The 247,822-nt window shown below is 39.0% G+C and overlaps 1 protein-coding gene and 1 pseudogene across 3 annotated transcripts; both read right to left on the bottom strand.

Annotated features, from left to right (window-relative positions):
• Positions 1–12,815: 12,815 nt before the first annotated feature.
• On the bottom strand, positions 12,816–247,044 carry ATF6 (activating transcription factor 6). 2 transcript variants are annotated; one of them, XM_086393780.1, is made up of 16 exons: positions 246,750–247,044; positions 234,016–234,092; positions 230,537–230,624; positions 228,418–228,518; positions 221,230–221,359; positions 220,424–220,627; positions 213,501–213,721; positions 197,862–198,047; positions 196,753–196,844; positions 169,468–169,599; positions 163,003–163,116; positions 161,829–161,928; positions 151,590–151,657; positions 147,492–147,606; positions 77,892–77,976; positions 12,816–17,941 (listed from the first exon to the last, which is right to left on the bottom strand). In XM_086393780.1, the coding sequence occupies exons 1-16, from the start codon at positions 247,027–247,029 to the stop codon at positions 17,733–17,735; spliced, it is 2,202 nt and encodes a 733-aa protein (XP_086249906.1). In that variant the 5' UTR covers positions 247,030–247,044; the 3' UTR covers positions 12,816–17,732. The 2 variants fall into 2 exon arrangements, with proteins under 2 accessions (XP_086249906.1, XP_086249907.1); XM_086393781.1 differs by having other exon boundaries at positions 147,492–147,603.
• LOC147377045 (proteasome activator complex subunit 3 pseudogene) lies at positions 108,032–109,399 on the bottom strand (annotated as a pseudogene). Its single transcript, XR_015161294.1, has one exon. The product of XR_015161294.1 is annotated as a proteasome activator complex subunit 3 pseudogene (transcript).
• Positions 247,045–247,822: the final 778 nt, after the last annotated feature.

The raw sequence follows: 247,822 nt of genomic DNA, 5'->3' as shown, positions 1-247,822 counted from the left end.
TCCATGGGATTTTCCAGGCAAGAATACTGGAGTGGGTTGCCATTTCCTCCTCTAACCCTCACGGGAGCCTCTGCTTTAACCATATACAGCCCCCATGTTTCTCTACTCAAGATGTGAATTTCCAGTAGATGGTATGATTAGTGAGCTTGGGTCCCAAGCCTACCTCCATGACAAGGTGGGATTCTATGATTGACAACTCACCTGAATCACACCACATCAGGAAGGGTCAGTTCCCAAGATAAAGTGCTGCTGAGTAAACAAAAACAAACAGAAACTAAAACCCTAAACCAGATGCCTCTTAAAAAGTTTTTCAATAGCAACCTCTGCTAATATATTTGAAATGTGATTCAGCTTGCCAAAATTCAGTTTATATGTGACTCTTTGTGTAACTAATCACGCTTCTCTTTCCACATTAGCTGCTGGGAAGTGTACAGCCCTATGGAATCTTAACCTGTAGAAAGCAAGTAGGATTTGTGGGTGACCATGTTGTCTTCGCCTCTCTCCTGGTTCTTTTTTATATTTTTGATGTTCGTTTTCCTTTCTCTCTAATTTGCCATCTTGGTTCATGCTGTGGGGTTATTTTTTTCTGGAATAAGGCAGAATATGAGTGAGCAGATTTGTTTGTGACTCTTCAGGAATGTGCTATGGTGTAAAGCATGGTTCATCTGTATTATGAATTTTCCCATTGGAAGGATTTGTAATCTGAAAGCCAGCAAGCAGTTATAAAGATATCATGGCACAGTATCCCTGCAGTTCTCCGCTTTGAAAGCTTTCCCAGAGTGATTAGGTGCAAAGAACTTGTATCAAACTTTCACTGCACAGCACTCCTGTGTTTAGAAGAATGCAATTTGACCTGGTAAAACAGGCCAGTTTCATGTAAGAGAGAGAGAGAGAGAGAAAGCGAGAGAACAAAAGGAAGTCATCTGAAGCAGCTTGGGGCAGGGCCCCGCTCATGGGTTATTTTCCGTGTGACCTCAGCTGAGCTCTCTCTCTCTGGAGGAGATTGCCTGGCCTGGGAGCACCAAGGAAAATTTGGCAGTGCCTGGGGGAGTTCGAGTGCAGCCAAGAGCAGCAGGTGCCAGGAATGGGCCGGAAAACTCTGGTGAAATTCCCAGCCGCATAGCAGCTTCAGTTAGGGTTTGGAGAGTCAAAGCTGGGGTTGGAAAGATGGGAGGTCTGCCTGCTGCCCTCAAAAGAACCCCAGCTCCACCCTCCAGCCTCCGTGATAAGCTGACTTTTCCTGCCTGAGCCCAGAGGCAAGGAGAGGTGGGAGGGTAATGTTCTTTCGTCTCAGGATCTTTTGGTTATAGCAAGCAGAAATCTACTCAGGCTAGCTCAAATAAAAGTCACTTGTTTGTAAGGATGTAATGGATGCAAAGGGTAGTCCTTTAGACATTCAGGGAGGTATCATGATCTTCATGGCCTTCCCTGGTAAAGAATCCGCCTGCAATGTGGGAGACCTGGGTTCAATCCCTGAGTTGGGAAGATCCTCTGGAGGAGGGCATGGCAACCCACTCCAGTATTCTCGCCTGGAGAATCCCATGGATGAGGAGCCTGGCGGGGTACAGTCCATGGTGTCCCAAAGAGTCGGACACAACTGAGCAATTAAGAACAGATCATGATCTTCTCAGGGGCTGGGACAGAAAATTCAGGAACTGCCAATCCTCTCCATCCCTTGGAGGCCCTCAGAGAGCTCCCTTACTTCTGCTTCTCTGGGCTCAGTCATCCTGCATGTGGCCCAGCATGATGGCAGCGTGGTCAACCAGCTGTCTGAGCTTGCGTATCCAGCTGTGCCATCCCTGGGTCTCTTTCTTCAACCCCTGTGACTGGTACAGTTCCTCTGTTTATCCTGAGCACGTGACTTGACTGTGTCTACCCCTTGTCTAGCTGGCATGGCTAGGAGGAGCAGGTCTCATGAGGGCCAATAAACTCGAGCTTCATGAAAGGTGTTGATGCTGGCTTTCCCCTTAGCTGAAGGGCCGCTGAGGACCTTCCAGACCTTCAGAGCTCTTGTTAGGAGTGATGTGGAATTCCTGCTCCCCAGGGCCAATGGACCCACGATCAGAGGACCCTGAGGTATCTCCTGGTTTCTGGAGGACAGCGATGTTTGGGACATCCAATGAAAGGCAGATTCATTTTGTGCAGGTTAACACCTAACTCTTCCCTCCTAGGGAACTCCCCCAAGTATGACTCTCTTGAGATAGAGCTGTCCAAGTTTGGGGAACCATTCAGGATTACTCACAACCAGTCCCAGCATCAAAGTAGTGCGTCAGAGACGTTGGAAGTTATTGACCCACCAGTTTTATTTTTCCCTGGGCAGAACAAGACTTCAATGCGTGAGGCCACACTGACCCCCGGGCACCTTCACTGCTTTTGCTCAGGCCATTCCTCTCCTTGGAATTCCCTGACAGGTGATCCTCCCCAGTCACTACCTGGTTGAATTCTCCCCTTCCCTTAAGGCCCTACCCCAGACCAACCTCCTAGAAGAAGCCCCCCGGCTTGCCTATCCTTTCCTCCCTGTCTCCCTCTGTACCTGTGTCTCGGCACACACGGCATCTGGTGCCTGAGTTGCTCACACTTCACGTGTTTCCCTCTCTAGGCTGACTATCTTTGGAGGACATCTCTGTGTCCCTGAGAGAGCGTGAGCAGAGCCCAGCTCCGAGCAGGTGGACTGGTATGCTGACATGCGTGCTGTCACCCAGAAGGACCTCTGAACCTCCCAGGAGCCCCTGGAACAGGCTCCTGCGGCCCCCAGGTCCAGCCTTCTCAGCCAGCAGTGGACCCTGCCCTCCCTAAAAACCGTCGCCCCATGCGGATTCCTCCGTCTCACAGTGGCCACTTCTGCTATGGAGGGGCCCCTGCCCTCCACGTGGCATCATCGGGACAGACGAGGACCCCCACTGGGCTGCTGCGTTCTTGCAGAACAGATTGTCCTCAGGAGACAGGCTCTAGACTCTGGGGTCCCAGGGTGCCCTCCACTTCACTCTTGTCCCCTAAACACTAAGGGCCAGTGGCTAGCTTCAGCTCCCAGGCATGCTGTATCTTCTGACTCTGAGGAAGCCAGTCTACTTTTTGTTGCTCTAGCGAGGCCAGGCCAGTGGTCAGGATGGATGGGAGGCCGAGCAGAGAGAGGGGGAGGCCTGCCAGGAAGCGAGAGCAGAGGCCGGGCCTGCTCTCCCACAGGAAACCACTGACTGGAAACTCTGAAGTGCTGGAGGCAGCTCCCAGCTGCACGACCCAGAGTGCTGTCATGCGGCGCCCGCAGCCCCTCCGAACAGCTCGTGAGACATGCGGAGGGCGGGAGGGGGCACAGAGCCCACGGTACCCATGGAGGAGGCACAGCGGCCGGTGGACCACAGCCAGCATCCGGAACACTTGATTTGACGTTGGTTTCCCCTAGACGGTCCCTTGAGCCTGAACCGCACACATGGCGACGCTCTCTGATGGGAGGGAGCGCTAACCCGGCAGGTGGTGCTGGGGGTCTCCGTCAGCGCAGGAGCCGAGAGGGGACCCTCCTGCGGCGTCACAGGGGCCGCGTCACGTGACGCAGCCGGTATCTTTACTTTGTGGGAGGCTCGTCACATACATGGGGGTTACAGTCACACCCAGTCACGAGAAGTCTCCTGATTTTGCACAAAATAGGTGTGAAATCTTTCATCCAGGAATAGAAGAGCCTGTGTAAGTCTTCTAGGTTTGGTCTGTGAGGCTTTTTTCTCTTGGTGACTCAATATTTGGATGGCTAGCCCCGGGGGAAGCCATTAGAGTGAGATCTAAGAATCAGGGGCTGGCGCGTGGCTTTGGGTGGGGAGCTGCTCCCCTCAAGGCCCACAGGAGCCAGAGGCCTGGGCTCCTTGGGGCTCGGCCCTCACTCCCTCACAGAAACTTGGAAGGGGAAGCATCTGGCTTCCCAGTGTCAGGCCCAGGGCGCCTTCATCTGCGAGCTCTGCAGCGCCGGGAATGGAGGAGAAAGGGGAAGGCATGCGATGGTTGTCTCGTGTCTTCTCCCCTCCCCTGAGGGGCTGTTGGGGGTGGGGAGCTGCACCCTCAGCCTGCTCCCGGGAAGCACTCCATCTGCCTGGGTGGGTTTGGGTCAAAAGCTGGGTGTTTCTTCTCTTAGCAGTAGATTCCTTCTCTCTCTCCTGGCTTATCTTTTCTTTTGTTGCTTCGGCTCCTTCTGGGTCAGCAGTTGGCCTCTGTCCCCATTCCTCGTGGGGACTCAAACCGCCTTCTCCTCTGCACATCTTTTCACATCTTGTTCCTTCTTCCATTCTCCAGAGGTCTGGGAGTGAATCTCCCTCCTATATTCTCTCTGGCTCGGCCCCCCCAACCCCCACCTTTTCCCCCTCTCCTCTTCCCTCTCCTTCCAAGAATATGCCATTTCACAGAAAGTTCCATTTTCACAGCCATGGTTATTTTCATGTGTTTCCCCAGTTCTAACATCGCAGAGGAATGTCTGACATCATCTCCACCAGTGAATCCAACGCTCACCAGCAACCCCCCGTCCCTACCTCTCTCCCCTCCTTTCTTCACCAGCTGTTTGCTAAGTCTGGAGTCTGTCTGATGATTGAAATACTTTTTTTTTTCTTGTCCTTGAAACCCGGTTCTACCTTCCATCTTTAAGCCTATGTTGCTCCCTAAACATTAGAATATGAGCTGGGCTTGGTCTCAGGAGAACTTGTTCATTGGCTCCCAAACTTGTGTGCACATTAGAATCACCTGGGGGAATTTAAACACTCCGGTGGCCAGGTCACACCCTATGCCAATTAAATCAGAACATCTGGGGCTGGGAGTGGGAACAGTAGTTTTTAAAGATCCCCAGGTGATTCCAACATGCAGCCAAGTTTGGGAACCATGACCTGGTGATGTACTGAAGGGGGTTACAGCCTGCAGCCAACTGAATCAACTTCATAGAGCTCAGATCTTCTCGTCTTGTCGAGACATGAGGGTACAGGTCCCAGGTCCCAAACTAGGCTGGGAGCATTCTCTCTGGGGTGTCTCTGCACTTGAACCGGGGCCTCTCCTAGCCTCGAGGTGAAGACATGCTCTGGGGAGGGTTGACAGAGGCCTGGGAGAGATTCCCTTTCTGCAGCAGAGGGTGCTGGTTCCAGGCAGGAGCTTTGAGGGGTTCAGTCCCCAGGAGAGCCTCAGGTCAGTTGGGAAGTAAGCAGCCAGTTCTGTCCCTCCTTCCTGAATGCAGCCCCAAGCCCTGGGGTTCCTGACACACTTCTGATTAAGGACATGGTTCTGATTCCCACTCTGCGGGCAGCCCTGATTCCTGCTGCTCAGCTGAGAGTAAGGCCATCCCGGGTAGCAGGAGGCCAGGTGAGGTGGCAAGGGGTGGGAGGCTGTGGATGCTCAAGGTGTAACTCTGTGGACTTTCACAAACAGAGTGACAGCAAGAAAATTCTTTCCTGGCGTTTCCCTAGAGCCCCAGCAATGACAGTCTTGGAAGGATCATCGCTGGCAGGCTCTGATATTCTCACTCCTCCACCCTGACAAGCATCTACATGGGTGGTTCTCAAACTTTTATCAGAATCCTCTGAAAATGAAAAGTGACCCAGAGGGATGGTATGGGGAGGGAGGTGGGAGGGGGGTTCAGGATGGGGAACATGTGTACACCTGTGGTGGATGCATGTTGATGTATGGCAAAACCAATACAATATTGTAAAGTAAAAAAATAATAATAAAAAAAAGAAAGTGAAAGGCACTCAGTTGTGTCCAACTGTATAGTCCATGGAATTCTCCAGGCCAGAATACTGGAGTGGGTAGCCTATCCCTTCTCCAGGGATCTTCTCCAACCTAGGAATCGAACCAGGGTCTCCTGCATGGCAGGCAGATTCTTTACCAACTGAGCTATCATGGAAGCCCAGTGAGGGAAGTTACCAGGGAAGCTCAATGAGGGAGCTATCAGGGAAGCCCAATGAAGGAAGGGCTTCTTAAAACGCAGATTGCTGGGCCTCAGAGTCTGATTCAGTGGGTCTGGGTGGGGACCAGAGCATTTCTAACAAGGGCTGTTGCTGCTACAGAATGAAGGTCACATTTATAGAGCGCCTGGTCTACAGCCTCTCTCCAGAACACCTCCAGTGTGCCACAGACTGAAATCAGAGGAAAACAGCAGGAAACAATAAAAAGGGAAGGGGAGAGCTGATGCTGCCCCGCCTGATAGGAGAGGCAGGGCCCCCATCTTGCGTGTCCCTCCTGCTCATAGCTGACAGTGTGCCTGCACCGCAGAGCGCCATGAATATTTCTGTATGGTGACGTAGCTGGTACACGCAAACACAGGCGACAAATGCCAGTCTATCGTGTAAACTTCTGGAAAGACAATGTCTGTCTGTGGCTTTCTAAATGCTCAACAACTGAACTCAACAAAAAATACTGAGTTGGCCTAAAATGCCCAAAGTACCATATTCTAAGCACATCATGTCAAAAATCTACTGGGGATAAAACAGTGAATTAGATACTGACAGAGTTCTTGATCTTCTGGAGTTTACTGCCTTTCAGAGATGACAGTAAACAAGAAATGGCAGAGGTGAGAGCTTGGAAAGAAAGCTACCATTCTAAGAGCAGGCTTCTCCCTCTTTGGACTGTTGATGCCCTGCTGACTTGAACCAGATTATAAATCTTGGGGAGATGGAATTGGCCCCAAATGGGCTACTTGTTGTGTTCACCTGAGCTGACCCATAGAGCCACTTAAAACCAGAGGTTAAATGTTTCAGCATCTTGCTGAAATCTTTCAGCTCATGCTGTTTAAATTAAATGAATTTTCAGTTCCCCTTCCAGCCAAGGGTTTGATGGAAACAGCCAGGCTGGTGGTGCCGTGCTGATGTGCTCAGTCGTGGCCGACTCTGCGACCCCATAAACTGTAGCCCGCCAGGTTCCTCTGTCCATGGAATTTTCTAGGCAAGACCACTGGAGTGGGTTGCCATTTCCTTCTCCCCCTTCTCCATGGTGGTGCAGAGGTTGCTGTAATTCTGTCTTGCTTGAGGCTGCCAGGCTAGAGGGGGCATTGTGTTAGTCTGATGTGAGTAAGTCACTGAGCAGAGAATTCCACCATGTTCAGGAAACCAGAGACAATGCAGTGAAATGCACCATTGTTTGTCCTAGGACCAGCAGCCTAGTGAGTGGGTGAGCTCTGTGGCTGTGGCAAAGACATTGGTCAAAGAATCCTCAATCCCAAAGCTCTCCTGAGAGCAGCTTGTGTCTAACTAAACTTATTTTTCAGGCTGACCGGAAATAATGACCTCGTCTGGAAATTATCTTTACTCTTCTGTGGCAACAGAGGGGTGACCGCATAGACCCACAGAAGAGACATCATTCACGTCTTTGAGGCCAAGGATATTATCTGGTTTATCTATACAGCATCCCACACATTGGTGGTAGCTGCCTGAACTTAGTTCAACACAGCATCTGTAACAAAGGTTTAAATTCTGGGGCCATTAACTCTAGCTATGGGGACATTCAACTCAGGAGTCCAAGTTCCACCGAGTACTCAGGCAATGTGCATAACCTGAGAGGCTTTGGAAGTCTAGCAGGAGATCTTAGAAATGAGAGTCAGGAAAGGCTTTTGAGGCTCAGTTTTTCTTTGCAACCAACCAACTGATGTATGTAGAAACAGGGCTACGCCTGTAAACAACTGGAAATATTTTTGGTTAGCTTCACAAGGTCCCCCTACTCCTAATTAAGCAGTTTTTAGGAGTGACAGGGTTGCAATAGTTAAGCTAACAAGATGACCCATTTCTTAATATGGTGTGTTGCATTTATTTTAAAGATACATCCCTCTCTTCTGGACCAAAGCATTTCAGTTTTGGATCTGGACATTAGTGATCTCTTACAAAAGTATCTCTCACCATCTCATAGTCCAACATCCACACTAGAAGTTAATTCTGCAGTGAAAACTTTCTAAAGACAAAAGAACTTGTGATCAAAAGAGTAGGCAGTTGGATACACCCTGCAGATGGGGTTGAAGGGTCACACTTGAATGCTCTTCAACCTGAGCTGAGTGGGTGGACTGGCCAAGCCTGGGGCCTTCAATTGTGGAAGCACCCAGCTTGTCTTCACCCCATTCACTGGGTAACTCACCCAAAAGAACACAAGGATTAAGGGCCAGGAGAGGCAGGGCAGCAGCCCACTGTGGGCTCCACATGCAACCAGCATTGAGTACATACCTTCAGAAGGACGTAGTTATTCACAGAAAATCCACTGGCATTGCTGGGCTCTGCCTCTCAGCTATTGTCCCTCTTTCCTGAACATGCCGCAGCAGCCAGGTTGCCTGTGATATGTGGCTTTGTTTCTGTCTCTACTTTGTCTCCTGTGACATCCTTTATGGCTTTAAAGGATGCGTGATAGTGTATTACAGCAAAATGAATGTGACCTTAAAAGCAAGGTAGACATAATTTGGCCTTGGAGTACAGAATGAAGCAGGGCAAAGGCTAATAGAGTTTTGCCAAGAGAATGCACTGGTCATAGCAAACACCCTCATCCAACAACACAAGAGAAGACTCTATACATGGACATCACCAGATGGTCAACACCGAAATCAGATTGCTTATATTTTTTGCAGCCAAAGATGGAGAAGCTCTATACAGTCAGCAAAAACAAGACCGGGAGCTGACTGTGGCTCAGATCATGAACTCCTTATTGCCAAATTCAGACTTAAATTGAAAAAGTAGGGAAAACCACTAGACCATTCAGGTTTGACCTAAATCAAATCCCTTCTGATTATACAGTGGAAGTGAGAAATAGATTTAAGGGACTAGATCTGATAGACAGAGTGCTTGATGAACTATGGACGGAGGTTTGTGACATTGTACAGGAGACAGGGATCAAGAAGATTCCCAAGAAAAAGAAATGCAAAAAGGCAAAATGGTTGTCTGAGGAGGCCTTATAAATAGCTGAGAAAAGAAGAGAAGTGAAAAGCAAAGGAGAAAAGGAAAGATATACCTATTTGAATGCAGAGTTCCAAAGAATAGCAAGGAGAGATAAGAAAGCCTTCCTCAGTGATCAGTGCAAAGAAATAGAGGAAAACAATAGAATGGGAAAGACTAGAGATCTCTTCAAGGAAATTAGAGATACCGAGGGAACATTTCATGCAAAGATGGACACAATAAAGGACAGAAATGGTATGACCTAACAGAAGCAGAAGATATTAAGAAGAGGTGGCAAGAATACACAGAAGAGCTGTACAAAAAAGATCTTCATGACCCAGATAATCACGATGGTGTAATTACTCACCTAGAGCCAGATATCCTAGAATGTGAAGTCAAGTGGGCCTTAGGAAGTATCATAATGAACAAAACTAGTGGAGGTGATGGAAATCTAGATGAGCTATTTCAAATCCTAAAAGACGATGCTGTTAAAGTGCTGCACTCAATATGCCAGCAAATGTGTAAAACTCAGCAGGGACCACAGGACTGGAAAAGCTCAGTTTTCATTCCAACCCCAAAGAAAGGCAATGCCAAAGAATGTTCAAATTATCACACAATTACACTCATCTCACATGCTAGTAATGCTCAAAATTCTCTAAGCCATGCTTCAACAGTACGTGAAACATGAACTTCCATGTTCAAGCTGGTTTTAGAAAAAGCAGAGGAACCAGAGATCAAATTGCCAACATCCGCTGGATCATCGCAAAAGCAAGAGAGTTCCAGAAAAACATCTACTTCTGTTTTATTGACTATGCCAAAGGCTTTGACTGTGTGGATCACCACAAACTGTGGAAAATTCTTAAAGAGATGGGATTAGCAGACCACCTGACCTGCCTCTTGAGAAATCTGTATGCAGGTCAGGAAGCAACAGTTAGAATTGGACGTGGAAGAGCAGACTGGTTCCAAATAGGAAAAGGAGTACGTCAAGGCTGCATATTGTCACCCTGTTTATTTAACTTATATGCAGAGTACATCATGAGAAACGCTGGGCTGGAAGAAGCACAAGCTGGAATCAAGATTGCCGGGAGAAATATCAATAACCTCAGATATGCAGATGACACCACCCTTATGGCAGAAAGTGAAGAAGAACTAAAGAGTGTCTTGACGAAAGTGAAAGAGAGAGTGAAAAAGTTGGCTTAAAGCTCAACATTCAGAAAACTAAGATCATGGCATCTGGTCCCATCACTTTCATGGCAAATAGATGGGGAAACAGTGAGGACTTTATTTTGGGGGGCTCCAAAATCACTGCAGATGGTGATTGCAGCCATGAAATTAAAAGATGCTTACTCCTTGGAAGAAAAGTTATGACCAACATAGACAGGATATTAAAAAGCAGAGACATTACTTTGCCAAAAAAGTTCCGTCTAGTCAAGGCTATGGTTTTTCCAGTAGTCATGTATGGATATGAGAGTTGGACTATAAAGAAAGCTGAGCACCAAAGAATTGATGCTTTTGAACTGTGGTGCTGGAGAAGACTCTTGAGAGTCCCTTGGACAGCAAGGAGATCCAACCAGTCCATCCTAAAGGAGATTAGTCCTGAATATTCATTGGAAGGATAGGTGCTGAAGCTGAAACTCCAATACTTTGGCCACCTGATGCGAAGAGCTGACTCTTTTGAAAAGATCTTGATGCTGGGAAAGATTGAAGGCAGGAGGAGAAGGGGACGACAGAGGATGAGGTGGTTAGATGGCATCACCAACTCAATGGACGTGATTTTGAATGAACTCTGGGAGTTGGTGATGGACAGGGAGGCCTGGCATGCTGAAGTCCCTGGAGTCTCAAAGAGTCGGACACGACTGAGCGACTGAACTCAATTGAGACATGATTTCAAATCCTAGCTCTGGTATGTGCTAGTTGTGAGTTCTTAGGCAAGTTCCTTAACTTTTTTGCCCATTTTTTCATCTGTGTCGTGGATAAACTTCTTGATAAGGCTGCTGTAAAGTTTAGTGAACTAATGCTTACAGATGCTTAGCACAATCTCTACTACAAGTTAAGTCTTCTATACGTATCAACCATCATCATGAAGTCAGCTAAGGGAAGAACTGTCTTCAGGCAATTGTGGAGATCACACCAGATGCGATGGAGTGAATGTGATGGAGTGAATAATACACTATAGATTTCCTATGGTTAGCAAAACATTGGAAGTAGTTTAAATTTCTAACAAAAAAGGACTAGTTTGGTAAATTGCAGAGTACGTGCTAGAAGCGCCCTCTACTTCAGGCACCCTGTATTGTGTAATCCAAATGTCCGCTGTGGTTATCCTTTGAGACCCCAAAATTGGCTTGAACACTATCCCACACACAGTGGGAAGTCCAGGAGGGACAATCCCAGAATGATTTGGTGGTGGGGTCCTGTGAGGGCAAGGGTATGGGCGGTGATATTTCCCCATTCACTTCTGCTGCTTCGACTCTTCCGTTTATGAATTATCTTGCTTTACTGTCTGCAAGCTTTTCTTCTGCACCAGTCAGACCACATTACATCCGATTTCCATTCTTTCACTCCCTCAAACAACACTGATTCAAAGGTGTGTGTGCGACAGACTCACTGAATATTTGAGACAACGAAGAGGATTCAGATTTTAGCACATTGAGCAGTGTGAAGTCTTTTTGTCCTCCTGTGACCAGGGAATCTTCTCATGAGTCCTGACAAGCTCCAGAATCCAGAGACCAAGTCCTGTAGCTTTTATTCTGCTGCTGCCCAGGCCCCTACCCTCCAACGGGCGCTGACCTTCTCTGCAGAAGAGGGGATTTGAGGTCTTACTTTTCAAAGAAGCCTGATAAGGTATCTTAGGAAAGAAATGTAGTTTTGCCTCTGAGAGAACCCTGATGTGACTGTAATTTTATATATTTGTGTACCCGACCCCATAGGCTCCTTTAGGGCAGGTACCTATGCTTGATCTGTGCCTCAGGAGGGGGAGCAATAGAGCAAATAAGAATCCATGCTCTGAGTTAAACTGCTGCTGCTGCTGCTGCTAAGTTGCTTCAGTCATGTCCGACTCTGTGCAACCCCATAGATGGCAGCCCACCAGGCTCCCCCATCCCTAGGATTCTCCAGGCAAGAGTACTGGAGTGGGTTGCCATTTCCTTCTCCAATGCATGAAAGTGAAAAGTGAAGGTGAAGTCGCTTAGTCATGTCCGACTCTTAGCGACCCCACGGACTGCAGCCCACCAGGCTCCTCCATCCATGGGATTTTCCAGGCAAGAGTACTGGAGTGGGTTGCCATTTCCTTCTCCAATGCGTGAAAGTGAAGTTGCTCAGTCGTGTCCGACTCTTAGCGACCCCATGGACTGCAGCCTACCAGGCTCCTGCATCCATGGGATTTTCCAGGCAAGAGTACTGCAGTGGGGTGCCATTGCCTTCTCCATCGACTGCTTGGGTCCAAATACTGAGTCTGTTGCTTACTAGTTAGGTACCCACTGTAGGAAATGAGTTGTAGGGAGGATTGAGATAAGATAAAAGGTAGTGAACATAGAGCAGTGTCTGAGGTATACCCTGGGTCCTCACTAAATGCCGACACTGACTGCTCCCAGATGGATTCTGTGCTGACAGTCTGCAGAGACCAGCTTCATGGACATGTCATTCCAAGCTGAAAAGAGGTCTTTGGTGTGATTGAGTAACTTGGTTTCCTAATGTAGAATGTCAAAGGATGAATTCTTAGACAATTGTTTTTCCCCTTAGTAAGACTGTAGTTTAAATATTTGGACACAATAAAGGAAACTTTTACTTAACCAGGTTGGGAAGAAGAGTGGAAAAGAGCTCAATTGTTTCATCTAAACAGTGACAAGCCACGAAACCATGTCAGGCTTCCCTTCTCATTATTAATCACTTAACACTACAGATTCATTTTGGGTCTTTTTTTTTTTCTCTTTCTACATACAGAACAAAACCAAGCAAGTTTAAAAATTCTTTATTTGAAGTTTAGACAAAGAACAAGTATTGCATCATAAAGACTTGCTTAAAAGCATATCATAGTCTGCTGTCATTGTTTCTTTATGTGTTGAAAACAAAACAAAACAAAAAATTTAAGGGAGAAAATGGTACATCTTTCCTCCATATTTTAACCCATTCTTAACTGAGCACCAATACAACCTTACAAAGAAAGTCCTGGTGAAACGACATCTCTGATGCTCTCTCCTCGGGTTCTAATGGCTCCGTGGGAGAAGCACTATCGGTCTCAGACTAACCATACTGCCAGTGTGATGACAAGTGACAAGTATCTCTAAGGCCAGTAGTACAGAGCAGTTTCCATCTAAAGTTCTATTTCCCCACTATCTCTCATGAAGATGACTGACCTAGAAATGAGGGCTGAGTGTGAGTTAAAAGGGTCCAATATACATCTGTCGCGAAAGTCAGCCCACTAAACTGTCTGAGATGATCCTGCTGGGCAAGACGCCAAGCCTCCAGGTCTGCTTGTTGACTAATGGTCAGCAGCATCACTGGGGGCAAGCAGCACTGTTGCTGACCTTGGAAACGGTCAACTATGCTTTATTTACTCCTTGGTTCCCCATTTAATATAATTAAAAGCCTTTTAATGTGCTGAGTCTCTAAGGCTTCAAGGTAGCAAACCACTATGTTGAGTATGGTGCCCACTTTTGACAGTGACTAGCCATGACCTGACTCACACACAGGACAAGTTTCCTGATCCAGATGCCTTTGTCATCTTCTTTTCATAAGTTCTCACAGAAAACCTGACAGATAGTAACACAGAGGTATTAGAATAAACTGCGAAAAGTCCTAGTCTTGTCCAAAATAAAATTTATTTTAAGTTTACTCATTAAAAATATAAGTTAACAGAACAGACTCTTTTTTCAGGTAAGAGAAAAGTGTTTTTTTTTTTTTAATGTGCACAGTTCCATCTGGACTCTGGCAACATTTTGGGTGGTAGTCCAATGTTCTATTTCCTAGAAAATTAAAAATTAATCTCAACCCCTAGGGGTGAGGGGAAATAGGAACTGCTCCCTCCCAAATATTATTAGGTGTAAGAATAAAAATTTCTTACATTTCATTTTTTCTCTTTAAGCTTTATTCTGCTTTTCAGGTATAAGTTATAATTAGCATTCATATTAGCAGCGAAGATCCTCATTTCTGTAAATTAAAATGACTCAAGACTAACAGAAGTAGCATTTGGCAAAGAATGAGGGGTCTGTAGAGGGTCAAAAATGTCTATCAATTCTGGCATTAAGCAATCTTATTTGAGAGGTTAATTTGTATGAAAACAGCCAATAGGATAGTACGCAAGGTCTCATTTGAAGTTGAGTCCTGTGACTCTGAAACAGGAAGCCGAGTTGGCCCAGCAGTGTGCAGTGGAAAGAGGGCTTTCACGGTGGAAAATTTCCATGAGGTCAGACTGAAGGGGGCATGGACTCTAACTCTGGCTCTTCAGTAAAAGTGGTTACTTCTAATAGTTGAAAGTGGAAGCTGCTTTGAAACTTGGCAATGTGTTAGAAAGTCAAATATAATTACAAGTTTTTCTCTCTGATTGTCAAGTTTCACCACCTGAGGTTAGTAAAATGGTGAGAATCAGAAAATAGTAGAAAAGCTGCAAAGAGCTTGAGAATTCTCCAGCTTTAATCACTCCAGATGCCGCAGCAGCAGGGTCTTATCAGAGTGTCACTGCTGTGACTACTGGGGGTTCATTCCCGGGAGGCAGACTCAAGCCAGGAAAGTTTAATCGGGACAGTGTCTCTTTAAAAATGCTAGAAAAATCAGTTTGAATCCCAAATTTCTTGTCTGTTTCTAAGTAGTGTTTATTCAGAACACTCAGGAATGACTCATGTAACATTGCTGCTTTCAAATACCTCTGAGTCTACTTCTTGCTAACAAGAGAAGGCAAAGAAATGCCAGCTTTGTTCTGAAGCCTGTAGTCTTTTTTTTTTCTTTTTTTAAATTAGAAGATGCTCTGAGCTTTCATAATCACAGGGAATTTCTTATTTGTGAAACGACAAACACTACCCAATAACATAGACTACAAGGATGGCAAGCAATGTTTCTTTCAAGATGATCCTTTCACAAACCCTAACTTTAGAAAGAGACATTTCACACTGTGGTCCTAATGGAGCTGTGTCCCTGTTCTGCTGAGTGAGTTAACCCCCCGGGGAAGCAGTCCCTGACATCTGACTCAGTAGGTAGCACAAGGGAACATCTACTTCCATGAAGCCTTAAAAAGTCGCAACCAGGTGGGAAAAACACCCAGAAGTCTTCACCATCACTTCCCACGAGAGTAGTACCAGTGCCCCAAAGGGCACAGCCATCTAGGAACAGGTGGACTTGACCTCTCCGTGACCTTATCTAATATCCTCACACATTTGCAAAATACCACTTAAAGACTTAATAAATTAAAAAATTAAATAAATATACACCCACATATCCGCCATAATTCCTGGTTGCCATCCCCAAAAGGCAATCTCACCACAACAATTAGGGGAAAAAAACAGCTTAATTTATTCATCAGGCACAGCAACTTTCCATTTCCTAAAGGACCTTGAGCTAGCGTACAGGCGTTAAAATAACAATACCATTATGCCCAGGGATTAGCAGTAGCCTTGACAGTAGTTTAAAAAGTATATTTCTTTGCACTTGTCAGTTGCCTTTCACTCATTTCCTGAAACTGTACCCTGAGGAGAATCCTGTTCCCACCTCTCAAAAAGATCAACTGCAGAATAGGTCATGACAAGGAGCAGAAAGGTCGGTGAGTGCAAGCAGGCAAGGCTCCCAGGCTGCTTTTTATGGGCACTTCACAGGTACTCTCAATCCACACTTAACCCACCTGAAAGGCATTCAGGGGACGCAACATGTAAGCCTTCAGTCTGGCCACTTGGTAAAATGAGCGCAGGAAAAGCTGGGAATGAAGGGAAAAAGTAAAAGCGAGTGCTAAAACCAAGAACTCCACGTGATGGTTCGCTCTTGTGTGATTCAGTGCAAAGGACAGGAAGGAAGCACCGTCTATAATCACTCCATGCACACTTCATGTGTATCCACCGTAATGACTACCTCAGTTCCAGGGGAAGACTGGCAGCTTGGGAATGACCATGTCGCCACTGACTACTAGCCATGGCAGCAGCCTCTTGTTTGGAATAATTCACAGGACAGAATGGGAAGGATCAGGGCCAGGAGAAGACACTCCTGGAGAAGATGGCCTGCAGCCTAAAGGTCTTCTAGGCGCTGCCTTCTCTTTCTTGGTGCCCAGTAGAAGGATGAGTGGTCCCCTGGAAGTGGCTCTTGTCTGAAATTGCCCAGGACAGACAAATCACAGTGGAGTGCTGCCCTGATTTAAAACAGTTTGTGCATACAGAAAAGGAGGCTACTGATACTTCCCAAACACCAGATTCCCGGGGAACAGAGCAACAGAGCCCCCTACTTCCCCTCACAAGAGTTAAACTGATTTCCTCCAAAAGCATCTAACTGACTTAGACAGAGAAGCATCACTGTCCAGACAGAAGTGCTGGTGCGTCTTCAGAAGTATTTAGGAACTATGCTAATTTCACAGGCAGAAAACTAACTGGCTACATATAAATCCTTGAGTTGATATATTTTCTCTGTTCTTTTCTTGCAGGGAGGAAGAGACTGATACAGTGTGGAATGGAAGGGAAGAAATCTGACCAAAGCAAGTCCATTAGGATAAGAAGCGGTGTTTGCAGAATGCATTCTACCGAGAAATTGAAAAGTTTCAGAGGAGGAGAGGGTCAAAGACCCATTTTTGAAGCTAAAGGTAGAAATCACAGAGGAGAAGAAAGTAAAGTACAAGTGAACAAAGTACAATATTTTTCTGTTTCGTTTTTAATAATGGGAGGACAAAAGAATTAAATTCCTTCACTGCCTTTTCACTGGAGAACTGATAATTACTGCCATATTATGGGATGCACTCCACCAGTAGGAATCTAATTTGCCTGTGTGCATAGTCTTAAAGGAGTAAATACCTGTCAATTCTCAAGAGAAAAAACTCGTGTTTGTTTAAATCTAAAGTCACCTACATGCTCCTTACTTGAACTGGGTCATATTACTAGAAGGTGTGTAGTGTGTGGAGATTCACAGTCAAGTGAAGGAAAATGGCTTTAATTAAACTGCAGTCTCATCAAACTTTCAGTGTTTTAAATACATTTGTAAATGGAGCTATCTCCTCTTTCAAAAAGACCCCCACCACCGTCTCTTCCATTTCATCCTCTCAAATTCACTACCCTCCCCCGGCAATACAGTTGTTCTCGTGGCGTTTCAGGTGTGAACCACAAATCCCAAGATAAACTTTGCCACTGGAGGATTTTCCCTTTTACCTAACACTCCAAAGGGTTTGCCTCTCTTGGGGATGCTTTTGGCCCTGCTGGTTCTGACATTTGCTTTCCAATAAGCATACATCCACAATTGGTTTGCATTAAGTTGATGAAAGATCTAATCAGTGGAAACATCTGTGTGCTGTTAAATCAAAGTATGGTACCTATAAGTGAAATGGCAGAGACGGGAAGCAGGTCTTATTTGAAAGAATATGACTATTTAAACACAAAACAAATACAGAGGGAAAAGTAATTTAGAAAAGTACAGGGAAAAAAAAAATCTACACCAGGCAGCGGTGAAGAATGCAGGGCTACCTGTGCCCCCAGAGAACTGCTGCTTGCCTTGTGTCTGAGCTTCAGTGCTCTTCAAGTGGATAGGCAGATGGTGAGAAATGGAGCAGCTTCGTTTTTTCCTCTTCTCTCTCTGGAATTCTATTATGAGGCAGTTCTCTGCTTGCCACCGAGGCAAAAAGAAACATTTCCCTCACCCACTCACCAGTCTGGCAGGGTCCCATTCTTAGTTCTCCAATGTAGCCCCAGGGTACTATTGTAATGACTCAGGGATGGTGCTGACAACATGGGCTGCCTCTGGGGCTGCTGGAGGGGAACCAAAGAAGGTGTTGGTTTGATTCCTCTGCTGATCCCGGAGGTAAGGAGGAACTGACGAGCTTTTGATGTGGAGGATTCTGGTGTCCATCACCTGACAGTCAATCTGCATCATCACTTCGTAATCTTGCCCGTTGATCACATTCTCTGCAGAGAGGAATACACACAAGGAATAAATATTCAACAGAAGGTGAAATTCCGCTATAAGCTTGAATCCCAGGAAGACATCATGAGCTCCAAGGTGTGAACTGTCAACACGCTTTCAAGGGTATAGAGAGAATTCATCAGTCACTAATCAGAGCTACAGTGCCGGGATGGGCTGTCCTCTCCTCAATTCTGGTTTCTAAACAACCTTCACTGGCTCAGGAGGCGCTGGAGGCACTGTCAGAATAAATACCGCAGGTTACCTATTCACAGACATTGTATGTCTTGTATGCTTTCCATGCAGTGTAGCACCACGACTGCAGCAACTGGAACAGCAGGGGATTTCAGATGCAGAGGGTGGGGAGTGGGTGCAGCGGGAAGAATACTTAAGTCCTCTCCTTCCCTTTCAACAGTGGGAAGGAGTAATCTGTCAAATGGACCACCACATCATGTGAATCGTAAGGGGGCCTTGGCCAAGACTGCTTGGTTCCTGTGCATCAGTAATATTTCTAATTAAGATATTCCCAACTATGCATTTAAGGGTTAGAAATTAGGAACATAAAAATACAGTGAAGGCTATAATAATTTATTCCCTGATTTGTAATTCCGGGTGGTTTTTTCCAACTTGTAGTCAATGAAACTTGGCATAAAACTGATGGAAGAATTATAAATAGATAACATCTTTCAAGTCCAGCTGAACAGTCACAGCAATACAGTCAGAGGAAGAAGGCTGGAGAGTCAACGTGGCATCTCAGTTTGCATTCTGAACCACGAATCCAGAGCTGGGTGTGGGATCAGGAAGAAGCTGGCGAAGGCCCAGTCCTCCACTGCCTTTTCATGAAGATGATACACGGCCAGCCAGTGATTTTTAAATTAAACACTTGGCTTCTCTAGGACAAAGAACTGAATTTAAAAGTAGAATTCTTTCTATTCCATTATCTTTTTATTTATTTTCTACTACTACACCATGTATGCCAAGTATTATAAATCCAGAGGAAGAAAATCCAAAGCTTGACATATGATCCTCAGATTCCATTATGTTTGGGAAAACTGAACTATGGAGTTTGTCACTTATGAGGCAGGAAAAGATTTACAGAGATCACCTAATCTGGGGTGTCTTAAAACAGGGTCTACTGCAAAGACCTCAGAGTCCATAAGTTCCCTGAAATTACATGCAAAGTTCTATTTGTGCGAGCATTTTTCTGGAGAGGGGGGTTACATCAGATTCTTGATGAGGTCTATCGCCTCTTAAAGGTTAAAAACGATTAAATCTAATAAGCTATCAACCTCAAGTGCCTTGAGCAGATCATATTTTTAAAGCTAATGGAAGACATAATTCTTGCACTTTTATTGGCTGATTGTTTCAATTTCTAAAATAGTCTCCACTGATGGTGAATTTCCCACTACAAGTCTTATTATAAGTCTCTTTGATTACAGTTAAAGCTAATTTCCTTCTTTCCCAGCCGTACTAGTGATGAAGAGCAGTCATTTGCTGCTGGATATTAACTAACCCTACTTATTTTTTAAGACCATTGCTATGGAATTTTAACTCCAATTTTACAGCTCCTGCTACTCTGTAATGGCTATCAAATCATTTACTTATCTTTAGAGAATTAAATCTGATTGCCTGCAAGTTAGCCAACGTTTCCCTATCCAGGTGTTTTCTTTTCTAAAAAGTAGGCAATGGAAGAAAGACAAGCTGCTAACGTATTTGGAGTTATTACATTCAGAACATGTGATACAGTTCAGATTCCAAGGTACCACACTAGTCATTTCCTTTTGGAACCATGGTCCCTCTCTTTTAGAAAAATTGAAAGATTGTATGTGTGCGTGCACGCGCACACACACACACACACATGACCGAATAATGAAAAACACGTGTATAAGAGACATAATATACATTACTAATTTTTACTACTTTCCTGGATTGACTCAAAATCCAGATGACAGTATAAGATCAAAACTAGGTTCTCTCATATAGCCCATACCACCTGCAGAAGTCATCAGAGCCTGTGTGCCTGAGATGCTTTAAATTGATAACTGGAGTTCTTTAATATCTTAAATATTGGGAAGAGATGAAAAACCTGGTGGTATGAGCTCAGATGCTTGGGGGAAAACTAAAGCTGTGTCATGATTCCAAAAACCTGGGAGTCCCCTGCCATGGCTGAAATGGCATCATTATTTTAAGCCCATCCAGGAGGCTCAGGCTAGCTATGGTTCAGGAAGCTTTAAAATGGACTCTGTTCTTCACTCCTTTCTGAAATTTGAGGCCAAGGAAAGGACCAGCAATACTAGAAGAAGACTCTACCAGATAGGATATGAATGTCTTAAACTGAATTTAGGAAGCCCTTCTAAACGACAAACTGATAATTTAGGGTTTAAAGTGACATACCATTAGGACTCCCAAGTTACCCACAACCTCTAAAAAAATAAGAGTAGCTCTAGCAATTTCTTTTCTTTGGTCCACTCTGTGGGACCCTATAAAAGAGTCCTTTGGGGGTTTCAGTACTGACCCCCTTGCATAATGAGTGGGGTGGTCTTAGCATTACTGATGAGGTTCTAATTATTTTAACTAAAGGAGAACAGAATGAGAAACAGCTTATGATAACTTGTGGCCTGGTAGGCCCTTCCCCTGTGCTGTCAGGCACACAGTCTGCTTCCAGGAGAAACAGAGAGACTCTGAAACTCTGAAATTTGTGCCTCACTGTGAATAATACAAGGGGTCTACCGGTGGTACAGCGGTAAAGAATCTGCCTGCCAACGCAAGAGATGCAAGAGACGTGGGTTTGATCCCTGGGTTGGGAAGATGACTGTATATACAGCCCATGGGGTTGCAAAGAGTCAGACGTGACTGAGTGACTTTCACTTCACACTTCCAGTACTCTTGCCTGGAGAATCCCATGGATGGAGGACCCTGGTGGGCTACAGTCCATGGGGTCACAAAGAGTTGGACATGACTAAGCACGCACGCATGTGAATAATATACACCAGAGTAGGTTCTAACTGGAGAGATGAGACCTGAAGATTCTGGTGGCTCAGGGAAAAGGGAGAGGAAGAGTCTCTGAAGGAAAATCCAGACAGGATGTGAGAGGCTGAGGACTGACTGCACACTCTCATTAAGGGCCAGGCTTCCATTATGAAGGGGCAGCACCCCCAGAAAAGAGAAAACATCACAGCTCATGGGCTTTCTGACAAGAGGGAACAAGGTAAATACTGGATTAGGGAGTTGTTAGAGTTGAGTTATGTGAAAAGATTGCTAAAACATTTTTTGTGTACTTAATGAAAAAAGACAGTGACTATTTGGGAAAAACAGAACTAAAAGGAACAGTGTGGAGCACAGACGGTAAAGGTTCACTCTCCCTCTTGCACTGGCAAGCGCTGTTTTGGGTGCTGCACAAGTGATGTAACTGATCTTAGGTTCTGGGCCTTCTGGAGTAAACACAATGAGAAGAAGCATTGACCTGAGTCAGGAAAAAGGTATAAAATACGAATACTTCACGTTCAAAATTAATCAGGCAAATAAAAAGGAAGAGGTGACTGACTTGAAACATGAGCGCCAGAAAGTGATTCTGAATGCCCAGAAGGACTGGGAAAGCATGAAAAAGAGCGCCTGGATAGTGGAGGTGGAAAAACTTTAGGCACTGTGAAATGCTGAATGCCTGTAAACACACAGTGACTGAATTAAGAATGGCCTGCCAAGAGGCTGTTAGCTGGGAGATGACTAACACATACATCAGAACCTTGACTGTAAACAGAATTCAAATACCTCAGAATTTTACAGAAAGCTTAATTTAAAAGCAAAACAAAACAAAACAAGACTTCACCAGTGCTTTGCAAAGAAGTTATGTATGAGAAAACAGATTTCTGTTCAGAATCAGACACTAATCAAGCTAGGCTGGTGACTGGCAGTAGGCTGTCAGTATCTGTACCTGAATTCTGCGGGGTGTGGGGAGACATGGATGGTAAATAAAAATGCCCCCTTCCACGGATCACAAGATATAACTTCATCCAAAACAAACAAACTGAAAAATGAGGAAAGAAACCCAAATGCGTAAGAAAGTGGAGACAAAGGGAATGGAAGGTGGGAACAGAATGAACAATAACGTGGTAAAATATCACATGTGTGCCGGTTGTGACCATCCCAGTGCGCCATGCGTTGGAAAAAAATTAAAAAGCTCTTTCTACTCTTCTACCCAAATTCTCCATTCAACTTCTTTTTTTAAAAATTAATTTAATTGTAGGATAATTACTTTACAACATTGTGATGGTTTTTGCCATACATCAGTATGAATCAGCCATAGGTATACATATGCCCCCTCTATCCTGAAGCCCCCCTCCCATCTCCTTCCCCACTCTAAACCTCCAGATGTCACAAAGCACCGGCTTTGGATGCCCTGCCTCATACATCAAACCCACACTGGTTATCTATTTCATATGTAGTAGTGTATATGTTTCAATGTTATTCCTGTTTCAAGAACTTCTTCTGAGAACCTTCTATGAAAATTCCAATATTGACCTTTTTCTTATAACCAATATATAAATGTTCTATGTCACTGAATATGTTAAAATACTGACAGAAAAGAGGTTTGGCTCTTTTAAAAAATGTCTGGCATTTTTGAAGGTAGCAGGTAAGGGATCAGATCACTGGTCGCGCTAGAACCTTTCCCTCATCAGCGGGGAAGAAGACTGAGTGAATAACTAAGAGTCATACTGAAGATGGGCTTCCCAGGTGACACTGGCGGTAAAGAAGCCACCTGCCAATGCAGGAGACATTAAGAGACGCAGGTTTGATCTCTGGGTCAGGAAGATCCCCTGGAGGGAGGGCATGGCAACCCACTCCATTCTTCTTGTCTGGAGAATCCCCATGGACAGAGGAACCTGACGGACTACAGTCCACGGGATTGCAGAGTTGGACACGACTGCAGTGACTTAGCAGGCAGGCATACTGCAGATGGAAACACAAAATACACTTCTGACTTGACTCTTTCCAGAGACATAAGGAAGAACACCTGCAGGAGCAAAGAGCACCCAGTAACTTCTATTGTCTGCCCTTTGCTGTTTCTCAGACAGTGGCGAGATTTCAGGCTGTGAGTGTCCAAGAAAATCAGAGATACCAAAGGAACACTTCATGCAAAGATGAGCTCAATAAAGGGCAGAAATGGTATGGACCTAACAGAAGCAGAAGATATTAAGAAGAGATGGCAAGAATACACAGAAGAACTGTACAAAAAAGATCTTCACGACCCAGATAATCACGATGGTGTGATCACTGACCTAGAGCCAGACATTCTGGAATGTGAAGTCAAGTGGGCCTTAGAAAGCATCACTACAAACAAAGCTAGTGGAGGTGATGGAATTCCAGTTGAGCTATTTCAACTCCTGAAAGATGATGCTGTGAAAGTGCTGCACTCAATATGCCAGCAAATTTGGAAAACTCAGCAGTGGCCACAGGACTGGAAAAGGTCAGTTTTCATTCCAATCCCAAAGAAAGGCAATGCCAAAGAATGCTCAAACTACCGCACAATTGCACTCATCTCACATGCTAGTAAAGTAATGCTCAAAATTCTCCAAGCCAGGCTTCAGCAATATGTGAACCGTGAACTTCCTGATGTTCAAGCTGGTTTTAGAAAAGGCAGAGGAACCAGAGATCAAATTGCTAACATCCGCTGGATCATCAAAAAAGCAAGAGAGTTCCAGAAAAACATCTATTTCTGCTTTATTGACTATGCCAAAGCCTTTGACTGTGTGGATCACAATAAACTGTGGAAAATTCTTAAAGAGATGGGAATACCAGACCACCTGATCTGCCTCTTGAGAAATTTGTATGCAGGTTAGGAAGCAACAGTTATAACTGGACATGAAACAACAGACTAGCTCCAAATAGGAAAAGGAGTACGTCAAGGCTGTATATTGTCACCCTATTTATTTAACTTCTATGCAGAGTACATCATGAGAAATGCTGGACTGGAAGAAACACAAGCTGGAATCAAGATTGCCGGGAGAAATATCAATAACCTCAGATATGCAGATGACACCACCCTTATGGCAGAAAGTGAAGAGGAACTCAAAAGCCTCTTGATGAAAGTGAAAGTGGAGAGTGAAAAGTTGGCTTAAAGCTCAACATTCAGAAAACTACGATCATGGCATCCAGTCCCACCACTTCATGGGAAATAGATGGGGAAACGGTGCAAACAGTGTCAGACTTTATTTTTCTGGGCTCCAAAATCACTACAGATGGTGACTGCAGCCATGAAATTAAAAGACGCTTACTCCTTGGAAGGAAAGTTATGACCAACCTAGATAGCATATTCAAAAGCAGAGACATTACTTTGCCAACAAAGGTTCATCTAGTCAAGGCTATGGTTTTTCCAGTGGTCATGTATGGATGTGAGAGTTGGACTGTGAAGAAGGCTGAGCGCCGAAGAATTGATGCTTTTGAAGTGTGGGGTTGGAGAAGACTCTTGAGAGTCCCTTGGACTGCAAGGAGATCCAACCAGTACATTCTGAAGGAGATCAGCCCTGGGATTTCTTTGGAAGGAATGATGCTAAAGCTGAAACTCCAGTACTTTGGCCACCTCATGCGAAGAGTTGACTCATTGGAAAAGACTCTGATGCTGGGAGGGATTGGGGGCAGGAGGAGAAGGGGACGACAGAGGATGAGATGGCTGGATGGCATCACTAACTCGATGGACGTGAGTCTCAGTGAACTCCGGGAGTTGGTGATGGACAGGGAGGCCTGGCGTGCTGCGATTCATGGGGTCGCAAAGAGTCAGACACGACTGAGCAACTGATCTGATCTGATCTGAGTGTCCAAGGGCAGGGAGGGACAGTGGGAGGGGCTTTATACATTTAACTACAAGACAAACCAGAATTTGTTAAACTTTTTAAAAATACATGTGTATTTATTTTTTATTGAAGTATAGTTGATTTACTGTATTACATAAATTGCTATTATATTCCATTTAAAATTATTATAAAATATTGGCTATATTCTCTATGCTTGTAGCTTATTTTATACATAGTGGTGTCTACTTCTTTATTCCCTCCCTTTACCTTGTTTCTCCCCACTGGAAACCACTGCTTTGTTGTCCATATCTGGTAGTCTGTTTCTGTTTTATTATATTCAGTCATTTTATTTTTGACATTCCACATATAAATGATAACATACAGTATTTTTCTTTCTCTGTCTGATTTATTTCACTAAGCCTAAAAAGGTCCATCTAGTCAAGGCTATGGTTTTTCCAGTGGTCATGTATGGATGTGAGAGTTGGACTGTGAAGAAAGCTGAGTGCTGAAGAATTGATGCTTTTGAACTGTGGTGTTGGAGAAGACTCTTGAGAGTCCCTTGGACTGCAAGGAGATCCAACCGCGCCATTCTAGAGGAGATCAGCCCTGGGTGTTCTTTGGAAGGACTGATGCTAAAGCTGAAACTCCAGTACTTTGGCCACTTCATGCGAAGAGTTGACTCATTGGAAAAGACCCTGATGCTGGGAGGGATTGGGGGCAGGAGGAGAAGGGGACGACAGAGGATGAGAAGATGGCATCACCGACTCGATGGACGTGAGTTTGATTGAAGTCCTGGAGTTGGTGATGGACAGGGAGGTCCCGCGTGCTGCAATTCATGGGGTCACAAAGAGTCGGACACGACTGAGCAACTGAACTGAACTGGATACTCTTCAGTTCCATCCATGTTGTTGCAAATGGCGATGCTTCATTCTTTTTTATGGCTGAGTAGTATTCTGTTGCTATATACACCACATTTTCTTTATGCGCTCATCTACTGATGGACACCTAGATTGCCTTCATTATCTTGACTACTGTAAATAATGCTCTCATGAACACTGAGGTGCATGTGTTCTTTTGAATTAATGTCTTCATTTTCTTCAGATATATACTCAGAAGGGGAGTTGCTAGATCATATGGTAGTTTTATTTTTAGTTTCTTGAGGAGACTCCATATAGTTTTCCACAGTGGCTGTACCAATTTACATTCCCGCCAACAGTGTACAAGGATTTCTCCACATCCTCCCCAACATTTGTCATCTGTGGTCTTTTTGATGACAACCATTCTGATAGGTGTGAGGCGATATCTCATTGAGGTTTTGATTTGCATTTCTCATTAATCAGTGATGCTGAGCATTTTTTTTCATGTGCTTGCTGGGCATCTATACGTCTACTTTGGAAAAATGTCTATTCAGGTCCTCTGCACTTTTTTATTTGGGCTGTTTGCTTTTTCAACATTGAATTGTTATGAGCTGTTTATATATATTTTGGATATTAAACCCTTACTGGTCATATCACTGCAAATATTTTCTCCCATTCTCCTGTTTTCTCCCAAAATGGCTGTCTTCTTTTTGTTGGTGGTTTCCTTTGTTATGCAAAAGCTTTTAAGCTTAATTAGGTCCCATTTATTTACTTCTGTTTTTATTTCCTTTGCTTTAGGAGACAGATCCTAAATACTAGTGCTACAATTTTTGTCAAAAAGGGTTCTGCCTATGTTTTCTTCTAGGAGTTTTTATAGTTTCCAGTCTTACATTTAGGTTTTTAATCTATTTCAAGTTTATTTTTATATACAGTACTAGAGAATGTTCTCCTTTAATTCTTTTACATGTAACTGTGCAATTTTCCCAGCACCACTTAATGAAGACACTGTCTTTTCTCCATTGTATATTCTTGCCTCTCTTGTCATAGATTAATTGGCCATAAATGTGTGGATATGCTTCTGGGCTCTCTATTCTGTCCCGCTGATCTATGTATCTGTATACAGAACCATACTGTTTTGACGACTGTAGCTTTGTAGTATAGTCTGAAGTCAGGAAGTGTGATGCCTCCAACTTTATTCTTTCTTCTCAAGTTGCTTTGACTATTTGAAGTCTTTGGTGGTTCCATGTAAAATTTTTAGAATTGATTGTTCTAGTCCTGTGAAAAATGTCATAGCTATTTTGATAGGCAATACAATAAATCTGTAGATTGCTTTGGGTAGTATGGTCATTTTAACAAGATTAATTCTTCCAATTCATGAACATTGAATGTCTTTACAATTGTCTATACTGTCTTCGATTTCCTTCATCAATAACTTATAGTTTTCACAGTACAGGTCTTTTAACGTCCTTGGTTTAAATCTGTTGCTAGGAATTTTATTCTTTTCGATGCCAATGTAGATAGGACTGTTTTCTTGAATTCTCCTTCTGATACTTCATTATTAGTATATAGGGAAACAAAATATTTCTTTAATTAATCTTGTATCCTGTAACTGACTGAACTTATTTATTTAGTTTCGGGGTAGAGATTTCAGGGCTTTCTACATAGTGTCATGTCATAGTAGTGAGAGTTTTACTTCTTCCCATCCAATTTGTATGCCTTTTATTTCTTGTCTGATTAATATGGCTAGAACTTCCAACACCGTGTTAAACAGAAGTGGTGAGAGTTGGCATCCTTACCTTATTCCTGAGTTTACAGGAAAAACTTTCAGCTTTTCTTGTTGAATATATTAACTGTGGGTTTGTCATAAATGGCCTTTATTATGTTTAGATATGTTCCCACTATATTCACTGTGATGAGAGTTTTTATCATGAATGGATATTGAATTTTGTCAAATGCTTCTGCATCTGTTAAGACAATCATGTGATTTTTAGTCTTCATTTTGTTAATGTGATGTACCACATTAATTGATTTGCAGATATTGAGCCATCCTTCCATCCCTGGAATAAATCCCACTTGATCATGGTATGTGATCCTTTTTACATATTATTGAATTTGGTTTGCTAATACTTTGTTGTAGATTTTTGCATTTATAGTCATCAGAAATGTTGGCCTGTGATTTTCTTTTTTCATAGTATCTTTCTCTGATTTTGGTATCAGGGTAATGGTGGCCTTGCAGAATGAATTTGGATGTGCTCTCTCTTCAGTTTTTCAGAATAGTTTGAGAAGGAGAGGTATGAATAGAATTTGTTAAATATTACATGATTATTATATTTCTGAACAATGGGGAGACAGATGAGAAAGAACTTATCTAGTTAGAAGATCTATAATAATTTAATTTTAAAAATGTATGGGCCTACAATAATGTCTATAAAACCCATCAACCCTTAAGGAAGACATGTAGTGGTCATGATGATTGAAGGAAACTACACTTACTGTTTTATATTTAAATATAAAGCATTTTTACATGTTTTTTTCTTTTTATTATTTATTTATTTTTAAATTTATTTACTTATTTTTTAATATAAATTTATTTATTTTAATTGGAGGCTAATTACTTTACAATATTGTATTGGTTTTTATATATACTAAATTTCCAAGAATAAACTACTGAGTAATTTATTTAATAACATTTAGTGGTTTGGTTTGCCAGACACTGTTCATCTAATACTCAAAGCAACCTCCTAATTCAGGCATTATTATTCCCATTTTATAGATGAGAAAACTGGAGCATAAAAATGTCATGCAACTAGCAATACAACAAGGAAATGGCACAGCAGGAAGTTCAAACATAGTCAGAGTGTCTTTAGAATACATTCTTACAAACCACTCCACTATGTTGGGAATATTATTATTTTTTAACTGAGATTTGTTTATCATCATTTCAGGAAATCACATCCCCAATGGCAAGTATCTTGTGATACTAAGTGACCCTTAGTACCTGGGTCACTATCAGGAAACGCTAGTATCAGTTTGTATTTGTAGCTGTTGCATTCCCAGTCATAGTAGGTACTGATTCAAGCACCTGACTTGTTCACTGTGTATTCTAATGCAATATAAGCATTATATTTATAATGCTTGAACATTATATATATTTATCCATTCAACAAATATTTACTGAATTCCTACCATGTGCCAGGCACTGAGGATACAGAAGTGAACAAAACAGAAAAAAAAAAAAATCTTATTCTCATAGAGTTTAACCCTTATAAAAGATGAAAATGAGGGTGGAGACCGAAACTAAATAAGTATACAGAATGTTGAATAAGTGGTATGGGTAAAAACAAAGCACCGAAGGTGGTTAGGGAGTGAGGGTGGCGGTGTGAGGAGTGGCTTGCAGTTTAGATGTGGTGCCCGGTGGAGGCTTCACTGAGAGGGTGACTTCTGCATAAGGACCTCAGGAGGTGAGGAGCGAGCCATGCAGCTATCAAGGGAGAAGTCGAGCACGTACATGTCTGAGATTCCATGACATTTTAGTGGAGAGAACAGGCAAGCAGTAGGAAATAGGGGTGAGGACTGATTGGCGGGAGAAAACAGGGTTAGAACTGTAATTTTGGAGTTTATTTGTAGACAAGACAGATGGAGTCCTGAAACCAAATGGTACTCTTGGGGAAAAAATGATGGGAACATGTGTGTTAAAAAGGATGGGCATGAACCCAGAGAATGGGAGAAAATAATTCCTTCATTTGCAAATAATCTCCAAAATATAAAAACAGCCCATGCAGCTCAATAAAAAAAAACACACAACCTAATCAAAAAAGAGCTGGAAGATCTAAATAGACATTTCTCCAAAGATACACTGATGGCTACAAAGCACATGAAAAGATGCTCCAACATCACCTATTATTGGAGAAATACAAATCAAAACTACAATGAGGTATCACCTCACACCAGAGTGGCCATCACCAAAAAAATCTGCAAACAGTAAATGCTAGAGAGAGTGTGGAAAAAAGGGAATCATCCTACAATATTGGTGGGAATGTAAATTGGTATAACCACTATGGAGGACAGTATGCAGGTTCCTTTTCATCCCAATCCCAAAGAAAGGCAATGCCAAAGAATGTTCAAACTACCACACAATTATACTCTTCTCACATGCTAGCAAAGTAATGTTCAACATTCTCCAAGCTAGGCTTCAACAGTGCGTGAACTGAGAACTTCCAGATGTTCAAGCTGGATTTAGAAAAGGCAGAGGAAAAAGAGATCAAATTGCCAATATCAGTTAGATCAGAGAGAAAGCAAGAGAATTCCAGAAAAACATCTACTTCTGCTTCATTGACTACACTAAAGCCTTTGAATGTGTGTGGATCACAACAAACTGTGGGACTACCAGACCACCTTACCTGCCTCTTGAGAAATCTGCATGCAGGTCAAGAAGCAACAGTTACAACCGGACATGGAACAAAACTGGTTCCAAATCGGGAAAGGAGTACGTCAAGGTTGTATATTGTCACCCTGCTTATTTAACTTATATGCCGAGTACATCATATAAAATGCCAGGCTGGATGAAGCACAAGCTGGAATCAAGACTGGCGGGAGAAATATCAATAACCTCAGATATACAGATGACACCACCCTTATGGGAGAAAGTAAAGAGGAATTAAAGAGCCTCTTGATGAAAGTAAAAGAGGAGAGTGAAAGAGCTGGCTTAAAACTCAATATTCAAAAAACTAAGATCATGGCAACTGGTCCCTTCACTTTATGGCAAATAGATGGGGAAACAATGGAAACAGTGACAGACTTTATTTTCTTGGACTCCAAAATCACTGCAGATGGTGACTGCAGCCAGGAAATTAAAAGATGCTTGCTCCTTGGAAGAAAAGCTATGACCAACCTAGACAGTATATTAAAAAGCAGAGACATTACTTTACTGACAGAGGTCTGTATATTCAAAGCTATGGTTTTTTCAGTAGTCACATATGGATGTGAGAATTGGACCATAAAGAAGGCTGAGTGCTGAAGAACTGATGCTTTTGAAACGTGGTGTTGGAGCAGACTTTTGGGAGTCCCCTGGATAGCAAGGAGATCCAACCAGTCCATCCTAAAGGAAATCAGTCCTGAATATTCATTGGATGTTGAAGCTGAAACTTCAATACTTTGGCCACCTGAGGCGAAGAACTGACTCATTTGAAAAGACCCTGATGCTGGGAAAGATTGAAGGCAGAAGGAAAAGGGGATGACAGAGGATGAGATGGTTGGATGGCATCACTGACTCGATGGACGTGAGTTTGAGCAAGCTCTGGGAGTTGGTGACAGACAGGGAAGCCTTGCGTGCTACAGTCCTGGCATGCTGGGTTGCAAAGAGTCAGACATGACTGAGCGACTGAACTGAACTTAAAAAACTAAATATAGAACTACTATATGATCCAGCAATCCCACTCCTTGGCATGTATCTGGAGAAAACTGTAGTATGATAAGATACACGCATTCTGATGTTTACTGCTGCACTATTTACCAAAGCCAAGACAAAACTAAAGAAGATGTGGCACATATGTACAATAGGATAGTACTCAGCTGCAAAGAAGAACAAAATAATGTCATTTGCAGCAATGTGGATGGACTTAGAGACTGTTATACTGAGTGAAGAAGTCAGACAAAGACAGACAAATATCATATGATATGGCTTATATATGGAATGTAAAAAAAAAAAAAAGGTACAAATGAACTTACTTATAAAACAGAAATAGAGTCACTTGTAGAAAACAAACTTGTTACCAGGGGGGAAAAGGGGAGAGGACAGATAAATTGGGAGACTGACATATACACACTTCTATATATAAAATGAAAGTGAAATTGCAGTTGCTTAGCTGTGTCCGACTCTTGCGACCCCATGGACTGTAACCCGCCAGGCTCTTCTGTCCATGGGATTCTCCAGGCAAGAATACTGGAGGGGGTTGCCATTCCCTTCTCCAGGGGATCTTCCTGATCCAGGGATCAAACCCAGGTCTGCCACAGTGCAGGTAGATTCTTTACCATCTGAGCCACAGGGGAAGCCCCCATGTATAAAATAGCTACTGCACAGCCCAGGGACCTCTACTCAATACTCTGTAACATCCTTTATGGGAAAAGAACGTGAAAAAAAGAAAAGAGTAGATATATGTATAACTGATTCATTTTGCTGTATACCTGAAACTAACACAGCATTGTAAATCTACTATACTTCAATAAAAATTTTTTAAAAAGAATGATGAACATGAAGGAAAAGAGTAGATCTGTGGTTTTATCTGATCACCGAGAATACTTTTAACTGAGAAACCAAACTCAGTTTGTAATCTTCGTTCATTCATTCAACAAATGTTTATATACTAACTATAGGCCAGGCATGGTTATAGACTCTTAAAAGCATTCAGATCCTATTTTCTGTATCCAAATTAAACAGAGGGTGAATTTTCTAAAGGAAAACGGACACCATATCATGGGTCACAAAACTGTCCACAAACATTTACTAAGTGCCTTAAATTGTAAGGAATTACGTAAGACAATGAGGTTTCTCCCTTTATGCAGCTGACAGGAGTGTTTCAAAAGCAACAAAATCACATTTAAAATATTGGTAAAACATCAAACAAGTGCATTTCCTCAGAAAAGCCTTTCTTCTTACTACCAAAACTCAAGTTGCATCCTCAAATCACATCAGTTATTTTCCTTCATAGCACTTACCGCAACATATAATTTAACACTGGCTTATTTACTTGTTTATGAATATATGCCTCCCCTACTAGACCATCAAACTCCATAAACTCAAAGAATATGTCTCTTTCATTCACCACTACATATCTGGAATTAGCAACATCTCTTTACAGCAGACAATGAAAAATACAGAACATGGTTAAGAAGGCTGTCCTTCATACTTGCTAGTTATGTCATCAGGTAATTCTTTGCCCTATGAAAGTTCCATCATTCTTGACTCCAACTTGAGAAAGTGTCATCCTAGAATACTTCCAGAAATGGTAGCAACAAAGAATTTCTAATATCCTCAAACACAAAAATAATCCTACTCTGAAACACAGCTGAAGTCACTTCTTTTCAACCTCAAGTTTATATTCTGAATTCATAACCATCAACAATGACTCCTTTAAAGGTGACCAGATGAAATTTATCCCCTGGGAAATTTAGGGGCTTACAGAAGTTTAAGCTGTACATGGTCACGTTCCTACCTTTTCCCAAGTTCAGCTCCTCCTGGGCTTTCGATAGTTTGCTAGAATGATTTCAGGAAATCTGACTATAATTGTTCAGATTCCATAATAATTGTTCATAATTCCAAAACAATTCCATAGTTGTTCAAAGACTAATGGTATTAGTTTTGCTTTACCCTGGATTTGCCTAGTCTTTGCCTGAAAATGCTGCCCACATATGTGAGAGGTTTTTTTCATCAGATCATAAAAAGAGTTACATTTCATTGATCTTCAACAGCCCCTAACAGATCATTAAATGGATATGACAAAATTACTCATTTTGCTTCAAACTGGATTTCTAGACTACCAAACTGATATCTGATTATGTAATTTCAATTAGCCTGAAAAACTGAGAACAAGTGAACTTCAGTGTGAGTGGCAACAAAGGGACTCACGAGAACACTGGGTTGGGGTTAAAATTAAAATTCATTCTGAAAGCTGAATGAACTAGACATAGGAGCTGATCTGTTGCCCTAAGACACAGTTTTGAGTTTTAGCCTGGGACGTGGGCCCAACTCTAGGGATGACCAATGTTATTGCTTCAAATAATAAAATTGCTGGCACCAAGTACTAGAAAACTGTTTCATGGTGTCACAATCTGCAATTTGAGACCCATAAGAACCGAACCAATGTTCAAAGGCACTTCCTTCTAAAACCAGAACACGTGGAAGAACTACCCCACAGGCAGATTAAGAACCAAACCTCTGCAATTACTAACACTGGGTCAAAGAGCACTCTTTCTTCTGAAAATCTGTGGCTCCGTAATTGCATTTAAAATTAATACATGGGAATTATACATTCTTCTCAGAGCATCAAAATGGCTTTCTCTGTAATATTTCTGCCCGTTGTGTTGGGCAGGCTCAGCTTCTACAAGGAATCACTAAATCAGAATTATAGAACGTGAAGGAACCTGAGGCCTGATATTGTCATATTGCTCTCAGCCTAGTAAAAAGTCTAGCATATGTTTTATTCATAAAATGGAATCTTAAAATATTTTGGAAATGACAGTCACTCAATATCAGGTACATGCAGAAAAACTCATTCACATTCTAGAAACAACTGCCAACAGGTTAAAATGAATGAAACCTGACATGGTATTGTAACTGTAGACTAAAAACCAACAAAGTGAAATATATATAGATATATATACATATATACACACACACATATGTATATACCCAGAAAGCGGTTTGTGTAACACAGAAGGCTGCCATTCTTCATATTCTTTCAATAGGAAGAAGTGTCTTTTCCTCTCCACACCTGCTCAGATATAAAGCCTGTTTAAGGGCACAGAACAGGTGAGGGGCCCTGTAAATTTCAGAGGCTTCTCAGATACACCCACTTCTAAAGTCCATTTAACTTGGACAGCTCTTAGGAGGAGTCACAGTAGAAAGTCGGCTCCCTGAGGACAAGGAATTTTTATCCATTTCTCACTGCTGAATCTCCAGTGCTTGGCACACAGAAGGCACTCAATAGGCATTTTAAAATAAATGAATGAATGAGGCTTTGGTTGTGTGGAAGTGTTCCCACAGGATGCTGACTTACAGAGGGTGCTGGAAGTATTCTCCTCTACCACATACACAGAACTGAGCTCAACAAGAGTGAGAGTAAGGCGGCTTCCTCAGGAGGGACCCGCTCTCCTGTGGGTTCAGTTTTTAACCAGAGAATTCCCCCCTCTCTCAAAACAGGGGCAGGAGCGGAGGTAAGAGAGAGGCGGAGACCAGGTTCAGAGGTCAATGTCCACAAGGTTATTTGCCATTCTGGGTCTCATTTTCTCCACTGCTATGTCCGCAGTTCTCAGTCTGCAGGAAACCATGTTGCTTTTCAACTACATAATGTTCCGAAAAGCCTAGAACTCCCCAGTTTCCTGTGTTTACTCCCCACTCTTACAACTGATAATTCTGTAGGCTTACATAAGCAAAACCCAGGAAACAGGACTTCTTAAAGTGTCTGCATTTATAAATAGCCTGACTGCCCCGCTTAAGCACTGTAACGGGCAGTCCTGCCTCCAGGCAAGCTTCATTAACAATGTGCGTGCGTGCACGCATGTGTGTTCAGTCGTATCCAACTCTTTGTGACCCCATGGACCGTAGCCTGCCAGGCTCCTCTGTCCTTGGCTTCCCAGGCAAGAATACTGGAGTGGCTTGTCATTTCCTACTCCAGGGGGTCTTCCTGACCCAGGGATTGAACTCTTGCCTCTTGTGTCTCTGCACTGGCAAGTGGATTCTTTACCACTACGTAAGGCCAAATAAATGCTGAGATTCTGAGACTACTAATTCAATCTCACTCTTAGTTGAAATTTGACCAAGTGCTGGGTCATCTAGAGTTTACTTTTTCAGAAACCTAAAAAATAAGTAAGTTTATCTTTTAGACACAGAGGTCTTTGATAACAAATAGGATTTTTTTTTAAAGTTAAGAAACTGGTATAAACAGTACTTGTAGATATCTGGAAAAGAAATAATTGTTGAGTGCCTTATTCAGATGTTCCTATAAATGAGTGAGGCTCACTGTTTCAGTATTCACTTTATTCTTGCAGATGAAGTAATCAGAAAATTAGTGGGAAAAAATTTCCCTTTTGTTATTATTGGAAACTAATCTAGAAAAGTTGTCTAACAATTGAGGAAAGATCTCTGGATTTATTTAGAGAAAAATACTAGAGGATACTTGGTTAAAGAGCTGATAGAAGTCATCACCAAGTACAATTAAGGCTCTGCTGTGAACTGATACCCCATCCTCAACCCACCCTCCACATTAGAAATGGCTTGGATGGTCTTGTCTCAGATTCTCAAAAGAAATGGCCTAAGGACTGTATAAGATTTTTGATTTTATAACACAAAAATAATCTGGAATATACTATTCTACACATTGAATAATTTTTCCATTCTGGGAATTCTGATACACTACTACATCAGCCTACAAATAGTACCACTTTGACTCCTACAACAAATGCCTCTTTTCCAAGAATTTTTCATGAGTTCTGAATTAATATAAAGTGGGATACAGACAAGCTCTCTCTTGCTATATGGTTGAACTATTATTCTCTGAGCCATAAAAGCTATTTCTCTTTTTGGCAGGGAAGCCATTTTCTCTCAGACATTTCTATTTCTTTCAGAAAAAGGAAGCAGTCATATTTACAAAACTACTGAATAAATCCTGGTACTATATAGGTTTTTGGCAAGAAGCCAAACAGCATTTTGGAAAAGTTTAAAGTGAATTAACTATAAAATGTTCTGATCAATAAATGTCATGTGATTTGCTGAGCAAAGAGTGAGAACGGGGTGTGAATGTTAATATTCAGGTGAAGTTCAGTAAGTCTCCTGCTCTCATTTTTTTTCACAAACTAAACTCACAAAAGCAGAGGGTGCTTGTTTTTTTGTTTTTGTTTTTTTTAAGATAAGGCCTGCTACATAAAAAATTATCGATAAATAATGAATGAAAAATGGGTACAATTGAGTACATGTCACATTCGAGTGTTCTACTCAGCTATGAAGATGACAAACCCTGCTGAAAACCCAAAACTAAGCCTGCTCCATCCCCCAAGGCCCGTGTGGAATGTATGCCACATACACTCTGAGAATCGCATCAAGACCAAATTCCCAGAGACTCCTGGTGTCAACTAGGATACTCAAACCAGAAAGAGATTTTTTGATCAAGGATGTAATTTTGACTTTTTAAACTCAGAGAATTTCTCCTCCTCTCTCATGGAACAGTGCCTAACAGGTGGCACTGCTACAGCAGAAGCATAACCTTCTTAGAGGATCTGTGGTTGTCTCACAGGAGTGTAACATCATGGATACAGGCTCCTCCTCACACTTTAGTTTGTTAAAGACTCTTTGGGCTTGCAGTCAGGTATCCTGTACTGTCTTATCTAAATACTTGGGTAGGAGAACAGAAAATGTGCTCATGAAAGCTAGTGGCTATGCATTCAGTGGATCCAGCATGGTGTCAGGGCAGGCACTGCTCTCAGCTGAAATGTCTAACCAAATCCCTGATCATTCACAGAACTAGCAAATGATTACATGACACAGTCCCTATTGGTAAGTAGTTCGCAATCAAGCTGGCAGATAAAATATACAGAGGAAGAAGACACTAATAATAGTTCAGAAGGAAGATATTCTAAAATTACTGAAAAATATAGCAATTTCCTTGTATGCAATAGAAATTAACAATGATAAGCTTATTAGGATCCTATCTGTACTTCTGTCATGACAGACAATTATACTTTCTCCTAGTGAAAAGTCATGTAAGAATAAATACAGCAGTGATCAGTTGGTGTTTTGGAAACTGCATGACCTGTGAAATCCAAACGCTGGCTGGTATGGTGACAGGAGTAATGGTTATAATAAATTAACTTCAGTTCAAGCAAAGAACTTAATACAGTTGCCTCTAAGTGCAGCTATAAAAGTGCTTGGGGATAAGGAGAAAGAAGAGATTAATTCTTTCTGGAGAAAATGGAAATTCAGTAAGAGAAAGGTGACTTAGGAGGCTGATGTTTTATTGTTTGTCTTGGGGTTTTCTTGGCCGTGTGGCATGTGGGGTTCTTAGATCCGCACGCCCTGCACTGGGAGTGCAGAGTCTTAACCACTGAACCACTAGGGAAGTCCCTGATGTTTTTGTTTTCTTTTATTTCCAAATAAAAGTTTTGGTTTGATTACTGATCAAATCCCAAATTGAGTAATTAGCTTACTATTCTTACTTTCTCAAATTTGTTCTACCTTGTCAGGGGTCATGGCAGGTTCACTTAGTCACAAACCATTGTGCAAGGAGTAAAACAGGACTGGAGATCACAAAACTTACTCAACTTGTGCATTTAAGAACCAATATTTGTCGAGGAGCTTGGAGAGCTGCCTTCTGCTCATAAGGATATGCACACCACCTCCAAATAACTGTACTCCCTCCACAGAGAGAATTTTTACGAAAGAAACAGATATATTGCAAAACAACTGCCTTACTCCTTCTTTGCCAAAACCGTTGTACAGAGTTGGACAACCACCCACCTGACTCACCAGTGCACTTTTTGTATCCGGCTGCCTGGAGCACATCCTTAACTCAGAACAGCAACAGTGCAGAGCCATGTGGCAGACTTGCCTCCTTTCCTGACCTGTGGATCACTGATTTAGTTCCCTAGTCTAAAGCGGCCTTGCCTTCTGGTTTGTTTGCCCCTTTGGTGAGTGGCAGAGTCTCCCTGTGGCAGAGGCTGCATGAGAGACCGGCATGCTTGCCAATCCTGTAATGTGACACAGGGAGGTGAAAATCCCTAGGTTTATGCAGCTCTCCACCTGTTCTCATTACTCCTGCTATGTGGGGACAGCGCTGAGGAAGGGCTGGCCTGTGTCCCCTATGATACAGTAACTGATGCAATAATTGTTTTAAAAGTGCAAATTACCTAAAAAGTATTCCTAATAAACTAGATTCTATGTTATAAGATCACTTACAACCTCTTGTGGATTTTGACCTCACTCAGCTCCAAACTGAAAAAGCATGGAATGTGGACCAGAAGATCAGGGTCAGCTTAAACTCTGACACTGCTGGTCCACAGTATTTTCCGGGGAAAACCACTTTACCTTTTTCATCTTCCATTTTCTGGTTTCTTTTTCATGCACTGAATATTTACTGAGTGCTTTCTATGCACCAAGCCTGTTCTAGGTGCTGGAGCTAAGAAGTGAACAAAACAGACCAAAGCATTTCTTCACGGCATTTCCTCACAGTGTATCCATTCTAGTGGGTAGGAGGAGGCTGATGATTAACAGTTCAGTTCAGTCACTCAGTTGTGTCCAACTCTTTGTGACCCCAAGAACCGCAGCACGCCAGGCCTCTCTGTCCATCACCAACTCCCAGAGTTAACCCAAACCCATGTCCATCGAGTTGGTGATGCCATCCAAAAATCTCATCCTCTGTCATCCCCTTCTCTTCCCGCCCTCAATGTTTCCCAGCATCAGGGTCTTTTCAAATGAGTCAGCTCTTCGCATGAGGTAGCCAAAGTATTGGAGCCTCAGCTTCAACATCAGTCCTTCCAATGAACACCCAGGACTGATCTCCTTTAGGATGGACTAGTTGGATCTCCTTGCAGTCCACGGGACTCTAAAGAGTCTTCTCCAACACCACAGTTCAAAAGCATCAATTCTTCGGCGCTCAGCTTTCTTCACAGTCCAACTCTCATATCCATACATGACCACTGGAAAAACCACAGCCTTGACTAGATGGACCTTTGTTGACAAAGTAATGTCTCTGCTTTTTAATATGATGTCTAGGTTGGTCATAACTTTCCTTCCAAGGAGTAAGCGTCTTTTAATTTCATGGCTGTAGTCACCATCTGCAGTGATTTTGGAGCCCCCCAAAATAAAGTCAACCACTGTTTCCCCATCTATTTCCCATAAAGTGATGGGACCAGATGCTATGATCTTCGTTTTCTGAATGTTGAGCTTTAAGCAAACTTTTTCACTCTCCTCTTTCACCTTCATCAAGAGGCTTTTTAGTTCTTCTTGACTTTCTGCCGTAAGGGTGGTGTCATCTGCATATCTGAGGTTATTGGTATTTCTCCTGGCAATCTTAATTCCAGCTTATGCTTCTTCCAGCCCAGTATTTCTCATGATGTATTCGGCACAGAAGTTAAATAAACAGGGTGACAATATACAACCTTGACGAACTCCTTTTTCTATTTGGAACCAGTCAGTTGTTCCATGTCCAGTTCTAACTTTCGCTTCCTGACCTGCATACAGATTTCTCAAGAGGCAGGTCACGTGGCTTGGTAATCCCATCTCTTTCAGAATTTTCCACAGTTTGTAGTGATCCACACAGTCAAAGGCTTTGGCATAGTCAATAAAGCAGAAATAGATGTTTTTCTGGAACTCTCTTGCTTTTTTGATGATCCAGCAGATATTGGCAATTTGATTTCTGGTTCCTCTGCCTTTTCTAAAACCAGCTTGAACATCTGGAAGTTCACGGTTCACCTATTGCTGAAGCCTGGCTTGGAGAATTTTGAGCATTACTTTACTAGCATGTAAGATGAGTGCAATTGTGCGGGAGTTTGAACATTCTTTGGCATTGCCTTTCTTTGGGATTGGAATGAAAACTGACCTTTTCTAGTCCTGTGGCCACTGCTGAGTTTTCCAAATTTGCTGGCATATTGAATGCAGCACTTTCACAGCATCATCTTTCAGGAGTTGAAATAGCCCCATGGAATTCCATCACCTCCACTAGCTTTGTTCTTAGTGATGCTTCGTAAGGCCCACTTGACTTCACATTCCAGGATGTCTGGCTCTAGGTGAGTGATCACACCATCGTGATTATCTGGGTCGTGAAGATCTTCTTTGTACAGTTCTTCTGTGTATTCTTGCCACTTCTTCTTAATATCTTCTGCTTCCGTTAGGTCCATACCATTTCTGTCCTTTATCGTGCCCATCTTTGCATGAAATGTTCCCTTGGTAATTTTCTTGAAGAGATCTTTAGTCTTTCCCATTCTATTGTTTTCCTCTATTTCTTTGCATTGATCACTGAGGAAGGCTTTCTTATCTCTCCTTGCTACTTTTTGGAACTCTGCATTCAAATAGGTATAGCTTTCCTTTTCTCCTTTGCTTTTTGCTTCTCTTCTTTTCTCAGCTATTTGTAAGGCCTCCTCAGACAGCCATTTTGTCTTTTTGCATTTCTATTTATTGGGGATCTTCTTGATCCCTGTCTCCTGTACAATGTCACGAACCTCTGTCCATAGTTCATCAGGCACTCTGTCTATCAAATCTAGTCCCTTAAATCTATTTCTCACTCCCACTGTATAATCAGAAGCGATGTGATTTAGGTCATACCTGAGTGGTCTAGTGGTTTTCCCTACTTTCTTCAATTTAAGTCTGAATTTGGCAGTAAGGAGTGTAATAATAAACAAGAGAAATAAATACCTAGTATGTTTGAAAATGAACACCAAGGACAAAACTAAAGCATGGAAGGGCCACATGAAATACTGAGGAGTTGAACCTAATTTTAGAAAGAGTGGTCTAGCAACAACTGACCAGGAAGATGATTTTTGGTGAAAACGCGACTTTTTTGTCAAGACCTGACAGTGCAGAGGCAGCTGGTCATGCAGGTCCCTGGGGAAGGGAATTTCCGGCTGAGGGAAGAGCCCCGATAAAGGCCCCATGTGTCTGAGGAATGGCCTCCTGGCCAGCGCGACTGGGGCAGAGGTAGAAGCAGGGCTGAGGCCAGAGTGGGGCCAGGGCGCCAGACCCCTACAGGCCACACGGATTTGGGCCTCTACTCTAGATAGATGAGACACAACTGGGGGGCTGAACATGAGTGTCACTGACTGACTTAGATTTTAATAAGATCATTTTGACCAGTTTCTTGCTTATTTATTGCAAAAATTGCATTCGTATTTCCAAAGTTCTTAAGAATTAAATGCGATCATCTGGTGGAGGACTTTCAGGCTATAAAGCGACATAAAATGTTACCTTCTGTCATTGTGTGGAGTCACACAGTGGAGAGACGCCAGGCTTTGGAATCACAGACGTGAGTCTGAAGGTGAGCTTTTCTAATTGGTAGCTAGAGAGTGAAAAGGTGGCTTAAAGCTCAACATTCAGAAAATTAAGATCATGGCATATGGTCTCATCACTTCATGGCAATAGATGGGGACAGTGGAAACAGTGTCAGACTTTATTTTTTTGGGCTCCAAAATCACTGCAGATGGTGACTGCAGCCGTGAAATTAAAAGACGCTTACTCCTTGGAAGGAAAGTTATGACCAACCGATAGCACATTAAAAAGCAGAGACATTACTTTGTCAACAAAGGTCCGTCTAGTCAAGGCTATGGTTTTTCCTGTGGTCATGTATGGATGTGAGAGTTGGACTGTGAAGAAGGCTGAGCGCCAAAGAATTGATGCTTTTGAAGTGTGGTGTTGGAGAAGACTCTTGAGAGTCCCTTGGACTGCAAGGAGATCCAACCAGTCCATTCTGAAGGAGATCAGTCCTGGGTGTTCTTTGGAAGGACTGATGCTAAAGCTGAAACTCTAATACTTTGGCCACCTCATGTGAAGAGTTGACTCATTGGAAAAGACTCTGTTGCTGGGAGGAACTGGGGGCAGGAGAAGGGGATGACAGAGGATGAGATGGCTGGATGGCATCACCGACTCGATGCACATGAGTGTGGGTGAACTCCGGGAGTTGGCGATGGACAGGGAGGCCTGGCGTGCTGCGATTCATGGGGTTGCAAAGAGTTGGACACGACTGAGCGACTGAACTGAACTGAAGTTTTTGTAACTTCGTCTGTAACAGGGAAGCTAATATCTACCCTGTAGGGTGGCTGTGAGACTTAAACACATAGATTAAAGTACCTAACACAGCATGCAATGTACACCCCTCTAAGTAGCAAGGGCACAAGACGTCAGAGCACAGGGAAAAGGCCTGGGAATCTGTGACCCCAGGGTCTAGCTGTGACTTTCCACTCCTTTATGGTCTTGTGGTGACGGACTTAGCTGCATTCTTTAAAGCTGATTCATTTTCTCCATCTCTCTGATGGATGGAGGTTACAGTTTCCTGTGGTGGTATGAGGGTTAAGAAGTTAATGCCTGTGACCCTGCTGTTTGAAAGCAGATACTACAGAATGTTCCTATTGTTAATACAAGTGTGACTAAGGCTTACGCTAAGGAGACAGTGAGAGATTCCAGAGGAAGCTGCTGCTTTGGAAACAATATGAGATTTATGTTTATCCTGAGAACGCTTTCCAGAACCGTTGAAGTTCTATGACTTATATTAAAAAAAGAAGAAGAAGAAAGAGAAGAAAAAGGAGACAGGTCTACAGCATCAGACGTCTGTTATTACATAGTAGAAATGGTTGCAGAGGGGAAATTCTGGCACATATTAAAAACCTGTTTTAACTCTTGCTTTAGAGCTAAGAAAGCACTAGAAAATTTGGCTATTTTCCTATCTCTTTTTCAGATAAGTTATCCCAGTCCGCTTCCTGTAACTTGGTATGTCTCATCAGAATTCATGACATCTTTCTGGGCTTCTTCAATAAAAAATTTGGGGCCCTTCTTGGGATAAAACAACTGGAACCACTACATAGTTTATATAGGTCACTATTAATCTCTATGGAAGGCAGGCTGAAGGCTGAAAACTAGGCTGGTTTATGACCTAGAAAATGTAGGCCATAAGCTTTCTTGAAATAATCCGTATTTCTTGGGATTTTTTAAAAAGCAAGATATCAAAGCAGAGACGGCTTGCCACTCAGCCTCTTCCATAGACCAACAGTGACTTGCTACTTTTATGCTATTAGCTCATCTCATCAAAATACCACCAAACACAGAAAGCTATGCTGGACTGCAGCCGGGCATCACACATCCCAAGCAACTGTAAAATGTAGTCACCACCTATGTTTCTGCACTAATAGGCACTATGTAATCTTAACAGAGCTGTGAATATACTCAATTTAACCTTTATTTTTAAAGCAGGACTAAAATATCCAATTTAATATGTAGTACAGCAGCTCTCAATTAATAGAGTGTAATAAACAAGGGCTTTTCTGAGATATATAAGGCAAGCAAGGCAGATGTTCTCCCAGTGGGAGTTTGTTCATATGATCAATATGATTCAGTTACATAAATATTTACTTAACAGCTGTTCTGTGTTGGGTACTGTGCTGGGTGCTGGAAAAAGAGATGAGTAAGACCTGGCCCCGGATCAAGGCGTTTAAGGGAGGCAGCAATGTAAACAGATACAGGCAGCATAGGTGCTGTGTGGGTTTGCCTATGGTGTAAAGAGAACAAAGAGAAGGAGTGCCTTCCCTGGCCTGGGGGCGGGGGGTGGGGGGGTGAGGAGAGGGTGAAGAAGGCTGTCTGAAGGAAATGCCACTGAAGGTGAACTCTGAAGGAGTCTTCAGCCAGGTCAGAGGTAGGGGAAATGCTAGAGAGGGATAAGCATTAGGCAATGCATGAAGTCCTGAGGCAACAGTCTGTGCAAGGGGTTGTTGAAGTTACATGGTGAAGTGGAAAGTGGGGTTATGAGTCTGAAGAGATGAGAAGGGGTGGTTCACAAAGAGCTTGGAATTTATCCCAATGGCAGTGGGGAGCCACTGAAGAGTTTTAAGGAAGTGAGAAACAGGATTGGATATGTATTTTATTTTAATAGGTCACTGGTGCTAGTGCAGAAGACAGAGCTGTTGAAGGATGGAGACAAGAACAAAGGGATGATTCAATCATAAGTTTATATATCTTGACTTTTTTCCTGTGGGGTAAAGAGGTCCATTAGTTTTGCTTTATATCCGCCAGTGCAGATGAAAGTATGGAACACAGATTTTTAATGTATGCCTGACAGTCCAGAGTATATCCCACTTGGAGCAAGAGTTAACCCTCCGTCCTTATTAGGTCTGCTTTGTTTCTAATAAAAATACATGAGCCCAGTGTAAGAGAAGTCCTAAAAAGTCCAATATGGCTCTTAGATCCACAGTGAAAAAGTCTTCCCTTCTTTTTTTGTAACAAAGTGGCACAATCTATTGCAAAATTGTCTCTTCTTAAGCAGAATATTTATTATTTTTTAACATTCAATATATGATTTGGAAAAATAAGGAATTATCAAGGGAATAGTGAAGCATTTGCTACATTTTCTATACTGCTCCCAATTCCTGGATTGTTCCCTATTTAAACTAACTTTCAGTTCAGTTCAGTTCAGTTCAGTCACTCAGTCGTGTCCGACTCTTTGCGACCCCATGAATCGCAGCACGCCAGGCCTCCCTGTCCATCACCAACTCCCGGAGTTCACCCATACTCATGTGCATCAAGTCGGTGATGCCATCCAGCCATCTCATCCTCTGTCGTCCCCTTCTCCTCCTGCCCCCAATCCCTCCCAGCATCAGGGTCTTTTCCAATGAGTGGCCAAAGTATTGGAGTTTCAGCCTCAGCATCAGTCCTTCCAATGAACACCCAGGACTGATCTCCTTTAGGATGGACTGGTTGGATCTCCTCGCTGTCCAAGGGACTCTCAAGAGTCTTCTCCAGCACCACAGTTCAAAAGCATCAATTCTTCGGCACTCAGCTTTCTTTATAGTCCAACTCTCACATCCATACATGACCACTGGAAAAACCATAGCCTTGACTAGATGGACCTTTGTTGGCAAAGTAATGTCTCTGCTCTTTAATATGCTATCTAGGTTGGCCATAACTTTCCTTCCAAGGAGTAAGCGTCTTTTAATTTCATGGCTGCAATCACTATCTGCAGGGATTTTTGAGCCCCAAAAAATAAAGTCTGACACTGTTTTCGCTGTTTCCCCATCTATTTCCCATGAAGTGATGGGACCAGATGCCATGATGTTAGTTTTCTATCAATAACCTCAGATATGCAGATGATACCACCCTTATGGCAGAAAGTGAAGAGGAACTAAAAAGCCTCTTGATGAAAGTGAAAGAGGAGAGTGAAAAAGTTGGCTTAAAGCTCAACATTCAGAAAACTGTTGTTCAGTTGCTAAGTCCTGTCTGACTCTTTGCACCCTTGGGAGGTACCTACTGTATCTCCAATGTTAACACATGGGAAATCTCAGTCTAAGAAATTTATATAAACTGCCCCAAAGCACATAGGTAGTGAAGAGGAAGACTCACATTTGAACTCAGGTCTGATTCCAAAGTCTGAGTACTTTTTTCTATGACAGCAAGACCATGAGATCTCTCAAAAAGAGGCAGCAATTCAAATTTTATTAACATATAATTTACTTGGGCTCAGAAGGAACTTTTCGGTTAATTAAAATGCATTATATTTTAGAAATGTCTTCATTTCCTGTTTGGTTTTCCTTTTCACTCTTCTACGCCCTACCATCTCTTCAAAGAAGAGATGACAAAATCAAGATAAAGTCGTGATCTTACCACAGAGAAAAATAGTATAGAAACAGATGCCTTTGGATTCTCTGAGATTTGAAATCCAAACCCAAGGTTGGTTCGGTCCAACACTTTAGATGACTTTGGGTACAAAAGAAATTTTGGCCAGCTAGTCTACATATCTACTAATACTACAAACACTGAATTCCTACTTCATCCATTCCATGATGGCAGCTCTCTTTGTCATAGCAGCTTAATCTGTATTTTTATATCATGATGAAATAAAAAGAAGGATCTGAGCATCCAATAACTACTAAGCACCTTATTCATGCCAGGCACCATCTCAGGTGCTAGAGAGAAATCGTCAAACAAATTTAAGGTTCTTCCCTCATAGTACTTACTTAATAGTAGAGCAGTCAGAGCAAAACAAAAGCAGTTTCAGACACTGACAGGCTATGAAGAAACCAAAGCAAGACAAGCACTCAGAGAGGGCTAGTGGAAGAGAGCAGAAGACAGGGAGGGAGGGAGGCGGGGAGAGGAGGGAATACCCTACATTCAACAGTAGTAGCATTTGAGAAAGGCTTTCTGAAGATGTCCTCTTTTGGCTAAGATCTAAGTGATAGGAAGGAGAGAGCCAAGGAAGGACCAGACAGAAGAGTTTTCTAGGCAGAGGGACCAGTATGTGTAAAGGAGTGAAGAAGAAATGAGCTTACATGTTCCAGAAAACCCAAGACGGCCAGGGAGGCTGAGGTGGGGTGAATGAGGAAGGAAAATAAAATCAAAGGAGGAGGTAGGGATCAAATCATGTACCATTTGGTAAGCTATGATAAGGGATTTGGAATTTTTTCTAAGTGTGACAAGATGCCATTGCAAGATTTTGAACAAGACAGGGATATGATTTGATTTACATTAAAAAAAAAAATCACATCACTCCAGCTGCTGTGTGAAAAAGTAGAATGAGACACGACTAGTTAGGGAGAATTACAGTTGTCCTGCTGAGATAATGGTGGATAGATCAGAGCAGTGATCAGAGCAATGAAAGGGAGATGAGGAGAAGTTGTAGGGCTCAGTGTTATTTTGAAGGTAAAATTAATAGGACTTACAGATGGATTGTATGTTGCATAAGAGAAAAAGAGAGGAACCAAGGTTTCCTATTTTTCTGGCATGAGCAGCTGGGATAACTAAGATGAGGAAGGGGGTTGGGAAGAAAAGTAAAGAGTTCAGTTTTGGACATGGGAATGTTTGGAGATGTTGGAAATGTAGCTGGGTAAAGAATCTGGAATGCGGGGCATAGGTCAAGGCTAGAGACTCAAAACTGGGAGACATCCGCACCTATTTAATACCTGAAGCCATGTGTTGTGGAAATTGCTCCGTTCACCAAACTCAATTATCCTCTTTTTCCTCTAGTAAAAGAACTGCCAACTTTTACCTGTAGTCCCAGGCTACCTGACTAAAGACTACATTTCCTGGAGGCCATTCAGAAAGCTGTCATGTGACTCAGTTCTGCCCAGTGGAATGAAAGGAGAAGAAATACTGTAAAGTGTCCTCAAGGGTGGGGATATGTCCTTCACTTCCTATTTTCTTCTTCCTGCCAGCTAGAACACAGATGTGATTGATCCAGAGGCTGGAGCAGCCATCTGGGACCAGAAAATGGAGGCAGCGTGTTGAAAACAGCAGGAAAGAAAGAGTCTGGATCTCCAACACTAACAAGCTATCATAGCAGTGGGATCATCTACCCTCACTTTTACAGGAAAGGGATGTTGTAATTTAGATACCATGGGATTAAGTGAGAATCACCGAGGTAAGACCAGGGGTAAGGTCTAAGCCCTGGGATATTTCAATGTTTAGGGTTTGCGAGAGGAGAAAGAAAGAGTCCCTAGATGAGACCGAAAAACAGCCACTAGTGAAATAAGATGAAGAACAAAATGAGACATAACAGAAAGGTCATAGTGGAAAACAACTAGATAAAGTGTTTCAAAGTAGTGCCAAATGCTGCTGGGAATGATAAAAACAGAGAAGAGAATTTGAAAGAATGAAGGTGAAGGCAGCTTTGACAAGAAGTTTCAGTCGAGTGATGAGCTGAAAGACTACTTGGAGTGGGTTAAAGAATAAATAGGAGCAGAGAAGGAGGAAGCACCAAGTACAGATGAGTCTTTCAGTGATTTCTGCTAAAGAGGGCGATAGTGAAATGGGAGATAACTGGAGAGGAAATGAAGGATCAGGGAATATTTTTTTCTAAGTGAGCCCTACTATCATTATCAAACCTACTGTAATGAGAAGTTTAAAATTTAATTAAACTTGTCATTATTAATGACAAGTACTAAAAAGCAAGAGCTCTGAAATGCAGCATGAAATACTTACATTTTTATAAAGGAGTAATTCTTTCTTTGAAAACTCACCTCCTTACAGGAATGACAGCTCAAGCTGTTAAACTTGAGACCCTTAATGAATCACGTTAACAGCACAAATGCTGTCGCTATACTACAAATGCAAATAGGGTGATTAATGGGACTCTTTCTCATTTATAAATCAGTGCCTATAATTTAAAAAACCCCACAACTTGATAGTCTGACTAAACTTTCTTCTACAAACTTTTAAAATATACCTTATATTTTTGGTACCAATGAATTAAAAAGTTTGGTGTACTTTTTCCATTGGAGAAATCTGACCATTTCCTTGAAAATCCTAATGCTCTTCTTATGTTCTCTCAGATTCACAGGGAAATCTCAAGTATGTGAAAATCATTAACATTTAGTAGGAGAGGAGTTGGGGGAGGAATCTAACTGTTCGCACAAAATATTTGGTATACAGAGGCAATTATTTCTTTAGATGTAATTTCAAAATATTCATTTATGTGAGTTCAGAAGTCAAACCTACAACTGCCATTAGTCATAACTTCTGTTAGTGCATAGGTTCTCATACAATACCTTAACCAACCAAACAAAAAATGACATGTGGAGATTTCATAGGGAAGATTCCCAGACAGTGAAAGAAAGTGCACTCTGGGTAGAGGACACTTGGCATGTCCCGGGAACAACAAGGAGGACACTGCATGGAGAGGAGAGGAGAGGGCAGAGGAGTGGAAAGTGAGGTCAGAAATGCAGCGCGTCTGTGTGTGTGGCGAGAATCATGCAAGGCTGTGCAGGCAGTTTGCAGGGCTCTAGCTTTTACTCTGAGTGAAATGGAAAGTGATTATTTTGCACAGAGGAGTGACATGACCTAATTTATGTTTTAACAGGATCCCTCCAGCTGTAGTGTTGGAGAGAGACGAAAGAAGGCAAGGGTAAAAACAGAAAATAACAGGAGTCCATTCAAGGCTCTACTGAGGTCTGGTTCAGAGCAGCAGGGCAAGGAGCTGAGATGTAGAAGAGGTTTGATTCAGGATATGCGCTGAAGTCAAGTCAGCAGAATTAGTTGAGGGATTAGATGTGGGGTGTGGAAGAAAAAAGAAAGGAGCCAAGGATGACTCCAAGGCTGTGCAAACTGAAGGCTGGATATGCCATCAACTGAGATGGGAAGACTATGAGAAGAGAAGGTTGGGGGTGGAAATGAGGAGGTCTGGTTAAGTGTGAGCTGCCTCATCTAAGTGGAGATATTAAAGAGGCAGTTGGATAAATGAATCTGGCTAGGCTGAAGTTAGAGGTACATTATGCAAGTGTAGATACTGAATATATAATGAGGGAAGTGCATGGCTAAGTCACTCACTGTCATAAGAGAACCCCCAAACAACCTGACAGGCTAGAAGAAACATGAGCAAACTCTAACAAGCTGAAATTAAGTCGAAACGTAAAATTCTACACAAATACATGATGAGGGAGATAGAGTAGACTAGAGACATGTTTGAAAAATATACAGAGGTCTTAATCAAGTATACAAGTCTGATAAATCAAAGGTGAAACAACTCATGCCAACTAAGGTTGTGTTGAGAATACAACCCCCAAAATGAGAGTTCTACTCTTTACCTGTTGATCAGAGCACATTTGCAATGCTTTGTCCCATTCTGTATTGGCTTGAACCCAGGAGTTCAAAGCAGCCATTTTCAAAGACCTTGAAGCTGACCATGTAGGAAAAGGATTACGTGTCTTCTCCAAGGCCCAAGGATACTGAATTAGAACCAGTAATCGAAAGGCAGAGATTCTGAAGCAATATAAAAAGAAATTTCTGACATTTATAGCTGTCTGAAAAGAGAATGAACTGTCTCTGGAGGTAATCAATGCCCTTTTATGAGAAATATTGGAGCACTGTCACCATTTTCTGAGACTCTATTATAAATGCTTTCATATGCTAGATATATTATTGGCAATTTATACAATATATTAAGTCCCTCTTTACTACAACCTCATATGAGGAAAGGCTTCCCTGGTGGCTCAGCTGGTAAAGAATCCTCCTGGAATGTAGGAGACGCAAGAAGTGTGGCTCTGATCCCTGGGTCGGGAAGATCCCCTGATGGAGAGGAAATAGCAACCCACTCCACTATTTTTGCCTGGAAAATTCCATGGACAGAGGAGCCTGGTGGGCTACAGTCCGTGGGGTTGCAAAAGAGTCATACATGGCTGAGCACACATGCATGCATGCACACATATGAGGAAATTTCCACTCAGAGCAAAGTGAACAAATCATATAGTTAGGGAAGAGCTGAGATTCACACCTATGTCCATCTGTTTCAAAAGCCCATGCTTCTATGCATGTCTCTCTCTGGATATTTTCAACTGTGTGTAGTCTTTTTCAATAGTGTATGTTAAAACTAATATGGAATAAGAAAACACTCTGCCTAGTTAAGTACCTGTTAATCCAAAGAGCTCTGTGATTACCAATTATTGAAACCCATTTGCATCTCTCTTTCTTAAAAAAACACTTATTTTATATTGGAGTATAGATGATTAACAATGTTTTGATAGTTTCAGGTAGACAGCAAAGGGCTCAGCCATACATTATACACTGGAGAAGGGAATGGCAACACATCCAGTATTTTTGCCTGGAGAATACCAGGGACAGAGAAGCCTGGCAGGCTATGGCCCGTGGGGCCACAGAGAGTCGGACACAACTGCGCCAATCACACACACATACATATACATGTATCCATTCTCCCCCAAACTGCCCTCCCACCCAGGCTGCCACATAACACTGACATCTGCACCTTTTTTTAGTAATTGTGTGCATCATATTTCTCTGTTAAGTCAGATTCTCTCCAGCTATCATGGAAGGTCAACTGGAATGAGGGTAGAGACATAAGTATTGCTATTTCTGGAAGGAAACTTCCTGACAGTGGTTAACACAGTGGGTGATGATGCCCCAGGAACAAACGGAGAATGTGAGAGCTAGTCAAGACTCTTGCCCTGCCCCAAGGGAAGCATGGGTTACCTTAGTTCTAATGCTGTCAGTGGTAGAATGTGCTTATTCCCTGGAAAACAAAGTGTTTAAAACATGCTAAGTGCCATGGAAACACATTTGTTCTTTCCACAAGCATATGAAAAATTCAGGGGAAAAAATAAATCACTGAGCTTAAGAACCAGAAGAAAAACAATTAGAAGGGAACTTAGAAGAAAAGGAAACACCAAATCACAACTCCTATGAAAAAAATCACACTCTCGAGAGTTATGGGCCTTTACATAGAGGCTGTTGGCCATACATTCTCTTTGAAAGGCCTCTGGGGAGGTACCTGGTGCATTGGGAAGAGGCTCTGCTAACACCACTGGGAACCAAAAGCATCTCGGGAACAACGGCCCACAGATGTGTGGCACTCTGAACAACTCACTCCTTCCTCTATCCGAGCTCCTCCTACCTGAATGGGTTTCATTCCTGATAAAGAATTTCCTGCTACTTTTTTGGCACTTCTTATTTTTTTTCAAACTTTTCTTTATCATGTTTTGGGTTGTCAAGTGGCTCTAGAGGCTAAAGGAGTAGGAAGGAAGGCAGCAACAGTCTACTGACATGACAAACCAGAGGAAGATCTGGTTTCCACAGGCCATTTGTGAAGCTCCCCCCGGGCTGAAGCTGGTCTCGCTGCTGGGTGGCTCACCAGGCTGGGCTCAGATCCCAAGGCGTCCTCATGTGAAACAGACGCACTTGCACGGATGGAGCTTTTGCTTTGTATGGGGGCAGGCAAAGTTCTCCTCATTAAAAGGACGTGTGTGGCTTCAAACACTGTGTCCTGATTAAAATTTTTCTTCACAGAACAACTCTGTTAAGAGTTGGACATGACTTAGTGACTAAACAACAATTAGCCACTGGCACTTACCCCCTGGCTCAGTTGGTGCTTAGTTTTCCAGCTGTCTCTCTATATATTGTTTCACAGAGTTTTCAGGTGACTCTCCTACCATTGTATTATCTTTGCACTAGCATCCATGCTACTCCCTAATATAAGTAAAGTGAAAGTGTCAGTTGCTCAGTTGTGTCCCACTCTTTGTGACCCCCTGGACTGTAGCCTGCCAGGCTCCTCTGTCCATGTCCAGGCAAGAACACCGGAGTGGATAGCCTTCCTTTCTACAGGGGATCTTCCCAACCCAAGGATTCAACCCACAGATCCAACCCACATCTCCTGCATTGCAGGCAGATTCTTTTACCATCTGAGCCACCAGGGAAGCCACTAATATAGTGGCCTGTATTAAAAAGAAACCTTTGCTTTCCTATATGATGATAATAACTGATATCATATTCTCACAGGTAATCACAAAGATGACCATGAACTTGTCAGGGAAGTTACAGCACAAAAGCTGGCCTCAATCAAGTTTTCACTAAGTTCCTTTTTTAAAAACTGCATTCACTAACTTTCTAGTCTTTGATTTATTTTCATGATAGGATCAACTGAATTAAAGCTGAGACTGCCAAATTCATCCATTTAGAGGACTGGAAGATTCTTTATCAGGTTGACCCACTCACCTACAATATCCCTGTGGTCTCTAAAACATCCTTAGCACAGATGAGTAAGGGAAAAATATATATATAAAGAAATTCCTCACATATATTCCAGAAGATAAGAAATCAAAATTAGTGCAACAAAAATTGTCTAAAAGAATACCTTAGTAGGTTATAGGGACAGGCAAGGGAGCGAGCCAAAATCACCACAGTAGCACTGAGTACTTGACCCGAGTTTTGAAAAATCTGTGATACTTCGCAAGTGTAGAAGCAGGAAGAGTGGTCTGTAATCTCACTGAACATACAAAGACAACTGGATTGGATTGCCAGCTCAGAGAAGACTGACTCAATCCTTATAATAGTTAGGTAAACCAAAAGGCTAATAGCAGAAGTCTTCCATTTAAGCTCATAGAGAGAGATTTCCCCTGTGTTGAACAGATATGATCATGGAGTAACCATGGAATGGAGATCCCACTATTCTTCAACATGACACTTGTGTTTATGAGGGAAGTGAAGTCAATAAAATGGTCAAGAAAAAAATGATGTGGTTTTGGCAAATAACATGCCATCTTCTATAAAGTCTTGTGTTCTGCTTACAAGCACATAGTCCTCACCTTTCCTCCAGGTCAGATCATTATCAATTCACGCCTGAATGAATACAAAAGTTCCTAGCTGTGGCACCTGATCATGTCTAATCCAGCCTCTGTCTACATATAAGTCATCATGTACACTGTCAGGAGATTAATCTTTCTTCACTTTCATCATGTCCCTGGCCTTGATGGTCTCTATGATACTGTGAAAGGCGTTACATGACTGCCTCTTTATGGTAGTGATGCTGGAATGGAGAAGTGAATGAAGAGGAGGAGTGAACCATGTGATGATGTGAGGTTAAGAGGCTTCCAGAAGATGGAAAAGCCTGAAGCATAAACAATCACTAAGGCTGAAGACGAGCAAGGACTGTGTGCTGGAGTGGAATGAACAAGAATAGGACCGGTGGTGACAGAGAAAATGAAGCTGGAGAGACGGACAGAGATCAGTTGAGTTATGGAGGCCAAAGTGAGGAGTGTGGACTTTATTACAGGTTTAACTCATGATGAGTTACGTGAGTAACTTAATAAGCTCTGCCTGTTGAACAAATTAATTATTAAAATCTATTCAGAACTACTTATTTTGTTAAATTAGAATTGAAACTCACAGCATGATTTAAAAGAAAGAGAAATATTCTTCTGCATGTTGAGCATGTTTAAATTAAAATAATCTTTTACATGGGCCAAAGTTTTCTATTACTAAAACTGAATAATGTCAATCTTTCTAAGTCAATGGAAAAAATGAAGTTACACATACAAATTTCTAATTGTGTCTTAGAACTTTAACATTATCTCTTGATAAAATGGATTAATAACAGTGGATATTCACAATTCAGATGCTTTAAAATATTATGCACATATACACATAATTTAGGATGGAGAGACCTGCTTATTATACATATGTTTTGGAAATAAAATGATCACTTGTTTGCGTGACAGAATCGCATATGTCAATGCTCTACCTAAAGACACTATGACTTTTGGGTACTCCATGACTGGACAACAGATTCACTGAATGTGACAGGCAGCCTCTACCAGCACCTCCAGTGAGCCCCACTTCCTAGTGTTCATATCCCTGGTGCTCCCTCCTGTTGAGTGGGGGCTGTATTTAATAATTAGCTTCTAACAAACAGAATATGGTAAAAGTGATGGGGTATTACAACAACACTGTGGCATCCACCTTGAGCATTCTCTTATTTACTCATTCTGAGATAAGTCAGATGCTGTGTTATGAGCTGTCTAACAGAGAGGCTCATGTGGCAAGTAACTGCGGGAGGCCTCAGGCCAATAACCAGTAAGAAATGCAGCTCTCAGTCCAACAGCTCACAAGGAACTGAATCCTACCAACAACCATGTGAGTAAACTTGGACATGGATCCTCCCTAAGCTGAGCCTTAAGAGGCTGCAGCCCTAGCTGAGAGCTGGACTGCAACCTCATGAGAGGCCTTAAACCAGAGGCACCCAACTGAGCTACCCCTAGACTCCTAACCCACAGAAACTGTGAAATGTTTTAAGTCACTAACTTTTGGGATACTCTGTAACACAACAATACATAACTAATATACCGAACTACTTATCATTTTAATGGAGATGTAGATCAGTTACATTTTTAACAGTGGCTAATCCAAAAGACATTTAAAATGTCTGACATACATATTTAATCACTTTGTAATAGCAAGTTTGCCTTTTAGTATTTTTTAATATTAGAATTAGTTTAAACGGGCTAATTTGGAGGGGATAGCCAAAAAATCCAAAGGTTATATATTAATGAAAAAATCTGATCAGAAACTAAGAAACTGCAGTTTCAAAGAGACAGAAATCTAAAATTAGAAGTTAAAGACTGGGTTCTAATATGCCTGAGAAAAATCTAGAGACTGTTATCAGATGAAAAATGAAATTGTAAAATAATTTTGTTTTTAAAAGAATGGCAGCGGGACATAAAGACACAATAACTTGTACTCGCACTGCAACTTGAAAGCCCTGGCATCAGTGCTTATTAACAAGTCAGCCTCTTCATGCCTGTTTCTTCATCCATGTAATAAAAATAATAAGAAACCTACACTTTAGGGTTGTAAAGCACTCAGAGCAATGCTTGGTACATGGTTAACAACCAAAGAGATTTAGTTCCTATAACAATTACTGTTTTCTGTTATAGTCTTAAAAAATTATAAATCACAAATTTTCAGGTTACTTCACATGAGACATTTTAAAAAAAATTAGCAGGAAGTTCAGGAAACCAAACTTTAACCAGAGCTAAGAATAAGGCTTGGATGTCCTGGGTAGTACAGTGGATAAGAACCCACCTGCCAATGCAGAGGACACAGATTTGATCCCTGGTCTGGGAAGATTCCATATGCTGTGGTATAACTAAGCCCATGTGCCATAACTATTGAGCCTGTCCTCTAGAGCCCACAAGCCACAGCTACCAGGCCTGTGCGTTGCAGCTCCCGAAGCCTGCATGCCTAGAGCCTGTGCTCCACAACAATAAAAGCCAACACTGCACCGAGAAGCCTGTGCATCGCAACAAAGAGTAGCCCCTGCTCAGCACAACTAGAGGAAGCCCATGTGCAGCAATGAGGAAGACTCAGCACAGCCAAAAATAAATAAAGGCTTGTTCAAGAAAGCGAGAAGACAAACCCAGAGAATGAGTGAAAATACTTGTAAATCATGTACCTGATAAGGGACTGGGACTTGTATCTAGAACATAAAATGAACCCTTACTACCCAATAATAAAAAAGACAAATAATCAAATTAAAAACAGGCAAATGATCTGATGAGATAGTTCTTCAAAGAAGATATACAAATGGCCAATAAACACATGAGAAGATGGTCAACATTATTAGCCATTGGTAAAATGTAAATCCAAACCACAATTAACATACCATTCCACACACACTAGGATGGCTGTAGGGGACCTGGGATCCCAAACGGCTCTGAGGGACCAAGCCTGCACGCTGCAACTAGAGTCGATGCGCCACAGTGACGATCACACACGGCTCCATGAGGACCCCGTGTGCTGCAACTAAAACCTGACCCAGCCAACTACTGAAATAAATAGATATTCTAAAACAGACAACAGTAAGTGCCATTAATAACGTGCACCAAATGGAAACCTCGTACACAATTGGTGGGAACACAAAAGTACAGGTTTTCAGTGGAAAACTTAGACATTTATTCAATTTTTAAATGTACAATTTGCTACCATCTCTATCGCTGAATCAACTGAATCAAAAAAGGAAAATAGTTGACCAGTGGATGTAAAATGTCTCCAAAATCCTCCACATTACAATAAATGTGAAGAATCTTGTATTTTGTATGGAGATAAACCCGTTTTTTAAAGAACATGGTAGTATTCTAATTCATTATCATAAATGCAGTTTGAATCTTCAAATGTTAAATCAGGCATGCTATGAATTAAAATCTACTTGAGAAATAATATGAAACTAGGAAACTAGAAAGGCTCTTATAAAAATAGAAGCCAAAAATAAATAAATAAAAAACCAAAAAATTCAATGAGAATTTCCCCTGCTGCATCTTGAATGACTAAGCTGTATTGTGTGGGAAAATAGCATTGTCTTAAAAAAATAAAAAACTAAGCAGGAATTGAGGATTTAATTATGTGATTTCATGGAAATTTACTGCCACCAAAAAATAAGCTCATGGTTTATTTGCCCTCTAAAACACACAATCCATTTAGGCAGACCTTCCTTTAAAGATCAGCTACCTCAGCCTTCTCACGTTATAGATGAGGGCATTAAATTGAACACCTGGTTAAGGGTTGAGCGGAGTGAGAACCTAAAGTGTAGGTTGTTTTCCTGGGTCTTGTGCTGAGACTAAACCTTTAAAAAGAGACAACAGTTCCTGTATCTGTGTAGAGATAATGGACTCCAAGTAGAGTTATTATCCATTCTTTAAGACCTTGTTAACTTCTGAGAATATCAGTTATCACCGAGACTTCTATTAAATGAGTTTTATCAAATGGTTTAGGAAAGCAGTTTTTTTTTAGTTTAACGATATGAACTAAAGCCAAAACTCACTATCTTTCTCCTTTGGTTGTGGTTTCTTTCTTCTCACTTTCTGTGTTTAACCTTCTCTGATTATCTAAAATGTAGTTGAAATAAGTTTTTAGGCACTTGGCATCTACTGTTATAGATTTAGAGAATCTCCTATCTTAAGAGGTAGAGCTTACGTCCCACTATATAATTTAAGTTCTTGTGAGATAGCAGGAATTATATATTGGCCTCTGCCCCTGGTTCCTGGCATAGAGTTCCTAAAACTCTTGGAATTTCTTTGATAAGAGCACTGGGAGCATGTTTTGTTCTAACATTTGACCTTTCACCATGGTTCCTGATACAAGACTCCTGAAACCTTTGTGCTGGGTGACAGGAATGTCTTCTCCTAATGAGGCCACTCTGGATGGTCTCCTGGATTATGGCTGATCACTGAAAAGACCAAGCCATGATGAGAAGTTTGGAATTTTCAGCCCTGGCCCTGCTGAAAATGGAGTTAATGACTGACCATCCTGCCTATGTGATGAAGCCTCCATAAAACCCCCAATAATATGGGATCTGGAAGGCTTCCAGGTTGAAGAACACATCCGGGAGGATGATGCATCCCAATTTCAAGGGAACAGAAGCTCCAGTGCTTGGGTTACTCCTGGACCTCTTCCTATGGAGCTCTTCATCTAGCTGTTCATCTGTGTCCTTTATCACATCCTTTAATAAACTGCTAAACATAAGTGTTTCCCTGAGTTCTGTGAGCCACTCTAGCAAGTTAACTGAACCCAAGAAAGGGGTCACGTAAACCACTAATTTCTGTCCAAGTTGGATGAAGTTGCAGGTAACCTGGGGTGCTGACTACTTGCAACTGGCATCTGAAGTTGGGTGGGAGCAGTCGTGCGGGATGTGACACAGATCCAAGTGGACAGCGTCAGAACTGAGTTAGACGGTAGGACTCCGAGCTGGCATTGTGGAGAATCCCTGGTACGGGGGGAAACCCCACACATCCGGTGACCAGAACAGTTGTTCGTATCTTTGTGAGGATTAAAGGAGAAAGACACAGGAAAGGAGAACCACAGGTTTTCTCAATACGGTACCAGATACTTAATCTCCCAGGTTTCCTTATAACTAGGGTACAGACACGTGACTTAGGCATTGCCTTACAAGATGCACCTGCTCTAGACTACAAAGAAGCTGTGGCTAGTAAGACTCTCCTGGACAGGGAGGTGGCCCTGGAAGCAGTAGCATCTAATTTCAAGAGCCAGCCATGGCACTGGTTCTGGAAGCAGAGTTAGGAATCAGTGATCTCAGTGGTGCAAGCTATGCTCTATGACCAGCTGTGGTGTGGAATTTGGGGCTTTGTTCTTCTTTAAGGGACCTCCAAGTGTGACTCTCTGGCTTTCCTAGAAAACTGCTTAAGTCACCCAGAGTTAGTCTCTGTTACTTGAAACCAAGAAGTATTAATACAAGCAGCTATAAGTAAAAGAAAAAAAAAAGAAAGGAATACAGAAAAAGAAAGAAAGGAAAAAAAGCTCTTCTATATTGTGTTTATCTCAAGCTGGTTCTATATGTAGTTTTCATATTAAATAGTATTTCTCAGCTTGTAAGATAATGTCCAGCATTTAGTAGATTCCTAACAAATGTAGAATTAAATTGGCTATTTTATTTACAAAGGTAATACTTATTAATGAAGCTTCCAGGGATAAAAGGGAAAAGATAGCACCAACAGGAAAGTACATTTACCAGAATGTGTGAGGACAGAACAACTAACCAAACCCAGAGGCGGGGGCAGAAGTTTTTTATGTTCATAGCCTAGTTTCTCTAATGGAACTTTCAAACTATCTAAATTTTGGCAAGCCCATTTTCCTGGGAAGATACATGTTTCTAGAGAAACGCAGACAGTAAATTCCTTAGTGAGAGGACAGTTTCGTTTATTTTTGCTATAAAATGACATGCTTTATTTTGCATGTAGAACTGATCTGTTGGTCTGGGACAGGCTAGGTTAGGGAAATGATTAATATTTATTTACTAGAAAATGTAAAAAAAAAAAAAAATTGTATATTTAAATCCCAAGGAAAAAGCAAGCAAATTTTGAAATCCATGTTTGCTAAATTTGGATGGAATGAATTTATTTTAAAGTCCTTTAATTGGGTAAACACGTGATGCCAAGAAAGCTGCAGCTTACAGTTACTCCATTTGTTTCTTCACATTTTAGTATACTGGTAAGAAAATCTTTCTGTCTTATCATGGAAATTCCAGGGAACATGTGAGCATGTCTATCTTACTATGAACATAAGTACTTCATCATTTTGTTGGCCATCCTACCAAATTATGTGCTTAATATAAAATATTTATAGATGCCTGGAACATAAACACCATAGCTGCTACTCTGAAATTATGGTAACATAAACTGGCATTTAGTTATACTGCTTCCACTCAGTCACCAACTATTTAAATAGGAGCTTTGGGTAAAGGAAAGTGACTGCAAGGACTATTCAGAAAATTCAGTTATGATTCTTCCAACTTCTCAGCCATTTCAGCCGTACACTGGGATAAAATTATACCATGGAGACTGTGTGAGGACCAAATGCAATTATATATTTTAAAGAACCCAGAAATATGCTTAATATACATGGTGGGCACTCAAAAAAAGGCAAAAGGAGAAGGGGACAGCAGAGGATGAAATCGTTAGATAGCATCACCGACGCAAAGGACGTGGATTTGAGCAAACTCCAGGAGATAGTAAAGGACAGGGAGGCCTGGCAAGCTGCAGTCCATGGGAACGCAGAGGCAGATGTGACTTAGTGACAACAAGAACAAAACTCAAAAAAAGGAACTAAACCTGAATTTGCAACTATTTAGTAGCACAGGCAAATCTATGTCAAAAGCATTTTGTTTGGGGGAAAAAAATTCCAAAATATATTTTAAGCTATGATACATGCTGAATAAATCTTGTAAATGCTTAACTTTATTTTTATCCTCTCATTATTCTAACAGTATAGTTCATACTTACTATTTTTATTCATTATTCATAACATAATTCTTTGTTTAACCCTGGATTTTATCATTTTGGTGATGGTTTAGTCACTAAGTCATGTCCGACTCTTTGAGACCCCATGGACTGTAGCCCACCAGGCTCCTCTGTCCATGGGATTTTCCAGGCAAGAATACTGGATTGGGTTGCCATTTCCCTTCTCTAGGGGATCTTTCCCACCCAGGAATCGAGCCTGGATCTCCTGCATTGCAGGCGGATTCTTTACCAACTGAGCCACCAGGGAAGCCATGATTATCATTTTAATACGGGAAAATTTATGTAAATATCTCGCTATCAACTAGGGAGGTCGCTGCTTCAAAAAACTGTAAGGTATGTGACACTGCTAATTCTTTTCTCTGGGTTTACTAACGCACTACAATTCAGTTCAAAGTCGTACAATAACCAGTGACAAAGTGAGTTGGTGTTTTAAGAGAAGACAAAAAGGTTTTCTAAGACGTTTATGTCTCACTTCTCCCCATGTCAAATACTAAGTCATTTTGCTTCTAATATAAAATGGTTTATCAAATAAATATAAACAAATAACCTTTCACATTTAACTAAAGTTCTGTGTCTGGGGATGTGAAGATCTGGGCCTGGTCACAGCTCCATTAATAGCTGGGTTGGGTCAGCCGTTTGCCTCCCTCAACCTATTTTCTTACCTCTATCATAAAGCTGTTATACTAAACTATCACTAAGTTTTCTTCCAGTGCCTAAATTCCCTATGATCTACATTATGTCCTGCTTCCCAGTAAGATCATTGGTTCTCTGGAGGCATAAATCAGGTCTTTGAGAGAAACTGTACGTTACTTAGCATAGTGGTATGTATGGAATATCTATAAATCTGAACTGCAATTATGACACTGTAAACCCAATATGGAACCAGATTATTACATCTTATAGTATAAAACCAATTATTGCAAAGTAACCATTATTTAACATGTATAATGGGGTCCTCTCTTATATTTCAGTCAAGCAAATGCTTCCTTTACTGCTCTAGGCAGTATGAAGCTGGGAGGAATGACTAAACAGGATAGTTTCTATGTGAGGTGTTATGTCCTCTTATCTCCATAAACCATTAAAATACTCCTAACTTCTAGGCTTACACTGTCGTACGTCAGTGTGGTAAGCAGCTTCAGTAAGTTCCCCAAGGAACCCCACTTCCCGGTGTTCATACCCTTGTGTACTTCCCTGCTAGAAGGAACCAGGGTTAGCATGCAGCAGAACGGATGGGGCTCCAATGCTTAGGTTTAAAAGACTGACTGCTCTCCTGGGAGCTCTCCCACGTGCTCACTTTCTCACTCTTGTGGCTTACTTACCCTGAGGGAAGCCCCAGGGAGAGGCCCTCACAGTGAGAAGCTGACACCTCCTACCAACAGTGAGTGAGTTTGGGAGCATACCCTTCAGCCCTGATCAAGTCTTCATCTTCACCAACAGCTTACTACAACCTCAGGAGAGATCTGAGGCCAGAACCACTCTGCTAAGCTGTTCCCAGATTCCTGACCTTCAGAAACTGTGAGCTAATCAATGTTTGCTTTTTCAAACTGCTAGGTTTGCAGATTATACACAACAAATACCTATTTATCATCCTTTTCTAATATGAAGTACCTGTGATTTCTTCTTCTTGCCTAGATGATTATAACTTCCTAACTGTTGTCCCTGTAAAAGCATCAGCCTCTGTAATATTCATCCTTTACATGGCTGTAAGTGAGATATTTGAAATGCAAGTTTATTTGTGCCTCTCTATTGCTTAAAAAATTTTAGCAGCTCCCTATTACTATTAGAACATTCAAAACTCCATACCTTGTTATAGAAGGCCTTCACAAACTGGCTTCTGTTTTCTCTCTAGCTTCTTCTGCACCTCAGTACTTAAGCACTTTAACTCTACTTCAATACCCAAAGTGGGCTAAGGATTTTTCTTTTTCTGATATCACTATTACACTGTTTCCTCTGCCTAGAATATCTCATCCATTTGGCCAACACTACTTATCCTTCAAGATTCAGTTTAAGTATTACTCTGTGTGTGTGTGTGTGTGTGTGTGTGTATTTAATTAATTATATATTTTTCTTGGACATAGATACTTCTATACAAGCGTCTGGCTTGTATATATTTATAATTCAATTTGACAAAAACTTTTAAGCACCTACTATGTGTTCGGCACATTTTTTGTAAGGCACTAGGAATAACAAGAAATACTAAGTGAAGGGTCCTTAACCTAAGGGAGGGGAAGTAACAAGGAAGCTGGACAGTAAACAACTGATTACAAATGACGTGAATGTTATAAAAATAAGGGAGTTCAGAGTATTCTGGGCAGACAAGGTGGGGGAGGGACCCCCAACTTATTCTATGGTTTTAGGAGAGATTTTCTTGAATGATTGTTGAGTAAAGAATTTAAGAAAAAACTCTTCCCAAAAGGTGTGAAATCAAAATAAAAACACAGCCCTAAATTTTAGTTCAAAAATCAAAATTAGCAAGTAAAACGGAGACATACTTTGGCAACAATATATGCAAAAAAAGTTATGAACTATATTTGACAGAAAGCACAATGTATGATATAGAAAAAAAAAAACACACTTTGGTTTCACCAATGGGAATATACTATATAGATCCTCCTCAACTGACAATGGAGTTACATTCCAATAAACCCACTATAAATTGAAAATATTGTAAGTCAAAATGAATTTAATACACCTCATCTACCAGACATCGTTTAGTCCAGCTTTTTCTGTTTAGTCACTAAGTCATGTCCGACTCTTTGAGAACCACGGGTTGTAGCCCGCCAGACTCCTCTGTCCATGGGATTTCCCAGGCAAGAATACTGGGGTGGGTTGCCATTTCCTTCTCCAGGAGATCTTCCCCACCCAGGGTTCTCACCTGCGTCTCCTGCATTGGCAGGTACCAGGGAGGCCCTTAGCTCAGTATACCTTAATTTGGCCACATCAGGTCTTAGTCGCAGCATGTGAGACCTAGTTCCTGACCAGGGATCAAGCCTAGGACCCTGCATTGAGAATATGGAGTCTTAGGTGCTGGACCACCAGGGAAGTCCCAAGCCTAGCTTACCTTAAATGTGCTCACAGGGGCTGCCCTGGGGCTCCAGTGGTTAAGAATCCACCTGGCAATGCAGAGGAGACAGGTTCGATCCCTGGTCTGGGAAGATTCCACATGTCATGGAGGAACTGACCCCGTGCAGCACAACTACTGAGTCCACACTCTGGAGTCTACACTCTAGAATCCGTGCTCCACCACAAGAGAAGCCAGCTGCAACGAGAAGCCAGCACACCGCAACGAAGAGCAGCCCTCGCTCTCCACAACCAGAGAAAGTCGAGCACAGCAGCAAAGACCCAGCACAGCCAAAAACACCGTTGTTTTAAAATGTACTCAAAACACTTGTATTAGCCTACAGTTGGGCAAAATCACCTAATACAAAGCCTATTTCATAATAAAGTGTTGACTAGCTCATGTAATTTACTGAATACTGTACTGAAAGTGAGAAGCAGAATGGTTGTTTGGGTACAGATTGGTCGTAAGGGTATCCATTGTTTACCCTGGTGATCACACGGCTGACCGGGAGCTGCTGCTGCCCAGGATCACTAGAGTACTATAACTAATATCACTAGCCTAGGGAGAAAAAAATCAAATTTCAAAATATGAAGTACAGTTTCTATTGAATACATAACACTTCTGCACTATCTTGAAGCCAAAAAAATGGATAGGTCAAACATTTGGAAATTGGGGACTGGATAAGACTCTTGAGAGTCCCTTGGACTGCAAGGAGATCCAACCAGTCCATCCTAAAGGAGATCAGTCCTGGGTGTTCTTTGGAAGGACTGATGCTAAAGCTAAACTCCAATACTTTGGCCACCTCATGCGAAAAGCTGACTCATTGGAAAAGACTCTGATGCTGGGAGGGATTGGGGGCAGGAGGAGAAGGGGACGACAGAGGATGAGATGGCTGGATGGCATCACCGACTCGATGGACATGAGTTTGGGTAAACTCCGGGAGTTGGTGATGGATAGGGAGACCTGGCATGCTGTAATTCATGGGGTCACAAAGAGTCGGACACAACTGAGCAACTGAACTGAACTGTATAGAGTTTGGAAATACTCCATTATGCTCAGTATTCACAGCCTCTTAAAGGAGGGAAAAACAGAGCCCGTTGAGAAGAGAATGACCAGAACTGAGACACCCTGAACCCACATCACAAAAAGAATAGCTTCTGAAAACTGGAAGGCCTTGCTGTGTGAAGACACAGAGGTGCACAGTGTATAAGTAGCTAAAGGTCAGTCTTGTAGAAAATATTTTATATTAATATATAATCCCATGGATTTATGGATAGAGTAAGGAAGAGACAGAAGAACAATTCAGAAATAGCCAGAGCTATTTAAGGCAGGTAAGTCTTTATCCCTGGAGGTGACTATTTCTCAATTTGTTGGCCACTGAGCAAAGCACTGCAGAAGGGAATCCAAATATTGGAAGGGAGTTAGTATGTATGACTTTGTACTAAAGCCTTTTAAACCTTGATATTTTATGGCTTGAATACATGAATATTAATGAGTCTTTCTTCATCCTAATGTACACTGCAGTGATGCCAAGTAGTTCACATTTGCCACAAGATCTGTTCTATATAGTAAGCAGAACGAAAACAAAGAGATGGGCTTTAGATATCTTCAAAGAGGCTATCTATATGGCCTTCTCAGCAACCCTGCTCCTAGCAACAAACTATTTTATAGTTCATTTGTCTCATTATTTAATCTAAATCATATGTTTAAGGCATGCATTTGTTTCTGTAAAATCTGTAATAAATCTGGAGGAAAATATCTCTATGGATATTTGGTTGAGTTCAAAGGCAACTGCTGCTTGATGTACTCAAGATCCCCAAAGCAAAAGTTCTCTCTAATGAACGCTAGTATCTGTATCCATATTTTCAATTTCAACTTTCTGAATTCAGAAAAAGGAAACATAGATTTCTTCAGACTTGCTAACCTTTATTTGTAAAAGTCCAAGCATGTGTGCTTCATCGTGTCCAACCCTCTGCAACACCATGGGGTCATGTAGTCCGCCAGACTCCTCTGGCCACGGGATTCTCCAGCAAGAATACTTGGGTGGGTTGCCATTTCCTCTTCCAGGGGATCTTCCTGACCCAGGGATTGAACCCGTGTCCCCTGCATTCGCAGGTGGATTCTTTACCACTGAGCCACCTGGGAAGCCCCAAAAGTCCAAGTGTGAACAAAAACTACAATGTCTTTGACATGTACATCCTTAAGATGATTCTAGTCTATTACCCTGTCTTCAATTTACATCTTAAATATCAAAGAATTTACCATGCAAGTATGGAAAGAACTATGTAACACTCCAGAGAAAGTTATGGTCTCTACTGTTGCCAATTGGTATCACTGCAAAGGAGAACACACAGAGAACCTGCACTTGCTCAGCAGTTCTTCTGAAAAACAGAAACTTGAGATTATGTGAAATGGCTCAATCTTCTGACATACTACAAGGTTCTTAATTTTCCAGTACAAAGATAAATCCATTCTGAAGAGCTTAATATGTATAAAATAAATAAATATTTCAAATTTTGGACAGTCAGTAGGAGGTTCAAACCAATTTTGTTGGCTTAAATAGATGTTGATCTGTAGTTTTTATTAGCTGAAAGCTAAACCATCTGTTTGAGTAGAAACAGATTTTGGCCCCAGGGAGAAAGAGTGAAAGTGATCTCACTGAAGCTAACAGGGCACTGAAGGTCAGTTAGGTACAGTGGGTTTGGGAACTGGCTCCTTTGGGTCAAGGAAGTTCTCTAGTATCCTAGAAAATACAATGCAAACTTGTCTAATGTAAATCTCTGAAGCCTAGTGAAAGTTCTAACAGATTAAATGTTTGATTAATAAATCACATACAAAAGGGACAAACGCTTCATGGAAAAGATTTACTTGTACAACTTCCAATAAACTATCAAAGCAATGATCATTCTTCACAAAGTGATAAGTATTCCAAGTACAGAAAGGCAGACATACCATAAATCCTATTTTATTTCTATTTTAAAAATCTATCTTCAGATTTACTTTGTAGAAGGGGCTTTAGAACAGGCTATACCAAGTGGGGATAACCTAGTGGTTTCGAAGGAATTAAAAACAGATACCCTGATGACTTCAAGAAATAAATGGGGAAGAAAGACAAGCAGGGAAATGAGGGTGGCAGGATACAGTAATACGACAGCTTTTTCAAAGTCATGGGATCAGTTTTTACTGCTTCCTCCTTTAGCTGCCAAGTGCTATAGATTTTCCTTTGAAACTTCTTTGGACATTTTCCCTTTCTCTCCATTCCAGGCCTTTAATGATCTCATTCCAAGACTGCTGCAGTGTCTCCTTGCTCATCTCCTCTGAAGCTTCAATGTACTCTACCCTTGCTCCTAGCACAGCTTCCCTCTTATTTTTCTTTCTATTTACAGACCTCCTCCAGATTAACAGTCTCTTAATAGAGCCTTTATAGTGTTTTTAAAATTATCATAGCTTAAAGTCACTTCCTTAACTCATTAACGACCTAAATCATATATAACTGCACCCCATGCAATAAACACCTATTCCCCATCTCTCCTCAACACGAACCCTCTCCTTACTGTCTTCTCCTGGCCACCTGATGTGAAGAGCCAACTCACTGGAAAGGACCCTGATGCAGGGCAAGATTGAGGGCAGGAGGAGAAGGGGGTGACAGAGGATGAGATGGTTGCATGGCATCAGCGACACAACAGACATGTTGCTTGCTGTTCAGTCACTAAGTCGTGTCCAACTTTTTCCAACCCCCAACCAATATGAATTTGAGCAAACTCTGGGAGACAGTGAAGGAAAGAATCGGATACGACTAAATGAACAACAAAAACTACCTGGATACCTTGCTCAGTTCCAACACGTGATGGAGCACGCAGCAAGCAGATGCTGGTTTGTCCACAATATCCATTATTTCCATACTAAGAGAAGTTCACTTTTTTTTGTTTTTTTCAGATCACAGTGTACCTAGTTAAAACATTATACTTCTGAGCCTCCTTTGAAGCTAGGCACAAGAATGTGACACAGTTCATATCCAGTGAGAAATAAAGTCTGCTACAAATTTCTGGAAAATGTGTCTTCTGATAGACACCATGCCTTCCTTTTTTTCTGTCTGAAATACAGACGTGACGGCTTGAGCTGCAACAGCCGCTTTGAGATCATCTGGGAAAGGCCAAGACAACTGCAGCAACCTTAGTCCTGCTGCTGCTGCTGCTAAGTCACTTCAGTCGTGTCCGACTCTGTGCGACCCCAGAGATGGCAGCCCACCAGGCTCCCCCCTCCCTGGGATTCTCCAGGCAAGAACACTGGAGTGGGTTGCCATTTCCTTCTCCAATGCATGAAAGTGAAAAGTGAAAGTGAAGTCGCTCAGTCGTGTCCGACTCTTAGCGACCCCATGGACTGCAGCCCACCAGGTTCCCCCCTCCCTGAGATTCTCCAGGCAAGAACACTGGAGTGGGGTGCCATTGCTTTCTCCGAACCTTAGTCCTAGCACCCTTAAATTTCTGAATCAACACCAGCAACTGGACTGGTTCACTGCTGTGGATTTTTCAATACATAAGAAAAAAATCCAATTTATTTAAGCCCATGCTTAATTACGTGTTCTGTTACTTGTAGCTGAAAGCAATTTTTATATTATTTTATAATAATATAAAATATTTTAATATAATAGAGAGTATAAGATAAAATTGTATATCTTATACTTTCCTCATCCTTATATTCTAAGTTTCCATTTACAGTTCAAGTTTTATCTCCCAAGGAACCAAATTATGTTAGTCATAAAGATTTTCTCATTTATCATATTCTTCTAATTTTCTTTTTTTTCCTTCTTTTGAAATTTATTTTTTAATTGAAGGATAGTTGCTTTCATAATTTTGTTGTTTTCTGTCAAACATCAACATGAATCAGCCATATACCATAGCATTAGCTTTACAACTACCAGTACCTAATTGATCTCTCCTTTAAAAAAATCAATCAGCATATTATTAATGGTTCAGAACTTATCTGTGCCATCACTGTGGGTCTAGATCCACTTAGTAAGGTAGCATCAGTGGAAGCTATGAGCTATAAAGGGACCTAAGAAATTCAGTCAGATTTTACCCAAATTCTAAAGACAATTGTGTCACAGAAAGCAATGGCCACCCACTCCAGGACTCTTGCCTGGAAAATCCCATGGACAGAGGAGCCTGGTAGGCTGCAGTCCATGGGGTCGCAGAGTTGGACACGACTGAGCGACTTCACTTTCACTTTTCACTTTCTTCATGCATTGGAGAAGGAAATGGCAACCCACTTCAGTGTTCTTGCCTGGAGAATCCCAGGGATGGTGGAGCCTGGTGGGCTGCCGTTTATGGGGTCGCACAGAGTCGGACACGACTGAAGTGACTTAGCAGGAACAGCTGCCTTCCTTAGGTGAATGTCCTCTCACTAGAAAACTGCCAATTGAATCTGCAGCTCAGAATGTAAAGTCAGTCTTTATGAAAGTGTTCCTTATCATAGTTAGCACAGTAAATGTGACTTAATGCTCATCATTTTACTTGTCAGTTATTACTATATTCATAATTAACACATCTCTGACTTTGTTTCAAAAGAAAAAAAAATCATTTTTTCAGATGAATAGTGTGATTTTTCTCCTTTCTTCAGTAGAAATTCTCAGTGGGAATTTTACTACCGGTTTTAATAGTGAGTCAAAAGTGGAACTACTTGATCATGCATTAAAAAAAAACATGGCTTCAAGAGAAGACTCCATTTACTCAATTAGATATAATTATATCTGAAATGGAATGAATTGCAATCATAATGCAAAACTGTTCACATATTTTTAAAAATAGATAGCCTGTACACATTTAAGGAGAAATGAATATATAAGAAGAAAATGCACAACTTTTAGGCACAACTCTCTTGGGCAACCAGCCTGCTTGAGCAGAACAAGTCTAAAGTAGGACAGTTTCCAAATATATTTTCTTTGAGATAACACTCCTATGAAAGTAATCATCAAAAGCAGTTGTATCAACATTCTGTTATTATAAAAACCAATCCATTTATTTGGTTGGTTTGCTTTCTGCCCTTCTGTTATAGTCTCTCCAACCAAAAGGGGTTCCACTGGTAGTGACTTCTAGATTTTCCTTACATGAAAATTATTTTGAGATTAAACACAATTACAGTTTAGCCTTGTAGTCATTTGTTCACTTACTTGAACCCTTAATACTGACAGGGTAGAATTAGAGTTACAGTTTTATTTTCGTTACTCATTTACCACATTGTCTGAGCCACATGGTTAACAGAGGGAAGGAAGACAGTAAAACCAAATCAACACAAGTGCTGGTCAAACTGTGAAATGTACCTGCTAATGGCTGTGTTCAATGTCTGATGAAAGGCGTCTACAAAGTAGTTACCATTAAAAAAACTCTTCTATGTTTTTTGTTGAATTATGTATCAAGAATGAACGAAAGGAAATGAGCAGTTTTACTATAACATGAGTGGAAATAATTTAAAAGCAGGAAATGCTGACTTATAGTACAAGAAGACCTTCTAGAATCCTTTTACAAAAAAAAAATAAAAATAGCAATAGCCTTTAATTCATCACCAACTGGCCTGCCATACATCTGCAATCATTGTTTTTTAAGTTTTTTTAAAAGTATGCCTCAGTTCAGTTCAGTTCAGTCGCTCAGTCGTGTCTGACTCTTTGCGACCCCATGAATTGCAGCACGCCAGGCCTCCATGTCCATCACCAACTCCCAGAGTTCACCCAAACTCACGTGCATTGAGTCGGTGATGCCATCCAGCCATCTCATCCTCTGTCATCCCCTTTTCCTCCTGCCCCCAATCCCTCCCGGCATTAGTCTTTTCCAATGAGTCAACTCTTCACATGAGGTGGCCAAAGTATTAGAGTTTCAGCTTTAGCATCATTCCTTCCAAAGAAATCCCAGGGCTGATCTCCTTTAGAATGGACTGGTTGGATCTCTTTGCAGTCCAAGGGACTCTCAAGAGTCTTCTCCAACACCACACTTCAAAAGCTTCAATTCTTCGGTGCTCAGCTTTCTTCACAGTCCAACTCTCACGTCCATACATGACCACTGGAAAAACCATAGCCTTGACTAGACGGACCTTTGTTGGCAAACTGTCTCTGCTTTACAATATGCTATCTAGGTTGGTCATAACTTTCCTTCCAAGGAGTAAGCATCTTTTAATTTCATGGCTGCAGTCACCATCTGCAGTGATTTTGGAGCCCCAAAAAATAAAGTCTGACACTATTTCCACTATTTCCCCATCTATTTGCCATGAAGTGATGGGACCAGATGCCATGATCTTAGTTTTCTGAATGTTAAGCTTTAAGCTAACTTTTTCACTCTCCTCTTTCACTTTCATCAAGAGGCTTTTTAGTTCCTCTTCACTTTCTACCATAAGGGTGGTGTCATCTGAGGTTATTGATATTTCTCCCGGCAATTTTGATTCCAGCTTGTGCTTCTTCCAGCCCAGTGTTTCTCATGATGTACTCTGCATAGAAGTTAAATAAGCAGGGTGACAATATACAGCCTTGACGTACTCCTTTTCCTATTTGGAACCAGTCTACTGTTCCATGTCCAGTTCTAACTGTTGCTTCCTGACCTGCATACAGTATGCCTAGAATTTCATTTTACTTCAATAATCTTCAGTGTGAAGACTTCTTCAAAGACCTTCTTTCTTACAGCCTAACCTGTTTTCAACTCTCTTACGAGAACAAGGGAAATTAAATAATAAAGTTTATTACTCTTCATTGAAGAGTAATAAACTACAAAAATTAAATAAGGCATGGAGAACACAGAACGATGCGACTATTATTTTCTAAATGGCATTAAACTCACATCCATATCCTACTCTCTTTAGCTATTTCTTATATAGACATTTTTCCACAGCTCAAAACCACAAAGTAGAATCATTATACATTATAGCTTAAGGCAAAACATTGACCTAGAATCTAATTTATTTTGCTAAAATTGGAAAATCAAATTCCTATTCCCAAATCCCCACATACAGGATACAAAAAAATCCAATTGCTCAATAAACTTTAACTTTATGCCCTCTACACTCACTCCAACATTCTACAAGCTCCATTTAAGTCAAAGAGAGGGATCAAACCCACAACTCATTTTTCTGTTTCAAGTTACATGTAACTTTTGAATTCAGAGATGGTAGAAAATATATTTTATTAACTTCCTCAAGTCCTCATATTGCTCACGGTGAAAACCTTGCTGACTGTTTTTAATCAAAGAGTTAAAATAGTAATGTCTTTCAAGTGACCACAAAGTAATGACCAAATAACATTTACCTTACTTATTGTGTCGTTCAACAAACATGTGCCTATCAAATCCAAAATATTATATTATATTGAATTATATTGCTCAATGAATGTGCTTAACCTTTATAACAGGGATCAAGTAGTATAAAAATATATCTTAAATTCTTGAGTCCACATATTTTTAATATTTACACATTTGTCTTTAATATTGAAATATTTAATTAATAATTGATCAAAATATATTTTATACAATGTATTTAGCTCTTACTTCTCTGTTATATAATGGTTGAATAAATGGTACAAATTACTTCCTTGACCTTTAATGTCTTCATCTATAAAATGAAGATAATAAAAAATAAATAAATAAAATAAAATAAAATGAAGATAATACTTAGCTGGCAGCTGAGCATTACATAAATTAACAGAGATGAACATCTTGCAATACACCCTGTGCCAGACACTGCTTGCTCTAGGTACTGGGGTTATGGTAAATGCAAATATAACAAACATTCCTGTCCTTACAGAGGAGGAGAAGCTGGCTAAAGTAACCAAGAAGGAGGTGCAGCAGGAAAACTAGACCAGCCATTGTATTACAAAAGCTCACAAAATAAAGTGTTTAAAAACACAGGGAACACCAAAAATGAATGTGAGGGGACTGACTTTAAAAGAAGACAAATAAACTTCTTGAAGCAGTGAGAATGCTGCTATCATGAATGAAGTGGTGGTCTCACAACGGTTTACACTTGTCAAAACTCATAAAATTGTACACATAAAATTGGTGATTTTTTTATTGTATGTACATTATATCTCAATGAATCTGATTTCTAAAAAATGCATGTGTCACGAAAAATAATTTTAAAAAGGGCAGAAGAGCTGTTCTACATGAAAGGAGACTAAAGAGGTGTGACAAGGAGATGCCATGTATGACCTCTGATTGGATGTTGAATCCCTTCCCCCAAAAGCTATAAAGAATATTTTGGGGGCAAATTTTGAAATTTGAATATTGATTATATATTAAACTCTATTATATCAATGTTAAACTTTGATGTGGTCATTTTATTGTGCTTGTGTAGGAGAACATCCCTTTTTTAGGAGATGCATATTCAAGTATTTAAGGGTAAAGTATTAAAATGTTTGCAACTAACTTCCTAACAGTTCAGAAAAAAACACATATGAGTATAAAGAGATAAATAGATACAAATAAAGTAAATATGGGAAACTGTTAACAATTGGTGAAATCTAGGTAAAGGGTCTCCATATACTCACTGTACTCATCTTTCAACTTTTCTGTAGATGTGAAGTTTTTAAAAATAAAAATGGGAGGCTGAAAAAACGGGAATAGTCAACCATGTCAAATAACATTGTGAGGTCAGGTAAGATGAGAATGAAGACATGACTCTTGGCTTTGGCAAGGTATTGGTCATGACCCTTTTGCAAGAATACTTCAGCAGGGCAAAAGTTACATAAGAGTAAGCAGAGGAGAGAATGGGAGATAAGTAAATGGAAGCAATGAGTATAGGTAACTCTTTCAAGAGTTTTGCTATGAAGGCAGAAGAGAAACAGCACATGGAGTCAAGAGATTCTCCCTACACCAAAAGCAATATTAAGGCACTTTGTATGTTGGTAGGGATGACCCAGTAGAGAAGAAACTGATCACTGGGGATAGCAAGGGTAAAAATGCAGGAGCAAAGTCTCTGAAATGGTGAGAAGGGCTGGGATGCACGATCCAAAAGGAAGGAGTCACCTTAGATAATGGTGACCATGATGACAATGACAAAGTAAGAGTGACCAAACTGAAAACAGCTAGGCACTATTTAAAGCATTTCTGCTTATTTAATTCTCACCCAAATCTAAGAGGAAGGTATTACACTAATACCTCCTTTTACAGGAAGCTCAAGTACAGAAGGAAATGGCAACCCACTCCAGTATTCTTGCCTGGAGAATCCCATGGACAGAGGAGCCTGGCAGGCTATGGTCCATGGGGTTGCAGAGAGGCAGACATGACTGAAGCGACTAAGCATGCACGCACGCACAAGTACAGAAAACTTAATTAATTTGTCGAACTACACATATCCAATAAATAGCAAAGTTGGGATTTACAACTCAGTGGAAGAAACTTTTCTCCCAGTGCAGTAAGAAGGAAAGCAGAATTTGTGGGTATAGATGCTGCTAGGTAGTGGAAAGATGAGATAGCTCTTCAACGATTACATCTATTTTCTCAATGTAGCATTTTGATGAGTTCATCAGCTGAGGGGGTGAAGAGAGGGGATATTGGAGATTTGAGAAGAGAAGGTGAGAAATTCTTGTTTCAGAGAGAAGGCAAGTGGATTTACTAGCAATGATAGGTGGTACTGAATGCCCCTTTGGAATTAATGGTCATAAATTTGAAGTGAATCTCCTTGTCCAGACTGGATGATGTTTTGTAGCAATTTTCAACCGCTTGACAGGAGGCATAAAGAGTATAGCTGTGTTTAATTAGGGTGAGATTTTTACAGACAAGTGGGACCTAAGGAAAGAGGATTGGGGGGGGGTGGTTTGTAAGAGTGGTGATAGTATGGAACACGGAATACAGGCTTGGTAAGGAGAAGTGTATGCCAAGATAGATGTAAGACAGAAAAAGTGGCAGGGTCAAAGGACTGGAGATTTGTGAGGTCAGAGAGTAGCTGGAGTGTGGGTATTACAGTGGGAGAGCAAATAAAAGTCAGAGTGGGATGCCTGGAGAGATTTCAAATGGATGCCATTATGGATGATGAGGAGGTCTTGAGTATGACCATGTGGATGGGAAGCTGAGGTGGTGCAGAAATAAAAGATGAGTTGATCTAAAGAGGCCTGAGTGCTGGATGAATCCTCTGTGTAGATGCTGAAGTTTTATAGAGTTGACAAGAGCCGTGGTGGAGAAGTAGTCAGTGAAAGCGGGGTAGAAGACAGCAGCAAAGAAGGGTAACAGGAGTGTTATAAACTTAAAAGATGTTAGGGAGACCAAAGAAGAAAGGTGAGGTCATCTGGAGGTTGTAATGGGGGACAAGGATACTATCCGCCCCATCTGCAGGCTCTGAGATATATGACATGGGAAGGAAAAATCAAGGTCTAATTTGAGAAGTGGACTCAAAACAAGAAGGTAAAGGGATGGTTCAGAAAAGAAGCTGAGGATGCAGTACAGTACTGAGCACATGGTATCTACTTAATCAGTATTTCCTGAATTTGAAGTAACTTTTCTAAGAGTTGTCTATATCCTAAAAAGGAAAACAAAACTTATTTACAAAGAAATTCAAACCAGATTAAAAAGGAAATGATCCTCTAATTATGGTATTTTTCAAATCCATGAAAAGGCTCATTTTAAAAAATTAGTCCCCTGGCCAAGATAATCAAACAGCATCTTACTGTTTTTGGCTTAATATCAATACAAATGGATAGCTTACTGTTATGCAGAAGAATGCCTGGTTTTACTTTATAAGAACCTGAGATCAAAATACTAAAATTAAGTAAATTCTGCCTTGCTGAAGGTTAGACAATACCCTTTCTGAGCATAAACTGACAAGAAGTTAGATCTATTACGGTTCAAGTAGAGAAATCTAGGAACAAGATGAATAATATTTCCTAAGCATATTCTTTGGAGTGTAATACACTACCCTTTCGAATATACTGTTCCACTTGAAGTTGTAATATGATTGATCCATGAAAGCTTCAGAGGTATGCCTTCATTGAAGGAGTATAAGTTCACCTCAGCGTTACAGTTTGTTTTTTTAAAAAGTTTGTTCTGTCTTCCTAAGACTAAGAGGATGTCATAATTCTTTTATGTTTTAAAAAGAAAAAAACTTTTTTTTATATGTTATGTGTCTATAACATTGTCTCCTAAGCATTTCTAATAAGCTGTCTGTATACAGTTAGAGCCAGACATCCTGGAATGTGAAGTCAAGTGGGCCTTAGAAAGCATCACTACAAACAAAGCTAGTGGAGGTGATGGAATTCCAGTTGATCTATTGCAAATCCTGAAAGATGATGCTGTGAAAGTGCTGCACTCAATATGCCAGCAAATTGGGAAAACTCAGCAGTGGCCACAAGACTGGAAAAGGTCAGTTTTCATTCCAATCCCAAAGAAAGGCAATGCCAAAGAATGCTCAAACTACCGCACAATTGCACTCATCTCACACGCTAGTAAAGTCATGCTCAAAATTCTCCAAGCCAGGCTTCAGCAATATGTGAACTTCCTGATGTTCAAGCTGGTTTTAGAAAAGGCAGAGGAACCAGAGATCAAATTGCCAACATCTGCTGGATCATCGAAAAAGCAAGAGAGTTCCAGAAAAACATTTATTTCTGCTTTATTGACTATGCCAAAGCCTTTGACTGTGTGGATCACAATAAACTGTGGAAAATTCTGAAAGAGGTGGGAATACCAGACCACCTGATCTGCCTCTTGATAAATTTGTATGCAGGTCAGGAAGCAATAGTTAGAGCTGGACATGGAACAACAGACTGGTTCCAAATAGGAAAAGGAGTTCATCAAGGCTGTATATTGTCACCCTGTTTATTTAACTTATATGCAGAGTACATCATGAGAAACGCTGGACTGGAAGAAACACAAACTGGAATCAAGACTGCTGGGAGAAATATCAATAACCTCAGATATGCAGATGACACCACCCTTATGGCAAAAAGTGAGGAGGAACTCAAAAGCCTCTTGATGAAAGTGAAAGTGGAGAGTGAAAAAGCTGGCTTAAAGCTCAACATTCAGAAAACTAAGATCATGGCATCCGGTCCCACCACTTCATGGGAAATAGATGGGGAAACAGTGTCAGACTTTATTTTGGGGGGCTCCAAAATCACTACAGATGGTGACTGCAGCCATGAAATTAAAAGACGCTTACTCCTTGGAAGGAAAGTTATGACCAACTTAGATAGCATATTCAAAAGCAGAGACATTACTTTGCCAACAAAGGTTCGTCTAGTCAAGGCTATGGTTTTTCCTGTGGTCATGTATGGATGTGAGAGTTGGCCTGTGAAGAAGGCTGAGCACCGAAGAATTGATGCTTTTGAAGTGTGGTGTTGGAGAAGACTCTTGAGAGTCCCTTGGACTGCAAGGAGATCCAACCAGTCCATTCTGAAGGAGATCAGCCCTGGGATTTCTTTGGAAGGACTGATGCTAAAGCTGAAACTCCAGTACTTTGGCCACCTCATGCGAAGAGTTGACTCATTGGAAAAGACTCTGATGCTGGGAGGGATTGGGGGCGAGAGGAGAAGGGGACGACAGAGGATGAGATGGCTGGATGGCATCACTGACTCGATGGACGTGAGTCTCAGTGAACCCCGGGAGTTGGTGATGGACAGGGTGGCCTGGCGTGCTGCGATTCATGGGGTTGCAAAGAGTCGGACATGACTGAGCGACTGATCTGACCTGATACAGTTAATTGAAGTTTGACAGTCCTCGATGATCTTAAAATGTACAATGAATACCTAATACTCTTTCTCTAAGACTAAATTTTATTGGAATTTATCTAGAATCCCAGTGTTTTATAATTGTATTTGGTGGCTTCAGCATGACCATCAATCAGAATGTGGACTGGTTCAACTGCAGGTTAAAGAACTTTTCGATTTTGTCTTACTCATTAAACTATAAGGTTGTCATTATTAGACAGAAAATTTACTAGTAGTTCTGTTACACCAGATAAATGGACTTGAGAAGGACAACCAATCCTCCCAGTTCCATTAGAATTTAATATGATGTGTCAGAGAAAGTCATCAGCCAACAATATACACTGTGCTCATTCTCAACACACACCTGACACTGGGAGTGAGAAGTTTCTCTTTTCCATGAAGAACCCAGCTGGAAGTAATCTCTTCTTTACTAAATCCCTTTAGTACTTTGTTTATTCCTTATGGGATGCTCTCTCTGGAATACAGTGATTTCTGTGCTTATCTTATACTCCCTACTAAACTATAAGCAAGTACACTACACCATCACACTTTGGATACTCTCAAAGCACTATGGTATTATTTGTATTTTATCCAATACCCAGAATTAATGAGAGAACAAAATGCAATAGTAATACTGTCAATATCAAATTCACTAGTATTACAGATTAAATATAAACAGGTTTCTTAGGTTTAGTTTGGGAATCACATCACATCACATCACCATTTATGTTATACAAGAAACTGCTTTGAGCTCCAATAACCTAACTTATGAACTCACCCTCACAATATAGCAAGGACTTCTTATACAGCAGGTATTACCAGAAAGGCCCCAAGCAAGTAGTCTATAGATCAGTAAAGATAAATTGTATATAAATTTATATACAAAATATATAGTAATTGTAAAGGTAGCTTTAGACTAAACCTTTTACTTTTTAAAAGAGAAGAATTTAAAAATAATATTTTGTGAAAACAGTGGGAAAATGCTTCAGAATTAACGCATGGATATATACTTGACCAGATGAATGTGTTAGTTAATCCAGAGAATCTAGGTTAAACAAAGCAATCACATGTCATTCATAAGCCAAAATTTCAACTTACCATTTATGTTTATTGCTGGTAATACAATTGACATCTTTGGTCTTGAGGTCTTGTTATGGGTGGTAGCTGGTAACAGCAGGTGATCCTAAGATTAACAAAGAACAATTTGTTACATATAACAATCAGCTTAGTCCTATAACAAGCCCAATTCAGAGTTTCTAGGATGCCAACATTTCAATGCTATCATAAAAAAAAAAGGTGGGGTGGGGCTGGCTAAGCCCTTTTGTACTCAGAACTCTGGCCTGAAGGACGAGGTGCAAGGCCTCTGTACTCGTCCCCCTGTGAGCAGGTGAAACCAGACTCAGCACCGAGGAAGAGAAAAAGGGATCTTCCGTCAGGAGGGAGGCGTCATCCTGGAGGACAGGAGTCCTTGAATCTGGCTTCAGACCTGTTTTGAAGACTGGGTAAAAAGCACTGCGCCATTTCTTCTGGACTCAGAGATCAAGCCCTAAGCCTTTGGAGTGGGAGCACTGACTTCAAGACCCTAGACTAACAGAGAACTAATGCTAGGGAGTATCAAATAGTGAGAACTCACACAAAGGAAACCACTTGAATACAAGACCCGGCATCACTCAACCACCCGTGCAAGACGCCTGTGCCGGACACCTGTGCAGGATGCCTGATCTAAACAACAAACAAAAATAAAAACCCAATCATCAGCAGACAGGATTACCACCTCACTCAGCCTTGTCCATCAGAGGAAAACCAACCAAACAAACAACAACAACAAAAAGCTCAGCACAAATCTCACCCTACATGAAGCTTACACAAACTACTGGACCAACCTTAGGAGAGGAGAAACCAAAAGGAAGAAAGAATTCAACCTTGAAGGCTGGGAAAAGGAGACCTCAAACATAGTAAGTTAAAAAAAAAAAAGAAAAAGCAGAAAAATACTACACAAATGAAGGAACAAACTAGAAATACATAAGTCCAAATAAATGAAGAGGAAATAGGCAAACTACCTGAAAAAGAATTCAGAACAATGATAGTAAAGATGATCAAAAACCTTGAAAACAACATGGAGAAAATGCAAGAATCAATTAACAAAGACCTAGAAGAATTAAAGAATAAAGATGCAGAGACAAACAACACAATTACTGAAATTAAAAATACTCTAGAAGAAATCCATAGCAGAATACCTGAAGTAGAAGAATGAATCCGTGAGCTGGAAGATAAAATGTGGAAATAACTTCTGAAGAGCAGAATAAAGTAAAAAGAATGAAAATAACTGAGGATGGTCTCAGAGACCTCTGGGACAATATCACATGCACCAACATTCGAATTATAGGGTCCCAGAAGAGGAAAAGAAAAAGAAAGGGTATGAGAAAAATTTTGAAGAGATTATAGTTGAAAATTTCCCCAACATGGAAAAGGAAATAGTCAACCAAGTTCAAGAGGCACAAAGAGTCCTGTAAAGGATTAAACCCAAGGAGAAACACACCAAGACATATACTAATCAAACTAACAAAGACTAAATACAAAGAAAGAATATTAAAAGCAGCAAGGGAAAAGCAACAAGTACATTCAAGGGAAACCTCATATGCTTAACAGCTGATCTTGCAGCAGAAACTCTGCAGGCCAGAAGGGAATGGCAGGATATATTTAAAGTACTGAAAGGGAAAAATCTACAACAAAGATTATTGTACCCAGCAAGGATCTCACTCAAAATTGATGGAGAAATCAAAAGCTTTTCAGACAAACAGAAGTTGAGAGAATTCAGTACCACCAAACCAGCTTTACAACAAATGTTAAAGGGACTTCTACAGTCAAGAAATACAAGAGAAGAAACAAGATCTACACAATCAACCCCAAACAATTAAGAAAATGGCATAGGGACATATATACCAACAATTACTTTAAATGTAAATGGATTAAATGCTCCAACCAAAAGACACAGACTGGCTGAATGGATACAAAAACAAGACCCATCTATATGCTGTCTACAAGAAACCCACTTCAGACCTCTCATTTTCAGTAAGACTTTCAGTGAGACTGAAAGTGAGAGGATGGAAAAATATACTCCATGCAAATGGGAAACAAAAGAAAGCTGGAGTAGCAATCCTCACATCAGACGAAATAGACCTTAAAATGAAGACGATTACAAGAGATAAGGAAGGACACTACATAATGATCAAGGGATCAATCCAAGAGGAAGACATAACGATGGTAAATATCTATGCACCCAACATAGGAGCACCTCAATACATAAGACAACACTAACAGACATAAAAGGAGAAATTGACAGTAACACAATAATAGTAGGAAACTTTAACATCCCACTCACACCAATGGACAGATCATCAAAACAGAAAATTAATAAGGAAACATAAGTCTTAAATGATGCATTAGATGAGCTGAATCTCATTGATATCTTCAGGGCATTCCATCCAAACGCAGAATACACCTTCTTCCCAAGGGCACATGGAACATTCTCCAGGATAGACCACATCTTGGGTCACAAATCAAACTTCAGTAAACTTAAGAAAATTGAAATCAAGCATCTTCTCTGACCACAATGCTATGAGACCAGATATCAATAATAAGAAAAAGCTGTAAGAAACACAAACACATGGAGATTAAACAACATGTTTCTAAATAACCAGAAGATTACTGAAGAAATCAAAAGGGAAATCAAGAAATTTCTAGAAACAAATGTCAATGAAAACACAACTCAAAACCTATGGGATGCAGCAAAAGTAGTTCTAAGAGGGAAGTTTATAGCAATTCAATCCTACCTCAAGAAACAAGAAAAACATCAACTAGACAACCTAACTTTACATCTAAAACAACTGGAAAAAGAACAAAACCCCCCAAAAATTAGTAAAAGAAAACAAACCATAAAGATCCGAGCAGAAATAAATGAAAAAGAAATGAAAGAAACAATAGTAAAGATTAATAAAACTAAAAGCTGGTTCTTTGAGAAGATAAACAAAATTGACAAACCTTTAGCCAGACTCATCAAGAAAAAAAGGGAGAAGAATCAAATCAACAAACTTAAAAATGAAAAAGGAGAGGTTACAACAGACAGTGCAGAAATACAAAGGATTATAAGAGACTATTATGAACAACTATATGGCAAGAAAATGGATAACCTGGAAGAAATGGACAGAGTCTTAGAAAAGTTCCATCTTCCAAGACTGAACCAGGAAGAATTAGAAATTATGAACAACCCAATTACAAGCACTGAAATTGAAGCTGTGATAAAGAAAATCTCCCCAAAAACAAAAGCCCAGGACCAGACGGCTTCACAGGAGAATTCTATAAAACATTTAGAGAAGAGTTAATGCCTATCTTCTAAAACTCGTTCAAAAAACTGCAGAGGAAGGAACATTTCCAAGCTCATTCTACAAGGCCACCATCACCCTGATACCAAAACCAGACAAAGACAACACAAAAAAAGAAAACTACAGACCAATATCACTGATGAACATCGATGCAAAAATCCTCAACAAAATTTTAGCAAACAGAATTCAGCAACACATCAAAAAGCTCATATACCATGATCAAGTTGGGTTTATTCCAGGAATGCAAGGATTCTTCAATATATACCAATCAATACCCTGTGATACCCTATATTAACAAGTTGAAAGATAAAAACCATATGATAATCTCAATAGATGCAGAAAAAGCCTTTGACAAAATTCAGCACCCATTTATGATTTTAACTCTTCAAAAAATAGGCATAGAAGGAACTTACCTCAACATAGTAAAGGCCATATATGATAAGCTTACAGCAAACATTATTCTCAATGGTGAAAAACTGAAAGCACTCCTCCTAAGATCAGGGACAAGACAAGAGTGTCCACTCTCACCACTATTATTCAACATAGCTCTGGAAGTCCTAGCCACAGTAATCAGAGAAGAAAAAGAAATAAAAGGAATCAAGATCAGAAAAGAAGAAGTAAGGCTCTCACTGTTTGCAGATGACATGATACTAAACATAGAAAAGTACAGTATGAGAAAATTACTAGAGCTAATCAGTGAATTTAGCAAAGTTGCAGGATACAAAATCAATACACAGAAATCACTTGCATTTCTATATACTAAAAATGAAAAATCAGAAAGAGAAATTAAGGAATCAATCCCCTTTACCACTGCAACAAAAACAATTAAATATCTAAGAATAAACTTACCTAAGGAGACAAAAGAACTGTACAGAGAAAATTATAAGACACTAATGAAAGAAATCAAAGACGACATAAACAAATGGAGAGATATCCCATGTTCCTGGGTAGGAAGAATCAATATTGTGAAAATGACTATACTACCAAATGCAATCTAAGATTCAACGCGATCCCTATCAAATTACCAATGGCATTTTTCACAGAACTAGTACAAAAAATTTCACAATTCATATGGAAACACAAAAGACCCCGAGGAGCCAAAGCAGTCTTGAGAAAGAAGAATGGAGCTGGAGGAATCAACCTTCCTGACTTCAGATTATACTACAAAGCTAGAGTCATCAAGACAGTATGGTACTGGCACAAAAACAGAAATATAGACCAATGGAACAAGATAGGAAGCCCAGAAGTAAACCCATGCCCCTATGGGTACCTTATTTTTGACAAAGGAGGCAAGAATATACAGTGGAGCAAAGACAGCCTCTTCAATAAATGGTGCTAGGAAAACTGGACAGATACGTGTAAAAGAATCAAATTAGAACACTTCCTAACACCATACACCAAAATAAACTCAAAATGGATTAAAGACCTAAATGTAAGACCAGAAACTATAGAACTCTTAGAGGGAAATATAGGCAGAACACTTGATGACATAAATGAAAGCAAGATCCTCTATGATCCACCCCCTAGAGTAATGGAAATAAAAACAAAGTAAACAAGTGGGACCTGAGTAAACTTAAAAGCTTTTGCACAGCAAAGGAAACTATAAGCAAGGTGAAAAGACGACCCTCAGAATGGGAGAAAATAATAGCAAATGAAACAACTGACAAAGGATTAATCTCTAAAATATACAAGCATCTCATACAACTCAATAGCAGAAACACAAACAACCCCATCAAAAAATGGGGAAAAGACCTAAACAGACATTTCTCCAAAGAAGACATACAGATGGCTAAAAAACACATGAAAAGATGCTCAACACTGCTCATTATTAGAGAAATGCAAATCAAAACTACAATGATATATCACCTCACACCAGTCATCAAAAAGTCTACAAATAATAAATACTGGAGAGGGTGTGGAGAAAAGGGAACGCTCCTCCACTGTTGGTGGGAATGCAAATTGATACAGCAACTATGGAAGACAGTATGGAGATTCCTTAAAAAACTAGGAATAAAACAACCATATGACCCAGCAATCCCACTCATAGGCAAATGAGGAAACCAAAATTGAAAAAGACACATGTATCCCATTGGTCACTGCAGCACTATTTACAACAGCTAGAACACAGAAGCAACCTAGATATCCATCGATAGATGAATGGATAAAAAAGTTGTGGTACATATACACAATGGAATACTACTCGGCCATAAAAAGGAACACATTTGACTCCGTTTTGATGACGCAGATGAACCTAGAATCTATTACACAGACTGAGTGAGTCAGAGAAAGATAAATATTGTATTCTGTGGTACTGAAGACTTCACTTTCACTTTTCATTTTCATGCATTGGAGGAGGAAATGGCAACCCACTCCAGTGTTCTTGCCTGGAGAATCCCAGGGATGGCGGGGCCTTGTGGGCTGCCATCTATGGGGTCTCACAGAGTTGGACATGACTGAAGTGACTTAGCAGCAGCAGCAGCAGCAGTGGAGAAATAGACATAGAGAATAGACTTATGGACATGGGGAGAGGGGAGGAGAGGGTGAGACGTATGAAAAGAGTGAGATGGAAACTTACATTTAAAAAAAATGATAGTTTTTTATTTGAACCTGACTTTGGGATAATTAACTACAAATCATTTTATGATTCATTCATTCATAATGCAATACACATGAATTACTGAGTGACTATCATTAGCCCAGACCAGCCTGTGACGCTCAGTTATGTCTGACTCTGCCAGGCTCCTCTGTCCATGGAATTCCCTGGGCAAGAATACTGGAGTGGGTTGCCATTCCCTTCTTTAGGGGATCTTCCTGACCCAGTGATCAAATCCAGTTCTCTGACATTAAGGGCAGATTCTTTACCATCTGAGCCACCAGGGAAAGACTATCACTACCAGATACTATAGAAAACTGCTAGTTCTGATAATATATATACTGCAGTATACTATAAAGGGTATTGGTCAAGCAGTCAGAACAGAGGGCTTTTAATTCTAGCTCTGCCACTGAATAGCTGTATAATCTGGATCTATTTCCAATCCTATAAAATGAGGAGGCTGGACTAGATAATGTCAGAAGGTACTGAAGTTATCTAGTAGAGTCATCTTCAAATTTCTTTTTTAAAGAAGAGTAATGTTCCGCCCCCTCCTGAAAACAATACTGATCCCCAAAACTGATATATAACAGAGAAGTTCTGATTCAAGCAAGACCAAGGCCTAGAGCCTTACCTGCTTGGCCTTCTCTTCTCCCTTTGAAGCAGCCAGTGTTAGGCTTCTCTTTTGGTAAGCAACAGAAAAATGCTAAATAAGATGCATAGTTCTTCCCCTTAAAAAGTATACAGCTTAGTGGAAGGGTAAAAAAAAAAAAAATTATAAACGGATGCCTAGCAAAATTGTATAATTCTAAATGTAATATTGGGGCTTCCCAGGTGACACAAATGAAAGAATTTGCCTGCCAATGCAGGAGACACAAGAGAGATGGGTTTGATCCCTGGGTCAGGAAGATCGTCTAGAAAAGGAAGTGGCAACCCACTCCAGCATTTCTTGCCTAGAAAATAACATGAACTGAGGAACCTGGCCAGTTACAGTCCACAGCATTGCAAAGAATCAGACATGACTGAGTACATACACATAAATGTAATATTGCCAACTTTTGATCATCTATAAGTGACCCAGAGCATCTGAGGTTTCTAGTTTCCAACCACACAAATACTGAAGCTGAAGTAAGAATGAACCAAGAGGACTTTGGCTTCAGAAACAGGGAAGAATGAGTGTTTTGGAAAAGGTATATATGTCTTTTGTAGGTATGAAAAAGCTGGTTAAAAATGACTTTGACTTTGATATTAACTACTGTTTTCAATAACTCAGACACTTTTTTTCCTAGCAAAAACATAGGAATTGTCACAACAAAAAGGCAAAAGAGAAAAAAGTATACAGTAGTGTTTCTTCTTAAGGGAGCATGGTTAAACTGAGATAAAGCTAACCCGCAGTCTAACTCCTCTTGCTTTATTTTCTTGCTCCTGTGTTGCATCATTTGTTCAACAAACTTGCTCTATGGAAGGACTCATCAAAAAATAGGACTTGACATAGCTGAGAGTGATAAAAAATTCAATGCAACTTAATTCAATGTGATTATGAAATGTAAGTATCAGCAAAGCTAAGAAAAAATCTAGATTGTGAAAAACAAACAGAAATTAATGTACATGAACAGAACTGTACAGAAAACCTTTCCTGTAATTGCTTGTGCTTTGTCTAATTCAAGGCAACATCTCCATGAGAACATGTTTATTTAAAAAAAAAAACAAAAAAACAGAGGGGAAAAGATGAGTGTGATTGTTCTGTTATAATTCCGGCACTGCAGCATGGGAAAGTTTTTTTTTTTTTTAAGTGCATTGTTAGACACAAAGATCACACGTTTCTGAAAGTAAGATAACATATGATAGCCAAGACAAAACAAAATTTGCTGATCTTCGTGCCATAAAAATTATAAATAGCTAAACACCTATAATTAAAATACTGTTCAGGATCCCCCAAATTGAATGAGAAAACAAACCAACAAACTTACAAGCCCCAAATTAAGGCTACTGTAAAAATAAACATACTTTGATTCCACTGGTCACGGGTTAAGGTCAGGCTCAGACTTAAATCTGAATTTCCTGTTAGGATCTAGATGTCGTATCAAACTTCTTTAAACATGATTTTCAGAACATAATGCCTCCTGCTTTCTCTCTTCATTAAATTTCATACAAAGTAGTTACTTTTGCAGCAGAAAACCAAAAAAACACATTACTATTTGTGAAAAAGAAGAAATCACATCTTGAACGCATAAAAACTATTACAGTTAACCTTCCCTACCTCTAATTATTAAAGGTTTGCAAACTGGGAGTAAAACCTATAAAGTGCTTGTTTACAAAGAGACCTATAGGTTAGACATGCAGGGAATCAAAGCTGGTATACTAAAGACTCTGGGCTTCCCAGGTGGCGCTAGTGGTAAAGGACCTGCCCGCCAATGTAGGAGATAAAAGAGATGTGGGTTCTATCCCTGGGTTGGGAAGATTCTCTGGAGTACGAAATGGCAAACCACTCCAATATTCTTGCCCGGAGAATCCCATGGACAGAGGAGCCTGGTGGACTACAGTCCATGGCGTTGCAAAGAGTTGGACATGACTGAAGTAACTTAGCATGCACCCACGAACTCTAACTGTGCCTATTTTATATTAAAAAATACTTTGCACACACACACACGCCTACAACAGTGTAGTTGCTTCATTTAATATTTACTTTCACTTCATCAAGTTAAATGTTTCTTGCCGTAACAGTGAATCTTCAATCATTTGTTCTCTCCAACTATGTTTATCTCACGTTTGATGGTATTTCACTAATCCTATCAGTGACATCTTCAGAAAGTAATCAGTCAACATTTACTGACTTCTCACCATTCATTAAAAAAAAATTTACTGAGCATAGTAACCTACCATGTATTCAGCACTGTGCTACAGAGGATATTTTCTTTTAAAGAACACATATTCAAGTTTTTCTTAGGCAAAGAATGCTAATTGTAGCAGGAACAGTCATTGTACTCGGTATCTGCTTTCCTTTTCCTATTCCTTTTCTAATATCATTTAGCTGGGCACGAAGCTACTCAGAAAAAGGACTATATTCCTGTGCAACCAAGTGAAGCTACATATTCAAGTTCTGGTCAGTGGACTGTGAGGAGAAATGGTGCATGAAACTTTGTCAGGGTGGTGATGGTGAAAGGCAAACTCGCTCCTTTTCTTGTTTCTCACCTGCTAGCTAGAATGCAGATGTGACTGCTGAAACTGGGGTAGCCATCTTGCATCAGGATACGGAAACTGCAATCTGAAATTTATGGAGCAATAAGGAGGAGCAAGGGATCCTAACGATCAAGGAGATACCAGAAGACCTCCATATGAGAAACAAACTTCTAATTTGTCTAAGTCACTACTATTTTGGACTTTTCTGTCACTTGTACTAAAACAACTCCAATGACTAGTTATATTACAAGTCTGTGAAATAATATAGTGGTTTTTACTCAAGAGAAATCTCAATAAGGGTTAAAATAATCAAAGAAGCTTTACTCTTTAACAGTGTAAAACAATCACCTTTGTTATCTGGCCTTCTTGATAATATTCCCCTCCCCTTTATTTATTAAAGAAATTGTCTAGGAAATTCAATCCTGGAAAAGTACAAGTACAATTAGATGAATCTGAACAAAATTCTTTCTTTCTTATTAAGTCAGTTAATATAATTCAACTGCAACAAAGGTGAAGTTACTTAGAAATAAAAAGTAGAAAAAAGATGTTGCCATAGAGATAAATTATTTTGTCACAGTCTTTCAAAACTATGTCACTACCTTTAAGATATCTTCAAATGGACTCCTAAAAAGCTTTTATAGGACTGAGATACCTAGGAATATCTGTGGGGAGAAAACTATGTGGACAAAATAGCATAATCAACGCTTTGTTATTCTCAGAGGAAGTTAGAGAAATACTGGTGGGAAAACGCCAAAACGTTTCATTGTCAGAATAAAGCATCAGTTTTCCAATGTTATACAATATTGTGCATGAGAAAATATACTATTTTCATACAGCTTTCCCCATTCCCTCTTCCAAGCACTTTGTTAGAAAAACAAAATTATTAGTGCATAACACAGCATCCAAAGTTATCTGTTTCTTCTCTCTTTTTTTTTAAAGAGCTAAAATTGGAGACTAACTTATCAAAAGAACAGGACCACATTTTGCCCAGCTGGAGGTTATGATGGAAAAGCACATTCAAACTGAGGTCCTACCAAGTTTTGTCTAATGTTGATTCTACATATCTGTGTAGGCAGAAACTGACCTTAACTTAAACTAACTCACTAGGTTAAATGACCCTTCCCGCTCCCCCTCTAAAACTTACTGCTGCCTCTAACACACTAAACATTCATGACTAGTTGGGTTATTTTTCCAAAACTACCTTTGCTAATTGCATTTGTTACTAACTGTGTAATTTAATAAACTACCACATAACTGATAAAACAGTGTGAATAGAAAGAGAGCACTGTGGGTGTAGCGCTTCCGAGTTGGCGCTAGTGGTAAAGAACCTGCCTGCCAATGCAGAAGAAAGAGACGCAGGATCGATCCCTGGCTCAGGAAGATCCCCTGCAGGAAGACACAGCAACTCCCTCCAGTATTCTTGCCTGGAGAATCCCTTGGACAGAGGAGCCTGGAGGGCCACAGCCTATAGGGTCGCAAAGACTCAGACACGACTGAAGTGACTTAGCACGCACACAGTGAGTAGAGTTTATTGCAAGAAAGACAACGTGGAACTTGAGTAGATGTGCACTCAAAAAGAACCGGCCCTGCCTCCAAGCTTGCCACGTGAATGCACATTTATATAATTAATTTAGATAAAGTAAGACATACACACGTATATATCTTAAAAAAAAAAGATCCTTTGCTTTAACCAATTTTGTTAATTAACAGATTACCCCTAGTCTCTGTTTTACTAGGTAGAACAGCTTTGCCCATGTTAGGAAACTGAATCAGGGCTGCAGTCTTTTATTTTTGATAGAAAGGAATGCATTTAAAATTTATTTATTTGGCTGTGCTGGGTCTTTGCTGCCATGCAGGCTTGTCTCTAGTGGCAGTGTGCTCAGGCTTCTCACTGAAGTAGCTTCTCTTGCTGCAGGGCACAGGCTCTAGGCTGAGTGGGCTTCAGTAGCTGCAGTTCTGGCCGTTAGAGCACAGACTTCATAGATGTAGTCTATGTTTTCTTAGTTTCTCTGCGGCATGTGGGATTCCCCCGGGCCAGGGATTGAACAAGTGTCTCCTGCACTGGCAGGCAGATTCTTTACCACTGAGTCACCAGGGAAGCCCAGAAAGGAAGGTATTTAATATCTAACGATGTCCCCTAAGGATGAGGGAAACTCAGTCTGCAACAGGCAGTATCTGTGACACTAAACAGCTTTCACTTAGATCAACATGTCAAAGAGTCTTGCAGATCAGGCCCATATTAATAACAATGACCTCTTGATATTTTAAATTTGAACCACGTAAACTGTATTACAGACATGGGGGTTGGTTTTCCAACCCAGAAAACTGTTAAAAACAGACCAAAAATAAAAAGTGCATCTATCCACATTTGAAAAACAGCTTTGTATTAAATTTTCTCTATCAATATGTTCCTACCTTTTGTTTCCTGTATCACTGCCTCATTTACCTTACCAAGTATCTTTCAGACTACCAAACTGAAGGCCAAAGCAGTAATTAAAGTCAGTTTTTCCTAGTTATTTATCAATTCACAACATTCTGAACTAATGTTAATTTCTAGTAGTTACATTAACTGTTGATCAGGAACCAAATCTGTCCTTTCATTTAAAGCAATTATAAAGCAAAGGCAATTAGGAAATTAGAAATCATTAAACTACACAGACACACATACTGACATATCCTGAAAATAAGATTTGCAAAAAAAAAAAAAAATTAGAGGTAGTAAAATTAAGTAGAGTGTAATCATTTAAAAGTCTATTAAAATGTCTATGATGTAGAACTTCCCATCATAGTAAAAACATAAGTAAAATACATTACTCATCCCAAAACTAGAAACAGTTAATAGAAATAGCTAATATGAATGCAGTATTTGTGCCACTAACACATGCAATAAAACTACAGGCCAATAAAAGGAAATGTAAAGTTTGCATCTGCACCATTAGCACACATGTCAGCCAGAGGAAAAATAAATCAAAACTATTAGAGCACAACAGATGGCTCAAAAGTGAGCCAAGGTTTACATTTTGACAAGAGGAAAATTTTGACAGTAAATTCAAATCTGATAGTGCAGGCAAGGTCACCCCCAAAAAAAGTTAGTTTGAAATCCTAATAAGTACAAACTAAAGTATTGCCATAAGCAATGGTTCTCATATCAAACTCTACAAGAAGCCCCCAAAACTCCCCAACTGATGCTGAACTCCTTTTTTTTTCCTTAATTTTTTAACTGAAGGATAATTACACTATGGTGGTGTTTCTGCCATACATCAACATGGATCAGCCATAGGTATACATGTGTCCCCTCCCTCGTGAGCCTCCCTCCCACCTCCCATCCCATCCCACCCCTCTAGGTAGTCACAGAGCCCCGGCTTAAATTCCCTGAGCCATATAACATATTCCCACTGGCTATCTGTTTTACATAAGTTAGTGTACATGTTTCCATGCTACCCTCTCCATTCTTCCCATCCTCATCTTCCATATCCCTGCCTCGTGTCCATAAGTCTGTTCTCCATGCCTGCATCTCCACTTGCCCTGCAAACAGGTTCATCAGTACCATTTTTCAAAATTCCATATATGTGTGTTAATACGTGATATTTATTTTTTCTTTCTGACTTACTTCACTCTGTTATAGCTCTGTGCTGAACTCTTTTATTCACACAAAAAGGGCATGATTGAACCATACAAAACTGTCATTTTTATGGTGAGTCAAATCTCAGCAATTTGATAATGGTCAACCTCACAGTTTGGTGAAGAGTCTTGAGAGACCCTAGGACAGTAAGAAGATCAAACCAGTCAATCCTAAAGGAAATCAACCCTGAATATTCATTGGAAGGACTGTTGCTGAAGCTGAAGCTCCAATACTTAGACCACCTGATGAGAACGGCCAACTCATTGGAAAAGACCCTGATGCTGGGAAAAACTGAGGCCAAAAGGAGAAGGGGACGACAGAGGAAGAAATAGTTGGATGGCATCACTGACTCAATGGACAAGAATTTGCGCAAACTCTGGGATATCGTGAAGGACAGGGAAGCCTGGCGTGCTCCAGTTCAGGGGGTCATGAAGAGTCAGACACAACCTAGCAGCTGAACAACAACAACACCGTTACGTATGCCTCTCTTTCAAATCCAGAATTAATTTTGAGTTTCACAGCCAAAATGATTCCTTGTAAACTTTCCCAAGAATAAGACAGTAGCCCCCCAGTCATTCTTCTGTCTTGATGAGGGCTTCAGGGAAAGTGTTTCTAAACCAGGGTGGGATTGTTTTCCCTAAAGAAAGCTCTTAGAACAAAATGTTGGTTATGTGCCTTGAATAAGTAGAGTGCTAGGAAGTCTCTGACCTTATACTTCCTATTTCTTCATTCAGTAATCTGAGCTCATCAAACTTCAAAACTTTGTCAGCTATAATACAGAGCTTTTTCAAAGGTGGACCATGTGTGATTTAGGCAAATACATTAGGATTCCTGAGACTTGTTATCAATCATCATTTGTTGTGTGCTGAGAGTGTAGCGTCAGAAAAATGTCTTATTAAGGAGAAAGATCAAACACTAAACGTATAGAGTTTAACCATATGAGAGTCTGTCAGACATAATGTTTACAAGATGTTTTATTTTAAAAATTGACTTTACTCAGGACTACTGGCAGGAAGTGAATTTCCTGAGAATTAAATTGCAAACTACAGATATGCTACCAAAGCAAAGGATGGGATGGGACAGAGGAAGGGTCTGTGTCTACAGAAAATTGAATCAAGTTTTCTGAAAAAAGAGATTAATTAGGAAACACTTCAAGCAAAAAGTTAAATATTGGTATCTAAGAGAATTACTTTATTTTTTTGTTGGAAAAATTGGGGAAAATGTTGGGTGGAGACCAAAAATGTTTTTTAAACTAGGCAGCTGGCTCTAGAAATGAAGTAAACTTGTACAAGAGTGGAGTGGGGGATTAGCTCAAATGGTAGAGGACTCGCTTAGCATGTGAGTGGTAGTGGGATCGATGCCCACATTCCCCAGTTTGGGGCTTCCCTGGAGCTCAGTTGGTAAAGAATCTGCCTGCAGTGCAGGAGACCCTGGTTCGGTTCCTGGGTCAGGAAGATCCACCGGGGAAGGGATGGGCTACCCACTCCAGTATTCTTGGGCTTCCCTTGTGGCTCAACTAGTAAAGAATCCGCCCACAATGCGGGAGATCTGGGTTCGATCCACAGTTGGGAAGATCCCCTGGAGAAGGGAAAGGCTATCCAGTCCAGTATTGTGGCCTGGAGAAATTATAGTCCGTGGGGGTGCAAAGAGTTGGACACGACTGAGTGACTTTCACTTTGACTTGTACAAGAGTAGTCTCAAATGTTCTATGTGTGTAAACAGGGGAGGGAACATGGAGGGATATGATTCTAGCTGATTCCTTCATATCTATGACTCTACAATCTTCTGCTGTGGAAGAGGAGTCCTACTTAATCTATTCTCCTGGAATGATTCTCAGTGTTTGGATATTTCCCCACTCTTCACTACAGATCTTGATCCTTTTCTTTCCAAAGCAATTTTGATCTTGGTTTCACACAAAGAAATATGAGGGGCTGGAAAATATCCATAAAGTACATTTTAGGAAAGACTGGACTTGACAAGGCAAATTACAAAGGGGGCAGTGACAGCTGTCTAAGTTTATTCCGTTCCACCTCATAGTGGAGAACCACTTTCCACAGCTGAATAAAAGAAACTGAGGGTGACAGACACAGCTGATCTAAATTCCTGAGCCTAGAAATGAAAGCTCTTTTATGATTTGGTCCCCATGGATTTTGGTTTTTCTATTGGGATCTCTCATTCTTTTTCACAAACACTGGTGTCAACTGTCATAGATACTCTCTATAAATTCAACCAAGAAAGGAATACACTCTGGTATTTCACTTCTTTTTTTTTTTTTTTTCACTTCTTTTAATTTAAAAAAATGGCGAGAGAGAAATAACAGAGGTTTAAGTATTCAGAGCTTCTACTCCTATCTCTGTGCTTCTTCTAAGGATTTTTTTTTTTTTTAGCACTGCTGATAGTGTGTGTGGGAGGGGTGAGGTTATAGGTGGAGACGAGAGTTGGAAGAAGCTACACTGGCTTACATTTTTTAAAAAGTATTAGTTTAGCAGAGGGGGAGAAGTCTGGAAGTTGGAAGGGTAGAAAAGAATTGAGTAAAGAGGGCTAGCCTGAGCTGTGGGCTTTGTGTGACAGAAGAGAGACTAACGCAGTGACTGTGTGTTGGGGGCAGGGAGTGGTGGTTGGAGGCAAGAGGATGTTTTCCTGTCTATTAATATTCCCTTTCCAGTTTTTTCAAGAGACTCCATTAAAAGGCTATATTACTTATCAAGTTTTTGAAGTTTTGGATTTGCATTTCTTTTGGATGTGCCACTATGCCAAAATTAGTCTTTTAAAAGGGTAAGAAAAAAAATGTCTAGTTTTATTTGAATTACATAGATAAAGGGTCTTTTCTTCTGTGGGCAGACTTCATAATGGTCTTCTGGCAAGGAAACACATTTAAAAATCAAGTTAAATCCTAGTACCAAGAAAAAAAGTTTCTCACAGGCGTAGTCATTTGAAGAATCTGGGCAGCTACTATCTGTACAACATCTGCCTTTCTCTGCTTCCCTCCACTGTTATTCTCCTACCCCCGCCAATTCCTGGCCTGGCCCAGCCACTCAGCTTCCTCTGTGGCCCAAAGCACTTTCCCACCCCAGCCTCAACCCAATTTTCTCTTCTGCAAAGTGGTATTTTTCTCCCTCCCCGTCCAAAGGGTCACAGCTACTCCTTATATCCATTCAGGTCTCAGTTCAGTTCAGTTCAGTCGCTCAGTCGTGTCCGACTCTTTGCGACCCCATGAATCGCAGCACGCCAGCCCTCCCTGTCCATCACCAACTCCCGGAGTTCACTAAGACTCACGTCCATTGAGTCAGTGATGCCATCCAGCCATCTCATCCTCTGTCTCCCCTTCTCCTCCTGCCCCCAATTCTTCCTAGCATCAGAGTCTTTTCCAATAAGTCAATTCTTTACATGAGGTGGCCAAAGTACTGGAGTTTCAGCTTTAGCATCAGGTCTAGCTGAGACTAATCTCATTCCTAGACATGTGCTCCTACTACTAGGTTCAACAGTGTTGCCTCCATTTGGTTTGCCCAGGCTGCCATAATGAATCCCAGTGTAGGTTACAGGGGCCCAGATATCTGGAAAGAGAGGACACTGAAGGGCGTATACTATAAGGTACAAAGCAGGAGAGATAAAAGTCTTTAATTTAATACTCTTGATATTTAATATTTGTAAGGCAAGCCATAGATTACATTACTAAGCTTAATAAGTATTGTTCATTTTAGTCATGTGAATTTCAAATTAGTTTCCCTAAATCTTTAAGACTTGGCACTTAATTTTTATAGTATTAGCTGGTGGTTATGGCTATCCTGCATCCCAAAAGCTTTTCTATTTGTTGGTATTACCACTGAGTGGGTTTTTGTGCAGAAAATATCTTCAACTACTGAAGCCTGATGCTAGGAGACGAAGCCTCTCTCCCAGCTCTTTGGCAACTAGGGCATGGACATGTGACATAAGCTTGGCCAATCAGATACTCCTTTTAAATTTGAAAGGCTCAGGCATTAGTGAAAAAAGACTCAGAGACATACAGATTATTCATAGCAGTGAAGAGTCAGCCACTGACAGCAGTGCTAGCAATCTGTGGGGTATCCAGTGGTGGGTTATCCTAACCCAACTTCTTGAGCTGAGACAATGGCTGTGTTCTTTGCTGTGTGGCTTCCTTTGGTTCCCACCATATTCTAAGCTGAATTCTCCAGTCTTCCATGGTATCTGTGAACTACCAAATAGACTTCCAATAAATTCCTTTTCTGCTTAATGTCAGCAGTTTCTGCTTTAACTTACAGTAGGTTTCTGTTGTTTACAATTAAGAAACACTACTAGGACAGAGCTGCAATTCCATTTCTGACATATTTGACATTGCCAGTTAATGTCTGACCTAACATTTTTCAAAAACATTAAGTTAACAATGGCATTATTTTAGATAAACTACAACAGAGTCATAAATCAATGGGCTTCCTCATCTTCCGTTTGATGCCCACAGTAATGAAAACTAACTCTGTCACTACCACACTATTGAAACTGTCCTCAAAAATATTACATTCCAATTGTCCAAGCCACTTGCTTTTATTTAGTCCTCAGGCTAGATTTCTCTCGCAGCATTTGACATGCAACTTTCCCTCCTCAAATTCTCTTAGTTCTCATTTTCCTCCAATGTTACTGTTACCTTCTCTTCCACCACATTCCACATTAACAATTGGTGTTTCTTAGTGGCAAATCTTTTTTCAACCCAATTCTCATCTAGTCCCATGACTTGAAGTATATGTCTGGCTCAAACCTCCCAAACATTAACTGAAGACCCATATTTACAATTTTTCACTAACCATCTCCACTGGAATATCTATAACAGTATTCTTAAATGACAGTTTATCTTCTCCTGGGTTTTCTACTTTTGTTAACTCATCAATTTCCATCTAGTTATCCAAATAGAAATCTAAAATCATCTTGGACTCCTTCGTTCTTACCTTCAGCACGAAATATGCCCCCTTTTCATTCCCAAGCTTAAGTCCACATTAGCTCCTCTCATGTACTTCTACTTACTCTGCTTATTTAACTTATATGCAGAGTACATCATGCAAAATGTCAGGCTCAATGAAGCTCAAGATGGAATCAAGATTGCCAGGAGAAATATCAATAACCTCAGATATGCAGATGACACCACCCTTATGGCAGAAAGCAAACAGGAACTAAAGAGCCTCTTGATGAAGATGAAAAAGGAGAGTAAAAAAGCTGGCTTAAAACTCAACACTCAAAAAATTAAGATCATGGTATCCAGTCCTATCACTTCATGGCAAATAGATGGGGAAACAATGGAAATAGTTAAAGACTTTATTTTCTGGGGCTCCAAAACCACCTCAGCAGGTGACTGCAGCCATGAAACTAAAAGGCACTTGCTCCTTGGAAGAAAAGCTATGACAAACCTAGACAGCATATTAAAAAGCAGAAACAATACTTTGCCAACAAAAGTCCATGTAGTCAAAGCTATGGTTTTTCCAGTAGTTATATATAAATGCGAGAGTTGGACCATAAAGAAGATGGAGCGCCAAAAAATTGATGCTTTCAAACTGTGGTGTTGGAGAAAACTCTTCAGAGTCCCTTGGACTGCAAGGAGATCAAACCAGTCAATCCTAAAGGAGATCAGTCCTGGGTGTTCACTGGAAGGACTAATGCTGAAGGTGAAGCTCCGATACTTTGGCCACTTGATGCAAAGAGCCGACTTGCTGGAAAAGACCCTGATGCTGGGAGGGATTGGGGGCAGGAGGAGAAGGGGACGACAGAGGATGAGATGGCTGGATGGCATCACTGACTAGATGGACGTGAGTCTGAGTGAACTCCGGGCGCCTGGTGTGCTGAGATTCATGGGGTCACAAAGAGTCGGACATGACTGAGTGACTGAACTGAACTGAACTGAATCTTATATATTAGGAATTATTCTTAGATGTTTTATGAGTAGTGAAGACAGTCCTATAAATCTTTGAATCTACTATTTCAAAGCTACCATGATATACCTTGTTCATGAAGAAAACTGAGAACTGTTAAATGATTTTCTTTGTTCACAAAGAGGAAATAAATGTATGACTCATTTGTGGGCAGTCACAGAATGATTAAAGTACAACTGAATGACAACTCCCTGAATATAAAACTTTTCTAGAAAATGAAATCAAAATTTTAAAAATAAAATTACAGTACAGTGGTTTGAACTTGACTTCATGGCAAATAGATGGGGAATCAGTGGAAACAGTGGCTGACTTTATTTTTCTGGGCTCCAAAATCACTGCAAATGGTGACTGCAGCCATGAATTTAAAAGACGCTTACTCCTTGGAAGGAAAGTTATGACCAACCTAGACATCATATTAAAAAGCAGAGACATTACTTTGCCAACAAAGGTTCGTCTAGTCAAGGCTATGGTTTTTCCAGTAGTCATGTATGGATGTGAGAGTTGGACTATAAAGAAAGCTGAACACAGAAGAATTGATGCTTTTGACTGTGGTATTGGAGAAGACTCTTGAAAAAGTCCTCTGGACTGCAAGGAGATCCAACCAGTCCATCCTAAAGGAGATCAGTCCTGGGTGTTCATTGGAAGGACTGATGCTGAAGCTGAAACTCCAATACTTTGGCCACCTGATGTGAAGAGCTGACTCACTGGAAAAGACCCTGATGCTGGGAAAGACTGGGGCAGGAGGAGAAGGGGATGACAGAGGATGAGATGGTTGGATGGCATCCCCGATTCAATGGACATGGGTTTGGGCGGACTCCGGGAGCTGGTGATGGACAGGGAGGCCTGGCATGCTGCAGTTCATGGGGTAGCAAAGAGTCGGACATGACTGAGCAACTGAATTGACTAACAGTGGTTTGAAACCACCAAACTTTAGGTGAGTATCTACTTTAGCCATTTATTTATCTATTCATTCATTTACTCATAAGTGATTCAAGAACAAGTTCAAATCTAAAAAAGCTGCTGTCTGCTACACACATTCAGTTCAGTTCAGTCACCCAGTTGCATTCGACTCTTTGTGACCCCATGAATCGCAGCACACCAGGCCTCCCTGTCCATCACCAACTCCCGGAGTTCACCCGAACTCATGTGCATTGGGTCAGTGATGCCATCCAGCCATCTCATCCTCTGTCGTCCCCTTCTCCTCCTGCCCCCAATCCCTCCCAGCATCAGAGTATTTTCTAATGAGTCAACTCTTCGCATGAGGTGGCCAAAGTACTGGAGTTTCAGCTTTAGCATCAGTCCTTCCAATGAACACCCAGGACTGGTCTCCTTTAGGATGGACTGGTTGGATCTCCTTGCAGTCCAAGGGACTCTCAAGAATCTTCTCCAGCACCACAGTTCAAAACCATCAATTCTTTGGCACTCAGCTTTCTTCACAGTCCAACTCTCACATCCATACATGACCACAGGAAAAACCATAGCCTTGACTAGACAGACCTTTGTCGGCAAAGTAATGTCTCTGCTTTTTAATATGCTAACTAGGTTGGTCATAACTTTCCTTCCAAGGAGTAAGTGTCTTTTAATTTCATGGCTGCAGTCACCATCTGCAGTGATTCTGGAGCCCCCTAAAATAAAGTCTGACACTGTTTCCACTGTTTCCCCATCTATTTCCTATGAAGTGATGGGACCAGATGCCATGATCTTAGTTTTCTTAATGTTGAGCTTTAAGCCAACTTTTTCACTCTCCTCTTTCACTTTCATCAAGAGGCTTTTTAGTTCCTCTTCACTTTCTGCCATAAGGGTGGTATCAAATACATATCTGAGGTTATTGATATTTCTCCCAGCAATCTTGATTCTAGCTTGTGCTTCCTCAAGCCCAGCGTTTCTCATGATGTACTCTACATATCCGTTAAATAAGCAGAGTGACAATATACAACCTTGACGTACTCCTTTTCCTATCTAGAACCAGTCTGTTGTTCCATGTACAGTTCTAACTGTTGCTTCCTGACCTGCATACAGATTTCTCAAGAGGCAGGTCAGGTGGTCTGGTATTCCCATCTCTTGAGCAATTTTCCACAGTTCATTGTGATCCACACAGTCAAAGGCTTCGGCATAGTCAATAAAGCAGAAATAGTGTTTTTCCGGAACTCTCTTGCTTTTTCGATGATTCTGCGGATGTTGCCAATTTGATCTCTGGTTCCTCTGCCTTTTCTAAAGCCAGCTTGAACATCTGGAAGTTAATGGTTCATGTATTGCTGAAGCCTGGCTTGGAGAATTTTGAGCATGACTTTACTAGCGTGTGAGATGAGTGCAATTGTGCGGCAGTTTGAGCATTCTTTGGCATTGCCTTTCTTTGGGATTGGAATGAAAACTGACCTTTTCCAGTTCTGTGGCCACTGCTGAGTTTTCCATATTTACTGGCATATTGAGTGCAACACTTTTACAGCATCATCTTCAGGATTTGAAATAGCTTAACTGGAATTCCAACACCTCCACTAGCTTTGTTCACTACACTCATTAGGACTGCCAAAACTATGAGTAGAAATCCAAATTCAGGCTTGCCTAAAATATACTGGGGGTGAGGGTATACTGGGGGTAGGGGTAGAGGGGAATGTTGAGACTAAAGAATATGCTTGGTCACTTAAGACTGACTGACTTTAAAAATTACTTCTTATAATTACACTCAAATGTATGACAAACTAGAAAATTATTTTATGACAGTTAAGGATCTCTGTTGTTTAATAGGATGGAATAATGTACAGGTGATTGACATAGTGGTCTCTCTACTAGTAATTTTATACTAAAACATCATAACAATGTTACCAGGGTTATACAGCAAATGTATTGCCATATGTAAGGTAATAAATGCATTAATACTTATTGTGAACTCAAGCACATGTACAGAAAGAGTTTCACATACACCTGAACAAAATAATAGATTAGTAAATCCTCAGGATAGGTTAATCAATGGACAGAGACAGTTAGATTGTTTAATGAAATAATACTGCTTCTTGAAATTACTGAGATCAGTTTGAAATTAACACATACACACTATTACATATAAAACAGATAATCAACAAGGACCAGTCTAGTGTATGGGACAGGGAACTTTATTCAATATTCTCCAATAACCTATATGGGAAGAGAATCTGAAAAACAATGTACATATCACTGAATCACTTTGCTATACACCTGAAACTAAATCAGCATTGTAAATCAACTATACTTCAAAATAAAATAAAAATTAAATTTAAAAAAGAAAATAAGTTAGCCATTAATCTGACAGTGTAGCTAAAAATTTCAGAAATAATTTCACAGTAAATCTAGTTACTGATTAAACATATATTTAGAATAGTATCACCATGAAATAATACTAAAAGTCTCAAATTTATTTTCTAGGCAGGACTGTTGTTAAACCTTTTTGAAAAAATTTAAATGATTTCTGCGGTAGAAATGAAAGAGCTTAAAAAATGAGTAATGAGTAATATTTCTTTCTGATACATTATTTCTTATAGTCTTTCCTATGGGAATTATGAAAGTTCTCATTTTTCAAACATTAGTTTTAATTTTTAAATGTTCTTATGGAGCTAAAGTTCATTAATTTTACATAAAACTTTTACAGAATGAGCATATCTCAGGTAATACATAAATTTATGTACTTGCAAAGCAAAAAATTAGCACATACTGTAAGATTAAGGAGATATTCTTTTAATAAACTACAATTATTTGCTTCCTTTAATCAAGCTATTTTGACTTCATTTGTTGTCATTACTCTTAATCTTCTTTCTAAAAGTATAAACAGAAATTTGATTCTTAAGTAACATTTAAACTTCCTACCATACTGTGTGGTCTTTTGGACTTAATATAATACAATGCAATAAGTTGAAATTTAAATACAAAGGATTATATTCAACTTATTGGTTTACTGAAAATATTAACTCTCAGCTCATGAAGCTCATAAAATGGTCTTTTTCACTACTCCTCTACAGAAGAGCAACCATCTTAGTCTGTCAAATTTCTTTAGTTCCAGACGGGTGCCTTAAAGCAGTATTGGAGTAAGCTATGAAATACATAGGTAATGGGTTCAATAATTTTGTGCTTGTCTCACAGCAGAAAATGAAGGAAAGAAGCAGACAAAAACATTCACTAACATTAAAGAAGCTGAGGAATAAGACAGTGATGTCTTGACCTCACCATACTTTTTAAACTGTTTAAAATTTATGAAATAATTTTAACCAGAATATTTTAAGTCTTTATATTAGCAAATAAAACTTAAAATCTAAGAGAATTCTTTCTTGAGTATTTAATAAACTATGTACCTTTAAGTATTTAAGAAATTAACTTTTTAAAATCAGAAATCTGGAAGGGTAAAGCATTATGTTCATGACCATAGAGAATCAATTTTGAAAAAAAAACTTTTCACTCTTTGATATACAAATTTCTTCATAACTGTTGGTTAGAAAAGTAATAAGAGAATTACTGATGCCGTTAATGGGGTGAGAGAGTTGTTTTCAAATGGGCTTATACAGCATGGGAATTCAGTACAGATGTTTGGAATAACTTGCAGCTGTTGCAGGGTGAATAGGCTTAATGAAATCACTGGGAATATTGAAGGAGAATTGCCAGAAGTACTTTAAAACATTTATATTATTGTGATTAAAAACCGTTTAATTAGAAGCCTAAAATTGGTCTTTAATTATGATCAGATTTTTAGACATCTCTCATTGTTACATATTCCTGGGTATACATCCACAAACATGTGCAGTTGTAACAAAGTACCTCACTTACTATTAATGTATGTCTGATGAGAAAACAATTTTCTTTAGTTTGATCAAGTTGTGGCTCAGTTAAATTCAAAATGCTTTATGAATTTATTATATGCAAAACACCAAAAGGATAAAGAGTGAATTAAAAAAAGTCCCTCACTATTCTCAAGAAACTTACCTAAAGAAGGTATTATACGTGTACACATAAAAATAATACAGAGAAACAGTATTACAGGAATTCAGTGGAATTTCCCAGATTTCACTGAGTGTTCAAATGCTGTTCCTTGAGGATGAGCCTGACTTTGCCTGAAGGTATCCATAAGTACATTATTCCTTCATCCAGGTAAAAATTGTTAGGAAAGTCAACCTTCAAAATAAGATGTCAACCTTACCATCTATTAGGTTTCTAAAGCATACGGAATCACCCTGAGTTAGCAATACAGAAGGCTAGTACTCTAGGCTCTCATCATAAGAGTGGATAAGAGATAAGATATTTAGAAGATATGTTTAAGTGGCATGCTGGCCATCCACTCCCTTTAGGCACTCCAAGTTCCAAGATGAAGTTGAACTCTGAGAAGGCTTGATTCACTTTTACCATACATTATGAAAAAAAGACAAATCAGTGTCCTCAGGTAATGTCCCCATAATGTCCCCATAGAAGGTTTTGGTTCAGCTTCAAGACTCAACCCAATTAACTTAGAAATCTTAGCTCTAAGCATGTTGCCTAAGGTCTATATTGTGAACCATATATGCAAGTCACATGTAAACTTTCTAGTAATAAAAAAGTAAAAAGAAATGGGTGAAATTAAGTTTAATAATCTATTTTCTTTACCCAACATATTAAAAATACTATCATTCAATTTGTATGTAATCAGTGTAAAAATTATTGAGCTATTTTACTTTTTTTCTTCAAGTTCTTAGTCTTCAAACTCTGGTGTGTAGTTTGCTCTTACAACACATCTCCATTAGGACCAGTTAGAGTTGAAGATTAGTGGCTACTATAACGAACACTGTGACGCTCTAGAGGATAAACTTCTTTTGGGAAATGGTCCTTTGAGCCTTCGTCTCCAACAAAAACCTATCGCTCCTCTGCTTTCCCCTTTATTCTGTAGGTTATTACGGACAGGGCCTTAACAACTCCACTTAGCAGTTCTTTGGTGGTAAACAATGGGAGGGTAGGTGACTTGGTCAGTAAGATATTTTAAACCCATAAATTCAAAAGTGAAATAAATAAAATCTTGTACTATATTTCTCCCCACCTATCTCCAAATGCTGTAATAGCACCTCCCTCCAACACGAATCTGTCTGCAATGCAGGAGACCCAGGTTTGATTCCAGGGTCACGAAGATCCCCTGCAGAAGGAAATGGCAACCCACTCCAGTGTTCTTGCTTGGAGAATCCCACGGACAGAGGAGCCTGGCAGGCTACAGTCCATGGGGTCGCAAGAGTCGGACACGACTTAGCGACTAAACCACCACCACCACAAATGGCATGGCTGATAGTTTAGAATGTCTCCTCAGGAGAAGTGGAATGGGAGTATTCAAACTCCTGGGGGTATTGACTCCTTAGTAAGGGTCATTTCTATGACCAAAATAAAGTTACGGATACCATATAAATTTAGATATTATTTAGATACCTTTATATAATCTTTTAGTAAAAATACTATAGCCCATTCTGGTTTAGAAACATTTCAACTTCTCTTAAATTTCATATAATAAAGTAATACACCACTTCGTAGTGATATGTTAATTTGTGGCTACTGGTTTGCACGTTTCTAGAACTCCCTTTTAAGACACTATAATCTCATTTATTGAAAATGAAGATGCAGTACAGTGCAGTGAATAAAGCACTAGCCTGAAATGGAAGATGATTTGGCTTCTAGACTTCTGTCACGTAAGTTGTGTGATGTTATATAATTTTCTGAATCTAAATTTCTTCATCTGTAAAATTAAGGAGGCAAAAGTACATCAAAAACCTTAACTGGAAGCTATATATTTATTCAAGAATTTCAAAATGCTGTATTATCTGAAACAAATAGTGTTTCCAAGGTCATGTTGCAAAACTTTGTTAAGAGTGAGATTAAATAACAAAGCTAAAATAAATGGACAAGTTATAAAAGGAACTTAATTCTGCAGGCGGGTTTAGTTCCTGTTCATTAGCTCCTGATAGTTTTTCACAAGGAAAAATGACACGACGTTCTCTATGTGAGAGAATTCATTAAGTTCAGTTTAGTATTGAAATAGTTTAAATTTGAGTGACTAGGATCACTAAGCTTCACTGATAAGATTCTGCTAACTAACTTTAGAAACTTAAAGACTTATCACAAAAAAGAAAGCAAAGAAAAAACACATACAAATGTATAATCATCTAATATTAAACACCTATGACTGTTGATGAAAAGATAAGTCATGAAACTTCGACATTTCTATTTTATTTCCCATGGACAATTTCAGTTCCAGGTGGGCAGATACTTATGTGTTAGCACTACAGTGTTGTAATTCAGAGAACAAGGGTGGTCCAACACCTGTTTCTGTAACTGACTGAGTCCTTTGTTTTTTCAAAAAGATCAGTAATTTTTAAAAAAATGCCTTGATGTCAGTGCACAATAGCATCTTTCAGAAATGTTTAAATGTTGACAAAGGAAGTAGGATTCCCTCCTACTCATACCAAATCACTGTAAGAAGGAACAACTCATCTAATCAGTACAAGACAATGAGTGCTTTCTTGAACATATTGACAGAGGTAATAAAAATGTTTTTTGAGGGGGAATGGGATAAACACTAAACAATAAAATGGTTAATTCCACTATGGAACCTCAAATCAAAATCGGAGTAAAATCCTAATGTAAGTATCTAGACATTCCCACAGTAACCTAGGCACACGTCTTCCTCACTACTTGATCTCTATTTTCCACATTGTGGTCAAAACCCTTATCCTAGCTGCATATCATTGCCACAGCTAGGTAACAGAGCCTTAGGAATCCTTGAAAGACAAAATTAAAGGGGGTTCATCTGTTGCTATCTGAATCTGGGGGATAACAGCCAAATGAAATTCTAATTAGTAAAACTTGATTTAAATATAAATGCTTATCTTCTATAGAAATTTACATAATCTTTGTTGCAATAATATAAGAAGATGTATTTCTTAAAATAAATGAAACCCACACATAAGCTTCAATGATTTCATTAAACTAGTGGATGACTAGAGATGACTTCTCCCTGTTTGTTTTTCAAATTTCTGAGCATTGAGATAGTCCTTTTGAAACTGAAAAAACATTTTAAATTGATCACAGTTATCTATTAATGGCTGAGGCTATTTGGTAAGAGTTCTGCAGAAATATGAAAACCTCATTAAGACAATTTAAAAAGTTGCTTCTAATAACCAAAGAATTTATAAACAATTTGATAATTAAAAAAAAAAAAAAAACTTCTATGCTCCAAAACTTAAGAACTTTGAGTCTCTTCTGTATCAGTTTTATGGCTTAAGAAAGGTATATCACTCGGTTCTAAAAACCAGATCTACCAATTTCAGAATTTCCAATCAAATCTGAGTTAGAAGCTTTCATGAATCATAAAAAGAATTTAAAACTAAAATTAATTTCAAATGAGTTTTTCAAACCATTTCCTAAGAACAAAATATGAAACACACACTCTTTCAATTCAGCTGTCTTTTTAAAAGGAATTTAAAAGAGGCTTTAAGACTAACAGCAAATGATACATATTGGCTACCATGCTTTGATACCAGTCCTGAAATAGGCTCATTACAATAAAAGCTTTTGCAACCATATGCAAGGAGAAATCATAAAGGGCTTGATTTTTGCAGAAGTAGGCACCAGCTCCAAATTTGTTTGATATAGTGTTAGAACAGGGAGAAAAATGCAAATACCAGAAATCTGAACTAAAAAGGACAAGCATATTTTCTTAGTAAAAGACATGCTTGGGTATTAGAGATAATTTATTTCAATCTCGCATAGGGTCAGCATCAAGAAATTGAAACTCCAAAACTTTGGCCACCTGATGCAAAGAACTGACTCACTGGAAAAGACTGATGCTGGGAAAGACTGAAGGCAGGAGGAGAAGGGGACGACAGAGGATGAGATGGCTGGATGACATCACCGACTCGATGGACATGAGTTTGAGCAAGCTGCGAGAGCTTGTGATGGACAGGGAAGCCTGGTGTGCTGCAGTCCATGGGGTTGCAAAGAGTTGGACATGACTAAGCAACTGAACTGAACTGGCATAGGGTTTGACAGTTTAAAAGAATAAGAAATAAGCAAGATGACGGTGGTATTATGTATGGAACAGGTATTTTAAACCTTAGATGATTAACTATGGTTGAAAAACAAGCAACAATTGGACTTCCTTACACTGTCGATTACACACTGGCATGCAATTAAATGCCTGTCAAACGACATGAACTGACGTAGAATTCCTGGCACTTAATCTGAATCAGAACTAATACCTTACAAGGGAAATAAAGAGAACTCTTGAGGAAGAATGTTAAATGCAACCAGAAGTCTTTCTATTAGGCAATATCTTTTGTTTTTTACAAGGTCCAATTTGAAAGATGCAGGCTTTTCAGAAGTTCAATGAAAGAATAAACTTGTTCTATCTTGGGGCATCATTTTTTAGAAGTTTACTTTGAAAATAAAGCTTCCACTAAAGCAGTTTACAATTTTTTCTCATCTATATAGGTTAATATAGACACATATTCATGTATATTTTAGTAAAACGGGCTCAGTTATAAGGATGCGTTATAGTTACAAATATAAATAAAAATTTTTTAAAGGTGATTATGTCTCTAATTCACTTCACTCATGAAGAAACAGCTATTTTACTCCTTCAAGTGAAAAAGATAAGGAAAATGAAAAAGAAGAGGTGCCCAAAATCACCATGCTCTTCCTGCATAGACTTTGACACTACCCCAGAAAAAAAAGTAATGAACATCACTATTCACTTAGAAAAACAAAACCACCCACTAGAAATGTGGTATAATTCAAAATAAGAAATATTTCTTTTTTAAAAAAGATGCAAAAGAAAACATCTCTGCTTTACACATTAAACAATTCTTACTATTAAATAGGAAATGTTTTTATAGCAGCCTTTAGAGTCAAGTCTGTACGATAAAGGTTCATGCTGGTTTTCACCCTTGGCAACCAAAATGCATTGTTGAAAAGAAACTCCTAAACAAAAAAGTCTCCTTCAAAAGTGATTTCATTCATTAAATGGGGAAACGGGGGAGTGAGAGAGGAATGATTAAGATCAATGAAAAGAGAAGATAATCATGTTTTGATCCTATCTGAAGCAAGATCTGAAGGTAGTTTCACTTATAGTAAGGAAAGATATTGCAAAAAAAGGGGGGAAGGGAGTAGAATCACGAGCAAGTTTTAATAATAGATTCTAGACTCTCACTTGGATAGTTACCTAGTTTCAGAGGGTCTTATATTATGTGAGAAAAATTTCCAATGGGAAATACATTCTCATTTTTCACAAAAATAAATTTAATCCCTCATAATTTCCCTACCAAAAACTCATTTGAGGAATAATTTATTGCATGAAAGTATTACTTAAAATACATTAAAAGATTAAGGTCATAACTTATTATGCGTAGTCTTAAAAAACTCTCATGAGGATTCAGGGCACTTTTAGCTGAATGGAAAAAAAAGATGAAGCTGTCAGTTGTACATGGGAATAATCTCATTCTTGTATATAAAAAGGCAACAAAAGTAACTCCCACTCTTTTTCCAATTGTGTATTATATAACTTCCACAAATGCTGATTTTGAGTGACGAAGATCCTCAAATAATACTAATACTGAAAAAAAAAGTGAAAGTGAAAGTGAGGTAGCTCAGTCCTGTCTGACTCTTTGCCACTCCATGGACTGTAGCCTGCCAGGTTCCTCCGTCCATGGGATTTCCAGGCAAGAGTACTGGAGTGGGTTGCCACTTCCTTCTCCAGGAGATCTTCCCAACCTAGGGATTGAACCTGGGTCTCCCGCATTGTAGGCAGACACTTTACCGTCTGAGCCACCGGTAAAGTCCCACTGAAAAAGTTTTCAATAAATATACTTCAGCTGGCTGAAGTATCTTCATCACCAGATAAAGTAGAATTCTGAAAAAAAAAAAAAAAAACAACAACAAAAACCCACCATGGAAGAAAGATTCATCATTCAATAACTGCAAAAAATTCTCTGATGCATAAGGTGACTCAGGGTATAGTAATTTACCTTACCGGCAAATAAAATTTGAAAATGCTGGACTTGAAATACACCAACAATATAGATCACTACTGAGATGACAATGGTTTCCCCTAAACTGGGCAGCAAAAGCAGGAAGGAGGAAAAAACCCAGTCACATTTTAGAGGCTTTAGATTTTAAAAATGACCCATATAATTTGACAGGAAAACTTTTAAGAAATAAGAAATATCTTAAGGGACAAAAGGGTACAGGAGTTGAAAATCAGTTGAGGGCAAAAAATGTGATATAAAGCTTGAAGGACTTAGCAGGGACTTAAACAAATGGATATACAGAAGAAACTCTAAACTGTGTGTAAAAGGAAAATAGATGATGCTGAGGTGGCAGAAGATTGTGCCAGGAAGCCATTTTCACAGATCTCTCTCCAGTCTAAGGGAGGTATAGATGCCCATTTCTTTAGAACAACTGAGATCTATCCCTCTTTATATGCTCATTTTTCTTACACATCAGAGTTGAAAAATACCAAAGGTATGAGTCCAGCTGAGGAGGAGGAAAACTACACATCTGAAAATTAAAGTTCAGATAAGCACACAGGCCATCAAAAAATGATTTTTATTTCAATTTGCTAAATTGAAAGCATACAATGACCTAAACGCATCCCTTTAAACTCTTTTTCTTGCAAAAAACAAAAGATGGTATAAAAGGAGCATTTCTGAGGTTTGAACAAAGTAACAGAGCAGAACCTTAAGAAAAGCGTCATTGAACTTTCTTTAAAACTTTTTTTTAATTAACCCCTGAAACCATTCGATATCACCAATGCCATAAAAAAAGAAACCTTAGCCAACATTCATCTATAAAGCTGTTTTTAAAATGGCCATCCTTTCTCCTTGACCAGCCTTACCACCTTCAACCAGATGGCTTGATCCCATTCTCTCTCCCCAAAGAAAAATCAAATAAAAATTACACCAAGAGGATTTAGTATGAGGATAAGCTACGAAACAGTCTCTAAAGAGTAACGCACATTTCCAGTTGTTTCGTCACCTGTAGATAACCAGCCTTCTGAACAGCTCAGCCAACTCCTGAAGGAAGTAGGGTGGAGAAAGGTCCTCAGTAAAGGTTGTCAGTGTTGGTGCTCCGAGGGGTCTTGATCTTCTCGATATTCTTGAGGATTACATCATGCAAAGTGGCATACTGGTTCCGTAAATGGAGCAGGATCTGGCGCACACTCAGGTACTCATTTTCGTCGACCTCCGCTACAGTGCGGCGATAATCTTCCACCTGGGGATATTTGACTATCTTGGATACCAACTTTGCCCGGGTGTTGTAGTAGGTGGAGAAGCGGCGTAGATAGGAGGCTGCTGTGCTCTCCACGGTCCACAGCTGGTCCACGGTGTCTTCCTGGATGGACACGCCGAAGTTGTTGCCGTCCTCCACCTTCGGAATGAGCAGCTGCACCCACATCCGCACCGTGTTGCATTTCTCTCTCAGCAGCTCGATCTCAGGCTTTACACGCTCAATCAGCTCCACCAGATGCTGGTTGCTCCGCAGAAGCTGTCCCTCGCCGCCGGGCAGTGCTAGTACCTTGATGGAGGACTGGGTCTGCAGAGGTGGCGGATCCCGCTTGGGCCCATCACCCGCAGTGTCTGGGGTGATGAGGCTTTCTGGGGCAATGAGGCTCTCTGGGGCTGGCACTGAACGGATTCTGGACAAGTCTTGCAGGCGGAGCTCCTGGACGCGACTATCTAGCTCCGAGAGCTTCTGAGGGAAGAAGGTGGACACTAGATCCTCGGCCTCCTGGGCGATGCGGGCCCGGAATGAATCTACTTTCCCCAGCACGTCCTGCTCTAGCTTCAGTGGAGAAGCCATGACCGCCACGGGCGTCGAATGTTGGAGCAGATACGGGTTTGGGCTTCCGGCGCCACCGCCAACTCCCAACAGACCAGGGCCCGCTAGGCCGAAGTGACGTCCCAGGGTCTCTGCGGACTGGCACGCGGTGGAAGCGGAGCCGCACGCTGACCACTCCCGATGGCACGCTGACCACTCCCGATGGCACCCTGACCACGTGTGTGTAGGTGGGGAGGGAGCCCAGCCGGATCTAGTTATCTGGGCGGCCCATCCCCTATTTACTGGCCCCTACGGGCTGGAAGACAGTTCCAAAGAACATCGTTAAACTTAAGCTGTGACGACGGAAGTCAAGGAAATCCACAGTCCTTAGATCCAGAATACACAATTTCTTTTGAAAGTCACCTCACGAAATGGGCTCCCAAGAGCAAGTCTCACTTATGAAGAGCTTTAAATCACATCTTTACATGTAATCTGAGACTATCCATGCTTTCCCCTTAGAAAGTCAGAGGGCTTCCCTGGTGACTCAGTCGGTAAAGAATCTGCCCGCAATGGGGAAGATGCGGGTTCGATCCCTGGGTTGGGAGGATCCCCTGGAGGAGGGCACGGCAACCCACTCCAGTATTCTTGCCTGGAGAAGCTCCATGGACAAAGGAGCCTGGTGGGCTACAGCCCACGGGGTCGCAAAGAGTCGGACACGACTGAGCAACTAAGCATACATAAAAAGTCAGAAGCGAGTGCACTATTATATTTTTAATCAAGTTAGAAAACTTCTGAGATCTTCTATGGCTTACTTCATATAATTTTTAGTTTAAATTTATAGCAAATGTTAAGTTACAGAACTTTTCTAAAAATTCATTTTGGTGAATAATCACAGTTAAATCTAGACTGTAGATTAAAGTAACAGATTTCCTGAATTCTAAGTGTATGGTGCTTACCGAGGTTAATATCCTTGTTTTTAGGAAGCACACACTACAATATTAAGGGATAAAGTGGTATGATGCCTTTACCTATTCTCAGATGCTTCAGAAAAAGTGTGTATGTTTGTCAGTGTGTGCATGTGTATAGAGAATGAGAATGCTGAAGCATGTGGAGAAATGATAAAAATTGATGACTCTGTATAGACTGTATGAGAGATCAGTATTAGTCTTATAAATTCTCTGTAAGTTTCTACTTAATTCAAAATAAAAAGTAAAAAAACTACCTTTTCCTTAAAGTTTTCTGGAATCATAAAGACAAATTCGATAGTCTTCTAAACTCTCACCCTATTTATTTATATTCATTTTCCTTTCCCTGAAATATTTTCCTTTTCTTCTTTGCAACCCACAGAGTAAAATCCATGCCACTCACTTTTATTCTAAAATTATTGAAGTTTAGGGTGTTTTTTTTTTTTTTAAGGATTATTCTAAAGATGCTATAGTATAGTTTCAAATGTAATTGTCACTTTGATCAGGCTGTAAACTCCTTCAGGACAGGAGCCAAGTTTTAATTTATTTCCTTTACAGGTGCTCAATACATGCCTGATGAAATGATCCTGACATAGTAAGATTTTAGCTAACTAGAACTTCAGAATATCTAGAACCAAAAGGAAAATATCAACAAGACAAATATGTTGTTACAGGTTGGGTCCCCAGCAAGCAGAGAAGTTGCTTACTGGAAGTTTATTAGGGAGTGTTCTTAAGATAAACACCTATGGAAAGGAAGAGACAGAACTGGGAGAAGTTGGACTTCAATGCAATCTCAGAGCCTTGATGGACCCCATGGGGAACTGGGTAATGCCCTTCAGAGTTATCCTGAGATGGGGTCAAGGGAGTTCTGAAGAGGGCTCTTTGGCAGCAGGACTTCTTGCAGTTGGGAAATAAAAACTTAAGTTCTGAGGAGGGATCTGGGGAGCTCATCACAGCTTCAACTACATATGTAAAACACTAAGATACCATAATCCAAATGGAAAAAAAATACCTCATTGGGAGTGGTAATGGGGTTGAAGAGAAGCATCAAGAAAGTCTTAGAAAGTAAAATTAACATGGTGATAGTTTTAGATACGGCGAGATGAGAAAAAGCAGAATTCAATATTATGCAAGTTTTTTTTTTTGGCTTAGGTAAATAATTTCTATTTATACTTATATTAAACCTCTCCTATGGGGTCACTAAGAGTCTGACACGACTGAGCGACTTCACTTTCACTTTTCACTTTCATGCATTGGAGACGTAAATGGCAACCAGCTCCAGTGTTCTTGCCTGGAGAATCCCAGGGACGGCGGAGCCTGGTGGACTGCCATCTATGGGGTCACACAGAGTCGGACACGACTGAAGCGACTTAGCAGCAGCAGCAGCAAGAGGTGATTTAAATATACATACATTTTTTACACACACATATTTACATTCGAGTTATGAGAATTTAGATAGAGCTGTCAAATAGAAAAGAAAAAGCAGATCTTGAAACATGACCACAATTTCCCAAATGTTGATTTTCTTCATAACTTTGGCTATAAAAGATTACAATAGGGCCAGCATGGAAATTCCTTTTTGTACCAATAACATCCTCAAAGGTATTAATATATATAGTTTAACAGATGGTTATTTTGTTTTCAAAGAGAAAACATTTCTAGCTGCTTTTTAACTGAAGCATAGTTGCTTACACTGCTGTGTCAGTTTCCGCTGTACAGCAAAGTGAGTCAGCCACACATACACATATATCCCCTCTCTTCCAGTTGCTGTTTTAAAAAAGGAGAGTAGTTTCTTTCTGTTTATAAGTGATTAATGTAGCCATTTATGTGAAATTATTTTCTTTACTTGTCTAATGATAAAATATAAAATCCTTTGGGGGATTTAACTGCTCTTTTTTCTGATGTGATGTAAGAATTTTATTTATTTGTAATGTTTTCTGGTCTTGTGAATGAAAGTAGCAGTTGGTAGGAAAGTAATAGCTCCTAATTCTTCTTCTGCCATCAACCATCAGCAGTCAGTTTTAAAGATTATTTAATGCACTTGCATGCCTTGATTTGACCCATGAAATTAACACCGAGTGCTAACAGGTGGAGGAAGGCTAGGGACAGCTGTATAGACTGTTGTCTCGTTCAGTTCAGTTTCTCCTTTCTTCACAGCCCAGTAGGGTTCATCATGAACTGATGCCAATAACAGACACCCCGCTCGTCTTTTAGAAATACCAACAGATCTATGGATTGATTTGTCCTTTAAATATCTTCCAAATCTGAAACTTCCCTGTGAAGATGGGATTCTGTGGTGCTAAGTTCCACTTACAAAACTAAACAACTATTGTTGTATCAACTATTGGAGACACCTGTAAGTGTGCGACATGGATTGGAATGTAATCTTCCAAACTAAGCTTTCCCCCCCCCCCACTGATTTCTGTCTATGAAAGTTAGAAGAAATATCATCAGTGGGGCTATATCTAGATAATCGTAAGACTCTGGTGGGTGGTAATATTTATGTCTTTATAAAACCTCAACTCTGGGTTGCAATGGATCTTACGTTATCTAGACCAAATGGTTTCATTTACCACGTGTGAACACCCCCAAGTGAGCAATTTCTAGGCCTGGGAAATATATCATGTCTCTTCCTTCATTCTTCTTCCTAGACTGCTGTAAGTAAAGGTACAGAAATAAACAGTCTGCAGTGCCTTTTTGTCAGAATCAAGTCTCCACATCTAACATGATCATGGCTTTAAATGAAGTGAAAGAAATTGAATGTGTTAAGTCACTCAGTCGTGTCTCTTTGCGACCCCATGGACTATCGCCTGCCAGGCTTCTCCGTCCATGGAATTCTCCAGGCAAGAATACTGGAATGGGTTGCCATGCCCTTCTTCAGGGGATCTTCCCAACCCAGGGATCAAACCTGGGTCTCCTGCATTTCAGGCAGATTCTTTACTGTCTGAGCCACCAGGGAAGTCAAGTTGGCAATATAGGCATTGTGGTTAAATTTTGAAGTTAGCCATGTTCAGATCTTAAGCTTTGCTACTTACTGTGACTGAGGCTAAGTTATCTAACCTCTCTGTGCTTCATTTTCTTCATCTATAATAATATCTATAAAATTATTTTGAGGATTAAATTAGTTAATACATGTAAAGAGTTTAGCAGAGGGCCTGGAATATAGTAATTGTTCAATAAATGTTAGCTATTATTGAAGGAGGGTCTATCAACAGTCCAAAATCTCCCTTTACTCTTAGGAGTAGAACTATGTATTCTAGACAAACAAAACAAGATATAATTTTCTCGTTCACTGTCTTATTATTTAGCAGTGATGACTAATTGTACTATACAGTTGAATATAAGTATCTTTTTTTAATGGCTTGAATTTCTCAGATCATCAGTATTTAGAGCCCATATCACAGAGAGCATAGGTGAAGTAAGCACAAAGGTTTATTGGCTACCTTGACTGAAAACTCTGTTTCTAAATAGAACCCCTTCTTGCAAAAGCCATATCTTCAGCAATTTCACATTATTTTTATCTTACAAATTACATAATTGGGATAGTTTGGAAACAGTGATGTCTACTTTCAAGGGTCCTTAAAAATCACTGATTTTAACAAAAATCCACTGATTTTCAGGTCCTAGATTCTTGACTTTTTAAGATGCTATGGCCAGTGGCTCTCCATTCAAGTCACTGATAGCTTCCTTGTTTACAAACTGCCTGGATCAGTAATGTACTGAAGGACTTCCCTGGTGGTACAAAGGATAAGAATATGCCTGCCAATGCAGGGGACATGCGTTGGATCCCTGGTCCAGAAGGATTGATTCCACATGCTGCGAAGCAACTAAGCCCGTGTACCACAACTACTGAGCCCACGTTCTAGGCCTGCGAGCTGCCACCGCTGAGGCCTGTGCTCCCCAACGAGAAGCCCCTGCAGCGAGAAGCCCGTGCACCACCACAAGGGGCAGGCCCCGCCCACCGCAACCACAGAAAGCCTGCATGCAGCAGCGAGGACCCAGTGCAGCCCAAAATAATAAAAATAATGTACTGGACGGATAAGTAATCTTCTAGTTCAGTATTTTTCAAACTGAAGCCCACTGGTTCCCTATAATTATTTGTGTGTCTTCATTCTGATGATAAATTAATTGATGTAAGCATATTGTGGATCATATTATAACTGCCATGTGATCTGGGGCCCAGCAATTACATTTTTATGATTATGATGGTACCAAGTATATCTACCTTAATTGATGAGAGAGGAGCCTATTAAGTGGTGTTGGTTTAGTTGCTAAGTTGTGTCCGACTCTTGCAACCCCATGGACTGTAGCCCACCAGGCTCCTCTGTCCATGGGATTTGCCAGGTGGGAATAGTGGAGTAGGTTGCCATTTCCTTCTGAGAAAGGAGCCTATTAGGTATGATTATCCATTTTTCCCTTCTCCCAAATAACTGTTAATCCAATAGAGCAAAAGGTTTTTTTAGTGGCTCAAATAGAGAAAACCTGTGGGAGAATTAATTGGAATTAATAATATGAAAATGTTTAATTAAAAATGAAAAGCGCTTGCACCATGAGAGTCGGTACTTCACTTATCAGTAGTAACTTACACAAGAACATAGTCTATGACATAAATCCATGTTGTTGATTTGAATTTTATTTTTGTAATATTATTTATATTTAATTTATATATTTATATTATATAATAGAATTATATTATTTTGGTTTAGTACTTGTAAACTAAAAGTAGGGGATGTTTCGAGTTTTATGTTTATATGTACTTAATAAACATAAGTCAATGCTGGCAGAGAATTTCTTCCTTTAAAAGTAAAAATCCTCTTCTAATGCCTTATGTGAACAATTCCAGAATTATCTTCCTGAAATGTGTTATCAGATTTCTCTCAAATTCCTTAAGCATAGCCTACAAGTTCCTTCCTGACCTATTTCCTGCCATCTTTTATTTCCCAGAACCAACTCTACATTCCAATAACATGTCCTATGCTTTTACAAATTCAGCTTTCTCTGTGTAAAATGCCACGCTGCATCATTTTTCTCTCACTCTGTCTTACTCATCTTGCTATAATCAACTCAAGAACGTTTCCTGATGCCACCTGCTTCCTTGTTAGATGAAGTTATTGCTTCTGGCACAGGTTAAATAGTCTAAGATCTACCTCATAAAGCTGTTGAAAGGATTAAATGAGATAACATATAAAGCATCTAGAACAATACATTCTTCATAAATAGTAGTAGTTTCATTTGTATCTTAAAGTATTCTGCATATATCTCTTTTATAGTTCCTATCACAGTATTGTAAGTCTGGATTTACATGTCACTTTTCTCCACCATAAGTTCTTTGAGGATAAGCATTTCAGTTCTTTGATTTCTGTATGTCCTTTAATGGCAGTGTGCCAGGTAACAATAAGTGTTCAATGAATATTTACTGAATAAATTAATGAAGTATAATAAAATGTATCAGACATGACCTAACTAGCAAAAGAGATGAGATTCTCAAGCAACTTATTTTTTCGTTTTCCCCTGAAAAGCTGCTGAACTATCCTACGTCACATAAAAATCCATTTTAGAGATCTAACAGTGGTCTTCTGGGTTGAACTCTTTAGGGATTTATAGGGAAAGTAGGAAATATATTTCTTTTTTCTCCCATCAACAGCATGCAGAGTTTTACATTCTGCTTTTGACTCTGGTAATATGCCAGAATTCTAGCAATCACAGTATTGCTTAGTTCTAAGAAGGAGCTCTTACATAAACAACTGGAGTTGGTCTTTAGAACAGTAGTTACGCATCACTGCGTGTTTGTGCAAAATGAACATCTCAGGAGTACTAGAGAGGTACACACACAAGGGATACGGGCGGGGCTGGCTGACTCATGCGCCTACTGTTTACTTACAGCTTCTTATTAGGATGGCATTTGTTTTATTTGGCAAATATACAAGATTTCACTGACTGAGAGAGGAAGATGTAAGAAAATGCCCAAGCATAAAACTTCTACCCCTGAATAATAATCTGTAACTCGGTGCTGTATCAACAGACTCCCCAGGGGCTGGTGCAAGCTGAAACCACTCCAGAATTACAAATTTCATGAGCTGTAGACTTTACTGCTAAAAGTGAAGTAGTGGTTAACTAAAGATTTTATTCTTCCACAGACACGTCCATTTATAAACGCTAAATTCACTAGTTGGAGCTAAATTTTTGATTAGTATATAAAATATGTATGATGAGTTTCTAATTTCTGTAAATAATTCTGACCAGCAGAAATAGTCAAATGTACATTTCAAAAACCAAACCAAAGAATGTATATGCTTCAACCTGAAAAAATGTACTTTCTTTATGTTCGTTTAAAATTACTCGGTCCTTTCACTTTGATTTTCCTTCTTATCCCTTATCACAAACTGAAATTCTATTACATGTTTATCTATTTGTTGTTTCCAGGCTCTAGAACTTAAAATCAAGAGCTTTTTTTTGTTTTGTTTACTGGATTCTTTGCAGTGAGAACAGCTTAGAACATAATGGCTACTCAATAAATATTTTGTTGGATGAATGACAGTAAACTTGTTTAAATCTCTTGATTTAAATAACTCTTTGAGGATAACTGCATTTGGAAAAACTTTTAAATTATGAAAGTAAGGTAATCATTCAAATAGTCGTAACTTAGTATGAATAAAGTTTTTGGAACAATAAAAGCAATCCTTAAATATCTGAAGCAAAAATGTTTTATGACGATCTCTCATATTTATGTTTTCTCTTAAAGAGCAACAAAAGAGGCACTACTTGTTTTAAAAAATTTGGATTTTGGTATTTATCACTTCCATTTACCTTCTTAAAATATATGTTTTTTCCCAAGATGAAAAGATTCATATTTTCAAAGATGGAAAATATAACTCCTTAGCTTTCTATTTTCAACTCAGGTCAACTACACCAAATTGCAGTAAAGTTAAAAAAAATACAGATAAAAACAATTGAATTTGGACTTATTTTGGTTCTAATAAGTACTTTGCTTAAGGAGATGCTATGCTTTCCTGAATGTAACCTGAACACAAAGTTGGTAAAATAATCCTAGGAGGATAAAAGTTTTCAAAAAACTTAGCAATCATATATGCACAGAAATTAGGTTGATCACTTCTTTTTGTATGGTAAATAATACATATACTTATTTTACTAAAATATAAGCAAGATAAACTTCATAGCTAAAAAGCTGACCCCAAAGCCTCAGTCTTAAGTTGTTTCATCAGAATAGACTTGAACTATTTATAATCTGAATTCAAATTATTTTATCTTTAATTATTGATCTACTTAATAGTCTATGGTGGACTTCCCTGGTGGTCCAGTGACTAAAACTCTGAGCTCCCAGTTCAGGGGGACCAATTCAGGGATGTTTGATCGCTAGTCCGGGAACTGATTCCACATGCCACAACTAAGAGTTGGCATGCTGTAAAAGACCCTACATGCCACAGCTAAGACCCAGTGCAGCCAAATAAATACATAACTATATCTTTTAAAAACCTATGAGCTTCCATTATATATAAAAATGTCAGGTAACAGGTTTCATCTAAAAATGAACAACAGAATTAGAACCTTGTGCAGTAATGTCTATTAATATTAAACCTATGCTGACATTAACTGTTTCAAAAACTATATATGATTTTATGTGTGCTATTAAAATTTATAGGAAAACAAGACTAGTTTTATGCTACAAATATGTAATATTTACTAAATCTTCTGGATGACCTATCACATCCATACCAGGCATATGGTTCCTATCTGATATCAATATGGAAAGGTCAGATTAAAGATGACAGTTTCTTTTCAATTATCAGCTGATGTTACTAAAATCATCAAAATGAATGTGACAGAGTCAATTTGAATAAATCCTAAAAACAGCAGAAAACCTGGTGTCTTCTGTTACTTCATGTTCTGTCGGTAATCTAAGTATCTAGTTTCTGCAGGCATCACATGAAATGAATATTGAAATAGAATTAATTTAGGAAATCACTCAAATCACTTTTTAAAAGACTACTGTAAGAAATTTATAGACTACTGAGGGAGATTCTAGCTGTCCTTCTGTTTGGAAGAGCTCTTCCTTTCAAATTATAATTGCCTTTACCCCCAAAAGGGATAAAGGGTAGGTCTAAATTATGTAAATAAAGCCTTCAAAAAACCTAATTAGATAATGGATAGTAATATAAAAGTCACTGTTGTAAAATGTTGCAGATTTCACACTCTTTCTAATATGTTAATTTTCTGTCTGTTGCTGAATGATAATGGCAAAAAAATGAATATGGGGAGTTGGGGGTGGTATGGGATCATGGATGACTGTGTTATGTCTAATGAAAAACAAACTTTCTTCCCTTGTCCTATCCATTTATAGGTTCTTCAAACTGTAGTCACAGGCTTCAAAGGTCAGTCCCCTGATGACAGAGAAACAGACATATACTGAACACCTACTATGTGTTAAGTACTATCCTATTAAGTACTCTTCTAGTACCTGATTTTTTATATAAAAATTTTTATATAAAATTTCTTAGCCTAAAAAGAGAGAATTATTAATATTAGAGATACTGAGGCTCTGAAAGTGTTTCCCTGAAATCTTTGAGTTTGTAAGCAAGAGAACAGTGCTGGTTGAAATCCAAATATATTCGACTCTAAAGCCCATGCTACATGATTTCTTACAAAAAAAAAAAGGCTGTCTCAGCACCTCCAAAGTTATTTTCTCTACAAACTAAAAATTATGATGACTCATAGCTGATTGGAAATTTTTTTTCTTATTTCTGAATAAGGCTGCATAGTGCTACAGGATAAACTATCTATACCCTCTGTTATTTTTCTACTCTTTAAGCCAACGCCTAAAATATCTGTATGTGCATGTGTATGCACATACATACATGTATTCATACATACATAATACATGTATTTTTAAAAGAATAATTCTAAGGTCAAATCCTATAGGTCTTTTTTACTAAAAAAGGGAGAAATACATAGTAGATTAGACACAAAGTAGTAGCCAGTTCTTTTAAAAACTTTATTTTTAGCTCCTCTTTCCCTTACTTCTCTGTGTATTTCCTAGCACTGAGATCTGTATTGGCACATGTTGTATGTTTATTTCGTCTGGTCTCCAGAACCTTGGTTTGGCAATATCTTCCACTACCCATTACACTTTTGCTGTAATTACCTACAGTATATGTTATGTTTCCAAAAGAGTATATAAATAACATTTCATTGGTTAAGTAGAAAGTCAGGAAACTTGAGGTTGAAGGAGTTCAGTCACAGGATACTATTTTAAGAAGTTCCAGCAAAATGGACAACAAGAAAGTTTTAAGGATAACAAAAGAAAATAGCCTAGTGTAGCTCAGCTGATAAAGAATCTGCCTGTAACACAGGAGACCTGCTTCGATTCCTGGAAAGGGAAGATCCCCTTTAGGGAGGGATAGGCTACCCACTCCTGTATTCTTGGGCTTCCCGGGTGGCTCAGATGGTAAAGAATCGAGAATCCGCCCTCAATGTGGGAGACCTGGGTTCTATCCCTTGGTCAGGAAAATCCCCTGGAGGAGGGCATGGTAACCCACTCCAGTATTCTTGCTTGGAGAATCCCCATGGACAGAGAAGCCTGGCAAACTACAGTCCATAGGGTCGCAAAGAGTTGGACATGGCTCAGTGACTAAGCACATACCCTTTTAAGCTTAGCTTTATTTTAATTCTTCTATTAAAAGCTACTGGACACAAGGAAAAAGAGTTTTTATTTAATTATGTACCTATATAAAATGATGGATATTCAATAAACTTAATGATAGTCATTTCATGATGTGTGTAAGTCAAATCATTATTTTGTACACTTTATACTGTGCTGTGTATCGATTTTATCCCAATAAAACTAGGAGGAAAAAAAACTATGGGATGTAAACAGTATTGAATATCATACAGTACTGGATATCCATATGCAAAAAAATGAACTTTGACCCATCCCTGTGCCATATACAAAAAGTACTTTAAAATGGATCACAGACCTACATGTAAAACCTAAAACTATAAAACTTTTAGAAGCAAACATGAGAAAATCTTTGTGACCTTGGGTTAGACAAAGATTTTTTAGAACAATAAAAATAATACTTAAAGGAAAAAGATGATAGATTGGACTTCATCAACATTAAGATTTCTGCTCTTTTAAAAACACTGGTAAGAAATTGAAAAAACAACAGACTGGGAGAAAATATATCCAAATCAGTAACTGACAAGGGAATTTTATCTAGAATATTTAAGAACTCTCAAATCAATTATAGGAAAACAGCTACAACCCAATTAAAAATGGGCAAAAGATCTGAACAGATACTTTACAAAAGAAGATATATGGATGGCAAATAAGCACATGAAATGATGTTTAAGATTATTTGTCATTAGGGAAATGCAATTAAAACCTGAGATCAGTCAGTTCAGTCACTCAGTTGTGTCCGAATCTCTGCCACCTCATGGACTGCAGCACACCAGGCCTCCCTGTCCATTGCCAACTCCTGGAGCTTACTCAAACTCATGTCCATCGAGTCGGTGATGCCATCCAACCATCTCATCCTCTGTTGTTCACTTATGCTCCTGCCCCCAATCCCTCCCAGCATCAGGGTCTTTTCAAATGAGTCAGTTCTTCACATAAGGTGGCCAAAGTACTGGAGTTTCAGCTTCAGCATCATTCCTTCCAATGAATATTCAGGACTGATTTCCTTTAGGATGGACTGGTTGGATCTCCCTGCAGTTCAAGGGACTCTCAAGAGTCTTCTGCAACACCACAGTTCAAAAGCATCAATTCTTCGGCGCTCAGCTTTATAGTCCAACTCTCACATCCATACATGACTACTGGAAAAACCATCGCTTTAACTAGACAGACCTTTGTTGGCAAAGTAGTCTCTGCTTTTTAATATGCTGTCTAGGCTGGTCATAGCTTTTCTTCCAAGGAGCAAGCGTCTTTTAATTTCATGGCTGCAATCACCATCTGCAGTGATTTTGGAGCCCAAGAAAATAAAAGTCTCTTACTGTTTCCATTGTTTCCCCATCTATTTGCCATGAAGTGATGGGACTATATGCCATGATCTTAGTTTTCTGAATATTGAGCTTTAAGCCAACTTTTTCACTCTCCTCTTTCACTTTCATCAAGAAGCTCTTTAGTTCTTCTTTGCTTTCTCCCATAAGGGTGGTGTCATCTGCATATCTGAGGTTATTGATATTTCTCCCAGCAATCTTGATTCCAGCTTGAGCTTCATCCAGCCTGGCATTTTGCATGATATACTCTGCATAAAAGTTAAATAAGCAGGGTGGCAATATACAGCCTTGATGTACTCCTCTTCCTGTTTGGGTTGTTCTATGTCCAGTTCTAACTGTTGCTTCTTGACTTGCACATAGATTTCTCAGGAGGCAGGTCAGGTGGTCTGGTATTCTCACCTCTTGAAGAATTTTCCACAGTTTGTTGTGATCCACATAGTCAAAGGTTTTGCGTAGTCAATAAAGCAGAAGTAGATTTTTTTCTGGAACTCTTTTGCTTTTTTGATGATTCAACAGATGTTGGCAATTTGATCTCTGATACCTTGACACATTTATTAAAATGGTTCAAATAAAAAAGATTGGCCATATCATATCAAGTGTTGGTGAGAATGCAGGGGAAGTGAAACTCTCGTATACTGCTGGTAAAAATGTAAAATTGTACAACCCCTTTGGAAAACAGTCTGGCAGTTTCTTAAAAAGATAAACACATACCTATCATATAACCCAGCCACTTTACTCCTAATTTCCATAAGAGAAATGAGAACATATGTGTCTACAGAGACATATGTACACCAATATTCATAGTAGCATTATCTCATGTTGATAACTGTAAACTCATGTTGGTCAAAGGGTACCAGTTTCCAGTTATATGATGAATAAGTTCTGGAGATATAAGATACAGCATGGTAATTATAGTTAACAATTATTTGTATTAGCCAAAAGTGGAAGGTGAATGAATAAACAAATTGTTATATTCCTACAACAGAATACTAAACAATAGAGGAATTAGCTATTGATAATACAACAGTATAGATGATTCTCAAAGTAATGATGTGGAAGGAAAAAATACATACTGTATGATTTCTTCATAAAAAATTGTTTTTTTAATGTAAATGAATTTATAGTATTATATCAGAAAGAAGATCAGTGATTGCCTATGACAGGGGAGAGAATAAGTGGGGAGAAATTACAAAGGAGTAACCATCAGAAATGATGGGCATGCTGATTATTTTGACTATGGTGATGATTTCACAGATATATACATTTTTCAAAACAACATGTGTGATTAAGTATGTACAGCCTCTTAGATGGTAGTTATATCTCATTAATGCTGTTTTCTATTTTTTTAGACAATAACAACTAACCCACCATGGAAAACAGTATGAAGGTTCCTCAAAAGATTAAAAATAGAGCTATCATATGATGGAAAATCCCACTTCTGGGTGAGTATCTGAAAGAAATGAAATCAATATCTCAAAGAGATATCTGCACCCCAGTGTTCACTGCAACATTATTCACAATGGCCAAGACATGGAAACAACCTAAGTGTCTAATGATGGATGAATGCATTGATAAGGAAAATGTGAAACACACAAAGTGGAATATTATTCAGCTATAAAAAAGGGGAAATCCTAGTATGGATAACAGTATAGAGGTTCTTTAAAAAGCTAAAAACAATTAAAACAAAGTTACCATATGATGCTATATATGTATATATATACAATGGAATATTACTCAGCCATTAAAAAGAATGAAATAAGGCCATTTGCAGCAATGTGGATGGACCTAGAGAGTATCATACTGAGTAAGTCAGATCAAGAAGGAGAAATATCATATGACATCCCTTATATGTGGAATCTAAAAAGAAATGATACAAATGAACTTATTTACAAAACAGAAAGAGACTCACAGACTTAGAAAACGAACTCATGGGAAGGGACAGTTAAAGACTTTGGGATGGTCATGTACACACTGCTATATTTAAAATAGATAACCAACAAAAACCTAATGTATAGCACATGGAACTCTGTTCAATGTTATCTGTCAGCCTGGATGGGAGGGGGGCTTGGGGGACAATGGATACATGTATATGTGTGGCTGAGTCCCTACACTGTTCACCGGAAACTATCACAACATTGTTAATTGGCTATGCTGCTGCTGCTGCTAAGTCGCTTCAGTCGTGTCCGACTCTGTGCGACCCCATAGACGACAGCCCACTAGGCTCCCCCGTCCCTGGGATTCTCCAGGCAAGAACACTGGAGTGGCTTGCCATTTCCTTCTCCAATGCATGAAAGTAAAAAGTGAAAGTGAAGTCGCTCAGTCGTGTCCGACTCTTAGCGACCCCATGGACTGCAGCCCACCAGGCTCCTCCATCCATGGGATTTTCCAGGCAAGAGTGCTGGAGTGGGGAGCCATACAAAATGTTTTTGGTGTTAAAAAATGAAATTTAAAAAAACAAAGAAGATGTGGTATATTAGTTATACATAAAAGAGAAAGAATGCCATTTGCAGTAATATGGATGGACCTAGAGATTATCATACTAAGTAAAATCAGAGAAAGATAATACTGTATGATTTGCACTTGGGTGGGGGAAATGAGGGAGATGTTGGTCAAAAGATACATATTTCCAGTTATAAGATGAATACGGTCTAGAGATCTAGAGATATACAACTACAGTTAATAATACCATATTATATACTTGAAAATTGCTGACAGAGTAAACCTTAAATATTCTCAATATTAAAAAAAGCAATTATGTGAGATGATGGATGTGTTAACTAACCTAATTATTTAACTAATAATATTAACTAATAATCTAACAATTTAACTAATGTTCTAACTAGCCTTTATTATAGTAATCATTTTATAATATGTATGTGCATATATATTATAAAATAATTAAAGATATATACCTTAAGCTTACAATGTTATGTATCAATTATATCTCAATAAAGCTAGGGGATGGAGAACACTAACCTTTACCTTAAAAAATGGCATTACATGATATACAAACTCTCACTAGCAATTTTAAGTATAAATATGTTAAAGAACAAGTCTTTGCTTCATATAGCAGCAAATTAAATTCAATCCAGACACAAGGTTTGTTTTCTTGTATTAAGAGAGTCTTCCAAGAGGTATGGTTCCCTGAATGCTAAAAAGACTAATTCCTCATAAGGCCGTAAGGCAGAAATCCAAGTTAAACGCTAAGTGTTCAAATATTACAACAGTATAAAAAATTAGAAAATAGTTAGGAAATGATAAAAAGAACATGCCAAATGAAAACAAAACAGTATTATTAGGCTGCATGTACAAATTCTTGTAATTTTCTAGCTTCCAACAACTACAACTAAACAAAGATATGAGGGGGGAAAAAGAGGGAGAAAGAAGAGAAGGATGGCCCTTTTCCTCACAGCATCTCGATGTGTTAATGAGGTGCCTGATGATATTTGCAGAAAGCAAACAAGCTACTGCATCAAGACGTAAATACGGTTGTGACTATCACACCCTCTACAATTATTTTTGTCACCATGAGGTATGATGTAATAGTTACAGGTAAAATATCTCAGAACAATCAGTTCTCAGCTGTTAAGTCTCCAGGAAGAGTTCCCTGCACAGGACTGTACTGTAATTATTTGTCTGTCATTTTTTACATTATAAATTCCTTGAGTGCAACGGCTATGTCTTATTAATCAGCTGTAACCCCACATCAAGCACTTTCTTGCAGAGATTTCATTTATCTCATACTGCAAACTGGCACCCACCATGGCCTGACAATCCTGTTTCTCTAGCAGGCACACTATTAGTCAAGACAACTATTTCACACCTACCCACTCCTCTTTCCTCAAATCCCCTATACCTCCTCCAACAGCCTCACCTGCAGCTGATCACACTGTATTAAATCCTTCAGCGGAAAATAGAAGCCATCAGAGGTGTCTTATCTTCCTAGAATAAAACGTCCTCCCTATAAATTGCCTGGCTTCTAACTGCAAGACAAGAAAGGTCTCACCTTCTAGCACAAAGGACAGTCTTTCTACTTGTGACATAAATTCCACCTGTTTGCCCCGCCTCAAGGACTTCATCACTTCTAATAACACTGCTCTCTTACTATCCACTAGTTCATTCCGTGAAAATTTAAAATTGTTGTCTTGGAATTAAAAAAAACTACCCTTTCTCTGTTCCTTCTGTTGACTAAAAAAATACACAACCCAAAATTTGAGAATTACTTTTATTTGGCAGACAGAACTGAGGACTTAAGCTAGTTCTGAGAGACTTGCTCCAAAGAGGTAAGGAAGGACCCAGGGCATATAGGAGATTTTGCTACAAAGACCTGGTAGTTGGGATGTCAAAAGATTAGTATTATTAGTTAATGAAAACCAGATGTCTCAAGAAATTTAGTGTTTTTCTATACATGGGAAGATTCAAGACTCTGGGCTCACTGAAACCAATTCCCTTGATATGCATTGCTTGTATTTGTTGACAAACATTCTCATAAAAGATTTTTGTTGCTGATTATTTGGTGTTCATACTGAATGAATATAAATAAAACATCAAGTGTGTAGGTTCTTTCATTTATAGAGCAGAAAAACAATTCTATACTAGAAATACTAATTCAATCTCCATATTTTCTAAATCATTCATGTCATTCAGTTGCTTAAATGCCTTAAATGGCCCTCAGAATAAAATTGAACTCCTTACCATAGCTTACAGTCCTTGTGTGATATGGCACCTTCCAGTCTCTCCAACCTTATTTTCATAACTCAACCTCATCCCCCGTACTATTCACTAACTCTTCTGCCACACTGGCTTTCTTATAATACCTCAAATAAAGCTTCATTCTATGAGGCCACCCTGATACCAAAACTGAGCACCAAGACACTACAAAAAAAAAAAAAATTATAGGCCAATACTCTTTGATGAATTTAGATGCAAAAATTCTCAAGAGAATATTAGCAAAACAAATTAAAAAAAAAAAAACACAGAAAAGATCAGACACCACGATGAAGTGGGACTTATTCCAGGGTCACAAGGATGGTTCAACATTTGGAAATCAATGTGTTACACTGCATTAACAAAAGGAAGGATAAAAATCACACGATCATCTCAACAGACATATAAAAAGCAATTGAGAAAACTCAACATCCACTCATCATAAAAACGCTCCACAAACTACGTATAGAGGGAATATAACTCAACATAGTAAAGGTTAAGACCCACAACTTAAGGTTATTCTAAGACCAATCATGTAAAGTTTAAGAGCCACTGAAATATCTTACATGGTAAATTTATAATGCATTGGCTGAAGAAGTACATACAATCAATACCTGAGAGACTAAAAATGCTGTGGATAGTTGACCCCGCTCAGTGCCTGCTGGATGAAAAGTCAATACAAGAAATTATGGCACTGCTACTTTCTAGTCATATAATAACGCATCAAATTAAAGAGTAGCTGCAAATATGAAGACTGAATTAATATTTCTACTGTAGAATTGTTCTGCTCAATAAATGAAAGAAACTACACACTTGATATTTTATTTACATTCATTCAGTATGAGCACCAAATAATCAGCAACAAAAATCTTTAATGAAAATGTTTGGCAACAAACAGAAGCAATTCTAAAATATTCAGTATTGAATATTTAAACATTTTGAACAATGGTTTTGAATCTCATTTATCCTGGAACAACTGTGTTGATATTTATACTGATGATACAAAATCAATTCTGATACTTTAGCCTGAATGAAGACAAGGGCACCAAACTGTATTAGAGTTCACTGTATTATTCATCACCTCATGTTCAGATACACACACATATACACATCATAAACACACACACAAAGTCAGTTTAAGGACATCCTGGATAAAGCAATAAAAGTTATTAACTTTATTAAATCTTGACCCCTGAGTAGACTTCTTTTTAATATTCTATGACAAAATAGGAAATATACATAAAACATTTCTGCTGCATCCTAAGTATGACTGTCCAAAGGAAAATCACTTGTGTACTGTGTGAGTTGTGAGCTCTACAAACTACTTTTTTTTAAAATTTCTTTTTTGGAAAGGCCATGAGAAAATACTTGAGATAATAGTTAAAAATTTCCCTAAAATGGGGAAAGAAATAGGCACCTCAGTCCAATAAATCCAGAGAGTCCCAAACAGGACAAACCCAAGGGAAAACACCCCAAGACCATATTAATCAAATTAATGAAGATCAAACACAAAGAACAAATATTAAAAGCAGCAAGGGAAAAACAACAAATAACATACAAGGGGATTCCCTTAAGGATAACAGCTGATCTTTCAATAGAAACTCTTCAGGCCAGACAGGAACGGCAGGACATACTTAAAGTGATGAAAGAGAAAAACCTTCAACCCATATTACTGTACCCAGCAAGGATCTCAATTAAATATGAAGGAGCAATCAAAAGCTTTACAGACAAGCAAAAGCTCAGAGAATTCAGCACCACCAAACCAGCTCTTCAACAAATGCTAAAGGATCTTCTCTAGACAGGAAACACAGAAAAGGTTTATAAACTCAAACCCAAAACAACAAAGTAAATGGTAACGGGATCATACTTATCAATAATTACCTTAAATGTAAATGGGTTGAATGCCCCAAACCAAAACAAAGACTGGCTGGATGGATACAAAAACAAGACCCTATATATGCTGTCTACAAGAGACCCACCTCAAAACAAAGGACACATACAGACTGAAAGTGAAGGGCTGGAAAAAAATATTCCATGCAAATAGACAACAAAAGAAAGCAGAAGCAGCAATAACTCATATCAGATTAAAATAGACTTTGAAATAAAGGCTGTGAAAAGAGACAAAGGACACTACATATGATCAAAGGATCAGTCCAAGAAGAAGATATAACAATTATAAATATATATGCACCAAACATAGGAGCACCACAATATGTAAGACAAATGCTAACAAGTATGAAAGGGGAAATTAACAGTAACACAATAATAGTGGGAGTCTTTAATACCCCACTCACACCTATGGACAGATCAACTAAACAGAAAATTAGCAAGGAAACACAAACCTTAAATGATTCAATGGACCAGTTAGGCCTAATTGGTATCTATAGGACATTTCACCCCAAAACAATGAATTTCACTTTTTTCTCAAGTGTACATGGAACCTTCTCCAGGATAGATCACATCCTAGGCCAGAAATCTAGCCTTGGTAAATTCAAAAAACCTGAAATCATTCCAAGCATCTTTTCTGATCACAATGGGGTAAGATTAGATGTCAACTACAGGAAAAAAACTATTAAAAATACAAACATATGGAGGCTAAACAACACACTTCTGAATAACCAACAAATCACAGAAGAAATCAAAAAAGAAATCAAAATATGCATAGAAATGAATGAAAATGAAAACACAACAACCCAAAACCTAAGAGACACAGTAAAAGCAGTGCTAAGGGGAAGGCTCATAGTGATACAGGCATATCTCAAGAAATAAGAGAAAAACCAAATAAATAACCTAACTCGACACCTAAAGCAACTAGAAATAGAAGAAATGAAGAACCCCAGGGTTAGAAGAAGGAAAGAAATCATAAAAATTAGGCAGAAATAAATGATAAAGAAACAAAGGAGACCATAGCAAAAATTGACAAAGCTAAAAGCTGGTTCTTCGAGAAGATAAATAAAATAGACAAACCATTAGTTAAGATTCATCAAGAAAAAAAGGGAGAAGAACCAAATCAACAAAATTAGAAATGAAAATGAAGAAATCACAGAAGACAACACAGAAATACAAAGGATCATAGGAGACTACTATCAGCAACTATATGCCAATAAAATGGACAACTTGGAAGAAGTGGACAAATTCTTAGAAAACTATAACTTTCCAAAACTGAACCAGGAAGAAATAGAAAATCTTAACAGAACCATCACAAGCACGGAAATTGAAACTGCAATCAGAAATCTTCCAGCAATCTGGAAATCTTCCAGGACCAGATGGCATCACAGCTGAATTCTACCAAAAATTTAGAGAAGAGCTAACACCTATCCTACTCAACCTCTTCCAGAAAACTGCAGAGGAAGGTAAACTTCCAAACTCATTCTATGAAGCCACCATCACCCTAATACCAAAACCTGACAAAGATGCTACCAAAAAAGAAAAATACAAGCCAATATCACTGATGAACATAGATGCAAAAATCCTTAACAGAATTCTAGCAAACAGAATCCAACAACATATCAAAAAGATCATACATCATGACCAAGTGGGCTTTATCCCAGGGATGCAAGGATTCTTCAATATTCGCAAATCAATCAATGTGATTGATTGATATTGTTAACACCACATTAACAAATTGAAAGATAAAAACCATATGACTATCTCAATAGATACAGAGAAAACCTTTGACAAAATTCAACATCCATTTATGATAAAAACCCTCCAGAGAGCCGGAATAGAAGGAACATATCTCAACATAATAAAAGCTATATACGACAAACCCTCAGCAAACATTATCCTCAATGGTAAAACATTGAAAGCATTTCCCCTAAAATCAGGAACAAGACAAGGGTGCCCACTGTCACCACTACTATTCAATATACTTTTGGAAGTTTTAGCCACAGCAGTCAGAGAATAAAAAGAAAGAAAAGGAATCCAGATTGGAAAAGAAGAAGTAAAACTCTCACTGTTTGCAGATGACATGATCCTCTACATAGAAAACCCTAAAGATTCAACCAGAAAATTACTAGAGCTAATCAGTAAATATAGTACAGTTGCAGGGTATAAAATTAACACACAGAAATCCCTTGCATTCCTGTACACTAACAACGAGAAAACAGAAAGAGAAATTAAGGAAACAATTCCATTCACCACTGCAACAAAAAGAACAAAATACTTATGTATATATCTACCTAAAGAAACAAAACACCTATATATAGCAAATTATAAAACATTGATGAAAGAAATCAAAGAGGACACAAATATATGGAGAAATACACCATGTTAATGGATCAGAAGATCAATATAGTGAAAATGATATACTACCCAAAGCAATCTACAGATTCAATGCAATCCCTATCAAGCTACCAACGGTATTTTTCACTGAGCTAGAACAAATAATTTCACAATTTGTATGAAAACACAAAAAACCTCGAATAGCCAAAGCAATCTTGAGAAAGCAGAATGGAACTGGAGCAATCAACCTGCCTGACTTCAGGCTCTACTACAAAGCCCCAGTCATCAAGACACTATGCTACTGGCACAAAGACAGAAATATAGATCAATGGAACAAAATAGAAAGCCCAGAGATAAATCCATGCACCTATGGACACTTATCTTTGACAAAGGAGGCAAGAATATACAATGGAGAAAAGACAATCTCTTTAACAAGTGGTGCTGGGAAAATTGGGCAACCACTTGTAAAAGAATGAAACTAGAACACTTTCTAACACCATACACAAAAATAAACTCAAAATGGATTAAAGATCTAAACATAAGACCAGAAACTATAAAACTGCTAGAAGAGAACATAGGCAAAACACTCTCCGACATAAATCACAGCAGGATCCTCTATGACCCATCTCCCAGAATATTGGAAATAAAAGCAAAAATAAACAAGTGGGACCTAATTAAACTTAAAAGCTTCTGCACAACAAAGGAAACTCTAAGCAAGGTGAAAAGACAGCCTTCAGAATGGGGGAAAATAATAGCAAATGAAGCAACTGACAAACAACTAATCTCAAAAATATACAAGCAACTCCTGCAGCTCAATTCCAGAAAAATAAACGACCCAATCAAAAAATGGGCCAAAGAACTAAATAGACATTTCTCCAAAGACATACAGATGGCTAACAAACACATGAAAAGATGCTCAACATCACTCATTATAAGAGAAATGCAAATCAAAACCACAATGAGGTATCATTTCACACCAGTCAGAATGACTGCGATCCAAAAGTCTACTAGCAATAAATGCTGGAGAGGGTGTGGAGAAAAGGGAACCCTCTTACACTGTTGGTGGGAATGCAAACTAGTACAACCACTATGGACAACAGTGTGGAGATTCCTTAAAAAATTGGAAATAGAACTGCCTTATGATCCAGCAATCCCACTGCTGGGCATACACACCCAGGAAACCAGAAGTGAAAGAGACACATGTACCCCAATGTTAATCGCAGCAATGTTTATAATAGCCAGGACATGGAAGCAACCTAGATGTCCATGAGCAGATGAATGGATAAGGCAGTTGTGGTACATATACACAATGGAATATTACTCTGCCATCAAAAAGAAATCATTTGAATCAGTTCTAATGAGGTGGATGAAACTGGAGCCTGTTATACAGAGCGAAGTAAGTCAGAAAGAAAAACACCAATATAGTATACTACCGCATATATATGGAATTTAGAAAGATGATAACAATAACCCTGTATGTGAGACAGCAAAAGAGACACAGATATAAAGAACAGGACTCTGTGGGAGAGGGCGAGGGTGGGATGATTTGAGAGAATAGCATTGAAATATGTGTATTATCATATGTGAAATAGATTGCCAGTCCAGGTTCAATGCATGAGACAGGGTACTCAGGGCTGGTGCACTTGGATGACCCTGAGGGATGGGATGGGGAGGGAGGGTCAGGATAGGGAACACATGTACACCCATGGCTGATTCATGTCAATGTATGGCAAAAACCACTACAATACTATAATTAGCCTCTAATTAAAATAATTTTTTAAAAAAAGAAAAAACAGAAAAAAAAAGTCTTGTTTGGCTGTGCCACATGGCTTGTGAGATTTGTTTCCCAACCAGGGATTGAGCCTGGGTCATGGGAGTGAAAGCCCAAAATCTGAACCAATAGGCCACCAGGGAACTCCCTAGCAACTTTTTAATGTAATATCAGTTTTATTTAAAAGGATATCAGATAGACAAATAGTATTTTGACTTGGGTATTTGATAGACAAATGAGTTAAAGGAGGTTGCCACTTCAAGGAAAACAACTGACAATATTTTGACAGTGATGAAATGAGCCTTCAAGCAAAAAACAGAATTTTGAAAAAGTTGCATCTGCTACCATGAACTTAACAGCTTCCTAATATTTAAAGACTCTCTTTCTTTATAAGGGTGTTTAGTGGATGCTAAGAGTTAGTACTACTGGGGTTTTCTGGGTGGCCCAGTGGTAAAGAATTCACTGCCAGTACAGGAGCTGCAGGTTTGGTCCCTAGGTTGGGAAGATCCCCTGGAACAGGAAATGGCAACCCACTCCAGTATCCTTGCCTGGAAAATGCCATGGACAGAAGAAACTGGTGTGTTACAGTCCATGTGGTCACAAAGAATTGGACACGACGGAGTGACTAAACAACAACAATACTTAAAGACTTTTCAGGTAAGACTTGTGGTGGTATTAAACAGCATGGTTTTTTTAATATTGTATAATAAAATGTGTCAACATTTGCAAGATCTGTATATCTCAATGAGCCAAATTTTTCCAAATGGCCAATGTGTGACGTTACAAAATCATGCATGGAGAAGAGATCCATTCAAAGGGCAAGGTAAAAACCAATGGATTTTAATGTATCAGAGTGCTAAAAGTTCTTAGATTTGGCTTCTACACTTAAAGTACCCTTGAGGAAACTATCTCTGGTTGAATTTTGGTATGGCATCAAAGAAGAATACCCACAATTATCTGCAAAGGCTTTGAAAACATTTCTTCCATATCCAACTACATTATCTGTGTGAGGTCAGGTTTTCTTCATATATTTGAGCCGAAAGGAAATGATTAATGCAGAAGCACATATGAGAATCCAGCTGACTTCTACTAAGCCAGATATGAAAGAGACTCATAAAAATATAAAACCAGCACTCTTCTCACTAATGTTTCTTTGAAATCTTTTGGGAAAATACAAAGGATTCTTGAAACTGAAAAGTTTGAGAACCTCTGATCTACATCAGTCAAGGACCTCCACTTTCTTATCACTCAGTTCAGTCTGAGGCCTGATTTTTCAGGCAAAATAGGAGCCTGAAGATCAGAGTCAAATATATAGGAAACGCTGCTGCTGCTGCTGCTTCTGCTGCTGCTAAGTCGCTTCCGTCGTGTCTGATTCTGTGCGACCCCATAGACGGCAGCCCACCAGGCTCCCCCGTCCCTGGGATTCTCCAGGCAAGAACACTGGAGTGGGTTGCCATTTCCTTCTCCAATGCATGAAAGTGAAAAGTGAAAGTGAAGTCACTCAGTCGTGTCTGACTGACTCTTCGTGACTCCATGGACTGCAGCCCATCAGGCTCCTCCATCCATGGGATTTTCCAGGCAAGAGTACTGGAGTGGGGTGCCATCGCCTTCTCCATATAGGAAATGAGTGGATAAATATTTGATGAGATAAATATTTGACTGCAAAATTCTGAGTTGGATGTTTTTTCATTCCAAAGCCAAGGAAAAATTTTTTGATTATGTATCATTCTCTTTATACTGCTTGTACCTCCACAAGAATAGATATCCAAATGCTACTAATTCAAAGCACATTTAGCAGGAAGAATGCAATAGTCTCTTTAAGGAACTTTAAAGTAAACACCCCCTCCAAGGCAGATTCATACTCAACAGAATAAAAGTTACTGAATTTCTATTCAATAACAGAATGAGAAGAAAAGTAGCTATAAAACTTTAACAGAGGCTTGCTTATTCTGTATGATATATTTTATTTTCAAGATTTACTTCTAGGTGTATTATAATCAGACATAGATGACTCTATATGAATTATTTAAAATATAGGCTATGGAAGATTTGACAAGCTTTTCTTGAAGCATGTTTTTTTCTTTATTGAACAGTTGATTTACAGTATTATATTAGTTTCAAGTGTACAACATAGTCATTTAATATTTTCATAAATTATATTCCATTTAAAATTATTATAAAATATTGGTTATAGTCCCTATGCAGTATAAAATGCATTTAAATTTACAGATTTTCAAAGACTGATTTCTAGATTTACCATGAGACCTAGATGGCCCCAATAAAAGTAATCAAGAAGCTGGTCTATCACAAATTGTTTATCACATTATGGTGATGTTATAAACTAATTTAGAATCCATCCATCAAACTAATGGATTTGATATCCAGTTTGTTCATTCATTCAGTATTTACTGAATACCTGCTCTATGCCTGATACTAGGCTGGGTACTATGGATAGTGTGATGACTAAGATGGAGTTGGTTCTTGCCCTCAGGTGCTTAGGGCCTGACAAGGGAAACAGACAGTAAGCAAATAGTTACATAATTATTTAGTTAGACATACACCACACTCTGGTCTCAGCTAATCATCTATCCTGCTGGTTTCCAGTGTGATTCTATACTCGGAACTGGAAAACTCCTCAAAGCCCAACCATAACAGACTCTCTACAGATTAGCATCAGTGTCTTGAAATAAATACCACACACCTATTAAAGCCTTAGGATCTTTCAAGAAAAACCAGCTACATGTCAGTGTTCAGATTTGTTGATGGTGTCAAAGTTAAACAAATCATAGTCCAAAATGAAGAAATCACCACATATTGGGGAGGGAAGGACATAAGCATTTCAGACCTTACTCCTGAGTCAGATGGTAAATGAACAACTTTTCCTAACTATAACTGCTTCTTCCATAATTAAGCTTTATGACATCATCAAAAAGCTAGCACCAAATTCTGTTTAAGCATAAAATGATTTAATAGTCTACTTTGCTAGTTTTCCAACTTTTTGAGGAAAAACTTGAAGACCATCTGTGCATTAGTTAAATTAGAAATAGTTCTATCTCCTTTAAATTTTAAAAACATTTTACCATTATTAAAAACCAGCTCCCTGTTTAAGATTTAGAAGACTTTTGATGTCTCAAGGAATACTTTAAATATGATTTTATTTTGTAGAAATCTGGTTTTAATTCCACTTTTCCTTTTATTTTGTGTAGTCCTACTGCAAATCAAAAATTTTTCTTTAACTTCCTCCATGCTCTGAGTTAAACAGAAACACATTAATACAGAGGAGGAACAAACACTGACATGTTTATTTTCTTTTAAAACATCTGTCAAAAATAAAATATGCACTGCATTCTTATATTTATATGTATATAAATTAACCATAACAGTCTCTCCGTGACTATTCTGGGAGATAGTGAAAGACAGAGGAGCCTGGCGTGCTGTAGTCCATGGGGCCACAAAGAGTCGGACATGACTTAGCAATTGAACAACAACAAATCTCTCTTTACTTTATATCTCTCCTATCCTTAAACATACACATGCGCACACGTGCACACACACACACACATACACCAACACACACCTTAGTTCTCTTCCCTTTACCTGTATCCAGGCTATTTCCCCTTCCCTTCAGTGCCAAATTTACCAAGTCCCCACTTTATTTCCTTCACAGTCTCTCTCAGCCTCTAATCTTCAAGTCACCAATTATTTCCATGTTTATACAGGCCAAATGGGCTTTCCTCATCTCGTTCTCAGTGAGTTCTGTAACACCTGATACTGCTGACCATCTCTTTTTTGAATTCTTCTTCCTTAATCTCCATATTTTAAAATAGATTTCCCCCCTTCATCTGTAGCACTGCTCCAATTCTTCTTCTATATCTCTAATCATTTCCTCTGTATTTCCCTGGTAGCTCTGTTTCTCTTACAATATTACTCTTCATAGCATGGGTCCTGCTTTTCCACAGGGCTTTATCTTTGGTCTTGTTCTTTAGAAAATGAACCAGAAGCATTCAAACAATGTTTTGAACAGATGGATCAGTGGAATTAAAATCTTGAATTAAAATCCAAGCTGAATATTCTGAAAGACAAGGCACTTGGACTTAAAAGTTCTAGAAAGGCAATACTGGGAAGTGGCTGCAAACACAGATTCTGGAACCAGACTCTGTAAGTTAAATGCTGGCTCAGTCACCTCCAAACTATGTCATGTTGGACAAATCAACCTCTCTGTGCCTCAGGCTCCTCATCTGCAAAGTGAAGATAATAACTGTACCTACCTCAGGATTAAAGACTGGCATATTATAAGCACTATAAAACTATTATTAGATAAATTATAAGGTCACTAGCAATTAAAAAATCAAACTCATTAACTTAAGGGTCTATCTTGTAATTTGACATTTTGTTTTTGTTATGGTTGTTTTTCAAAACCTTTAAAATATTCAAACTCCAACAGACTGAGTCACTCTAGTAACTTTAAAGAGTTTTTAACACAATACTACAGGTCTTTGATTCATTTTGATATTTGGCAAAACTAATACAATTATGTAAAGTTTAAAAAAAAAAAAAAAGGACAGTGTTGACACATAGAAACACATATACACACAAATACCTACACACACACAAATAGAAGACTGGAGATTTCAGATTTCTAGAGTTAGAAGGAAAATGCAAACCTGCTCTAACTGAATCATTTTACAGATCAGGAAACTGAAATTAGGAGAGATGAGTGATTTGTCCAAAATCAAATAGTAAGTGGCAGAATTGGGGTTAGAATGCAAGTCACTAAAGGCTGCATCTGTGAGTTGTTTAAAAAACATTTTCCCTCACATCTTCATGATGTGAAGAAATATTTTTTCTTAAAATGCAGTTTTGCTTTCAGGAAATGTTTTCTTACTCCGTTATGAGAAATGTGAAGTTTGATGAGAAGGAAACTATCCAAACTTCATCAATTATCAAATCCCACCTGAAGAATAGGGGTAGCTTTAGAAGTCATTCTATTCTGTAGCTAAAAATCTATCCACATCAAAGTAGACTATATATTTAAAGATTTTTTCCACAGTTACTCAAATAATAAAAGTAATTTTAAACGTTCACTGAGAAAATTTCCTTATTTGTTTCTGGAAACTTCATCTCTAGTAATCTTTTGAACAACAGGACATAAAAAATAAGGCAAAAAGTCACAAATAAATAGCAGTTTGAGACCTAACATTTATTTAGGACTTACTTTACACTGTCTGCAGTGCACTGCAACAGACTTTGTAAAATGACCAGAGGAATAACTTTATTCCTGCCCAGAGAAAGCTTGCAATCTATAAAAGGAGCTTAAACAAATGCATGTGAAAAAACATCATAAAATAAAGATTACTAAATATAGCACATGAATCACAAAAGGTTGGAAAAGACTCAGATGGACTTGCCCACCATCCTGAAAATTTTGAAGACTTGAAATCATGAGTTATAAGTTCTTTGTGTCCATGGCTATTCTACTTACAAGTCTCATTATAGAGACTACTGAACAGTCATTTTTCAAACATAAAACAAGTTATATTACAGTTTATAACTGAAAAGTCCAAATAACAGAAACTTTTTTTAATATTAGCTAGGAATCTGTTACAGAGCCAAGGAACAAATGACTAAATCCCCTAAAACCATACAACAGTAACTCATATTCAACAAGGAGCTTGAGATCAAAAGTTTCTCATCTCAAGAATCTGGCATGCCATATACAGAATGCATTATAAAATGCATTTACACAGACACAAAAACCATTCTTCTCTATGAGAAGTTCTAGCGTACCAATCATTAAAATATTGTCTATTTTGGCTAAAGTACTTCCATTTCAAGACACAGCAAAGAATTTTTTTCCCCTCAACTGTTTTAAAAAGAAACCAGAAACTCTCATAAAGTCTACTTATTATATTCCCTTGGTTTCAAATCTGAAGCGATACTGTAATCTTTCAGACCATTAAGTTATTCTTTACTATTATGAAAGTGTAACCTAATAAAGCACTTAAGCTACAGTCAGGTTATTAACAAACAAAATATTTTAATTGTTATATAATAACTCCAGCAAAACTGGCCAGCAGATTTGGCAACAAAACATACTTGGCTTTGGAGAAACAGAGTAATTTTGATATTTAAATATTCTGCATATATATCTAAAATGCAGCACCAGAATGTAAAGAAATAAAAAAAATCGTATTAAATTAGAACACCTCAATTATTGCTATTTCTACTGCATACCATTTTTGTGTCCTTAGACAAGCTACTTAACCTCTCTGTGCCTCAATATTTCCATGTGTAAAGTAAAACTAGGGATACTTTATTATATATACGGAACTAAGATTATAAATGTGAAAGGAGTGTGTAAAGTATAATCAGTTCAGTTCAGTTCAGTCGCTCAGTTATGTCCGACTCTTTGCGACACCATGGACTGTGGCACGCCAGGTCTCCCTGTCCACCACCAACTCCCAGACTTTACTCAAACTCAGTCGACTGAGTTGGTGATGCCATCCATCCATCTCATCCTCTGTCGTCCCCTTCTCCTCCTGCCTTCAATCTTTCCCAGCATCAGGGTCTTTTCAAATGAGTTAGTTCTTCACATCAGGTGGCCAAAAAATTGGAGTCTCAGCTTCAGCATCAGTCCTTCCAATGAATATTCAGGACTGATCTCCTTTAGGATGGACTGGTTGGATCTCCTTGCAGTCCAAGGGACTCTCAAGAGTCTTCTCCAACACCACAGTTCAAAAGCATCAATTCTTCTGCACTCAGCTTTCTTTATAGTCCAACTCTCACTTCCATACATGACCACTGGAAAAACCACAGCCTTGACTAGACGGACATTTTTGGTAAAGTAATATCTCTGCTTTTTAATATGCTATCTAGGTTGGTCATAACTTTTCTTCCAAGGAGCAAGCGTCTTTGAATTTCATGGCTGCATTTGTGGTGATTTTGGAGCCCCCAAAAACAAAGTCTGTCACTGTTTCCCCATCTATTTGCCATGAAGTGATGGGACCAGATGCCATAATCTTTGTTTTCTGAATGTTGAGCTTTAAGCCAACTTTTTCACTCTCCTCTTTCCACTTTCAGCAAGACGCTTTTTAGTTCCTCTTCACTTTCTGCCATAAGGGTGGTGTCATCTGCATATCTGAGGTTATTGATATTTCTCCCGGCAATCTTGATTCCAGCTGTGCTTCCTCCAGCCCAGCGTTTCTCATGATATACTCTGCATATAAGTTAAATAAGCAGGGTGACAATATACAGCTTTGACGTACTCCTTTTCCTATTTGGAACCAGTCTGTTGTTCCATGTCCAGTTCTAACTGTTGCTTCCTGACCTGCATACACATTCCTCAAGAGGCAGGTCAGGTGGTCTGGTATTTCCATCTCTTTCAGAATTTTCCACAGTTTGTTGTGGTCCACACAGTCAAAGCCTTTGGCATAGTCAAAAGCAGAAGTAGATGTTTTTCTGGAACTCTTGCTTTTTGGATGATCCAACGGATTTTGGCAATTTGATCCCTGGTTCCTCTGCCTTCTCTAAATCCAGCTAGAACATCTGGAAGTTCTCAGTTCATGTACCGTTGAAGCCTGGCTTGAAAAATTTTGAGCATTACTTTACTAGCATGTGAGATGAATGCAATTGTGTGGCAGTTTGAGCATTCTTTGGCATTGCCTTTCTTTGGGATTGGAATGAAAACTGACCTTTTCCAGTCCTGTGGCCACTGCTGAGTTTCCCAAATTTGCTGGCATATTGAGTGCAGCACTTTCACAGCATCATCTTTCAGGATTTGAAATAACTCAACTGGAATTCTATCACCTCCACTAGCTTTGTTCGTAGTGGTGCTTTCTAAGGCCCACTTGACTTCACATTCTAGGATGTCTGGCTCTAGGTCAGTGATCACACCATCGTGATTACCTGGGTCATGAAGATCTTTTTTGTACAGTTCTTCTGTGTACTCTTGCCACCTCTTCTTAATATCTTCTGCTTCTGTTAGGTCCATACCATTTCTGTCCTTTTTTGTGCCCATCTTTGCATGAAATGTTCCCTTGGTATCTCTAATTTCCTTGAAGAGATCTCTAGCCTTTCCCATTCTATTGTTTTCCTCTATTTCTTTGCATTGATCACTGAAGAAGGCTTTCATTCCCTCCTTGCTATTCTTTGGAACTCTGCATTCAAATGGGTATGTCTTTCCTTTTCTCCTCTGCCTTTGACTTCTCTTCTATTCACAGCTATTTGTAAGGCCTCCTCAGACAATCATTTTCTTTTTGCATTTCTTTTCCTTGGGGATGGTCTTGAAGCCTGCCTCCTGTACAATGTCACGAAGCTCTCTGTCCATAGTTCTTCAAGCACTCTATCTATCAGATCTAATCCCTTGAATCTAATGGTCATTTCCACTGTATAATCGTAAGGGATTTGATTTAGGTCAAACCTGAATGGTCTAGTGGTTTTCCGTACTTTTTTCAATTCAAGTCTGAATTTGGCAATAAGGAGTTCATGGTCTATGCCACAGGTAGCTCCTGGTCTTGTTTTTGCTGACTGTATAGAACTTCTCCATCTTTGGCTACAATGAATATAATCAATCTGATTTCGGTATTGACCATCTGGTGATGTCCATGTGTAGTTTTCTCTTGTGTTGTTGGAAGAGAGTGTTTGCTATGACCAGTACGTTCTCTTGGCAAAACTCTATTAGACTTTGCCCTGCTCCAGGACCCAGAGATCCCACAGAGACTGAGACTAAGAATTGTGTTTGAGTGTCTCCTGTGGAGGTACGGGTCAGCAGCAGGCTGATGCAGGGGCAGGAGTTCTGGGTGCAGCAGACCTGGGTGTGGCATAAGCCCTCTAGGAGGTGGTTGCCATTAACCCCATCACAGAGCTGCCAGAACTTGCACAGGACTGGGAAACAAACTCTTGGTGGGCACAAAAAGAACTTTATGTGCACCAGGACCCAGGAGAAAGGAGCAATGACCCCATAAGAGACTGATCCAGACTTGCCGGTAAGTGTCCAGGAGTCTCCAGCAGCGGCATGGGTCAGCGGTGGCCTGCTGCAGGGCTGGGGGCACTGAGTGTAGCAGTGCATACATGGGACCTTTGAAGGAGGTCACCATTATCTTCATTACCTCCACCATAGTTTGGCCCCCGGTAAATAACAGCTGAAACTCCAATACTTTGGCCACCTCATGCTGGCTGAGTTGACTCATTGGAAAAGACTTTGATGCTGGGAGGGATTTGGGGCAGGAAGAAAAGGGGACGACAGAGGATGAGATGGCTGGATGGTATCACCGACTCGATGGACATGAGTTTGGGTGAACTCCGGGAGCTGGTGATGGATAGGGAGGCCTGGTGTGCTGCAGTTTATGGGGCTGCAAAGAGTCGGACTCGACTGAGCAACCGAACTGAACTAACAGGGAGGGAACATAGCCCCACCCATCAACAGAAAATTGGATTATAAATTTACTGAGCATGGCCCTGAACATCAGAACAAGACCCAATTTCTAACTCAGTCTCTCCCATCAGGAAGCTTCCATAAGCTTCTTATCCTTCTCCATCAGAGGACAGACTAAAAACCACAAGCACAGAAAACTAACCAATCTGATCACATGGACCACAGCCTTGTCTAACTCAATGAAACTATGAGCCATGCCATATAGGGCCACCCAAGACGGATGGATTATGATGGAAAGTTCTGACAAAATGTGGTCCCACTGGAGAAGGGAATGGCAAACCACTTCAGTATTCACACGTTGAGAACCCCATGGAGGGTATGAAAAGGCAGAAAGATAGGACACTGAAAGATGAAAGACCTCCCCAGTTCGGTAGGTGCCCAATATGCTACTGGACATCAGTGGAGAAATAATTCCAGAAAGAATTAAGAGACAGAGACAAAGCAAAACAATTCCCAGTTGTGGATGTGACTGGTGATGGAAGCAAAGTCCACTGCTGTAAAGAGCAGTGTTGCAGGAACCTGGAATGTCAGGTCCATGAATCAAGGCAAATTGGAAGCGGTTAAACAGGAGATGGCAAGAGTGAACATCGACATTTTAGGAATCAGCAAACTAAATGGACTAGAATGGGTGAATGTAACTCAGACGACCATTATATCTACTACTGTGGGCAGGAATCCCTTAGAAGAAATGCAGTAGCCCTCATAGTCAACAAGAGAGTCCGAAATGCAGTACTTGGATGCAATCTCAAAAACGACAGAATGATCTCGGTTCGTTTCCAAGGCAAACCATTCAATATCACAGTAATCCAAGTCTATGCCCCAACCAGTAATGTTGAAGAAGCTGCAGTTGAACGGTTCTATGAAGACCTACAAGACCTTCCAGAACTAACACCCAAAAAAGATGTCCTTTTCTCGGGATGGGGAACACATGTATACCTGTGGCAGATTCATTTTGATATTTGGCAAAACTAATACAATTATGTAAAGTTTAAAAATAAAATAAAATTAGAGAAAAAAAAAAAAAAAAAAAAAAGATGTCCTTTTCATTATAGGGGACTGGAACGCAAAAGTAAATTATAATGGCCGTATACATTAAAGGTATCCATATTTGTATATGAATGAAAAAGAAAATGGATATATAATGCTCTTGATATAATCATTAACTAAACTCAGGTTAAGTGAATCCTCAGACAACTCTGTTCTATTTTTTATAATGTGCTTAAGACCTGAATAACAGTATATCTTAAAGTAAGCTAACAATTTATTTGGAAAAAAGCCTTCTAAAATAAGGATTTTTTTTTAAGTCTCTCTCTTCTAAGAAAAGACATTTTTTTTAATTTATTTTAATTGGAGGGTAATTACTTTACAATATTGTGGTGGTTTTTGCCATACATTGACATGAATCAACCATGGGTGTACATGTGTTCCCCATCCTGACCCTCCCTCCCACATCCCTCCCCACTCCATCCCTCAGGGTCATCCCAGCGCACCAGTTCTGAGCACCCTGTCTCATGCACCAAATCTGGACCGGCAATCTATTTCACATATGATAATATACATGTTTCAATGCTATTCTCTCAAATCATCCCACCTCGCCTTCTCCCACAGAGTCTAAAAGACTGTTCTATACATCTGTGTCTCTTTTGCTGTCTTGCATATAGTGTCATCGTTACCATCTTTTTAAATTCCATGCGTTAGTATACTGTATTGGTGTTTTTCTTTCTGACTTACTTTGCTCTGTATAATAGGCTCCAGTTTCATCCACCTCATTAGAACTGATTCAAATGCATTCTTTTTAATGGCTGAGTAATAGTCCATTGTGTATATGTACCACAGCTTTCTTATTCATTTGTCCGCTGATGGATCTAAGTTGCTTCCATGTCCTGGCTATTGTGAACAGTGCTGCGATGAACACTGGGGTACACGTGTCTCTTTCAACTCTGGTTTCCTCAGTGTGTATGCCCAGCAGTGGGATTGCTGGGTCATATAGCAGTTCTATTTCCAGTTTTTTAAGGAATCTCCACACTGTTCTCCGTAGTGGCTATACTAGTTTGCATTCCCACCAACAGTGTATGAGGGTTCCCTTTTCCCGCACCCTTTCCAACATTTATTGTTTGTAGATTTTTGGATCGCAGCCATTCTAACCGCTGTGAGATGGTACCTCATTGTGGTTTTGATTTGCATTTCTCTGATAATGAGTGATGTTGAGCATCTCTTCATGTGTTTGTTAGCAATCTGTATGTCTTCTTTGGAAAAATGTCTGTTTAGTTCTTTGGCCCATTTTTGATTGGGTCGTCTATTTTTCTGGAATTGAGCTGCAGGAGTTGCTTGTATATTTTTGAGATTAATTCTTTGAAAGACATATTTTTAAAATAGCAAGTATTTTTCAAAATTCATTTAGTCACTTCTTTTTTCAGCCAGAGAAGGAATCTGGCTAGAAGATTATGAAAGCAGAGATAAGTAAATGGCCAAACTTCAAGATCCATGTGTAGTTGTGAAGTCCCAAAACAAAAGGAGCTGTATCCTTTTGAAGGAGACTTTATACACTAATTTCCTTTGATTACTAAAGAAATTCCTCTTGCCTCTAAAGATTTTATATAAAGGTATATACTAAACAAAAATTTCCAAGAAACAAATAATATACGTTAAGAAAAGATGCCACTCTTCTAAGCATGTATTCGGTATTACTTTAGGCATTAACTTAGAAAATGTCATTGTCATTCTGTAAAACTCTCCTTTACGGCCTTCCGTGGGAATAAACCTTTGGCAAACTTTTTGAATTATTAACATCACCAGTCAACCTTTCTGCACTATGAAAGTCTTTCTTATTCTTTGTCCAAAGTTACAAGTTTCTGGTTCACGCTGCTTGAATCTGCAGATACTAGACACCAACCCTTCTCCACACAAAAAAAAAGCAACAAGGTCTAACAACAATCCACTCCAATAATTTCACCAAGGTGACTTTTTTCTTAGCTCTAAAGCTTCGATTCAGAGATAAGCACAAAGCTGATAAGATACATCTCTGGCTAGTACAACCATAAATAAAGCAAAGACAGGTCATCTCTAACTGAACTTTCTGCTGGAATTTGGCACTGCCCATGTTATTTCTTAGAGCAGCAAAATAGATTTAAATTTCTCTAAGCAAAACAGATGTAAATATACACCTTAAACGATGATGAAAAACCGTGAACTTTCCCTTAGTGAAGCATACATAAAATTGCTTTGTTCAATAAACACTGAGTGACTGGCATTGTGCCGAGTGTCAGCTGTAGTCATAAAGAAGCACATGACACTTCCCGTCTTTCAGAGGCCTGTGATACATATGAGAAGACAAGCCTTGGAGACCAGAAACTAGGGACCAATAAAGAAAGAACTCTTTTAAAAAAGCAGGTGTTACGTGATATAATAAACAGTTTATGAAGCTCTAATGGTTGATCACAATCTTTTTCTCAAACTAGTAGTCCAAGCTATTCCTTCTGCATAAACTTGTTGGTACATTTAAAGAAATCCACCCTATTTCCTCGGTCACAAATGAATGGACCATGGGTCATGAGCCAGATTACTGCAGAAATTCCATATAATTATATATATATATATATAATCAAGCTCTTTATGTTTGGGGAGTCTGAATAAGACACATGAGAAAAAGACTAAAGTGGAATTACTGGAGCTGCTGTTGAATCAGGAATGACAACAAGCCACTACTCTAAGTCTCCATGAGGACTAGTGTACGTTCCAAGCTATGAAATGTAAGAGTTGGTTTATTAAATAATGGTATACTAAACAGTCAATAGCTACATCTACTTTTTTATAAATTAAAATATTTGTTAAACACATGTCCAATTATAAAATAAAACAATATGGTTTGCTTATTGGCTCTGTTAATTTTCATTTATACTAAGCAAAACCCGGGGGCATCAAAATTCCTACACTTCTTAATTTCTAATGCAGTCACACAGTATCAATTACAGTAATTTCTGTCAATGAAATTAAGAGCCTGACTAAGACTTCTACGTCTTTCTTTTTTTTCCCTTATTTATTTTTATTGAGATTTCTACATCTTTCTGCACAAAAAATGATGCCAGTTAACTTTTTAATAAAACTGTTAGTATATTTTATATTGAAAAAAATGGAAAAGAAAACTAAGCATGTAAGCATGAGATCATTATGTCTCTCATTCTCATTTTAGCAAGAACAAAAAGAACAACCCAGGACTTAATCAAATTCCTGTCTAATGACATAGTCATCATGATAAAATTAACTTCCTTATCCCTACTGTTGAAAAAAAATAAAGCAAGAAAAAGTAAAAAAGGATGCTCTCTCTCTCTCTAAGGACTTCTAACGACTGTTATCTAGTTCAGTTCATGCTTATCCTCACTTTTCCTTGATATAAAACACTAAGATATGATAAATCAGTAATTAGGAAATGAAAAACTCAAACAGAATGTGAGAGTCCAACAGTTTGCTTAAACATGAGACAGTTCCTTCCAGAACATCAGAAGGTTGCAGGGAGGGTGACAAATAATTTTCTAGTAGCACTTTTCACAGCAAACTAATGAGAATTAGCTTTTACAAATGTAAGAAATGTAACATATTCATTAAAAGAAAAGAACAGCATTTGTCTTCCTTTGTAAAAACACAGTCCTTTTAAGGCTACAATAATTTTCTTCGTGACAAATACTTGTTCTCCTCCCTAGAAAAATGTTACTAGTCATGATGTCAATCTGTGGCTTGACAATTGCTACTTTTAATGTATACTGTACTGTTTTCATCAAATAATACAGAAATTATCCCAAACCTAAGGAAAAGTATTCAGCTATTTCAGTGCTTCTTTTGTGGTTATATTCATTATATATACACATCAACACGTTCGTTTTAACACCCATCGAGTCTCTTCTTCATAGTGCTCGATCCCATTTACATTTCCCCCCAACATGACTGTGTCAACTCAAAGCAACACCAAGTTCTCATCAGCCAGTAGAGCTGGAGCCTTGCCGAAACCCTGTTTTCAGCTGCCCCCTTGCTGCTAAAAATGAACTTTGAGGCTGGTGCAGTATAGAAACACACCGATTACATCTGAGAGAATAGACTGAGCACAGGGAGTTTTTGAGAAAAGGCAGAAGTCATGAGATACCTTCACTAGAGTATCCCAAATCTCCTAACACATTTGATTAACGACTACACATACATGAAATGTTTGACTGCCCTAATCTTCGAGTCCAAAATTCTGAGCCACTAAATATTTATACTTCAGGAAAAGAATTAACTGAAAATTTCAGTGATAGTGAGTTGTGACAATAATCAGAGAATGCATCATTTACTGTCAGCATATGCTTATTTCTATCATGCCTCTCCACATTCTTTAAAAAAAGAAAAAGAAAAACCTAGGATACAAACTACTAAGAAATTCTAACCTATTCATATGTTACTGGTTTAACATACAGCACTTTACGAGAGATATTCAAATGGTAATTCTATGAAAAATGTATTTTCATTTTAGAGGAAAAGTAGATGGCATGAAAATAAGCTATGCGTTTTACCCCATTTAGTCTAACATTTGTAACATTCAGAAGTGGTCATATAAACATTTTCTTTTGCATGAGTGACTAATTATCTTATACATTCTTCACTAATAAGAGTAAATGCTTGATGAAGGAGAGAGAAAAGAATAGGAAGTCTCAGTCACATAGATTCAAACATTCCACATGTAATGTATTAATCAGCCCATAACTCATATTAAGCTAAAATTTAGGAACTCTACTTTCCATTAACCAAATGGGAAAACCAAACCACCATAAAACCTAAAAAGAAATTTTTATGTTTTTACTTCTCCTTTAGTTATAAACAAAAAATATGGCTATAGGGACAACAAAGAATAAAAATCAATAAGCAGCTTATATTTTCTAAATAGTGTCTGGTATCAACTCCATGTTCTTCATAACTTGAACAGCTCAAGGTCAAGCTTGTATTATAGCACTTAGAGTGTTCTACTCATACAATTTATTGTATATTGCTTCCCATCTCATATATTTTTATCTTCCATAGTATGCAGCCCAATGCCTTATGCACAGCAAATATTCAAAAATATTTCTTTTATTCTCTCCAAATGAACTTACCCTTCGAAACGACACAACATAAAACGTGTCTCCCCTTCTGCGGATAGCTTCAAAGAAGTCTTGGTAACTTCTGGGTGAAGCATAATACACCTGTAGCTCACTCCCTGAGTTCCTGCTGAAGTAAGAAAATGGCAAAGTGCTCTTAAACTGATGAATTTCTATCCACTCAAAAATGCTTCCTAATCTAAGGTGACATCTGAATCATAAGAATCTCTCTCAACCAGAATATTAGTAGCATTTTGGCAGCAATTTTTGCAATAACATTTTGAAAAGCTAAGATCCAGTTCACTAGAGCTAAACTCTCATTTCTGAATGCTCTAAATGTACCAGTCAAGTGCACTGCAAAGCACGTAAAAACAACAGAAGTACCAGAAAACAGACTTCTACATCAGTTTGCATGATTTTAAAATTTTGGTAAGAAAAATTAAGTCTGAGGAAAAGTTCTTTTTCACCGTTCTGTCAAATCTGTGAATGCATACTTGCTTATGAGGCTGTACAAAAGGTGAAAAAGAGCTTAGGATTTGGAAACAAATATACCTGTCTCTGAATTCCTGTTCCACCCCTCAATTGGGGAATTGTGGGGGAAATCCATCCCAGAGCAACTTCATTTTCCTCATCAGTAAAATGAGGGTAACTACATAAACCTTTCAGGACTGTCCCTGGGGTCAAAGATGTTCGTACCAACCATGTTACTCCTATGGGTCCTTTTGCATAGGAGCCACTCAACAATGATTAGCCATAGATATTAAAAGTATCATGTCAGTGCCTTGATAAAATTATATCTAAAAATGTAATACCTCAAACCACATCATATCCCGAAAGATGTACTCAAATGGTGTTAATATAGTTCTTAATAATATTTTCAGGGTCTTTTATTGTTTAGCACAGTAAGCTAACACCCAAAAGTTAAAGAGAGTAAAAAAAATGTTTATCTTTCTTCAAAAACAAAAATCATATATATTTAATTCTTATAGGTTCTTCTATATCTTCAAACTGTTACTAACTTAAGAGGACAGAAAGATTGACCTAAAAGGAAATTATAAATGAGCCATAAAAACTTCCTTTGAAATAGTTTCATGTACTCAATAGGCCATTTCTAACTATAATATTTTACCTGTACAACTCTTATTATTTACGGTAGTTACGTTCTATAAAGTCAGTGCGAACTCTGAACTAGAAAACACTGAACCGTTCTCCTAAGGGAAATCCAGGTGAGATTCCTGTGAGCCCTTAGTTACAGCATTTTTGTGAACTGATCATCATATAACCTTGCTTTACATGTTTCCATTTAAAGACACTTTCTTTAACAAACACTGCTCACTCATTAACAAAGCACTCACAGGCAACAGCACTGTAACCCGTGTACACACGAAGCTTATCTAATACACGTTTTCTCTACACAGCACAATACAGCCTTCTCGGGCTCTCGCAAAACTAGGCAGCAAACTGCAGAACTATGCTTGTAGGCAATTTTAAATGATGAATTTAAAAGCAAAAATCATACAATGTAAAAACTACGGCACTAAATAGATCTCAGAAAGGACAAGTGTTTATAGTATGAGAGCTGAAACAGGAAGCCAAAGTACTGCTTTGCTGAAATTCACCTGGGAATGCAAATGACCATGAAAGTACCTTGAATATTGATTGGCGGTACAAATAAATTTTCTCAAGTAAGAGGATTCATAAATACAGAATGCATGAATAAAGAAGGTCAACTATAATTCACTTTAAAACATTTTTTAAAAACTGTTTTTTAAATAGCAGTTTAGGTTCAAGCAGTTTTCAGTTTTAAATATTAAGTTTGGGATTAAAAGAAATGCAAAAAGGCAAAATGGTTTTCGGAGGAGGCCTTACAGATAGCTGTGAAAAGAAGAGAAGCAAAAGGCAAAGAGAAAAGGAAAAATATTCCCATTTGAATGTAGAGTTCCAAAGAATAGCAAGGAGAGATAAGAAAGCCTTCCTCAGTGACCAGTGCAAAGAAATAGAGGAAAACAACAGAATGCGAAAGTCTACAGATCTCTTCAAGAAAATTAGAGATACCAAAGGAACATTTTATGCAAAAATGGGCATGAAAAAGGACAGAAATGGTATGGACCTAACAGAAGCAGAAGATATTAAGAAGAGGTGGCAAGAATACACAGAAGAACTGTACAAAAAAGATCTTCATAACCCAGATAATCATGATGGTGTGATCACCAGCCTAGAGCCAGACATCCTGGAATGTGAAGTCAGGTGGGCCTTAGGAAGCATCACTACAAACAAAGCTAGTGGAGGTGATGGAATTCCAGTTGAGCTATGTCAACTCCTAAAAGATGATGCTTTGAAAGTGCTGCTCTCAATATGCCAGCAACTTTGGAAAACTCAGCAGTGGCCACAGGACTGGAAAGGGTCAGTTTTCATTCCAATCCCAAAGAAAGGCAATGCCAAAGAATACTCAAACGACCGCACAATTGCACTCATCTCACATGCTAGCAAAGTAATGCTCAAAATTTTTCAAGCCAGGCTTCAGTGGTATGTGAACTGTGAACTTCCAGATGTTCAGGCTGGATTTCAGACTGCCAACATCTGTTGGATCATTAAAAAAGCAAGAGAGTTCCAGAAAAACATCTACTTCTGCTTTTGACTATGCCAAAGGCTTTGACTGTGTGGACCACAACAAACTGTGGAAAATTGTTCAAGAGATGGGAATACCAGACCACCTGACTTGCCTCTTGAGAAATCTCTATGCAGGTCAGGAAGCAACAGTTAGAACTGGACATGGAACAACAGACTGGTTCCAAATAGGGAAAGGAGTATGTCAAGGTTGTATATTGTCACCCTGCTTATTTAACTTATATGCAGAGTATACCATGAGAAATGCTGGGCTGGATGAAGCACAAGCTGGAATCAAGATTTCCAGGAGAAATATCAATAACCTCAGATACGCAGATGACACTACCCTTATGGCAGAAAGCAAAGGAGAACTGAAGAGCCTCTTGTTGAAAGTGAAAGAGGAGAGTGAAAAAGTTGGCTTAAAGCTCAATATTCAGAAAACTAAGATTATGGCATCTGTTCCCATCACTTCATGGCAAACAGATGGGAAAACAGTGACAGACTTATTTTTTGGGCTCCAAAATCACAGCAAATGGTGACTGCAGCCATGAAATTCAAAGACGCTTGCTCCTTGGAAGAAAAGTTATGACCAACCTAGACAGCATATTAAAAAGCAGAGACATTACTTTACCAAAAATGTCCGTCTAGTCAAGGCTATGGTTTTTCCAGTGGTCATGTATGGAAGTGAGAGTTGGACTATAAAGAAAGCTGAGTGCAGAAGAATTGATGCTTTTGAACTGTGGTGTTGGAGAAGACTCTTGAGAGTCCCTTGGACTGTAAGGAGATCCAACCAGTCCATCCTAAAGGAGATCAGTCCTGAATATTCATTGGAAGGACTGATGCTGAAGCTGAAACTCCAATACTTTGGCCACCTGATGTGAAGAACTGACTCATTTGAAAAGACCCTGATGCTGGGAAAAATTCAAGGCACGAGGAGAAAGGGAAAAAACGGAGGATGAGATGGTTGGATGGCATTACTGACTCAATGGACATGAATTTGAGTAAGCTCTGGGACTTGGTGATGGACAGAGAGACCTGGCGTGCTGCAGTCCATGGGCTCACAAAGAGTTGGACACAACTTAGCGACTGAACTAAGAGATTAAAAACATTTTTAACTAATGAAGAAATAATATGCCATCATAATAATGTGTCAAAAAATGATATATTTTTAACATACACATAGTAATTGAATAAAATATTCTGGTTACAGAGATCTATAAGTTACTACATATAACTGAACAATCTGTTTCTATAATATAATGAGGAGAACAAGTTTAAGATGGAAGCAAAGTGTGCATTTCAACTTTACTGAAATACTGCTGCTGCTGCTGCTAAGTTGCATCAGTCGTGTCTGACTCTGGGCGACCCCACAGACAGCACCCAACAGGCTCCTCCGTCCCTGGGATTCTCCAGGCAAGAATGCTGGAGTGGGTTGCCATTTCCTTCTGCAGGGGAAAATACTAGGTATTTAGAATTCCTTAACCAAGAGCCTCCACACTTTCTCACCTGACACTAGTGGTTTCTGTGTATTGGACAGCCATGAGCTGAGAATTTGAGCCCTGTTCCAGAGCACCCTGAAAGAAAAAAAATGTGTTAATGTTACATAATGAAATTATATGAAAAGTTTCCTATATTGACTCATTCTATATTTACATTTACTAAACTTCATTAAAGTATTCTTAAAAGTTTTTTTCATGAATATTCTGACATATTAAGCTTACATAACTAAATACCAATAAACAAATTAGAACTCATTTGGTCATATTCTGGGCTGAAAGATGTGTCTTATGGACAGTAAGACATTTAAGGGACTTCCCATAAAGATTCAAGATATAGCCACAAAACTTAATCCAAGTATCACAGGTTTTATGACCAGCTCATACAAGTATTACTGAATGTATAACAATTTAAGCATTAGTTGCTCAGGCATGACTGACTCTTTGCGATCCCTTGGGCTATAGCCCACCAGGCTCCCCTGTCCATGGAATTCTCCATGCAAGAATACTGGAGTGTGTAGCCATTCCCTTCTCCAGGGGATCTTCTCCAGGGATCAAACCCAGACCCATTGCATTGCAGGGAGATTCTTACTGTCAGAGCCACCAGGGAAATCATTAACAACTTGTGTTTGTCTCAAATAATTATTTTCCCAATGAAAATTTCCTAAAGTATGAGAAGAAAGTGAAAGTGAAAGTCGCTCAGTCATATCAGACCCTTTGCTGACTCCTGGACTATACAGTCCATGGAATTTTCTAGGCCAGAATACTGGAGTGTGTAGCCTTTCCCTTCTCCAGGGGATCTTCCCAACCCAGGGATACATCTCCCACATTGCAGCCACAAGGGAAGCCCAAAGTATGAAAGGTCCATAACAAAACTAAATCCTAATGTTTACTTTTTCCAGTGAGTCAACTCTTCGCATGACCCTGATGCTGGGAGGGATTGGGGGCAGGAGGAGAAGGGGGCGACAGAGGATGAGATGGCTGGATGGCATCACTGACTCGATGGACATGAGTTTGGGTGAACTCCGGGAGTTCATGATAGACAGGGAGGCCTGGCATGCTGTGAATCATGGGGTCGCAAAGAGTCAGACACGACTGAGAGACTGAACTGAACTGAACTGAACTGAAAGTTTACTTTGAGTAAACACAAAGGTCTTCGTGCATAAACAGACCTATAGACTAGTCCATCACTAAGAGATCTCACCAGTGACTCTTCGCCTTCTGGAACCATTAGTGATCTACATAGATTATGGTAGAAACTTCTCTCCCACTTAGCATCTGCTTTGCACTATGTCTTCTTATATACCCTGGCAGCTTTGTAAACTGATCTTCAAAAAAGTTTTATAAGACTATCAGAGTTCAAGAGCACATTAGGAATTGACTTTACTATTACTTTGTCAGAGACTTAACTAACTTTAATCACAAGATTACTAGCATTTGTTCGTTACTATATCCATCCATTCTTCCTTCAGCAATCAAACTTTCATAGAATGTGCCTACTACATGTACAGGTGCTACAGAATTTGATTTCTGCCATCAAGAAGCTTGTAGTGTAACTGGGAAGACAATACAGTATAATGCTAAAACACAAGAATATACAAAGGGTTAAGGGAAGAGAAGAGGGAACGATTTTGTTTGGTGGTAGACGGAACCAATATGCAGGGATGAACAGAGGGTTTCCAATTCCTGGCTCTGTAACAAGTCAAGGGTCTTATTTTATGAAAAACTAATGTAGGTCTTAAATATAGTAAGTGCTCAAAAATGCATTAAACAAAAGTAAAAAGAGCACACATAAAATGAAAAGAAAAGATACTTAAATAATAAAATATTATACTTACTGTTATGCTTATGAAGTAGCAAATAAAGCCAAAATTAAACTACAGCTAGTGGATAATATAAATGTTAAAATAAACAGATTAAATAGCTGATGAATTTTAAATGATTTTGCTACTTTGGCACATATGAAATAAGCACAGAAGTCTGAAAAAAGTCAGACTTCTTTTCATAGACTCAGAAATGAGTGGGTAGGCTTTAAAGAAAGCTGAGTGACTTACAGAGACAGCAGGCAAACAGAACCTCAACATGCCATTTACCTATTCAAGATTTACACCAATAAATAGCGGGACTTATGAAAATTTGGCTGTGAACATCAACATTTTTAGCTCTGTGGACTTAGCACGAGGTTATGATCAGAAAAAAAAAGTGAGACATTTACATAGAAGTGAGAAAGATGTTAAAATCTCCAGTTATGTTGTAGATTTGTTTTCCCTTTGGTTCTGTCATTTTTCTGCACTATGTTTTTGAAACTTTGTTATTTGGAGCCTATGCATTTAGAATTGTTAGAACTTGATTTAATGCTCCTTCTCTCAACACAAAATTTCTTTGTCTTCTGTAATATTCCCTATCTACTTTGTTTGATTAACATAGCCACATCAGCATTCTAATGCTTAGTGCTTGCACATAAAATACACTTCACCCTTTATTTTGCATCTGTCTGTGTCTTTACGTTTAAAATGTCATTTCTTACAAACAGCATATAGTTGAGTCTTCCCTTTTAAAAAATCTAGTTTGATAATTTCTCCCTTTTAATTGATAAGTTTAGGCCATTAACTTTAATTGCTAATATAGTTGAGTTTGTTTCTACTACCCTGGTATATATTTTCTATTTATCCTAATTATTCTTTATTTGTTTATTCTTTTGGCTGAAATATACACTTTTTTAGCATTCCATTTTTACTGCGGATATCACCTTTTTAACTATTCCTTGTGCTCATTTTTAGTGGTTGCTCTAGAGATTATACTTTGATCTTTAAGCTACTAGTCTACCTTCAAATATTACTTGAACAATATAAAAACTTCATAAGAGTATAATTCCATTTATCCCCCTCCCTTTTTGTTCTTATTATCTAATATTTTACATCAAAACAAACTATAAACCCCACAACAAGCTGCTGCAAGTTTTGCTTTTAAAATAGTCTTCTTAAGATCTCAAATAGCTAAAGCAATGTAGCAAAAAAAAAAAAATGGAGCTGGAAGAATCAGGGTCCCTGACTTCAGGCTATACTATAAAGCTATAGTCATCGAAAGAGTATGATACCGGCACAAAAATAGAAATATTCATCAGTGGAACAGGACAGAAAACCCAGAAATGAACCCATGCACCTATGGTCAGTTTATGACAAAGGAGGCAAGGATACACAGTATTAAAAAACAGTCTCTTCAACAAACGGAGCCGGGAAAATAGGACACTACATGGAAAAAAATGAAATAAGATCATTCTTTAATACCATACATGAAAATAAGGTCAAAATGGATTAAAGACCTAAATGTGAGACTGGACACTATAAAACTACTAGAGGAAAACATAGGCAGAAGACTCTGACAGAAATCGCAGCAGTATATTTTTCAATCTGTCTCCCACAATAATGGAAATAAAAACAAAAATAAACAAATGACACCTACTTAAACTCAAAAGCTTTTACACAGAAAAGGAAACAATAAATAAGACAAAAAGACAACCCACAGATTGGGAGAAAATATTTACAAATGATGTGACTGACAAGGGATTAGTCTCCAAAATTTACAAACAACTCATGATGCTTAAAAGCATCAAAACAAACAATCCAATCAAAAAATGGGCAGAAGACCTAAATAGACATTTCTCCAATGAAGACATACAGATGGTCAAGAGGCACCTGAAAAGATGTTCAACACGGTTAATTATCAAAATGGCTATCATCGAAAAATCCACAAACAATAAATGCTAGAGAAGGTGTAGAGAGAAGGGAACCCTCCTACATTGTTCGTGGGAATTTAAATTGGTACAGCCAATGTGAAGAACAGTATGGAGGTTCCTTAAAAAAGACAAAAACAGAGCTACCATATGACCCTGCAGTCCCACTCCTGGGCATGTATCTTGAGAAAAACATGATCTCAAATGATACATGCACCCCAATGTTCATTGCAGCACTGTTTACAACAGCCAAGACATGGAAGCAACCTACATGTCCATCAACAGAGGAATGGATAAAGCAGATGGGGTACACATACACACTGGAATATTACTTAGCCATTAAAAAGAATGAAATAATGCCATTTTGCAGCAACATGGATGGACCTAGAGATTGTCATAGTGAGTGAAGTTAAGTCAGACAGAGAAAGAGAAAAATCATATGACATCCCTTACATGTGAAATCTTTTTTTCTAAAAAGACATGATAAAAATAAACTTACAAAACAGAAAGACACTTAGACTTAGAAAATGGGTAAAGAGCTAGTTAGGGAGCTTGGGATGGACATGTACACACTGCTATATTTAAAACAGATAACCAGCAAGGACCTACTGTGCATATAGCACATGGAACTCTGTCGGTGTTATGTGGCAGCCTGGATGCCATCCTGGGGGAGTCTGAGGGAGAATGGATACATGCATATGTATGGCTGAGCCCCTTCGTTGCTCACCTGAAACTATCACATTGTTAATCGGCTATACCCCAATACAAAATAAAAAGTTTTTTTTTTAAGATACTAGTCTTTTAAAGACTTTGATATACACAAATAAAATAAAGATACTAAAACAAACAAAACAAACAGCCATTTATTTTTATCCAGATATTTACCCATTGTGGTGCTTTCACTCTGGATAATCTGGTGTTCTGTCTGGTACCATTTCCCTTAGTCTAAAAAACTCATGTTAGTATTTCTTACACCGCAGATCTTCTGGAGACAAATTATCTCAGTTTTTATCTGTCTGAAAATGTCTTTATTTTGCCTTCATTTGGAATGATATTTTTACTAATTTGCCCCTTTATCTTTTCTAATAACTCACAGTCCAGGAAGAGGGTAGAATTATGAAATAGGACAAATCAAATCAAGAATATAAGGCTTAGAGATGACAGAAATTTTAAAAATAATGTTCATTTGTCAAATTTATAGAATACCTTATTGGACTATTAGGTCCTTTGCACAAGAAGGTTCAAATTAGCAAAGAAGACTAAGCAGAGTAGATACAGGTTTTGTATACTAAAAAACAAAACCAGATGAATTCTTTATATGCTTTGGTATCAACAACAGCAGAAGAAGCAGAATGATTCTTCTTCCCCTAACCAATCAAGAACTTCATTTAACCTTTAACAAACATAGATTTATCCTTGTCATTCCTTTTTTCTGTAATAGCTAAGACTCCCATTTTTTTACCATTATCTAAGCTCCCTACTAAAAATATATGTACCCAAGATAGCAGAGAAAGAGATAAGATTTTAAACTACAAATCTCCAAATGTTCAAAAGCCATGAAATTAAAGCAAAATTCTTTATCTTCCACTAAAATTTCTGTAAGATTAAAGAACACCAAGCACCCTTACAAAGTTAACTCTCTGCTTATTTATCTAATGAACAGGAAAGAATAACATGAAAAAATATGTCAAAAGATAAGACAAAAAACTTATTTAGGCCAATGATTTAACCTATTTTTCATAAAGCCCACTTTGCCAGCTGTGTGGAATTCTCCACTGGCAACAGTCTCTTCCTGCTCCCTTTTCGCTCTTCCCTGTATAACAAAGGATGAAAGCCTTTTTACCCAACTATATTACCCAAACTTTTTTGCTACCAGGGTCTATATATAATTTAGGCTCTACCAATAATACTCACTTGCACCAGATTTGGAAAACAGAGGGAGACAGAGTTCATTTTTTTCTCTGGCCATGGAGGCAGCTAACGCATAGGCTTTGGCAGATGTGAGTTTTGGCAGTACTAGACATTGTATTTGGAGAAGGCAATGGCACCCCACTCTAGTACTCTTGCCTGGAAAATCCATGGACGGAGGAGCCTGGTAGGCTGCAGTCCATGGGGTCACTAAGAGTCGGACACGACTGAGCAACTTCACTTTCACTTTTTACTTTCATGCATTGGAGAAGGAAATGGCAACCCACTCCAGTATTCTTGCCTGGAGGATCCCAGGAACAGAGGAGCCTATTGGGCTGCCATCTATGGGGTCGCACAGAGTCGGACACGACTGAAGCGACTTAGCAGCAGCAGCAGCAACAGACGTTGTATTCCAATGCGAGTCAGCAGCTTTGGGACTTTGAGGTAACTATGACATTAGTAATGATTGCCTGTAGCCTCCAGAAGTACTGCCAACAAATAAAGTTGCTATAATAGGTGAACAAAAGGTAAGTGGCCCAGAGAAACACATGCTGGATAATCAGAGACTCTTGATGTCAGAGCTTAAGCTCATTTAGACTAACCCTCATTATTTTATAGATGAAAACAGTCCCTTAATGGTCAAAAGTTCATGTTTCTCAATATCCTTTTAATGTACTTTAGAACATACATACTGCTTCCAATTAGTTTCCAAATAATCAAATAGTTAAGGCGTTCCATTAGCATATCCATTAGCTTCCCTTGTGGTAAAGAATCTGACTGCAATGCAGAAGACCTGGGTTCAATCCCTGGGTTGGGAAGATCCCCTGGAAAAGGGAACGGCTACCCACTCCAGTATTCTAACCTGGAGAATTCCATGGACTGGACTGATAGTCCATGGGGTTGCAAAGAGTCGGATGTGACTTTTACTTTCACTTTATCTTCCCTGGTGGCTGATGGTAAAGCATCTGCCTGCAATGCGGGAGACCTGGGTTCGATCCCTGGGTTGGGAAGATCCCTGGAGAAGGAAATGGCACCCCACTCCAGTACTATTGCCTGGAAAATCCCATGGATGGAGGAGCCTGGTAGGCTACAGTCCATGGGGTTGTAAAAGAGTCAGACATGATTGAGCAATTTCACTTTATTAGCATATAACCAGGTAAACCTGGTGAAACATATCCCATCCCAAAATGAAATGTCTTGATTCTTACAGCTACTCCATTTCTCTGTTTCCATTAATGGCAATCATCCTGAAGTAATTTTCTCATTTTATTTTTACCTCCTGAACCCACATCAATGAGCCTTTTGTCATTACCACTCTCCAGTGAGACAACTTTCGTCAGTCACTTGTTGATGCTTAGTCACTAAATTGTGTACAATTCTTTTGCTAACCCATGGACTGGAGCCTGCCAGGCTCCTCTGTCCATGGGATTTCCCAGGCAAGAGTACTGGCGTGGGCTGCAATTTCCTTCTCCAGGGGATCTTTCTGACCCAGGGATCGAACCTGGGTCTTCCACACTGCAGGCAGACTCTTTACCGTCTGCACCACCAAGGAAGCTTTTAATCCAGCTTTATTCCAATTCTTGATGTTCCTCAAATACATAAACTGCTTCCTCCTGAGGGTCACTAATACTTTCTATTCTCTTGCTTTGGAAGCTGTTTTTCCAGGTTTTCTCCTAGATCTTTACGTTATTTGCTCCTCCATTTTCTGCCTATGGCAAAAGCAGTGTTCTCACCAAAACCCTCTTCTTCCCAAGCACATAGGAAAACTACATTTGCCAAACCTACTGCAAGGGAGACTAGGAAAAGTGACAGAGTTTTAGTCAACGGAACAGTGGCAAAGGCCATGCCTTATCCCTAAAATATTTTGCATAATTTTCCAAACTTTCTTCCTCAACATCCAAAGCTAGAAGCAAAGGATTTCAAGTTGCTGAGGCCACAATGTAGAAGAATCTGGGTTCCTTAGTCACTGCTTGGAGGAAAGCCATTCTAGAGAGCTATCTCAAACTCCGAGTGGGTGAGGAACAAATTTCTATTCCAATGGCTACTGAGATTTTGAGGCCAGCTGCTGTTGTTTGGTTGCTAAGTCGTGCTCAACTCTTTGTGACCCCCCCATGAACCGCAGCACGCCAGACTTGTGACAGCTGGTAATAATTACCTTGACAATACCTTACTCAAGTGGAATCTCTTTAGAGAAGGCTTCTCTTACCACCCAATCTAAAATTGCCACTCGATAAAAAAAAAATAATAATAAAATAAAATAAAATAAAATTGCCACTCACCTCTCAATTCAAACTCTAGCCCTGTTTTTTTCTATAAATAACTTTTAATTTTGAGTCAGTGAGTCAAAGTCGCTCAGTTGGGTCTGACTTTGCAACACCATGGATTGTAGCTCACCAGGCCCCTCTGTCCATGGAATTTTCCAGGCAAGAATACTGGGGTGGTTTGCCAGTCCCTTCTTCAGGGAGTCTTCTCGACCCAGGGATCAAACCCAGGTTTCCTATATTGCAGGCAGATTCTTTCCTGAGCCACCAGGAAAGCCCTTTGAGTGTATTTAAATACTTATTTATTTTTTTAAGTTAATCTTCTCCCTCGTGATGAGAACTTTAAAGATCCATTCTCAGATTTCCCTGGTGGTACAGTGGATAAGAATCTGCCTGCCATCTACTGTAGAGCACATGGAAATCTGCTCAGTGTTATGTGGCAGCCTGGATGGGAGGGGGGACTGGGGATACATGAATGACTGAGTCCCTGAGCCGTTTACCTGAAACTATCACAACATTGTTAATCTACTATACCCCACTACAAAATAAAAAGTAAAAAAAAAAAGAAAGAATCCACCTGCCAACGCAGCAAACACAGGTTTTACCGCTTGTCTGGGAAGATTCCACACGCTGCGGAGCAACTAAGCCCTTGTAGCACAACTACTGAGTTCGCGTGCTGCGACTACTGAAGCCAGCACACCTGGAGCCTGTGCTCTGCAACGAGAGAAGCCACCGCAACGAGAAGTCTGCACACCAAAGCCAGAGAACGGCTCCTCCTCTCCACAACCAGAGAAAGCCCGTGAGCAGCAATGAAGACCCAGCACAACCAAAAACACAAAAGATCCATTCTCTTCCAATTTTCAAATATACACTACGGAATTATTAACTAAGGTTACCATGCAGTGAGCTACGTCCCTATGACTTCTTTATTTCGTAACTAGAAGTTTGTGGCCTCCACCCACCACCTCTGGCAACCTCCATGAGTTTGGTGTGTTTTTTTTTTTTTTAAGTCAGAATTCAATTTTATTTCACATTGATAGAAACCGTGAAAAAGATTTACATTTTCCCACATTAGAGCACAGCATTTCAATGGAATATTTCTTGCCATAAGTTAGATCTTGCTGATTTGTGTCAGTGAAACAACAGTTTATATTCTTCAAGGTAAAGCAAAATGACTTAGTAAATGATTGTTTAAAAACTGTGAATCCAGACATAAACATATGGCTTCATTATTCACATGCTCTGTGTAGTCCATACCAAGTCATTTCCATCATCAAATAGCACCCATTTATGAAGATGCCATCCTAACACTGTCCTAGTCAGCTGGAATTTTAAGATTCCACATGTAAATGAGATCATACGGTATTTATGTTTTCTGGGTCTGACTTATTTCACTTGACTTGTTTATAGTTTATCTTTCTCATTAGAATGTAAGTTCCATGAAGGCAGGGACTCTATAGTACTCTCTACTATATTCCCAAAGTCCAGGATAGCACCTGGCTCATTATTACTACCACAGGTAACATTTGTTAGGAGCTTGCAATGTGTCAATCTAAGTAATTCAGAAGTAGTATTAGATACTGGAATGACAGAAAGACTATAAATGTACTTTGTGGTAAAAAACAAAAAAAATTTAAGATAGAAGCCCAGCTATACAGGTTCTAAATAAGAGCTGTCAATAACCTGTCTAAATACAAAAATGCTCTCCATGGAGATGTGCCTTCAATCCCAAGCTGTCCTACATTTGAAAAGTTCTAAGAACAGAGGAGATAAACAGTATCATTTGTTAAGTTTTTTGTGCCAAGAACAGCTGATGCAGACCCATGCATAGCAACTCCAGACTTGAAAGCAAATTTGAGAGACAGAGCAGGAAAGAGCACCATGCCTGAACAGGAAGCACTAGCACTATAAAACCTAAATGAGTGTTGTGAAACCTGGGAGGAGGGCTTCAGTGGCCTTGACAGCTGCACCAGTAGCAGCAGGAGGCAGCAGGAAGTGGTTACAGTTCAAGCTTCCCAAGTCATCCAGGGAAGACGGCAACCCACCTGCAGGAAGCCTTCTAACAAGTATGCCAAGTGAAAGTGAGAGTCTTAATCGTCAAAGTGTTAGTAGCTCAGTAGGGTCTGACTCTTAGCGACCCCATGGACTGTGGCCTGCCAGGCTCCTCTGTTCACGGAATTCTCCCAGCAAGATACTGGAGTGGGTTGCCATTTCCTTCTCCAGGGGATCGTCCCAACCCAAGGATTGAACCTGGGTCTCCTGTATTGCAGGCAGATTCTTTACTATCTCAGCCACCAAGGAAGCCCACAAATATATCAACTGTTGTTAAAGACAAGCAGAAACAAACCTGAAGAATACGAGTTTTCTGTTGATTATTTGTCATTCTTCTTGACTTGGTCCTTTCCACTTCGTGCCTATGAACCCATCCTCGAAGTTCATGATTTAACCTATAAAACAGCTTAATTGATTAAACATATTTCATAGAAACAGATGTTTCACCTGATTGGAAAGAAATTTAATCATGTTCTGAGGTTCCAAAGAGCATTCCAAATGCCTAATGATTCAATATTCTTTTGACTTAAGAAAGCGAAGACACTTAATGTTAGTTGTTTTAATGACTTGCATTTTTATATAGTAGTCTCCTCAATCATGAGTTCAAAGTTCAAAGAAAATCATAGCTAAATACCTGCCAAACATAAATACTAAATGCAAAAGTTTTTCCACAAAGTATTTCTGTTTCTGCTCTTGGACTATGTACACACAAATACTGGAGAGCACAGAACAAGTCATAGGGCTCCTAACCACAGATGGACGCATCAAGGCCTTTGAAACGCATGCTGTTTGGGGAGAAGAAAAAGAATCAATCAACTGCTCAGGAAGAGAATTTTTAAGGCACTATAATCCAAATTTTCCAAAACTGAAAAAAAAAAAAATTTTAAGCCCAGTTCAAATATAACTTCCCTTTATTTTTCTTACTTTTTAAAGCAGTTGTGGAGATGTCAGACTATACTCAGTTTTCTACAGTTGATTACTACATACCACACACACACACAAAAAAACTGAAGCAGTTTTTAAGGTGTGTAGATAGGATCCAAAAATCACAGGAAAAAAAATTCAAGGGAAGAGTAAATAAAGAAAAATACACTAATGTGAAAGTGATTCCAGAATCACATATCTTCAAATTACTACCTTCCTAATTTGAAAAGGTACCTTCCAATATGAATGTTACCACCTACAAATCTAACACTTACCCTGAATTTTTATATTAATATCATTCTTTAGTTTTCAAATAAGACATATTTAAGCATACAACTCCCATATAATCACATAAAATAGACCCAATACCCCCTTTATCAGGTTGGTGGGGAAACTGAACAATTGATATGCCTGCCTATGGTTATGCAAGAAATAATTCAGAGTTTTCTCAGGTATTTGGTTAATCTGAATTAATATCTGTCTAGGTTCCACAGCTAAGCACAGGAACCCAATCAGCTATATCTGTAACAATTGACAACACTCACCTGAGAGATTCTGTTGTGTTTATCAGGGGCTGACAGGGAGGCGGAGGAATATAGAGTAATGGTTCTTCAGTTAGCACCATCAGGGCTTTGTCATTTGAAACAGAATGGTCATATCTGAAACATAAATATACAAAATGTGTTGCCTTGTGTCTTGTATTCCTAAGAGGAAGTCTGCTATAAGAAAGTCATTGCTAGTATTGTTTTCATGAAAATAAAAATATAAACCAGTACAGTCCTCCTATACAGCAGAGAACTATATTCAGTATCCTACGATAAATCATAATGGAAAAGAATGTTAAAAAGGAATGTGTGTGTGTACACACAGCACTAACACAATACTGTAAATCAACTACACTTCTGTACTTCCATAAAAACATTTTTGTAAATATTTTGAATAGAAGATACTGCAAGCAAGAAGTGAATGTGATTTAAAATGGGGGGAAATATATACCATATAGCACAAACATCATTTTGCAATTTTCTAAAGAGATTATCACGGTAGTTCACATTTACTGCCCAATTATTAAGTACTTAAAACTAGAGATATAATGATAACACACAGTTCACGTCTTCAATGAACTCAAGGCATACTCAGTGATGCTGGAACACAAGGGGTAACACAGTGAGAAGCTAAACTGGGGGAAAGACCCACTGATGGACAGGAAAGACTTACGACCGACAGTGAAGTATTATGTAACCAGGACTGAAGTTTGTGCTCATTCTCAACACTGTGATAAGAGAACTGAACAGTCTCCTTAAAAGAGTGTCTGTGTATATATCCCAGTGTTCATTACAGCACTATTTGCAATAGCCAGCACATGGAAGCAACCTAGATGTCCACTGACAGATGAACAGACAAAGACGTTGTGGCATATATATACAATAAAATATCACTCAGCCATAAAAAGGAACATGTTTCGGTCAGTCCTAGTGAAGTGGATAAATCTAGAGCCTGTTATACAGTGACGTGAGTCAGAAATAGAAAAATAAATATCATGTATTAATGCATATGTATGGAATCTAGAAAAAACCAGTACTGATGAACCTCTTTACAGGGTAGAAAACAGACTCTGGACACAGCAGGGGAAGGAGCGGATAGGACAAACTGAGAGAGCAGCACTGAGACATGTACAGTGCGATATGTGAAACAGACAGCTAACGGGAAGTGGCTATGCCACACGGGGAGCTCAACACGGTTCTCTGTGACAGCCTGGAGGGTGGGGGAGGCTGGAGGGGGCAGGGGGAGGTTCAAGAGGGAGACATATATATACTTACGGCTGCTTCATGCTGTTGTATGGAAGAAACCAATACAATATTGTAAAACAATTATCCTCGGATTAAAAATAATGAAAAAAAAAATCTGTGTGTGGTAGGGGAAAGGAAAAGCATAAAATACTTGGCAGGAGAAAAGTAAAAGCCTTGAAAAGTTAAATATTAGAATCAGGGAGGAATCCCTAATAAAACACCTGACTGACATTAACCAGTTATTCCATTAGCTTTAAAAAATATACTTTCCTAATCATCACAGTGATCTCTATCACGTGAATTCATATCCGGGGTATGATGTAGTGAGCAAAATGTGGGTTGAAAATCCTAATCAGATCCTAATCTGAGTTGAGGATATTATTGCTATTTATTCCCGTCAGTCTGCTATTTTAACCTTTCTTACTAAGAAATCTGAATTCTGTCTTGAATTTCTTTATATACAATACTCTGGATTTAGAAAACTAGATTTATTAAAATTCAAAAAGAAAAACACAAAATTGGACATGGCTAGATTTGTGCTTTTCAATCAACAATAGATATTTTTGAAAACCAACTATATGCCAGATACTGTGCTAGGTGATGGAATTCCAACAGGGAACAGGGAAATGAAGTCCAATCCTCCATGATCTTGATGGAGAAGATGGACCAAATACAAGAAAACAAACACAGAGAATAAATCCAAACTGAGGTAAGAGCTATGAAAAAAAACATATGGTTGAGATAGAAAACCAAATGACAATGCCTACTTCAGATAAAATGGTCCGAGAAGGAGAAGGTATTTAAGACAAGGCGTAGAGGATGGCAAGAAGCCAAACCTATAAAAACTGGGGGAAGAGTGTTCTAGATAGAGGCAGGTGGGAAAAGGGAGGCTTTATGGAATTAAGGAAAACTCACCAGCGGAAAATTGTAAGCAAGTGAGGGAGGCACAAGATGTTTGGTAAGATGGAGACCAATCATGGTAAGGAATTACTAAATGTAATAAGGAGCCACAAAAAGGTGTTAGGTAGAGAAGTGATATATTTTTAATTTATATGTATCCCTTGCTATTGTACCAAAACCAGTTTTGATGGAGGCAAAAGGGGAAGCTGGGAGACCAGTCAGAGTGGAAGACCACTCTGCCTTGTGCTTGGTAAATTCTCTCTCAGGAGAGATCAACAGCAATCTGGGCAAGAGCTGAAGATACTATGACTAAGGTGGTGGCAGTGAAGATAAACAATGAACCAATTCAAGATAATGTTTGGAAAGAATATCAATAGCACTTGTTGAAAGGGAGGAACCAGGGTTTCTGGCTTGAGCAACAGAAATGACGAAGCGTGCTGTACAGAAGCGGGTGGAACCTGAGTATGGAAAAGGACCTAGAGTTTCACTGTGCAGGGGTTAAGTTCGAAATGTTAAGAGAAGTGAAGGAACTACTGGATATATGACTTTGGAGACTCAGAAGTCTGGGCAGGAAATCAAAGAGAGTCATCGCGATATACAGAAATGGACTGTGTGCTAAATTATGGCATAAAGGGAAAAAAAGCTCACAGTTCTATACGTTAGGATTTGGATAGAAGAGGAGCCTACAAAGATGAAGCAGAGCCAATGAAAACAGAGGAAACAAAACTGCAGCAATACTAAAGGAGAATACTTCAAGAAGGAGTGATCTATACAGCCAAATGCTGAGGAAAGATCAAGATAGAGAGTTTTCACTGGACTGACAATGCTGAAATCAGTGGCCACCTTGACAAAAATAATTTTTGCAGTGTGGAAAACTAACTTCAGATAAAACTTAAAGACTTCTAACTATGCCACATACAAGTGGGAAAAAGCAACAGCAGAGGGTATATACACCATTCTTTCCTGCAGCTGTACCAGAAACATTCTTGATGCCCTTTCTTCTGCCTACGGGGGTTGTTATTCAGAATAAAACAGCGATTGTGGTACACAGGTAATGAACGCACACACAAAAAGAAATCAGCTCAAATTAACTGTTGAGGGAGAAGAAAAAAACCCTGCCTTGCACTTGGTAAATTCTGAATGCTTTTAAGAAGCCAGAGGCTGTTTACCACACTAAAAAAAAAAAAAAAAAAAAAAACCACCTACTAAGACCAAAGATCTTTATATATGTGTTATTTTAAAATCAGGTCTGAATACTCACAAAAATACAAACACTGAAGTCAAGTTCATCAAAAAAGTCTTGAACTACTTTTGAAACTATAAATCTGATTTATAATTTTATTTCCATGTGATAAACTCTGGTAATGATTTCTGCACATCTGTGCTGACTGGCTTTATTCTATCAGCCAAAAATATTCTTTGGAAAAGGAAACAAAAAATCTGATAGGAGAAATATTATATCATGAAAGGGACTGCTGCTGCTGCTGCTGCTGCTAAGTCGCTTCAGTCGTGTCGGACTCTGTGCCACCCCATAGACGACAGCCCACCAGGCTCCCCCGTCCCTGGGATTCTCCAGGCAAGAACACTGGAGTGGGTTGCCATTTCCTTCTCCAATGCATGAAAGTGAAAAGTGAAAGTGAAGTTGCTCAGTGATGTCCGACTCTTCGCGACCCCATGGGCTGCAGCCCACCAGGCTTCTCCATCCATGGGATTTTCCAGGCAAGAGTAATGGAGTGGGGTGCCATTGCCTTCTCCGAGGAAAGGGACTAGGTGGAATTGAAGAGGAAAGAAAAGGGAGAACATAAGCCAACATGCAATCTGGAAACAATGATATCCACACTACTCCTGAGATGGTCAGAGTTCCAGACTGCCTGCAAACCATTCCATACCAATAGAGAAAATTTCAATAAATAAATCACTGCAATAAAGGGCAGTCTTAAGGAGCTACAGCTAATGAGAATTTCTGGAATAAATACTGGTTCTGGCTGATGCCTTAGAAGTTGATGCCTTCATCTAAGAAGTCCTGATTTATACCTGACATGCTGACATAATTATTACACTGGTACAATAGTACTAGTAGCTGAAGCTCCAATTCTTTGGCCACCTGATGCAAAGAAGTGACTCATTAGAAAAGAGCCTGATGCTGGGAAAGACTGAGGGCAGGAGGAGAAGGGGACGACAGAGGATGAGATGGTTGGATGGCATGACCGACTCGATGGACATGAGTTGAGCAAGCTCCAGATGGATGGTGATGGACAGGGAGGCCTGGTGTGCTGCAGTCCATGGGGTCGCAAAGAGTTGGACACAACTGAGCGACTGAACTGACTGACTGACGCTAGTACTAGTTTTCATTATTAAAAGTCTCTCGGTTTGGTTGACAGATTACATGGTCATCTTATATACCACACATTTCTAAGACTGAAAAAATATATGCAGTTAATTATTAAATGATAGACAAATGTAATATTATAAATTACGAGATTAGAATCTACTCCTTTTTTATTTGAACCAGTTGTCATAACTCTCCTGAAAAAATGAAACATAACATAAAGTAAGCTGCATTAAAACACACACACACGAATGTTATGGCTGAGTATAAATAAACCACCTAAAAATCAGTTTAAAACAAATTCATACTTGGTGCTTTCAAACGTTTCACAAACATTTTTTGGTATCTGTTATTTAGTATATAAAATAATAAAAGAAAGAATATCAAATTAATGGGCGAACACCTAAATCTACCAAATGGCTTAATAATAATCTTAGGTATTTCGATAGAGACTTGCATACAACCAAGAATCAATAATCATTTCCATTTTTTATTAAGACCAGTGGAGGCTCTGGGTCAAGGACAGAGAGATGGCTTGCACTTCATGAATTATTTTGAAAGCTGATAAATTACAGCCTAAAAGTCATTCAGACCTCTAGTTAGAGCTAATACGATCAAAGGACTGTGCTTTCCACGAACCACCATATTATCTTACTCTAACATGGACAAGTAACTGAAAGCTTTTATTTATTGTAGTTTGTGAAAAATACAAAATATTTTTATAACGCTTACCTGAACAGTAATTTCAGGTGTCTAATTCCATTCTATTTTAGCAACAAGCTATAAAACATAAGTGGCGTACTCTCAACTCTCATAAATCCAAAGGCTATCTATGAAAAATGTAACTTTTGCTGGATCTTACATAGACAACAACAGAACTCAAAATTACAGCATATGCAGGGCTAACTTGGAAAAATTATTTAGCAAATTAAAAATACTATTACTATTAAACTCCAGTAATGTTCAGGGAGACTTATACAATCACTAAGATCAGTATTTCAGAAGTATGGCTAATTTGGGCATGTAAAAAAAAGGCAGGAAATGTTAGGTTTTCCAACATCTATCACATTCTATGTTGCATTACAGTTACTACCATAGAATTCTTTGGATCATCTGCCATATTTAGCGCAGTATTTTGCACACTGAAGATTCTTAAAAAAAGTGAATACTAGCGTTTTTTTCCACGAAGACTGAATGAAGACAAGCCTGAAGGACTATGGTAATACTCTCATTAAGTGGTATGGGTGTAACAGAGTAAAAATCAGAAGAATGATTCCCCTATGGCCTTTGGCCTGTGAAACCTTAGAGAGTTAAGAGTAATCAAATCTTTAATGATTTTCAAGCATTATTCTGTGCCATGGTTGACACACTATAACCTCCCTTTGCCTTGTAATTCAAGGACCTAGCTCCACTTGACTCTAATAAAAATTATAAATCACACGGAAATGTTTATCAAAAACATTTTTGAAAAGGGCCACTATAACCTTCTTCTACTTGCCATAGGTAAAAATTATATTTTCATACAGTTGTCTTTACTACTTCCAAGCTATATGGAAATTTATGAAGACAGAATTAAATTATAACAAGAAAAAGAGATTCAATAAAAATCACAATAAACAAGTATAAATGATTTTATCTAATAACTGCAAATGGATTCAGCCATATCATTCCACCAAATCATATCCATCACAGATGATACAGTAACAAATATTACACTATATATATAAACATATGACAGTAAAATAACTATACTAAAGCACTACAAACAATATACCATGTGTAATATATAATGTATGTGTTTCAACGCATATAGTAGTACACACAAACCGAGATTTTAAGGTCCCAGCTCTACAAGAATTCTAAAACTGGGACAGTTTTTAAAAAGGAAATTTACCCTTAGAACTGATCTTGGTAAAATTTATGAACATCCTTGTAACTTGTTTGCTCTACTAGTTGAAATTGTATATAAACAATTTAGATATAAATCTAACCTGTAGCTGTTTTTCTGGATGATGTCATCTGATGTGTCTTGCTCCTCTTTAGCAGAAAATCCTAGAAGATGCCTCCTTTGATTTGTAGGGTTCACACTAGGATTCATTCTCTTGGAATCTTGTTCCAACATGCTGAAAATGTTAAAATGTTAGCAAATAATTGAAGAAAAATTTGTCATACATACACATGCTACGTGTAGCTCTGAAGCAAATCAGAATTCTGTACACACAGCAAGAATACTAGGTATAGAGGTAAGTCAAAACAGCTTACTGATATGGTCAAATCCCTAGCTTGGCATCCTATACATACATGAAAAACAATTTTGAAAATAATTTTTCTAACTATAGGAGTACATTATTTATAAACTGTTTTAAAAAGTCAGTATTCTATATGCTTTAAACTATGAATATATCCCTGGAGAAGGACATGGCAACCCACTCCAGTATTCTTGCCTGGAGAATTCCATGGACAAAGGAGCCTGGGGGGTACACTCCATGGGGTCGAAAAGAGTTGGACACAACTGAGTGACTTAGCATGTGAATATACACATATATATAAAGTAAAAATAGGTCCAATGTACATATAAACAAATTCCAAACTCAGATAATAACTAGAATAAGAAGTCTTCCTCGATGCTTCAGATTGATGTTTTCAAAGAAGAAATACTTCAAATAAAACGGGAATTATTCTCTTTATCAACAATCAAATTTACTAGATTTTCACCATCCCAGAAGGCAGGCTATCAAATAAAGTTAACAGAAATTTTTTAAATGTTGATTTACTCCTTTCTCTTCACTCTTCCTAAATCTTTTTGTATGTATCTGGGGCAAACATAGATATATATTATTGCAATAGTTATTTAACACTTTCAACTAACTAACCAAGGGCTTAGAAATCTGGCTCATCGATATATCTGGTGTGTTTAATTTTACAGTGCCACATATATAACTTATACTAGTCAAAACCTTCCTGAAATTCAACACAAAGGGAATTTCCCTAGGGAAGCACAAAAGAAGGGATACCAGATTCTATTTAGAGGGATGAAGCGTAGGAAGGAAATAAGGCTGATGAGAGGGTCACAGTTAAGGGCCCCGAGATTCTAAGAGAAAAGGAGTTCTTTCAGGTGGAGTACTTTGCCTCCAGATTTGGAGAAAGGGATGTTAGGTGGAAGGAAAAGCATGCACATCACTGTAGAGTCTCTTCCTGATGCCTTGCTATATTCCCCATTCTCTGCAATCCTTCCTTCCTGGAGTCACCATCATCCAGTGTTTCTCACAGGATGTGCTGTGGCGCGCGGGCACACTACAGACTCTTCAGGGGTTACCATCTAATGATGGTCATGGTGTAAAATCTAATTTTGCTACAACTGAGGCTCCATTTTGTTACAACTGTATCTTTCAGAAAGAATGTTCACCTGAGTAGTCAGGAACAGTATAAACCCTGCTACAAATGAGATAAAAGGCTGTGGAATACCCCACTAAACTTATGAACACTTAGCCTGGTGAGTATTTTAGAAAACATGAGATAAGCAGTAAACAAAAACAATTTTGTAGGGAAGCCAAATGAAGAGTGTGATGATAACTGTAGAATGTGTTTTTTCTTTTCAAACCTTACATTTTGGAAAAGGGTTTACTTTTTAATCCTTTCAAGGGTGATGCCAAAACGTCTACCTAGGAAAGTAAGCCTAAACAAAATCAAAGGTAAACACTTCCCCCTCAGGACTTCCCTGGTGGCTCGGTGGTAAAGAATCCACCTGCTACGCAGGAGACACAGGTTCAAGCCCTGATCTGCGAACATCCCACATGCTGCAGAGCAACTAGGCCCAGGCACCACAACTACTGAGCCCAGGAACCGAAGCCCAGGCACCCGAGAGCCCGTGCTCCACAACGAGACACGCCGTCACAACGAGAAGCCCGTGCGCCGCAGCTAGAGAGCAGCCTCCGCTCTCAGCAACTAGAGAAAAGCCCGCCCGGCAAGAGACCCAGCACAGCCGAAAATAAACAAATAAATGAAATTATTTTTTTAAAAAGAACTTACCCCAGTTTACAGAATTATTCACCTCCTATCAACCTACCTCTCCATTGCAATTGTGAAATATCCACATAATAACATTCCTGTTTGGTGGATGTACTCCGTCAATCTCACCAATGACTAGGAGAAACTCTACCACTCTAACTATTTAAGAATTGGGTCTGAACCCCACTCACATTTTATTTCTACTGGATAGTGTTGAGCTAAAAGCTCCTAGGAAGGAACAGGGTTTGGGAGAGGAGCAAATTCTGGGTGTCCCTCCCTGCAATTCACTTCAATAGGGTCGCTTTTTTTTTTTTTAACTAAAAATGTTTCAACTAGTACCACTAGTCTTGGTACAAATTCTGGACTCTGTATTCAGTACATACCTAATAAGCAAGCCTTCTTCCAATATCCAAAGAAACCTAACACCCCTCAGCCCTCACTTCAGGCTTTCTTTTTCATGGCTGTAGTTTCTTCCACATGTTCCTCTTTACAGTACAGTCTTAGGTTCCTTCAGCGTATGTGGTCACTCCCCCCTCAATATGCTTCTCAGAGATGATGTCCAGAACTGGCCACAGTACTTCTCAGGTGGTATGACCACTACAGGACGGAACAGGGTAATTCCTTCCCATGTTCTAAATATTATTCTTCCACCAATGCAGCCTAATATCACACAGGCTTTTTTGGCAGTTACATCAGACTCTATATTGAAGTTGGTTTAATTAAAATTCCAACTCTTCTTACAAACTGGACTATTACCCTCCCTTCCCTTCCCTTCTTCTCCCACTTCCAATTTAGAATTTACATAACTGAGCTTTGTGATCCCGTTGAGTAATTTACGTTAATTCCCTTTAAAATATCATTCAAGGACTTTTCAGATCCTAATTAACAACAGAAATTCTCCTTCAAAGCAAGGAACAACATGCCACCAACATCCTCAGCTAAGCTGTTGTTAAGATATCAAAAAGAAAAGAAATTAAGCCCTGGAGCATGCTCCCAGGCAGCACCTTCTAAGTTTGTAAAAACATAAGTAAAACACTTATGAATTAATCATAATATCTCCTAGTCCAAAATCCCTGTCTTGACCATAGGGATATTACAAGACTGTTAAACATTCTCCTAAGATGCAAATGCAGTATAACAGCAGCTACCATTTTCTGAGCACCTTCTATGTACTAAGGAATCAAAGCTCAAAGAAAGTTGAGGCTCAAAAGAGTTTAAAGTTTGCAGAAGGTCATGCTGTGATATGGTGATTTATAAAAAGAAATACATATTTGGTGGCAACATTTTTCTGGCCCAGAGTTCCTAACATCCTTGCGAATTTCCCAAGTGATGAGACCCATAAAGGTGCCATATGCTATGTTAATGAGGTGACTCTGGAAGGCCCTTGGGTTGCCTAAGGATGGGGGTTAGTCCCCAGAGGAATCAGTCATAGAATACAGAGTTTGAACTTTCAGTTCCAACTCGGACCCCCACCTCCAGGAGAGGGAAAGGGGCTAGAGATTAGGTTCAATCACCAATGGCCAAATGACTTAATCAACCATGTCTCTGTCATGAAGCCTCCATAAAAACCCAAAACGAAGGGATTCAGGGAGCATCTGGGTTGGTGAACATTCAGAGCCAGTGGTGAGCTTGAAGAGGTCATGGAAGCTCCCTGTCCATTCCCCCATACCTTGCCCCATGCAGCTCTTCTACCTGGCTGTTCCGGAGTTATATCCTTTAATGATAAACTGGTATTCTAGTAAGCAAAATGTTTCTCTGACTTCTGTGAGCCACTCCAGCAAACAAACAGGAACCTGAGGATTGTGGGATCCTCTGCTCTATAGCTGGCTGGCCAGAAGCACAGGTGACAACCTGGATCTGCAGTTGATGTCTGAAGCGGGAGAGGGTAACTCTTGTAGGACTGAGCCCCTAATCTGTGGAATCTGACCTTGTCTCCACACTGGCTGTATCAGAATTAAGCTGAATTGTAGGACACCCAGCTGGTGTCTGTGCTTGTTGGTACGGGGAAAATCTCTCCATACTTTGGAACTGGATAATCAGAATCCTTAGGAGAACTGTTTGGTGGTGTGGAAAAACACACATTGGAATTGGTGTCAGAAATGTACATGCTCTGAGTAATTAATGAAGCCAGGATTTGGGTCCAGGATTAGAACATCATCACTGCCTTATGTTGATGACATTTCCCAGAATGACTGATTGACTCACTCATTTATTCAACATGTTCTAGACACCTATTATGTTCCAGGAATCATATTTGATACTAAAGACTCAAAGATAAAACCAAATATAGTGTGTATAAGTGTTTCTGTGTGTGTGTATGTTGGGGGGGGTGGATACAGATACAAGATAATAGAGGGATTAGCAGCATAATAGCAGTTAATGCCAAATGTTACAGAAGCATATAGCTAGGGCATTTGATCTTTACCAAGAGGATCATGAAGTTATCTTTAAATGACAAGCAGTAAATAAACAGGTAGAAAAGGAGGATGGGAGTGAGAAAAGGCATTTCATGCAGACTAATATGAAAAAGGACACAGTCACAGGAGAGTATGATTTGCTTGAGAAATTCCAAGTAAAGCAGGAGAAGGTATATGGGTGGACATGTGCATGTATAAGCACGGAGGGAAAGGGACCATCGCAAAGAGAGAAGGGAGAGACTAGACTAAGAGTACTGCAAGGCTAGATTACTTACGGGGGTGGCCTCGCCTGCCACAGTAGCAGTAAGTCTAGCAATTTATTCAATAAAAGAAACAAAACTGGTATGTTTTATTCTTGTTTTAATTTTGGTTCCCAGTTATCCTGTCCCTTTCTGTATCAACATCTTCCATGTGATTAATGTTAAATTCCCTGGTATAATGGGAGAAATCTACCTTCTTTCTTTTAGAAACTGATATCACGTTTGTCCCCTACCCATCTAGACTACTTGGTGACTATCACTGCCAGAAAAACAGCAGAAGGCTAGGACCGTTCCTCTGCTTTACCTATTTCCTGGCTAGGGATCTTAAAGCTGTTTGTGAGGCTCTCACAGGTAAGTGCTAAGTTAAAGTGGCTGTTATGGCTTCTGGGAGTAGCTTTTACATTTCTCCTTCCCTGAATCCTACTGTCAGCTAGCAACGAACACAGTTAGTCCTTCTGGATCAGAAGGCACCTTCCTCTAGCACAGTGACCCTCACAAAGTGCAGTACCCAGACCAGCAGCATTAGCATCACCTGATAACTGGTTAGAAATGCAAACTCTCAGGTCCCATTGCAGTCCTACGCACCCAGAAACCCTGGAAGTGGTGCCTAACAATCTGTGTTTTAACTAGCTGTCCACATGATACACGTCAATGTTTGAGAACCACTATTTTAAACTAATCTGGTTTCTCATAACATCTTTCCTACCTCAATTCCCTAAAAGTTACATGTTTTTCACAATAAATCCAACAAAAGTGAACAGTGTGGGGAAAAGGATGGGGCAGTTAGATGAAATGGCTGTGGAAGGACACAATCAAAAACGATGTATGTGGTTTATGGATGATTAATAGAGTAAGTTATTTTTTAGAGGTTTATATTTATTTTATTTATTTTGCTGCACTGGGTCTTACTTCCAGCATGTGGGGTTTTGATACTTGTTGCGGCATGTGGAGTCTTTAGTTGCGGCATGCGGGATCTAGTTCCCCAACCAAGGATCACACCTGGGCCCCCTGTTACTGGACCACCAGGGAAGTCCCTAAAGTAAATTATTAATAGTTCATAACCATCAGTACTTGGGAGTTTTCAAAGAGTTCTTCTACCGATTATTGTTCTTTAGATGATTTTACTACCACTATGAAAACTGGGATTTCAAGTCACAATTTATAACTGTCACAAGGAAATGCCTTGCATTTAACTATCAGTTCAGTTTATTCCATCTGTTATTGGACTGTAATCACTTAGCAGTCATAATCACTTAGCAGCTACACTTGCTAGAAATCAGTTTTAATGTTGATTGGTTTGGCTCATAAGTGATCACTATTATTCCCACTGCCCACATGAGAAAATGATTATCAGAGTGTAATGACAAATATATGTTTAACCATAACAACTTTAATAATTTTACCCTTTTTTAGCCTGAGGGCTCACTCAGATCTCATTCAATGGACTCCACAAACATGATCTTCACAACACTTTCATTACACAGAGTCAACAAAGCATTTTTAACAAGGAAGTAAGACAGAGAAGAGGCAAAAAATAAATATCCAGGCTAACAAATACATGAAAAGATGCTCAACATCACTCATTATCAGAGAAATGCAAATCAAAACCACAATGAGGTACCATCTCATGCCGGTCAGAATGGCTACCATCAAAAAGTCTACAAACAATAAATTCTGGAGAGGGTGTGGAGAAAAGGGAACCCTCTTACACTATTGATGGGAATGCAAACTAGTACAGCCACTATGGAGAACAGTGTGGAGATTCCCTAAAAAACTGGAAATAGAACTGCCATACGACCCAGCAATCCCACTGCTGGGCATACACACCAAGGAAACCAGAATGGAAAGAGACACATGTACCCCAATGTTCACTGCAGCACTGTTTATAATAGCTAGGACACTGAAGCAACCTAGATGTTCATTGGCACACGAATGGATAAGGCAGTTGTGGTACATATACACAATGCAATATTACTCAGCTATAAAAAAGAGTCAGTTCCAATGTGGTGGATGAAACTGGAGTCTATTACACAGAGTGAAGTAAGTCAGAAAGAGAAACACCAATACAGTACATTAACGCATATATATGGAATTTAGAAAGACGGTAACAATGACCCTATATGTGAGACAGCAAAAGAGACTCAGATGTAAAGAACAAACTTTTGGACTATGTGGGAGAAGGCGAGGGTGGGATGATTTGAGAGAATAGCATTGAAACCTGTGTATTACCATATGCGGAATAGATGACCAGTGCAAGTTCAATGCATGGAGCAGGGCACTCAAAGCCAGTGCTCCGGGACAACCCAGAGGGATGGGGGAGGGAAGGAGGTGGGAGGGGGAGGGGGGTCCAGGATGGGTGGACACATGTACACCCATGGCTGATTCATGTCAATGTATGAAAAAACCACCACAATACTGTAAAGTAATTAGCCTCCAATGAAAATAAATAAAATTTTTAAAAATGACTAGAAGAAGAAAAATAAAAAAGCATCAAACAGTCTATGAGTCTCAATTTTATTATCTATCCATTTGGCCTGAATGTATTTTGAAGGCAATATATCAGGAAATTCTGTAAAGAAGCTTTTAAAGTTTTTCACTTGTTTATTTTTGGTAGTTGTTGTCCTTCAGCCCCAAGTCCTTGTAAATTTTTTTGAAGTCTTAAAATGAAATTTCTCTTAAGCTAAATTACAGAGACGCTGACTGTCCAATTCAGCTCAAAACAACTATATATGCTTCAAACTATGAAATGACTTACAGAAACTAACCATCTAAATAACTGTAAGTTTACATTTCCCTTGTTTTTATTAATATTTGAAATACATGAAGGAGCTTTATTTTACTGGCAGAATACAAGACTGTCTTCATACAACTTTGACAACACAAATATGAAGGAAGGAATTTGACAGCCAAAACAGCCAAACGTACAAAAGAGTACGAGAAAATTGTTGTTGATATGAACTTTCAGATGCTTGGCATGAGTGTTTTTGCATCATTCAGTGTCTCTTTTTGTTAATTTTGGAAAAAAATTTCCCAAAACACAAGGAGATGACTCAGTCACAATAAGAATTAGTATAATGATTAACTGTTATAGTTCATGATATAAATAGGGTGATCTAATCACACTTTTCATAATTAGCTTAAATCACATTCTATTCAGTATTTTCAAATAAACTAATAAATATTTTAAAAAACAGAAGTCTCTATGTCTCTGTGACCAGAAACAAGCTACCCTGCAAGAGTTACAAGTTTTAAGTCTCAGAATAACCATTACACCGACAAACGCTGCTCATGCTGGGGGTCAGTGGGCCTGAAAAGCACAGATTAATAAAACATAAATAACTTCAATTTCTCCAGAAGCCTGGAAAAAGTATTATAAGAACTGTTACTTTATTTTTTCATTTATGAAATTCTAAAAGCTAACAACTGTTTCACTTATGAAGCCAACTTAATTATTAAGATATGATTTCAGATACCCAATTTTCATACCAAGTAGCTCAACAAAAAATGGCACATCTCCAAATCTATACTACCCGTCACAAACCTGTTTCCTTATGGTACCAGCTGGTCAATTTCAAAGTCAAGCCATTTCAGCAGGTAAGAATCTTACAGTTCCCATCCCCAAAAGAAACCCATTTGCTGCTATTGCTCTCCCTGAACACTGCATATGAAAAACTGAAATCACTTTAGGATTTGGAAAGAGCGGGAAGATCCTTAGGTTTTAATGTGGAATAGTGGAAAGAACACAAAATTTGGAATCAAGAGATGTGCATTCAACATGTGGCTCTGAGACTCCCCGAGTCATTCTGGGAAAGTTGGTTAACTTCTCTGAGCCTCCAATTCCTCTCTTCACAGCAGTTTTCAAAGATTCAAATGATATGATGGATGAGAACATGCCTTATAAATCAGAAAGGAAGATGACACAGCAGTTAGTGGCACAGCTTGTCTTCCTGCCTGCCAAGGTTCAGGCTATCCTCAACATAGCAACTGGAGTGATTGTTTTAAAATCTAGGTCAGATGACTATGTCACTCCGCTGCTCAAAACCTTCAGATGGCTCCCCATCTGTATCATGGTAAAAGCCCAAATCTTTAAAATGACCAAGGCCTCGCTAAGTTTATTCCCTCCCTGTACCTAACCTCTCTGGCCCCATCCCCTACTACTCTCCCCCTCCTTCACTTTAGTCCAACCACACCAACCCCCTTGCTTTTCCTGGAACATGCAAGGCACACTCCCACCCTAACACCTTTGTTCCCTCTGCCTGGAATGCTCTTTCCCCAAACATCCATATGGATAATTATCACTTTTAAGCCTTGGTTCAAATATCTACTTTATAATGACAACTATTTAAAACTACAATTCCAATAACCACCCTCACACTTGTAAAACTGTTTACCCTACTATATTTTATTCCTTTTTTCTATCATTTTACTTATTATGTTTACTATCTGTATGTCCCTGTATGTGTATTTTGTTCTAAGACAATGCCTAACCCACAGGAGGCATTTCTTTTTTTTTTTTTTTTTTCTTAAGTAACAAATGTTATTTTATGTAACATTCTGCCTCTTGCCAGGAGAAAAAATCCAGATCTTTATTTTAGAGAAAACTAAGGCATAACTCAAGAATAGCAGGTGGTGAACTCATTATTATACCATCTCCAGATGCAGGAACAGGAAATTATGTTAATTTTCATTGAAACTGAGGCTAAAGACAGGGAGTTCTCAAGGGAGTTCTCCAAATCTTAAAAAAGCTATTTTTCTCTGTTTATTGAATGGTTCGCAGATGATTTTTGCAGACTTGTAGTAACTGGGGGCAATTTACTAGAAACAGAAATTTGAAGCAACAGATCAATAGTCAAGATTAAAAAAAAAAAAAAAAAAAATTCCTCTAAATAGTAGTTCTCAGAACCACGGATTACCAGACCTGGAGAAGAAACACATACGTACAGCGGCAGTTTGCCAAGCAAGCCGGCAAGAGCAAGAAGACAACCTGAGATTCTTTCATCCATTCAACGAACAATTATAAAGCAAGCACTCTTCTAACAGGCAGTGCTCATTCTTGGAATCTAGTCACTAGACTCTGAGAAAGGCCAAGCAGCTTGCAGAGTGGTCCAGCTAAAGGAAGAAGGAGACCCCTAGCCAACAGCCCTGGCTCAGTCCCGGTTGAGGCCAGCACCAACCTGCTGGCTATGATGAGTGAGCCATCTCCAAGCAGGTCCTCCACCCTGAGTCAACCCGGCTGACACTCCATGGAGCAAACAACTGCTGTCTCTAGTGAGCACCTCCCAAACTGCTGGTGTTTCAGCCAAGTAAATGACTGTTGTTGTTTTAAGCTCTTAAGTTTTGGGGTGGTTTGCTACACAGCAATTGATAACTAATACACTCTAGTTATTAAATTTCTGAAGTCAATAAATCAATATTTAATACAGTAAGTTTGTGTGTGAACAACTCTTTTGTATTCTCTCACTTGAAAAAGGCATGCTCTAATCTTTCTTAAATGACTATAAATTTCAGTGCAATCTCTTCTGTTATAGTCCCATCAATCCCATCAACCCATAAAATAAATATTTTCTCCTTTTACATCCAATCTTAAGCTTTAGGGAAATGGGTAACATTATTGGATCTTTTTCTCTGCATAAATGGCTGTTGTTCTATTAATGATTAACACAAGGGCTCCAAATACAAACTGAATTCTAGCTCTGCCGAATGTTAGCTATGACTTCAGTTTCCTCATATGTAAAATGGAGAAAATAATACTTACCTTATAGTTCAATATATAAAGTGCTTAGATTAGTACTTGCTGCACAGCAAATGTTTGATAAATAAAAGCTCAACAGCAAAACACTTAAAAAACTGCTACCTTTATCAACCAAACACAGGTGGTATCAACAAACAGGCAGATTATTCTGAAACTGTCTTCACTTTTGTACTCATCTTTTTTCCCAACTATCTTATTTCCATTTATCTCTCATTTTCAAATTCACATTATACAAAAAAAGGGGGGAAGGAAAATTAAAGTAAGTAATGCTGCTTTATTGAGAATTCCAATAAAAGGGTTGAGTTGCTGTTGTTTAGTCACTAAGTTGTGTCTGACACTTTTATGACCTTATGAACTGTAGCCCGCCAGGCTCCTTCTGTCCATGGGATTTCTCAGGCAAGAATACTGGAATGGGTTGCCATTTCCTTCTCCAGGGGATCTTCCTGACCTAGGGATCAAACTCACGTCTCCTGTATTGGCAGGGGGATTCTTTACCACTGAGCCAACAGGGAAGCCCAAAAGGGTTCAGACAGAAAGCCACATAAAGCATACAGAGTATCCATGATTCCCCAGTAGTAGCTTCTCAGAGTTCATGGGTTGTGATAAGTTGACTGGTAACATAAGATATCAGTGCCAGTTTATGTTCACGACACACAGACACCAGGAAGTCTAGATGCATAGCACACACTCACACTTCTTGCTACACCAGCTATAACTCAGTTAAAAACCATTCGTGAAGTGAAAGTGAAGTCGCTCAGTCGTGTCTGACTCTCTGTGACCCCATGGACTGTAGCCTACCACACTCCTCCGTCCATGGGATTTACCAGGCAAGAGTACTAGAGTGGGTTGCCATTTCCTTCTCCAGAGGATCTTCCCAACCCAGGGATCAAACCTGGGTCTCCCACATTGTAGGCAGACACTTTAACATCTGAGCCAAAAACCATCTGTAGAATATACCTTATAATATAAGTTTCAAATGTTTACTGAAATGACAGAACAGGTCAAATCTGGAGAAAATAAGACATTAAACTTCTAGGCAAACTGCCTAGAAACAACATGTAATAATTACATATATATTTTGCAAAATCAAAAGTTTCAAAGTTATTTTATACTACCTTAATATTAAGCCAGACCCTCACTTATTACAAAGTAAAGCTAAGTATCCCTCTATTATTTATGTTTTGCACAGCTCAGTATTGAAAATGGTGTTTGAAAAAGCTATTTTAAACAATCAGCTACTGGTCCTTGTTTCACATTAAACTAAGATTTATAGACTAAAGAAAATATCAAAGTAACCAACTTAAACTCTGACAGTTTTTGCATCTGCCCTAGTCTCTCACTGACCCCCTCTCACAAGATAGAAGCGGCAGAAGTTACCACATGATCTCCTTTTATCTTTGAAAGTGACACAGTGACTGACTCACTCAAGGTATTAAAGGAAGTTAGCAAAGAATGTACCTTTCTGATTTCAACTGCTTTCCCTTCACTATGACGAGTCAGGTCTGAGGGGAAAGGTAGCCAAGTGATACATTATAAAGCCATTGCAATACTCCTTATTCGTCTCTCTATATGTAACTCACAAGAAAGCCAAAACTAAAGAAAATCATCAATAGAATTTTCCATGCCCTCAAAACTCTGCACTGTTGATAGACTCTATGTCATTTTTTTAAACAAAGGGTGAAACCCTATAGGGACTAGAAGAAAAGAGAACCAATTACTTTGCACAGATTCTTTTTTGAAGAACATGAATAAATTAGACATTTGGGAAAAGAACTAATCTTAGGTCTCCTGGCTGGCTGGCTAAGTCACTTCAGTCATATCTAACTTTTTGCGACCCCACAGACTGTAGCCCACTAGGCTCCTCTGTCCATGGGATTCTCCAAGCAAGAATACTGGAGTGGGTTGCCATTTCCTTCCCCAGTTAGGTCTGCTGCTGCTAAGTCACTTCAGTCGTGTCCGACTCTATGTGACCCCATAGACAGCAGCCCACCAGGCTCCACCATCCCTGGGATTCCCCAGGCAAGAACACTGGAGTGGGTTGCCATTTCCTTCTCCAATGCATGAAAGTGAAAAGTGAAAGTAAGGTCGCTCAGTCGTAATCGACTCTTAGCGAACCCATGGGCTGCAGCCTACCAGGCTCCTCCGTCCATAGGATTTTCCAGGCAAGAGTACTGGAGTGGGGTGCCATTGCGTTCTCCGGTTAGGTCTGCTACCTCTCTGCAATCCCAGAGTCAGTAACACCTAGTATTTAGATGTATAGTATTTCTTCAGTTTATGTGTCACTTTGATAAATGTGGAAAGTACTTTTAGCCAAAAACTTGAATTAGATTTCATTTTAAAGTTTAGCTGAACAAAACCATGTATACTTGGTGGTTTGAAGTCTGACATATAAGTTATAGAGTAACTTTTAACCTACAGCCAATAGTGATATCATACAGCAAAGTGTGCTCAGCAACTGAATAAGGGGAAAAGTTGAAGCCAGATTTGGAGACAGGCTCATCTCATATAGGAAAGTTAGAACTCTTCCTATAAAAATAATGAAAAGCTGACAAACAGAGAATACTGGAATTAGAGACATTTTATTTCTAACCAGTTCCAGGCAACTCAAATTCAATACCGTATTCTCTGTGGTGATCTTTTCCCTAATAACATAGTCTCTTAAGAAACCACAGAGCAGCTGGCCCCTACGGAGTATGATTTGCCTTCCTCACCCAAGTCTGATGTCTTAAACTGTAAAGATTATGGTTCTTATGAGAGGACAGCACCTAACCCTGGACAAAGGAAAAGTATTATCAATTTCAAACACTTGCTAATTTTGTTGTTGTTCAGTCGCTAAGTCATGTCCAACTCTTTGCGACCCCATGGACCACAGCATGCCAGGCTACACCATTCTGTCCTTCACCATCTCCCGGAGCTTGCTCAAACTCAAGTCCATTGAGTCTGTGATGCCATCCAACCATCTCATCCTCTGTCACCCCCTTCTCCTCTTGTCTTCAATCTTTCCCAGCATCAGGGTTAAGACTTAGTATATTTAAAACCTCCTAAGGATGCTTCTTTATTATTTGCAGAAAAGGAAAATGGTTAAAGTGACTTTTTAAATATGTAGAAAGGGGAAGAAGTAACAAAGGAATCTATATACTGCAGTCCTATGTGCCAGGAAGAAGTTCCTCTTATAGGATTCTGTCATGGCTCTTATTCTCTCCAAAACAGAAGTTCATAAATTTCCTCAATTATATAAAACAAACCTAGGAATATACAAGTGCCTATCCAGAGATTTTTAAAAATTTCTTTCACATGTATTATCTTCCAATTTAATGGGTAAGCATGCTTACAATCACCATAGGGGTCGATGTATAGAAAGGAAGAAATATAAAATTATACACAGTAGTTTTCAACCCTGGACACACCTCAGGATTATCTAAAGAAAAATGCTTTATTTAAAAAGAAATGATTTAGACCCATCTCATTAGATTCCATACATTAGGGGTAGGGCTCAGTTAGCTGTCTTTTTAAGATTTTCATAGTGATTATGTACAGGCAAGGTTGAAAACCACTATAGAGAGAATTTAACAAAAAGTCATCCAAACTATTAAGGAGAAAAGGGAAATTAGCAAAACATCAGACAAACTTCTATGATAAAAGCTGTTGCCCTATCATCATTCAAGAGTCAAGAAAACTCAGAATATAATAAAGGTAATAATAAACAACAAACTACAAGTAGCATTCAGACTGATGTTTTTCCAACTAGCTCTTAATCACTTTGTTTTACAAAGAAGGAAGTATTTTTAGCACAATTTGTTGCTGGTTAAACTTTATTTGCTAACAGAACCTTTTAGAAACTCTTTTCTTTCTATCAAAATTTATCTATTTTCCTCCCCTCTTTCCTTATTTCCCCCTCATTTCTTAAATTAATTCAACTTCCCTCCATGAAGAAGTATTTTCACAAGTGTCTAAAATGAACACTGCCCATTTTCCCCACCTCACTATACTTCCTGAATATTTGTATAACTCTGAGATTTACACCAACCCTTGGGGTGAGGAGCAAGTTAAACTTACCTAATGTCGAAACTGTCATGAAGTTAAACTTAAAACAATGAAACTTCCGAGTCAAATAGAAACACAGCATAGAGAAGCAATGAAAAACTATGTCTTCAGTATGAACAACATCAGGTATGATCTTTGACTACTCCTTGGAAGTAGGGACCCAACAGGAGGGAACCCTAAAGACAAGTCCTCTCCCTAACAACAAAAATATTAATATCTCTTCCTCAACCTCATAACATTTAAAACATAATAACCAATTATACCAGACCCTATCCAATCTCAGTGTCTGTTAGAAGGTTTAGCGTATGAAAAATGATTAGATGAAACTACATTTATAGTACAGGAAGTGGTAGTAATGAGATAAAGAAAACAGATATGAGAAGTAAAGTATCTTAGAAAATGTACAATCAGAAAAAATAAAGAAAACAGAGTCAATTGTAAGAGGCCCAGGATTTGAGGGTTCAGCATAGTGGGGGGGACACATGTGTACCTGTGGGTGATTCACGTCAATGTATCGCAAAAACCACAATACTGGAAAGCAGTTATCCTCCAATTAAAATAAATCAATTAGCTAAAAAAAATTTCTTTGCCATTTTTATTTTATTTTTTTTAATTTTATTTTTTAACTTTACAATATTGTATTCGTTTTGCCATATATCAACATAAGAGGGGGATAACTTCTTTTCCACTTCCGTGGAACCTTTTATATTATACTTTGGTTACTGTCAGGCGTCATACATTTCCCTTGGAATGTTTATCTCTCCTTATAAATTTTTAATTTTACTCTCCTCTGTAAAAGTCTTTCTTTACAATAATTATCTCCATCTATTTCCCTCTTCTCAGTACAACACTCACAACATACACCAGTTACTTGGTACTTGCTATGACACATCCTTGCATTAGTCACTGTTTATGCTGTTCTCCTTCATTGTGAGCATGATGGCCTATGTGACCTGGACACAGTCCACCCTTTCAGCCTAACTGCTTACCATTCTCTACCATATAACCTACGTTCATTCACATTCAATCATTCATTTCACTTAGTCACTCAACTGTCATCCAACAAATATTTATCAAGTAGCTACAATATGTCAAACACAATCTAAAAGCAAGGTAAAAAAAATTTTTTAATAATAAAAATAAATAAGAACAAGGTAAGCTCTAGCCATCCCTGACTGCAGCTTACTGTAGGTAACAGCCATCTTCCTTCACCTCTCCAAGCATTTATTCAGAATATTCCCTCTGCCTGGAAGACCGTTCCCACTTTGTCACCATGATTAAACCTTTCCTCACAATTCAGTGCAACATGTGTCTACAATGTACTACGCACAATACAGATGCTGAGAATATACGTATATTTCTTTAAAAAAAAAAAGGAGGGAATTTCCTGGCAGTCCAGTGGTCAGGATTTGAAGCTCTCACTGCAGGAGTCCAGGTTCAATTCCTGTTTGGGGAACTAAGATTCTGAAAGCCATGCAGCATGGCTGAAAGGACTCAAGGAGTCAATAACAGTGATGACAGACAGACCAACAAATAATCAGTAAAACGTGATACATTCTATTATATATATACAGGATAATATGGGAACACTAAAAAGAAACACTAAGCCCAACCCAGTCAAAAAATGGGCAGAAGACCTAAACAAACATTTCCTCAAAGAAGATATACAGATAGCCAATATACACATGCTGCTGCTGCTAAGTCACTTCAGTCGTGTCCGATTCTGTGTGACCCCATAGACGGCAGCCCACCAGGCTCCCCCATCCCTGGGATTCTCCAGGCAAGAACACTGAAGTGGGCTGCCATTTCCTTCTCCAATAATAAACACACGAAAAGCTGCTTAACATCATTCATTATCAGAGAAATGCAAATCAAAACTAAAATGAGGTATCACCACACACAGGTCAGAATGGCCATTATCAAAAACCTACAAACAATAAATGCTGGAGAGGAGGTGCAGACAAAGGAACCCCCTTGCAGTGTTGGTGGGAATGTAAATTGATACAGCCACTATGGAGAACAGTGTGGAGATTCCTTAGAAGACTAGAAATAAAACCACCATATGAGCCGGCAATCCCACTACTGGGCATATACCCTGAGGAAACCACTATTCAAAAAGACACACGTACCCCCAGTGTTCACTGCAGCACTACTGACAACAGCCAGGACACGGAAGCAACCTAGACACCCACTGACAGATGAGCAGATCAAGAAGCTGTGATACATACACACAACAGGATATTGCTCAGTCATAAGAAAGAATGAATTTGTGTCAGCTGAACCTAGGTGGGTGAACCGAGAGCCTGTTACACAGAGTGAAGTAAGTCAGAAAGAGAAAAACAAAGATCATATATTAACACACATATACATAAGGAATCTAGAAAAATGGTACTGCTGCTGCTGCTACTGCTACTGCTGCTAAGTCGCTTCAGTCGTGTCGGACTCTGTGCCACCCCATAGATGGCAGCCCACCAGGCTCCCCTGTCCCTGGGATTCTCCAGGCAAGAACACTGGAGTGGGTTGCCATTTCCTTCTCCAATGCATGAAAGTGAAAAGTGAAAGTGAAGTTGCTCAGTGATGTCCGACTCTTCGCGACCCCATGGGCTGCAGCCCACCAGGCTCCTCCATCCATGGGATTTTCCAGGCAAGAATACTGGAGTGGGGTGCCATTGCCTTCTCCAGAAAAATGGTACTCATGAACATATTTACAGGGCAGGAAGAGAGACACAGACCAGGAGAACAGACCTGAGACACAGCAGAGGAAGGAGAGGGCGGGACCAACTGAAAGAGTAGCCCTGAAACATATATTACCACACATCAAGGGAAAGCCAGCAAGAACTTGCTGTGAGATGCAGGAGCTTAACCTGGTGCTCTGTGACAACCCAGAGCGGTGGGCTGGGTGGGGCCGGGAGGTTCAAGAGGGAGGGGAAATATGTACACTTATGGCTGATTCAGGTTCTTGTACAGCAGATATCAACACAACATTGGAAAGCAATTATCCTTTAATTAAAAAAATACTTAGCCTAGCCTAGGGGTGAGTTCAATTTGCTCAATGCCAATTCTTAAATCTAAAAATAACAATTCCCTTGCTTTTCTTTATAGCTATACCATATATGCACATGCATACATAATGTACAGTTTTCCTGATTTGAACTTCATATAATCATATTTTAAATATTTTTCTGCAATTTGTTTTTCCCACACAGCATAGTGCTTCCTACAAAGTCTAATAAACAGCATTTTAATATCTAATTTAATATCAAATTTTGTTATGACTTCTTCTTTGATCTATGGGTTATTTAGAACTGTGCCTTTTAATTTTTAGTGGTTTAGAAGTTCTAAGTTTCATCTTTTTTATTATTGATTTCCAGCTTAATTGCCGACAGTGAATATATTCCATATGTTAATTTTTGAAATTTGCTGATATTTCCCTTATGGCCTAGTACAAATTAATTTTTTAACACTTTCACATATGGTTGGAAAAACTGTATTGACAGATGCAGTTGTATATACATATGGCCACCAGATCAAATTTAATAATGGCAATAATCAAATCTTCTGTATCTTTGCAGATTTTCTTGTCTATGTGGTCGATGAATTATTGAGAGAGGTATGCTAAAATTTCCCACTATGGCAGCAGAAGGTCAATTTTATCCTGTAGGTCTGTCAGTAATTGTTTACAAGGAATATTACTGGGAACATACTAATTTAGAATTATAATATCTTCCTGGTAAACTAAACCTTTAAATCAACATGTAGTGACTAAGTCTAACACTGCTTTTCTCCTTAAAGTATATGTGTCTGATGCTAGGCTTTCTTTTGACTACTATTTGTTTTTTCCATCCTCTGACCACCTACTTTTTTGTAGCTTTATGCTTTTAGGTGTTTCTCTTATAAACAGCATAAAGCCCAATTTTGCTTTTCTCCCCAATCCAGTCTGACAATCTTTGCTTTCTAAATGCAGAGTTCAGTACATTTCCACTCATTGTGATTACAGAAAATATTCTAGATTCATTTTTACTACAGTATTTTGTGCTTTCGTAATTGAGCTGTTTATTTCTCTCTTAATGCCATCTTTTGGAATGAATCTGTCCACCTCATTCCACGATACACTAGACTTAGCAATGATATATTCTATTTTGCTAGAGGTTACCCTTCAAAACTTTAAAATATCAATTTAACACTCTAAACATAGTCATTATCTTTACCTACTTCTCAAACAATACAAACTTTGAATACGTTAAGTTCAGCTACACCCCTCACAATTTATCAGTTATTATTATCCAGAAATTACAGTAGTCCCCCTTTATCTGTGGTATTGCTTTCTGCAGTTTCAATTACCTGTGGGTAACCACAGACTTCCCTGATGGTACAGTGGATAAGCCAATGCAGAGGACACAGGTTTGATCCCTAGTCCAGGAAGCTCAACTGCTGAAGCCTGCTCCCTCTAGGGCCTGCGAGCCACAACTACTGAGCTCCTGGCTGCAACCACTGCAGCCTGCAGGCCAAGAGCCTACGTTCTATAAGAGAAGCCACCGCAGGAAGAAGCCAGCACACGGCAACCAGAGAGTAGCCCTTGCTTTTTGCAACTAGAGAAAATCTGAGCCCAGCAACAGACTCAGTGCAGCCTAAAAAAATAAAAATATATGAAACATACCAGAAATAAACAATTATTGTTTTAAGTTGCGCACTGAGTAGCATGATGAAATCTTGAACTGTCCTGCTCCGTCCCACCCTTAAAGACGTCAGTTATCCCTTTGCTCAGTGTATCCCGCTGGTAAGTCACTTTGCAGACATCTCAGATACCAGGTCAACTGTCACAGTATCGATACTGCAGTGCTTGTGTTCAAATAAGCTTCATTTTACTTAATAATGGCAAACAAGTGCAGGAGCAGTGATGCTGGCAATCTGTGCATGCCAAAGAGAAGCCAGAAAGTGCTTCCTTTATTTGAAAAGGTCAGGTTCTCTACTTAATAAGAAAAGGAAAAAAATTGTATACTGAGGTTGCTAAGACCTATGTAAGAACAAATCTTCTATCCATGAAACTGCGAAGAAGGGAAAGAAATCATACTAGTTTCATCATCACATCTCAAGCTGCAGAAGTTACGGCCACAGTGTATAAATGCTTAGTTAAAATGGAAAAGGTACTAATTGCTACCATAAGCTATTTTGAGAGAGAAACAGGTCACATTCATATAATTTTTCTTACAGTATATTGTTATAACTATTCTATTTTATCATTAGTTACTGCTTTTATTCTTACTGTGCCTAGAAATTAAACTTTATCATGGGTATGTACATATGGAAACAACATAGTGTGTGTGTGTATATACATATGTAGTATTCCATACTATCCATGATTTTAACCATCCATGAGGGGTCTTGGAACATACCCCCCAAGGATAAGTGGGGGGAGCTAATACTAAATTTCTGTCTTGATTTGTTTTAGACACTGTTAATGTTTTATACCATCAACTTGTTTTAGTTTCACCCATAAAAGATTTGAACGCTTTCAGTAAATATTTTGGAACTAAAAAAAAAAAAAGTTTCGTTCACATTTATTATTTTTGTTGTTGTTGCTGGCTACTCATTTCTAGGTCTCAAAATCTTTTGAGTCCATTTTCCTTCTTCCTTAATTCCCTGACACTTGTGAAGACTACAAAAGATTTTGGATGTCCCTCAAATCTGGCCTTATCTAATGTTTCTTCATGATAAAATCCAGGTTATGGATTTTTGGCAAGATTATCCCAAAAGTGATACTGTGCCCTTTCAGTGCATCACATCAGGAGGTACAAGATGTCAGTACATCTCATGACTGATTATTGATTATTGGTTACTTTGATTATTTAGTTATGGCAGTATAACCCCATGCCTCTTAATAGTGCTCATGTTTTCCATCTCTATGTTTCTATGTTACGTTCTGCATAATTTCTTCAGCTCCATCTTCCCATTTACTATTTATTTCTCCAAATGTGTCTAATTTTTTGTTTTAACGTGTGTATTACTTTTCTAATTCAAACTTTTTAATTATCACATTTCCAGATTTTTTTCAAAATGTCCTGATCAATTCTGATAGTCTTTTGTTCTTTCATCTTACTTTAACTCCTTCTTTTAACATACTTATATTTTGTATCTATTAATTCAAATATCTGTAGTCTTTCAGAGTGTCACTCTGTAGTTTATTTCCTCTAACTCTTGCTCACAGTAGCCTGTTTGCTGGTGTGTTTAATAATTTGGAGGAGGTGCGGGGATACGGATTCATGTTCAATTGAAACCCTACCTTTGGCAATTTTTTTAGATGTCTATTTAAAGTGCCTTTCTTTGAGAAGGACTGGCATTTGCTTTGGCCAAGAGACTAGTAGTAGCACCAACAGAGGATCTCTTAAACTAGATTTTTGTCTTGGTTTTTTGGAGGCCACACAAGTAGTAGAAACTCAGGCTCAAACCAGCATGAGTTAGGGCCTGTGGTAAAGAGAAAATTTTTTTAAAATTCTACTCACAGTCAAGGTACTTTGCAACACTCCCCCTCTGAGGTATGGTAATCTACTTTTTTTTCTTTTAGCAACCAAGAATGGTATTCTTTGGAAGTCCTGACTTTATTTGGGTGGGCGTAGGAGGGCTTCAGTTGCGACTTTTCACTTTGCTTAGGTCCAGAGCTCTCTTTCCCGTTCCCAGATGCTAGGCCAAAAGGATAAGGAAATAACTCCAGGACAAACACTACTTCCAATGATAGCTTACTACATGGATTCATGTTAGCTTGGCTATTTCTGGCTTCCAAGAAATCCTTCCTTTTTCCTCAGTTCAGCCATGAAATAAGAGTTTTGACTTGTTTTTTAACCTAGCATTTTCTGGTATACTAAAATGCAAAGTTTCTCTGTACCTCCAGCCCGCCATATTGCCAAAAACAGACATCTTTAAGGTTTTTTTGAATAATGATAGGGAAAAAAAATGCTTTAGGGTTTAGTAGAAAAGGCAGAGTTTTTAATGATAATTTTTAAAAAGAGATCTGGATTAAATTTCAGGTTCTTTATAAAATATGACTAATAATCATAGATTCAACCTCGATGAGTAGAAAGTGAGAAGAGGGTTTCCTACCAATTCATTTGTCCTGTTTGGTTATTCCCTGCTGCCTAGAGTTACTGTTTTTATAGACCACCCAGAATAGGCCAGTTCCTTGAATTCTGTGCCAAAAATCACTAGATGCCCTCTTTACCATCTACACAATATCAATAAGGTCAGAAAAATTAACCCTTTTAACTATATTTAGTTTATTTTCTTTTTCGGTGTAATAACTATTCGGGTACGCAAAACTCTTCAAACTAGTCAGTTTTGCTTACACATTACTTTGACAAAACTCTGTTACTTTAGACATAAGGTGTATTTACATTTCATCACCAAGTGCCTTCAGGAAATGTTTCTTAAGGCATACCTATATTTGGCAAACGTGTGTTATATATTTTTTCACTTGGACCCATACCAGTAAGGCACAAAAGTTCAATTCTCCACTGAACATCTGAAACAACATTAACAACACTATTATGGTAATGTGATCTCTTCTGAAAGAGTTCAGGTTCCTAAATCTAAAATGCTTTTGAAATCTCTGATTAAAATGTCTATTTGTCTGGCCAGACTTAGTTTTCCGGTACCTGAGAAAAGTTGAGTTAGAACTCATGGTCTGTTATTTAAAAGCCTATGCAGTTTCTATATCAATTAAAGCAGAATAATGCTTGCTTTATATATACATATATATATACACACAACACAAGGCCACGGATGTGGAAGTTGTTCAATAAATATCTTCCAGGTGGTACTAATAAGGTTCAACTAGGGAGTTCCTGTTCCTCTTGCAGACTCCCAGGCCTGAGAAGATCCTCTGTCTCACAGTGAAAAAGACTACAAACGGTGAGGTCAATTAAGAAATACTTCTGAATATTATACATGATGGAACATCTTCATCCCCCACATTTGCTTCAGGGGTAGATCTCAGTCTTTCAAGTCATTGTTGCTCTCTAGCTTTGATATTTCACTGTTTGTGCCGAATTTTCTCCAGAAGAAATAATTCCAGCTTTGTATGAGTTTTGTAGCCATTTCTTTCCTATTTCCTTCTTGGTGTCTGAGATATTCCAACTTGTTAAGACATCTTCATATTTCTTCATTCCTTCTAGTTCTTCTCTGTTTTTTTTTATCTTCAGTCTAAGCCTTTTAAACATGTTTTTAAAATCTGAACAGTTGCTAATATTCCCATTACTTCTTGGCTTTCTGTTCCTAAAGCTTCACATAAAGACAGGCATAGATTTCCTTGGGTTGCTCCTCAGGATTTTCAAGTATTTCAACTTTCTCTCATTCTTATTTATTCTTTTTGTACTATCCATCTAATTTTTTAAACACAAACCTTTATTGATAAATTGAGACCACTATCCCCTCCATCCATAATGGGTCAATCTACTCGCTCATGGAAATAAGACCCATCCTTTGATACACCCATCACCTCAGCATCTGCGAAGATCAGTAATTCATTAAAAGTTTTTTGTTCCTGTCTTATCTTTCAAATCTCTATTGACTTATACAGACTTTCACAACAGGACATACCCAACACCATTCTCACTTCCTGAAGCAAAATTCTACTGTCTTTATTCGTTCATCAAATGCTACTACAAAAAGTCACTGTGACTACCATTATCAGAGTTATTGATGTTCCTTCAAGAATATGCTATCTTTACACAATACCTACATAATCTTTTTTCATATTACAATTGTTTACATATGTGCTTCTCTTACTAGACATGCTTTTATTCATGTGTACATTCCTGGTTCCTTGCTCAGCACCTGGCAAACATATAAAAATATATGCTGTAGGTCTGACTGAAAAAACAATGAGCCTCACCTCAGAGAGCCTAGATAACAAATGAGGAACTAAAAGCACACAGCTTTTAAGAAATCATATAAATGTGTATCTCTGGGATTCCGTGGTAGTATAGTGGATAGGAATCCGCCTGCCAATGGACGGGACGTGAGTTCTATCCTAGTCCAGGAAGATTCCACATGCCGAGGGCCAATTAAAGCCTGCGTGCCACAAAGACTGAGACTGCGGGCTGCTACTGAAGCCCACACACCTAGGCCTGTGCAATGCAACAAAAAGAGCCACCGAAGTAAGAAGCCCACACACCACAACAGAGAGCAGGCCCTGCTCACTGCAACCTGCACTCACGGAGCTCCGTCTGGTACTGAGGGTCCCAGTATAAAATGCACTCAACTTTTGAGAGTTGCACTCATGTTGATGAGTGCAGAAGAATTGATGCTTTTGAACTGTGGTGCTGGAGAAGACTCTTGAGAGTCCCTTGGACTGCAAGGAGATCCAACCAGTCCATCCTAAAGGAAATCAGTCCTAATATTCATTGGAAGGACTGATGCTGAAGCTGAAACGCCAATCCTTTGGAAACCTGATGCGAAGAACTGACTCATTGGAAAAGACCCTGAGGCTGCGAAAGATTGAAGGCAGGAGGAGAAGGGGACGACAGAGGATGAGATGGTTAGATGGCATCACCGACTCAATGGACATGAGTCTGAGCAAACTCCAGGAGTTGGTGATGGACAGGGAAACCTGGTGTGCTGCAGTCCATGGGGTCAAAAAGAGTTGGACACGAGTGAGCGACTGAACTAACTGATGACTTTATATTCACTCCATAGTAATCTAATTCACTTTATTCAAGTAATTTAATTATATTCAAGTTCCTAAATCAGGATGACAAAGTTTTGATTAGCACGTCTCTTGTCTCCTATATTAATCAAAAGATAGATCTTCTTAAATAAAGAAGTTGCACTCCTTGGGACTTCCTTGATTCTTCAATGGTTAAGAATCTGCCTTGCAATGCAGGGGACAGGGGCTTTGATCCCTGGTTGGGGAGCTAAGATCCCACATGCTATGGGACAGCTAAGCCCACACACAACAACTACTGAGCCCGCACACGCACACTGGAACCCCTGTGACACAACTAGGGGCCCACATGCTACAACTAGGAAGTCCGTGCACCACAACGAAAGACCCTGCATGCCGCAACTGAGACCTGATGCAGTGAAATAAATTAGTATTTTTTTAAAAAAGAAAAAGGAGTCCAGTTCTCACACACAAAAACAAAAGAATTTTAATATAAAGGATACGGGTAAAATGTCAAAAATAAATAATGAAAAAAGCAATAATTTTTTTTTAATAATGCAAATGCTTATTTCAGGTATCTCTTCAGCATGTTTTATGTAACTTGTCTAGTATAGTGTCAACTTTCAAAAATAAGTCAACTTGAAATCATGACTTTTCACCGAGCTATCTTAGTTAACCAATTAAAAAGCAAGGTCTCTGGGACTCCATGAAGAGATTTCAAATGCTCTGGGGAATTGTGCTAACATCAAACAACAACCAGAGTCCAATATGAGATCAACTTCATTTTTAGAAAACAACTACATAGAAATAAAATGGGAATGACCTGGTTTGGCTATCAAACATGTGAACAGGAGGTTCATTATACTATTATACTATTTTATCTGTTTAAAATCGTCATAAATAAAAAAGAGATTATTATTATTCAACTTATAATTCCTTTCAGTTCTCAACTAATTTTAATACAGATTTCACTCCTATCCCTAATAAATCTGCTTTCCAAGATTACCACTGACCTGCTAATCACCAAATTCAGTATTTTCATCTCAGTTTTCTGCCTATCCCAAGCCCTCAACATGTGATACCACTGCTCAAGCCCCTCCTGAAACTCTTTTCATCCTTGGCTTCAGAAAACCATTTTCTTCTCATTCTGTCCCCAATCCTATTCACTTTGAGTGTCTTTCCCTGGGTCTATCTATTGTTCATGCTGAGTCACTCAGATTCTTATTATTCTTCTTCCTCTATTTTTCTCCTTGGATAATCTCAGCTACTCCACTAACATCTCTGTCTATCTATCAGATAATTGGTAGGGAGGGGTTGGGGGCAAGAGGAGAAGGGGACAACAGAGGATGAGATGGCTGGATGGCATCACTGACTCGATGGACGTGAGTCTGGGTGAAGTCCGGGAGTTGGTGATGGACAGGGAGGCCTGGCGTGCTGCGGTTCATGGGGTCGCAAAGAGTCAGACATGACTGAGCGACTGAACTGAACTGAATATCTAGGCATTACCTCAAATTTCCCAATATCTAGTCACTATCTCAAATTTATACTAACAATAGAAACCATTATTTTCCACCATGAAATTATTCATCTTTATATGTTGGCTACTTCATATAAGAGTATCACCATTTGGTCCCTCAAGAGAGAAATTTTGGAATTATGTTTCCTTTCTCTCTTTTCCTCCTCACATTCCACACTGTATTCATCATCAAATCCCACAGAGTTTACATCAGAGATGTACCCTGGGATAGGCCATCCTTTCCATCACCATAGTCCAAGTTTAGACTCTTGTCTATTGCTTTACATACATCAACAGAATCCCATGCTGTCTCTGTCAACAGTTTCTTCTCCATCCAAACCATTTTCAATAGCACCCTCAGAGTCATTTTAGTCATCTTCCTAAGATACGAAACTGATTATGTTACCCTCTGCCTAAAAACCCAGGAATGACTGGTTTATAGTAGCACTGAATACAGCAGCATACTAAGCCCTTCATTATCTGGCCTCACTTATATCACCAGCTATATTTCCTCACACACACTTCCACATACATAAAATGCACCGGATTTTTCACTTTTTTTCTGAACTTGTCAGCCATTTCATAACTGTGCCTCTTATCATGCTGCTCCCTTGGCATGCCTCTCCCGTACTTTCCACCAGGCAAACGATCGTCGTACTGTAAGATTCAGCTTCCTCTATGGGATTTCCCTCATCATTCTGGCATTCAACAAAAGAAAATGTTTTGTGCATCTATCAATATGACATGAACCTTCTCCTCAAGGAATGCATATTCTGGTTTATATTCTTTTAGTACTTTGTTCATACTGAAGTTATGACATTTATCACATTATGCTATAGTCATCCTGCCACACGTCTCTCCTCCCAGCTGGATCATGAGATCTTTAAAGGCACGGCCCCTGTCTAACTACTCTTTGACTCCCCAACATCTAGGATGCTGACTTTGTTCATGTGCAGAGTATGCCATGGTTAGTGGGAATCTGAAAAAGATGATTTTTAAGATCCCTTTGAATTCTAGTATTCTATAATTTCAACATTAATGCAGCACTTCTTAGTTGTGATTTAGCTGAAAACCTGTGTCAAATACAGCTAGAATGCTTAAAATATTTATATTAATTCCTGTTCCAAACCTACGGAAGAGGAAACAGAATTACTGCTCTAGTTAGGGAAGAAATCATTCAAGTGCCTTATAATCACTGACACTCAAGTATCATAGTATTGAGGGAGGTAATATTATAATTACATTTTAAAGGTAAGTAATTGAGGCATAGAGAGATTAAGTAACTTGAATAAGACAACAAAGTTACTAAGCTAGGTGGGGAAGCTAGGATTTGAACTCAGTCTAATTTCAAGGCCCATGATCTTTTTCAGTTCAGTATTATGCTTTATCAGTGCTCTGTTTAATAACTTAAGGCTTCCTTCATTTAAAAAAAACATGAACTTTACTTTCTGCCAGACCTACATGAAGAACAAGAAAGAGGAACCAATCTTTCTTCTGTTATCTTGCCTCTGAGGAGGAAAAAACAAATCCATTTTTCCCTAGCTTATGACTAGAGCAAAAATAATAAATAATAAGAATTCAAATTTCTAGCATTAGTATCCAAAACAAATATCTATACACTTACCTCATGGGTCCATAGTTCAATATTACAAATGCCAAAACTATCATCACACAGATAGCTCTTCGCTTCGGACTAGGAACTTTAAGCCTCTGGTTCTAAAGAAAATGATCATATTAAATACGATTGAATTACACATCAGTCTTACAAAAAGCAACATCTAAGATAATAATAACCCTCCTCTTTACCAGTTATGAGAATGCTTAAATGAAAACCAAAATGCAAATATAAGGAAAGAATACTTTTCAAAAGACTAAGGAGAGGAGTAGGAGAGAAGAGACACAGCAGCCCTTGTTACAGAGGCCTCTTCACCCAAAGGAAGAAGTCAACAATTTTATGTTTTTATGAATCTTCAAAGAATCCCAAGGCACTGTACTTTAGTAATCTGTCTCTCTCTTAAATCACTGTTTTCAGTAACATAATGGAATATTCCCATGTGCTCAGGGTAAGATAGAAAGAGCAATGTAAGAAGCCAGTCTCCGGTGGTCAGGACTCCACGCTTCCACTGCAGGGAGCATGGGTTTGATCCCTGGTCAGGGAATGAAGATCCCACATGCTGCCCTGCACAGTCAAACAAAAACGTCCCATTTACTAGGCAGAGGCATCTGTTTGGTTCAAGAAAGCACTGCAGTAGGAAATTCTGAAGGCAGCAGATTTCATGAACAGAACTGAGGTGATTAGCCTCATTGGGATGCATAGCAACGAAATACAAAGTATAGCATAGTGGTTGGGTGAACTGAGAACACATTAAATTTTTAAATTTTGTATTGTTTACTCTTTTAAAAGGGAAGACCTAGTGGGACTACTTAGGAGACCTGATGTGATTCATTTAGTCAAAAAAAAAAAAAAAAACAGAGAAAGGGTGCTATGATAATAAGGGAGAAGAAACCCAGGAAAAGGAGATAATTTTTATACACAGCTTGGGAGGTACAATTCCAAAGCTCCTCTTTCCAACATTTTATCCTTATGACAAATGTTTTTGGGCTTATTGTGCCTGCCTTTTCCTATTATTATTTTACAAAATTTAATTTAAAATGTAAAATTTCCAATTGCTTTATCAGGAAAAAAAAATACTTCAACCCATCATCTCGCCTCTATCACTAACTAGCACTCACCTCTGATACAACTTCATCCAGTTGCCGCTTCAGGGAACCATTCTCTTTCTTCAGCTTCTCATTCTCCAAAAGGGCTGCCTTTAACCTTGCCTCTAAGCCTAGCATGTATTCTTTCTTCTTCTTGCGGGACTGACAAGCTGACTCTCGATTTTTAATCATACGTTGCTGTCTCCTTAACACAGCAATCTAGGAAAAGTTACAGTAAATCAAAAATAGTTGGATTTTAGAATCACATCAGTGAAGAATATACTGATTTTTATAATTATCTTTAAACAAATTGTTCAAAAGATAGCTTATTGGTTGTTTTTAAAAAAATACTCAAATGAAATAAACTGAAATCAAATGATTAAATAAGGCCTTCTAAAACCTGTTAAATGATTTCTTCTGGTGTTTTCACCAGAAATAAGACTTATTTATTGATAAATAATAAATAAGATTTATTTATTGACCTTCCCACTTTCCCTTTAGAAATACTATTTATATGTATACATACAGCTTTAATCTATATCAGAGGCCCTGAATTACTTGACTGTTTTTCGGAACCATCTATCCAGTTACTTATAGGGCCACTTCTGCTGGTAGAGTTACCATCACTTCAAATTCACCACATGCCAACTGAATTCATTATCTCCCTCTACCTATTCTTTAAAACCTACTGATTTTCTATCAATGGTATCTCTCAGGATATAAAGGAAGGTGTGTCCTGTAACCTATTTTTCTTTCATTCCCTACCATATTAACTCATCTCCAGACTACTGCAACAGCTTTCTAACTACTTCAGCTGGCTTGAAGCTCCTTCTGTCTACAATTTTTAAGATAACTTTCTTCTCCTAAAAACATTTTAATCTTGCTGCTGCTGCTGCTAAGTCGCTTCAGTCATGCCCGACTCTGTGTGACCCCAGAGACGGCAGCCCACCAGGCTCCCCCGTCCCTGGGATTCTCCAGGCAAGAACACTGGAGTGGGCTACCACCTCCCTCTCCAATGCATGAAAGCAAAAAGTGAAAGTGAAGTCGCTCAGTCGTGTCTGACTCCTAGCTACCCCATGGACTGCAGCCTACCAGGCTCCTCTGTCCATGGGATTTGCCAGGCAAGAGTACTGGAGTGGGGTGCCATTGCCTTCTCCATTGCAAAAGCAAGCTAGTCACATATTTTACCTACCCACGTTTGCTTTCAAAATCTTCCATAATGCGACCACTCTCTACTTTTCTAACTCTCCAACTATTCACACCATACCTTCCAATCAAGGTTATTCCATGATCTTCACACATATCTAACGCGTTCCTTTATTCATACTGTGTGTTCTGATTTAGAATGCTTTCCTCTACTAAGCTATTTAAGGACCATCCAAACTCTTAATTATGATAGACCACTTGGAGTTTTTAATATTGTCTGAATTACTTATGCCCTTGTAATTCAGAAGATACAGCTGAATGCTCTGTTTCAAAAATGCTGACTTTTTCTCTCTTTTCCTAGATTTTATACCTCGGAAGCCAAAACTATGTGATATGACCCACAATATCTACCATAATCAAAACTTACTGACCAAAATTATTTTTGTCATATTTTATAAACAAAGATGTGAAAAGTGTTTTAGCATTAGTCTATTTCAGAGAGAATGTGAGATAGTAAAATTAAGTCCATAAAAAGAATCAAATAATATTAAATGTATTATTGTAAGTGTACAGATGACAGAATTTCTGACTTCTCTGTTTTGTAAAGGACTTTTAAAAAAGGAAACATTTTACTGTGGCTGTTTAATAACTTTCACTGAGATACATAAATAAAATTAAATGATTTAATGCTGATTTCTTTTGAAATAACACTGCAATTTCCACCCCATACTACAGTTTCTAGAAATAGAGGTATACCAAATCCAACTGAGCAATCAGACTCCATAAGGAAAAAAAAAGAATCCACAAGGAAAAGAAATATTACCTGAGATATCAAGAAGTGTATCTGTCCCCCCTTTTTTTTCTTTTTTAACTGAAACATCACAAGAATGCTGACTTTGGTTATCATCAATCTACAAAATCTCCCTGTGGCATAACTACACCACTCTTCAACACACACACACACACACGGGGCAGTGCCAAATCACGATGGGTTTTAACTATCCATCAATTTCAAACTATTTCCGGACAATGCCACTTTGTTCAAGCCACTATTACTCTTAGTGATCTTCATTTTTACTGAGAATGCCAGTGTCCATAATTAATACTTAACACAAGAGCGCTGAAGTACACAGAACGCCGAGCAAGCACGTAAAAGAGAAGGTTCCCAGATGGAAGAGCTTGTACTAAAAGTTGGATAAAAGGTAACCTTACTTATTTAAAGGCTGATTAATGTATGGACTCTGGGGAGGCTTACAGATGGCACACTACCTAATAAATTTCAAACAGGATTAGGCATTTCTATAAACAATAAAAGCACCTGCATATTATACAGCATAAAGTTTCAAAGGCCGTCAGTGCACATGCCTCAGACTAAAGAAACGAAAACCACCTGTAGCCAAATATTCATTTCTTCCCATAGAAAGAGATAACAATAGTTCTGAAAATGCAGTAAATACTCAGTATTACCAATAAATACAAAGGATGAATACAATAAAAATATATGAAGTCCACAGGAATCTCCAAACACAGAGCTCCTACTTTACATCTCAGCAAGCTATCTTCAGCTAACTGAATAAAATATTTAAATTATTCTGTATTTTTGAGGGTAAAAAAAATAAAATAAAATTTCAGATTAAACATATGCATATTGTTTGTTTGTTTGACAGGGGAGGATATTTTAAAAGAAAAAAAGGACTACCTGTAATTACTATTCTGTAAACTGATTTTCTTCCCATACAACATATCATGATCATCTTTGACATGCCATGAGAATGGCAGCACAGTATTTCAATTACATTGATGCTCCGTAAAACATTTAATTAATCTCTTGTTGAAATTGTTATAGTTTTCAAGATTCTTTAAAATAAGGCTCATCATTCGACACTGTTAAGAGTAGAAGAATCAAGGCTAGAATTTAGGGCAGTTAATTCCAAGACCAGTGCTACTTACACAATAGCTCCACGCTGCTTTTAAATACCAAACAGGAAGTCCTGCATTACAGTACGGAACTCTAAACTCAGTGAACTGTGTGGTTACTTTAATTATGTGCCTGTTTGAAATTGAAGGCTTATGGAACTGCTTGTATCTGGAAGTTTACCCTCTTCTGTTAGCAGTCTACAAACATAAAATCAATACTCTGGCCCATTAATCAATTGACACATCTCCTTGTGGGCGTATAAGATGATTTAGCATGATTGAGATGAGTGAACAGCTAGCCGGTCCCTGTTTCTGATCATCCTGCCTTCAGACAACTCTTTCACCAAGCATTATGTCTTGGAAAAGGAAAAACTCCAAAGCAGAAAAATATTCTCCCTGTATTGCCACTGCACTATAAAACATCAATAGTGTTTCCTTATTAAACATTTATTTGACTGTAAGAAAGACTCTCACAATTGCCATATGACCCAGCAATCCCAATGCTGGGCATACACACCGAGGAAACCAGAATTGAAAGAGACACGTGTACCCCAGTGTTCACTGCAGCACTGTTTACAATAGCCAGGACATGGAAGCAACCTAGATGTCTATCAGCAGACGAATGGATCAGAAAGCTGTGGTACACATACACAATGGAGTATTACTCAGCCATTAAAAAGAATACATTCGAATCAGTTCTAATGAGGTGGATGAAACTGGAACCTATTATACAGAATGAAGCAAGTCAGAAAGAAAAACACCAATACAGTATACTAACGCATATATATGGAATTTAGAAAGATGGTAACAATAACCCTATATGAGAGACAGCAAAGGAGACCCAGATGTAAAGCACAGTCTTTTGGACTCTGTGTGAGAGGGCGAGGGTGGGATGATTTGGGAGAATGGCATTGAAACATGTATATTATCATATGTGAAATAGATCGCCAGTCCAGGTTCGACGCATGATACAGGGTGCTCGGGGCTGGTGCACTGAGGAGACCCAGAGGGATGGTATGGGGAGGGAGGTGGGAGGGAGGGTCAGGATGGGGAACACATGTACGGATTCATGTCAATGCACAGCAAAACCACTACAGTACTGTAAAGTAATTAGCCTCCAATTAAAATAAATTTATATTAAAAAATAATAATAAAATTTAAAAAAAAAGAAAGACTCTCATAAAAGGAGAACTTTCACAAATGGACAAATACTTTTTGAAGGTTGGATCAATTTAAGAGTCAAAATCCTAAGTCTCTTTGCATTATGTTTCATTTTAAGTTACTGATAAACACTACAAGACATGTTCTTCTTACAAATAAATAGACTATATAGACCCTTGATTCCATGACGTTGCTAAAAAATGAGCTTCGAAGTCCTGAATGGCTATAAAGATATTAAAATATTTTACGGCTAAGAAATACATCCCAGCATCTCACACAAGCTCAAGACAGATCAAGTACGGGTAACATACAGGTGAATGAACCACTAGGCTACTATACATCTATCAGTTCTAATTCTCATTTTGCTGAGTTTTTCTCTCTACACTGATGTATAAAGCGAACACTGTTGCTAATTAACCTCTTCATTATATCAAACAAAACTTTATTCAATTAAATAAAAAAGAAATAAACTTCACCTACTGGAAAATGACACTTTAATCCTCTAAAGGTCTCATCCAATCCAAAAACAAAATGGTTCTAGTACCAATGTTAAACACGTGTGCTTAATTACCATGTAGCACAATAATGACTACTGTATCATAAAATATGGATGCTATTAACTTTGCTGTTTTATCTGATTCCAGACTGTTCAAATAAAGTCAATCTTTATACTTTGTCTCACAAAACTTAAAACCATCTGCTTGAATTTTTTTCTTAATTAAGAGAATACATTTGTAGAGAGAGAGAAAAGGGAACAGCAAGTTTCAAGATACGGATAATTTGAAGTTGGCACTGCATCAGGGCTGCCTTGTAAGCCTCGTTGACAGAGCAGAGCAAAGACCACAGTGCTGAACTGAGGGAAGGCCAAGGTCTGAATTCTAACTCCACTATCGCAGGTCATATGATGGAGGTGAGGATCAAATTTAATGGACATGAAGGTTGTCTGTAAACTGTAATGTACCACACACATGCCATGCTGTGCTAAGTTGCTCCAGTCATATCCAACTCTTTGCCACCCCATAGACTGTCACCCACCACGCTCCTCTATTCATGGGATTCTCCAGGCAAGAATACCACCGTGGGTTGCCAGTTCCTCCTCCATGGGATCTTGCAGACCCAGGGATCAAACTCATGTCTCCTGTGGCTCCTGCAATGCAGGCAGATTTTTTACCACTAAGCTATATGTTGGGCTCCAAAATCACTGCAGATAGTGACTGCAGCCATGAAATTAAAAGATGCTTACTCCTTAGAAAGAAAGTTATGACCAACCTCGATAGCATATTAAAAAAGCAGAGACATTACTTTGCCAACAAAGGTCCGTCTAGTCAAGGCTAGGGTTTTCGCTGTGGTCATGTATGGATGTGAGAGTTGGACTGTGAAGAAAGCTGAGCGCCGAAGAATTGATGCTTTTGAACTGTGATGTTGGAGAAGACTCGTGAGAGTCCCTTGGACTGCAAGGAGATCCAAACAGTCCATCCTAAAGGAGATCAGTCCTGGGTGTTCATTGGAACGAATGATGCTACAGCTGAAACTCCAATACTTTGGCCACCTCACGCAAAGAGTTGACTCATTGGAAAAGACCCTGATGCTGGGAGGGATTGGGTGCAGGAGGAGAAGGGGACGACAGAGGATGAGATGGCTGGATGGCATCACTGACTCAATGGACGTGAGTTTGAGTGAACTCCGGGAGTTGGTGATGGACAGGGAGGCCTGGCGTGTTGCGATTCATGGGGTCACAAAGAGTCAGACACAACTGAGCAACTGAACTGAACTGAAGCTATAAGTTTCACTAAAAAGAAATATCCTGCAGCTATGAATAAACTGGGTGAGGAAACACATATTCTTAATTCCATCAACAATGTGCCTCAGAGATACTCTGATAAACTGTTCAACTAAAGTAATATCGCAAATATCTGCCTTCATTCCAGCTCTTATTTTTACAGATTTCAAATATTAAATATCAGATTAAAACAAAAACAGACAAAATCTGGAAATCCCATTTAATTCATACAAAAGCAGAAAACCAGGGCCTAAGAATAAAAATCTAATTCACTCTCCTCCCAAGATCCCTCAGTCTGCTCCTTATTCTGTATTTATCAGGACTCTCATTTGCCTGAGAAGGCCATTAGGAGGTTTTATGCACTTACAACAAAGAGTCTGGTATATACCACTTCATCAATATCAGCCATCTAAGTAACATGGCCTTGACTGAAATATTTAACCAACTAATTCATTCAATGCTAAAATGGGAACAAAGCCCGCTTTACAAGGATTTTGAGAGAATCAAATAGGACTATGTGAAAATAAATGTGAAGTACTTATCAAAACTATATTAGAGAAGAGCTGAACTTCTCAGAAGCGTCAAAAAGACAAAGGCTATGGGAATGCTCCAGACTGAAAGAAGTCAAAGAGACATGACATCTCAGTGCAGTAGCTGACCCTACAGGGATCCTACACTGGAGGGGGAAAAACTCAAGCGATAAAACTGTCATACTGACAGCTGAAAAAAGTATTTTACAAAGGGTAAGAGAATATCCCTATTCTGAGGAAATACACACTGACATATTTAAGGGTAAAGAACTATAAGGTATGTAACTTACTGTAAAATAGTTCAGGAAAAAAATGTATATATGTGTGTATATATATATATATGCAGATGGTTAGACAGGCAGATAAATAAAACTAACTGATAAAGCAAATGTGGTAAAATGTTAACAACAGGTGAATCCAGGTAAAGGTACATGGTGTTCTCTGCACTAGTTTTGCTTTCACAACTTTTTAAAATTTGAAATTATTACCATATGCAAGGTCTGTACACATGTCCACACACATGCACACACACACATAAGACTGCAGTACAGACATAACACTAAGGAGTTATAGGAAAAGCAAAAAGAACTTTCCTTTAAAACTCATAATCAAGGGTGGTAAGAGCCACAGAAAATGTTAACCATAACAGGTTTAATCTTTGAGTATTATTTGTTAACCACCTTTAACCAGTCAAAAGTTCTCTCCTGTTAACAATTAATATTCTTTCACACATTTGTAGAACAGTGATGTTCTGGAGAATACACACCTTCAGGACTATATAGCCAATGATACTTTCATTGAAATAATTTGTCATTTTTCTTTGTAAATTATCTATTCACTTATTTTGTCCATTTGGTTGTTGGGTTAACTTGCATCTTTCTGATTTGTAAACACTCTTTATATACTAAAAATTGCTTTTAAAAGACTACACAAACTTGCACATGAATTTTCAAAGCAGCATTATTCCTAGTAGCCTAAAAGTGGAGACCACCCAAATGTCCATCAACTGATGGATGGATAACCCAAATGTGGTATATCTGAAAAATGGACTATTATTTGGCCAAAAAAAGGAGAAAACACTGAAATATACCACATAAATACATCTTGAAAAATATTGTGCTAAACGAAAGAAGTCATACACAAAAGCTATATCATGTATAATTCTACTGACATGAAATGTCCAGGATAGGCAACTCCATACAGAAAGCAGGCTTAACTCAGTTCGTATAGAATCTACCTGCAGTGCAGGAGACCCTGGTCCAATTTCTGGGTCAGGAAGATCCGCTGGAGAAAGGATAGGCTACCCACTCCAGTATTCTTGGGATTCCCTTGTGGCTGGTAAAGAATCCACTTGCAATGTGGGAGACCTGGGTTCAATCCCTGGGTTGGGAAGTTCCCCTGGAGAAGGGAAAGGCTACCCACTCCAGTATTCTGGCCTGGAGAATTCCATGGACAGTACAGTCCATGGAGTCACAAAGAGTCAGACACAACTGAGAAACTTTCACTTTTCCTTATACAGAAAGCAGATTAGGAAGTAGCTGCCAGGGGTTGAAGAGGATGGCAGATGAGGAATGACTGCTAACAGGAATGGAGTTTCTTTTTAGGGTGATGAAATATCCTAGAATTAAACATCAGTAACAGTTGCATAACTCTGAGAATATACTAAGCAATCACTAAACAGTGCACTTTAAAAGGGTAAACTCCGACTTCCCTGGTGGTCCAGTGGCTAAGAATCCACCTGCCAATGCAGGAGACACAAGTTTGATCCTTGGTCCAGTAGGATTTCACATGCGGCAGGGCAACCACACCCGCGTGCCACAACCACTGAAGCCCAAGCACCCCAGAACCCGCGCTCTGCAACAAGAGAAGCCGCCACAGTCGGAAGCTCACGCTCTGCCACGAGAGAGTAGCCCCCCCTCGCTGCAACTAGAGAAAGCCTGTGCACAGCCACGGAGACCCAGCAAAGCCAAAGAAAATAAACAGTTTTTTAAAATAAAAAGGTAAACTCCATAGTATATGAATTTTAGCCCAACTAAGCTATTAAAAAAACCCAAGCAAACAAGGACTTTCATTCACCTCAAAAGGCCATGGAAGGCAGAAGCTAAGGACCCTCTTTCCAGACAAATGTACATGCATACAAAGTATTACAAGCAATTATGCAGGGAACAGAGTGAGGTGAAGAAAAGGGAACTTGTTTACGGAAACACTGAAACCTATCGATGGGTACCATTAAGAAACCCTGTGACAAATTACAACTACCCCTAAGGTGAAAAGCTACCTAGCTTCTGACGCTCTAGTTTCAGTTCCAAGAATTTCTCCTACAGATACACTTTCATATGAATAAACTGAAGTAAGTACCAAGTTATTCAATGGAGGAATGTTTACAAAGAAAAAAAAAATCCACAAAACTCTTAAATGATTATGACAGCTGTATGAGATAAGACTACCATGCACCTATTAAAATAATAAGAAAACTTTTTATGTACTGCTGTCGAAAAATCTCTAAGATATATTGAAAAGAGTGACATGCAGGAGAGTGTTTATAGTATGTTACCATTTCCATAAAACAGGTAAATAGGTAAAAAGATATACTCTTATATACTAAAGAACTATCTCAGAAAGAATGCACAAAAAACTGGTAACAATGATTGCTTCTGAGCAGGGAAACAAAACAGCTAGAAAGCATCTAGGTCATGGGAGGACTCTCTTCCTAGGAATGAGTCTCCAGGGGTAGTTTATAGGAAGAGAAATCAGAGAAAGGACAGAAGCATTTAATTATTTATTAAGATATAAACCAGCATCCCTCTAAAAATAATTATTTATTAACCTTATCAAGATGCTAAACTGAGAAATAAAGAATGTTAAAGTTGCCGTGACATAAATCTAACCTAATGCAACACATCAGGGAAAAAAAATTTTTGTTCACTTCTCATTCCAAAGCTACTGTAACCACAGAAGAGATTACTTGCCAAAGTCTTTATTCAGGATAAATTTTTAGGAGCCCCAAATCTCCATCTAAAGAGGAACTGCAAATATTTTAACGAAGCATGTTTTTCTTTTACGTGCACAGTGTCTGGTAGCAGCAAAGCCAAAAAGTAGTCAGCACAGAAGTAATTTCTTTACTAGAATCTGGATAGCTTTTCAGATCTCTAAATCTTCCTGTTGAATTTGTTCTGATGGATTCCTCTACTTTATAGCCTAAAGAAATATCATGATCTCAATGTCTCTGTTGCTTAAGAATTTAGTTACTAAAAAGTTCATTATTTATTCACTATTTATCTTTTTAGGTCTAAGGTAGTCACACAATTCAAGGTTATTCAGCTCACACTTTGACCTAACAGTATCTATTTGTGGGTTTACAGACAAAATAAGCATCTTCAGTAGTTCACTTTTTTTTTCTGAAACAGAACACAGACACTCTCCATCTTTCTAAGTTTCTCTGCACTGCTTTGCATTGTAAACAGATTGTTTTAGATTCATACTTTTCTTGGAAGCTACTCCTTTAGGGGGTACCCCGTGAGTCCTGCTACTACACATCCTCCTGGGTATGACAAGAATACAAAGCCCTGACCACTCTTTACCCAGGCCATTTCTCAGGGTTGACCTTGAGAGATGAGATAACATCTCCCTCTGGACAATGAGGAGGCTTGCTTACTGCTTGCTGTAAATGTAGTCAATTCCCAACTTCAGCATTCCGCCACTGCAATAAAGGAACACTGTGTGTACAGCATCATCTGGGCCAGTATCACATCACCCCCATGCTGACAATACTAACAATACCTGAATTCTTGAACTTAACTATGTAACACTGTCCCCACAGAAAGAAACACAAAGTTTCAATTTGGTATGTATGCCAGGGGAATCCCCTCCACACCATTCTCACACCCAAGGCCACTGAAAAGGATCCCCAGCACCCACCTTCTCATGATGGCTCTAGTGACCCAGGACAGGGACTCCCAAAGGGAAGGGCTGGGATGGAAGGAGTCAAGGTCACTAAGTAAAGAAAAAGACAGAGGGTCCAAAGTAATAAGGGGTTTGGAAGACCCTCAGTGGAGCGAATGGAGAGAAGACCATTCGCTTCTCTCAGTGGGCTGAGAGAAGACCTGCAGCCTCCTGTCAGTATAGCCTGTACCCCTTGATCAGTCTCCCATCTGATGTTATTTCAAGTTCTGACCTTGTTTCTGATAATTTTCTTTCCATTGTATCCACCAACTGATTTCTATTAAGGGTTTTTGCTCCACCTTGACCCACTTGCAACATTTAGAATAGAATTTCACCCCTCTTTTTTTTTCTGTTCTGTTGTCCCAGTAACCAGAACAATGTTGTAGCTCCGTAGCCTTAAAACTAGGACCATAAAGTCTTGTGAACTTTATGGAATTATAATGGGTAAGTGGAAGTGTTCAATGCAGATTTAAACAGATTGCTGTTTCCAAGCCCTTGGTTTGATGTTTGGCAACATTCAATAGCACTTTAAAGAAAGATAAGCATGTTCTCCCATGAAGGCATCTTTGTAGTTCCAAGATTACCATTTACTAAGAAACTGCTTGAGAGAATTTCTACACTGAAATGAGAGACCATGTTCATTTTTTCCATCAGGATCTGAGCCAAAAACCAACCATATTTCTTGAAGACTTAGGTGAGGTTTCCAAGAGTTAAACAGAACAGATTTACCAGCAAAAGGCAGGAAGAGTGAGATTATAATTTGAACCAGGCAAACTGTTTCATAACAGAAAATGTGGCACTTAATGTAGTTTGCAGAATATGGTATGCTAAAAATGCTACTTTATGGCAGGAGCAGACCTCTGGAGAGTGAAACCAGCCAAACGAAAAGAACAAAAAAGGTAGAAAAAAAGAAGCCGTGTCAGCAATACAAAGCCACAAAAAACTGATACACTTTTTTTTGGTTCCGAATTACAACTTTTCCACCACATTTTGTGGTTTAAAAACACACAAAAAAACGCTTGCTGTAAAAGTTTTCATTTTGGCCATTTTGAATCGGGGTTATACTAATTCAAATTTATCCTAATTTAATAGGACTTGAGTCTAACAAACACACACACTGTTGAGGTCACAGGAGACTACATATGTGAGCAGATCAAAGTTTTCTGCAGCTCCTTCTGGAACAGATTTATCCTGGGTTCCTGAATGGCTTGGCCAGCTGATAGAGGACAGACTGATGTTTCTTTACTTGAAATAAACATTAAGTCAAAACCTCTAACAGAAAACTCATATTGAAAAGGTTTGGCTCACTCCCTGATGTGCTAGTCAAGAAGAAACGAGCACAAAAATCTCAATGCAGGTTGATTGGAAAATGTATTCTAATCATCTTTATGTCTCTTGCACCAGACATACAGTACTTGAATCTTTCTTATATAACACTGTCAATTCTGAATTTTGAAAAATAATAAGAATGCTAGTCAATAATTATTGCTTAAAAAAAAGCTAATAATACTTGTTGATTCTATACTTTCTCATCTCACACATCCCCCAGTTCTTCAATGTTGACTGCATTATTCACCAAATTTACAAAGGACTCCAAGAGTTTAAAACCAAAACAGACATAGTCTTTCACATCAAAGAACTTCTAAAGGATGTCTGGCTAACAGACTGACAAATAATTAACTGAAATGTTTATAAAGATTACAGAATGTGTGTCAGTGACATACAATGATGACTGCCACCATTAAGATGCTCATTATTCAGATATTAAGCCTAGAAGAAAAACAATGATCTCTTCTTGTTTTTAAATAGAATTACTGCATCAAAGACTCTTAGAAGAAATTTTTGTATAACTTGGGCTTCCCTTGTAGCTCAGCTGGTAAAGAATCGGCCTGCAATGCAGGAGACCCCTGTTTGATTCCTGGGTCGGGAGGATTCACTGAAGAAGGGATAGGCTACCCACTCAAGTATTCTTTGGCTTCCTTGGTGGCTCAGCTGGTAAAGACTCCGCCTGCAATGTGGGAGACCTGGGTTTGATCCTTTAGGCTGGGAAGATAAAGGAACGGCTGGCTACCCACTCCAGTATTCTGGCCTGGAGAATCCCATGGAGTGTACACCCATGGGATGGCAAAGAGTTGGACAGACTGGGCGACTTTGACTTTTACTTTCTGTAACTTACCTGCACCTGTTCTAGATGAGTCCTCTGGAATAACCCAGAACAGTTATCCTATTTTCCACATGACAACCTTCATTTTCTAGAAGATGGCTCTACTTTCAGTCTTCTTTTCTTTAGCTGACTGAATCATACCAACCCTTAAACCATTCTTCTCCCCATGACATGGTTTCTAGACCGTCTCCCCACCCTAGCTACACTCCTCTGGACCATCCCATGATTGAATGTTATAATTCTATGAAGGTATACTAAAATATGCTAAGATTTTTTAACACTGAAAACAGTGTGTGCCAAGACATGAAGGAGGAACAGTAGTGTTACATGAAAATAGATATATAGTACAGGATTAAGCTTGACTATTATGTTAGTTTATTTTGAGTACTAAAAAAGGTAAGCACAGAGTGCTGTGGCATAATAGATACTAATGTATAGTATGTGTTTCAATTGAAGATGAAATGATGTGAAGCTGAGATTTGCTTTAAAATACTCTATGTGGAGCTGATGAGCACAGAACAGAGGAAACATGATTAGCAAAAAAATGTTGGTACTCACTGAGGTATGATTGGTAATCAAAAATGTTGGTAATCAAAAAATATATAGATGTCATATACATCAATTTTTATAAATTTCTAATTAGCCATTATCTTTTTCATGTCTAAAATATTTCAAAATACATATTTTTAATGTCTAAACAAATTACCTATAGACAACTTTGAATATTTTCTATTGCAAGTTTTATTTGTGAGTATTATAGAAAAAATATTCAAATTCACAATTTAAAAAGTATTAAAAGAAAATTTTAAGCGGTCATTTTCAAAATCCTTGTTCAGAATAGAAATCATTTTAAGCATCTTTTCTGATCACAACAATGTGAAACTAGAAATCAACCACAGTAAGAAAAACGGGGAAAGAACCAAACAACAAGCCACTGAACAAACAACGGGTCAGCAATGAAACCAAAGAGGAAACCAGCAAGTCCCTCAAGACAAGTGAAGATGAAAACACAGCTTCCTAAAACCCATGGGATGTAGCAAGAACAGTGCGAAAAGGGAAGTTCATAGCCATACAGGCCTTCCTCAAGACACAAGAAAAATCTCAGATAACCTAACCTGACACCTAAAAGAATTAGGAAAAAAAGAACAGACAAAACCCAAAGTCAGCAAAACGAAGGAGATAATAAAATCAGAGAGGAAATATATAAAATAAAGATCCAAAAACAACAGAAAAGATCAATAAAACAAGAGCTGGTCTTCTGAAAAGATAAACCAACAAGCCTCTGACCACACCCACCTAGAGGAAAACAAAGAGAACTCAGATAGACAAAGTAAGAAATGAAAGAGGAGAAATAACAAGTGGGAACCACAGAAACACAAAAAATCATAAGAGGATACTACGAAGAGTTATATGCCAACAAACTGGACCACCTAGAACCACACAAGTTTCTAGAAACATACGGCCTGCCAAAACTTAGTCAAGAAGAAACATAATTTGGACAGACAAATCACCAGAAATGAAATAGAATTTCCCTGTGAACTTCATTCTCCTGTGAAAAACTTTTTAATTGAAAAGTTAGATGTATGATTTTTAGTTGAAAATATCATGAAATATTTTTTAGATTTTTGGTATCATTGTTCATTTACTTATTGTAGAAAACGTCTCAAACACAGAAAGGAAAGAAAGACTACACACCCACCCTCAATGAGTACCAACATTTTTTTGCTAATCACGTTTCCTCTGTTCTGTGCTCATCACCTCCACATAGAGTATCTTAAAACAAGTCTCAGCTTCACATCGTTTCATCTTCAACCGAAACACATTCTATGCATTAGTGTCTTAAGCTACAGCACTGTGTGCTTACCTTTTTCAGTACTCAGACTAACGTAACAGTCGAGCTCAATCCTGTACCATGTGTCTATTCTCATGTAACACTACTGTTCCTCCTTCATGTCTTGGCACACACTGTTCACAATTCCTATATAAACTGTGGGAATTGCTGTAGAATTTCGGTGTTCTACTCCAGTAGATAATATTCTTTTGTTATGGGTCTTTACAATATTGCTGATGGAGATTACTTGGCTGTGTTTATGCAACAGTAGAGCAATTCTACAATGAAATGGCTACTGAAATGCTAGTTAATAAATTCTAGCAGACAGATCTGTCAATAGTATGATATACAATGTTACATAACTCACAGGATTTTAAAAATACTTTGCAATACCTAAAGAAAAGGTAATATCCACTTTTATTTTAAAAAAAGATACAGGGTTTGTTTTGCTTTCCCAGTCATGATTTTAGAGAATCCACTTTCAGACTAATTACTTGATTTTAACTTTCATTGAACTTCAGGCCCGTGATGTTCAATTACTGTTTAACACACAACATAAGGTATTTTGTATCACTTTTAAAGAAAGCAAGAGTTAGCTGGCAAATACTGTAACTGGTTTTAGGCTGTGACAGATCTTGGGAAACTTTCTGTGATTTATAAATTACAGAAAGTCCCTATAACAGAAACTCTGAAGGTTTGCAAAGATGGGAAAAAACTAAATAATCATTAAGAAACAGAATTCCTAAGAGTAGCAAGTCATCATTATGCAGTGGTGAAAACTCTACAGTAAGTTAAGAGAGAAGCTAAATATAAACTCTGACCAAAAAGAAGTCTACAGACTTATCTGGGGCGTTGCCAAAAACATTTCAATCAGGAAACATGAAAGAATCCTGTAAAATACTAGTATTTTATGATTGAGTTGGGGGTGACAGTCTGAAGTATTGCGATGAAAAGGTTCAAAAGAAGGAATTAAAGAAGAGGAAGGTATGCATACCTCTCTTAGTCAAACCACTTTGGACTTTTTAAAACCTTTTCACTTAGATTCTAACAAAATAAGCCTTACCTTAATTTTCCACTGGATGTGCAATTTCAGCACATTTGACACAATATAACAAACTTTAAAAAACAAAAATAGTGTCCTTTTTTTGTTCTCATTTTTAAAATCAGGCATTTAAAAAAAGCATTCAACTTCAAAACTTACATCGGAACCCACATTTTTCATCGTACTTTGTAGGACAGGTTTGGTCACAGAAAGTTTCCCATTTGCTGGGCTGTTTGCCACAGGGGCTGGTACCACATTCACCACATGATTAGGTAGCTGCGTGGTTGCCCCAGCAACAGCAAGGACTGGTTGAGGAGAGGGCAGAACTCCAGGGGCCTGGAGCTGAACCACGGTAGGCTGGGAGAGCACCACGGTCTGACCTGCAGTAGAGAAAAAAGAAAAGGAATCAGAGGGTGCGTAACTGCTGCAGCACAGGCAAGCTGTTGAGCACTTAGGTCTCTTCTGCAGATACAATAGGTAAAACCACATGAAACGATTTGAAACCACCAATTAAACCACAATCAAGAGCAGCACACATTCTTGCTGACTTTCACTGCTGTGTTTTTAATGAATTTAAAATATGTTTTAAATTCATTCTCTTTGAAGTTATGATTAACAATGTATTTCCACACTTTTTTTCAACTAACAAATACTAAATCTGTTAAGTTATACATAGATTTCCCTAAGTATTAACCTCTGAAACTTTTGCATGCTAGAAGTATTTATCATATTACAAAGAACAAACCTTGTATACTGAGCACGGAATCATATATTTTAAGTTAATGGGATTTAGAAATACATACAACACCAAAAATATATGACAGAGATTCAGGAAGTCAATACTCGGAAGAATCTGAGTCTACAAATATCAAAAATGTTAAAACCACTTGAGATAAATTCTTAGCTAACACGGGAAACAGAGATCTGTAATTTAACACAACCAAATAATGTTGACTCCCCTACCCACCAAAATAGTCTACAAGTCTTTTCTTAATCTTCACATTTAACCTTATTTTAAAATTATGCTATTCTGAAAATTAATATCATAACCTAAAGAAGGCTCATACAACTCCCAATACTGATCTAGTCAAATACTGATCTAGTAAAACTTTGATTTGTCTGCTGAGTGTTTGCTTTCAGATCTGGCCAATTTTATAAGGCGTTGAAAGCCTCACCTAACATCCACAGCTGCCTGAGCCTATCCAGCAAAATAAAGGTATTAAAGTAACTGGCAACTAAAATTTCCCATTGTATATTTATACTCTTCTTGAAGGAAAAAAAATACTATGCTTTCAGACAGTGTAATATGCATGACCCATGTAAAATTCAGCTCAGTATTTCAAAGGATCAAAGAAAACTAAAAATCAAAATAATGCTTCAAACACCTGTTTGTTATGAACATGTCTTAGCTTGAAAAAAAATCACTTCTATAAAATCAGTCTTTCTGTCTCAAAAGGCCTTGAAAGCATACTTATACTAGAATTAATAGTATTTTATCCCTAAAAGTAAATAAATTAGTAAGAAAGACCTAAAAGTAATTTCACAGATTTATCATATACACAATTTAGTATAAGTGATCCCTAAGTATTCTTACAGAGAAGGCAATGACACCCCACTCCAGTACTCTTGCCTGGAAAATCCCATGGACGGAGGAGCCTGGTAGGCTGCAGTCCATGGGGTCGCTAAGAGTTGGACACGACCGAGCAACTTCACTTTCACTTTTCACTTTCATGCATTGGAGAAGGAAATGGCAACCCACTCCGGTGTTCTTGCCTGGAGAATCCCAGGGGCGGGAGAGCCTGGTGGGCTGACGTCTATGGGGTCACACAGAGTCGGACACGACTGAAGTGACTTAGTAGCAGTAGCAGCAAGTATTCTTATCTTCTAATTTTCCCTTGGAATAATTTACTTTATGAAATAAAAACATATAAAATATGGTAATAACTCATAAGCAGATATAAACTTGCTCTAGCCAAATATTCAAATAAAAATAGAGAATTCCCTGGTGGTTCAGTGGTTAGGACTCTGCACTTTCACTTCCAAGGACATAGGTTCAGTCCCTGGTCAGAGAACTAAGATCCTGCAAGCAACGTTGCAAAACCAAAAGTAATAATAATAAATAGCATATCACCAAATGTTTTTTAAATAACACTTACTGATCTATTACAGTTAATCTGGTACTGTGAAAGACATACTCATGTATGTCAAGAATGTAAAACTCAGACCAAAGGTTCCCACCCCGAATTTAAGGACCCTTCTTTAATATCAAAAACATCATGTCACCCAAGACTATCACAGCAGTCCTTTCAGTTTCTGTAGATGGAGAAAATATGTGATGAGAAAAGTTTAGTAAGAATTTAGTAGTGATTTGAAATGAATCTGGAATTTATTATCCTAAGTATAACCACAAAATTTTTAAAAATCAGTGCAAAGATATATGAAACAAATTATGTATCCAGTCAACAGAAAATATGGATGTGCAGATACCCTACAAAAAAGCCAAAAGCTACTGCCACTTCAACCATCCATATCCCAGGATCCACAGTCTATAGGTTGAGAACCACTGATTTAAAGCAATACTTTGAAAAGAGCATTATCAGGGGCAGTGTTCCACATCTCCTGAGTTTAAAAATTATGATAAAGTGAAAGTGAAGTCGCTCAGTCGTGTCCGACTCTTTGTGATCCCATGGACTGTAGTCTACCCGGCTTCTCTGTCCATGGGATTTTCCAGGCAAGAGTACTGGAGGGGGTTGCCATTTCCTTCTCCAGGGGATCTTCCTGACCCAGGGACCGAACCCAGGTCTTCTGCATTGCTTTACCCTCTGAGCCACCCCTCAAAACTAAAATGTTCAGTGAATTTAGGGGATTACTCCAAAGGTCAGAGAAGGTGGTAAATGTAAAGAGTGAAATCATTTCAAGGAAACAATCCTACTTTTAGCTCCAATTACAGATTTAAAGCATTGGCAGACAACACATGCAGATGGCTTTTCTTAATCAATTTTCTTAAAATTGATTCAAAAAATAATCCAAGTCTGTAGTGTTCATGTCTGGTTATCACCATCTCCTTGCTAAGAGAACTGTAGCATGGAGCAAGGGAGATGAAGCAATATCAAGGCAAGGTCTGCATACCAAATGTGGCTCCAAGTCCTTCCAGGCCATTGATGCCTCTTTTTTTTCAAAAATGCTCATCAAGCCCTTTCATCCCAGAGTGCCCAACTAACCTCAAATTATTTAATATCTAAATCAAAGATCCTCTACATAGTCTTGGCATGTTTGGGTTCAAGACAAAATGGGGAGAAGCAACTACATTTCTATTACAGTGTGTTCACGGTGGCTTGCTAAATCTGACGTGCTAGATGCTCACCAGATCACAAAACGCAAGGCAAAGAACTGTTTCAGGGCTTAAATAGTTAGCAGCTGAACATAAGTTACTACTGTTCCTCATGTGCAAACAGTTAAAAAGGGCATACCAAAACACTGTTTATCCATTTCAGCATGCTTAAAATCCTCTTTGGCATTACACACAAATCCCCCTTCATGGACCATGGCTGGTTTCAATGCTGAATACTTGACTATGGATGACTCACTGATTGTGATAGTCAGTGTCTTCGTTTTCAATTATCTTCAAAGATTTCAAACTTTGTATCAAACATTTATTGAATGTCTTCTTTGTTTGAAAGAGTATGGCTGTGTGACTGAGTAAATAATTTCTCTGTGTATTAATTTTCTCATCTATAAAATGAAGATGATAATAAAGCACCTATCCTCACAGAGTTGATGTAAGGATTAAATAAGATGACACAGTTAAGCACTTAGAATGGTATCTGGCACTTGATCTTTTATGTATAATAACTTTCGTAAGGGTATTTCATGTATAATTAATTCATTAGTTTTCATAGTTACTGTTATTTAACTATTGATATAATTTTCCAATTAGATAGTCAATTCGTGAGATAAAGGACCACTTGTCTGCATTCTTTTAGAGGCAATAGAGCATAGTAATTAATTACACAGACTCTGGGCCAGACCATCTGGGCTCAAGTTCTGACTGTGCCTCTATTAATAGGACGACTTGGAGCAAGTTATTTTACCTTTATCCTCCATTTCAATGATTTGAACCACTATCTACCCAAAAAGTCCAAGAGAGGATACTTGCCCTTTTTCCATCCTCCATTCCCATCACCTAACTGCCAACCTCTGTGATTCTACACTTTCTAACATCTCCACTGTCTATCCTGGATCTTCACTGATAGTCTAAGTTTCAACACCTCTCACCTGCACTACCATAAGAATCTTAATGAATGTATAGGACACAGATGTAGAAGTAAGCAGCAGTTATTTACGGCAGACTGAACAGCATGTCAAGAAACTAGAAAAAACAAGAAAATGTAACGGACAATAGCCAAATTAGTTGAACCAAAGATTTATAGAAAGGAGAGTTATTATTATAAGGTAAAGTTAGAAAACTAAACTGGAGACAAACCATGATGAGTTTCACATTCCAAGCCAGACAATTTGAACTTAATCCTGTAAGAATTACTTCTTTTTTGCAGGACTTGCCTGGTAGTCCAGTGGTTAAGACTCTGCACTTCCAATGCAGGGGGCAAGGGTTTGATCCCTGAGTGGGAGCAAAAATCTCGCATGCCGCACAGTGTAGCCAAAAAAAGAAATTACTTCTTTTTTAATAACAAATATTTACTTCTGATACTTATATCGATTAACTGTAAAATGCCTTTCCTATTTCTCTTCTTCCCTCCCCATTATCAAATAAATGTAAGACTGGAAGTTATACATTTAAATCTGTTATGTTATTACAAAATTACCTCTCCAGATTACACTATAAAAATAGTAACGAGGCCTGTATTAGCATATGCTCCCCCCAAAATAAACTGTTTTCAGATAATGGGAAAGCACTGAAGTTCTGAATAGTGTATGATTCAGGCCTCTGAAACTGATAAACTGCTCAGAGAAGTTTTCTCTTCTCGCTATAGGTAAGATTTTCTATCATTCAAACATAGCCAATGGTCTGCTGCTACTGTTGCCAAGTCGCTACAGTCGTGTCCGACTCTGTGCGACCCCAGAGATGGCAGCCCACCAGGCTTCCCCGTCCCTGGGATTCTCCAGGCAAGAAGCCAATGGTCTACTAAGAGCAAATTCTTAGGAACACCTCTTGCTTTACATACTGATCATATTAATGTCAAACTTTTACCTTTTATGTATGTGTTTTAATAGCTTATGGAAGCTATAATAAAGTTCTTCACACATTTAAATTCTTAGCCTTTGGGATGATGTACACTTTTGAGATCCTGATGAAAGTTTTGGAGACTATCCCTAGAAAAATTCACAAATAATATACACTAAATCTTGCATTTTATTTCAAGTAGTTCATGATATCCATTCACAGGTCCCAAGAATACCCATTAGACAGGACTGCTATTTTTCCTATGAAAAAGACCGTATTTTGACCCTGTCTTCAGAGGGCAGGTATTTCAGATTTGTTTGGTTGGGGTTTTCTGGAAGGGATTGATGAATTTTCACGGATCCATCCAGTCTTTCACCTAGTTCTTTTTATCAATGCCATACTGTCTATGACCATGGAATAGAGCAAAGTTAATAGAGTACCTGGAAATCAAATTTATGACCTTGCCCTCACTAAAACCATGCTTCAAAGAAATGAGCTAAAAATCTATAACTGAAAATAGTTATAAACATAACACTGGTATTTATTTATAACCCATATCCCATTGATACCTAGTCTTACTTGGTGCCAATAAGATAAATCCACGGAAACAATGCTGCACAAGTTTCGCTTTAGCCATGTGTACACACATCAGTATAGGCAGGATGATGAATACTCTTCCCAAGAGAGCTCTGTGTGCAAATGAGCCCTGTATGTTCAGTCAGTTCAGCACTCAGTCATTTGTCTGACTCTTTACAACCCCATGGACTATAGCAGGCCAGGCCTCCCTGTCCATCACCAACTCCCAGAGCTTACTCAAACTCATGTGCATCGAGTCAGTGATGCCATCCAACCATCTCATCCTCTGTCATCCCCTTCTCCTCCTGCCCTCAATCTTTCCCAGCGTCAGGGTCTTTTCCAAAGAGTCAGTTCTTCTTATCAGGTGGCCAAAGTATTGGAACTTCAGCTTCAGCATGAGTCTTTCCAATGAATATTCCAATGAATATTCAGGACTGATTTCCTTTAGGATGGACTGGTTGGATCTCCTTGCAGTCCAAGGGAAGGGACTCTCAAGAATCTTCTCCAACCCCACAGTTCAAAAGCATTAATTCTTTGGTGCTCAGCTTTCTTTATGGTACAACTCTCACATCCATACATGACTACTGGAAAAACCACAGCTTTGACTAGATAGACCTTTTTGGCAAAGTAATGTCTCTGTTTTTAATATGCTGTCTAGGTTGGTCATATATGTGACAACTATATACATATTCCTATATGTGAACAGTACCAAATCCTCAGACTTGAACTTCTTTTAATATAGACCTCAACTTCTTATAGAATCAACTATACGAGGCCATCTAGTGGATGAAATATAGAAACACACATTCTTAATGGCTTGAAGTCAGAGGTTCAGGTATTTAATGCCCTGTATAAGCTCATGTTTATTAAACAATGCTTCCTACTACTCGGAGATTTAAGAGTCTGATTCTATTGTCAAACCACACCTATTAGACCTGAAATGGACCACTGTATTTTAAATACTAACCTCTCCCTAAAAACAAAAAAAATTCATAAATACAAAAATCTCAGAATACAATAGCATCAAGAAAGTTTCCCAGATTTTCTTCTTCGCTACAAAATTACAAGCCTTAGAGGCTGTTTTCACTAAAACTGTGAGAAAAAAGAAGTATTAGATATAATTGATCTGGATAGCTACCTCCCTTGTTAGGACAGGAACCACCTATTAACCATCTCTCTATAACCTCCTCAGAGCCAAGGACATTCTTGACACACACACCCAACATGTGCTCAGAAATTATACCCTGAATTAAAACAAGTCATATGACCCATGCCTCAGAGTCCTCCAATTAAACATACAGAACAACAGATTCCATTCAGGTACCTTTAGTAGGTGCAGGATGTATACTGATAATTGGCTGCTGCTTTGCCAATGGCATAAGTGTTGGTAGTGTCTGAATAATGATTGTTTTTGCTGGAACGCTGGGGTTTGTTTGAGTCTTGGGTGCTGCTGGAAGTAATAAAGGCTTGGGCTGAATTGAAGGTTTCGAATTTATTTGAATTTTTTTCTTTGGAGTCAGTCCATTTTCTGGAGAAAAACCAAACCACAAATTATTTAAGTGCAATTAAGCAAATCCTAGAAAGCAGATTCTATTATACACCTTTCTCTACACATTATCTTAACCTCTGACTACCCTTAACTGAAGTTTAAGCATAGTTTAATGTACTGAAAAACAGAATTTTATCTTAGTGGACTGAAGAAGAGTCCTCAATCTGAGGTCTTCCCTTCTGACCAAGCTACAGCTTTGCAAAGGGGACACAGGAACCAGTAAAGAAAAACAGCTAAAATCACTGAATAAAGCATTGAGGTGAATGAGGTTAATAAATGCCACAGGCAAATGGGCCTCACATTCAACTTCTTTAGGTGAAACTTGGAAATTTCTCCTGAAGATGGGGCCCTAAATCTATTTCAGAGCATCATTCACCTATAAAGACAGAGACAACCAAAGAAGATCATTTTTTCCCTTTCCTCTTCACATTAACGTTCACAACAAAGGATAGAGGTCCACTAGTTTAAAAACAGCAAGCTAGCTTAATAAACATACACTTAATCCAACACTTTCCTTTAAGATATGGCGCTTACTCTCAGTCTACAATAGAAATAACAGAAGCTAGCAGATGGAGTAATACCAGTTTTGCTCTTAGGACCAATGATGGGCTTGTCTTCCTTCAGTGGCTCTGCTGAGGAGGGGTTGTTGGAGCTTTCACCATATAAGGAAAGAGGAGACATCTGAGAAGTAGAAGACAAATCCAACTCCTCCTGCAGTAAAATACAACACAAATAAATTCATGCAGAAGAACAGTATCCTTGAGCAGAAAATGGCTTAGAAAGAGAGGCAAGATCCATGCATAAACAGAAACACTTCAAGATAATTTCAAGTCAAAGGTGTGATATATTACAACTATATCTACACAGTAAGCACTAAGAGATGATGGATAAATCAACATTATCCATCAATACAAAAGTAAAAATAACTAAAAGCGAAGTATGTCTATTTAACCCTCTTATATTAAAGATACGATCACTGATTCGATCTGCTTCTACATTTTCTCCCACAAACTTTATATTTTACTTGATTCCTAGCCATACAAACATTTAGTATCATTATAGATTTACAGTTAAAATGCTAATATCTTTTCCCTACCATCTCTTATTCAGACTTACAGGAATTTCAAAAACAAATAATTCTTACTATTTTCATCCTTTTCTATTTATTAAAACTACCTTTGTCCCTAATGTTTGAAAGAAAAATCCTGAAAGGAGCAGGGCTATTTTATTTAATGGGTAAATTAATAATGCAGAGATATACAAATATTAATACTTTCCAAAATTCAATATTCAGTGGATCTGTCTCATTTTGCTAAAATAAAGAAACTTAACATAGGATAAAGTAGCATTTCAATTCCAAGAAAGAAAGATGTTATGTATAATAAATAAATAGGCATATACATTTACATACATACATCATATCATCTTCAAAAGAATCTACAAGATCACTGAAAGAAGAGTTAAAAGAATACTTGTTTGCTCTTAGCATAACGTAGGCCCCCTTAAGTCAAAAATCCAGAAGCCATAGAGGAAGAAAAAACAGATTTGAATAATAATTATTTTATAATAAAAAACAGGCCATAAACAAAGTTAAAAGATATATATTAAGAGAAAATATTTGCCTAAAATGAACAAAGGACAGGAGTCATCATTTCACTGAAAAGGAAATGCAAATGGTAGCCAAAGGCAAATTTAAAAGAAAATCTTTCTTTTTAATCATCAGATACGAAAAGTTAAAATAACCTGAAAGAGCATGTGGCAGAAATGGTCACTCTCAGTCATGCTGGTGAGGACGAGAACTGCTTCATTCATCCATCCCTAACACCTATCACCATGTAGCCAAAACCCAGGACTGCATGAACCTTATAGTGTATTGAATAATAATACATTTGTGTGTGGGGGCGGGGGGGGGGGGGGAACAGTAAGAGATAATATAGGAGGAAATGATTATCTTTATGGCCTTAGATGCTTAAAAGGCATTTAATAAAACTCTGCAAAGATTCTTCATAAAAGTCCTAGAAAATAAGAACTGGAAGGATGATTTAACACTTAAAAAAAAAAGCTAGGCATCATTGGATAGCCGAAGTCATACTTAATGGTAAAATACTAATACTTTGCCATTAAAGTTGGGACAAGAAAGAAATAATTGCTTTTTCTGTAATTCTACAAAACATAATTATAGCAGAAACTAAAATAAAAGGAACAAATATTAAAATAGAGACAGAAGTGCCTTTGTTTTGCAAGATGATGTGCTATCTACTTAGAACACATTTAAGAACCAACAAAAAAATGTTCACTATAAAAATGTACTAATAATCACTTAGACAATATAATAAAAATAGTTCATTCATAATAGTAATAGCAATTATGATATACCTAGGAATTAATTTTTAAAGAATGTATAAGATCTATATGAAGAAAATGATAAAGCTTAACTGAGAGACAAAAAAGAAACCCTTAGTAACAGAGAAACATATAATATTCTTTAACAAGATGATTACAAAGGCAATACAACTGGGAAAACGAGTTCATTTATACAGTGAAAATTAAAACTAGATTTGTCCTTAACACTTCATATGAAGGTCAGCTCTTAGGCCTACTAGGCGACATCTTTGACAATGTTCACTGTGATGCAGGTGAAGGGTTAGGCAGTTACATTCAACAAACTTATGCAGACAGAGCAATATGAACGGGTCTTAAAAACACTGTGCTAATTTTTTACAGTAAGAAATAAAGAGATCTAATATAATACCATTTACGTAAGTTTAAAACACATACACAAAACTGAAATCAGTGAGAAAAAAAAAGGAACTTTAATAAATGGTACTGGAATAGTCCTTCTGATAGTCATTGAGGAAAACAAAAAAACTTGGATTTGTATCTTACATCATAAACCAGGATTACTCCAAATGGATCAGATTTGAAAATTAAAACTAAAACCTTAGGAAATATATATATTAACAAGTCACTTAGAAACTATTACTTCCTGAATAATTTGATCCTAAAGCCACTAGATGGGGCACAGTGCAAGACAAGCACGGACGCAGAGAGGCAGCCTGCGGGAGTGTCAGAGTCCAAGCGAAGCAAGTAAGGGCAGGCAGCCAAGCCCAGGGAGTCAGAGTAAGGTAATGATTGTATCCATATTGCATCAGCCTGAGGTAGGGTGTCAAAGCCCAGAACACAGGAGTCAGTGTGAAGGGACCAGCACTGGCAAAATCCAGGACAACATAAGAATCAGAATAAATAAAATAATGAGCTATAATCTATTGACTACGCCAAAGCCTTTGACTGTGTGGATCACAATAAACTGTAGAAAATTCTTAGAGAGATGGGATTACCAAACTACCTGACCTGCCTCTTGAGAAATCTGTATGCAGGTCAGGAAGCAAGAGTTAGAACTGGACATGGAACAACATACTGGTTCCAAATAAGGAAAAGGAGTACATCAAGGCTGTATATTGTCACCCTGCTTATTTAACTTATATGCAGAGTACATCATGAGAAACGCTGGGCTGGAAGAAGCACAAGCTGGAATCAAGATTGCCGGGAGAAATATCAATAACCTCAGACAGGCAGATGACACCACCCTTATGGCAGAAAGCGAAGAAGAACTAAAGAGTCTCTTGATGAAAGTGAAAGAAGAGAGTGAAAAAGTTGGCTTAAAGTTCAATATTCAGAAAACTAACGTCATGGCATCCAGTCCCATCACTTCATGGCAAATAGATGGGGAAACAGTGGAAACAGTGGCTGACTTTATTTTTCTGGGGTCCAAAATCACTGCAGATGGTGATTGGAGCCACGAAATTAAAAGACGCTTACTCCTTGGAAGGAAAGTTTTGACCAACCTATACAGCATATTAAAAAGCAGAGACATTAGTTTGCCAACAAAGGTCCATCTAGTCAAGGCGATGTTTTTCCAGTGGTCACGTATGGATGTGAGAGTTGGACTATAAGGAAGGCTGAGCACAGAAAAATTGATGCCTTTGAACTGTGGTGTTGGAGAAGACTCTTGAGAGTCCCTTGGACTGCAAGGAGATCCAACCAGTCCATCCTAAAGGAAATCAGTCCTGGGTGTCCTTTGGAAGGACTGATGCTGAAGCTAAAACTCCAATACTTTGGCCACCTGATATGAAGAGCTGACTCACTGGAAAAGACCCTGATGCTGGGAAAGATTGAGGGCAGGAGGAGAAGGGGATGACAGAGGATGAGATGGCTGGATGGCATCACCAACTCAATGGACATGGGTTTGGGTGAACTCTGGGAGTTGGTGATGGACAGGAAGGCCTGGCGTGCTGCGGTTCACGGAATCGCAAAGAGTGGGACACAACTGAGCAACTGAACTGAACTAAATCTGTTGAATAAACTAGGAAACCATGAGTCCATACTGATATAAACAAAGAAATGAATGAATTTAAAGTCTGATGAGAAACAGGATATTTTTACATAGTTTTAAAGTACCTTCTCATAAAATACCCATTTATGGCAAAGGGAGATGGGCAACTTCACAGTAGAATAGCCTGGAAGATACCACCTTAATCAAATGAACAAAGTAAACCTCATCAGTAACAGGACAAATGAAAACAGCATGCAATAGCATCCAAAGTAAATGAGACAGACACAGCATCACTTCTGTGATATTCCTGCCACAAAACTGAATCTCACCCTAAGGAAACACCAGGCAAACCCAACCAGAAGACATTCTATAAAATAACTAGTCTTTAATCTCCAAAAGTGACAAGTCATGAAAGTCAAGGAAGAATGAACTATTTCAACTGAAGGAGATTAAAGAGACAGGACAACCAAATGCAATGTATGATTCCAAACTAGCTCCTTTTGCTCTCTACAGGATACCTCTAGAACAACTGGTACAATCTAAATGAGAGCTGAGGATCAGATGACCATAAGGTATAAACATTTATTTCTTGATTTTAAGCTGTATTATGACTAAAAGACATATCCTTACTTGTAGGAAGTAGACATTGGAGTATCTGGGGGTGACAAGGCATCAGGTTGGCAATTTACTCTCAAATGATTCAGGGTGAAAAAGTTCTTTGTAATGTACTCATAACATTTCTGTAAGTTTGAGGTTTTTCCAAACTCTCTCTCTCTCATCTGTCTATCTATCTACATAGCTATATATCTATCTATATGTGTGTATATACACACACACACATCTATCTATCTATATATACACACATCCAAGAAGACAAGAATATAAATATTATAACTTCTGAGCAGTTAAAACCCTCCTTTGAGTAACAACAACAACAAAAGCAATAGAAGATTGGTCATTCAGCTATGGAGAAAAGTATCCCTAGAGAAAGTAAACACCAGAAATAAAGCTTATAGAAAGTGACAAATTAGAGAAGAAAACACTTGTAACTTATTTCACAACCTAAGCACTAATCTTTATTTTTTTGGGCTCCAAAATCACTGCAGATGGTGACTGCAGCCATGAAATTAAAAGACGCTTACTCCTTGGAAGGAAAGTTATGACCAACCTAGATAGCATATTCAAAAGCAGAGACATTACTTTGCCAACAAAGGTCTGTCTAGTTAAGGCTATGGTTTTTCCAGTGGTTATGTACGGATGTGAGACTTGGACTGTGAAGAAGGCTGAGCGCCAAAGAATTGATACTTTTGAAGGGTGGTGTTGGAGAAGACTCTTGAGAGTCCCTTGGACTGCAAGGAGATCCAACCAGTCCATTCTGAAGGAGATCAGCCCTGGGATTTCTTTGGAAGGAATGATGCTAAAGCTGAAACTCCAGTACTTTGGCCACCTCATGCGAAGAGTTGACTCATTGGAAAAGACTGATGCTGGGAGGGATTGGGGGCAGGAGGAGAAGGGGACGGCAGAGGATGAGATGGCTGGATGGCATCACCGACTCGATGGACGTGAGTCTGAGTGAACTCCGGGAGTTGGTGATGGACAGGGAGGCCTGGTGTGCTGCGATTCATGGGGTTGCAAAGAGTCGGACACGACTGAGCGACTGAACTGAACTGAACTGAAGCACTAATAATTCTAATATGTTATAAAACACTTTAAAAATTGAAGGGAAAAAGACCAATACAATCCAATAGAAAAATGGACAAAAATTTGACAGTTCATAAAAAGAAATGCAAATAGGCATTATACATATGAAATATACCAAAAGATGTCCAACCATACTTATAATAAAAGAACAGAAAATAAAACAAGTTAACACTATGTAGCAATAAAGGGAAAACTGGCTCTCTTACATACTGCCTGGTCAGAATACACAACTGTACAACCCTTTGGAGGGAAATTCGGCAATAAACAGTAACATTAAAAATCACCTTGATCTCAGCAGTCTCTCTTTAGGAGTATATCCCCAAGATATCCTGGCAAAAATATGAAGTGTCTTATGTATATAGTTATTTATTACAACAGTGTTTGAGTTCAGAAAAGACTGAAAACAACACATATGTCCATCAATACAGAAATCATTGAATAAAGTATGATATAACCACACACCAGAACACTGTAAAGCCATAAAAAGGAATGAGAAAGAATCTATAACCTGAAACTGTAATTACCTCCAGGATATATACCACTAAGTTAAATAAACAAAGTGAAGAACAGGGATGTAACATGCTACCTTCTTCCAAGGGAAGGGAAAAAAAGGCTATTTCAGCTAGAAGGAAGAGCATGTCCAAAAATCTAAAATAGTAGAAGCAGAGGTCTCACTGCCCGTGTTCACTGGTGGTGTCTCACACAGCTCCTGGGGCAGTTGTTCACAGACTGGAGCACACAGGAGCTCTCGGAGGTAAAGCCAAGAGCAGTGAGAAGGCAGGGGTAGGAAGGACAGTGAGAAAGAAGACTGGAAGGTAAGCAGGGGCCGGGTCATGGAGGGCCTGATACACTAGCAGTTTGGATTTTGTCCTTGTAATGGTTGGGAAGGTTTTAAGCAAAAAACTGACACAATCAAACCTGTGATTTTTAAAGATTTCTCTTTGAAGATTCCTCTGCTAAGAAAGGTCTGGGGAATTAGGAGGCAGAGAGACCAGTCAAAATTCTATTGCCTTAATCCAGAAGAGGTGATGACAGTCTGGCAGGGTGGAGAAGATGAATCCTAGAGATACTAAGCAGATAAAATCATCAGGATTTAGTAACTGCTACATGTAAACCACACCAGAATGAAATACCTCAATTTACATCAGATATAATATATTGAAACATTAATTTAAATTTTCTTCTTATATTTTTTTCCTTTTTCCTTTCCAAAAAATGCCTAAGTCTTTTGGTATTTTCTTTTCCTGCCCTCAAGAATTTTTTTCCTAGATGAAGAGCAAAAGCATGTTTAAGGTTTTGTAAAAAACCTTACTAACTCATTCAAAAGATAGTGCTAGGCATTCCTGAACTAAGGAGACCATTCTAGGTTTTATGGCTAAGGAGTCACACAAACAGACCATGTCCTCAAAGAACATATATCCTAACAGGGAGGAAAGAGTGTAGCACAGAGAAAAGACTTGATAAAGACAGAGTAAGCTTGATAAACAAAAAAATACTGGATACTGGTAAAGTACAATGAAACAAATGAAGCAACGAAATTATAAAAACAAGATCATAAGGGAAGGGTGGCAAAATCAAAGAGACTAATAACTTTCTAACTCCCTCAAGGTCCTTCCTCAGGATTAAAAGAGGTAAGATTTATATTAGCACTTAATAAAAGTTAACTTCCTTCCCCATATACATATTTCCCAGATACCACTATAACCAAAATCATTGTAAAAGACTAGTTACTTACAGGAACATGCTGAGTTGATGAGTAAGAGTCCACTGATTGAGGAGATGAGATTGAACAACTTGAGGAGGCTGGCGAAAGTGGCTGAGGTTCTGTCTTAATATCTTTAATTGGAAAAGGAGAAGCAAAAATTTTCCCACTGGACAATATAAACTCAGAATAAATAAGAAAAAAGGTTAAATCTACTCTCAAAATTCAGATATAGAAGCTAAGGTCACCAAAATATATCATCAAGTGAAAATTCAAGACGCAGAAAATAGTATATCCAATACGCTTCCATCTGTGTAATAATTATATGTATGTTTATATGTGTATATATACACATAAATACATATGCACATACTATTACTAACATCTGCACTAATTCTCTTAAAAGATAAACTTAAGACATTGCTCACAGTGCTTGTCTCTAGGAAGCAGAACTTGCTGGCTGAGGGACAAAAGCCAAAGGAGACATTTTTCTACTCTATAGACTTTTCGTATCTTTTGAATATTATGCCATATGCAAAAAATTATAGATTTTCCCCCAAAATAATTTTAAAACATAAGAAACAGGGAAGAATTTTTGTGGAAAGCATTTTTGACAATAAAATTACAATACAAAAATGTTCCTATCTTTTGAACTATTTTTTTAAATGTGTTGATCAACTTCAGCCCAGCAGTGTTCCTCAGTGCCAAATTTCTAACAGGGTAGGAAGGAAGGAGAGAAGAATCTGTGCCAGACTGTGTTCTCCAAAGTTAGGAGCAAAATACCTACCGTGTCTCATGATCTGTACTGTGATCCTGCCACTTCTCCATCAAGAAGTAGTGATTATATTCTCTTCTATTTGAATCTAGGTGAGCCTATGACTTCCTAAATCAACAGAGTATGGGAGTAACGATATGTGAATCCCAAGTCTGGGTTACATTAGGTAGCTGAAAGACTCACATTTGAGCCCTTGAATCCTGATTACCACGAGACTGCCAGGTTTTGAGGAAGCCAGGACATTTAGAAAGATGATGGTCAGCTCTCACACTGGCAGTTCAAATCTTCACATCATTTCAGATCAGGCATCAGACATGTGAGGGAAGAAGCCTTAAGGTAGTCCGAGCCCCCAGATGTCAGGCTACCCTAACCTCCAAATCTTCCCAGATGATGTCTGGACACCAGCAGAGACAAGAAATTCCTGATGTATCATGTCCAAATTCCTAACCCATAGATTCTGGGAGCCTAATAAAATGGTTGTTGTTCTAAGCCACTACGTTTTAGAGAAGTTTGTTACATAATAGTAATGAGAACACTGACCCTGTGTAGTCCATATTCTATGAGGAAAGAAAGGAATTGAGCGAGATATACTAATATATAAAAGGAAGGGGAATAGGAATTACAACAGAGGGGGAGGGCTGTAACTTAGATGGGGAAATGTGCTGGTTAATTACCCACTGTTACTCAGCTCCATGTTCACCTCCTATAGTCTGTGATGAAAATTAATACAAGTCCCAGCTGGCTTCCTTTTAGGTCCTGTCAATAGGGGATTCTAGAAGGATGTTTCTTACGGTAGAATGGGGGAGAAGGGATTTTTTTTTCATCCTTCCATCAGCTTTATCCCAGAAGGGACAGTTTGCTTTAGGTTCTAGTTTTTTTCAGCACACCCAAAACTCAGTTCAGTGGCCCCTTACAGATATTGGCATCGTCCAGGTAGTGGCTCCTCCTCAGAAGGGTCTACATGAGACAGCTACACTAAGGCCCTAGGTTCTGATAATCCAAGTCTCTTCCCTTTGATTCGCTAAATCCTGTTTAATTCTCAGATAGGTTAATCTCTTACAGTATTACATTTAATTCAAATATTAAATATTACAGTATTACATATAATCTCTTAGAGTATTACATATAATTCAAAATCGATATTTCTGAATTATAAAATTTTCATGCATTATGTGACTCTGCCATAACTCTGAAATTCTTTATATCTATTTTGGCAAGAAATTTATGTATGCCTGGCCATACCAGAAGTAGAATGTAGTCCCTGGAATTTTTTAACAAATAAAAGTAGACCAATAACCCCACCTAATTTTGACTATTACCAAACCATAAAATAATACGGATCCATTTAAAGTTTTTATCAATGAAATACATCATTACCTGTACAGAATTGGTTGTTGACGTCCCAAATGCCTGTCTCCCAAGGCATCAAATCCAAGTCAAAATCAAGATTATCAAAATTACTTTCCTGTAGATTTCAAATCAGCAAAAGAATATCAGATTAAAATATACACATCCAGAAACCAAACTAACAGAAACAACTTGTCAAAAATAACTATTACCCAAATTAGAAAAAATAATTTTCTAAGTTAATCAATTCATCTTGAGAATATATCTTAGATACCTTAGAGATAAACCAATTTACTCTAAGCACAGTAGTAATAACTAGGAAGGAGGTAATGGAGTCAACATCTATCAGAAAGATTCAGTTGGTCTCATTCTTTTCAATGAAGAGACACTATTACAAGATATTAACACAAAATATGTGTTTTGTCATAAAGGAGATCCAGTATAATAAGTTTTCCCACTGTCACTAAAGGGAAAAAAGTCAAAGCAAATGCCTACTTATAAAATCATCTCTATCTGCAATGGAAAGAATACAGATGTATCCAAAAGACATTCAGGAATCATAAAGAGACTAACTGAACCTTCAGATATACCAAATATTAAAATGGTTATGGGAGAAGGAAGAGATCCACAGGAGGAGGGCAATTTTATCTTTTTTACTGGTCTATAGTTTTCAAATTTCTAAATTTTTTTTAATCCTAGAAGATAACACCAAGTTTCTCAAATAGGGGTCAATAAACCTTTTAGAGGAGCTCTTAGCTTCTTGTCATTTAGGTGACAATTTTTTTTAATGTAAATATAAGTGTATTCTGGGTCATAACCATTTTCTACCATATACAATAATATAGAATAACCACATGATTTCAGAACCCTCATATCACTTAAGACAGTATCACTACTATTTTAAATGTCTGAAGTCACAGAGATAAGAACAAAGGAAACTTAATATAAAAACAGTACAACAAGTCAAAAGGTAGTCGGTATTAACTTAATGTGACAAATAATAAAACAGCAACAAAAAAGAAAGTAACCCTCAGGCAAAAAGGAAAGATTAATCTAGTAATTATTAACAACCACTAGTAATAATTTCTAGAATATTATCCTTCCAAATGTCTATTATTTGGTTTATTTTTTATTGAGACTGTAACAGAAGAAGGGAAATTTTTCTTATCTTATATTTGCCCTAAACTGAGAAAATATTAGTGTAAGTTACTTAAGAGAACACATGAAACTGCACACAGAAAAAAGAAAAAACTACTGAAATTATGAAAGAAACAACTTTTAAATCAATCTCCTTTGCTTTTTCCTCAAATTTGAATCTATACATAAAAAATTAAACAGCCTCATACTTTCAGCAATGAAAAATCTTTAAACTTTCGTAGTCCAAGTAAATTGAGCAATATTTGGCTGATTACTAGCAATCCTTTGTAACATGCTCAACAGTGGCGTGACCTACTTCAGGGATGCTTCATACTCAATCTTCAGCCAAAAAAGTCAAATACCTTTTACAGCATAAGAATTTTATCTGGTTGGAAATTTCACAGGCCCATTTTATTGTAAAGCAAAACATGCTGAGACTTATATACTCTGCTTCCTCAACAACTTCTCAAGAGAAACTGTACTGCCATGTAGAAGAATGATGGTTATACAACTGCAAAGGGCCCTCTAAGATGATTTAATCCAATCTCTTATTTTATACCAGAAAAACTAAGAAACTGAAAGACTGAATGACTTCTTTGAGACAACAGAATGTTAGTTATAAAGTCAGAATCATATTTCCCTGAACCTTTCAAATATAATATATTGTTTCTTGAAGACTAGGCTCTGGAGGTTATGAAAATAACATTAGCTGCTTAAACAACTAGTCAATATTAAAACCCAACTTAATTATAGACAACATTATAAAGCATCTCATAGAGTAAACGAAACCATAAAATCTTATGCATTTGGAGAAGGAATTAGCAACCCACTCCAGCATGGGCTTCCCTTGTAGCAGGAGACCCAGGTTCAATTCCTGGGTTGAGAAGATCCCCTAGAGAAGGAAATGGCAACTCATTCTGGTATTCTTGCCTGGAGAATCCCATGGACAGAGGAACCTGGTAGGCTACAGTCCATGGGGTCGCAAGAGTCGGACACAACTTAGTGACTAAACACCACCCCCCACCCCCACTATTCTTGCCTGGGAAATCCTATAGACAGAGGAGCCTGAGCAGGCTACAGTCCATGGGGTTGCAAAGAGTTGAACACAACTTACCAACTAATATTCACACTTTCATGCTTAGGATGGATTTTCTAGCTCCAAGTCACCCTTTGAGGAAATGCCTCACTTTGTACTACTTTGTGTAAACATAAAGACTATTGTTTAAGACAACAACAACAAATCTCATGAATTGATTTTAAAAAACATGTGTTCCACTCTCTATTGATTCATGGTAAAACAACTGCTAAATTATTCTTTGAGAAATGTCAAACTCACCAAGTGATAAATATTCAACCTGATTGATGTACATATAAAATCACTCTGTTCACTTGAACTACTTCCCAAGTCAAACAGCACCTCATCCGTTAAAGAAGAAAGCAAAATAAGAGTTCAGGCCAAACAGCTTCACATATACTGACCCAGAAAAGGAAAAAAGAAAGAAAAATCTAAGCTACTTTTGAGGAATCAAAAGTACTATAATAACTTTTATGCATACTTCCAGCTACTCAAAGGCAAAAAGGAAGGACATTTCTAAGTTTCAGAGCTTTCGACACTACGGATACTTAACTTTAAAAAAGGAAGTTGGTTAAGTTCTCTTTCTAAAAAAAAAGTTTTATAATTTACTACTTTTTGGGGTGGGGGTGTTGTGCTGGATCTTCGTTGCTTTTCTCTAGTTGTGGTGAGAGGGAGACATTCTCTAGTTGAAGTATGCAGACTTCTCACTGCAGTGGCTTCTCTTGTTTCAGAGCATCAGCTCTAGTGCCCACAGGCTTCAACAGCTGTGGCCTGTGGGATCCATAGCCGCAGCTCCTGAGCTCTAGGGCACAGGCTCAGTAGATGTGGTGCTTGGGCTTAGCTGCTCCATGGCATGTGGGATCTTCCCAGACCAGGGATCAAACCTATGTCTTCTGCATTGGCAGGCAGATTCTTTACCACTGAGCCACCTGGGATGTCCGGTAAGTTCTCTTAACTAGAGCCATGACTCACATATATCCCTTAACATCATATTGTTTCCCTTTGCAGCAAAATATGTGTAAAAACCAAGAGGTAGGGAGTTAAGTAACTTCTCTAAGGTTACCCACTCCTGGGGCCAAGGCAGACTTAGAATACATGTCTTCTACACACTAAGACCAGAGCAATTTCTGCAATCATACATTCACTGAAAACAAAATGGCAACTAACTTTCATTTTTAACCCTGAAAGTTATTTAAACTTAAATAACCAGCCTAAAGGTGTTATTCTAAAATCTTCTTGCAATAGTTAAAGATTAAATATCACATTATTCAACACTTCTCCCCTAATAAATACTTACATAAGTCTCATTTGCTGCATCCAATTGCAGGTCATCAATGTCTGTGAAATAGCCAAGTTCAGCAAACAGGGCAGAATCTTGAGACAAAAGAAAACAATAGGTATTTCCTGTTAATCCAGTGTTTTGACTAGAGGATAATTGCTGTGTCCTTATGCCAACTCTATTAGAGTTTCTCATTAGCCATTCTAGCAGTGTGAATGACAGCCGATGCAAAGCTGATTTCTCACATATGTATTATTTTCCACATACTTTTTATCTTGTGAACTAAACCATTATCGGAGAAGGCAATGGCACCCTACTCCAGTACTTTTGTCTGGAAAATCCCATGGACGGAGGAGCCTGGTAGGCTACAGTCCACGGGGTCACTAGAGTCGGACACGACTGAGCAACTTCACTCTGACTTTTCACTTTCATGCATTGGAGAAGGCAATGGCAACCCACTCCAGTGTTCTTGCCTGGAGAATCCCAGGGACGGGGAAGCCTGGTGGGCTGCCGTCTATGGGGTCGCACAGAGTCGGACACAACTAAAGCAATGCAGCAGCAGCAGCGGCAAACCATTATACCAAGGATTTAAAAATGTCCTGCCATGTCACGTTGGACTAATTGATAGTGACTTTCTGGAACATTATTAACACAAAATCTGAGGCTTCATCTGGACTCAGCACAGAAAAGGTGACACAGTTGATCAGCAGTGATGACAGGACAGGTATCAGGTATTTACCATCCATGCCTTAAAGGTACAACCAATTTTCTATCCAAACAATAAAGAACTTACCTAAATCACTGAATTTATTTCAGCGAATCTAACAATGTTCAAATTTCCTAATGAGACTGCATTATAAATCCAGAAACATGAATACAGAATGTCAAGGTGCTGATAAGGCAAACAAGGCTGATTACTGTACAATCTGTAAAGTATCTATTTTCTCTAACATCTTAAGAACTTCAAGTGCTTTGAAGAGTCTGCCAGTCTAAGTTGGCCTCTGTACTCCCTACCATCGTGCCACTGAAATTTGCTCTGGTGGTTCCTTACTCCACACATATAGGAACTGCACTCCCAGTCTAGCCTTGACTAGCCAGTGGGAGAAACATTTCACCAACCTAAAACAAAATAGGACCTAGCAAAATACGTTGTGTGCAGTGATAATGAAAGGTTATTCATATAACTCTCAGAAAAGGACTACCTTAAACTCAGCTGTCCAGCAAAACAGAACAAAAAACCCGTGTAAGTAGCTAACTGTGACTATGTACCTTATACACAGGCTAAAACTCCTTGAAAGAGTTCTTTATCTGCTGCCTCTCATTTCTCTCCTCCCTTTCCTTCTTGAACCTATTCCAACCAAGCTCCTCCCACACACACAAGCATACACATCAGCTATTAATGTCACCAATGACCTCTCCTTTGCTAAATTGAATAGTAAATTCATGGTCCTCATCGTACTCTCAACAGCTTTGAAACAGTTGATCCTTTCATATTAATTGAAGCATTTTCCTCACTTGGTTTCAAATTATCATCCTCCCCTGGTTTTCCTCCCACCTCACCGGTTGGCCCTATCTTGCTGGTTCTTCCTTATCTTCTTAATATGAAATTGTCCCTGGGCTTAGTGCAAACTTTTCTATCTATCCTACTCCCTTTGTGATTTCAGCTGAGCTCATGGCTTTAAATAGCATGGACGTGCCAAGGATTCCTAAATAAACATTTCCAATCTATACCGTAAGATGTATAAACAGAGTAAGTACTCCCCATCTCCTCTTGAGTATCTAAAAGGCATCTCAAACTTAAAACAGCCAAAACTGAGCTTCAAATCATCCTTCATCAAACGTCCTATGGCTTTGTCTTTATCTCAGTTAATGACAATCCAATTACCCCAGCAGCTCAGGTCAAAAACCTTAAGAGTCATTGTTTATTTCTTTTTCTCATTCTGTGTTCAATCTACCAGTAAATCCTGTCAGCTCTGTCTTCAAAATATGTATTAGTAATCTGGCTTCTTACCTTTCTTTTCCATCCTTCCAACTCTTTCCATCTTTCCTTTCTTCCCCTGCTCTTCTGAACAGAGATGTCAGCAGAGCAAGAAGGGTGGTGGGGATTTTTGTGTCATCATCTGTGAAAATGTGCCTGGTACCCAAGGAAATAGGATGATGCCAGAGTGGGGGCTGCCTAGTGGAGGTGTAGGCATGCCTCAGCTGCCAAGAAAATGCGGCAGTGGGAGGAGGCACAGGGTGGTAGATGTAAAAATCAGCCCAAGTGGTTAGAAGAGTAATAATACCAAAAAAATGTGCTATTTGATAAAGCAAATGACTAAATATATTTAAAATAATTGGAGCTAGGTTCCTCACTGTTTGAAAAAGGGCTTACAAACGTGAAAAGGGAAGAGAATAAAAGAATCCTAAGGTGTTGGACTGGTATTAGAAGCATTAATATGGGCACATTTTTTAAAATACTTACACACAGAAAGAATTATAGATGTTTGTATAAGTGTGTACACACACACACACATACATATACATGTATTTCTTAGCTTTGTCTGCTAACAGGTCCAAGAAGAGATGACATCCCCTCAGTATTTAAAAATCCTGTTTCCAGATCTTGGATACTAAATATGATCCTCTACTAAATGGAAGTCCACCAAAGGGCTACTTAGAGTAATAGCTAATTCCAGGGTTTAGACAGGGGCATGCAAAAGAGGCCTGGGAAAATCTTGTTTTGCCAGAAAATAAAGAAATTCTCGGAGAATGATGGAAACACGTTAAAAGAACAAAGAAGCTGATATGAATGGACTCTATTTTTGTTTGTCTTTTTGTTTTCTCATATTTACAATTCTTTCATGTAACGAATAGACTCTTACTGGTCAATTATGGGAAAATCTGAGCCTCAAAATAAAGCCAGAGTACAACCCATTAAGTCAAATAGCAATTAGTGAGCCCATAATGAAATAAAAAGAGAAAGCTCTTTCTTACAGTATCAGTTCAGTCACTCAGTTGTGTCTGACTCTTTGCGACCCCATGGACTGCAGCACACCAGGCTTCCCTGTCCATCACCAACTCCCAGAGCTTACTCAAACTCATATCCATCAAGTCAGTGATGCCATCCAACCATTTCATCCTCTGTCATCTCCTTCTCCTCCTGCGTTCAATCTTTCCCAGCATAAGGGTCTTTTCCAATGTCAGTTCTTTGCATCAAGTGGCCAAAGTATTGGAGTTTCAGCATCAGCATCAGTCCTTCCAATGACTATTCAGGACTGATTTCCTTTAGGACTGACTGGTTGGACTTCCTTGTAGTCCAAGGGACTCTCAAGAGTCTTCTCCAACACCACAGTTCAAAAGCATCAATTCTTCAGCGCTCAGCTTTCTTTATAGTCCAACTCTCACATCCATACATGACCACTAGAAAAACCATAGCCTTGACCAGACGGACCTTTGTTGGCAAAGTAATGTCTCTGCTTTTTAGTATGCTGTCTAGGTTGTTCATAGCTCTTCTTCCAAGGAGAAAACGTCTTTTAATTTAATGGCTGCAGTCACCATCTGCAATGATTTTGAAGCCCCCAAAAATAAAGTCTCCCACTGTTTCCCCATCTATTTGCCATGACGTGATGGGACTGAATGCCATGATCTTAGCTTTCTGAATGTTGAGTTTTAAGCCAGCTTTTTTACTCTTCTCTTTCACTTTCATCAAAAGGCTCTTCAGTTCCTCTTTGCTTTCTGCCATAGGGGTGGTGTCATCTGTGTATCTGAGGTTACTGATATTTCTCCCGGCAATCCTGATTCCAGCTTGTGCTTCTTCCAGCCCAGATTTTCTCATGATGTACTCTGCATATAAGTCAAACAAGCAGGGTGACAATATACAGCCCTGACGTACTCCTTTCCCGATTTGGAACCAGTCTGTTGTTCCATGTCCAATTCGAACTGTTGCTTCTTGACCTGCATACAGATTTCTCAGGAGGTAGGTCAGGAGATCTGGTATTCTCATCTCTATAAGAATTTTCCACAGTTTGTTGTGATCCACACAAAGGCTTTGATGTAGTCAATAAAGCAAAAGTAGATGTTTTTCTGGAACTCTTTTATTTTTTCAATGATCTGGCGGATGTTGGCAATTTGATCTCTGGTTCCTCTGCCTTTTCTAAACCCAGCTTGAACATTGGGAAGATCACGGTTCTTACAATATAATGTCAATTAATTTACGCAGACATAATGTCTGGAGAGAATCACCATTTGGCATTAGAGCGGTACTTGATATAGACTGGAGTTATCAATGGAGGCCAGGGCTAGTGAGTGAAGGCTTAATAAGGAATATGATATTGGTGGCACGTCCAATTATCTCTCCCCAAATATGATTCAAATGTAAAAGGAGAAATAGAGACGCTACTGTGTAGAAATCTGGAGATACTAACTTGACCATGGGATCAAAGTGAACATCACTTTGAGACAGATCAACATGGTGTGCCTCCGAATGCAACGCACTGAGAACAGAGCATCATTTCCCCGGCATTCCTGCCACATTCCTGCCATGGACTCAAGGCCTGATTCTGGTCATGAGGACAGAGTGGATAGACCCAGGTTTAGAGTCATCTTACACAACAAAAGATATGCACTCTTTAACACTGTCAAGGATACAGAAACAGGCAAAGACTAAGGAATCGTTCCAGGAGACATGACAAGTAAAAGTAATGTGGGTTTGTAGGTAGGGTCCCAGACTGGAAAGGGAACGGGGACATTATTAAGACATACGGCAACATGTGAATGGTATCTGTGAACTGGAGGGTAATGCTGGACCTTTGTTCATTTCCTGACTGGAAGGAGTATATGGTAGTTGATACAGGAGAGTATCCTTGTTTCGGGGAAGAGAGGGTAAACACTGCAGTGTTTAAGGGTAATGATCTCACAATAGTTTTCTGGCTTTTTCTCTCTCTAAAGAAAGAAACAGGGCCAATACAGCAAAATTTAACAATTACGGAATATGTGTAAAAGGCATGCAACAATTCTTTGTACAGTTCTTATAACTCTTCTGTAGGTTTGAAACTGTTCAAAAATTTAAATTTGAATAAAAAATATACATGGGTATATACACATGCATATGCATATGTGTATAGATCCATAATCCAACCACTTCCATTTCCTCCATTCTCCCATCATAAATCACTTGGATTGCTGCAGTAGCCTCCAAATGGTCTCCCTGCTTCTGCCCTTGACCTTCCTTCAGTCTATTTTCAACAGAGCATCTAAAGTGAGCCCATAAAAACATAGGATGTTACTGAGAATCAGGATTTCCACAGGAGGAAAAGAGAAATGAAAGTATATAATACAAGAAGAAAAAAGCTTTCAATACTATATAATGCAAGAAAAAAACTTGCAAAAGTATATAATGCAAGAAGAGAAAGAACTCTGTGCTGTCTTTGAACTGTGAATATTTAGTACAAATTCATGCTTTCTAAAAACACATATTTCCTTTTCCTTAGGAAATACATAGTGAAGTGTTTGGGAGTTTCATATTATTTGCAACCTGCTTTCAGATGATGAAAGAAGAAGGAAGTGTCCATAATACTGAGAGAGAAAGCAAGTATGGCAGGATGTTAACAGTTGATAAATCTAGGTAAGGGGAATATAGGTTATCGCCATACTGATCTTTTCACTTTCCTGTGGTTTGCTAATACTTTTAAAAACTGATAGTGGGTTGATAAGTACACTTGTATATCCACAGAATATCTTAGAAGGATCCATACGGAAGTGGTGGTATTGGTTACCTATGAAGTATCTCTGAAATTTACTGCCAACTTCTATGTCTTTTTCACCAATCCCACCCTACCATTTAGATTTCTACTGTTTAGATTACTACTATTTAACAATAGTAAACTATGGTAGCTATTCGGTCTCATTTGCTCAGCAAACTTTCCCACCTGACAGCCACTTTGACCACTTATTTATTCCTTTACTTCTTATAAGATGAGAAATCAGTGGTGACCAGTTAGAAAGAGCTGTTTTGGCAAAGCGGTAGAGCCTGACTGCAGTGGGTTCAAGAGACAATAGAAAAAGAGAAACTGGAGTCGGTGAACATGGACATTTTCTAAAAAAGAATTCTGCTGTAAAATAAAAGAGAGAAATGTGGTGGCAGTTAGAAGGGAAGTTAACATTTGAAGCGGGTTTGGGGTTTTTCTTTTTTTTTTTTTTTTCACTCTAGATAGGAGAAACAACTACATGCAGGGAGGGAAATGATGATTCAAGGCACAGAAGGAAGAAGTTTGAGCAATATTCTTGAATAAAGAAGGAGGACTCTTAAGCACACATGGAAGTGATCGGCTCTCTCATTCCCACCAACAGAAGAGAAGCAAATATGCTGGCACACGGATGGGCAGATAAGGTAGTAGGAGACTGTGGCAGTTCTCTTCTGATTCGAAGGATTCAGGAAGAGGTGCTGGAAGTTTGAAGAGAGAAGAAACTTCACAAAAACAACCATCAGAATGAGAGGACCAGGGACATATGATCAGCTGGGTAACACTTACTCAAAGGTCTATTTCAGGTTAGAATCATAAATTTAGTGACACCAGTCAGAATGGTTGAATTTTCTTTTTTTTAGCCACTTTCAGCTATTTGAGGGCATTCATGGAGTAGGCAGAGATAGATTTAACCAAGGCTCTGGTTGACCAAAGAGAGAATTACAAAGCAGGAGAGAGACAAAGAATACTGAGGGTATGAGGCAATGGTTAGAGACTGTCCATGTAATGTAAACTGGATAAGGGGAAAGTGATGACATAAAGGGGATGAGGGACACGGAAAAGATGACAGAATCTCAGCAGGGCTGGAGGTGCCACTGGACCACTAAATAGAGTGAGCTGGTAAGACAGAAGGTGATGGTCAGAGAGGGATGTTTGAAACTGAGATTATGTTATTAGTAACAACTAGATTGAGGCTTATGACTGGGAAAGCAAATGGCTAAGACAGGATGGAAGGTGGAGAGGAGACCCAGGAAATGAGAGGTCAAGGTGTTTGAAGGATCTTCTCTGAGAAGGCTTCCCTGGTGGCTCAGACGGGATTCGATCCCCTGGAGAAGAGAATGGCAACCCACTCCAGCACTCTTTCCTGGACAATCCCATGGACAGAGGAGCCTGGTAGGTTACCATCCATGGGGTCGCAAAGAGTCAGACATGACTGAACAACTTCACTTTTTTTTTCTTTCTTTCTTTCTCTGAGAATACTGAAATCAGCCAAAAATCTTGATGGAAGGAGTGTTGAAGTAAGTGACAATAAGTTAAGAACTAAATTTTTTCAAAAAGTGAGGGAGAGTGAACCAGAAATTAGAAGATGACTATAAGAGGGACAGGTGGAGGAGAGCATGTGAGACAATGTGAAACTTAAGCCTGGATGTGGATTTTTTTAGGGAAGATGAATGATCAAAAAGCAGCAATGAAGAACAAGAAAGACGCTAACCCACCTTCAGAGACCCTAATGGTATAAAGGTTTTGAGAATGAAAACAGCAACCATTCAGTAGGGCTTCAGGGAAAAAGTGTGATCAGGGGTGTCAGGTACTGGTCAACACAGGAAGGCAAAGAGAACTTTCACAGACGATGCTGAAGTTATCAAAGAAACCACAGTGGCAGAACAAAGCTTCTGATCTTGGTACATATATCTCATATGTGGTCAAAATAAAAAAACAACAAGTGGCTTTTGCACAAATGTAAGAAAGAGGAGGAGAGAGTAAGGGAGGTAGGAAGGAAAGAGAAGAGGAAAGATATACAAATGGCAAACACAATTTAGGAAAAGATGCTCCACATCACATGTTATCAGGGAACTACAAACTAAAATAATGCGACACCACTACACATCTATTAGAATACCTAAATCTGAAATGCTGGCAACAACCAAGTGTCAGCAAGGACTTAAAGCAACAAGAATATCCATTCACTACTGGCAGGAATGCAAAATGGCATAACCACTTTGGAAGACAGGTTGAAAGTTTCTTACAAAACTGGACATACTCTTACTGTGTGATCCAGTAATCATGCTCCTTGGTATTTATCCAAATGATATGAAAATGTATGTCCACATAAAAAGCTGTGCGTGGGAGCTACCTGGTCTGGTGGTTAGGAATCGGCACTTTCATAGCCATGGCCTGTGTTCAATCCCTAGCGAGGGAACTGAGATCCCACAAGCTCCATGGCACAGCAGAAAAAAAAAAAGCTGCACATGAATATTTATAGCAGCTTTATACATAACTGCCACCATTTGAAAGCAACCAAACTGTTTTTCAGCAGGTACATGGATAAACAAACTGTGTGCCTTGAACAAATCGTGTCCCCCCCAAAATGTATAAGCTGAAGCCCCCAATATGACTGCATCCAGAGGTAGGATGGTATTTCGGAGGTAATCAGGCTTAAATGAGGTTACAAGTGTGGGGCCCTAATCTGCTAGAACTATGGCCTCATAAAACTAAGAGCTAGATCTATCTACTTACCTCTCTCGCTCCTTCGCTCCTTCCTTCCCCTTCCACCCCTCTGCCTTGTGAGGACACAGCAAAAAGATGGCTTTCTGTAAGTCAGGAAGAGAGGTCTCACCAGAACCTGACCATGCTGGCACCTGAAGTTGGACTTCTGGCCTCCAGAACTGTCAGAAAATAAATTTCTATTGTTTAAGCTACCTAGGTATTTTGTTATGGGAGCCCAAAAGACACTGTGGTACATCCATATAATGGAATACTATTCAGTGCTGAAAAGAAATGAGCTATCAGGCCACTAAAAGACAGAGGGATCTTAAATGCATTTGCTAAATGAAAGAAGCCAATTTGAAAATGCTACATACTATATCATTCCAATAATACGACATTCTGAAAAAGGCAAAACTAGGAGACAGTGGAAAAATCAGTGGTTGTAGAGGGCTTTGGAGGAAGCGGGCAGAGATAAATAAGTGGAGCACAGGGAATATTTTTAGGGCAGCATAACTACTTCATATGATACTATAATGGTAGATACTGACATTATGTATTTGTCAAAACCCACAGAATAAACATGGAGAAAGCAAGGGAGTTTCAGAAAAACATCTGCTTCATTGACTATGTGAAAGCCTTTGACTGTGTGGATCACAACTGTGGAAAATTCTTAAGGAGATGGGAACACCAGACCACCTAACCTGTCTCCCGAGAAATCTGTATATAGGTCAAGAAGCAACAGTTATAACTGGACATAACAACCAACTAGTTCAAAATTGGGAAAGGAGTGTAAGGCTGTATATTGCCATCCTGCTTATTTAACTTCTATGCAGAGTACATCATGGGAAATGCCAGGCTGGATGAATCACAATTGGAATCAAGATTCCCAAGAAAAATATCAACAATTTCAGATATGTATATGATACCAATGGCAGAAACTGAAGAAGAACTAAAGAGCCTCTTGATGAGGATGGAAGAGGAGAATGAAAAAGCTGGCTTGAAACTTGCGCTCCAAAATCATTACAGATGGTGGCTACAGCCATGAAAGTAAGAGACGCTTGTTCCTTGGAAGGAAACCTGTAACAACCAAGACAGTGTATTAAAAAGCAGAGACATCACTTTGCCAACAAAAATCCATAAAGTCAAAGCTATGGTTTTTCCAGCAGTCACATATGGATGTGTGAGGTGGATCATAAAGGAAGCTGAGCACCAAAAAAATTGATGATTTTGAATTACAGTGCTGGAGAAGACTCTTGAGAGTCCCTTGGACTACAAGGAGATCAAACCAGTCAATCCTAAAGAAAATGAACCCTGAATATTCATTGGAAGGACTGTTGCTGAAGCTGAAGCTCCAATATTTTGGTCACCTGATATGAAAAGCCAACTCACTGAAAAGACCCTGATGCTTGGAAAGATTGAAGGCAAAAGGAAAAGCAGGTGGCAGAGCATAAGATGGTTAGACAGCATCACTGACTCAATGGACATGATCTGAGCAAACTCTGAGACAGTGCAGGACAGAGGAATCTGGCATGCTACAGTCCATGGTGCTGCAAAGAGCTAGATACGACTTAGCGACTGAAAAGCAAAAAAAAAAAAACAACAACACAGAATGAACAGTGAATCTTAATATAAACTATGGAATTTAGTTAATGATAATGTATCAATACTGGCCCATGAACTGTACCAAATATACTTCATTAATGCAAGACGCTACCAACTAGGGAAACTTGGGGGTGGGGAAACTCTGTACTAACCCCTCAATTACTCTGTAAATCTAAAACTGTACTAAAAATAAGTGCTATCAAGTATTTAAAAATAATTACACTGAAATAGAATTTCAGCATCCATAAATAAAGTTGTTCTGGAACAGGGTCATGCTCAGTTTATACTGTCCATGGCTGCTTTCATACTGCAGCCGGCAGAACTGAGTAGCTGGAACAGAGACCACATGACCACAAAAGCCTAAAATACTTACTATCTAGATCTTTACAGAAAACATTGACAGGGCCTCTCTAAATTTCATTACCCAACATAAAAGGAATATGCACATCTTGTCATAGGCTGTTCTGAGTAAGCCATTTTTAATTATTCAAAGTTGTTAGAATCCCAAGTTCTAATTACATGATCTGATTTTAAAATTTTAACTGGCTAGCTTGTAATATAGAAAAAAATCAAATCAGTGAAGTACCTGAACACCCAAAATGTCAACTCCTAGAAAAAGAACCCACATTCTACTGAGAAATGCTAGCAGAAAGTAACCTTTCACTCCAGCGCCTGCAAAACCTATACTACTTACTGAACACCTGAGGAATCAGAAGTATAATGTTCTATTAGGAGAAGATTTAACAGTGTCAAAAGAGAAGCTTGGAAAACCATGGGAAATGGGCATATTCAGGGAGGGGCAGGGCAAGACACCCGAGCTGAGTCAGTGAACCTACTACAAAGAACTGAATGATCTGTTAAAGAACATTAAAAGTAGGAGTCAACAGATAAGATTAGTCAGGAAAATGCAGCCTGAGTATCAGAAGACATAATAATGCTATCAGGAAGTATCCCACAGTTATAGTTTAAGAAACATCATGAACATATAATAGTTGACTAGCTGAGAAAATAGATCCTAACTATCCAACATACTAGATTCATTAATAACTGGGGGCATCTTGGTAAGAATCAAATCTGTAGAAATAATTCAGGAAAGCAATATAAAATAGTGACTAAGTTAACAGGCTTTGGAGGTAGACAAACGTAGTTCTTAGCCTGCTTCTGACACTCACTAGCTATAAGACTTTGAGCATTCATTTTCTCTCAGCTTCAGTTTCCTTATCTGTGCATCTAAGAGCTTAGCAGAGCACCTCACACATAATGTTTAATAAGTGACAATTGTTCCTAATTGTAATAGGAATATATTTTCCAAAGCCAAATATATTTTCCCAAGTCAAATACAGTAGGCTTATACTATATAAGATTATATTAGGCTTATACTACTTACACTACAAGTACACTCTACTTGTAAGAGACAGTCTACTTTTTCCAACAACTCAGAAAATCTACCCAAGGATTGAAATAAATCTCTGCTGCTGCTGCTAAGTCACGTCAGTCGTGTCCAACTCTGTGCGACCCCATAGACGGCAGCCCACCAGGCTCCCCCGACCCTGGGATTCTCCAGGCAAGAACACTGGAGTGGGTTGCCATTTCCTTCTCCAATGCGGGAAAGTGAAAAGTGAAAGTGAAGTCGCTCAGTCGTGTCCGAATTTTAGCGACCCCATGGACTGCAGCCTACCAGGCTCCTCCGTCCATGGGATTTTTCCAGGCAAGAGTACTGGAGTGGGGCGCCATTGCCTTCTCCGGAAATAAATCTCTAACAGTATATAATTTAAGAGAAGTTCTGCCCTTGGAAAATCAAATGAGAACTTCAGTTCAACAAAGAGAACTGAGATTACACTCTTGGTACTGACAATCATGGTCCAATGAAAAAATGAAGGTCAGTCTGTGTTTCCCCCAAATTTTAAAGGTAATGAATGGTGTAAATTTTAGGTTTGCTAAAGGACTCATTCAGGAAAGTATACAACCCCAAATTCACACTGAAGCTCAAGAACAGTATAAGTACTCCTCTGTTAAGGTAAGAATATTACTATCCTTATAAGGTAAGGACAAGTTTTCTTTAAACACTGGATGATAAAGCTTCTCTACTCTTATTTCGACCACATTCCATTCCTACTCTTCCTGCCACAAAGCCAAACAAAATATCCGTAACAAGCAAATTCATAATTGTATCCGGAGAACAATCAGGATTATACCCATTTATAAGCGTTAGGTGTAGATGGACAGCAACCTGAGGTCAGGTGCTAGGGTGCTTTGCTTCTCTGCCAATATGGACATCAGCCTCGATCAATAGTGGAAGCTCAGAAAAGGTTTGTCTTCTTTCAGACGAACCAAACGTGTACATACACGCACAAACACTATACGGCAAGCATCGCCCACATCGCACACTGAGAAAAACCTTCAGCCGTTTTGGTGGTCACGGCCATCCTGCCCTAAGCTTCCTAATGACGTCGTATTCGCCGCACCAAATCATCACCTGGTACTTTCCCAGAGGAAACAGCCAACACGATAGTAATTCTAATCAGGCAGCATTTTACACTCATGTCGCCAGGACAGACACCGACAGGTTCTGCTATACTCTACTAGGACCACGGACGGACACGACGAGTAACCCTCGCTTCCCCGACAGGATTCGTCCACACCTGTCACCGAGAGGGCGCGGAAGCAGGGAGGAAGAAACCTGGAGCCACCCCTGGCACAGTCTCAGATCCCACTCACCCCAGTCTTCATCCGGCCGGTGAGGGAGTCCCGGACTAAAAGGTGACTCCATGGTGCCGGCAACGCCAGCCGGTTCCCCCGAAACACACGTTCCCCTGCCCAGTAACTCGGTGACTAGTCCTGGGACGGCGGCGGCGAGCGGACAAAATACTCCGTAACGCTGACGCGACGGTGGCCGAATGGAGACAAACTGCTTCCGCCGCACGAGGGCCGCCAGAGCCTGAGCTAGTTTTAAACAAATCGCTGAGCAAGTATTTTTCCCTTCTGGAGTTTTCGACATTTTCTGTTCTGCTGTTTTAAGGAAAAAAGAAAGACGCAAATACTACGTCGGTTAAATAAAATATATTATAATATTTTGAGAAATGGGGGAAAACCCATTCTGAACATAGTCCCCTTTGATTCCACAGTGGAGATATATCAAAACAAAATTTAGAGACTAAAAAAGTAACTCTGGTTTAATTTTAATAACTCACTATGAGTATAAAAATTCTCCATATACACAAATGTGTGGAAGAAAAATACACAACTACTTTTCCACATTCGTTAGAGCTTCCCCTCTATTGGCACAGCATCTGAGATAAGCAAAAATACTAGGAATCGTACTTCTAGAAAGCCTTTTATTTAAGAAAATTTAAACAAAATAAATATAAAAGATGAACTTTCCAAAAATCAAAATCAGCTCACCGCCTTAAATATACATTTCTAAAGCATAGCACCTAGTAGACCGAGTCCTCGAGACCTTACCCTAAGACCTGTAATAATGTAAATTCCCAATCGTTTTACTACTAAAACTTATGGATCGATTTTGTTTTAAAAAATCCACCTACACCACAAACTCTAACGGAAAACTTGAACTGAGTTTGATGAAAGAGTTTCAAGACCGCTACTTAAAATTTCTTTCTAAAGCATTTCAGCAGTTGAATATTTAATAAAAGCCTCCACCTTAAGAACACGTATATTCTTAAGAACACGTATATTCTTAAGAACACGTATATTCTTAAGAACACGTATATCGATTCATGAGACACGGTGCTCAGGGCTGGTGCACTGGGATGACCCTGAGGGATGGGATG

Source organism: Bos grunniens, chromosome 3 (genome assembly GCF_055505025.1).
Source record: "Bos grunniens cultivar Pamir isolate PY7600 chromosome 3, Bosgru_T2T1.0, whole genome shotgun sequence".
In the NCBI taxonomy this organism is placed as follows: Eukaryota; Metazoa; Chordata; class Mammalia; order Artiodactyla; family Bovidae; genus Bos; species Bos grunniens.
The sequence above is the reverse complement of the archived record's forward strand: the minus strand, read 5'-3'. Positions and strand labels throughout refer to the sequence as shown.

Bases quoted from the DNA above. Each gene is read 5' to 3' on its own strand.
- ATF6 (XM_086393780.1), bottom strand. From the start codon at position 247,029: ATGTCGAAAACTCCAGAAGGGAAAAATACTTGCTCAGCGATTTGTTTA. The intron at 161,929-163,002 runs GTGAGTGTTGTC...GCTGTTTTATAG, and splicing joins AACACAACAGAATCTCTCAG to GTTAAATCATGAACTTCGAG. The intron at 151,658-161,828 runs GTTTGTTTCTGC...TTTTTCTTTCAG, and splicing joins AGAAAACTCGTATTCTTCAG to GGTGCTCTGGAACAGGGCTC.